Source organism: Ctenopharyngodon idella, chromosome 9 (assembly GCF_019924925.1).
Source record: "Ctenopharyngodon idella isolate HZGC_01 chromosome 9, HZGC01, whole genome shotgun sequence".
NCBI classification, from domain to species: domain Eukaryota; kingdom Metazoa; phylum Chordata; class Actinopteri; order Cypriniformes; family Xenocyprididae; genus Ctenopharyngodon; species Ctenopharyngodon idella.
In genome coordinates this window covers 475620-697573 of record NC_067228.1, presented here as the reverse complement: position 1 = coordinate 697573, position 221954 = coordinate 475620, and the positions used below count along the sequence as shown (strand labels likewise).

Genomic DNA, 221954 nt, shown 5'->3' with positions numbered 1-221954 from the left:
TTTTCCCACCCCCTAATATGGTGAAAGGCAGTGAGATAGTTATGTGCTTACATCATCTTCAGGGCTCTGGAGTGCAGTGAGGAATTCTGGGGAAAATGTGTGACGTTTTCCTGAAAACAAACCCATTCCGTTGGACTGGAGTCTTTTACGATAGATAAATATTACAAAGGCTACTATTTACTCCCTTATAAGGGACTCATTTACACATTTGGCACTAATTTGATGGGGGGACGTTACAGATTTAAACATGGTACAACGTGTTTAATGGTGCTGAGAGAACCACGCGCTTATTGTTAGCATGATCAAATTCAGTCGCACAAGAGATAAGTGTTTGTCTCACTGCATTGTTTTATTGCATTTAAAAAGTGCTTCATGAATGCATTCATAATAAGTCATGAAGTAATGATTTTTGTTGTACATCAGGGTTATTATACACTGCAAAAAAAAAAAAAGATGTTCTATTTCCAGTTCAAATATCTAAACATTCCTAAATTAAGATTACTGGAGAAGCAAAATAACTAAAGATATTAAGACGTGTTTACTGAAAAATGGTTCAAGTTTGTGCTTGAAATAAGAACAAATATGCCAATGGAGTCAGAAAAATAAACTTAAAACAATAATATTATTTTTATTTTTATGACTCCATTGTTTTTGTTTTAAGTATAAATTTTTCAGCATGTAAGACGTAATATCTTCAGTCATTTTGCTTCTCTGCTTCTCACATCTCTATATTTCGATGATGAGTTTCCTATGAAAAAGTGAAGTACTCTGTGTTTCATGTAACACATTTTGCATCGTTAAAATGCCCCAAATTAGTGCATCAAATGTGATAAAAGTCTGCCGGTTCTGCTTAGCACTCGACTTGTGAAAGAGGAGAATGTAATGATCTGTTATTGAACACCTTCATATCGCTCTGATAAACGTTTTGTTCTTATAAAGCCGTCATACGTGCTTCATCTGCATGATCTGAATCCTTTCCCTTCCTATTTTATGTCATGAATGGGTAAATCCAGGCGTAGTTTGACTTTGCCTCTTCAGTCGACAGCACTGTAAAAAAGAATTGTTGGTTTAACTTAAAAAAGTAAGTTATCTGTTTGCCTTAAAATTTTGAGTTCATTGAAATTAAAAATATGAGTTAACACAATGAAGGCTACTGGTTTAATCAACAGAAACTCTAAATATTATGTTATCTGAACCACATTAATTATCTAAGTTGATTGACAAAAGAAAAAATGTTGTGATAAATCATGAAAATAATTTAGCTTAATATCTGTCTGGTATTGTTTTTAAAGAAAGTGCCATTTCAAGTTGATTTGCAGATATTACCTTGTGAAAAAGAAGTATTAAATGTGCATGTAGTGTATTTCTAATCTTAAAAGTATATATTTAAAAAAAAAAAAAAAAAAAAAAAACTGTAATTGCACACTGTAAAAAATTATATGATCAGTAAGTCATGGCAACTTTTGTTTTTACATTACTGTAACTTATCAAAATCATTTAAGCAATTTCAACTTGTTTAAAGAGTAGGTAACACACACATTTTCTGCCAATCTCATGTTAATCTTGAGTACCTATAGAGTAGTATTGCATACTTCATATCTCCGAAAAGTCTTTAGTTTTATCATATTTATAAAAGATACATACACTGTACCGAGTCTTTCCGAAAAAAGCCGAGCTCCTGGAGGCGTGCCGTGAGCGGAGCTAAAGAGTGACGAGCGCGCGCAGCTTCTGCGTAGAGATCATTAATAAATAAAAAGGGAACAAAAGCGTTTGTGTTGTTTACATTTTATGCACTTGCGCGCCGATTGCCAACAAAACACAGACATCTGATGCAGTTTTACTCTCCGCCCGCGATCTGCAAATCCAGCGCCGAACTGGGACTTGTTTACAAAGCATTCATCACCGAAATCCCGGGAACAAACAAACATACGTGCGCAACTCCTTTGCTGCCCCGGAAAAACAAACTTCATCCACTGTTCCCTTAACGCTGGGATCTTTGGGAAGCTGAAAAAGATAATCTTTCCCTCACAACCAAAAACACACTCCTTCGGTGACAGGAGCTGCGTCTCATTTCGGAGGCTGCGTCCTTCGGAGATCGCATTTGAAGGCTGAATACTTCATCAAGGATGTCATATTTAAGAAAAGTAACCGTAATAAAATTGACTGACATTCATTGTGAGGTGTAAAATACTGTCATTTCTTTCTTACTTTGCAATCTAACAGTTATTTTTCTTAAATGAGACTGCCTCGATGATGTGTGCAGCCTTTAATGTTTTACGAGATTCAACTCGTTTTTTTAAGTCAGCAACTGAACTTAAGTTTTTAAGTTGAAATAAGTGACATTTTTTTTAAAACTCAGATAAAATATGAATGAAATAAAGGGCCACTTAAGTGTACTTAAATAGAGCACACTTTCAGGACTATGTTTCTTAACACACTTAAGTACAATTTTAACAAGTGCACTTCATAAAACTGACAAATGACAAGTTTTACCTTAAAATCTTTGTCGTGCTTTAAAGAAGTACACTCATTTTGATATGTTGACTAACATAAAGCACATGTACTTGATTATAATTTGAACTGTAATGCGTTATTTTATATTACATTTAACGTTAATATTTTTAAATGTACTAAATTACGACTTCATCATATCAAATGTGTAATTTCAAATCTATTTAAATATAAGTTTCAATAGAAATGACATTACAATATATTTTAGTTTGCCATAAATGCTTTTCAGTGCAGTTTAACCACATTTTAAAGACAATAGAAGTAATTAGGAAATTACATTACAAGTCCTTCTTAAGTGGGTCAAAAAAGCACTTAAAATAGTCTAACTAATTGCATTCAATATAATTATAAATTAATTAATTAATATTTCAATTATAATGCATTTTCATTTAACTGTAAATAACATGAAATTATTCTGCTTTTCTCCATGTTCATCTTTCTTTAGTGTGTAATGTTGCTGTTTGAGCATGAAAAAGTTCGTCTCTATATCAGTGTCAGTGTGTCTGAAACGCCTCCATCTTGAGTTTTCTTCACAATATTCCTCATTTAAATAATTCATACGCAGAATAAAGGGGCGGGGCCTGGTTGAGTTAGTTAGTAGTGTGTTGAAACTGGCGGTTATAGTAAGGGGCGGGACATTTCCCAAACACCAATCACAACACACTGCTCCAGCCGACCAATCAGAGCACATTGTGCTTTTCAGAAGGAGGGGCTTCATAGAGACAGGAAGTGAACAGAGCGTTACTGACAGACTGGGAAGAGAGGAGCTGAACAATGGAGAATATGAGGAAAATAATCAACATTCAAGCAGGAAAACCTGCTCTAGTAGAGCACAAAAACAACATCAAGACTATATAAAAGAGCATAATGTGGCAAACTGCTCAGGAATGCCATCGCTGTGCAATGATGTATTGTAATCTGGAGAATATGGGACTGTTTAGCTGCAAAGATTAAAAAAAAAGGCCTGTTGCATAACCAACATCTTGACTGGCTGCTGTTGTGAAATGCTCGAAGATTTAGGTCAGTACCTCAGAACAAGGTACTTTTGTGCATTGAGCGGTGAAAAAATGAAACAATACATATTTCTCAGGATAGTTTGACCTTTGACCTTTCTGATGCTAAGAGATCTTAAAGGAATATTCTGGATTTAATACAAATTGTGCTCTATAATGTCAGTTTCAACTCGTTCCTCAGTTAGAGCAAAAATTGTGATTACAGTATCACACTGTAAGTCATGTGACGTAATGTGATTTCTCACTGCTGTAATGTTTGATCTGTGTTTTTCGCATGCGTTGCTTACAGTTGCTGCAATATTGGACCAAATGAAATCAATCAATCAATCAATAGTTCAGATATATTCTGAACCTTCGCTGGCATGATAAATGACAATGTTGTCGCGGCCAAATCATCACACACAAAGACACACAAATGTTTGACAAAAAGCATCAAGACACTTCATAAACATAATCCATACTACATTCAATGGAGATTTTCAAACTTCCGCTGATAGAATGTTCAGCAGTCACAATGTAACCAGTGGTGATTACATCATCATTGATTTTGCATAGTGACTTGGCAGTGATTGGCCTTTTTCCTTGCATATATTACTGTCTTTATGTTCTTCAGTATTTTTGTCCTGATATTAAGTAGATATTAAGATATTAGAAAATAAGATATTATTTTTCAACCTACAAGACTTAATATCTAAGTCTTGTATGCTGAAAGATTGATCATGAGTTTAAGCTTAAAACAAGAAAAAAAAAAAGGTCATGAAAGGGCTGTGTAAGCAAACTGACTATTTATTACTGATATTTCCAGATGTTTTAGGTTATTTTTGGTGCTTGTGAGACACAAAGACGTTTCACATGATGCATTAAATGCTATCAGTTCTTTTGGTCTTGTTTATTATCAGTTTTCCCATGAATATGGTCTGGATAAAGGAGCACACCATCAGAATCGTAAACAAATCTTCCCCCGGAACCCCTGGAGCATTTACGACCAGATGTCAATGTGTGCTTGTGGGTAGATATGCTTTTAATTTAGCGATGCAGGGAGTTTCCTTTAATCAGAAACAGATATACAGCTACCTACGAGCCATGAAAAAAATAACACATATTTAAAAATGCCTCATTTGTGAAACGACACATTTAGAGCAACAGTGTAGCAGAACAGCATCACTTTATTTCGATAGTCCACTTTAGACATTCTACTGACTACAAGTAACTACATGTCAACTAGTAGTCACTGGAGTATAGATTATCTGTTTAATATCTGAAAAACACTTTATTTTAATGCTCCCAACAGATATTCTATTAACTACAAGTAACTACATGTCAACTAGCAGTCATTATAGTATTAGTGCTTAATATCTGCAAACACTTTATTTTGATGCTCCTCAACAGACATTCTACTGACTACAAGTAACTACATGTCAACTTATTCTATTAACTCGAACCTAACAGTCTACTAATACTCTAATGAGAGTTAGTTAACATGTAGTTGCAAAGTTACTTATAGTTAGTAGAATGTCTAATGTTTACTATAACGAAATAAAGTGTGACCCACTGATTTTCTGGATTTGAAGAGGCTGTGATTATTTTATAATGGCATTTAAAAATCCAATTTGTTTGGCCCAGTCTCCTTTGGGACTCTGGAATATTCATTATTGATTTTTATGTATTAATATTTAATCAGTTTCTCTGAGCAAGTCATTTTAAGTAGAAGGAAAATGAATGAAAATCCTTTTGATTTGGATGTTTGTCTGTGTTTAAGTGACAGACTCTAACGCTGTTCCCAGCGTCTCTTTCCAGTACAGTCTTACTGTAAGATAAACGATTAACTAAAAAACACCACCACCGCTTAATGTTATCTGAAAAATGCAAAACTGTCAATGTAAAACCAAATTTGGCTGTTGCTCTATCCAACCAGATGGAAACCAGCTACACAGGGATGAGAATAGCAGACATTTGTAATGACATCAAAAAGGGAACTTGCATTTTAGCATTTAACTTTAACATTTCCTCAGAGAGATTTCAAAAAATTCTTCAGTAAAGAGCTCTGATCCACGAACCAAAGCGGCAGATAAATCACAACATTACAAATATTGATTTTAAACAGCCTATAAGACAATCGGGAAAAAAGATAAACAACTTTTTTAATGAAAAAAATTAAATGAACTATAAAACAATCTAAAAGTACAAAAAATATACATACTGGTTTGGTGTGAGCACATGGCTTGTCATGTTTGTTTCTATGTGCCATGTGCTCTTGGTTCATATAACCCAATAATCAGATAACAAGATTACAATATTACATGTTTCAAATAAAAGCCCATTTTCTCTGCGTCCTCGCCTCATCCCTTCACCCAAACCTAACATACGCCTGCAGTTTACTGAAATAAGAGGGACACAAGCTGCATTTCTTCATCAGTCAGCTGAGATATTTGTTTCAAAATAAAGAGCAAGAATTTCTGATCTGGGATCTGTTCACTTCATTCTTGGATCCAGATGTGACATGCAGTGAGACTTCTGCATGTGAGCACACGCTGCTGACGTGAGCTGCAGATATTCTGGCCGGAGAACTTCTTTTCTTGGCCCTCATTATAGAAACCTGAGTGTTTGTATCTCTATGTATGCACACCGTTCTTCATGACTAATGACTGTGTGTGTGTATATATACTGTATATATGTATATAAATAAATGCTGTTCTTTTGAACTTTCTATTCATCAAAGAATCCTGAAAAACAAAATGTTCACCACTATAGAAGTTTACACAGCTATGACGACTTCAGCTTCTGAGAAGCTCAGAAATGTGAAAAGGGTCAATTGACAATGAAAATGTTGCTGTAATATCACTAATGTGACTGCACTTTTAGCTCAACAGATATCGGTATTAGGTTTATCTGTGAGTGTTCTTATAGCAGCAGCCGTCACAACACTGGCAGATGGCAGCTCAGCACCCGCCGGCCAAACTGCTCACAATCACTGCTCAGTGTGCCTGGCAACGGCACACACTCACACACACACACACACTGCTCAGCGTGCCTGGCATTAGCTTTCCTCCACTCACACATGCTCAAAATGACATACACTGACAGTGAGTGAGCTGCCTTGCTGACTACTGCCTATATAGGAAGCTGTCTTCAAAGGGAGCATCTTAACCGACATAGAAAGTGACTAGTGACCTTAAATCCCAGCTAACAGGGAACGTTCTGGCAAGGTTCTCTCAAAGTTATGAACAAACGTTCTTCCGGTAACGTTAATAGAATGTCCGTTCCAGTGTTATTTTAGTATCATTCAGATACAAACTCCAAAACGCATTTCTTTACTGACAAATAAATGCATAAAAAATATCTATGCATCTAGCACTCAGATTTAAATAATTAATTACAATAAATGCAAGCTTAATTCAATTGTGGAAACACATTATGAGAAGAGCAGTGGACTACAGGAAGTCTGAGACTATCTTTAACTTGTTTCCTCTCAGGTGCAGCTATTGTTACCAGAGAACACAGCAATATTTAATCAAGAAATATAGCTATAGCAATGCCTAAAAAAGCCCTGGTATCCACTTATTGTAGAATATCCCCAGCAACACCTACAAATGCCATAGGAACCACTTAGAACACCCCATCAACTACATAGCAACACCCTAACAACCACTCCGAAAACACTCAACACCTACAAATGCCCTAGAAACAACTTATAATACCCCACTGACCACATAGCAACACCCTAACAACCATTTAGAAAACCCTCAACACCTACAAATGCCCTAGAAACCACTTATAATACCCCTGGACTACATAGCAACACCCTAACAACCACTTAGAAAACCTTCAACACCTACAAATGCCCTAGGAACCACTTAGAACACCCCATTGACCACATAGCAACACCCTAACAACCATTCCGAAAACACTCAACACCTACAAATGCCCTAGAAACCACTTATAATACCCCTGGACTACATAGCAACACCCTAACAACCACTTAGAAAACCTTCAACACCTACAAATGCCCTAGGAACCACTTAGAACACCCCATTGACCACATAGCAACACCCTAACAACCACTCCGAAAACACTCAACACCTACAAATGCCCTAGAAACCATTTATAATACCCCATCAACCACATAGCAACACCCTAACAACCACTTAGAAAACCTTCAACACCTACAAATGCCCTAGGAACCATTTAGAACACCCCATTGACCACATAGCAACACCCTAACAACCACTCAGAAAACACTCAACACCTACAAATGCCCTAGAAACCACTTATAATACCCCTGGACTACATAGCAACACCCTAACAACCACTTAGAAAACCCTCAACGCCTACAAATGCCCTAGGAACCACTGAGAACACCCCATCGACCACATAGCAACACCCTAACAACCACTCCGAAAACACTCAACACCTACAAATGTCCTAGAAACCACTTATAATACCCCATCGACTACATAGCAACACCCTAACAACCACTTAGAAAACCTTCAACACCTACAAATGCCCTAGGAACCACTTAGAACACCCCATTGACCACATAGCAACACCCTAACAACCACTCCGAAAACACTCAACACCTACAAATGCCCTAGAAACCATTTATAATACCCCATCAACCACATAGCAACACCCTAACAACCACTCCGAAAACACTCAACACCTACAAATGTCCTAGAAACCACTTATAATACCCCATCGACTACATAGCAACACCCTAACAACCACTCCGAAAACACTCAACACCTACAAATGCCCTAGAAACCATTTATAATACCCCATCAACCACATAGCAACACCCTAACAACCACTTAGAAAACCTTCAACACCTACAAATGCCCTAGGAACCATTTAGAACACCCCATTGACCACATAGCAACACCCTAACAACCACTCAGAAAACACTCAACACCTACAAATGCCCTAGAAACCACTTATAATACCCCTGGACTACATAGCAACACCCTAACAACCACTTAGAAAACCCTCAACGCCTACAAATGCCCTAGGAACCACTGAGAACACCCCATCGACCACATAGCAACACCCTAACAACCACTCCGAAAACACTCAACACCTACAAATGTCCTAGAAACCACTTATAATACCCCATCGACTACATAGCAACACCCTAACAACTACTCAGAAAACACTCAACACCAACAAAATCCCCTAGAAACCATTAATACCCCATCAACCACATAGCAACACCCTAGCAACCACTCAGAAAACCCTCAACACCTACAAATGCCCTAGGAACCACTCAGAACACCCCATCAACCTGCTCTCATTATGAGCCGCACGACACCCTCACTGTCCTGCATCATCAGATCAGAGCTAGAGTTCACATTCATTTCTCCATTTATTTTTTCACTGCGATTGGCTAATGTCATGCCAGAGTGAAAGCGGCCTAATGTGCATGCAAGCACTGTTTCACAAAGCCTCAGTAAACAGGCGTCAGTGATAGTTGAGGCAGAGCAAGTCTGAAGAGTTCCTTATTAGTCTGAGTGTGTCACTTATTGACTGTTTCCTCTATACTGTCTAAAAATAGCTTCAGTGCTCTCAAAAAGCTGATAGTTAACCGTGTATACCAGAAACACGACCTTTCACACTTTAGTTATTACCTAGATATGGCTTAAGACTAGAAACACACCTGCAGAAGTCTGGCAGCCTCATCACTAAAGAAAAAAGTCTTCAGTCTAAAACATTGTACATGCCGTAGCATGAGCATAATTTTTATTGCTTCAGATGCATATTAGAATGATTTCTGAAGGATCATGTGACACTGAAGACTGGAGTAATGATGCTGAAAATTCAGCTTTGATCACAGGAATAAATTACACTTTAGTATATATTCACATAGAAAACAGCTGATTTACATTGGAATAATATTTCACTGTTTTCACTGTATTTTTGATCAAATAATTGGTGAGCAGAAGAGACTTCTTTTAAAAACATTAACAAATCTTACCGACCCCAAGCCTTCCAAAGGCAGTGTACATGAAACTGACATATGATAAAATTAATTTGAAATAAAAAGTTTAAAAGATAAAGGGAGATAAGGAAAAAGAAAAGGAGAGCAATAAAAGACGAGAAATGTTTTTCTGTATTATGAAGTCCTCTTTGTTGATATAAGCGCTTGGTCTCTTCAGCACGTACAAGAGTTACTATCAGTGTCTGTTATCGTAAACACGCGCTGAAAATAAAGCTAAACATTTATACTAGAACTATGTGAAAAGTCTCCTGAGAAACATTTAGATGTCGAGCCCAAGATATTTATGTATTTATATCATATGATCACTTTTTCACACCGTACTGATGAGGAAACAAACTCAATAGGCCTTAGCTATAGTAGTTAAGATATATTTCAAACGTGTCAAAAGACAAACAGAAGGAACAATGTAAATCTGGCAGATTAAAACACCATTAACAGCAGCAGATTAGTGTTTATCCACTTTAAACGAGGGCTTAATGAACATCACACACTTAATACTGCTGAAGTTCAGCCACAAGATTAATGAGACAGTGGAACATGTTAAAATGGTTAAATCTGCATATTACTAAAAGGCTGAATTTATAGTTTTGTGAAATTCAGCCAAACAGTCGCTCAGATATAAATAAGGATTAATTAAACCTTAATAATATTATCTCTTGAATCTAATGATTAAATTTCAGTAGGCAGGTAACAAGTAAAAGCTACTGAAATTAGAAGAGAAGATTAGAATGTTGGTTTAACTTAAAAAAAGTACGTTAGTTGCCTTAAAAATTTAAGTTCATTGAAATTAAAATTTGAGTCAATACAATGAAGGCGATTGGTTTAATCAACAGAAACACAAAATATTATGTTATCTGAACCACATTAATTATCTAAGTTGAAAAAATGTTATTACATTATTTTTTACAGTGTATAGTACATATTATACAATGGCTAATATGTTTTTGCACTGGGTAATTTATACAAAAATTAACCATGGTTTTATTATAGTAAAAATGTAGTAACCACGGATTTTTGTCACATTACAATTTGTATAGCCACAGTTTTTCTACAAATACGGTTAAACTATGGTTAAAGTAGCAAAACTATGGTTAATTTGTGGTTACCATGGTTTAACTACAGTACAATAACCATGCATGGTAAATTTTCGTAAGGGATGTGCAAATGAAGAAAATCTCTCCAAACCTAATTAAAGGAACCGTACTAATCCGGCCGTTATCAGCAAAGATCCAGAGTTCAACAGTTATTGCTTTTGTCCTTGAGTGACTCGTGTCTGTGCCGAAACTCTTTTGTGTGTCAGATGAACATGCCAATGTGGGTCAATACTGGACAACATTCACTTAACAGACAAGCGGTCGTACTTAAATTCAACACTCGGCACGCACTAAATGCGAGTGAAAATCAGTGTTGGCGAGTGTATGAAACAGTGTCAATCTGCAGTTGGCCGGTAACATTTTTATGAATTATAACAATGCAATGTTGTAAGAACATGAATGTGAACAACACTCGGGACAGCTGACAGGCCAGTGTTGAACCTTCACAAACATTTAAGTCTTACCATTTGAAATATTCAAGTGCAAGAAGACGTGAAAGGGAACTTGTTACTCGTCTCAGACAGCGTGCGAATACTGAATTAAGTTCTCTTTCATGTCTTCATGCTTGAACAGACATATTCAAACAAAATGGCCATCTTGGCAAGTATCCTCGTAAACAAAACGTGCTTTCGGCAGTGTTGCCAGCTGCTCTCAATTGAAAGTAGTAGCTAAAACTGGTAGCTAAATGTCACTCATAATGGCAAATTCATTGATCTATATAAATATGAATAGAGATCAGTGGGCAAAATAAGAATCTAGATAAGGTTTGTCCACGAAGCTGCTAGATTTGTCCCTAAACTTTTGAAAAAAGTCACAAAAGGGGCAGGGAAGTCACTAAATCTAGTGACAAAATCCCTAAATTGGCAACACTGGCTTTCGGTCTTAAAGTGACAGCAGCCTGAAATCACTCACTGCTCTAGACCTGAACAACTTTTGTAACTTTAATAAGGATTAATGTGTTTCATGGCTGGTAAAAAAATACTTATGGCCAGTAAATTAAACTAAAAGTTAGTTTTAGGCCCTGCAGACAAGGATTTGATTAGAACAATAAGATTGATCTGCAAGTTTTGGGATTGTTTGTGTTAAATATTTGGGCGACTGAAATTAATTTTACATGTAGGTCTGTATAATTCAGTTCGTTTTCGTTCTCAAGTTATAAATGATTACCTACAGTAATGGAAAACCTGAAAATTAGTGTCCCAAAAGTAGGAAAAATGACATCTTCACCCTTTATTCAAATATTATTAAAGATTTTGTAGTCATATTTCGTAGTTGTGCTTGGAGTCGATTGTTTTCTTTTATAATTGTGTGAAATAATTTTTGTTTAGACTGTCATACAAAGAAATTATGAACAAAAACACGAGAACCAACTAAATATTAATAACTGTTTATGTTGTAGTCAACCTTTGCTTTTTCCTTCTTTTTTTTTGCATTGTAAAACCTGTAGCTGTAGTTTTTGCCAAATAACTTTGTCAGATAAATACATTTGCCAAGTTTAGGGTTTTGTTCTTCCCTCATATTTAGGTTTAATCGAACTTGTAGGGTCATTAAAAACCTGGATGGATGTTACTTTTTGCATTTTCCAGGTCTGGAAAACACACAAAATACAGAAATTTTTGAACTCAGCTCTAAAAATGATACTTAGCTAGATTTTTTTTTTTTTTTTTAACATGTATATATATTTTTATCCAGTAAAATAAACTTTAAAAAGACAAAATAGTTAAATGCATGAAAAAGCGTCTTCGCATTGGCATCACGACAAGCACAGAAAAAAACACTGAAAGAGATGTCCATCTGAACATTACAGACTTTTATTTGCATTACAAAACAAAAATTGTGCATTCCAAGACGTCAACATACAAAAAAAAACACTGCATGACTTTAAAGCATTTGAGCAAGTCAACCAAGAGATGTTACAAGAGCGAGTCTCTGTTACGTGTCACTCAAATTCTTCGCCCCGCCCCGAAGCCCCGGCGCCTCCTCGTCATCCTCGTCCGTATCAACAAACTTCATCAGAATATCAGTGGTGCGGTTTACAAAAAGAGGAGTACGTGGGCACAGAAAACAAAGGGCTGTACGGTCGTCTGCATTTTTTTGGTTGTCCAATCACAATGCGACTTAGGTCATATTAAACAGCGAAAAGACGTGAAAAAGAAGGCAATGTGGAATGTACAGTGCATAGAAGTGTGGCGAGCGACTTTCATGACGAGCCCGCCTGTTTCTCCTGTTCGATGGCTGGAAAACAAGAGGAAAAAAAGTGTTATTGGGTGTTCATTTTGGGGTTCGTTCCTCAAATGAAAGTGTGCGGAATCTTACTTTCTTTTGACGGCAACGGATTTTTCTCCTGAGTTTCTGTTTTCTTCAGCTTGGTTTTGTCAAAGCTGGTCACCTCCTCGAGATTTGGCTTGTCAGACATGTTTGCAGTAGGTCTGAAATTAAATGGCTTGAGGTTAATGATAAGAAAGAGACACATGATATCCATTAATATTCATATCAGCGACTCATATCAATATGGGCTTTTCCAAATGATTAAAGAACCTAAATGTGCTTTAAAAATGCAATAAAGAACAAAAGCTAAAGGCTTTATGCTGTAATGCAGTAACTGTGGCAAAAGGAAACGCTGCTGTTGCATCACAGTCTTGAGTGTGTGGTACGAAACCACCGCCCTTTCCTGCTCATTCTCTCTCTTATTTCACTTCATATCAACAATTTTATCAGTAAACACATTCTTTCAGCTTTATGCAATGATCTGAGCATATTTGCAGTAACATTTATGCAAAATTTTGAGGGGTAGAATGTAAAAACTGATCGAGCTTGTTCATTCCTGAACAAAGAAACTGCATGCATCTATTGTCTCTGGCACATATATATCGCAACAATCACATTTTTAGTTATACAACCTACAATATAGCGACGAACCGTCACATTTCCTGTAAAATGGATGCATTTATACATTTCGACAATTATGCATGATAAAGCAGCTTCTGAAAACGCAAACCTAAACTATAATTAAAAGATTATAAACAATAACAGGCATGTTGTTAAGCTATATTAATGCATTTAAAATGCAAAAAAGAGAGATTCTTGTGCTTACCAGAGTGTGTTGTAGTTGAAGTGGTTTATTCTCCAGCAGATGCAGCAGTGTGAGGAAAAGCGCAGAATCTCAGCATTTATAAGCAGGGATATGCAAATCACGTGACTGACGTCACCGGACCGTTAGCTGAATCGCTACTTCGTGGAGTCTGCATGGACATATATAAACCAACTGACCAACTAGATAAGAAAATTAAACATTTTATCCGAGAAACCATGTAAACATGAAGGTATTTGAGTATTTAGGAGTGATAAAACGCACAAGGAAGTCGCGTCAGGGCCGTATGCCGAAGTGAACGCGCTCTGCTGTGCGACAGCGACATCGTGTGGACACACACAAAAAATGAAACTATAAATAAATATAGATATTACTACATGGGAAAAACTTTTTTATTGTGTCTTATATTTTGAAACGTTTTCAAAATATCACAAATTAATAAACTGAAACGGTGATGCGGATATACACTCGGTTAAACAACATCAGAAACTGTGACGATCAAGCTGCACTAAAAAACAACAACACGATGTTTGTACTGGAAAACAAGAAAACGATACTGGAGGAAGAACAACGTTTTATTTTTTTGCAGTGTTTACATTGATTCTTTTGTTTAAATAAACGCAAACCTCCTGCCCTTTGTCAGGATATGCTAATAATAAACGCTAATAATGCTAAATAATGCTAAACGCTAATAATGCTCAAAACAAACACACAAACAAACAAACATAGGCCCTATAAATAAATATTATTTTGCGCTAAGTAGGCCACACCAAACGTATAACAGAAAACTTATTGTAGTTGGCTAAACTGGTCTTGACTAACAGGAAATGAATGAGATCAGTTCCTGTTAGCTGCTAGCACACGATTTAGAGACATCTGAGCAGTTCCTTGCAAAATTTGCTGACCTTTCCCCATCATTTTGTGATAAAAGATAGTAAAACAGATGCTCCTTGTGAAATGTTCCTTTGCATCTCTCTCACATGATAAAATACTATAGTATTTGCTATAGTAAAATATAGTAAATTGCTATTATTTACATCACTTTGTTAATGAATGCTACAGCATACTCTAGTATTAACTATAGTGAACTGATCAATAAATACTGTAGTATACTTTAGTTTTTACTACAGTAAACTGTAGTGAATTCATTGTAGTATAATATACCCTATAGTTGTAGAAAACTTAGTACAGTATTGGGTAAAGTAATTTGTTTAAAGTACTTTACTATAGTATGGTTCAAAATCACTATAGCGTTTAATATAAATTAGGCTACTATAGTATTTTTTCATGTGTGTGCAAAGAGAAAAGATTTTATAAGTGATTTTCTGTCTTAGATTATAAAAATAATAAACAAGTAAAAAATACAACATTAGTGACCATGTGAAGAATTAATCTTGTAGTCATGCTAGCATGTGAAATTTCAAATACATATCAGTTTTGCATTAAAAAAAGGACTAACGTGAAAACTTGCTGCATCATTTTGTGAGGAAAAATAGGAAAAATATGCTCCGTGTGAAATAGTATGTGTGCACAGAGAAACGATTAAGTTTGGACCGGTGTTGTAAATAATTTTAATAGTTTGAATTTACATTTTACAAGATTTTGCAAGTGCCTTGGATAAAAAAAACAAACAAACAGCAAACTAATTAAAACATTAGTGACCAAGTTAAGGATTGATTTTGTCGTACTGCTTTTCACTTGAAATTTCACTAACATTTACAATAAAGTCCTATTAGTTAATGTTAGTTAATGCATTAACTGTCAATGCATTTGTTACAGTATTTAATCTTTGTTAACATTAGTTAATAAAAAAAATACAGTTTTTTTATTTGAATAATATTAGTAAATGTTGAAATTAACATTAACTGAGATTAATAAATGCTTTAGGAATATTTCACTGTTAGTTTCACTGTTAACTGATGTTAACAACTGGAACCTTATTGTAAATGTATGTATATCATTTTATCACACAAACTTTATCATTTTGTTATGAAAAACAGAAAAAACAGATGCTCCTTGTGAAATGTTCCTGCAAAGAGAAACAATGAAGTTTGGACTGAATATTTTTGTTTTAATAGTTTGAATTTACATTTTACACTGTAAAAAATGTCCGCCTTTTTCACTTAAAAACCTTACATTGAGTTGAATCATCTTGTTTGTACAATTTCAACTTTATTATATTAAACCGACTTAAAAAAATCGAGTTTATAACTTATAAAGTTGAAACTGCGTAAATTATTTTGATGAGTTAAAGTTATGTGATAACATTGCCATGACTTACAGATCATATCACTTTTTTACAGTGTGCAAGTGAGTTTCGGCCTTCAATAAAAAAAATAAAAAAAATACAAAATTCAATATTTAATACATTAGTGACCAAGCAAAGAATTAATCTTGCTCAGCTTGAAATTTCATGTACAGTATAAAAGTGACGTCCAGCCTAGTAAAACTGACATCTTCACCCTTCATTCAAATATTATTGAAGATTTTGTAGTCATATTGTGTAGTTGTTCTTGGAGTCGATTGTTTTATTTGTGATAACAGAATATGACAGGCTGTCATACAAAGAAATTATGAACACATGCAAAAACAAGAGCGAACCAACCAAATATTAATAACTGATTATAGTCAATGTTTGTTTTTTCCTGTCAGCTTTTTGTTTTTCTATGCATTTTTTGTATACCTGTTGTTTTTGCCAAATAATTTTGCCAGATAAGTACCTTAAACAAGTTTAGTGTTTTGTTCTTCCCTCATATTTCCTCATATTTTGATGGTTTAATCAAACTTGTAGGGTCATTAAGGGGTCATCAACAATTTTACATGGTATTCATGTAAAAATATTATTGGTATTCATGGTATTCAAATCAGGTTTCTGCATCTACTTGGTGGTGAAGTATCGGCTATAGAGGTCGCTGTACATGGCCTGGTTGTCCACCCGTATGGTGTTCCGCAGGGATTGCCAGAACCAGGCTTCGGCGGACGAGGAGCGCGGCCACTCGAGGATGCTGCGAGCGCACAGACGCCTGCGCAGCCGCAGGAAATGCGAGTACTGCAGCACGGGCTCCAGGAGCAGCAGCACGATCACGTCCTCGTTGTCCTCCACCAGCCTCTGGTGAGCCAGGAAGACGGCCAGCTTGAAGGAGCCGCTGTTCACGTAAGCCTCGGTCAGCACGAAGACGGTTTTGCGGCTGTGCTGGATGCTCTGGGTCAGACTGTCCAAGACGGGAGAGCCGGGGATCCAGTCCCGCTCCTCCAGGCAGATGGGTAGGAAGCGCTCGCCTCGTTCCTCCAGCTGCACCCGCAGGTGGTTGAGCACCCAGTCGGACACCTGCAACATCGACACCGTCACTGAATAACGACACTATTGTCTTCTATAGAGCTGCTTATTCTTAGTTTTCACATGACGTCACACCCTTATAAAAACGCCCATCTAGAGGGCAAAACAAGACTTTCCTCCACTGACCGCCAGTGCAGTTTCTCCTTAAAACCATTATAAAGAAAATGCATTGCATTCATATTCTCATCTCGACTGTTTATAATATGCATCATCAATAAGCTGTATACTGAATTTGGTCTTTCAATAACAGTGTTTTAGTGCACTTTAAAGGGTTAGTTCACCCAAAAATGAAAATAATGTCATTTATTACTCACCCTCATGTCGTTTTACACCCGTAAGACCTTCGTTGATCTTCGGAACACAAATTAAGATATTTTTGTTGAAATCCGATGGCTCAGTGAGACCTCCATAGCCAGCAATGACATTTCCTCTCTCAAGATCCATTAATGTACTAAAAACATATTTAAATCAGTTCATGTGAGTACAGTGGTTCAATATTAATATTATAAAGCGACGAGAATATTTTTGGTGTGCCAAAAAAACAAAATAACGACTTATATAATGATGGCCGATTTCAAAACACTGCTTCATGAAGCTTCGGAGCGTTATGAATCAGCTTGTTGAATCATGATTCGGATCACGTGTCAAACCACTGAAATCACGTGACTTTGGCGCTCCGAACCGCTGATTCGACACGCTGATTCATAACGCTCCGAAGCTTCATGAAGCAGTGTTTTGAAATCGGCCATCATTATTTGAGTCGTTATTTTGTTTTTTTGGCGCACCAAAAATATTCTTGTTGCTTTATAATATTAATATTGAACCACTGTACTCACATGAACTGATTTAAATATGTTTTTAGTACATTAATGGATCTTGAGAGAGGAAATGTCATTGCTGGCTATGCAGGCCTCACTGAGCCATCGGATTTCAACAAAAATATCTTAATTTGCGTTCTGAAGATTAACGAAGATCTTACAGGTGTAAAACGGCACGAGGGTGAGTAATTAATGACAGGATTTTCATTTTTGGGTGAACTAACTCTTTAAGGGTTTGTCACATTGAGTGTTTTGTTTTTAGTGATTGAAATACTGCAGCAGGTGCTGTATATGGATCACAAGAGACCAAAACATTCATTTTGTTCAGATATTTTTGTTTTTGACAAAAATTGACAGGCCTGTGCTGCAGCTCTATGGATGTTTTGCCCTCCGGGTCTCTGTGACTGAAAACTATGAAGAGTTGAAATTAACTTGTTTTGAACACTGTTTTTTAACTGGATCAACAATTGAGCTGAATAATGACACCATCCTAGCTAACAAAAATATGCTCTGGGAACGTTTTGATAATGATTATGGAAACACTATTTCTGAATATTTAAATGGCTTTGTGTTGAAAACATCAAGGGATCATTCCATTTTATAATTTTACAAACATTATTGGGACGTACTTTATTTTGAATATTGAACGTTTTGAAACAAGTAGTAGTAGCTTTTAAAAAGCATTAGACGAATATCCAACTAGAATTATTCAGAAATAAAACATTCCATGAACGATACTAACGTTTTGAGAATGTTATTAACTCTTTCCCTGCCAGCGTTTTTGATATTTTTTATTAAAATTAAAAATTAATGGACCCCAGAATATTGTGCTGTATGAATATCTGAACATGCAATAAATCAAAGGAAGGAACAAAAAAAACTGAATGCTTCATGCATTCTTTTTTATCAACACGTGAGTAAGTTTAATAAAAAAAATAGACATTTTGAACAAAAAGCTGAGAAAATCATGTTCCAGTATAACAGTGAAAACTCGGTCAATGACAGGGAAAGAGTTAAAGGGTTTGTTCACTTCAGATTTAAAATTTCCTGATAATTTACTCATCCCAAGATGTCCAAGATGTTTATGTCTTTCTTTCTTCAGTGGAAAAGAAATGAAGGTTTTTGAGGAAAACATTCCAGGATTTTTCTCCATATAGTGGACTTCACTGGGGTTCAACGGGTTGAAGGTCCAAATGTCGGTTTCAGTGCAGCTTCAAAGAGCTCTACATGATCCCAGACGAGGAATAAGAGTCTTATCTAGAGAAAACATCGGCCATTTTCTGAAAAAAAAATAAAAAAATTATACACTTTTTAACCACAAATGCTCGTCTTGCACTGCTCTGTGATGCGCCAGGCATGACGAAAAACTCTCATTTTCTCCTCCAACTTCAAAATCGTCTGACATCGTTGTTTTACCTTTTTTTGTAAAGGCCGTTTGACTTAGTCTTTGAACGTTCACTTTGTAAACACTGGATCGGTACTTCCGCCTACATCACGCGTGACCTTTCCAACATGATTACGTAATGCGTGGAGCATCGCAGAGCAGTGCAAGACGAGCATTTGTGGTTAAAAAGTATATAATGTTTTTTTTTTTTTTTAGAAAATGTCCGATGGTTTCTCTAGATAAGACTCTTATTCCTCGTCTGGGATCATGTAGAGCTCTTTGAAGCTGCACTGAAACTGACATTTGGACCTTCAACCCGTTGAACCCCAGTGAAGTCCACTATATGGAGAAAAATCCTGGAATGTTTTCCTCAAAAACCTTCATGTCTTTTCCACTGAAGAAAGAAAGACATGAACATCTTGGATGACATGGAGGTGAGTAAATTATCAGGACATTTTCATTCAGAAGTGAACAAATGCTTTAAAGACCAAATAACTCTGAACAAATGTTCTATTAATGTTACTGGAAAAATGTTTGTTTATAACTTCGAGAGAAACTTGAGAATGTTTCCTGTTAGCTTCACTGCAAAAAATATAGTTATTACTCAGTATTTCTGTCTTGTTTTCCAGCACAAATATCTAAACATTCTTAAATCAAGATAGATTTACTGGAGAAGCAAATTGACTGAAAATATTAAGTCTTGTATGCTAAAAAATTGTGCTTAAAACAAGAAAAAATATCTGCCATTGAGGTCAGAAAAATAATCTTGTTTACCCTTTCAATTAAGTTTCTTTTTCTGACCCCACTGGCAGATATTTTTTGGGAAGCTGCTTTGAAACAACATGTATTGTTTAAAGCACTTTAGAAATAAAGCTGACTTGACCTGCGCGTCCTTGGTGTCGTAGGTGATGAAGGCGTCGTAGATGCAGCTGTCGGAGCTCAGGTGCTGATACCCAGTGAATTTGGCTTTCAAATAGTAGAATAAGTAGGAGGCATCCCAGTAGAAAAGGTGCATTGCGACGGCCACGAAAGTGGTGCATATAATGCACACAAGTGAGAGGAAGTACGCCAGAAAGGCCAATTGGTCATCGATGCATTCTTTAATGTCAAAGCGTATTACAGGCAGACCTTTCCTCTCTTCCGGCATAGCGCACACCACCGAGGTCACCAATTTAGGGACTATCACATTGGTTTTAGAAATCCACAGAACAAATTCAAGTAGGTCGCACGTGCAGTGGAACGGGTTGCCGTTGAGCCACAGCTTCTTCAGGTAACTCTCGGTTTCAAGTGGAAACGTGGACTGGTTGATGGTTATGAGGTAGTTGTGACTGAGATCAAGTGCCTCAAGATTTACCGCTCCCTGTAGAAATCCACTGGAGAGCTTGGATATTCGGTTGTACTGGAGATCGAGGAACTGTAAAGAGGGAGCATCACCTGACAAATTACTTGATATCTGAAAGATCTTGTTGTTACTTAAAATGAGCTCTCGGAGATGTGGGAAATTTCTTAACATTGTCCAGTTAAAAATCACCAGACTGTTGTGGCTTAATCGCAACTTCTGAATGCTTCTGGGAAGAAGCGTATAAACTCTAAGAGGGATTTTCCCGATATCGTTGCAGGATATGTCAAGATAAGTCAGATTGGTCAAGTTTGCGAAAAGCCTATCGTAGGTTTTGTCTCTATCCCTCCACATCCTGCCGAGACTATTGTGATGGAATTGCAGCTCTTGAAGAGATGCGCTTGAGATGGTTTTGGTGGTCAACGTGAAGATGTAATTGTAGCTCATGTTCAACACCTTCAAAGAGGGCAAATATTGGAGGAAGTTCAAATTGTGCGTCACACCTTGCACGGTGAAATAATGGGGGTTGTAACTCAGGTCCAGCACCTCAAGACTCTGTAACTCTTGGAAGGCATGATCGTATGCCAGATCGATTTTGTTGTAGGACAAATCTAGGTATTTGAGACCTGGAAGCGATGTGAATTCGGATCCATTCGGAGCCGTGGCAAAGCCATTCATGGAGAGATTGAGGCAAGATATGTTCCCGTATGACTCAAACTGTGCAGGAGAAATTAGGAACAGGTTATTTCGACTGAGATCCAACACTCGACCGGTGGCGTAGCACTCTGGCTTCACGAGATTTTTTGGAACATCATAGGAATGATCTTTCGGGTGAGGTTCTGACACTGATGGCATCGTGAATGAGGATTTTAAACCAACACCTGTGTCTTTTCTCAAGTTCCTACTGATCACTGGGTAAAATCTGTTTTCTGAAAGATAGAGAAGTTTCACGTGTTGGAATTGTTCAAATATGTTTAAATTTGCACGCACAATGAAGTTTATTCCTACATCCAACACAGAGAGATTTCGTAAGCCGTACAGAGAGTGGAAGGTTTCATCATGGATTTCTTGAAACACCAATCCTCGAAGGTGCAGCGTCCTCAGCGAGGTCAAATTCGCGAAGCTGGGCGATAGCTTAACAGTGGACGGGTAACTCTTAAGGGCATAGTTAAACGAAAGATCAAGTTTGGTTAGCAGTGGCAGATTACTCAAGAAAACATTGTCTTGGACGGCTTTGAACAAGAAATTAAACGAAAGGTAGAGCTCCTTAAGTTCTGAAATATTGGCGAGCCAACTGGGATCTACGGACCTGATTGAATTCCCTGCGAGGTGCAGAATCTGCAGCTTTTTAAGGCCGGAAAAAGCTCGCGGATGGATTTCAATGGAAACATTTTTACAAGGAATGCATGGATATGGAGCATTATTACACCTTGGGCAGTTTCCTTGGATCTTTAGACTTGTCAGATTTTCGAGTCCTTGGAAATCATGCTCTCCGACGTACGCGATTCTGTTTGAAGCGAGCTCGAGAGTACTTAAAGACGCCGGTAATCCTCTGGGCACTCGAGTTATGTTGTTGTACGACAAAGTAAGATGTTTCAATCTCGTTAGGACTGAGAAACTCCCATCTTCTATGTGATAATCTCTTGAGCAAGGATTCCAGTAGAAGCAGTTTCTCGAAAGAAAAAGAAGTGACAGATTTGGCACATGCGCAAAGGACGTCGCGTTTAACCAGGTGATTTTGTTCACTACAAGCATTAGTTTCTGCAGGTTTCTTGGAAGTTTTTTTGGTACGTACGTTAGTCCGAGCCCGTCGAGCTCCAGCGTACGCAACTTGGTCAAATTCGAAAACTCCTCGTCACCAACAACAACCTTCTGATTCTTATTCAGCCAGTTCAGATTTAAAACAGTCAGATTCTCTAGGTATCGGAAAACTCCTGATGTTAAGTTCTTGATCCTGTTCTCAGAAAGGTCAAGGGAGGTGGTGTTTCTCTCGAGCGGCGGCACATCTTTGAGTCCACGTCCACCGCAGTTGACCACAATCGTCATCTCAGTTTTGTTCTCATGTATATCGCAGGGTTGAGTCTTCATGGTCCTAGCGTCCATTTGGCACAGCGTTAGAGTGATCTTCAATGTCATAATAAGACATACTTCCAATTTCATCACCTGTGGGAATATGAAACAAAGAGCTGTTAAATGACATTGTGCAAGGACAAAAATATTTACAATAAGATTCCAACTATATTATTATACTTGTTTTCCAGTAAAAGTATCTAACATTTATAAATCAAGATACATTTACTGGAGAAGCAAAATGACTGAAGATATTAAGTCTTGTTTTCTGAAAAACTGAGTTTAAAACAAGACTAAATATCTGCCAATGTAGTCAGAAAAATAAACTTAAAGAGAAAACAAGATTATTTTCTGACCCCATTGGCAGATATTTTGTCTAATTTTAAGCACATTGTGTTACATTTTTCAGTAAACAAGACTTAATATCGTCAGTCATTTCTCTTCTCCAGTAAATGTATCTTGATTTAAGAATGTTTAGATATTTGCACTAAAAAACAAGACAAAAATACTGAGGAAGAACATCATTTTTTGCAGTTTAACAATGAAAAATATGTCTAAAGCATTTATTAATCATACTGTTAATTTCAACATTTATATATTATTTAAACATTTATCCAAAGTTCTGTTAATATTACATAATAAACCTGAGCTGACTAAGAAACAATGAACGGTTGTATTTTTTTTATATAACATGTCTTGCTCTTTGTTAGTTAATGCATCAATTGACATTAATAGGACCTTATTATAAAGTGTTACCAAAACATACCTTATTAAAGCAATAAATTTTATATGTGCATGAAATGCATTTGTCTTTGTAACCATAAACAACAGCATATGCAATAGACTAAAAACCAAAAATCACCCTAACATCATACATACAATGAACACTACTACTAATAATATTTATTAATTGTATAAATAGACTTTCTTACCATTGTAGCAATGTCTTTGTAATGTCTCTGTGCAAGCAATGCAATGCTTTGACCCAAAATAAGCGGAGTCTAGCGATGTGCACAGTTGCATTTAGGAAACAGGAAGTTTGGTTTAACTGTTAAAGACTATTTTAACACTAATATATCTCTAAACGTGGCCTGTCATCGCCACCTGCCAGTCCACCGACTAATATAAACCGTCCTGTTTCTGTTTAATGACCACAATCAGAATTGTTTGATGAAAGTCATTTGTTTCTTACTGGTGGATCAGTACAGCCACAAAGACGAAAGTGGTTTTGCAAGTTGCAATTATAGGAGAGGAAGTTCTGCCTACATTGTTCCTTCTTCTCAAGGACATCATGGCACAAATCACATGCACATTTACATACGTTTGAGGCTCTACCTCAGAAATTGAAACTGGAACAGGCCTTCCATGTATCATATTTAAATTTAAAATGCATTTCTATGGTTTTCAACATCATGTTTATGCTCAGCATGGTCAGTTATATATCTATATTTCAATATATATATGGTAACAATGTGGTATTTTAAAGGTGAAGTGAGCTTTTCAGTGGTACGAATAGTTTCCCGTATCTAGAGTCACTGTAAATATGCAGAATCACTGCATATTTACAGTGTTTATCTTCAGGTTTATTTCCTTATAAAAGTGAAACACTGATTCTGTCGTGTCAGAGCAACAACATGTCATTGTGTTATTTTTAGCAATTCCATTTGGTGACACTACTGCCACAGAAATCACAGTTCACCTTTTTTTTTTTTTTATAATAGTGATTTTAATAAATATTATATTTATTCTAATGTTTTCCTCTATCATATAAAAGGCACCAGTAGAACGGGGATTTCCACTATGATTATGATGAAAAATCTAAAAATATATTCTATAAATGAATTAGGGGACTTCTCATGTTCTCATTAACACATGTATCAGACACATAAATGCAAAAAAAAATTCCCTCTGTATGTTTTGGGACGTGATGATGTTCTTCCTCAGTATTTCTGTCTTGTTTTCCAGCACAAATATCTAAACATTCTTAAATCAAGATTCATTTACTGGAGAAGAGAAATGACTGAAGATGTTTTGACTTGTTTTCTGAAAAATGTTTATGCTTTAAAAATGTGGGGTCAGAAAAATAAGCTTGTTTTTCCTTTAAATTAAGTATTTTTTCTGACACCACTGGCATCTTATCTAATTTTAATTCAATTTTGAAGACTTAATATCTTCAGTCATTTCTCTTCTCCAGTAAATGTATCTTGATTTAAGAATGTTTAGATATTTGCGCTGGAGTTTTTGCAGTGTTATTTTAACTATGGATCAGAAATCTCCAAACTTATTGTGAGTGAGAGCTTCCTGAAGGGTTAAAATAGAAGGCTACTTATACAATAAATAATCTAAATTAAATATATCTAAGAATATGCATTTTTGGTTTTGTTACCTCATATTTCATGCACTGACACGCTGCTGCGGTTTTCACTTTTAATCACTTTCATTCAGGACCCTCGGGGCCCCAGTTTAACACGTCTCTGGAGACCCGGGGAAACACAGATAATTCAGTTTTTCTAGACTGAAATATACTGAAGAGTGTACATTGATCTGTTAGCATGACATTTGAAAATCCATTCCTCTTAGAAAAACAGAAAGATTCCAAAATATGGTACTGGAATTTTAGTTTGAAGAGCAAAAAAACGGTCATTTCACACTACAATGATTTTTTTTTTTTTTAATAACAACAACAAATAAACTTGATTAGCATCCTGCTTGGTGATAACATTAAACATGTGAGCATAAAATTACTTAGATTAGCATAAAAATACTAAAAACTAAGAATATATTATTATTATTATTATTACTACTACATTTTTGCTTGGCCAAGGAGAATATAAAAATAATAATAATAATAACCTATTATTATTGTTATTAATCAAACTGCAGGCTGTATCCCTTGAGTTTGACCAAAGAGAATAATAATAAGTTGTTGTTGTTATTATTATCATTAATAGTAATAGTAATAAAAACAACATAAAAATAACTATTATTATTTAAATATTAATTATTCTTATGTGGTCATGAAATCTACACACAGAGAATTAACTAAATGTGTTTAAATAATAATAATAATAATATTATTATTATTATTAGGTAACACTTTAGTATAGGGAACACATATAAACTATTAACTATGACTTTTCCCTCAATAAACTCCTAATTTACTGCTTATTAATAGTTAGTAAGGGAGTTGTTAAGTTTAGGTATTAGGTAGGATTAAGAATGTAGAATAAGGTCATGCAGAATAAGGCATTAATATGTGCTTAATAAGTACTAATGAATAGCCAATATTCTAGTAATATGCATGATAATAAGCAACTAGTTAAAAGAGCCTAAAATAAAGTGTTACCAATAATGATTATTATTATTATTATTATTAATAATTACTTGGCCAAACTCAATAGATACTGCTGGCTGTATCCCTCGAGTTTGACCAAATAATAATAATAATAATAATAATAATAATAATAATAATAATTATTATTATTATTATTGTGTGGCCATGAAATCTACACATAAAAATGAGCAAAATGCTGTTTTAATAATAATAATAATAATAATAATAATAATAATAATAATAATAACAACAACAATAACACCAATAATAATTATTATTATTTAAATACTGTATTTAATATTATTATGTGGTCATGAAATCTGCACATAAAAGAATTAGAAAAATGATGTTTTAAAAATAATAATGAGTAGAAGAAGAATTATTATTTTGATGTGGTCATGAAATCTGTACACATAATAAATAATAGAATTAGCAAAATGCTGTTTTAGTCTGAGGACAAGCCAACTTTCCAAAAGTATGCCAAATACCCAGGAAAGAAAGTGTATTTGTCAATGAACTTCAACAAAAAAGTGGTTGTGTTTATTTACAGTTATATGGACATGAAAACGGAATCAAATCAACATTATATTAAAGGTTATATATTTCACTGTGGTCTTGAGACGGAAGCTTTGGAGTGTGTCCCAATCAATCACAGCGTTTCCTGGAAGAGTTTGTTGTACTGCCGACTGTCTGTGGACATGAGGCCTCTGAGACTGAACCAGAAGTACCTCTGTGCTTGAGGGTTCCTCGGCCACTCCAGGATTGATTTTTTATACAACCTCTTCCTCAGCTTGAGGTACTTGGAGTGACAAGGCATTTTCTCCAAGAATATCAGGACGATAACATCATTCCTCTCGTCCATGAGTCGCTGGTGGGCCAAATAAAACGCTGTCCTGAAGCTGCCGCTCCTGATGTACTGCCCCGTCAGGATGAAAACGGTGCGTTTACTCAACTGTATGCTCTGGGAAAGGTTTTCAATGAGGGGACAGCCAGGCACCCAATCCCGCTCCTCCAGACAGAGTTGCATCCGTGGATCGCCCCTGTCCTCCAGGTGAACGCGGAGCTCCTGCATGACCCACTCGTGAACGGCTGGATCCGTCGTGTCGTAGACCACGAAGGCGTCGTAGACGGTGCTGTTGGAGGACAGCCGGCGGTATCCCTTGAGTTTGGCCAAGCAGAAGTGGTAGATGTACCACACATCCCAGAGGAAGAGATGGCTGGAGATGGTGAGCGTGAGGATGCTAAGAATCACAGAGGTCAGGAAAATACACAGGATGATGGACAGGGAGTTGTGTTGGCAGGCCTGGACGTTTAGGAAAATGACGCTTTGACCTTTTTGGGCACTCGGCGAAGAGCAGGTGACGTCCGTCGCGAGGCGCGGGATATTCACGGAGGTGCGGTTGATCCATCGGACGAACCACGTGGCGTTGCAAGAGCACACAAACCTGTTGTTGTTCAAGTACAAGGTCTCCAGGCGGTCAACAACATTTTCCGGGAAGCTCGATTCGTCGATGAACTGGATGCGGTTGTAACTGAGATCCAAGACCTTGAGGCTGAATGCATCCTTCAGGAAATTCGGAGTCAGTTTTGCAATGTTGTTCTTGTGTAGGACAAGAGTTTGGATTGATTTCGTGTAGTTAGTCAAGCACGCAGGAACCTCCGTCAGGTAATTCTCACTGAGGTCCAACAGCTGTAGGTTTTTAAGGTTCACAAGGCCTTCCCATTTAAATGACTTCAGCCTGTTGTTAGTGATGTAGAGTTCTGTGAGGGTGTCTGGAAGACCTTCGAAAACACCTTGTGGGATGAAGTTCAGGTTGTTTTGAGAAATGTCAAGAGTCTTCAAGGCCACAAGTTTCTTAAAGTAGCTGACGTACCTCGTGTCTCCATCCCTCCACAACATATCAAGACGGTTGCCTCTAAACTCCAAATGTTCCAGAGTAAAACTCTCCATTTCGGTGTTCGTGGATGTGGATATCTGGTTGTCGTTCATGATTAACTTTCGCAGCTTAATCAGGCTTTTTGTAAAGTTCAACATGTGAGTTAAACCCTCAGCCACGAAGAAATGGCTGTTACGGCTGATATCCAGAATGATCAAGCTGCTCAGTTCCTGGAACGCTGAAGAGAACATCAAATCCAGACGATTGTCGGAAAAGTCTAGGTATTGTAAATTCTTCAACTGGACAAACTCAGAACCGTTCAAACTCTGGCTCATGGCGTTCCCGGAGAGATTTAAACACCTCAGCTCACCAAGATCCAGAAATCTGGAATGAAGGAAAAAGATGTTATTCCTGCTAATATCCAACGTTTTTCCAAAGGAACTACATTCGTTGTTGAAAGGACTTGTAATCCAGAGTTCCTTGTCTTTGTATTTGCAGCTGCGTGCAAATTCGTCATAGAGGAAATAGTGGATATCCTTCACTTCTCCATTGTGGTACTGGGCACCTTGCGACATTGGGGAACCATAATGTTTTTCTCTGTGGTTAGAATGCCAAGTCGTGTATCCTCCTTCAGAGGGCATTGAGATTTTGTTGTCGGACAAGTTGATGATTCTGAAGCTTTTCAGTTTCTTCAGGAGACTGAGGTTTGCTATTTTTATGAAGTTTGTGCCAAGGTCAATGAATTCCAGGTTGCTCAAATTAATCAATGGGTTGAGGTCTCGCTCGGTGAGTTCTTGAAACACGTACCCTCTGATTCTCAGGACCCTCAGAGATTTAAGGCGGCTGAATGATCTCGAAAGGTTGAGAGATGTGGGATACACCTGGAGCTCGAAGTTGAAAGACAGATCCAACTCTTCCAGATTGGGCAACAAAAAAGGAAAAGAGGTGCATGTTATCTCCTTAGCCAAAAAATTGCTTGAGAGGTCTAGAAGACTAAGGCCCGTCAGGTTTTGAAACCATTCTGAAGGTATATTCGTTAAAGAGTTGCTATGAAGTCGAAGAGTCTTGAGGTTCTTCAGGGTCTTGAAGGAGTTGGCGTGTATCTGAAGGGGAGCATTATTTGGGCATGGATTGCATGGGAACGGTGCATTATAACAGCGTGGACAATTCCCACTCAAGTCCAGTATTTCCAACTCTGTCAGGTTGTGAAAGTCCTCCTCCGTTATTGTGTGAATATTGTTGTTGTACAGATACAGCTCTTTGAGGCTAGATGGTAGTTGGCGTGGGACATAGGACAAGTTGTTAGACTTCAGAGAAAGCAAAGTCATCTTGTCGAGCTGCACAAACGCATCCTTTTCAATGTAGTATGACTTGTTGCACGGGTTCCGGAAGTAGCAGTTCTGGCCGAGATACAGCCTCTGGATATTAGTCAGCTCTGTCAGATTCTCCTTGAGAATTGAATAAATACTGTTGACCTCGAGACTCAGAAGCACTATATTTGGAGGAAGGCCTTTGGGTATGCTGGAGAGCTGGTTACCATCCAGGTAAAGCGACTTGAGGTTCTTTAGCTTCCAGAAGGTTCCGTTGTCAATCGTGACGCTCTGGGTGCAGACGCGGTCTTTGGGACCGACCTTGATCGGCACACAGTTGCAGCGGAGGTCGATCTCAGTGATGTTGTGCAGTTCGTGGAATGAATCGTTCATGATGTGGGGTATGTGGTTGATGGTTAGTGTCAGGTTGGTGGTGTTCATTGGGATTCCCAGAGGAACTTCGGTTAGGTCTCGTTCGGTGCAGTTGACGCTGACCTCGGTCCCGTTACTAGCCAGAGAAACGTCACACTTCAGACTTTTGGGGTACCATTCTGCCGCATCCCGCAAAGAGACGAGACCGGCAAAGATGATTAATATCTTCTCGGTCACCTGAAAGAGGAACATAGCATGCTGTAAAAATGATTTTTTTAAAAGTTGTAATTAAAGCAAAGATTCTACTTCAAAATTGTATGTTTAGTTCAATGTGTTACTTGGTGTTCCTTTGTAATTAATTCTAAGTGAAATTTGTTTCTTTTCAGGGTATATTGCATAATAAAGAAAAACTAGAACAACTTACACTGGCATTAAAAATTTTGGGGTCGGTAAGATTTTTTATGTTTCTGAAAGTGTCTCTTCTGCTCACCAAGGCTGCGTTTATGTGATCAAAAATACAATAAAAATTGTGAAATATTATTCCAATGTAAAACACACATTTTCTATGTGAATATATAGTAAAGTGTAATTTATTCCTGTGATCAAAGCTGAATTTTCAGCATCATTACTCCAGTCTTCAGTGTCACATGATCCTTCAGAAATCATTCTAATATGCGACTTGCAGTAAACATTTCTGATTATTATCAATGATATTATCAGATTTTTGTGGAATATTTACAATAACTCAATTACAAATATTTCCCCTCCAAATCACAAAAAAATAATAAAAATAAATAAATAAAATCTTGGTGATACATTTTATGTACATTTCTATACATATGAATATAACAAAATATATAACATTATTTAATAGAATTAAAAGCAAATGCACTTACAAATTGCACAATAACACAAAGATTACACTTGCAAAATATGTAAGCCTGTATTAGACCAGTTTTTACTGGTTTTATGGACCGCATTTTTAAAAAAAAAATATATATATTTTTAATTTAGTTTATGTATTGTTATTTTGTTTTCATGTATATTTCAATGTACCATATTGTTATTTCCCCTCTTGGACCTCAAGTTAATAGTTAATTTTAAAAATGCACTTGCAGCATCTTTGTTTTGACACATAATCATTATATGAGAGAACTGATAAATATTTAATTACTCACCATTTTCATCAGACCTGGAATTCTTTTTGACCTTCGAAGCTCGTTGTGCTGTACTTTGTCTGTCTTGTCAAGTTGTACAGCCTGTATTTCTAGCAGAACAGGTGTTACTGACCAATGTTAAACCACAAAAAAAGTACAAACAAAAGTGAGAGTGAATATATTTAAACATAACTTCCCCTTTATCTTACAAACAAGATTCTTCTGAATCTTTTTTTGTTGTGATAATGCAAGTGATTATATTACTCTAACTCTCAACGCTGTTATTCTGAATTGTTATGATATATAATGTATGAATTATATTTCATTACAACAATACTGTCACTGAAATACCACCATAAAGAGGAACAACATTACTTTCATCCTTTTTCTCAAGGGACGAGTTTCTGTACTAGAGATTAAACAAAACAATGTCGGGGGTTTGCACAAGTTCTTCTCTTATTTCTTCATAAATGAAAGCAAAACCACAAAAAGTGAAGCACTCCAATTATGAAATAATTTAAAAAAAATTGTCTGTCTAAATAGTTGCTTATTCTGCACACAAGGAGAGGAAGAAAAATAGGAGAAGGAAGAATATTTCAAACTATGCAATTCATACACTATTTATAAATTAATTACTGGCATATTTCAGGAAATACAATGACACGTTAGGAAAATAAAGACAGCACGAAATCAGTGTCCAAGCTGAAATATTTAATGAAGATGAATCAAATAAAATACATTACATTTATCATTTAAAGTCAACATGAAATCAAAACGGACCTTTCCTGGTCATATAGTGAATGATTCATCCATGCACGTTATTCTGAATAAATAACAACAAAAATAATCCTTCATCAAAATGTACCAACTTCAGAAATGATTTATCAACCACTTTCACCATCCAACCAATTCCTGATGGATAAAATCCAGTTTTTTTGTTGCACTGGAAACGATGCTTCATGTTGACTTTAAATTATTTCAGTAAATGTTTGCATTAGCCAAACAGCAAATGAAACGGTGCAATTCGCGAACATAATACAGTTTACAGATCGTATAGTGGCTAAAATGTCTTTGAAAGTGAAGCTCTTCTGTTATGGCGACTGAAATAAACACATGGAACAAAAAGGATGCATCTATAAGGTGATGTGGTTTATATTATATATATATTGTCTTTTAAAAATTCTATGTATTGTAGAATACTTCCCTTTCATTTTACATATTACACAAAATATACACAAGCACTGTTATCACAGTGGATCGCAATGGCCAGATTATCTTGATGACAAAGGTATGTGTGATATCGTATGGCTTTACTATGGCTAAATAAATAAAAGCAGTGATTTTTGACACATGGCCATTGCTACAACAGCAAATGTAGTTTTGCTTTGGTCATCAAAATAACTTTCCAAAGCCTCCACGCAAAAAAAATAAATAAAGTGACTTCCTGAATCGCTTTAAGTCCAACTAGCACTTTGAAAATGTCCTTTTGCTGCATAAAAAACAAAATCATCAGAGCAGAAAAGCTCCACACATGCAGTCTTGAGGATTTGCACACAAATGTGGCTAAAACAGACGTATTAAGTGACCAGTGCAAGAACCTCTCAGAGCAATGCACAGTTCTTATGTCATCTGAAAGAATAAGGAGATGGACTTGCCTTGTTCCAGTGCTCGACATAAATAGAAAGCCTGTTGTCTTGTGCTGACTTCGGTAACGTCCAACGGCCTGTCATTCACTTACACTTCAGAAGATTAAAGTCAACAAGAAATCAAAATTCACCCAATTTACTTTCTTAGTGCACATTTGTCTTAATGCTGCAGGGATGGAATATTTTTGTAGGCCAAAACCCAGAAACAAGTTGCATTTTAGCACTTCTGACACATGCAAAGTTTAATGTCAATATGCCAAAGCATTGCAGAAATACAGCCTCAGGAGTCGTTTTGGCATCAAGCCTCAAATTCATTGCTGAAATCCATGAAATCCATAATTTCATAAACATAACCATTCAGTTATAATCAAAAATATCCATTTTTATATCTCCTGACCACTAGGTGGCACTGCTCTGAAACTGTGCAGGTAGTCTCGTATCATGGTTGTCATTACACACACCAAGTTTGGTTAGAATACACTTAAGCTTTGCGGGGATATAGCCTCATCTTCATTTTGGCGGGCACTTCATCAAATTCGATTGCGCTTTATTCGAGAACAGTTTGACGAATCGACTTGAAATTCATAACTTTTTGTCGGCATGGTCTGAAGATGATGCGATTCGTCTTTTGTGAAAATCAGACCAATGGTCTAGGAGGAGCTGACTGTGGCAGAATTGGTATCCATGTTCTCTGAATGGCTTTAGGAATCTATTGAGACCAGTTTCATTACAATAGGTTCATTTAGTCAAAAGCATTTTTTATGAATTTCATTATAACTTCTGACCACTAGGTGGCGCTGACCCCAAAACTTTTTGAGTACTGTCAGGGCATGGTGCTGAAGACCCATACCAAGATTTGTAACAATACGTTAATGCATTCTAAAATATAGCATTTTATGACAAAATTCAAAATGGCCAACGGCCAAAATGGCCGATACAGGAAAATTGAGCACCGTCCGACTTGGTATGCTGCACTGAATCTTTGTGATTTTTGGCCAAACCATTCGGAAGTTAAGCAAAAAAAAGTTAAGCCATTTTTCATTAATCCTGACCACTAGGTGGCACTGCGCCGAAACTGTGCAGGTAGCCTCGTGTCATGGTTGTCATAACACACACCAAGTTTGGTCAGAATACGCTAAAGCGTTGCGGAGATATAGCCTCATCTTCATTTTGGAGGACACTTCATCAAATTTGTTTGCACTTTATTCGAGAGTGGTTTAACAAATAGACTTGAAAGCCATAACTTTTTGTCAGCATGATCCGAAGATGATCTGGTTCAATTTTCGTGAAAATAGAAGCTATGGCCTAGGAGTAGTTTAAAAAAGTAGATTTTTTTTAAAGAAAATCAAAATGGCGGACAGGAAGTTTGGCTGACTGTGGCAGAATTGGTATCCATGTTCTCTGAATGGCTCTAGGAATCTATTGAGACCAGTTTCATTACAACAGGTTCATTTAGTCAAAAGCATTTTTTATAAATTTCATTATAACTTTTGACCACTAGGTCAAAACTTTTTGAGTACTGTCAGGGCATGGTGCCGAAGACCCATACCGAGTTTTGTAACGATATGTTAATGTGTTTGTAAAATATAGCATTTATGCAAAATTCAAAATGAACGACGCCCAAAATGTCCGAAAAGGGAAAATTGGGTATTGTTCAACTTGGCATGCTGCACTGAATCTTTGTGATTTTTGGCCAAACCATTCAGAATATATAAGCAAAAATAGCCATCTCCTGACCACTAGGTGGCACTGCGCCGAAACTGTGCAGATAGCCTCATGTCATGGTCATCATTACACACACCAAGTTTGGTCAGAATACGCTAAAGCGTTGCGGAAACATAGCCTCATGTTCATTTTGGCGGGCACTTCATCAAATTCGTTTGCGCTTTATTCGAGAACAGTTTGACGAATCGACTTGAAATTCATAACTTTTTGTCGGCATGGTGTGAAGATGATGAGATTCGTTTTTTGTGAAAATTGGAGCTACGGCCTAGGAGGAGTTTGAAAAGGTAGATTTTTCGGAAAATTCAAAATGGCGGAAACATTTTCAGGACAGAAAATGACATCATAGGGTGCAATCGAATGTTCTTGAGCCAAGGAATCAGAGGAAAAATAACCATAACATCATATAGACGATGTAGAACAGTATAAACATACAAACACAATCATGAAGCAAATACAATATGACTGATAATATGGGGTTATGTCATTGGGTTTTTATGTCGAGGGATGAGACTGGTTTGCCTACAAAAATACGGCATCACTGCAGCGCTCTACTCCAAACACTAACAATAAATCCCTTTTATTTTTCAGCTCATTCCCTCCAACCACCAGACTTCATCCTGGTATGGAATGCCCAGTCTTCACAATCCAATAAATAACACCAGTGGATACAACAAAATGTCACGTTACAGAAGTAAAATGAGTTTCATGTTGACTTTAAGAACGACAGGGTTGTAATCAGCTCCGTCCAGGGTTGACTGTGTGATTTTGACCATCTACATACTTGTTGCAGTTTCCATAAAAACTGTCAATGCTCCCTGAGCCAATAGTTGTCTTATTAAGATTCCCTTTCTGCCTCGCTGAGGCAACCAGAGCGGGGGTCGTTTGAGGCCAAGTGCAAGAATAAACAGGGAAGCATTCAAGACCTCCGATCACCTCTGGTTTGGCACATAGGAAACTGTGCTATGGATGAATATGGACGTATTGTATAGTAGAAGACGATTCTTCAGTTTTATCTCCATCTGCAGCATGCTAGACTGGGGGAGGAAAAAGAGAGGGATAAATTAGTTGGCCAGTATTATGTCTCATAATTTCATGCTTCTGAATCTCCTGCTTATCCTGATTCAGCACGATAAGGTAATGACGTCAATGATAAGCCTGCCTGTGATACTTGAGAAATGGTCTACGCAAGGCTTAATGTTCTAAATCAGGAAGTTCTAATTACATTCTAAGACTTAAAACCTGCAAAACAGCCATTTAAAGGTGAAGCGTGTCATTTCTGCATTAGCAGTGAACTGCAATCTGACTTTATTAGCATAATTACAGCTCAACATTTGACTCCAAAGAGTGAATATTTTCACCTTTAAGTCAATATCAATTTGTCATAAGTATTCACCCCCTTTAACATGAAACTCCAGAATCATCACTGCTGCACCCTTTTGGTTGTGACATAATTGCTTTTGTGTAGTCAAGGACTTTCAATTGATTGTAGCATAAATGAGTCAGCACTGTGGAAGACCATGATGAGAAAAACCTCCAAGCAGCGTCACGAACAAGTAATTGAAAAGCACCAGGCAGGGGAGGATTTCCATGTCATTGAGCTTCTCTTGGAGTAGCAGTTAAATCAGTAATTAAGAAATGGAAAAATATGACACAGCAGTAAATGCACCAAGAGCAGGACGTCCTCAAACGGTGCGTCATCGTGTGAGGATGAGGACACCAAGAGAGTAATGACAAGTCTGAAGGAGTTACAAGCTTCAGAGAACTGATGCTGAGGAGAAGCTACTGTTGAATATTTTATGCAATATTTCCATTACAGTTTGCCAGAAGACTAAACTATCAGACTAAATACATGTTTAGCATAAGCCAAATACTGCACATCATCAGGAATACACCAGCTCTACTGTGAATCATGCTGTGAGGATCTTCTCTGGAAGGCTTATGAGAGAAGGGGATCAAATGAATGCAGCAAAATAACAGGGAAATCATGAAGCAATACCCGATGGAGTCAGCAAGACACCTGGAACCTAGAGAAAATTTGTTTTTGAGCAAGACAATGACCCCAAGCATAAAGACAAAAGGTACACAGGAGTGACTTTTAAAACTACAGCTTTGGATGTTCAAGAATCCAGACCTCATTTCAATAGAAAATTGCATGGTCTTAATGCATCCTGACTGAACTACAGCATCACAGATCTACTAAATACTCACATAACTGGGGGGGTGAATACTTATGCAAATGAATGTTTAATAACTATAAACCTCATTCATGAAACTTTCATAAACATACAAGTAAATTCGAAGTAATTTGCGCGTAAAATGGACCTCCCCGAAAACTCTTCTCCGGATTCACAAATGCTTCGTAAACATCAGATCTGATAGTTAAATGTATGACAATGAATTCCAATCATTCGTAAATAGGGTGCGTGAACACTCATTCACATTTAGCACAATCCACAGCCTATGTATTACAACTTGTGTGTCCAGGAACGCTGTGGAATCTTCCGGACTCCCTTCTCAGGATTGGATCCAGTATACTGCATAAATGCAAAAGAGGCTAATAGGTCATATGCCTAACAATAAATATTAAATTAACGTGTCCACCAAAGCTTTTTTAGCCAGCTGAAAAAAAGATGCTAGGCGCTCTTCTGAAAATGGCCAGCTGGTGGCGCTTGAGAGCGCTTTGGAGGCACAGCGTATTTCCAGCTGAATGCTATGATTTGGAATATCCACATCAGTAACGTGTTACTAGTATCTCATTTGGAAGAATATTACTGAATACAAAAAAGCAGTAACCAGCAATATTAACATCTCCATTGCTGTTCAGTCATTGTACAAGTAGGATGATTGGCCAGTGTAGTATTTGTCCCGCCCCTCCTCCATTGTGATTGGACGGCTGGGTAAAATGTGAGTGACAAGTGCTGCATTTTACCCAAAGTTTCTTTCGTACCAACTAACATTTTGAAAATACTAACTTTTCCACAAATCCAAAAATTTACGTCAGAACGACTTTACGAACCATTTACACAAACAATTCGTTCTGCTCGTTTTTCATGAATGAGGCCCACTATGTGGGACAGTTAGTCTAATCAGGTTAGCTTCAGTTTAAATCAAAAGGAGGGCTATAAAAACCCTTAACCTCTACTCACCAGCTCCAGAAAACGGCCATGGGGGTGAATACTTTTTTACAGGCACTGTATGAGTAGCTTACAGCTTGAGAAGCTACAGTTTTAAGGACGTTTCCCCAACACTACGTGTGACAATGTCAAGGTCATGGGTTCGATTCCCAGGCATAAAATGTGTACCTTGAATGCAATGCAAGTCGCTTCTGCCAACTGCATAAATGTAACTGTAAACGTAAATGCAAGCCTGCAGTACCTGTAGTTTCTCTGATCTTGGGCAACCTTTGGCATCCCTCTCGGCCTGACTCCGTGCCGGCTTGTCCGTGGTGTTTCCGCAAAAACGTTCCATCTACGTTCTGATTTGGATAGCCAAGACCTTTCAGAGAGGACTCCGCGTGCAGGTGGACGCTATCGACTGTGCACAGAGGCGAGTCCATTGGCGTCACGCAGCTGCTGCTTCCCGTACTGCAGCCGGCATCGATGGAGGAACACTGGGAACTCTGCAGGGAATGAACACCCTCGCTCTGTAAAGACGACATCCTTTTGGACAAGTGGTACTCATACAACCGCGTCACCTCTTGTTCGGATGAAGCCGCCTTGCTCTGTTGATGCTCATTCCGGGCTCGCTCGATCAGATATTGTTCTTTGGCGGGGGAACTTGCGTTCAAGTCCGTGGAGTCCTCCAAAGTGACTTTTTGCGTAACCCCGTCGGCATGCAACGGGCCGCTATCGCCAGCCACCTCGGAGTAAATGTGCTCTTCGGATTTATTATTCAGAATCATATGCAATCTTTGATTGCTTTCGTGAAATGCATAAGACATCCTCTCCATGTCAAAAGGACCTGAACGCTGAGAATCTCGTCCGTTGAAGTTGTTGTAAATCCCGACAAGATCCTCCACGCGCGATTCTGCATCAGCGCTCGATTTCACCCCACCATCGTGCTCCTCGATCTTCGGCATTCCCATCATCACATCCCTGTGCATTTTGTTGAAGTAGTCCGTCAACGACTTGGTTTCCATTGTTTCCGGTTCCATCTCGAAGTGGTCCGAGCAAAGAGTGGCGACTGCGGAGGACTGGGGATCATCTCGGATGTTACACGCCGCCAATCGAAACTCGGTCTCCTCTTCGGCTAGAGTTTGGTACCCTTCTGCAGTGGCTACTAACATTTTCAGAGAGTTTTCAGAGAGTTTCTGAGCTGCAGCCAGCTCTGAGCTCTCCGTCATTTCGGAGGAATTTGTCTCATTCCCAGAATCAGAGGAGGACTCAGGGCTAAAGGACCGAGATATTTCTACACCTGTGTGTCACAAAGAGACAAACATTTTAGCCATCACACCATACGCATCACCACACGTACTGTATACTTTAAAATAGTTTATTTGTACAAAACGTTGAAGGCTATGAAATGCAACAAATACATGAACAAAAATGAACCACAAATTATAATGAGATCACATTTACATCGCTAACAAAACAAATGCACACACAATACATGGGGCTTGCATTGAACACAATGGAGTACGGATAAACAAAACCAAAATAAAAGAATGGCTGGAAGGTCCTACAACGTCAATGAATAAACGTTACTATAGTGTAAGAACCTGAACTATTGTCCGATTGTGGGTGAGACTGTTCCTCAGAGGCCGCCAAGGCCTCCAGAGCTTGTAGTGTGGAGACAACGGCGTCATTGAACACTTCCTCGCTCCCACCGGCCACCTGTGTCGGCACCGAATCGATCAGTGACACAGGGATGTCATTTTTAAGCAAAGTTATGCTTTTACGGTCTTGGTGATCGTCTTCATCCGAGCTATCCCTGAACCCGGGCGGCGGAGCGGCTATTGCCAAGTTCAGCGACTGCAACAGGTCATCGTTGTCCTCCTCATCGCCGCCTTCTGGAGGCGGCGGAAGTGAGGTGAGGTCAATGATGTCGTCGCTCGATTCCGAGAGCGACAGGAGAGAGTGTGCTTTGTCCTTCATCTCCCCCATCATCATCATCATCATGTCCTCCTCGCAACTAATGTCGTCGTCATCTTCGGCATCGTCCGTAGTCTCAGCATAGCAGATATCATGCAGCAAAGGCTCCTCGATGCCTTCCGTTGTACCGAAGATCTTGGCGTCGCCATAGACCATGTGGGAACCGTACTGGAAGCCGTCGACCTCCATCGATGCTTCCAGAGGCTTGTAGTCTTTCTGCTGTGCGTACATGTACCGGTGTTCCTCCAGCACCTCTGGGATGTCCTCCATCAGTCTTTGGTATCCCAAGTTCTGAGGGTTCACAGATTCCAGCGGAGGATCGCCAAATATGAAGGACACCTTGGCGCTTCTGGGCGACTCTTGAGGTTTGCCTTTCGGGACACTGAAGTAGGGCTGTGGATGAATGTGGCTTCCTCTGCTCGCCCTCTCTGCCTTCTCGTCCATGTGCATACGATGCGACTGGTGGATTTCAGAGACGTTGGGGGTAATATCACACTCTCTTCGCCCACAGATGGCGTATTCAGGGTGGGACTCGTCGTAACTGCCGCAGGAAGCGTAATTCCAGTCGATTGCCTGGTAGTTGTGCTTGACCCTTGAGTCATGTCCTTAGACAAACCAAAATAAAGAAGATGCCAGTGTCAATGTTTTATTATTTAAGCACCTTAAATCAGTGGTTCTCAACCTTTTTGACTTAAAAAGGACACCCATTGTCCAATATAGTATGCCAAAGCCCCCATTATCACTGCAAAAAATGTTCTTTCTCAGTATTTTTGTCTTGTTTTCCAGTACAAATATCTAAACATTCCGTAACAATTACAATTTTGATGGTCCATTCAACTAACTATATGTTACTGTGCAACTACATGTGAGCTAGCAGTCATTTGAGTATTAGTGCTTAATATCCTACTAACACTTTATTTCAAAACTCCTACTAACTACAAGTAAGTTTGCAACTACATGTCAACTAGCAGTCATTCGATTATTAGTGCTTAATACTTACTAACACTTTTATTTCAGTGGCCACTTTAAAAATCCTTCTAACTACAAGTAAGTTTGCAACTACATGTCAACTAGCAGTCATTCGATTATTAGTGCTTAATATCTAAACACTTTATTTCAATGGTCCACTTTAAAAATCAAACTAACTACAAGTATGTTTGCAACGACGTGTCAGCTAGCAGTCATTCTATTATTAGTGCTTAATACTTACTAACACTTTTATTTCAATGGTCCACTTTAAAAATCCTTCTAACTACAAGTAAGTTTGCAACTACATGTCAACTAGCAGTCATTCGAGTATTAGTGCTTAATATCTACTAACACTTTATTTCAAAAATCCTACTAACTACAAGTAAGTTTGCAACTACATGTCAACTAGCAGTCATTCAAGTATTAGTGCTTAATTTCTACTAACACTTTATTTCAATGGTCCACTTTAAAATCCTACTAACTACAAGTATGTTTGCAACGACGTGTCAGCTAGCAGTCATTCTATTATTAGTGCTTAATACTTACTAACACTTTTATTTCAATGGTCCACTTTAAAAATCCTTCTAACTACAAGTAAGTTTGCAACTACATGTCAACTAGCAGTCATTCGAGTGTTAGTGCTTAATATCTACTAACGCTATTTCAATGGTCCACTTTAAAAATCCTACTAACTACAAGTAAGTTTGCAACTACATGTCAACTAGCAGTCATTCGAGTATTAGTGCTTAATATCTAACACTTTATTTCAATGGTCCACTTTAAAATCCTACTAACTACAAGTAAATTTGCAACTACATGTCAACTAGCAGTCATTATTTTTAGATAGATATTTGTGCTGAAACAAGGACAAAAATACTGAGGAATAACAATTTTTTTGCAGTGCTGTCGGATATTTAGTCAAGTATTTTTGCTGTAATTATGACAAAACTGCTTGTTTTGAAAGTATTAAAAAACTGGAAGTTCTGATAAAGTATATAAAATTAATTAACCATGATTGATTTTGTAAATCCCAATTTTCAAATGTTCTTTAAAAAACATCAGTTATGTGGATTTTAATGTGTTTTTAGCATTTTAAGTTAGATTTCCTTATATAAAATTAAATAATTTATGTATATACTATTTTTTCACAAACATTTTGCTCTATTCTTATATTCTACATACACTATTTTTTCCTATTGTATTCACACATTTCTTAGTATAGTTTATTATAATCTATTTTTCTTTATGTATGTGTATGTCCATAATTCTTTGCTGGTTCTGTTTGTTTGAACTAAGAAAAAACATTTCACTACATTATTACATCACATATGTGTAATATTTATGACACAAATAAATAAATAACCTTGAACCTTTCAGTCATACTTGGACGTTTGCTGCTGAAGTTGAGAACCACTGCCTTAAATCATCTATTTCAAACTGACAAATGAATTGTTCATATTATGTGGTGCGTGTAGATTTTGTGCTCTCACCTGCAGTGTTGCTGTTGTTGGCCATGTTGAAAATGGACCTCCGTGAATCGACCAGCAGTCTGTAGTATCCGGCCGTCAAACACGCCAGGTTCATAGCATCACTGGACTCCATTATAAGTGTGATGGGCTGCAGAAACAAATTAAATTTTGCATAAACAATCAGTAAATAAAGCAGTAACTGGATAAAAGAGATGCTGAAAAAAGCAAAAAAAAATATTTTTAACTAAAAATTATTTGGTTATACTTAAATATATCTGAATGTCACTGTATTATATGGCCAAATATTAAATAAAGTGTTTTCTGCAAATAAACGATGCTCTTCTTCCTTTCATCCGACACACCTTAACATCCAAGACGTGGAGCTCCACTCGTACGTTCCTCTCGTCCTCCGTGTACATTTCGATCCGGTTGACGTGGCTGAAATCGGCCAGCAGGGCCACCAAGTTGGTCTTGGTGTTGATCACATGACTGATGCCGTACCGCGGCCCCACGAGCAGCGTCACCTCCGTGTGTTTCTCTCCTTGCTGTCGGATCACAAACCAGAAACAAGAACAGCTGCTTAAACAGCATCAGATCGCAGTACCTGATATAATGTTATAATTAATAACTATAATAATGTTAGAATTATTGACCTGATGCCAAAACATTTCTGAAATTTCTACAATCTCAGTGAATGAATGCGTGTGTTTGCACTTACGACCAGCGTTGATTTGAACACTCGTCCTCCGTACAGCCTGAGATCGCTCAGATATTTCAGGTAGTGGACCTTCGCCTGTAACGCCGTCAGCTTCAACACAGAGAACACATCTCATCAGAATTAGAGAACTGAAAGTGTAACTGGTGTGTGTATATATATATATATATATGGTAACACTTCAGTATAAGGAACACATTCACTATTAACTACGACTTTTCCCTCAATAAACTCCTAATTTATAGCTTATTAATAATTAGTAAGCTAGTTGTTAAGTTTATGTATTGGGTAGGATTAAGAATGTAGAATAAGGTCATGCAGAATAAGGCATTAATATGTGCTTAATAAGTACTAATAAACAGCCAATATTCTAGAAATATGCATGATAATAAGCAACTAGTTAAAAGACCCTAAAATAAAGTGTTACTATATATATATATATATATATATATATATATATATATATATATATATATATATATATATATACACACACACACACATATACACACACACGGCAGATTATTGTACAAGTGAAAAATTATGAAAGTGAAAAAAAGAGTTATAGACGTTTAAGTTTATGAAAATGTAAAAATATAATTGTTTATATTTTATAATATGTTACAAAACATGTTTTACTTAAACTGCAAGAAAACCAAAGCCAAAAATATCAACATTCCAAATTTGAGGTTGATATCTCAAAAAATGAGCTTTCAGTAAGATTTTGATTGCAGTACCAAACTTTTTCACTAGATGACACCCAAGCTCCATTACTGACCATTTAAGGGCACCTCCATTTATGGTTTGAGTGAGCTGAACCATATATTTCCATATTTTCATACATTTTATGAAGAAGACATCCTATTCAGAAGTATTATGGGCAGTTTGACAGTATTTGATTTGAATTCAACCTCTCATAAACACATAATTAGAACATGTGTGTGTGCATTATAGCTCGCCGCCGCATCACAAATGGCCAATCTATCATTTTTTCTTTATATTTAAAACATTTTCAGACAAAAAAAAAAAAAAAAAAAATGTATTTGGATATTATATTTTGAACTCTTGGCATGAAAACAAATTGGTTTTCAAATCTGGTGACTGATTTTCAAAATAAAGTACAGAGGAGCAGTAATTTATTAATTTGTAACAAAAATATTTTCAATGCAAAAAAATGTTTTTCTTACTTAGTATTTTTTTGTCTTATTTCCAGTCCAAATATCTAAAAATTCTTAAATCAAGAAGCATTTACTAGATAAGTAAAATGACATTAGATATTATATCTTGTTTTCTGAAAGAAAAAAAACAAAATCAATTGAGTTAACTTTGCTATGTATTGTTATCATGACAATATTAATCCATGTTATATTATGCATCGAGGAATCTGAATTCTCAAAGACAGATCGATTTCAATTCCACTTTTCTCATGCACATCAAGCTGTGAAAGTTTCTTCACCTTTTTCCCAGGAGGCACCAGGTTCTGGTTGGTTTTCAGAATGTGCGTGAGAGCTTTCTTGATGTTCTTCTCTTTCATGCTGGACAGCACCGCTGGAGGCAGAAACTGCGCCAGACCCCACTCCTTTCTTTAGAGACACGGCGAGAAGGAAGAGCTTTCACGCTCAATTTCAACAGTCTTCGCAACACTCAAACACCTTTCATCTTTTCTTCTCATTATTTAAAGCAACGGTCACCAAAAAATGAAAATTCTGTCATCATTTACTCGCCCTCATACTGATCCAAACCATTCTCTTCCCTCAGTGAAACACAAAAGGAAGAACATTTGAGCTTCTGCTGCTCATGCAGTGATTTATACGGCCGAGCTCCAACAAAAAACACCATCAAATACTGTAGAAGTCGTCCACATGACAAAAGTAGGGATTTTTGTTTTAAATGACCCTACAAGTTCAATTAAACCATCAAAATCTAAGAAAATCCGAAATCCAAAATTCTTTTTTATTTTGTGTTCCACAGATCAAATTAACATTATTCCAAGAAGGCGAGTAAAACATATTTTGGAAACACTTTACAATAAAGTCTCATTAGTTAATCTGTTAGTTAACGCACTGTGATTAAATGATTTAGTTCACGTTAACTAATGTTGGAACATTATTGTAAAGTGTTACGAACATTTTTCCTTTAATAACCGTTCTCAGACATGACTGTTGAACTCACTCGATGTATTTCAGAGAGACTTTCTGCGTCTGTTTGGTGCTGAGCGTCAGGATGTACATCTGAAGAGCGGCCAGACGAAGCGCCGTGTCGTATTTGAGCTCCGAGCCGAAGCGCTCCTGCACCACGTCCTTACAGCTCTGAGACACACACAAACCTTCCTCAGAGATTCTGATTATCATAATCCCAAACAGGGTTATGGTATAAACCATATTCACCAAACGATAGAGACGTTGCTTAACACATTCATACTCTGCATTAAATCCTGTTCTTCCTCAGTGTTTCTGTCTTGTTTTCCAGCACAAATATCTAAACATTCTTAAATCAAGATACATTTACTGGAGAAGAAATGAGAAGCATGCATACAAAAGTTCTCTTTATCATATTAAAACGTCTGAATGAACGAACCGAGCCGAGCGTCACAGACGAGTTACCTGAACGTAGAGGTAATCGAAGGCAACAGCGTCTCTCCTGAGAAGATCCACTGGATCTTTTGGAAGGAAACTGATGCGGAAAAAGCATTTCATCTTGTGTGAGCCGGGCCTCTGAGTCACCTGAACACAAGAACCACTCAGATCTCTCTGTATTTACACGTTTATGAAACACTTGTTCCCATCCATCCATCCAGCCGCCTATTCAATCCATCCATTAATCCATCCATCCGTCCGTCTGCCATTCCAATCCATCCATCCATCCATTAATCCATCTGCCACTGAACTGTCCATCCATCCATCCATCCATCTATCCATCCGCCATTCCAACCATCCATCCAGCCATCCATCTGTCCAGCCGTCTATCCATCCATCCACCTTTCCAATCCGTCCGTCTGCCATTCCAACCATCCATCCATCTGTCCATCCATCCATCCATCCGCCATTCCAATCCATCCATCCGTCCAGCCATCTATCCATCATCCATCCATCCATCATCTGCCATTCCAATCCATCCATCCATCCATCCGCCATTTCAATCCATCCGTCCATCCATCCATCTGTCTGTCCAGCCGTCTATCGATCATCCATTAATCCATCCGTCCATCTGCCATTCCAACCATCCATCCAACCATCCATCCATCCGCCATTCCAATCCATCCATCCGCCATTCCAACCATCCATCAGCCATTCCAATCCATCCGCCATTCCAATCCATCCATCCATCCATCCATCCATCCATCATTCCAATCCATCCATCCATCCATTCCAAACCATCCATCCATCCATCCATCCGCCATTCCAAACCATCCATCCATCCATCCATCCATCCATCCATCCATCCATCATTCCAATCCATCCATCCATCCATCCATCCATCATTCCAATCCATCCATCCATCCATCATTCCAATCCATCCATCCATCCATCCGCCATTCCAAACCATCCATCCATCCATCCATCCGCCATTCCAATCCATCCATCCATCCATCCATCCATCCACCATTCCAACCATCCATCCATCCGCCATTCCAACCATCCATCCATCTGCCATTCCAATCCATCCATCCATCCATCCGCCATTCCAATCCATCCATCCATCCATCCATCCATCCGCCATTCCAATCCATCCATCCATCCGCCATTCCAATCCATCCATCCATCCATCCATCCGCCATTCCAATCCATCCATCCATCCGCCATTCCAATCCATCCATCCATCCATCCATCCGCCATTCCATCCATCCATCCGCCATTCCAACCATCCATCCATCTGCCATTCCATCCATCCACCATTCCAACCATCCATCCGCCATTCCAATCCATCCATCCATCCGCCATTCCAATCCATCCATCCATCCATCTGCCATTCCATCCATCCATCCATCCATCCGCCATTCCATCCATCCATCCATCCATCCATCCGCCATTCCATCCATCCATCCATCCATCCATCCATCCGCCATTCCATCCATCCATCCATCCATCCGCCATTCCAATCCATCCATCCATCCATCCATCCATCCGCCATTCCAATCCATCCATCCATCCGCCATTCCAATCCATCCATCCACCATTCCAATCCATCCATCCATCCATCCATCCGCCATTCCATCCATCCATCCATCTGCCATTCCATCCATCCATCCATCATCCGCCATTCCAATCCATCCATCCATCCATCCATCCGCCATTCCAACCATCCATCCATCCGCCATTCCATCCATCCATCCATCCATCCATCCGCCATTCCAATCCATCCATCCATCCATCTGCCATTCCATCCATCCATCCATCCATCTGCCATTCCAATCCATCCATCCATCCGCCATTCCAATCCATCCATCCATCCGCCATTCCAACCATCCATCCATCCATCCATCCGCCATTCCAATCCATCCATCCATCCATCCATCCGCCATTCCAATCCATCCATCCATCCATCCGCCATTCCAATCCATCCATCCATCCATCCGCCATTCCAATCCATCCATCCATCAAATACAAAACTTCAAAATCAATATTGTTTTGTGTGTGTAGGGTCAGGGTTTTGTGTCTTTCACTCTCTTCCAGCATCATTCACCAGCACACCTGTGTTAACATCTCCTGCTCGTGCAGAAGCATCAGCTTGGTCGCAGATCCTTCCATCTTGTGTTCCAGCATCAGAGAGAAGTGCTCGATGCTTTTAATAGACAGCTTCTCTTGCAGGGTCAGAATAACATCCTTTCAAACAGAAGAACATCTCTGTCATTCATGTTCAGCGGTCAGTGAGATCCCTGATCGGATCCACATTCACTTACACTACCGGTCAAAAATACAGTAAAAACAGTGAAATATTATTCCAATGTAAATCAGTTGTTTTCTATGTGAATATATAGTAAAGTGTAATTTATTCCTGTGATCAAAGCTGAATGTTCAGCATCATTACTCCAGTCTTCAGCTTGTGGCAGCAGTGATTTGTAGATATGCTGAAATACCTTAATGGAGGTGTTGGAGTCAAACTTGAAGGATTTTGTTTGTCCGTTTTCCAGATACACCTTCAACACGTTTGGCATGAAGAGCAGAGAATTATCCTTCACCGACTCCTGCAGATGAAAACAGTCTGTTAGGGGAATCCGTCATGTTTGTAATAAAGATCTGGCTTTTATCTGTGTCACATCGCTGTGATGATAGCAGTACAAAAACACGCGTCTGCATCATTTTAATAACTAACCTCTTGTTGTTGCCACCAATTAAGATATATGAATGAACGAACACACTGATTTATGTAACGTGTGTCGTCTTAATCTTTCGTCACAGTAAATAATTTGTGCTGAAATCACTTTCACCAATCCTCTTACTTTAAATCACCTGACTCGCAATCCAATCAATCTCAGATGAATATAATCAAAACCCAACATTTTTTTTCCTCACTGAATATCAGAAATGTCACATTATGGAAGTAAAACTCAAAATAAAAAACAGAATAACATATGACATGCTTTCCAAGCCAAACGTGTCATTTTTCCCTTACCGGTACTTGTCCGTTAATAATGACTTCTTCAGCAAAACGCACTTTGACCGGATTGGATTTCAGCTTGGCCTTTTTAGCCGCACTGATGAAGGCAGATTTGGGCGACTGAAGGGAATAACAGGAACAAAAGCAGAAAAATGACTGAAATATTAATGTAAATCAAGTCATTATCATTTGAGACAGAAACTAATAAGCCGGTCTAGACGGACTCTGCAGCACGGTCATTATCCTTAACTAAAATTAAAGCTAAAGAACATTTTTTTTTCTTTTGTTGCTTAAAATAAACATTAACTGGGGAAAAAAAAAAAAAAAATTATATATATATATATATATATATATATATATATATATATATATATATATATATATATATATATATATATATATATATATATATATATATATACACACACACACACAAAAAACAATTTTGTTACTTGAAATAAAATTAACTGACATAAAAACATTAACTGAAATAAAACATTAAAAAAATATATATATTTTTTATTTTTATTTTTTTAAGTTTTTGAAAGAAATAAGCAGGTCTAGATGGAATATACAGCATTTTATTGTTAACTAAAATGTAAACCATAAAAATCCATTTTCGTTACTTGAAATAAACTGAGGCAAAATAAGATAAAAAAAATATGCAGCAGGATTATTATTGTTAACTAAAATTAAAGCTAAAAACATTATTTGTTACTTGAAATAAAATGAACATGAACTGAAATAAAATAAAATATAAAAAATTGCAGCAGGATTATCATCACTAACTAAAATTAAAGATAAAACAAAAATAGATTCCGTTACTCGAAATAAAATAAAATTTTTAAAAAAAATAAATAAGCAGGTCTAGATGGAATATGCAGCATTTTATTTATTTTTTATTAATTTTATTAAAATTACAACCATAAAAATCCATTTTCGTTACTTGAAATAAAATATTGAAACAATGTAAGATAAATCAAATTGCAGCAGGATTATTACCGTTAACTAAAATTAAAGCTAAAAACATAAAAAATATATTTTTATTACTCAAAACAAAAATAAACATTAAATGAAATAACTAAATATTAAAAAATATATATTTATTTTTTTAAAGAAATGTGTAAAAATAGACTAAATCTGCAGATTATTATTGTTAACAAATTAAAACTAAAAAACAAATTTTCATTTCTTTAAATAAAATAAACATTAACTGAAACAAAATAAGATTTTTAAAAATCTGCAGCAGGATTATTATTTTTTGAACTAAAATTAAAGTTAAAAATATAAATAATTTTTGTTACTTTTTTTTTTTATTTCAGCTAGTTGCCAAGGTAACATTTCTATTTTCCATTTAGTTTAAAGTCAAGTAGTAAAATAACTAACAAACTAAATAAATTAAAACTAATAGATAAAAACTACAGACATTTAAAAAAAAAAAAAAAAAAAAAAAGGCAAATACACAAAACTAAATTACTAAAACTAACTAAAATTAAAGTGAAAAACAGAAATCGGGCTATAAAAATAAAATCTAATTCAAAATATTAACAAAAACTATAACATTAAATCAATGACAGTGAAATAACACTGATTGGAGTTTGTGAACTTCTGCAAAATAGATTTAAAATGGATGGGTGCTAAAATCAGCCAAAATACTGACAAACTAACAAGCAAACAGAGGTTAATGTGTAGAGCATAGTGGATGTCGGGCGTCATACAGCTGATTCTTCACGATAATGATTCATCAATGATTCAGAGGAGGACTTACAGGGTACGGCTGCACCACCGTCAGGATGATGGACTCCTTACAACTTCTGCAAAAAACAAGAGAAGAGTGAAGATTCTCCAGGTGAAAACATGAAGACGATGTGCTTGAAAACACATCCAGATCTGACGCTTCAGCCTTGAAAACTTTTGTGCACTTCATCACATTCTCTATAGACGCCTCACAATCACAGTCAGACAATACTCTTAGCAGAAACTCCGTTCTGAAGACCTTGATCATGGCAGTATGTACTGAGAAAAGAAAACTCTTTCTGTACTGTCAACATATGATGACTTAAACTGAACGCCACAGTAACTGGATGAAGAACGACACCAGCAGGTTGATGGAGTTCAGTACCTGACCAGGTCGATGACTCGTTCCCGCGGAGCCGAGCTGACGGCTTCATCGTTTATCATCACGATCTCGTCTCCTGGGATCAGCTTCCCCTCCGAAGGACCTCCTGCACATCACACACACGTACGTGTCGGGTCAATAAATCAGTTTCTGATTTAGATACTTTAATTTCTAAGACAGAGTCACACTCAAGTTGCATGAAATGACTCAATTATATGAGTAAGTGCAGAAGAACTGGGATACCTGGAGTAACTGAGCGAACCACCACAGGTTTCTCGCTCCCCGCCACGAAGCCGAAGCCGAGCACCGGATCCCGCCTCATTTCCACCTTTCGCGGTGCAGGAGGGACAAACTTATCCACATCAAAACGCACTTCCTCCAAAGAGCTTGACTGTGAGAGGTGACTGAGAGAATGAGAGGAAGAGAGATGTTAATCGATTGTAAAGCCTGAAATATGAAATAATAGTTTTGATCATTTAGAGGCCTTAGACATTCATGAATCAAACATGATACAGTAGGATTTATAAGGTTAATGCATGTTCATGGCCTTATTTCTGATGAATTCATTCAGAAGACGTTATTATAAAAAGGTTTTGATGTCATGATGGTGTTATTCAAACAAGTTTCAATCATTTTTAGGCTCTACTAGAACAGGTTTTCCTGCTTGAATGTTGATTATTTTCCTCATATTCTCCATTGTTCAGCTCCTCTCTTCCCAGTCTGTCAGTAACGCTCTGTTTACTTCCTGTCTCTATGAAGCCCCTCCTTCTGAAAAGCACAATGTGCTCTGATTGGTCGGCTGGAGCAGTGTGTTGTGATTGGTGTTTGGGAAATGTCCCGCCCCTTACCATAACCTGCCAGTTTCAACACACTACTAACTAACTCAACCAGGCCCCGCCCCTTTATTCTGCGTATGAATTATTTAAATAAGGAATATTGTGAAGAAAACTCAAGATGGAGGCGTTTCAGAAACACTGACACTGATATAGAGAAGAACTGGAACTTTGAAGAGTTTTTCATGATCAAACAGCAACATTAAAGAAAGATGAACATGTGAAAAAGCAGAATAGGTCTTCTTTAGAGAAGTAGGAATATAGGAAAGCTCGCAGATGCAGTTTTTCCCTCAGGTGTCCGGATTACACAACTCTGATTGACCTCTTTCATAACAGCAACATCTGAGACAGGAGGTTTGATTGATTCAACCACAACATAGTAAAAACCCAGTGGAAATGATGATTGGCCTCGGCGGGAACATCAATGCTGCGGCTGTCACGGCTTTCAAGGTTCCCGGGAACCGTAATTTAGGGGGAGGTGAACAATGACTTTGTAGTACAAAAGGTTCATGAGAAGAAGTGCTACAAGTGAAAGAAATTGCTGCAAATGTTGATGACCCGGTTACACACTGTAATCATTCAAAGCCATCGTCTGGTAGAGTTGAGTCACCGCACAGGAACACGCTACACTTCAACATGACATCTAGAGAATAACTGGATGAAAAGGAACAGATTTTATTTTTTAAAAAATGAGGAGACCTCTCTGTCTGAACCTTCACGAGTATGGCTGCATCATATATTGATATAAAATTGATTTCATAATATGGCTTTATGCAACAGTCATAACATGTGATTTCATTAATATCTAGTTCAGTCATGAAACTCTAGAGGGCACAGGCTGATCGTTACCAATCACATCATTACCGCATAGCTAGGGATGCAAAGGGGCGGAACATTTCCGGAAACTTTCGGGAAATCTTGGAAAGTTTCTGGAAATTTACCGGAAATCCCGTTATCCCTACGCATGGCACAAGCTGACTGGCCTCTGAGATTGCTTGCTCAACATTTAAATAGCCCTGTTCATTGTGTGCTGTAAGCTGGTCCTGCAGCAGTTCCTCTGAACCCCTCCACCTCCCCAGCTCCACCTGCCTAGATCTGCTACACGATTTACGTCTATTTATGCAGCAGCAGCATATCTTACATGCTCACAGCGTTTCTGCTAGCAGTAGAAAGTCCATACTTGCTTTGCAGCAGATCTAGTCCACCAAGACCAAATACATTAACATTTAAACGCAGACATATAAACGCTGCACCGTATAATGAGCTGCACGCGTGTAAATGAACACTGTGAAACACAAAGCACACATTTATTTGCCCGCAAACCACCAAAGTAAAAGCTTGACAGTTTAACATTTGCAAATTAAGAAATTAAGACGTGTTATTAGTATTGTAATTTTACAGTTGTACTATTTATGTTTATACTATGTTTATTTAGGATTATTGCAATATATTTATCACTTCGTCTATATATTGTTTAATGATGAGCACTACAAACATCACATTTTATAGTCGTATTGAATGGGTCAAAAATAGTGGGAATGTGGTGGGAATTTGCTTCACAAATCCAAAAAGGTAATTTTTCAGTTTTTTAGAATTATTTTTATTTTCTACACAGATGCACTCCCCCACAAAATCACCTGAAAGGGGACATATCATGAAAATCCGACTTTTTCCATGTTTAAGTGCAATTAAGTGCGTGTCCTCTGTGCATCTACCAACCCAGAAAATGTGAAAAAGGACAACCCAGTAACTTTGTTTTGGCAAGCCTTTCTCTGCTAGCATGTGAAAAAACGAGCCACTCAGATTTCGCTCCCCTTGTGACGTAGGAAGGGGATCTTGTTCTAATATTACTGCCCCTTAATCTGCACGTTTCCATCCACAGCGCCGCCATTTTGGTGTACCAGTTCTAACACCATGACAAAAGTTTGAGCAAAGCATGCTAACTGTTCTGTCATTGGCTGCGCAGACGAGCACTGAACACTATTTAGAGTCTCGTTAGCTTGAATAGCCTGAAGTTGACCCTGACAAGTGTTTCTGTCTGAGTGATATTTTGTAAAAATATTAGACCATTCACAGCATTTGATAGCAATCATAAACATTAGCCTGGTGTGTATGACTCTGTTTGGCAAACAGGTACGCTATGTATATACGGGTTTTGCACAAAAGATTAACATGACGGCACATGCTAGTCGATGAGCTGAGTCAACTCCACAGCAACTACATAAATTTATCCACTAACCATTCAGAAACGTCTAAAAGTTGTAACTTCTTCCTGAGTCTCTCCATCAGTGTCGACTCCGGTTTGAACAATGTAAGGCTGAACACCGTTACTGACAATCCTCATTTTGGCTGCGTGAGATTCTCCAGCTTTGTTGTTGTTGAGCGACCGAAGCGTGACTGTTAAAGCTCCGCCCTCTTCTGGAAAGGGGGCGGGAGCAGCAGCTCATTTGCATTTAAAGGGACACACACAAAAACGGCGTGTTTTTGCTCACACCCAAATAGGGGCAAATTTGACAAGCTATAATAAATGATCTGTGGGGTATTTTGAGCTGAAACTTCACAGACACATTCTGGAGACACCAGAGACTTATATTACATCTTGTGAAATGGGGCATTATAGGTCCCCTTTAAATCATTCTAGAATTAATAATTCTTTCTAAATGTAGCTATTCAAGTCAGTATCTCAATGCATTTCACAGAAAAACTAAATATTGCATTATCAGTTTTTTCCAATATATCATTACTGCTCTATTGATGAGGAGGAAACATGAAACTAGGACAAACAAACTTAATGGACAAAAAAAAAACACATTAAAATCACCACAAAACTGCCCACAAAATCATAGAAAATATAGTGAATATTCAACATATTGCCAGTCCTGTTATTAAATAGTCCCCATATTGTACTTCAGTTGTTAATGTTGCCTTCAATTAAAGTTGGAATGATTTAATTTACGAGATGAGTGCATGTAAACACCACGACAATATCATTCTGAGTGAGTGTGAATGGAAGAATTACAGCAGAAACAATCACAGTTAATTGATCATTTATGAAGAATAGCAATAAAGCTTTGTTTTTGAGACGCAGACTTGTGCAAAACTACATTCCCGAACATCTTCTGTAGGTGTATGTGAAGAAAAAAACAAAGCATCATTTACACATCTAATGTACATCGTTTGCTCTTCTTAAATTAGTGCTGAAAAAAGCTTCCCGTCATGGTCTGCCTCTGAATAAAGCACAGCCTTTGGTCTCCATGTGCAGCCATTATCAGTATTTCATCACTCAACGTAAGATTTTATTGAGAATTTAACAGCATTATGTTTCTGCTTTACGCTCAGGTAACCAGCAAATGGCCTTTACATCACGTCTTCTCGCGTTTCACTAATGTAATCTGCACTAGTTGCTCAGCGATTGCTCACTCTTTATATCATCTTGCATTTGTTCGTCTCTGAAGCGTGAGTTCTGTGCACGTTGTTAGCTAATTAAAGCCGTGGGCTGAAGGAGGCGGCGAGGAAGCGCCATCATTCTCGACACATGTTCCAGTGCACCGCGAAGGGCTACAATTAATCTTTCAAGCCACGGCGAGAGCGCGAGAGGTCGTGCATGAGACGCTGCGAAACGCAGTTACATGCAGGTTAAGCAACGGATCTGTAAAGCGCCATTAGTTCATCAACAGGTGTTTGTTTCATACGTTTGGGATGCTGCGACACGAGGTTGTGGGTTCAAGGCGGTTTGGGCAAAATCTCATGTTTTTACTCAAAAAAGTTATTGTAAAATAGCCAATATACACACCTATGATGCTCATAGTAGCAACGTTGCTTCGCTACATCAAGGCAAGACGATACAGGTGAAATAGAGTAAAAAAAAAAAAAAAGATAACTAATACAGATGCAAATAGATAAAGTGCAATAAATGAAACACTTAAAAGTGCATTTTGCTTGTTTAGTATGGAACCAAAATCTCAAAATTGAGCCGTGCATGAAAAAAAACAACAGCTTTTCCCCGTAGAGACTTGCCTTAAAGCACATCGTGACTCGTTTGACGCTCATTATTCACGTTACTCCATGTTCATTCATCTGGCTCACATGCAAATTAATTGACACACTTTTACCATTGCAAAGTAAATACTGTCACACCATCCAGTCCTAATAAAATGCACACCTTGAACGCAAATCTCTCTAGATAAATGCATTTGTCAAATGCATGAATATTAAGTGCATTCATGCAGTGACGACCAAATGATCCAGGTTAATGCTGGATGATCGCAGCGAGGCGAGCGCTGGAGATAAAAATATGAATAGGATTTGTGCCATCACTCTAACACCACAAGCCCTGCAAAAAACATATGGGATGCAGGAAATGCGTCGCCTCATCTTCAACCATGACCACCTGCTATAGATGGACGGCTTCCCAAAGTCTTGAGAGCCATGGACACTGATGACCAGCGTAATGTCTTCATACTGTTATACTCATCAACAGGTGACTGAATAGATGGGTTATTATTTTAAACTCAAACTATGATGGAAACTATTGACTTAAAACTGTAAAAAAATAATGCACAGTTGATGGAAAAACTAGAAGCAAGTTAAAATAGAGCTGCAAGCAGCTATTAAGGGGCCAAGCACAAAGAAAGTAAAATCATCAGTAAAATATAGCATTTTATTTCATATACTTTTTTATTTGTTCTCAGAGTGAGCCCATAAATAAGTGTACCAAATTTGGTGAAAATATCTCATTTTGTTTAGGAGTTATAGACATGTATGAGTACATAGAAAATGACCCATGCACAACTTTGATTGCATTTACTATCAAAATTTTGGCGTTTGGGCTTGAACGTATAGCCAACGACCTGTTTCCAACTTTCCTACAGTGGTTTTCGTCTCAATCAGACTAATGGTTTCGAAGATATTCTTGAACGTTGTTTTATAACAACATCACAACGTTGCAAAAACCATAAGGCGAAACCTAGCATGTTTGGTATTGTTGGATTCGGCAAGGATTCAGGAATCTAAGGAGATGAAATATTTCCTATGAAAATAAGTCAACCACATCAAAAGTTATGAGAAATATCTGATTTCACCACTAGGTGGCGCTGTCTCGAAAATTCTCAGGCTACTTCAGGGTGCTGATGACCCATACCAAGTTTCGTAATGATACGCTAATGCGTTTAAAAAATACAGCATTTTGCTACAAAATGCAAAATGGCCGAGGCCCAAAATGGCCGATATGGTAAAATTGGATATCACTCAACTCGGCATGCTGCCCTGAATCTAACAAGATCATTTTTTTTATAATTTTTGGCCAAACCATTTGGAATTTATAAGCAAAAATAGCCATTTGCCAGCATAGTCTGATTCGATGATCCCTTATGGGTTATTAGCGTAAACAAGAGTGAAAATTTGGACAAGTGGTGGCGCTACAGAGTTTGATCTTGAGACACCAAATTTGCTGTAGTTAATGTTGGGACTGTCCTCTATCAGTGTGCCAAATTTCATAACTTTCCCGCAAGTGGTTCTATGGACTGCCATAGACTCCCTGGACAGAAGAAGAATAAGAAGAATGCCAACGGATACAATAGGTGCCATCACACCTTCGCTGCTTGACCCCTAATTAAATTAATCAATGTGGGATAAGACATCTCGCACAGCAAACTCTAAATCAACATTGTATGAATAATAAATAATGCTTATTTTTATATCATCTCAAACATCATGGAACATAAATTCCAAAGCAACAATACGTCAAGCACGCAAAACATGTTCACACATGCTGGTAGTTTCAGTTTCACTTGAAATAAATGCGTTTAGTCTTGCTGTTTGTAATAAATGTCATTTATTATGAATGCCACTTTAATTTGTTTGTTTTCTACTTATATTTCTCATTTCTGTTCTGAATACTGATAAATTTAAAGGTTCGACTTATACTCAGGTGCAACTTATTTTCGGGAAAATATGAAATACGCAAAAGACGGTGAATATTTTGAGGCCTGAAAATGTAAGTAGTGTCATGCACAATTCATTTTAGATATTCATCCTTGTAATGCATTAAAAACTGTATTCACCTTTTACATGGAACGTAACATTATAATAACAATCATAACTTAATATTTTTCAACTAAAACCATATTGTATCTGATCAGTAACTTCTCATTAATGAGTGAATGCACTTGTTTTTTTAGTTTTGAATGTCAATGTTTTTTTTTTTTTTTTTTTTTTTTTTTACAATGTTATTACGTCATTTACCCCCTTTTTATTAATTATAAATTTTTTTATAAATTCCTTGAAATTTAAAATATGATAAGAACATATATTTAAAAACATATTTTTATCAATATTTATGAGAAATTTTATTTGAATATATTATTATATGTAATTTATAAGAACATATAGTATGAGAATTATCAGTATGAACTCCATTGGTTGACCCGGTTCGACTTATAATAAGGTGCAACTTATTTTAATAAATATAAAATACACAAAAACCCTATCATTATATTAAATTTATTAGAACATATAATATGAGAATTACCAGTATTGAACTCCTTTGAACTTACAACTCATGACTGCACAAAACAGTCTAAATGTATGAAAACTACACATTCTTTTTCAAACAAAACAACATGTTTTCTAAAAGAAAAATTCATAAACTTTTACTTTCAGATGAAACAAAGATGATAAACAGCCTGATTCTCCTGCAGTAGAGGGCAGCAGAGTGAACTTCATTTTCAAACCCTCTTTCCTTTATTTAAATTTATACTATTTAGTCTATGAAATTAAATAGAAAATGTATATGTATATTGCTGAAATTAAAAGTACTAAAATGAACAATTATGATCATCAAAACTATAATGAACTTGTTGAACTGGAGGATGATAAGCTCAAATCACCTGTTTGACGGACGTGTGAATAAAAGCACAAATGACCTGTGATGATGATTATTCATGATTTCACTGGCTGTCGTCTGATTTGATGTGGCGATGAGTCACGGCGGGACTCATCTGAAACATTCACATCACAAGACAAAAGACACACAAATCACAAATGCCCTCGCAGGAAGTGAACGACAACCGGACAAAAGAGCACATCGGCGTTGCGACTAAATGCCAAACCAAAAACACGCAAAAAACTCACTGCAACTTCCTCCTCAAAACAAGCTGCTGCTGAGAAACTATTTTATCAACCGGCATTTTTCCAGATAACCAGCAGGGAGCAAATCTGATCCAGCGTGAGAGGTTGATAATTGTGCTTTTATTTGGTTACGGGAATTATTCCGGTCAAAAGCTAAATGCTTCTGGTTAATGGACTCTCATCTGAGCCATTACAGCCTCTCATCTTACCTGACCAATCAAATTAACCAGGTGAGGCGACTGGGAGAAGCTCTCATCGCTCTTTGAGAGGTCTATCACCTACATAACCAGCACCTTAACTCAAATAAAACCTCATTTAAAGCGCTCTGCACAGACAGCAGCCCTGTGCATTACACCGACAGACACGGGAAACTTGATGCATAATTGATTTCAATGCAGTTAGTGTTAGTTAGAGCCAAGATAACAACACAAAACTCTAAAATAAAATGACTAAATGCATCTATTCATGCCATTTAATTTTCCAGAAAATATGATATATGCAATCGACATTGATGATTGTGCAGCAGAAAGTAAACAGTGTCATGCAAAAACTATTTTAGACATTAATAATTCTCAACTGATTGATTAACTATAATTACAAACTAAAGCCTAAGCAGAACATGTAAAAAGTACATAGAAATGCATCTATGAAATAAAAATCCGTTGTGTAGTTTGTGTAGTGAGCGTGAGCATGCGTAGGCCGTCTAGTAGGTTTTGGAACGCAGCCCGTGTGTCTCTTATGTAAACTGTGGTCTGTTTATTTGATTGGAAGTGTGTGAAATGATAGCAGAAACCCAATGTGCAGACATTTCATTTTCATTTTCAAGACTCGAACAGGGTTTGAAAAATGTCCTACTTAAAGACTATGCAAGCGCTCTAATTTCTCTCTATACTCTAATTATAAATGCTCCGCTGCACTAATAGAGAAGGATTGCAGGATTTAAAGGAGGCGCTGATCCAGCTGGCCAAGATCAGATCTCTCTTTAGCTACAAAACACTCGAAACAAGGTCCAGGATCAGCAACTAGATTTTGATGAGCAGAACGGCGTATTTGGCATATCTGTGAATTAAGCAGGGCTTATTCTGTGCAATTAACAATTTCACAAAACCACAAACCTACACAGCAGGCAAAAACTGTGGCCGGTCGGCTTATACACTGAGGGGAAAAAATAACGGTGTAGGATTTAGTTGGAAACATTTTCACTAATAAATTGCTAGTAAATTTCACAAATAATTACAAAGAAATGGCAAGTAAAACATTGAAGTATAAAGACTGAAACAGTATTTTCTTGTAAAACATAGTTTGCTTTTCCACTTTGAAAAATAATTGTAACCAAGTCAGACAGTCTCTTCTGATTTTTAACGATAATAACCTTTAAAGTCAGCCCTACTGTGAGCTATGAGGTTGTTAATCGATGGTATTTGCTTCTGTTGAAGCTGTCAGCTCGCATTATTTCAGCTTATTTTTAAAATAATTGTGTTTAACAGCAGAATTTGTGGTGAAAAACTACATTACCCATGATGCTTTACAGAAAATTCCACCAATCAGAGAGTCGAAACAAGCAAAACGCATTAAAAGATCTCATTAGCTTCGCCCACTCCCATGAAGCACCACAAATGACGTAATCGAGTCGATCTCCCTATGTTCTCAAAATACTGAAATGTTTGTGTGTGTATATAAATATATATGTATATTTTGCAATAAACTTTTTTTAAAAATTTAATTATGCTGCTCGCAATGCTTCATGGGATTGTAGTTCTTTCCCCTCACTGAAACCGCTTCAAATCAAAGTTTGTACACTCTAAAAAAAATATATGCTGGGTTAAAAACAACCCAAGTTAAATGTTGGGTTAAATGTTTGCCCAATGTGCTGGGTAGTTTCATTTAACTCAACTATTGTTTAAAAATGACTGTATGTCTGTCTTAAAATGAACCTAAAATATGTTGGAAATTAAAAATCAGACACATAATTACTAGAGGCAACAATAATAATCAAAAGGTGAACATTTATTAATAAGCAATTTAATAAATGTTTATTATTTATTAAATATATTAATAAATGTTAATTTCCAACATATTTTGGGTTCATTTTAAGCAAGAAATACAGTAATTTTATTTTAAACAAATAGTTGAGTTAAATGAAACTACCCAGCAGGTTGGGCAAACATTTAACCCAATGGCTGGGCTAAAACAACCCAATCGCTGGGTTAAAACAACCCAATCTCTGGGCTAAAACAACCCAATCTTTGTGTTAAAACAACCCAATCGCTGGGCTAAAACAACCCAATCTCTGGGCTAAAACAACCCAATCGCTGGGCTAAAACAACCCAATCGCTGGGCTAAAACAACCCAATCGCTGTGTTAAAACAACCCAATCTCTGGGCTAAAACAACCCAATCTCTGGGCTAAAACAACCCAATCGCTGTGTTAAAACAACCCAATCTCTGGGCTAAAACAACCCAATCGCTGTGTTAAAACAACCCAATCGCTGGGCTAAAACAACCCAATCGCTGTGTTAAAACAACCCAATCGCTGGGCTAAAACAACCCAATCGCTGTGTTAAAACAACCCAATGTCTGTGTTAAAACAACCCAGCTGCTGGGTTTATCCATGTTCAACCCAACACTTGTGTTGTTGTTAACCCAGCATTTTTAGAGTGTAGTGTTGTGATTCTCCTCATAGCTGGCTGCTTTGGTTCACGGCTTAAAACGCTTTAACCAAGACCTTTTTTAAATCCCTATGAGAGAAATGAATGGAAAAAAATACTCTCGGAACCAGCGCTGCTGAAAAAGTGGGCGGCACTAATGCACTCAATGAGGTCCAGATTTAATGCCAAATATCCAGCTATAAGGAGACTAATAAATCACACGCTTAACACTCAATCGCATGTTTCAAAAACCCTGCATGTTGCGGCTGCTGTGATCTGAAGCCACGTGACACAAAAGCCGGTCATACGAATCCTCAGCTCACCCACACGCTGTCTGTCAGGACAGACTCGCACCGACTGACTGCAGATTATTCACCGCTCAGTGTCGCATGCTGGATTCACGGCTCAGACCAACATACACAGAGTTCAGCTTCATCTTCTCTTCATAATTCACTCGTGTTGCACAACGAAGCCTTCCGGCGTCACGTCCACTGCGACTCGGCTACAGAGCGAGAGATTCAGATATCACATCCCTAAAAGCCCCGAGCGGTTAACAGTTGTGCTGAGCAGCGGAGTTCTTTCATTTTCTTTATTTTGAAGATGTTGCTTCTATTTTAAGACTAGGAGACAGCATCCAATCACAGCACGAGTGTGAGAAAGGAAAGCAAAACATACTTAACAGTGGAAAACTGGGTTACTTAAAACCTTTATTAATAATGCATTATGAAGTATTTTGAATTATGCACCTTATAATGCATTATAACCCAGTTACAATACTCATCTATTCATTGAACACCTTTAGAAAGTATAATGCTTTAAAACACACGACAAACAACCAATTTCAGATGTAACAAGGAATCTGAAAATATTATGTTCTTTAACTTTATTTAAGAAGACGCAATGATTGACTGACATTAATAGACCTCAGAAATGAATCTCAACCAGAGTATACCATCAGATTCAGCCCTGCTAGTGCCCTTTACAGTGTGCCACCCTAAGATCCTCACCGCACCCGTCCGGCAGCCCCTGAATCTCCTGGAAGCATCACATGCTGCAGCAAACAAACACAGATCTGGCATATCCGAGGAGAATATTTCATAAACTGTGATGGTCTGACTGAAGAAAACACTTTCATAACGACGCGAAAGCACAAATTATTACACACCCGAGGATGAAGCTGCATCTCGGCCAAGGAAGAAGACAGACCCAACGGGAAGCTTCCTGCTCGCGGTGTCCTGCATCTGATGTGCAGAAGGTTGTGTTTCATTCTTACATAAGTGGCCCTGGACGAAACCCCGCAACCCAAGTGTGACAAACCCCTCCCTCTGCTGGATAATTAGAAATAAACAACAACAAGACGCTTTCACAGTCACCATGAACAGCAACGCGAGGAGCCGAGAAGCGAGGGAGGAGACCAGAACACAAAGATAATGTTCTAAAATGATTATATGGATCAGGATCACACTAACCTGTCAGACCTTAACAGCAAAGACGTCCACACAGAGCAGCAATTTACAAAAACAAATGCGACCCTTAATATAGTACACTGTGAAAAATTATTTTTCGAAGATTTACTAGAAAATATTTCAGCCTTTCTACTATTTCATTGCATTACTTGCTGTTTTTCTTAATTGTCTGTGAAATTTACGTGAAAATTCTACGCTATTTTCAAAGAAACTGTTTCCATCAATTAGGCATGTGACGGTATCAAATTTTCATATCGCAATAATTGCTGAAACTTTAATTACGGTTAGGAATTAAGACAAAACTTAAAGGATTAGTTCAGTTCAGAATTAAAATGTCCTGATAATTTACTCACCCCCATGTCATCCAAGATGTTCATGTCTTTCTTTCTTCAGTCAACAAGAAATGAAGGTTTTTGAGGAAAACATTCCAGGATTTTTCTCCATATAGTGGACTTCACTGGGGTTCAACGGGTTGAAGGTCCAAATGTCAGTTTCAGTGCAGCTTCAAAGAGCTCTACATGATCCCAGACGAGGAATAAGAGTCTTATCTAGAGAAACCATCGGACATTTTCTAAAAAAAATAAAAAAATTATACACTTTTTAACCACAAATGCTCGTCTTGCACTGCTCTGTGATGCTCCACGCATTACGTAATCATGTCGGAAAGGTCACGCGTGACGTAGGTGGAAGTACCGCGGTAGGGTGAAAAACAACTTCAACTTCAAAACTGTCCGACATCGTTGTATTACCTTTTTAGTAAAGGCCATTTGACTTTGCATGTTCACTTTGTAAACACTGGAGCCTACGTCACGCGTGATCTTTCCAACGTGATTACGTAATGCGTGGCGCATCACAGAGCAGTGCAAGACGAGCATTTGTGGTTAAAAAGTATATAATGTTTATTTTTTTAGAAAATGTCCGATGGTTTCTCTAGATAAGACTCTTATTCCTCGTCTGGGATCATGTAGAGCTCTTTGAAGCTGCACTGAAACTGACATTTGGACCTTCAACCCGTTGAACCCCAGTGAAGTCCACTATATGGAGAAAAATCCTGGAATGTTTTCCTCAAAAACCTTCATTTCTTTTACGACTGAAGAAAGACAAACATCTTGGATGACATGGGAATGAGTAAATTATCAGGAAATTTGAATTCTGAAGTGAACTAATCCTTTAAGTCTTTGAGTATTTGGTGCTGTGATGAACAACTAGCGAATACAAAATCTGAATGTCTGTTTGAAACACTTAAATACCGTTGAGGCACAGCCGGCTTTGTTTATGGCAGCATTTCTGCTGTTCTGTAAGTGCAATCTTTGACACCACATCATGCAATAAAAATGTATTCTAAAAATCGAAATAATGTATAAATAAAGAATTATTTACAATATTTCGAATGTTCAGTATCGCGATATATCGTATCAGCGAACAGAAACAGAAAAAAGCCAAAGCGTGTGGCCTCGCATGTTGCTCTGAAGTTCTTCTTCATCCTCAGATCTGATTCCTCTCACACCAGTAGTGTAAAGGAAAAGCAGTATTAGTGTCTGTTTGTCACTTCAGAAGGCTGACGCACGTTTCGGCATGCAAATGTGCTGCGTTCACCCTGTCAGCGGCGAGAGAAGCTTCGCTCCAGCTTTAAGCAGACGAAAGCCGCTGTCGCTCTCACACTCACATGTGTTCAGTCTTAGGCTGCTCTGAGTGCAGTGCGGCGAGGACAGAATCAGTATTCGGGAGGGAACGTCCCGGGTTCAGTCAAACTGAAGCTTTGTGAACATCTGCAATGAGAGGAACGCTGAATGCACAACACACTTACTTGGCGTAGCAGTCGCGGGCCTCTCTAGAGGACGCCATCTCCCAGCCATTGGGGGGCCCCTGTGTGGGAGCCCAACTCCCGGGGGCCGACGGCGGACAGCTGGAGGGTTTGGTCCTGTGGCTACAAGGAAAACACAAGAGAAACATTTAGAGATGGTGTCATGGTCAAGATTCAATCCAGCGACACTTTACATCAGGTCACTTCAGATTGTTTCAAAGCAGCTTCACAGAAATAAACGTGTAAATAACTGTTAAACGTTGCAAAGTTCAATTATGAAACTACTGTAGAGCTGCTTTACAACTGAAATTGAACTTGTTTCATAATTGAACACTGACAGTTATTGAACTGAACTGAATCAACATTGAACTGAATTGAGCTGATTGTCTTCTATAGAGCTGCTTTACAGAAGAAATTGTCATTCAGCTAAATTCAGTTCAATGTTGATTCAGTTCAGTTCAATAACTATCAATGTTGCTAAGTACATCAATTATGAAAAATTCAATTCAGCTCAATTCAGTTGTTCAGCTATCATTATACAGCTTAATTCAGTTCAATGTTGATTCAGTTCAATAACCATGTCAATGTTGCAAAGTTAAATTATGAAACTACTGTAGAGCTGCTTTACATCTGAAATTGAACTTGTTTCATAATTGAACATCAACAGTTATTGAACTGAATCAACATTGAACTGAATTGAGCTGAATAATGACACTATTGTCTTCTGTAGAGCTGCTTTACAGAAGAAATTTAAGATAATGTCATTATTCAGCTCAATTCAGTTCAGTTTTGATTCAGTTTAGTTCAATAATATCAATGTTGCAAAGTTCATCAATTATGAAAAATTCAATTCAGCTCAATTCAGTTGTTCAGCTATCATTATACAGCTTAATTCAGTTTAATTATGATTCAGTTCAGTTCAATAACCATGTCAATGTTGCAAAGTTCAATTATGAAACTACTGTACAGCTGTGTTAGATCTGAAATTGAAGCCGTTTCATAATTGAATATCGACATTTATTGAACTGAATCAACATTGAACTGAATTGAGCTAAATAATGACATCATTGTCTTTTAAGAGCTGATTTACAGCTGAAATTGAAAACCGTGTCATTATTCAGCTAAATTCAGTTCAATGTTGATTCAGTAACAGTGTCAATGTTGCAAAGTTCATCAATTATGAAAGTACTGCAGAGCTGCTTTACATCTGAAATTGAGGCTGTTTCATAATTGAACATCAACACTGATATTGAACTGAATCAACATTGAACTGAACTGAGCTGAATAATGACATTGTCATTTAAGAGCTGCTTTACAGATGAAATTTAAGATAATATCATTATTCAGGTCAATTCCATTCAATGTTGATTCAATTTAGCTCAATAACAATATCAATGTTGCAAAGTTCATCAATTATGAAAAATTCAATTCAGCTCAATTCAGTAGTTCAGCTATCATTATACAGCTTAATTCAGTTTAATGTTGATTCAGTTCAGTTCAATAATGTCAATGTTGCAAAGTTCAATTATGAAATTACTGCAGAGCTGTGTTAGATCTAAAATTGAAGTTGTTTCATAATTGAACATCGACAGTTATTGAACTGAATCAACACTGAACAGAATTGAGCTGAATAATGACCATTTTGTTTTGTAGAGCTGCTTTACAGATGAAATTTAAGATAATGTCATTATTCAGGTCAATTCAGTTCAGCGTTGATTCAATTTAGTTCAATAACAATATCAATGTTGCAGTTCAATTATGAAAAATTTAATTCTGCACAATTCAGTTATTCAACTGTCATTATACAACTCAATTCCATTATTATGAAAAGAGAAATTATGATACCCCAAAGTGATTTATCATTTCACGTTACAGGGACTCACTTCCTACAGAAATACTCGATTTTGCAAATCTGGAGCTTTGCATTTTAAATTGTAAAATTGTAAAAAAATTAAATAAATAAATAAATAAAGGGGAAAAAAACAAATTGATTTAAATTAGCCCTACTTCTTATATTGCTTTTTACTTTTTTATTCTGAGTTTGAAATTGTGAACATATAACAGCACATATATGGGGTTATTAGCCGTAGAGTGTTACAGTAGGAGGTCTTTCTCCTCCTCACTAAATCTGCAGAATATCAACCGATAACAGCCTGGACTTCATTTGTGCCAGTGATTTAATTACATTTATTATGTAATGCAATCATGCAAGCCTCAAGATTGTCATGCTTCAGTCTTGTACACTAAGTGCCGTGAAATCTCTCTTATGCTGAACTGCCGGCAGATTCCTTAGAAAGCCTGATATCCAGTGGGCCGTTTGATCAAAGCCGTGTTCGTGCACCAACATCATACACCAGATTACTGAAAGTCCGTGACTCACGAGCTCAAGGCCTACATTTACAATAAAGTGCAGCACAAATAGTTACAGAAACCAAACACCCACTTGAAAAGACTACTGGAAATATAGATGATGATCCATTGAAGCAAAACTACTTCTTAGAATAAAAGCATTGGCCTCGTATTTTAAGCTGTTTTTAAAAATGGATAAGTTCAGAACAGGGCTGGGCAGTATATTAAATATTCACATAGGCCTAGTTTTGAAAAAGAAAAAAAGCTGAAAGTAATTTTTTAAAATCGATTTTATATAATGATATCAGACAAAAACAGCAGGATGCAGACAGGAATATGATCTTAAATGAGCTTCAGTCTGTCAGAGATGAAACCAAGTAACTGAATTACAATAATAAAATTCCCAGGCTTGAAATGCCATAAAGAAGTCTTCATAAACTGACGCAAACGTTGAAGGGGAAAAACTTTTGGTAGACCGAATCTCCTCTCTGGATGAATGACAAAATGCACTTTTAGAAGGTTTTCTGACATAAAACAAGGTTCTTTGCATTCATTATTTAAACGCACCTCCTGTAAGCAGGAACTGTACTGTGTTTGTGTTTGTTACGTATGCAAGAAAGCTCTGAAATCTCCCAAACTGATCCATAATAAATGAACATTCACCTTCCTGTTTTCTCAGTCTAGTCCTATGCAGTCATATTTCTCAGTCTAGTTAGAAGTCTCTTCTGCTCACCAAGGCTGCATTTATTTGATCAAACATACAGTAAAACAGTGAAATATTATTCCAATGTAAATCAGCTGTTTTCTATGTGAATATATAGTAAAGTGTAATTTATTCCTGAATTTTCAGCATCATTACTCCAGTCTTCAGTGTCACATGATCCTTCAGAAAACATTCTAATATGATGATTTGATGCTCAAGAAACATTTATGATTATTATCAGCGTTGAAAACAGTCATATTTTTGCGGAAACCGTCATACATTTTATTTTTCAGGATTCTTTGATGAATAGAAAGTTCAACATTTATTTGAAATAGAATCTTTTGTAACATTATAAATGTCTTTACTGTCACTTTTGATCAATTTAATGCATCTTTGATGAATAAAGGTATTCATTTCTTTAAAAATTAACCTACTGACCCCAGACTTTTGTCTATACAGCATATAAGCTGTACAGACATCTCTTGTCTTAACAAGTCATGTTATTCTGTATCTGCAGAAATCTTTATGTTAAAACATCGTGGCAACATCTTGCTTTTATAAAGCATTACTCTGAACGTAAAGTCATTTTGCAGCAAAAAAAGCAGAGACAGCAAATTCTGGAATGGATTTAAACACAGTAAAACGTTTTAGAGCTGAGAACACGACAGACTTACTGGAGCTGAAAGCATCATCAATTCAGCCAAAAACAATATACAACTATAATGAGATAAAACTAACTAAATGAGTGTGCAGGTGTTGGGTTTGTGTAGAATATTGTAGATGTTTCAGTGTAAGTTCTACAGGTGCAGAAATCACACAGGCCGACTAAAGAACACCGGCAGTCCCTGTGAAGCCTATTTTTAGGACCATTAAAATCTTTCCACTGTGACTTTATTCTCATGACAATTAAGCACATTTTCCCTCCAAATTCTCATTTAAAAAACCTGGTGTGTGACCTTTTTTTTTTTATAAAGGGCCTGCTTCTCCTACAAAGCTATTGTACAACTTCAGAAGACTTGGAACATCATGCACAGGTCGTATGAACTACCGTTATAATAATTACAATTATTATTACTTTGCAAAGAAAAGACATTATGCTTTATATTTCTGTGGTCCACAAAAATCAGAGTTTGAACAACATGAGGTTTTCTAAATGATTATAGAATCAAAATTGAGAGATGTAAACTTAGAATTCCGAACAAAAAAAAAGTCAAAATTGAGAGATTTAAACTTAGAATTCCGAACAAAAAAAAAGAAGCTAAAAACGATGATGTAAACTTAGAATTCCGAACAAAAAACGTCAAAATTAAAAAACGATGATAAACTTAGAATTCCGAACAAAAAACGTCAAAATTATGAGATGTAAACTTAGAATTACGAACAAAAAAAAAGTCAAAATTGAGAGATTTAAACTTAGAATTCCGAACAAAAAAAAAAAGCTAAAAACGATGAGATGTAAACTTAGAATTCCGAACAAAAAAAAAGTCAAAATTGAGAGATTTAAACTTAGAATTCCGAACAAAAAAAAAGTCAAAATTGAGAGATTTAAACTTAGAATTCCGAACAAAAAAAAAGTCAAAATTGAGAGATTTAAACTTAGAATTCCGAACAAAAAAAAAAAAAAAAAAGGCTAAAAACGGTGAGATGTAAACTTAGAATTCCGAACAAAAAACGTCAAAATTTTGAGATGTAAACTTAGAATTCCGAACAAAAAAAGTAAAAATTTTGAGATGTAAACTTAGAATTCTGAACAAAAAAATGTCAGAATTGCAAGATGTAAACTTTTTTTTTGTCTTTTTTTGTTTGGAAATCTAAGTTTACATCACGCAATTTTGTATTTTTTTTTTTTTTTTGTTCGGAATTCCAAGAAAAAAAGTCAGAATTGCGAGATATAAACTTAGAATTCCAAGTTCAAGCATTCTATCATTCTATAATCATTTACACAATCTCATGTTGTTTAAACCCTGATTTTTGTGGACCAATTACAATTTTTATTTTTTTATTCTGTGGCGGAAACAATCTTCCAAACGTGTCACATATTTAGAAAACACTTTTAAACATATTACTGGACTCACAGACGAGGTTTTCAATACTGTGCTTCCCTGCAAATACTCTGTTTAAGCAGAAGGAAGTATGTGCTGCTTACAGCACAAATATTAAAACACGTACAAACAGTCCTGATGAAGCCCTATGGTTGAGACCAAACACAAGAGATACGCAGGTAAAGTAATCAGTTTCCTCCTTAGAGACGTAAACAGAACAATTCACTCACAATGTCAAACGCCGGGTCTTCAGAGCAGTAAGACGGACTAACAAAACACTCTTCCATTTTCCCCGACAGCACCTTCATTAACTTGGTTCTCTCATTGATGTTCCTTCTTTAACTCGGCTCCTTTGGAGCACGATGGGGATTTTTAGGGAGTAACCGTACCGGACAGAGAAACACAAGCCACTCAAAGAGCCATCAATAAATGATGGCCGTGCCGCCGCGCAGCCAACACTAGTGAGGGAGCGCAGGCTGCAGAATTCATGAAGTGCACTAAGCAGAGCAAGTGTTCAAATACCGTGGATTATTCATGCTTTAAAGTTGGAGTCAACATACTGTATATACTGCTCAAAAGACTGGGGTCAATAAGACTTATATTTTGGAAAGAAATTAATGCTTTTATTTTTTTTTAAATTGATCAAAAGTGACAGTAAAGACATTTATAATGTTACAAAAGATTCTATTTCAAAAATGCTGAACTTTTGAACTTTATATTCATAAAAGAATCCTGAAAAATAAAATGTATGACGGTTTCCACAAAAATATGAACTGTTTTCAACACTGATAATAATCATAAATGTTTCTTGAGCATCAAATCATCATATCAGAATGATTTCTGAAGGATCATGTGACACTGAAGACTGGCTAGGCTATCTGAATGATTTTTGAGTTTTTATCCAGATGCATTCATATGTTATCAGTAATCTGATGTTTTGGTTTTGTGTCCATCATGTGGCAAATAAAAAGAGGAAATAATTAAATAATTTAATTCAATCCAAAACATAGTTCATAGGTTATTCAATATATGAAAGTGTTGTTATTGTTATCTAAAACTATGAAAAATTTATTTTTGGTAATGGAATTAAAGCTGAAATAAAATAATTATAAATATTAGATGAAATTGTTTTTTTTAACTTAAACGAATGTTTGTGAAATTGCTGTAGATTTGTTGTCTTGGCAATTTTATTGTATTATTTTATTTATAAGTTTAAGTTTAAAATGACTAAAAAATAACATTAAAATAAAATTAAAACAAAAATATTAAAAAGCACCTGACGAAGTTACTAAAATGTATTAATAAATAATACAATAAACTTGAATATATTTGTAACAATGCTGTAGAAATATTGTCTTGGCAATTTAATTTTATTATTTTATTTATAAATTTAAGTACTAAAATTACTAAAAATAAAATAAAACTAAAATAAAAATGAAAGCTAAAATATTAAAAAGCACCTAACAAAACGACTAAAATGTATTAATAAATATTAATAAATTTTATATATATATATATATATATATATATGTGAATATGAATAAATACTATAATAAACTTAAATGAATATGTTTGTGACGATGCTGTAGAAATATTTTTATTTTATTATTTTATTTATAAATTTAAGTGGTAAAATGACTAAAAATAAAACTGAAAAAGGTCAAATTGAAGCTAAAATATTAAAAAGCACCTAACAAAATTACTAAAATGTACAAGTAAATATTATTGAATGTAAAATCTATTAATAAATACTATAATAGTAAATACTAAAATAACGCTGAAATATATACAGTGATCTTAACAGTCACTGATATTTAATTTCTGTCCAGCCTTATTTCCAAGCTGAAGAGCCTATTTCAGATCACTTTCACAATCCTACGTCTTGTTCAAGCTTAATGATAATGACAGAGGAAAGTTATTAATTTGCCGATTTATCAGTAGAATTGAACGGACTGAAATGACGTGCCGCGCCGTAACATGCAAATGAAGCTGTTAAACTGGGATCTGTTGCCATGGCAGCTGTGTGGAGACGGTGAGAGGGCGAATGACAATCAAACTAATATCTTCAACTAATTAGTAGCCTGACATCTATACTGGAATGTCAGTTAGTGCGACTCCCACAGGGAAACTGTCCAGAGAGAAACACGGATCCGCTCCTGCAGTGCTGGGAAACAAACTAAAGCTTAACAAGCTGCTCAGCAGTAAAACTACTGACAAAATACTAATATCTTCATAAACATATCATTATAAGGGTAACACTTACAGCAGGTCTGGTAAAAGAGGTCCCTCACTGTGACAAATCTCCCCCTTTACACTGAAGCCATTATTACATACAACCAATACTGCCAGAGTACAAACAATAAATGTTTAACATCTCTGACTGCGTCTCGCTGTAATTACTCAATCTTTTTTGTCTGGCCAGTGAAGGACACACAGCAGCAACATTCCAGCACATGAACCCGATCGCTCATGTGTGCGCCGCATCAATAATTCAGTCTGGAGAGCAGAGCTCATCATGTTCCCTCGCAGCGTTTCCATTCCAAACGTCCCGCCCTTCTTCATCTGGACGGACACTATTTAACTGTAAATGTGAGGAAAAAAACTTTATCGCATCAATTTCCTTGTGACACAGAAAGTTAGAAATAACTAACACATATCGGTTGTGTTCTAAAACCTAGTGGGCAACCTACATAGGCAGCAACCTTCTAAGGGAGCATCTTACTTGAAATAAGGCATATGGATACGTGAAGGTTTGGAGGCAGAAATTCTCAATTTCCCAAACTCACCGCAACCCGCCAAAATAAGAGTTCAGAAAACTATCTGCAGATACACACACAAACTCACGGCTCTTCACCGCAACCCGCCAAAATAAAAGTTCAGAAAACGGTTGGCAGATACACACAAACTCACGGCTCTTCACTGCAACCCGCCAAAATAAAAGTTCAGAAAACTATCTGCAGATACACACACAAACTCACGGCTCTTCACCGCAACCCGCCAAAATAAAAGTTAAGAAAACAGTTGGCAGATACACACAAACTCACGGCTCTTCACCGCAACCCGCCAAAATAAAAGTTAAGAAAACGGTTGGCAGATACACACAAACTCACGGCTCTTCACCGCAACCCGCCAAAATAAAAGTTAAGAAAACTAGTCTGCAGATACACACACAAACTCACGGCTCTTCACCGCAACCCGCCAAAATAAAAGTTCAGAAAACTATCTGCAGATACACACACAAACTCGGCTCTTCACCGCAACCCGCCAAAATAAAAGTTCAGAAAACTATCTGCAGATACACACAAACTCACGGCTCTTCACCGCAACCCGCCAAAATAAAAGTTCAGAAAACTATCTGCAGATACACACAAACTCACGGCTCTTCACCGCAACCCGCCAAAATAAAAGTTCAGAAAACGGTTGGCAGATACACACATAAACTCACGGCTCTTCACCGCAACCCGCCAAAATAAAAGTTCAGAAAACTATCTGCAGATACACACAAACTCACGGCTCTTCACCGCAACCCGCCAAAATAAAAGTTCAGAAAACTATCTGCAGATACACACACAAACTCGGCTCTTCACCGCAACCCGCCAAAATAAAAGTTCAGAAAACTATCTGCAGATACACACACAAACTCGGCTCTTCACCGCAACCCGCCAAAATAAAAGTTCAGAAAACTATCTGCAGATACACACAAACTCACGGCTCTTCACCGCAACCCGCCAAAATAAAAGTTCAGAAAACGGTTGGCAGATACGCACATAAACTCACGGCTCTTCACCGCAACCCGCCAAAATAAAAGTTCAGAAAACTATCTGCAGATACACACACACACACTCATGGCTCTTCACCGCAACCCGCCAAAATAAAAGTTCAGAAAACTATCTGCAGATACACACACAAACTCGGCTCTTCACTGCAACCCGCCAAAATAAAAGTTCAGAAAACTATCTGCAGATACACACACAAACTCGGCTCTTCACCGCAACCCGCCAAAATAAAAGTTCAGAAAACTATCTGCAGATACACACACAAACTCGGCTCTTCACCGCAACCCACCAAAATAAAAGTTCAGAAAACTATCTGCAGATACACACAAACTCACGGCTCTTCACCGCAACCCGCCAAAATAAAAGTTCAGAAAACTATCTGCAGATACACACACAAACTCGGCTCTTCACCGCAACCCGCCAAAATAAAAGTTCAGAAAACTATCTGCAGATACACACAAACTCACGGCTCTTCACCGCAACCCGCCAAAATAAAAGTTCAGAAAACTATCTGCAGATACACACAAACTCACGGCTCTTCACCGCAACCCGCCAAAATAAAAGTTCAGAAAACGGTTGGCAGATACACACACAAACTCACGGCTCTTCACCGCAACCCGCCAAAATAAAAGTTCAGAAAACTATCTGCAGATACACACACAAACTCGGCTCTTCACTGCAACCCGCCAAAATAAAAGTTCAGAAAACTATCTGCAGATACACACACAAACTCGGCTCTTCACCGCAACCCACCAAAATAAAAGTTCAGAAAATGGTTGGCAGATACACACACAAACTCACGGCTCTTCACCGCAACCCACCAAAATAAAAGTTCAGAAAACTATCTGCAGATACACACAAACTCACGGCTCTTCACCGCAACCCGCCAAAATAAAAGTTCAGAAAACGGTTGGCAGATACGCACATAAACTCACGGCTCTTCACCGCAACCCGCCAAAATAAAAGTTCAGAAAACTATCTGCAGATACACACACAAACTCACAGCTCTTCACCACAACCCGGCAAAATAAAAGTTCAGTTTCACCTGAAGAAACTGGGACAGAAATATTTTACTATTGTACAGTAGAATTATAATAATAATAATAATAATTAAAACATTAAGGAATATTTCACATTTATTTTACAAATTTAATTGAAATAAACAGTAAACCACTATTGTGCAGCACTTCATTTGCCAAAAAATAAAAAGAATTGTTACATTTTCATTTGATTACATTTTAATTGCATTCATTCGATTATTTGTATTCAGTCATAAAACACAAAATAATATAAAACAGAATAAAAAAAAATAATAAAAAAAAATAAAAAAAGATATTAAAGTTTTAGATGGTATTTTTATGAATTCAACAGACATGGTTTTTGATTATTTTTATTTAATTAAACCATTAAAACAGAATCCAGAAAAATTGACAGTGCTGACAGTACATTAGTGCAATGGTAGAAATCGCTGTCAGCCAGTAGATAATATTTATACTGCATTTTTAAAATGCGACAAGAAAACTAGAGTCTATTTAAAACGGTCTCTCAAACAGGCACTTACAGTACAGACAGCTTTGTTTTATATAATGACAGCAATTTAGTTGTCGAATCTTGTGACCCAATAATAGAAAAATCCTGCACTTTCATTCCTTCTAAATTGAAGATGATGGCTTATAGTAACTCTTTCAGCAAACCAATGCAAAGCAGTGACAGATTACAACAAAGCCCTCGAACATGCCAGCATGCAGGCGAGATGATGTAACCGGTGGACAGATGGAAAAAAAAAATCTCAGCTCCATCTCGGAGGAAGACAGAGACGCAGGAGAGACATGCTGAAGAGTCCAGGTCAGAATGTATGCGAATGGATGATTGGCTGGGGAAATAATTTTGTCTTGCTACTGCAAATGGGCTGTTGTCAGGTAATATGCAGCTCTGCTTCAAGAGCTCTCAGACGCTTCACAGTCGTGTCTGGAGACTCGTGTGCTTTACTGTAGTGCTAATGATACTGAACCGTCAGGGACGACGTCGCTGGAACGTGAACTTTGCTTTAACTGCGAGCAAACAGCGTCTCTTTGCCCCGCCCTCAATCACTGTAGTTGTATCTGAGACTGGAAGAGTTTGGTTCGTGTTGTTCATGTTGAGAAGACACTGTTTTCTGCTGCCAAAGCAAATCCACTTTGATGAGATTGATACGGTAAAACATTGTTACTGTTCGTATCACTGTGAATCAAGAGCTGAGATTCAGATATGATAATGAGCGTTTGGCTTCTGACCAATCAGAGCAGAGCAGCTCTCAGAGAGGCGGGGTTTAGAGAGACCGAATCCTTGATTGAAGCATTTCAGACACTGAGAGAAAAGAGCTGATGCTGCAGTGGATATTATGAGAAAATTAAAGTGTTTGACTTTGGATGAATGTGAACCTGTTTTAAAAGACTCTAAAGCAAAATTAACAACCTTTAAAATAGCATAATAGGCGCACTTTAAATAAACACTGCAATCCTGCACTGTTGAACAGTAAATGAATCTTGATTTAAGAACGTTTAGATATTTGTGCTGGAAAACTAGACATAAGTATTAAGTAAGTGTGGCACTTCCTTTAGATACATGTGTAATCGACGCAGCGGAAGCGATGCTTTTCACACTGATATTGACAGTGATGTGATGCAGGCTGTCATTAGAGCGCTACAGAAACACACTGCTGTAAGACGCTCAGCTGCGAGCCGCGAGTGATCCCGCCCTGTTATTTGAGAGCTTCATCAGACCCAGATCGTCCAGCTGGGGAAACACCACCGCTCCGGTGCTTCCAGCTAATGACAGGCCACTGTAATAACACACAGCAGCTCATCAACGCCGCTAATGAGCATTTCACACGCAAATATTCCAGCAGAACTGATGCCCTGCGGCACATTGTGTCAGGAGCTGTTCGCAACAATGCAAACAGGAAATACAAATGCCTTCCCATTATGTCTGAATTGCCATAATTACAATTTTCTGCCATTTACTCATCCTCATGTCATTTAAAACCTGTATGATTTTTGTTCTGCGGAAGACGCGCGCACACGCACACACACACAAGATATTTTGAAAAATGCCCACTTTGTTTTTTCCATAAAACGATTGTTTGGACCCCTAATTCTTTTTAGAATTTAGAATTTAGAAATTTATATCTCGCAATTCTGACTTTATATCTCGCAATTCTGACTTTATATCTCGCAATTCTGACTTTATAACTCGCAATTCTGACTTTATATCTCGCAATTCTGGCTTTATAACTCGCAATTCTGACTTTATATCTCGCAATTCTGGCTTTATATCTCGCAATTCTGGCTTTATAACTCGCAATTCTGGCTTTATAACTCGCAATTCTGGCTTTATATCTCGCAATTCTGGCTTTATAACTCGCAATTCTGGCTTTATAACTCGCAATTCTGACTTTATATCTTGCAATTCTGGCTTTATATCTCGCAATTCTGACTTTATATCACGCAATTCTGACTTTATATCTCGCAATTCTGACTTTATATCTCGCAATTCTGACTTTATATCTCGCAATTCTGCTTTATATCTCGCAATTCTGACTTATATCACGCAATTCTGGCTTTATATCACGCAATTCTGGCTTTATATCTCGCAATTCTGACTTTATCACGCATATCTCGCAATCTGGCTTATATCTCGCAATTCTGGCTTTATAACTCGCAATTCTGGCTTTATAACTCGCAATTCTGGCTTTATATCTCGCAATTCTGGCTTTATAACTCGCAATTCTGGCTTTATAACTCGCAATTCTGACTTTATATCTTGCAATTCTGGCTTTATATCTCGCAATTCTGACTTTATATCACGCAATTCTGACTTTATATCTCGCAATTCTGACTTTATATCTCGCAATTCTGACTTTATATCTCGCAATTCTGGCTTTATATCTCGCAATTCTGACTTTATATCACGCAATTCTGGCTTTATATCACGCAATTCTGGCTTTATATCTCGCAATTCTGACTTTATATCACGCAATTCTGGCTTTATATCTCGCAATTCTGACTTTATATCTCGCAATTCTGGCTTTATATCTCGCAATTCTGACTTTATATCACGCAATTCTGACTTTATATCTCGCAATTCTGACTTTATATCTCGCAATTCTGACTTTATATCTCGCAATTCTGACTTTATATAGAAAGAGCCTCAGAAAAGCTGCATTTATTTGATCAAAATACAGCTTTTCTGAGGCTCTTTCTTTCTTACTGACTCCAAACATTTGAACATTTGTAGTGTATGTCAAAGATTCATAATGCAACACAACATGCAATGCTTTGGCCAAGAATTTGCATCTGTTTTGTGTACTTCCAATGTTTCTGGCGTTGTGTTATGGAATATTTAAAATCTGAATGCTTCTAACAAAAGTTCGTGCAGTTTGAGCTCATAAATATTCTGCACATGCATCACTCTCTGCCCGGCACATCCTGTACCTTCTGTGTGAATAATGAACGTGTATAAAGAGCAGGTCACATGGAAAAAGCAACACAGCAGCAAACCATGCATGCTATAATAACTTAAAGGCAGGAAAGAGTTGATTAAATATATGCTATATACTGACCAACAGACGCTGTTTCAAAACCTGCATGACTCGATCACACACACGTTAACTGATGTTTCCTAGATTTCAGCAGATGTTGCACAGCAAGAATCTCTTGAAACTTGTCAAGAATATGTTTAGGTCACCAAAATCAACAGAAAAAATACATAGTTATAATTTACATAAATGTATGCATTGCATAAATTATTTTCATGAAACATTTTCTCATTATTGTCATGCATATGAGCATTTTCCTATCAGTTTTGTGTAATTATCATTAATCTCTGTGTTGATTCTCTATATTGTACTCTTTGGTCCTAGAAATAGGCTTCAGTTTTGAGCAAAAATGGCAATTCTTATTTTATTTTTTATTTTAATTTCAGGGTAAAATGTGGTTCTTTGAGATTTTCATGCAGAATATTTGTACAGTGCTGTTTTGTTACAGCAGTTGATGCACAAAAGCAAACAAAAGGATGATGCAATTGCTAATTTTCATTTGCACAAATCTCATAGAGGGAGAAAAAAGCATTTGCACTGATGAAACTGATAAATGTGATTATAATTGTAGTCATGATTGTAATTGTTAGAGGGCAGAGGAAAATAAAGCCCTTCGGATGGCATCTGCTGGGCATTAATATCTGCTGACTGAGGTCATCGCTGCCCCCGTCAGCCCTTCACTGTAACTGCAGCAGCGTTTCCTACAGCTCTCTAATCATCAGTCTTTAACAAAAGATTCAACAACAAAGACATTTCAATGGGAAGCCAATAGTTCAGCCAAAAAGTAAAGTTCTGTCATTCTTCACTCATTCTCAGTTCAGTCGACATGCTGTTATTTGTGCAGAACACACAAGAAATCAGTTCACTGCAGGGACATTATAGTTAACTAACATTTTCATTATTTGAAATGATGTTAACTGAAATAAAATACTATAAAAAAAAAAAAAAAAAAATATATATATATATATATATATATATATATATATATATTATTTCAGACTAGTTGCCAAGCAAACATTTCTCATTTTCATTTTAGTTTAACTTCATGTACTAAAATAACTAAAATGTTTTCTGAAGGATCATGTGACACTGAAGACTGGAGTAATGATGCTGAAAATTCAGCTTTGATCACAGGAATAAATTACACTTTACTATATATTCACATAGAAAACAGCTGATTTACATTATAATAATATTTCACAATTTTACTGTATTTTTGTTCAAATAAATGCAGCTTTAGTGAGCAGAAGAGACTCTTTCAGAAACATTAAATATCATTTTGAGCCCGAACAAAGTTAGTGTATTAAAAAACACAAAAGAATTACTAACATTAAAATGAAAACTAAATCTAGAAATAAAAACTAATTCAAAATATTAATAAAATCTATAATAGTATCAATTATACTAACACTGGTTTATAGTGACGATCCTCTAAAAATGACAAAAATGCCATAAAAGTATCATAATTAATTGTTACCAAGTTAATACAATATATTTGGCAAGATTATCAGTGAATAATGACTAAAATATCAGTTTAGAACAACATGAGGATGACGGAGTACTCATTTCTGAATGAACTTCAAATAGTTTTTAAAAATCTTTTAGTTCTCATTAGGGATGAAAATTACATAAATTCCCATAATTGATAGTTGTTTAAATTACTGATCAATTAATCAATTAACCTCTTAAATTCAAAGTTATCACGTTACTTAACCAACATAAAACAGGTGTCATTTTAAAGCTCAGAAGCTCAGTGCATACAGGGAATATGACCAACACTTAATAAGTGCTTTTAATTTTGATAACATATTAGAAGTGCTCTATTTTCATAACTGTAAAATCTGTAAAATCATCGTACAAAACAGATAGATTTGTGTCTTACTTGTGGCATGAAAATATGAAAATTTGGGCTGAAAGCCGATAACCGATATATTGGCCGATAAATCTAAATCCAAATTTTTATATAATTTTTGAGAGCATGATTACAAAAACAAAAGTCTCACCATTAAAATCCATGTCCCAAACACACAATTATAATGTTCTCATTATAATATTATGTATCTTATATGACAGACTTGCGCTGCACATGTTGAACATAACTGTATTTTCCTTTTTGAAGTGATTTCGATCATATTTCAAACAATTCAAAACCATCATGATGAACAGTGTGCATCTGAAGTGTCTCAGCTGAAGGAAATAATCCATTATTTATCGGCTTTAATATATCAGCCAAATTTATCGGGCCGATAACGATAACATTAAAAATAAACATATCGGCCGATACCGATATGATGGCGATATATCGTGCATCCCCAGTGTCATATATCATTGAAAAGGTCTCAACTAGCAGAATACAACAAGCATATTTGTTTCAGTTAGAGACCAAAATATACCAAGCATTTGTATGAAAAATACTTTTCATACAAATGCTGGCGCACATGTAAACAGTATACATATCATGTGTTTATGCCACGTTTTGGTTTGTAACTTCACAAAACATTAGAAACATAGTAGATCACATATTTTGAGAGCCGGTGGTCTCGAACGAGCCCAAACACAACATAAGACAACGAGTAGATCACGGAGTGACATTGACATGCTGCTTCGCTAAAGCAATAAGGACTTCTGGGAACCGATCGTGTCGCGATCATGACGCAGCGTCTTCTATCATCTTCTGAAAGTGATGTGTTTCATAATTTCCATTGTCAAAATAAGAACACGCAACGCAAGATCCAGCGTCAACGCCGTTTTCAATGTGAAAGAGCATTTCTGACATCCATCTTCAGTTCTTGGTCAGGCCGTTTCTCCTCATGGAAACAGGCTTCACGTGTACTTTAATTATTTTAGGCACTATCTCAGCTCTACTTTACAGAGAGTTCTCTCCAGCAGCGAACACACAGAGAGACGCATGAATTAAAGATGATGCTTTCATAACTCTCCAAAGTGCTTCTTTTCATACACTGTCTTATAAATAAGATGGAGCGCTCTTTAACCTTCAGCCTGTCTCGCTAAAGTCCAAATATTCACAATGCACAATCTGCTGGATGAAGCTTTTACACTGCATTTTCCAATCAAGCATCTGCCCTTTAGTGATATTTGGTCAACTTAATTAATTTAATTCATTATGTTAATTTAATCCCCCTCGAGTCCAATATTTTCCTTTTGCAAGAGCCATTGTTTGCAGGAGATTAAGAATGTAGCAGATTACAGTTTATGAAGAACATGCTAGAATGGCATGATTGCTTCAGAGAGATCACATGACAACTGACATACTGTTCAAACGGAAGCTGAAAATTCTGTCATGATTCACTCTTATGTGTTCCAGACGGTCATGATTCAGATTCAGAACACATGCACTAGACAGAAAGTGTCCGTTCCTCGAAATTTCTCTTTTTATGTGCTAAGGAAAAGAATAACATCATGTGTGTTTGGAATGACGTGAGGGTGAGTAAATATTGACAGAGTTTTCATTTGTGCAGAAGATGCATTTGTTTCAGAATTTGAAGATTCTGTGAAACGTTTCAACATTAAATGTTTCTCATTCCAAACATCACAAAACACCTGCAATTCCATTCCAACCTTCAAACACAAGCTCACATTAGTCAACACGAATAACCCGTCCTCATTCAGAGCGTCTGAAGGCCTCGTTCGTCCCGCTGATTCTTTCATGCACAAAGCAAATGCAAAGCTGCTAGATGAAATAAAGAGCTCTTCTATACGTTTATAATCCCGATGATTATTTTGGAGAATAAACACTGGACGGAGGCGACGATGCCAGTGGGATCCAGGGGCCAATCCTTTAGGAGGATTAGCTGGGATAAAATCAAGAAAAATCAAACAAGCCAAATAGGTTATGGAGTTTAGACAGTCACAGGATGAAATGAGCTTAACCGCCCGGCTTATATGTTACGCCACAGTATGGATGGACACGAATTAAATCACAAGCGCCATTCTCCAGCGATCAGCCTATATGTGTTAGATAATATATACAGAATAGGGTGGATATTATGATCATATAGAGTACAACAACAGGCCAAAAGATGTAGATGCTTAATTTATACAATTACCTGCACACACACATATACAGTCAAACCGAAATGTATTCAAAAACCTTGAACATTTCATTCATTAATTCAGTTTATTCACTATAGTTTAAAAAAATGGTGATAAAATACGACAAAATCTCAGAGTTAAACTGTGTCAGAAAAAATTAATCTTAATTATGTCAGAAAACACTTTAGCAAAGCATAGTCAGGTCAAAGTGTCGGAATAATTTTTGGTCCCAAATTTTTATCAATTTTACTGGTAGTCCACTGTATGAAGAAGTTTATGTCACAGTTTACTTTATTTTGCTATCCTCACTTACAGAAATGAACTATAGTGTCCTGAACACACTAGTAAAATAGAAAAAATATCAAAAAACGTCTGAATAATTTTTGGTTTGACTGTATGTGTGTGTGTGTATATATATAATGTATGTATGTATGAAGTGATTCCATATCTTGTAGCAATACATCAATATATAAGTATCCTCTGATATAGGAGTTATTATTTTGATCACTTTATTATTGATTTAAGTGTTCTTGTGTTTCATTAATATAGTTTGCCTGCTGTTGCTACAGCAACCTCCAAAATCATGCTTAGACCATGGGTAATGCACAAATTTCTGTTTAAAATACTGATTTTATTACAAAGTACTCAAATTACTCTAAATTCAGTATTTTAAATCAACTATACATACATATATACATACGTGTGTGTGTGTGTGTGTGTGTGTCATTATCTATATATATACATACATATATATACATACACACACGTACACATGTGTGTGTGTGTATGTATGTACATATGTATGTATATAAACACACATACATTATTTATATATATATATATATATATATATATATATATATATATATATATATATATATACACACACACATTATATGTATATTATGTGTGTGTGTGTGTACATATGTATATATGTGTGTATATAATATATATATATATATATATATATATATATATATATATATATATATATATATATATATATATATATATATAAATAAAATATACACACACACATAATATACATATAATGTGTGCATATATATATATATATATATATATATATATACACACACACACACACACACACACACACACATATATATACACACATACACATATATACATACATACACACACACACACACACATATAGTTATGGACATGGGTTATTGACAAGCCCATATCGCTCGACCACTGTGAAGTGATTCACTGTTTCTGAAGCTTCCAAATTTCATGTTCTCCATCGTACTGAGATGAAGCTCCAAGTATTACAGCCAAGTATATTTTTTTTAAGGGAAAGCATGAGGGACGGATGATGCCTTTCCAGTTGCCATCAGGTCTGAATGAATGAGAAGAGATGCGACAGCTGCGTTATCAATTCCCCTGACATCACTACTGCATGTTCTCTCATACACCGCGAAACGCGCAGAGACACGCGACTGACGCTGCGATTAAAACGCATTCAAGTCAATAATATGTTCTAAACATGTGAAGAAAGTGAATTCGCGCAATGACTGCGGCTGAGACTCACCCTGCTAGTTTGGGCATCCTGACAAAGCTGAACACGTCCATGACATGGATCGCTTCCGAACTCACTTCGATTTCATCCTGCAGACGTCTCGGTGTAAATCGGTTAGAAATGAAGGCTGAGAGTCAGTGCAGCTGATAACAGGTCTCGAGGAGCTCCTGCATGGCTGCGCGTGGACGGCGGCGTCGTTTGCATGGAAACACGATCCGCTTTTCCCTCAGATTACATCCTTCACAGCCCCAGCTGCCCTCGGCCAACTTTATTTAATTTCCCATCGCGGTGGAAACAGGACGCCGGGATTGGAGAGCAACGCGAGAGCGAGAGATCGCATGGAGGGGAGGGTAAAACGGAGTAGTTCTCAACTGATGGACGCTCCATCTAATCTCAGATGTCCACATATAATGAATATTCTTGCGCGCGTGCAAAGGTCAGCGTCATCGTCAGCCACTAGCGCGAGACTGGAGGGGAATCGAGGAGCGCGTGGGTGTTCCGTGGAGGAGGAGGAGAGAGATAAACGGAGATGAAGGGAGTGGGAGGAGTGAAGCGAGGAGGAGAAAGGAGAAAGTTGTTACATGAGACGGTTTGGAGATGATAAACACACACCTGTGAGCGCGCGTTCTGTATTAACGTGTCAAGGTGCGAGCGTAAAAAGATACAGCGCGCCTTAACCAATGGCGTGGGTTCGGGGCGGGGCTATTTGTGAGTGTGTCCAATAGCAGGCGGGGAGGACTGTTCTGGGAAACCTTTTTGAAAACAATGTGCGTTCAGCTTTGTGGGAATGATTCCACGTCCTTGTAAAAGTCGTAATTGCAACTTGTAAACTCGGAATTTTCTGAGTATATGTACGTTTGTATGCAAATTGTATAATATCCAAGCTACACATTTCTAGTAATTGTGCAGTTAATTCTCATATTGTATTTTCAGAAAGTTTTGGAATATTTTTCCTCTTCCCAAATTTGTCACTACCGAAACACAATAAAAAATAATTTAATAAGAAGGGTTACATTGACCTATTATGATTTAGTTTACATCTACTTTGTAAATATAGTTTTTGCTATTTTATTAAAAAGGTTTCACAGGTAAATCAATAACAATTACAATTTTAACAATATTTCAAGTGTAATTTCTGAGATTTGTTGTATTTTGAATCCAGTCTTTCTTTGTAAAAGTCATAAAGTTTATCAAACTGATTTCAAAGTGAAGGATTTATTAGTTTGAATAAACATTGAATCAAACACTATAATAACATCTTAGTTGATCATTCAATATACTTTATTTTTGACAAAACATCCCATGTTTCGGTCGTGACTGCACATTTTCGGTAGTGACAGTAATGTGTTGGTAGTGACCACATCACATGACAGGATTTAACTCACTTACTAAAACATATTAAAATACTAATGATTTGCACTAAAATTGTGTTTATTTCCCCCAAATAAATGATTGTGTTCCTTTTGTCACTTCCAAAACAATGATGACGTGTTTCGGTCGTGACTGTTTTAGGTACTTTTGAGCCGCTCAAAGATGCTAATCAGCACATAGTTAGCTAGCACAGTTCTGAACAGTTGTACACACATAAAAACTAAATTTAATGGAATAACACCCAAAAAAGTTTGCTTAATTGCAGAAAAAGGTGTTTGTTAGTGACGTTCCTTAAAGTTCCACACAGATTTTCAGACTTTCGAACACATTTAACTCAGAATGATGGATCTATCTACTGTGAAAGAGAGGCTATGAGAGGGAGAGACACAGGAATATTTCCTGATCAGAAATGTAGAAGTGTGTTAAAATCAGTCTCAGACAATGAAAAACACACACTGTTTCGGTAGTGACATGAACACGCGGGACACATTTTTACATAAAGTTTCATGATTTAAAAATAAAATATAAAATAAATGTTCGTTTTTTTTTAACTTCACTTTAAAAAAAAAAATCAAAAATGTATTTTTAAAAACATCAATGGAAAAAAATGGATTCAATATCATTTTCACAAGTTGATATTTAGGGGTTAGGGTTCAGGACAGACACCTCCCAATTGAAAGTACCCAATAAATGATGATTTTATATTAAGCTTATTGATATTTTAAACATTATTGTTGGATTCAATCGAAGGATCTTAGTAAACATCTAAAATGTGAATACTTAAATGCTTTTTAAATGTGTTTTTGGTTGACAGCAGTTTGCACCAATTCTGTAGAATGGCCAATTTTTATTCCTTTTTTAAAAATAATAATAATGTACATTGACAACACTATACTTTGACAGTGACAGTAAATCAGTTTCTCTGTGTTTTTAATAAATGAGTCTATTTTTGGGAAAATGCTTGATTCTTTGTATTCACTAAACCCAACAGAAAGTGTTTTTTTTTTTTTTGCATTTAAAATGTGCATCTTATACTTTATTGTCAGACTAAATCTTAATTTTTTCTTGCATAATCGTATTTAACAAACCATTAAACAAATTGCAAAGAGATTGTACTGAAGACCATGAAAAAGGTCCTCTTTCTCTCGGTAGAAACGCACGTCACTATGAGTCGCCCTGTGGAATATCAAACAGCTTCGTTAATAATCTAAATGTGAATCAAAGTGTTAGATAGAATAAGAACTTGGGTCAGAAGTCACTGAGGAAACATTACATAATAACCCACTGTCACAAAGCAGCAGATGAATATTAAAATTACAATGTGGGTTTGGCAAAGTATTCAAAGTGTGTAATGAGGGAAAGCTTTGTTACAGAACTGATGAGGAAATAAGGTGTATATCTGACAAAATTATTTGGCAAAAAATGGAAACTACAGCTATGCTTGTGTTCATATTTTCTTTGTATGAAAGTCTGGACAAAAATTATGTCACACAATTTGACATGTTTCATTGCCTTATCACAAATAAAGACTCCAACCACAACTATACAATATGACTACAAAATCTATAATGCTCCTTTCACAAGATGTAATATAAGTCTCTGGTGTCTCCAGAATGTGTGTGTGAAGTTTCAGCTCAAAATACCCCACAGATCATTTATTATAGCTTGTCAAATTTGCCCCTATTTGGGTGTGAGCAAAAACACGCCGTTTTTGTGTGTGTCCCTTTAAATGCAAATGAGCTGCTGCTCCCGCCCCCTTTCCAGAAGAGGGCGGAGCTTTAACAGCTCAACAACAACAAAGCTGGAGAATCTCACGCAGCCAAAATGAGGATTGTCAGTAACGGTGTTCAGCCTTACATTGTTCAAACTGGAGTCGACACTGATGGAGAGACTCAGGAAGAAGTTACAACTTTTAGACGTTTCTGAATGGTTAGTGGATAAATTTATGTAGTTGCTGTGGAGTTGATTCAACTCATCCACTAGCATGTGTCGTCATGTTAATCTTTTGTGTTGAATTGACCCTCGTTTGTGAAGCAGTCCGGTGTAAAATGACGGCATGTCAACAACACTCTACTACAACAACTCTTCCTCTTCTCTAAAGCAGCCCAACATGGCCCCGCCCCCTTTGTTGTGTGTTCTCGGGGGCGGGGTTTATGTAAATTTTAGGGTTTGTGATGTCACCAACCTGGGAAAAAGCTTGTTGTAGTCCCTACCAGTCGTTTAAAAAGCAATTTCTGTAAAAGAAAATATCTCCCTTTGCATTGAACTTTGAGCGTCGTAACTTTGCAGATGTTGTTTATGATCAAACATCAACATTACACACTAACTAAAGTTAAGAAAGTCAAATCATAATCAACTACCTCTTTAATAATATTTGAATGAAGGGTAGAATGAATGTAGAGTATCATAATAACAACTTTCAACACACAAATGTAGCTAATATGATAAACAGCGCTGCGTTACCCCACATACGCTTGACCGGAAGAAGCGGAAGCGCTCGTCTGCGGCATAATAAAAGCTCCGCTGCTCTCGAGACGTGTGTCGCACTCGTCTCTCATTAGCAATCGCTCCAGCGGCCTCATTCTGCTCCAACACCCTGCTTCATGTTAATAAATCTTTAATACATTAGCTCATCTATTAATATGATTTCTGCCCGAGTCCCGTCGGATTCTTAGACGTGAAGACAACACCTCCCATGATTCTGCAAAATCTTGGCGTCATCAAGCTACGCCTTTGTTTTGAATAAGTGACCTCTAGTGGTGAAAAGTTACATAGTGTGCCTTTAACTAAAATATCTAACTGCATGAGTAAATACATTCAGTTATAATATTTAAATAAAATGAAGTAAATGTGGGAATAAATAAACTAACTAAATAAGTAAACAATAATAAGTCATGCGTCACTCCAGTCAGGATACTGTAAAATCCTGCAGTTTCAATTTTAGCAACATAAGATATATTCAAGCTCTACCTCAAGCTTGAATGAATCTGACAGCAATGAGAAAAACACACAAACATCTCATATTCTGACCATATGCAGTTAAAAATGTCATGCATTTATGTGTATGAAATAATGCATGAATGCATAACATTAAAAGCTGCATCTGTTCATGATGGAAATAAGAAGACTGAGTAACTCCTAAAACCTGTCAACAACATGTCTAGGTCATATTTCACTCCAAAATAAAACTTGCCTATTTTTAGGACCATTAAGCAGCAAACTGTCCCTAAATCCTCAATACCATAATGGCAAAATTGTGATGATAATGATAATTAAAAAAACTACAAGTCAATGTCAAAATGCCATATTTTTTATCCGGGCAGTCATACAAAGAATTTATGAACAAAAACAAGAGAGAACCATCCAAATATTAATAATTGATTGTTATGCTTTTCCTCTCAGCTTTTTGTTTTTCTGTGCATTTTTTAGCACAGTAAAATCAAACCTGTAGCTGTAGTTTGACTTGTTTTGGCCAAATAATTTCATCAGATAAATACCTTGACCAAGTTTAGTGTGTTGTTCTTCCCTCATGTTTAAAATCTAAAATATTTTCCTCATATTCTAACGGTTTAATCATTAAAAACACATCTATATTGTAATGCATGTGCGACACTGTACTGATTATGTCTGACGCTGAAGCTTCTCACAACACGGGATTAATAAAGCATCTGTCCGTCTGCCTTCGCTGTGAACTTCAGCACAGTCATTACATTAGCTGTGGGTCAAACGGGGCATGCTGTAGTTTAACGCTGGATCATGCCTGTTTATTTATACACAACCAAAAAACGTAGTGGAAAACTAAGAAAACGTGCCACAATATGTAGGCCACCATAAGCCACAACACACACAGTCACATAGAGCTGAAATGTGACGTCAAATGGGAACGTTTGGGAATAATAAGGTCACGCGCTCTGCTTCGCCGCTTCTGGGCTCTCCTCTAAAGCCAAAAGCTGCTGATTTCATTCATTTCCCAACTTGGAGTCCTAAATCCGTCCCAGCTTAATAAAGCAAACACTTGATGGAATTTGTTTGATGTGCTAAAGAGACTTCAGTAGAAGACGCGGATGGAGGGAAAATCTCTCCAGGGATTCAGGTTAGTGTTGAACTTGATTGACGGCTCAGTGTTTAGAGTTCAAAAGCATCAGAAACACACCTTCACTGCTGAATCGTCTGATGTTCACATTTGAGGTTATCGGGTAATTGAAGCTTGTGTTTTTATATCTTCAGTCATTTTGCTTCTCCAGTAAATGTATCTTGATTTAAGAATGTTCTCACTCTGAACATTCATCAGGTGCATTATGGGATGCTTTTAAACACCAGTAAAGGAGGAACATACATTATGAGCACTTCATTATGCTGCAGCTCATGCTCAAGTTACAGTACGCTCTTCGAAACACACATTATCAGGCAGTGAAATGATTTATGCAGAACACCTGAGGAGAGGTTCACTCAACCTGACAACTAACCGTCGATTAAATCAGTGGTTTTCCAGCTAAAGAACGTCCGGCGTTCATCTGCACCAAATATAACGACACAGATCAGTACTGAAGAGACACAAAGATATTTGTCAGTGTTTTGGGCAGTTCTGTGACTGTTTGGAATAAAAAGAGAAGTTAACTAAACACACTCTCTTTGAAGCAAAGCTTCAGTGTGGTTCTGTAGAACTCTAGGGTTCTTGACTCAATTTTAAAGAACCTTTTATGCCAAAAAGCTTCCAAATGTTTGCATAATACTGTCATGTTGAACGGATCATTTCAATCTTTTTCTAGTGATAAAGTGTGTTTACGAGCTCATAAAATGTAATGAAAAATAAATTAGAACAAAGTGAATTAAAACTAAATCCATAAAACGATCAATTATATGAAGCTCCTGACGGAACCCATTAAGCTTCTAGTTGAAGAGTGGAGGAGCAAGTACACTAAAGTTCATGCAGAACCTGTCAGGCGCTTCATGCTGTGTACAGTATACGTTTAAATGAATTTTTAATTAAATTTTATGAATTAAACGGCTCGTAAACATACTTTATCACTAGATAAATAAATGAAATAATTAAATGTTTGTGTACTACATGTACAGTGTTATGCAAACATTTAAGACAGTTCTCTCTAGAGTTCTTGACTCATTTCATAGAATTCTTTAGAATTGAGTCAAGAACCCTAGAGTTCTATACAGACCCACACTGAACCTTTTATTCTAAGAGTGAGTTTAATCTAAAACAGGAACATGTCTAAATTGAGATTTGGAAAAAAAAAAGTGAGAAATTAGAAAAAAGCACAAGATTATCTAATAACACGGCGGGTATCAACACTCTTAGGCAAAGCTTAGTTACTACGGAGCCCCTAAAGGGACATGATGAAGGGAAAAAATATGAGATGGAAAAAATATTTGTCAATGCTTTTGCATTCGCTCACAAATGTTTGCTTTCCCTCAAGAAACTTTGTGTTCACTCGCAAACAGCACAAATTCTCTCTAGGAACGCAAAAGCATTGAAATATATATTTTTTTGTCCCATCTCATATTTTTCCACCACCTTGTCCCTTTAGGGGTTCTGTAAGATACAGAGAAAATGTTTTTCAGATAAACTGAACTTATAGTTGACTCTGTATATTAAACTGTGAAAAGACGAGAAAGAATTTTAACAGACAAAATTACACATATTAGCATAAATATGAGAAAAAAACAAAACAAAGGTGTAAAATTTCAAAACACCGGCTGGACCTCAGGTCTGTTCTGAAGGGAATAAACAAATAAACAATTACACTCTAAAAAATAATTGTAAAAAAAAAAACAAATTTACACAGTGAAATACCGTTTTAATATAACATAAAAACAATGCATTCTGGGCAATATTATTTGTTGTTACTTTCTCGAAAACGACAATTACCCAGAATGCATTGTTTTTATGGTGTACTACTTCTGTATATTACAATGCGTTCTGGGTAATATTATTTGTCGTTTTTGAGAAAGTAGGCTATAGGCCTCTTTTCTTAAAACGACAAATATTACCCAGAATGCATTGTTTTTATGGTATATTACTGTTTCAGTGGAAAACTATGATCATGCAGGAAATCATGACACACTCTTAAACATAAAGGTATCAAAAGGGTTTTGTTTTTTTCTCAGTGTTTCCATAGAAGATCCATTTCAGTGGTCAGTTTTTAAAAGAGCCATTTTTTATTAGTGTGAAGAACATTTTAAAAACCTAACCTTCTGTGGTTCAATGGATGTTAAAGGTTCTTCATGGAACCATCAATGCCAATAAAGAACCTTTATTTTGGCAGCAAAACAAGTAGACTTCACAAGTCTTTTGTTGTCAGTGTCAAAAGCTGTGCATCCAATCAAACTCTACAGCATTTTGGCACAAATTCTTCAAATCTAGTCAAATCAGACAGACGTCAACAAGAGCAGGTTGTGTTACGCCCTCATTTTCAAAAAAACATCAACTCAACAAGAGAAAAGCAAATGCGACACAATGATGATCAAATATGGCTTCGATTAATGAGAATAAACATGGTTTATAGTGAACTCGATGGGTTTTGCGCTGCGAGTGTTCGTTATCGGCCAAAATCATCGAAATTTACTCAATAATTTTTGCAGGTCATGGTAATATTGGTAACACTTTACAATAAAGTCTCATTTGTTAACACTTTGTTTTACAGTGTAATTGTTACAAGTTACATGAAGTTACTGTAAATTATGCATAATTACATGCAATTAACCTAAACCAAATCATAATCTAACCCTAAAATAAGTACATGTATTAGTACTTGAATGTATAATTACACTGTAACACGGACACCTTAAAATAAAGGGTCACACCTTATTTTACAGCGTCATTGTTACACGTTACATGCAGTTACTGTAGTAATAACTATAAATGATGCATAATTACATGCAATTAACCCCAAAACAAACCCTCATCCTAACCCTACAGTAAGTAATTATTATTACTCAGTACTTAAATGTAACACTTAGTTAACTTAAATATAATAAAGGGTTATACTTTTTTTAAGGTGTCTGTGTTACAGTGTAATTATACATTTAAGTACTGAGTAATATAATTAACTAAATGTATTAGGGTTAGGGTTTGGTTTAGTTGCATGTACTGTAATTATGTATAATTTATAATTATTACTTCAGTAACTACATGTAATAAGGACACTGTAAAATAAAGCATTACCTAATCTAACAATGCGCTTTAATAACCTTTGTTAATGTTAGTTAATAAAAACATTCAAGTGCATTAACTTTTGATCTAAATAATGTATTAGTAAATGTCGAAATTAACATTAACTAAGATTAATAAATGCTGTTGAAGTATCGTTAAGTAATGTAAACAAATGAAACCTTATTGTAAAGTGTTACCATGATATTAATGTTCTTTTTTTGTTGTTTTTTATGTACGTACTTCATTGAGTCGCCACTTGATTGAATGTAAAATCTGGATTGTGAATAAAAATAATACTTATTATTGAGTTCAGAAGCCACACATAGAAAATACAAGAAATATTGTGAAGTTAACAATGCAATAAAGCAGCAGAACTTACTGAATGACTGTGAAAACATCTAGTTCTTCGCTGGGCTCTGCGTCTTCAGCAGACGGTGGCTTGTTTTGCTGTCCCTTTGGCATACTTTATGCTTTTAGGAAATCCTTCCAGTGACCAGCTCCTCGTGTCCCTGTTTCTTACGGAAAAATACAGTCAGGGTAAAATCTCAACATCTGAGCTGGCCTGGATAAACCAACCAACTAACTACTTGCACACAGTCTGCCCCGGTCTGGGCGTGTGTGGGTCGAGCCCTGAGGCGGAGAGAGAGAGAGAGAGAGAGACTCAATAATGAAACACCATCACATTATGGGCCAATGCATCAGCGAGCCACAGGGATCGATGCTCAGCTGCTGTGTCTGTGACTGGAGAGAGAGGACAGAGAGTGCATCAGAACAGCAGCGGTTCAATATCAGAGCGACACGCCGACAAAAATACTTCTGCAGACCGTTAAAGGATGAGCTGTGTTACAGCAATAAGCCACTCCAGGACACGTTACAGTGACTTTAGCTCTTGTGGACACAGTTTTGAGTGGCTTAAAGGCAACAACAGCAATATGATAAAAACAACAATGTCCAATAAAGTGATTTCACCATGGGACAGGGGTAAAATCCCTCTGATTACTGTGGTAGAACCACTTTAATGGCCTCATTGCTTCATCATGTCGTGTTTTGAGATGCTGTACACAGAGATATACAAGGGGTTGTACAGTATGTGTTGATTATGTAAGCAAAATGCGCTCATTTAAAAGTTTTAATCCACCACACCATCCATATGTATTCGGTAATGAAGCATGAAATATGCATAATGTGACCTTTCAGTCAGTTCTGCCACTGCCACGAGAGCTGAAGGGATCTTCTACAATACTACAAAATGCATACTGTAATATATGAACTGAAGGGAAAATAAATGCACATGTATTAAAGAAATAAGAAACGTGTGCTGTAGATGTGAGAAGACGCAGGCCGCTGCACTGATTTCATCCGCAGGGCTTCAGATTACGATTATGCTGTGGCTCCTCATGCGTGAAGCAAATGAAGTCTTCCATTAGTTATGAAGTTAAACGCGTGCAGTACATCGGCATTCTGGGAGTGATATTACGTAAGGCAAGAATATGAACAGCTCTCAAGCAGCTGAGCAAATACAGATCCTCATGCAACATTCATCAGTTTACATAACAAAAGACTCAACTGTTATTTTCACTCTTGATAGAAAATATTTAGATGAGTTCTGGCATATTGTTTTGTAATAAAAAGTTGAAATGATGACAAATGTAATTTATGACAGTCATAACTATGACACAAGTCGAAATTATGACATACTAAGAATTATGACAAAAATTGTGACAAAATGTTGAAATTATGACATTAAATTGTATTTTTGCAATTGTATGGCATTAAATATCATAATTATTGCATACATAAATTCAAATTATGACAAAAATTTGAAATTATGACAAGTTAAATTCATGAAATAAAAATATTATGACATGGAAAATCATAAATATGACATCAAAATTATGGCACAAAAATTATGACAAAAAGTTTATGAGAGCGTGTTACGTGTTAGCGAAGCAGTCGCAATGAGTGTGTGTTACGTGTTAGCGAGGCGGTCGCAATGAGTGTGTGTTACGTGTTAGCGAAGCGGTCGCAATGAGTGTGTGTTACGTGTTAGCGAAGCAGTCGCAATGAGTGTGTGTTACGTGTTAGCGAAGCAGTCGCAATGAGTGTGTGTTACGTGTTAGCGAAGCAGTCGCAATGAGTGTGTGTTACGTGTTAGCGAAGCGGTCGCAATGAGTGTGTGTTACGTGTTAGCGAGGCGGTCGCAATGAGTGTGAGTTACGTGTTAGAGAAGCGGTCGCAATGAGTGTGTGTTACGTGTTAGCGAAGCAGTCGCAATGAGTGTGTGTTACGTGTTAGCGAGGCGGTCGCAATGAGTGTGTGTTACGTGTTAGCGAGGCGGTTGCAATAAGTGTGTGTTACGTGTTAGCGAAGCAGTCGCAATGAGTGTGTGTTACGTGTTAGCGAAGCGGTCGCAATGAGTGTGTGTTACGTGTTAGCGAAGCGGTCGCAATGAGTGTGTGTTACGTGTTAGCGAAGCGGTCGCAATGAGTGTGTGTTACGTGTTAGCGAAGCAGTCGCAATGAGTGTGTGTTACGTGTTAGCGAAGCAGTCGCAATGAGTGTGTGTTACGTGTTAGCGAGGCGGTCGCAATGAGTGTGTGTTACGTGTTAGCGAGGCGGTTGCAATAAGTGTGTGTTACGTGTTAGCGAAGCAGTCGCAATGAGTGTGTGTTACGTGTTAGTGAAGCGGTTGCAATGAGTGTGTGTTACGTGTTAGCGAAGCAGTCGCAATGAGTGTGTGTTACGTGTTAGCGAGGCGGTCGTAATGAGTGTGTGTTACGTGTTAGCGAAGCAGTCGCAATGAGTGTGTGTTACGTGTTAGCGAGGCAGTCGTAATGTGTGTTATGTGTTAGCGAAGCAGTCGCAATGAGTGTGTGTTACGTGTTAGCGAGGCGGTCGCAATGAGTGTGTGTTACGTGTTAGCGAAGCGGTCGCAATGAGTGTGTGTTACGTGTTAGCGAAGCGGTCGCAATGAGTGTGTGTTACGTGTTAGCGAAGCAGTCGCAATGAGTGTGTGTTACGTGTTAGCGAGGCGGTCGCAATGAGTGTGTGTTACGTGTTAGCGAGGCGGTTGCAATAAGTGTGTGTTACGTGTTAGCGAAGCAGTCGCAATGAGTGTGTGTTACGTGTTAGTGAAGCGGTTGCAATGAGTGTGTGTTACGTGTTAGCGAAGCAGTCGCAATGAGTGTGTGTTACGTGTTAGCGAGGCGGTCGTAATGAGTGTGTGTTACGTGTTAGCGAAGCAGTCGCAATGAGTGTGTGTTACGTGTTAGCGAGGCGGTCGTAATGAGTGTGTGTTATGTGTTAGCGAAGCAGTCGCAATGAGTGTGTGTTACGTGTTAGCGAGGCGGTCGCAATGAGTGTGTGTTACGTGTTAGCGAGGCGGTCGCAATGAGTGTGTGTTACGTGTTAGCGAAGCGGTCGTAATGAGTGTGTGTTATGTGTTAGCGAAGCAGTCCCAATGAGTGTGTGTTACGTGTTAGCGAGGCGGTCGCAATGAGTGTGTGTTACGTGTTAGCAAAGCAGTCGCAATGAGTGTGTGTTACGTGTTAGCGAGGCGGTCGCAATGAGTGTGTTACGTGTTAGCGAGGCGGTCGCAATGAGTGTGTGTTACGTGTTAGCGAAGCGGTCGCAATGAGTGTGTGTTACGTGTTAGCGAAGCAGTCGCAATGAGTGTGTGTTACGTGTTAGCGAAGCAGTCGCAATGAGTGTGTGTTACGTGTTAGCGAGGCGGTCGCAATGAGTGTGTGTTACGTGTTAGCGAGGCGGTCGCAATGAGTGTGTGATATCCTTTGTGTGACGTCATCGCCCCCTTTCGTTACTCTCCAGAGCTCTAAGAACACCTTACACGTGGTCAAACCTCTGTAAAATGGCGTTCTGCTTCATTCATCACCCACTCATTCATCCTTACTGTGCTCATAATCTTTCCACTCACATTTTCATCTCTCCTTGACACTTTCACCTCATAAATGTGTGGAAGTAAAACCTCAAAGAGCTTTTAGAGTCTGTAAAAAATAAGCTCAGTCTGATAAAAATAACATGATTATTTCCTCCTGTGAAATGAATATTTAACATGAAGCCATCCAGTCATGTGGCATGACACAAGCCCAGGGCCATGAAGCACAGCATGACGAGCAGTGGCCTGCTTTTCCATCACACACACACACACACACACACACACACACACACACACACACACACACACAGTTTGCAATGCTTATGCATCTGCTGCAGCACAAACTGCTGCTGTATCGGCTCCTGCCAGAGTAAACGACAGGAGAATGTGTTTATCTCACTGTATGACACACGCCGATCAATACGTGGAATATTCAGTGATCCAGTGGCTTACAGATACAGCCAGAGAGCGTGACCGCAGACATACTGCATCTTCACATGGATGCTCTGACATTTACTCATCCCATCACATGATTAAAACTCAAATAATGCTATTTGAAACATGGTTCACAGATATGAAAACTTACCAGAGATTATAAATATGATCATTTATGACTGATAATATAGAACAGGGTTTCCAAACGGGTGTTTGTAAGTTAAAAAGCTAATAATTAATTAAAGTAATAATTATTTAATAAAAAGTAATTATGGCATACTAAGAATTATGACATAAAAAGTTAATATTATGGCAAATTAAGTTTATGACAAAGTGACAACATTATGACGTGAAAAATCATATATGACATAAATCGAAATTGTTACAAAAATTATAAAAAGTTGAAATTATGACATACTAAATCGAAATTTTGATTTAAAATTATGACAAAATGTTCAATTTTTGACAAAGTCAATATTATGACAAAAACTTGAAATTATGACAGTCATAGGCCTACTAAGTTGCAATTATGGCACAAAAAAGTCAACATTATGACAAAAAAAAGTTATAACTGACATTATGATATACTAAGAATTATGAAATTAAAAGTTTAAATTATGAAAAAAATTTAAATTATGACAACAAAAAGTCAATATTATGAAATGAAAAAATCATAAATATGACAATCCAAAGTTATGACAAAAAATGTGATAAAAAAGTTTAAAGTATAACAATAATTCTACATTATGACATAAAAAGTTGAAATTGTGACAAAAAGTTAAAAATGGACAAGTTAAATTTATGACATAACAAGTCAATATTATGACATGAAAAATCATAAATATGACAAATCAAAATTATGACAAAAAGTATGGTATAAAAAGTTGAAATTATGACATACTAAGTTTGAAATTATGACAAAAAGTCATAATTACGAAATAAAAAGTAATATTTTGAGATGAAATGTCAAAATTATGACAGACATTAAGAGATAAAAAGTCATAATTATGATATAAAGTTTATTACATTACATACTAAGTCATAATGACTTTAAAAAGTCGACATTATGACAAAAAGTCAAATCACAACTTTTTTATCACATATTATGAACAAATAATGATAAATGTATTGATATGTGTTGATAAATTATTATCAATAACAGTTCAAAAATGAACTGTAAACGATCTGAAATTAATTTACTATGGCTGAACGCTACAAAAGTGCATAAGATGCTTTCAAAAACAAACATGACATTTATCAATGATCATTCGTGCCTTGAGTCCAAACAGGGCTGTGTTTAGTATTTTCATAATTATAGTTGGCTTCAGATGCAATTCACTAACAAGCCCTTGAGATCCATGAGAAAATATCAAAGTCTGATGTTCAGTGATGAACAATAATGCATATTTCTCTGGCTATATGTGCATCTGAGCGATGCTTTTATATACAAACAGCTGCACAGATACTGTATGTGTAACGTTAATAATTCAGAAGAAGTGTATCCTGTACATCAGCCATTGCAGAACAAACAATAAAACGGTAATTTGCATATTGGGAGGAGACTTAGTGCATGCAAAACAGATGTGTGTGTGTGTGTGTGTGTGTGTGTGTGTGTGTTTGAGAGAGAGAAAGAGGGAATAGCATAATACTTTGCAATAATTTGCATAGTAAAATAAAACCTACAATTGCCAAATAATTTTGTAAAATAAATACCTTAACCAGGTTTAGTGTTTTGTTGTGTCCTCATATTTAACATATTTATAAATATCAAATATTTGCCTCATATTGTCATGGTTTAATTGAACTTGTAGGATCATTAAACACAAATTTCTCCACTCATACTGAGGAGAAAATGGCCAGCTTCTCACCTGCAAGTAGTGCAGAAATTGTAATAATATGACACTATATGATAAAACCACAAAAACTATGATTGGAGGTAAAACACATCATGCTTTTGAAGGCTTTGCTCCACTCCACGTCAATCACATGAAAACATTCCAATGACATCATCCGCGCTCGACACACCGAGCGATGGCGAGTGACATCATCGTGTGCTGTAGCGCTGTCATGTCACGATGTGCAGAACATCACCAATCCTTACGAAGCAAAAACAAAACACAGCTGCTCTCCTCAGCTCAGCTGTTGCCGTGGTTTCAGATCTCGTATCTGTCCACACACACGTTACTGTCTCGACCCGAAGAGACGCAGCTGCTCCATGCGAGACGTGAGCGTTTGAGCGTTACGTAAGCTCCTCTCTGCTTGTAGTGAAAAACTGGAGTATCCTATTCCTCTATCGATTGTTTCTCTTGTGTCCACACACACGTCTCTCATTGGCCAGCTGAAGCACAGGGAATATTGGGTTCACAGTATCTGGCAATTATCTGAAATGTGGGAGAAAAGAATCAATATGCTAGTAAGGTCACAAAAAGAGACGGAGACTTACTTAAAATGCAGAAACCATCTTCCACAGGGTGAGTGTGGAAAGGCAAATCTCCCAAATCCTGTCCTTCACTTGTGAAATCACAGGACAGATACTGACAGTCATACAGCTTTTGCTGGAGAATCTTTTCCAGCAAACCTTCATGGCAAATCTTAAAATGATTTATATAACGCATGACGATGAATAGAACAGCAGAGGGTGTTTCAGTGGAACGAAAGCAGGCCGTGAACGCTGAAAATAACAGGACCGCAGCACACTGGAGAAATGAAAAGGTCATGTTTAGTTTCAGATTCTCACACGTTTATGAACAGACAACTGAACAAAATAACATTTTAATTTACTATAGATTATTGCTGCAGTCTATTTTAAAAATATTTAATGAATTTTCAATAACTATTTTTTAATCAGTTTGAATGAATGATTCAATGACTCACTCATAAATACTTCACTTGTTTCATTACTGGATGAATCACTGTTTTTGAACGAATCTCTTGAGTGAATGATTCAGTGCCTCACTCATAAAGACTTCACTTGTTTCATTACTAGATGAATCATTGTTTTTGAACGAATCTCTTGAATGAATGATTCAATGACTCACTCATAAAGACTTCACTTGTTTCATTACTGGATGAATCATTGTTTTTGAACAAATCTCTTGAATTAATGATTCAATGACTCACTCATAAATACTTCACTTGTTTCATTACTGGATGAATCAGTGTTTTTGAACAAATCTCTTGAGTGAATGATTCAGTGACTCACTCATAAAGACTTCACTTGTTTCATTACTGGATGAATCATTGTTTTTGAACAAATCTCTTGAATTAATGATTCAATGACTCACTCATAAATACTTCACTTGTTTCATTACTGGATGAATCATTGTTTTTGAACAAATCTCTTGAGTGAATGATTCAGTGACTCACTCATAAAGACTTCACCTGTTTCATTACTGGATGAATCAGTGTTTTTGAACAAATCTCTTGAGTGAATGATTCAGTGACTCACTCATAAAGACTTCACTTGTTTCATTACTGGATGAATCATTGTTTTTGAACAAATCTCTTGAGTGAATGATTCAGTGACTCACTCATAAAGACTTCACTTGTTTCATTACTGGATGAATCATTGTTTTTGAACAAATCTCTTGAGTGAATGATTCAGTGACTCACTCATAAAGACTTCACTTGTTTCATTACTGGATGAATCATTGTTTTTGAACAAATCTCTTGAATTAATGATTCAATGATTCACTCATAAACACTTCACTTGTTTCATTACTGGACAAATCGCCGTTTTTGACATAAAAAGTGACAAAAAAAGGACAAAATTATGACATACTAAGTAAAAATTATGACATAATTGACAAAATTGACATACTAAGTTGAAATGATGGCATAAGCCACTCATAATACTAAAAGTTGTGAAAATTATAACATAAAAGGTCATATTTATGAGATCAAGGTATAATTATCTTAAGTCAAAATAATAACATTCTAAGTCAAAATGATGAAATAATATGAAATTATGACATACTAAATTGAAATTTTGACACTAAGTCATCAAAATTAAGAGATACTAAGTAAAAATGATGAGATAAAAGTCATTTAGCCATTCATAAGAAAAATCATGAAATTTATTAAAAAAAGAGATCAAGTCATAATTATGATGTACAATGTAAAAATAATGACATACTAAGTTAAAATGTGTCATAAAGTCATTCATAATATGAAAAGTTGTGAAAATTATGACATTATCCCCCGGTTTCACAGACAAGGCTTAAGCTAGCCCTAGACTAAAATTCATGTTTGAGCTGTTTTTACTGAAAGTAACTTGCTCTGACAGATCTTAAAATATATCAGTGTCATTGTTTTGTCTCAAGATGCACAGCAGTAATGCTTTTTCAAGTGTACGTTTATAAAATATACTTAAATATCCTAATTGAACTAAGGCCTAATCCTGGCTTAGGCTAAGCCCTGTCTGTGAAACCGGGCCAAAAGGTCATATTTATGAGATCAAGTTATAATTGATGTAAAGTCAAAATAATGACATACTAAATCAAACTTGAGATAAAAAGCCATAATTATATGACATAAGAAGTTGAAACTCTGACATAAAAAGGCTACATATAATTTTTTGTCATAATTCTGATGATTTATGTCAGGACTTCATGTCATAATTACGATTTACCAAAGCATGATTTTTTTCGTCCACAGACATGCCCAAGAGTGTAAAATGAGTCATCAATATTTCTGCTCCATTTTCCCAGAAGAGAAAGACTGTCCTTTTCTAATGAGTATATCTGCTAAGAGTACGGGTCAGTAGCTGTAGCGTGTGTGTGTGTGTGTGTGTGTGTGTGTTTTGCTGTCCATTCAGGAGGAAATGTGAACCCTTTACACTGCAGCTATTAGCGAGCGTCAGTCTCTGTCGGTGCATGTTAGTGGTTGTTTAAAACGCAGCCTTCCATTTGCACACTCACCGTTCCTGCTGCGAGGTGGGAAGGGTGCGAATCACAGCCGTCCAATCTCACACCTTCAGGACGCCGAGGAATCCAGTCTCCTGAGCCTGTCGTCAGATAAAAGACAAAATCATTACTGAAATGAATGTTCATTCTGTCATTATTCACTCACGCGGTTCATGCATGTTGTTCTTTCTGTGGTGCACAAAAGGAGAATAATCATAATGCAGCTCTTTTTCATAATCATGAATAAGTGCCAGCTGTCATGCACAGATCACAATCTCACACAGTAAACCTTGAACTAACTGCATATTGCCATGAGTAACTGCTGCTGTCTGCACTTTATAACTCATTACATTTGCTTTACTGAAGCTCTCTTTTTGTGCATAACTATATATGAACAGGCGATTTGTGAAAGAAACACATGCTCTTACCTGGTAAATTAGTTATTATAAATAATGTCAATGCAATTTAAAAAAAAAAAACTGTAAGCCATAATTATGAGAAAAAAGTCATGTCAAAATTATGACATAGTAAATTGAAATTTATGACAAAAAGTCAAAATTACGACAAGTTAAAATTGACATACTAAGTTGAAATGATGGCATAAGGTCATATTTCTTAGATCAATTCATAATTATGATGTAAAAAGTTTAAATAATGACATGCTAAGCCAATTATAACATGAAAAGTCAAAATACTATATTTAATAATTAATGACATACTAAGTTGAAATTTATGATAAAATGTCATTAAGTCATTCAAAATATTAAAAATATTATAAAATTATGACATAAAAGGCCATTTTTATGAGATCAGGTCATAATTATGACATAAAAAGTCAAAATAATGACATATTAAGTCGAAATTATGACAAAAAGTAAAAAATTATGACATATTAAGTTGAAATTTATGACAAAATGTCATTAAGTTATTCAAAATATTAAAAGTTATGAAAATTATTACATAAAAGGCCATATTTATGAGATTAAGTCATAATTATGACATAAAAAGTCAAAATAATGACATACTAAGTCAAAATAATGACAAAAAGTAAAAAATTATGACATAAAAAGTTGAAATTATGACATACTAAGTAATAATGATGACGGAATGTCGTTAGGCCATTGTGGTCATATTTATGAGATAAATTCATAATTATGATGTAAAATAATTACATACTAAGTCAATTATAATATGAAAAGGCAAAATTTTGACATAATAAGTTTAAATTTATGACAAAAAGTTTAAATTACGACAAAAAAGTCAAAATTACAAGTTAAAATTGACATACTAAGTTGAAATGACATAAAAAGTCATATTTATGAGATCAAGTCATAATTATGATGTAAAAAGTGAAAATAATGACATACTAAGTTGTAATTATGAGATAAAAAGTCGTAATTAATGACAAAAAGTCATAATTATGACATACTAAGCTGAAATTTATGACAAAAAGTTGGAATTATGACATACAAAGTCAAAACTGATATACTAAGTAATAATGAAAAGGTAAATTAGGACATTGACCAATAACTTGAAATTTATGACAAAATGTCAAATGTCAAGTTATTCAAAATATGAAATTGTGAAAATGATGACATACTAAGTAAAAATGATGATGAAATGTCATTAAGTCATTAAAAATATGAACAGTTATGAAAATTATAACATAAAAGGTCACATTTATGAAATCAATTCATAATTATGATGTAAAAAGTCAATTATAATATGAAAAGTCAAAATTATGACATACTAAGTTGAAATTTATGACAAAAAGTTAAAATTATGAAATTAAAGTCAAATTTACTATACAAGTCAAAATTACAACAAGTTAAAATTGACATACTAAGTTAAAATGACATAAAAAGTCATATTTATGAGATCAAGTCATAATTATGATGTAAAAAGTCAAAATTAATGACATTCTAAAGATGTAATTATGACTAGGTCTAAATTACAACATAAGTCAAAACTGACATAAGTAACAATGAACAGGTAAATTAGGATATTGACCAATAAAACAAATACTCCTGAGTGACACAGCAGAACAAAACACTTTCATAAGCGTGCTTGAGTCATTTCATTTCCTGAAATCATTACCAATCCTCTGGACAGAGATGATTCACAGAAGCCTTTTAACAGCGATCAGGCTCTATTCCCACAGCAGATTCCTTCTGATCGTAAGTGCATCTGAGTTCATCACTTCTGAGCTGTGATGCAATTCACAAAGAACTTAAGATCATATAAAACATCTCTGCTAGAAGTCAGAGAAAAGGTCAGCGCAGCACTACAAATGATGTTCTTCCTCAGTGTTTCTGTCTTGTTTTACAGCACAAATATCTAAACATTCTTAAATCAACATACATTTACTGGAGAAACAAAATGACTGACGATATTAAATCTAGTTTTCTGAAAAATGTATCAAAATGGCAAGGCATTGTTTAAATATTCCACTAGAGGGCGAATGAAGCATGTGCAATAAAATAAGAAGAGCACTTAAACTGGCTCAATATAACATACTTCAATTTAAAAAAGCAATAAAATGTCCAAACATATTCGTTTTAGTAAAGTATAATGTGTTGAAATATTTAAATCGAGAATTTTGAGCTGAACCGCATACGCACTGAAACTAAATGTACTTTGAAAGAATTTTCACACAGAAATTGCAAGTAAAATTTCCCAAATAATTACAAAGAAACGACCTTGAATTAAACGTAAAATTATGAATCAGAAAAACTGAAATAGTATTTTCTTGTAAAAAGTACTCCAATAATCTTCATGTTTTTAGTGTGGGATGAACATCAAATCACACTGTGATTCTGTGAAGGCATACGGCAGAAAGATTATTGATTTTTTATTAACAAGCAGAAAAAGGACTTTAATATTTTTCATATTTGCTTCTCGACAGTGAAAACATCATATATAAGATTAATAAACGCTGTAGAAGTGTTGTTCATTGTTAGTTCATGTTGTAAAGTGTTACCCTTCAACTACAGTCTAACAGCACAGACTAGTGTGTAATACTGGAACTGCACTTCATTCCCAGAATTCAACACTCATGACACATTACCGCAACGCTCCTCAGGACATTTAAGCAAAGTGACTAATGTGATGTGAACAAAGGCTGTCACTGACACACAGAAGGGCGCTAGCGGAGTTAGTCATTGGTTTCTGCGGTTCTCAGGTGTGTGTCTGTGAGAAGGAGCTGACGCTGCATTACTGCCGTCTCTGTGTGTGTGTGTCATGTCATCACACACTGCGACACACACACTGAACATCACTGCTTAAATCTGAACAACTTCCCACACTAAAGCACTAAATCTCTTTTTTAAAGAGTGAATTCAACCAAGCCTGACATGTGAAATAACAGGCCTTTTTTGAAATGCAACAGTTTATTGAAACAAAATATATTTTAAAAATCAAAAAGTGAGTATCATTTGTGATCCATCGGTCTTTTATGGCTCATATAGTGAGAATATGGAGCTCAATTTTATTCAGAGGCCCAAAGTGAGCAAAAAAAGCAATTTGTTGCAGATTCTGGTATTTATATGAAATTCTGATGCTTGTAATGTAAATCAATGATATCTTTAAAATGCATATAAATATCAATATCTGCCAATAGTATGTCTTGGTGAGATGATATTTAAATGCTTAGTTTTATGATCAAAGCTCTGTATTAAAACATATATAATGCAATACAATACAATAAATCTTTCTCAAAAGATGATCATATTTGATACTCAATTTTTTATAATAAATGATGTCTGGATAATCAACCTCAATTGAAATATTACTAATATTTATTTTTACAATTATTCTTATGTTCATGATATTTAATAAATCCTTTCCTTTAATTTCTATAATTTTTTTTTGTCTTAGGTGGGTGCAACTTATATCATTTACTTTAATAGCGTAATAAATATGTTGATGTAATTTAAATTAAGAATTATATAACTGCAATGGAATTATGACATTTTTAGTAGTTACACTAAAAAAAATAGCTGTACAAAACAAAACAAATTTACACAGTAAAATACCATTTTCTATTGAAACATTAATATACTGTAAAAACAAAGCATTCTGGGTAATATTTGATGTTAGTATTTGAGAAAGTAATGTATAGGCTACTTTCTCAAAAACGACAAATAATATTACCCAGAATGCACAGTAATATACAGAAGTAATAAAACTTAAAAACAATGCATTCTGGGTAATATTTGTCGTTTTCGAGAAAGTAACGTATAGGCTACTTTCTCAAAAACGACAAATAATATTACCCAGAATGCATTGTAATATACTGTAATAAAACTTAAAAACAATGCATTCTGGGTAATATTTGATGTTTTTGAGAAAGTAGCCTATATATTACTTTATCGAAAACAACAAATATTACCCAGAATGCATTGTTTTACTTTTTATTACTTCTGTATATTACAATGCATTCTGGACAATATTATTTGTCGTTTTTGAGAAAGTAGCCTATACATTACTTTCTCGAAAACAACAAATATTACCCAGAATGCATTGTTTTTACAGTATATTACTGTTTTAATGGAAAACTTTTACTGTGTAAATTTGTTTCACTTTTTTTTTTACAGCTATTCTGCACAATGTTTATTGTATTCATAAATTTTTTATGTCACACATGGAGTCGTTTGAAGAAATTGTGCAAGAGAACTCAAAACCGGATTTGCAAACACATTAAATTTTATTTCTAAATATGTGGTTTGTTGCATTTTTTCCTCACTGTAAAAACCTGTAGAGCGTTCTTGTCTTCTTTGCTAATTCTGAGTTGGTTTATTTCCGACACAAAGGCCAAAATGCAACACGTCAGTCCAGTTTCTGCAACAAACCTCAATATTTATGGTGTCGTTGGGATAACCTCCTGCCAACACTGTCTTTCAAACTCAAGAGCAGTTATTGTGCAACCAGTCAGTCAGTTGAGCAAGAGTCCAGAAAATGTTCAGACATGACGACAAAAAATCGAGTGAAAAATAAAATGACGAGAGGGTGTGTCTGACTCCTGCTTCTGTTTCTTCATCTCTACTTGTCATTTTAATCAGGCTGGAATGACAAAGTCAACATACTTGGGTTAGGGTTTGTTCCTCTATACCTTAATGCTGCACTATACTCAATATATTTTGTCTTTTTTGCATGGGCTTTTTTGAGGTTACTTAGCCTAAAAGTTTATATCAATTTTTAATTTTGTCAATTCAAATACATTGGACAAAACAACAGTATAAATTAAATTTAGTTTACTAAAATAAAATAATTTTTTTTAGTGTGTGCAGCTCTTAAAGTATTTTAGTTACCTTTGTACAGTTATTTTATGTGAACTTTTTTATGTTTAAGCCAACATCAAAGTTTGTCTCGACAATGTTTTCCTAATTATTATGTAAGATATTTTGAAAAACGTCTCATTGTCCAAAGCCAATGGGGTCCAATGTTGTTTTGAAGCCCAGCGTTTCTTAAAATATCTTCTTTTGTGTCTCACGGAACAAAGAAATCCGTACAGGTTTGGAACAACAAATTAAAAAGTGTTTAAAAACACATGTGCCTCAGATGTGTCTTCAATATCCCTTACAAAAAAGTTCATTTTTATTAAGTATACTTAAGTAAAGTTCAAGTATTTTTTAAAGTATAGGCTACTTTATGGAGTAAGTAAGTGTACTATCTGTAAGTGTACTATTTCAATACTACTTGGGACTAAATTGGGCGACTTTTTAGTGTATAAAAGTATTCTTTTAAGTGTACTTTAAGTGTAACAGTAGTAAACTTTGAGCACACATCTATGTGTTTTTGTTTGTACTGCAACTACACTACAAGTGAACTTATGGGTATACTGATAGTTTACTAGTTAAATATTTGTGGCATATTTTTAAGTTTATGAAAGTACACTTTGAAGTATACTCTCGGTAAACTACTAGTTTAGTAGTTTTATACTGCGCTTGTAAGTTTTCTTTAAGTGAACTTAACATCATACTTATAGTTTACTATTTATATATTATTTTTGCACTTTAAGTACACTACTATGTTCCAATTTATTAATTTGTCTGTTTTCTTTATAAATCAATATTTTTAAACAATGTATGTTTATAAGACAGTATGTAAAACTATGTAAGTACAAGTATGGGCCAAATACACTTAGACTTTTCTGTCAGTAAGTCAAGTATACTTAAGTGTAATTACTTCTGAGAAGTACATAAACAGTAGACTGAAAGTATACTTTCTTATTTTTTACTAATAGCTAATGCACACTTGAATAAACTTCTTTTCTTTGTAAGGGATTACAAAACTGTTCACAGTTCAATGCTTCTTCTAAGGTGAACAAGTAATAGTTGCAAAGTTTGATATATATCTGAAGTATTACTTCTGTATATAAAATACTAATTTCAATTATGAACAATAATTGAAATGTTTCTCATACATTCATGCATCTTTACTGTATGGAGATCTTCCGAAATGCTCTCAGTTACACCCTTATTTGTTTACGTTCACAGACCTTAAAAGAGGTCTTCGGAGATCCCTTTTCCTGTGCTAAAATGAGATAATAACCCCATGTCGGGAAGCTCTGGGGGTATCATGTAAACTCTGGAATAATACGTTGCAGATCTAACGCAAAGTCTTGTCTCTTTGAGGGGGTTTGATGGCATTTACTATGACTATGGAGTTTATTTAAACCTCTATTTTCTTCTTCCTCGTCTTCCCCAGCAGACACATCCATCCTCGTCCCCATTGTTTGTGAGGACTGATCTGAGACTTAATGTAATCATGCATGTGTCATGATATTCTAATTAAGAATGATCGTTCAATTCTGATGGGGAAATATATCATAATATCAATAACTCAATGCACAACCCTTGGGGCCAATTGCTGTCATGCTGTGAGTATAAATTAAGCCAGCGAATGGGTGTGGAAGTGAAAAACTGTGACCAAAGCTTACATTTCCTTCATAATATCTAACTGAATTCTCTGTGGAAACCATCGCACTGTTGTGGCGATCGAGCAAAACAGTCAACATCAGAAGAATTGGCTTCCTTTCAATCCACGAGTTGGAAGTTCAATCAGAATGACTGGAATAAGAATTACTTAAAGGGATAATTGACACAAAAATAAAAATTCTGCCAACATTTACTCACTCTTACTCAAGTTGTTCTAAACCTGTATGAGTTTCAAGATATTTTGAAGTTTGATTTTGGCTCTTAGTAGTAAAAAGTGTGTGCACCTCTGGCAGAAAATATAGAACATATTAGTTTTGTTCTTGTAAGCTGCTTCATGTTGTTTGGCTTTTTGAAGGCTTTTGGGTACATAAGAGCATTTTAAGAAGTGTAGTCCCATAATGTGAAGTATTTATTAAAAATGGGCCTATAAAAAATATGTGACATAGCCTATATTATTACATTTATAGAAGTCAAATTCCTTTGGAATTCAATTTTGAATCCCACTGCATTCAAAACTGAATTACAATTCAGAATCATATTTTCAATTGTCATTTACAGAGCCCTGCACATGACATGCAAGAAAAAAAAAGTAAACTGTGCGCTCAATTTACTAATTCATTCCCTCGATTTGTTAATCTTGCGCACGATTTACTATTTCGTTCCCTTCGATTTGTTAAATTGTGCACACAATTTACTATTTAGTTACCTCGATTTGCTAAATTGTGCGCACAGTTTACTATTTCGTTCCCTCGATTTGCTAAATTGTGCGCACGATTTACTTTCGTTCCCTCAATTTGCTAAATTGTGCGCACAATTTACTTTTTTGTTCCCTCAATTTGCTAAATTGTGCGCACGATTTACTTTCGTTCCCTCAGTTTGCTAAATTGTGCGCACGATTTACTTTCGTTCCCTCAGTTTGCTAAATTGTGTGCATGATTTACTATTTCGTTCCCTTCGATTTGCTAAATCGTGCACACAACTTACTATTTCATTCCCTCGATTTGCTAAATTGTGCGCACAGTTTACTATTTCGTTCCCTCGATTTGCTAAATTGTGCGCACGATTTACTTTCGTTCCCTCAATTTGCTAAATTGTGCGCAATTTACTTTTTTGTTCCCTCAATTTGCTAAATTGTGCGCACGATTTACTTTCGTTCCCTCAGTTTGCTAAATTGTGTGCATGATTTACTATTTCGTTCCCTCGATTTGCTAAATTGTGCGCACGATTTACTTTCGTTCCCTCAATTTGCTAAATTGTGCGCACGATTTACTTTCGTTCCCTCAGTTTGCTAAATTGTGCGCACGATTTACTTTCGTTCCCTCGATTTGCTAAATCATAGCAATGTCTGAAACTTGTATTGTGAGCACTTCTTGTGTCTATTGCCTCTTCACGATGATTTGCTTGTTGTATCCCTCACTTGTAAGTCGTTTTGGATAAAAGTGTCTGCAAAATGTATAAATGTAAATGTAAATCGTGTGCACGATTTACTATTTCGTTCCCTCAAAGTTTAAACAAGGTTTCAGTATTCACAAAAGCGAAGTCAAAAGTCAGTCAAACGTTGACTTCAAGTCATGTCTTAAAGATCGTATTTATGAGCACATGAAGTGAACACCACCCCAAAGTCGTAAATATGAGTGGGAAGCTCAGGATTTTCTTTAAACCAGAGTGACGAGTTGAGGCGTGGCAGTGAGAAATGTGGCAGAATACCACAATACTTGTAGGTGTTTAGCAGTGACATTGTCAGGCTTTTTATTTACAACAAAATAAGCTAACTGTCTGCACAAGCTATGATAGCGTTGTAATGTAACAATATAACACGTAACGATAAAGTTTACAGCGCCTTCATAAATTAATTAAAAAAAACAAACACCTGATGCACATTCTTTGTTCTTCATTTTCTAGAACTAGAGTTTACTTGCTGTATATTTATTAAATATTAAATTATCGTTTTCTAGTTAAAAATTGGACATGAATGCCCTCTCAAGTGGTATCTACCACTGGAAAGCTCAGGGATAATTTTGATACACAAGCAGTGTTGCCAAGTCTGTGGTTTTCCCACAGAATTGGGCTACTTTCACTGTTGCCACAGGTTGTTTTTTAAAGGCCCGGGTAAACTTCATTTCAGTTGAGTGCGCAAGCCTTTCAAAGTATAATTCTCAACAACATCCACGGACTCTCCTGATGACAATGTGATTACGTCACACGGACCGTCGTGAAACACGGACAGCCGAAGTATCCTTTGGGCTTTATGCTACCTTCACATGCTCTCGGAAAAATCATAAATACGAGTTTCCTAGGTAAAAATTGCACATGAACGCCGTCCCATTTCGAAACTTGAATGCGATGAGCTCGTAATCACGACTTCAGAAGTGGAAATTATAGCACGCTAGCACGTGAAGGCAGCATTAAAGGGTTAGTTCACCCAAAAATGAAAATAATGTCATTAATTACTCACCCTCATGTCGTTCTACACCCGTAAGGCCTTCATTCATCTTCAGAACACAAATTAAGATATTTTTGTTGAAATCCGATGGCTCAGTGAGGCCTCCATTCACACCAATGACATTTCCTCTCTCAAGATCCATTAATGTACTAAAAACATATTTAAAACAGTCATGCGCGAGTTCAGTAGTTCTACCTTAATATTATAAAGCGACGAGAATATTTTTGTGCACCAAAACAACAAAATAACGACTTTTCAACAATATAGTGATGGGCCTGATTTCAAAACGCTGCATCGGAGCTTTGCGAATCGAATCAGAATCGACTCAGAGCGCCAAAGTCACGTGATTTCAGCAGTTTAGCCGTTTGATAGGAGATCCGGGTCACTGATATGATTCGTAAAGCTCCGAAGCAGTGTTTTGAAATCGGCCCATCACTAAATTGTTTAAAAAAAAGTCGTTATTTTGTTTTTTGGAGCACAAAAAGTATTCTCGTCGCTTTATAATATTAAGGTAGAACTACTGAACTCGCATGAACTGTTTTAAATATGTTTTTAGTACCTTTATGGATCTTGATGTCATTGCTTTGAATGCAGGCCTCACTGAGCCATCGGATTTAATCAAAAATATCTTAATTTGTGTTCCGAAGATGAATGAAGATCTTACAGGTGTAGAACGACATGAGGGTGAGTAATAAATGACATTATTTTCATTTTTGGGTGAACTAACCCTTTAAATACTTTCATTATCTAATAATTCATCATTTTTTAAATATCACACACAAACATATTTGTTTCAAAAGTCTATAGAACAATTGACGTTCGTCGAACTGAGCGAAACGCGCCAAAATACAATTTGGGTTGCACGAGACGAACTTCGACAGAATTCAACACGAATATATTTTTAAATTTAAATGAAATAACTCTTTTAGACCACCCATTGAAAGTTATTATATAATCGACACGGCCAATTAACGAAACTTGTAAAAGTTTACCTCAGTTTTTCAGACACACTCTCTGAGGAGGGCAGAGCCGGAGCGCGGGTAAAAGAGGGCGGGAACGTTCAGAGAGATGTTGAGAAACTGTTTGGCGTGAACAGTGGAAACATCCTCGTTTATCTGCAGAGATGGATGAGAGGATATAATTATTTTGATCAAATATATTTTTCACATTTTCACCTGTTCTTGAGAGACAAACATCCTCAGTTGTTCAGTCAGTCAGGTTCACATGGGGTTTGTGTTTGGGGCGTCAGTCTGTGTCTCATATCGCAGGGATGTCCGCACAGGGGCTGCTAAACAGCGTCTTCTCGTGTTCCTCATCGGGCTCTAAAACCCTCGCAAAGAGAAAACTACAACAGACTCGTAGTTTGGATTCTGCGCTGATGAGAAACGGAGACGCGAATACCGTTCAGCGGTTCTCGAGCTCCACAGCTGGATTTACCAACAGCCAAACTGCTTCCGAGGACTCCAGACTGAAACAACGTCTTTCTTCGTCGAGTTTGTCGACATCTTCAGACGCTTCGTCGATCTCCAGTGTTCATTTTGACTACAGAAGTGGCAAACGCAACGCGTCCAGGGATTTATCTCTCAACCTCTCTGGTTCAAGCAACATCTTCTCACCGAGAAAGTGGCTTCAGAGAAAGTTGCCTCAGTCGGATGCTGTTTCTCACAATATCTGTAAATCTGAGGTAAGATTTTGAAAACATGCTGAAGAGTGTTGTTGACATATAGATTATCTCTCCAATGACAGATTTTGAATATGAATAAATTATGAGACTGTTTCTTTTTTTTTACCTCTTTTATTCAACTGTACACCTTTTCTAGTTCACTTTAAATGGTCATATGGTGTTAATTTTCCAGATATATAAATATTTCATATAGTCTCTTAATATGAGCTCATATAAACTGCATTCACAGTACTTGGAAATGCGTCATTACAGTGTAAACTAATAAACCATATTATATCTTTAAAGTTAACAATTAGCATTTAAAATTCATTAACTGTGAGTCTTAGCAGCAGATATATATCATGCCTGATCAGATGCGTAGTGTTTAGATGCATGAGTCCAAGTTTCAGTTTTGAGACACTTTCTGATTCTTTGTGTATCACCATGACTTTTAATTCAGATTGCAATGATATTTAGTCATTCAGCACACATTTTGTCCCAAGGAACTTCACAATCAGTTTATCTTACAGGAGCCAGCATTACTTGCAATGCCAAGTTTCAAGAGTATGCTTGAGCATAGAAACTAGAGTTGAAGTAAAACTGCACCAACAGAGAAAAGCAAGAACAAGAAGAGATTTATAGTGCCTTTAAATCAAAGGGGACCTATTTCACCCATTTTCAAAGTCTTGATGCTGTTTTTTGGGCTCTACTTTTTTGCTTGAATGTTCATTATTTTCCCCATATTCTCCACTGTTGCAGCTCCCCTCTTCCCAGTCTGTCAGTAACAGGGTTGCCAGGTTTTCACAACAAGACCCACCCAATTGCTACTCAAAACCAGCCCAAAACTAGCACAGTCGTGTTTCAGGGGGGTCCCATGGGGAGTAAAATCTGCGTTTTTGGCGGGGGTTCAAATTCCGTGGGAAAACTGCGGACTTGGCAACACTGGTCAGTAATGCTCTGTTTAGTTTCTGTCTCCATAAAGCCCCTCCTTCTGAAAAGCACAATGTGCTCTGATTGGTCGGCTGGAGCAGTGTGTTGGGATTGGTCAAGCGCTTCGAGCGTGTTTGAGAAATGTCCCATTATTTAATATTGTGATGTGTTTGTTCCCGGAAGAAAACTCAAGACTACAATGGAGGCGTTTCAGGGAGTTTTTAACAGTGACACTGATATAGAGAATAACTCCCGCTGGAGGAACTTTGGAAACCTTTTTCATGCTCAAACAGCAACATTGCACTCTAAAGAAAGATGAACATGGAGAAACCCCCTTAAAACTAGAGAAAGATGTCTTCAGCTGGTTCTTGAAGGTCGTGATGTTTGATCCACCACTGAACAACAGAGACAGTGAAGGTTCTGGAAATCGACCTTGTATCTTGTTGTAATAGAACAAGTGACACTTGTTTACTGATCATAGAGGATGGGAAGAAACGTAGACCTGTACGAGTGTGTTGAGGTTCAGTTCCAGTGACCGTTGGCTGACGTCAAAGCCTTGAATTTAACACAGACGGCTGAAGAAAGTCAGTGGAGTGAGACAAAGAGGGCTGTGACACGGACTCTGTTTGGTTGATTGAAGATCAGACATGCAGAGAGTGTGGAAAGGAGGATCTTGTGGTTCATCTTGTTGAAGGCAGCAGACAGCGCTGGTAGGATGAAGACAGATGATTTGGCGTTAGATCTTGCCAGCCTCAGGGTTTCAGCAGGGAAGTCTCCCTGGAATGTCCGCTTTTCTGCACTGCAGAATCCAATACAAATATAAAAAGAAATACTAACCCCAAAGACAGCTGAAGATATTGAACTCATACAGTGGTTTAGCTGCTGATCCTGACTTTAATAAATGCATTATCCTCAAACCATTGACGTTAATTCAATACACAACCCCTTTGAGACAGTGTGCATTTGTTGTTGCTGTTGTTGTCACTTGATTGAGAGTTAGCATGCTTCTAAGATAATGACAAAATAATGTGCAATTCCATTCTGAAGTGGAACCTGCTGTCAAGATGTGTTACATGCTCAGGATAAAATAATGTGGCATTAATCGTTTCCAGGAAATACCAAGGTGTTACGAAAGTGCTTGTTTTTTGGGGTTTTTGCTTCTTTGCAAGGATCAGGAACCAGTGAAATTGCATTATAAAGGCAAATAGGACCAGAGACTAATCAATAAACGCCTCTTCATAAATAATGCATGTATTCTTTCATCACAGTGTTACCATACTACAATATTGAGAAACCAAAATACCAAATTTGTAGATGTTTGTGTTGGCCAGCCCAAAGGGGAGCTCTCTTTGTAACAGTTACCTAACCTCTCAGGAATCTGGAGTTTATAAAGCTCCTCCTATAAAGCAGTTCAGCAGTGTCTTTTACAGCACTGCTCTTTCTATTATTTGGCCAATGAAAATGACTGGCAGCAAAAGGCATGTTTTTTTTTTTTTTTTTTTTGCCACATTGAACTCAAATGCATGCATTAAACTGCAAAAAGACACCTGAAATCCTTTTACAGTCCCAGTTAAAACATTGCAAAATGACATTAAATCTTAAAACCAAATGGCAATTGTGTGCCGTGTGGAAAAAGCCAGTAAATGCAGTAATGCTTTGATTTATCTTAAGGGTCATTTGCACACAAATGAAAAAAATTAGTGGTCTTGCCAGACACAACCGTATTACTTGTGTACCTTTGCTTCCCTTTGGCCTCATTGCAGACCATTTCAGCGAATCTGTTGCAGCTTAACAATGTTTAGATCTAGAGGCAAAGTGCTCTAGTATATCTCCGCAAGATCTCCGTTCAACTTTTATTGAGTTGCTTTGAACTGGTTTTAAATAAATTCCCATTTTTGGTCAAATTGCATTTATCTGTGCTCTTGTGCAATGCTTAACTGGTGCTCTTTCTGTGTCGGTCAAAAATGACCAAATTTTTTTAGTTTATTTTAGTTATATAATGTTTTTTATTTAATATTTTTATTTTTAGGGGATTTTATTGTACTTAATTATATATACGCTGTAGTTATAATCCCATTTCACTTTCTGAGCATAGACCTGAAAATGAAATTTCTAACTTAAACTTGAATGCTTTAGAGACTTAATTTTGGTCTCTTTTCAAAGACGACACATGGCAAATTATTGCTGAAGTGAAAAAAGTTATAAAAAGTTAACTTAAAAAAAGTTACAGAATTTTACATTTACTGTTTTGAAAAATGCACAAAAATACTATAAATTTTTATATGAAATATTTTCAAAAACATGTTTTACTCTAAAACAGCAAGAAAATCAAAGCCATAAATCTAAAAAAGTTGTGTTCCAAATTTGAGGTTGATATCTCAAAAAATGAGCTTTTAGTAAGATTTAGTTTGGCTGCAGTACCAAAAGTTTTCACTAGATGAAATTTGTCTCCCATTCATTTCCAATGCGCTCATTTTTGACCGCGAGGAGTATTTAAACTTTTCGAATCATGTCCGTGATTATTTTTTGTGTGTGTGTGTGTTCACATAGCAAGTGCAAAAACCTTTACCAAGTTACGTACCATTCTGATGAAGTAAAAGTTTCTAAAAAAAAATATATATATATTTTTTTTAATTTTTCGGTCTAAAATGACCAAACAGCACCAGAGGGTTAAGTTTGGCTTAAAATATTAGCTGTTATGTTAAATGTTTTATTGGGAAATTGCTATGAAAAAAAACATCTTTGGTATTTTGTTTTCCTGTAGAAAAAGGAAACAAAAACAAACAATGAAAACAGCATGTTTTTACTTTTGTTGCATAATGAACAGTTGCGCAGAAAACAAGTAAACTGAATGAGCTTTTTGTCAGTAGGCCCACATTGTTCTTTTCATGTTCTGTGTAGCAAAAACTTTTGATCTCCTCTGCAGTAAGTCTTTTTGCTGTGCTAGAAGAAAGCGTGTAAGAGCCGAGCGCAGTTCTTCAGTAAAGTGACATCTGGTTTACATGAAGTCTGCCTAAGCTTCTATTTCTCACAGCAGAGCAGCATGACCTGATCTTTGGCAGCGCTACCCAGGCAAATAGTTCTTCCCACTGGAGACTGTCAACTGAGTACAACAGCACTTTAGGGTCTTTTTAAGGTCTTCTTTCATGTTCAACAGTTTTGTGAATCTTCAAGCTTGCAGTGGTCTTTAAAACGTTTGAGAGTCTCATAGGAATATCTAAAATTAGGCAATATTTGAAGTCAACAAGTTCCTCACTGAATATCATGTTTCCCTTAGAAATGTATCATTTTATGGTTCATGTTGACAAGTTACCATGATTCAACACTATGGAATGCAGATAGCATGATTTTTACATTGAGAAACATTGCAGAAACATGTGGTTCGTTCACAGACCAGTGAAAGTGGGGCATGTTCATGAGGTCTGACTCACTTTAGGCTGTTTTCTGATGGAGCAGATCCAGCATAAGAGACCGTGAGTGTCTCAGTGTTTTCGGTAAGATGGTTTAGATTATTGCATCTCTTTCAGTACAGTTGCAACATGCGATAAGCATCTCCGATCCCCAAAGTTGTGTATCTGATTTTCCAGAATGATGGATGGAAAAAACTTGTCCTCTGCGGTTGGACCTTTTTGAGATTCCTTTTAAAGCAAAAATGTCAGTATCATCATAACCTTTAACCTTTTTATGTTCTTCCTGCCAGTCATCTCAGTGTTTTGCAACACATACACACATATGCAGCACATGTTTATGTTCAGTGACATACCGCAGATTTGTGGCCCTGTTTACATCTAGTATTACCATGCAAAATCACATGCAAAAAGTGAATAACACCAACGTCACGGGTTCGATTCCCAAGAAAAACAAGAACTGACCAAATGTGTACCTCAAATGCAATTTAATACATTTTTAATCGGCTTTAATATATCGGCCAAATTTTCTTATCGGGCCGATAACGATAACATTGACACTTCAGATTCACACTGTTCATCATTATGGTTTTGAATTGCTTGAAATATGATTAAAATCACTTCAAAAAGGAAAATACAGTTAAGTGCAACACAAGTCTGTCATATAGACTACAATATTATAATGAGAACATTATAATTGTGTGTTTGGGACATGGATTTTAATGGTGAGACTTTTGTTTTTGTAATCAGGCTCTCAAAAATTATATAAAAATTTTGATTTAGATTTATCAGCCAATATATCGGTTATCGGCTTTCAAATATAAAGAATTATCGGTTATCGCTATCGGCTAAAATTTTCATATCATGCATACCTAAAAGCATCTGCCAAATGCATAAATGTAAATTTGCGATCTGTTCACTGAAAACGCATTTGGATGTAGTCAGAAACACATTAGAAATATGATCCTAAAATATCATCACTAAGAAGTTAACACGTTAACCAAGGGGTCAAAGTTTAGCTGATTAATACGTCCCCTTTCTCATTTGACGGACATTCAAAAGTAGACAGGTTTTTCTCGTAAGATATCCAATACATTTTCTAATCCAAATCAAATCATGACTGTGTACTTAAATTTATTTATTTTTTATAAATAAGTAAATATGATTGCACAGTTAACTTAATCATAAAAAAAAGATGAATGCAGCATTTCATTTAGTCTGCTTCAGTTGCATCAAAGCTTTCTGTTAAGAACGTTACCACAACTTAAATAAATGCATGGTCGCAAGTTAAAAATTCTAATTAATTTTTTTAATTAAAACTTTTAAGTTGCAAAAATTAATTTGTTGAGTTCTGTTGACATATTAATATTGATCATTACATAAACTAAATATCATATGTAACAAACTCAAATTTCTGCATTAATTGGCTTTTTTTAGTAACATAATGAAGTAGTTTTGATAACTTCAGAAATTAGGCAGTTGATTTCTAGTTCCCAGCATGCTTTAAGGACTGGATAAGGAGAATAAATGTTGAAATTAAGGGTTCATTTATTTGTTTTTAGTGAAGGGAAAGACCTGGTAGTGTTTAATGCTGTTATGTGTGACATTTAAAAGATTTGTGGTTTGTGGTTACCATTGTGCTGAAGAGTAGATACATGAAGATAAACACTATTGACTTTATAAGCAATGACTGCGCTAATGCCAGTGACAAGTAATATCTTACTTGTTCATTAAATATACATGCTAAATAAGTTATGTTAGCTGTTGGTTTGAACTAAAATAGATAAGATTAATTGTTTCCAGGGCTACAACTTATTTTTTTTGAGTAATCAACTTAAAAATTTGTGTTTATGCTACAAATTATTAAGTTCCTCTAACTTGTTGGTTGAACATCAATTCACTCAAAGTTGTCATAACTCAAAAAAATTGATGCAAACTGTTGTGTTAATGTTTTTTTTTGTAGAGCCAACACATTATTGTTTAGCATGCATACTATATGTGTCTGTTTTTGCACATGATTGCAATGATAATGCATTAGAATGGCGACATCCTTCCCTAACGAGTGTGTGAGCCACAAATATAGGTTTTAAGTTTCACTTCTGTTTGTGATGGTGGCACATGATTGCGTCCTTGTGACGACTTTTGCATTACTCCCATTATTCAGTAGTTTCTTTTTGCAAAGTAGGTATTGTGTTTGTATAACATGCTATCTGGATTTACTGAGCTTTTCCAGCTTCATATATCAATTGAATTCATTGTCAACAGGTTCAACAATGCAGTACGGCCAACAAAAGAAGTTTGTTTGAATCTCGAATTTTTCCCACACCAGTTTCCTTTAGACGGCGGTTTAGAAAGAGTCGAAATAAGCAAGTGCAAGACGTGTTTCCGTTGTCGGGGAGCTACTGCATGACTTTCATGTGTTCTTCTGCGAGGGTGCGTCTGTGATTAATGTAGTGATGGTGAAACCAGCATCTTTCACTGTTGTGCTTCCTGTTTTTTTGTGCCAGTCGAGGTTTTGACACTAGGAACGAGATAAAGTGATATTTAGCGCTGTTACATCATCAAAGTTCTGAACTTGAACTCTGTACCTTTTGTTAGTATTGTTTGCTTTAAGACTGTCTGAAGACTTGGAGATTTGGCTCGCTTTCAGTTCATGAGTGTGAACTTGTAGTGAATTGAACACATCCCACAGATTTGGTTGACAGGACATTTTTCTGAATTACAGTTCAAAGAAATGAAACATTCTTTAGTCCAACACCACAATAAAATGTGCAAGAACAGAACAAGTAAATATGTAAATCATATTTTCTTACAAGAGAAATTAATACCTTTATTCAGCAAAGACATTGAGCAATCCTGAAAAACAAAAATGTGACTGTTTTCAACATTGATAATAATCATAAATGTTTCTTGAGCAGCAAATCATCATATTAGAATGATTTCTGAAGGATCATGTGACACTGAAGACTGGAGTAATGATGCTGAAAATTTAGGATATAAATTACACTTTACTATATATTCACATAAAAAACAGCTGTTTTACATTGGAATAATATTTCAGAATTTGTACTGTATTTTTACTGTAGGAAGAAACATAGGAGACATATTCTTTCCTTCATTGTCTATAATAATAGCATTTAAATTATATTTTGTGTGTTTGGAATGGAGAGCAACATATGGAGACCAAACACACAAAATATATATGTGTTGGAAGCACATTTTATGATTGAATACTTATGAATACCAATGAGATCGCATCGTTGAAATCATCATTGATAATAGACGTGCAGCGAGCAGCTGGGCCTGAAATTACCATCAGACACAAATGTGATGCTTATTTGATGGTCCTCAAGTGTCTCTTTTTAGACAGCTGTTCAGATGAAGCTGTTGCACACCTTTTATGCTAATGAGCGAGGCTTTCATTAACGGTAAGTGCGCGGTCATTGAGTGGCACTACAGCAACAGAAGATCACCATTCTGCAAGTCTTTTAAAGTAAATTAAAATCTTCATTTGTAGGACTATATAAGTGTCCTGCTCATTGTTTTTTATTTCTTTATCTGTGCCATTGTATATTGCGTTGTTCATGACTAGTATGTTTTTTTTTTTGGTTTATTTTGGTATTAATATTATGTGTGCTATTTATGAAATGCTGCAGTATAGATACACTAATGTTCAAAAGTACAGTAAAAATTGTGAAATATTTTTACAATTTAAAGTCAGCTGTTTTCTATGTGAATATATAGTAAAGTGTAATTTATTTCTGTGATCAAAGCTGAATTTTCAGCATCATTACTCCAGTCTTCAGTGTCACATGATCCTATAGAAATCATTGTCACTCAGGTAACTAATGTGAAGCTAGCCTTGTTTAATTCCGTATCTGTGCACAAGCTTTATCTTGTACGCTGATATTTCTCTGCTGTCTGGAAGAGTAGAGAGTTTCTGTCAGAAAATGAAGAAGTGCCGGTGTTAGTGGGGTGTGTAGTGTAAGTACTTAAGAAAGAATGCCATAATTTAATGTTCTGATGACATTTTTCATTCATATAACATGAGTCAGATGAGCTTCCTCTGTGCTCAAATGATAAAGATGGTGCAACACCTCTAAATATCTGTCGTGGATGGATTGTGTTCTAAACCGACATGACGTGATGCATTTCTAGCTTTAAGATATTGTCTGTAGTTTTTGAAAGCAAAGCGAGGTCCAAAGAGAAATGATTTATTGAGTCTGGAGTGTACGGACTTGCACACAGACCTGCGATCTACATACCATCCTCACCTGACGTCAATGCCTGACCTCACCGATGCTCTTGGGAGTGAATGGGAGTGAATCCCTGCATCCATGATCCAACATCTAATGGAAAGTCTTTCCAGAAGAGTAGAAGCTGCTATCGCTGCAATGCTTTTTACCATGCTTTTGAAATTAAATGTTCAACAAAAGTGCGTATTTACTATATGGGGGACATGGTGATGAAAAATTTTGTTCCAATGCTTTTGTGTTCTCTTGTAAAACTTTTGCTTTAATTTATACACATTTTTTGTTCCCCAAGAAACTTTGGCTTTCATTTGGGAAAACTTTGGTATTCTCTGAGAAACTGTGTTCGCACACAAAACTTTGGCATTGTAATATGTAAAACTTCTGCGTTTCAGAGAAACCTTGCGTTCACTTGCCAAACCTTTGCTTTCATTTGTAAATAGTCTGCATTCCCAGAGAAAATTTGTGTTCGCTCGTAAAACTTTGGCTTTCCTTTGTCAAACTTTGGCGTTTCCCGAGAAACTTTGCATTTGCTCACAAAACTTTTGCTCTCATTTATAAAACTTTTGCATTCCCAGGGAAACTTTGCATTCGTTTACAAAACTTTGGCTTTTATTTGTAAAACTTTTGCGTTCCCAGTGACACTTTGCGTTAGCTTGCATACCTTTTGCTTTTATTTTCAAATCTTTTCCGTTCATTCGTAAAACATTTGTGATGTAAATAACATGAGGTGTGGGGAAAAAAACTATATTTCAGAGCTTTTGTCCACACCCTTAAACCAACGCATTTACAACAAAAAACTTCTCTGCATTTCTCCTCTTCTCTAGTTTGTTTTCTAATCTAATAAAACTGGCATTGTACAACCCGAATTCCGGAAATGTTGGGACGTTTTTTTTTTTTTTTTTTTTTTTTGAATCAAATGAAAACTAAAAGATTTTCAAATCACATGAGCCAATATTTTATTCACAATAGAACATAGATAACATAAAATGTTTAAACTGAGAAATTTCACAATTTTATGCACAAAATGAGCTCGTTTTAAATTTGATGCCTGCTACAGGTCCCAAAAAAGTTGGCACGGGGGCAACAAATGGCTGAAAAAAGCAAGAAATTTTGAAAAGATTCAGCTGGGAGAACATCTAGCAACTAATTAAGTTAACTGATATCAGGTCTGTAACATGATTAGCTATAAAAGGGATGTCTTAGAGAGGCAGAGTCTCTCAGAAGTAAAGATGTGCAGATCTGTGAAAGAGTGCGTAAAAAGATTGTGGAAAACAATGTTCCTCAATGTCAAATTGCAAATCTCATCATCTACAGTGCATAACATCATCAAAAGATTCAGAGAAACTGGAGAAATCTCTGTGCGTAAGGGACAAGGCCGAAGACCTTTATTGGATGCCCGTGGTCTTCGGGCCCTCAGACGACACTGCATCACTCATCGGCATGATTGTGTCAATGACATTACTAAATGAGCCCAGGAATACTTCCAGAAACCACTGTCGGTAAACACAATCCGCCGTGCCATCTGCAGATGCCAACTAAACCACTGTCGGTAAACACAATCCGCCGTGCCATCTGCAGATGCCAACTAAACCACTGTTGGTAAACACAATCCGCCGTGCCATCTGCAGATGCCAACTAAAGCTCTATCATGCAAAAAGGAGGCCATATGTGAACATGGTCCAGAAGCGCCGCCGTGTCCTCTGGGCCAAGGCTAATTTAAAATAGACTGTTTCAGCGTGTTATCAGTGTTCAGTTCAAAAGCCAGCATCTCTGATGGTATGGGGGTGCATAAGTGCATACGGTATGGGCAGCTTGCATGTTTTGGAAGGCACTATGAACGCTGAAAGGTATATAAAGGTTTCCAGACGACGTCTATTTCAGGGAAGGCCTTGTGTATTTCAGCAGGACAATGCAAAACCACATACTGCAGCTATTACAACAGCATGACTTCGTCGTAGAAGAGTCCGGGTGCTGAATTGACCTGCCTGCAGTCCAGACCTTTCACCTATAGAAAAAAATACGTTTTCCATCACCATTATAGCTATGTAATTTACTAGATATAAGTAGAAACAACTGAATGATAAAAATATATGATTATATTGTTGATGTAATTTGGAGTGCATGCAGCTAATGTCTTTGCTCAATGTGTGATTTCATCTGGATTATGCAAGCAGATGAGGAGCTGCTGGTGTTTGGATTGAGTGTTGACCTTCTGCAGCTGGGAAGGAAATGCTCAGTGAATGTTTGACTTGTGCTGTTAGACATGAATGCAAGTTTGAGATTGGCTTGAGTTGAAAAGTGAAATAAAAAATGGCAGAAAAATAAAGTTGGGTTGCATCATTTCACACATGCTACACAATGACTCATAATAATAGGGAGTATTTATTTTGTGATAAAGGTTGACAGGCAGCAGTAAATAACAGCTTAACCCTATAAAGCCTGCTGTATTATATTTGATACACAATGATCTGATAAACCTGTCGCACACAATCTCCTACAGTCTTCTGTCATCTGATTGATAGTTTAGACTTTTTTAGCAAGTAAAAGTCTTTTAGTATAATTGCTCAAGTGTTTAACTGACTGTTTTATATGTCAGGCTTTGCATGGTTAAAATCCTTCTTTTTTCCCCTCACACACATAGAATCACATGACTTTAGAAAACTTGGAATATAGTGCATGAGTATTTTTTTATTATTATTAGAGCTTGATCACTCTGAACTGTTTTTAACGGAATAGATCATCCATGAATGTCATAAAGTTCACCTGTAATTGTTGGAAAGGCCCTAGAAATTGGTCAGTTGATTCCTGAAAGGAGCAGTGCGTTTCATTGTTGTTGGACTGTAAGCCTCTTTGGAGCTGGACTCATATGACAGTTTCCACTTCAACATGGATCAAAGAAAGTATAATCTGGTCAGGGCAGATTTATGGGCTGGTTAATCAGAGGTCGTGAGTATCTGCCTGCAACGTCTGTTTCCTTCCTCACCGCTCATTAGGGCTGGGTGATATAGCTAAAAAAGTTTGTGTGTGCTTTTTATGTGATTGTGTTCCAGAAGCGACACACAATTACTTACACTTATAGTAATCAGTTAATTCTATTGTATTTATGATCAATGAGGTTATTTTTTCAATTCAATTAATTTCAAATTAATGCAGTTTTTACTCATTTACTTCATTTTGTTCCGTGTGATTTCTGCTGCAGCGTTAAACAAGATTTCACAGAAAACCTTAAAATTAATAACATTTCTATAATTGCTTAAAACCATCCTGTAATATTTATTTAGTTTGCTGTGGGACTCAAAAGAATTAACATAAAATACACTAAAACGCAATTTGAAATTATCAGGAAAGCTATCCATTTTTATTTTTTATTATTATTATTATTATTATTATTATTTTTATTTTATTTATTTTTTGGTGCTCTGTAATCCAAATATTTTGTTCAACGAAATTCGGCTCCATCCTCCGTAGTGACCGTAATAATAAAATACGCACTAATTAGTGCAAAACTTGCCACCTTAAAGGGTTAGTTCACCCAAAAATGAAAATTTGCTGTTAATTTACTCACCCTCAGGCCATCAAAGATGTAGGTGACTTTTTTTTCTTCAGTACAGCAGTAAAGAAGATTTTATACTGCATTTTTGATTACACTTATCTGTCTGTTATGATTTTCTTTGCTGTATATATTTGTTATAGATGTAGGGAATATCTATTACATTTAATCTATTAATACAGTTAATCTATATAAATGTATATTAAAACATATATTTATATATTCGTTCTGGTTCTCGAATCTGATTGGCTGTTCTACTATTCTAATAACATCACACGGAAACGGTTTCACAGTTTGTATCACTCCGCTTGTTTCTGCCGGATCTACACTGGCAACATTTCTCACAGCGAGCGTCAATGGTGGAGGAGCAAACCCACTATAATTTTAGAAAAACTACTGTTATTGTGTCACGGAATGTAGTTTTAAGAGCTTTTAAGTGAGAATATAGTTGTTTAGACATCAAATATGCAATTTATATATAAACATTTGTTTAGACGTTTTTGGAGACGTGAGCTCCAAGCCGTCAGCGGTCGTTCAGCGCTCATGTACCCGCTGAGAACACCTTTCTCTCAGCCAGTCCTTGCCGCTGGCTCTTGTGGTTAAACATGAGATATAATTCGTTTGGGTATATCAAATGGGCAAGCTTTTTGTTTTTCTATGCATTTTTTTGCATGTGAAAATAAAACCTGTTGCTGTTTTTTGCCAAATAATTTCATCAGATCAATATTTTAACCAAGTCTAGTGTTTTGTTCTTCCCACATATTGAACAAATATCAAATATTTTCCTCATATTTTGATGGTTTAATCAAACCTATAGGTTCATTAAAAACAAATATCCCCTCTGGACATCTCTCATACGTTTGATGTCTGATATATTTCAATATTTATGTATTTGCTCTTTTTAACCATAATTTCAAACATAGCTAATTGATTTTTTTTTTTTTTTTTTTAAATGAGGCAATAAGTAAATATAATAAAAACTATCGTTAAAATAATGATGGCATGTAAGCAGAGGTAACAGTACCTGCCAGTACAGCTGCCAGCCGGTGTTTATTACACAGCACAGGTTGTTAATGATTTGTGAAATTCGCTAATATGTTGATGCTGTCTTTGCTTCAAAAACAAATCTAACTCAGGTTGAGACTGCTGGCTAAATTTACTTTAGTGATCATTCCCAGAAACCACTACAAGGAAAAGAGGAATAAAAAGAAAACCAACAAAACATGAGTGTCTGGTTCGATTTCACAATGATCAGCGCTGCCAGGACGTCTTTTGAGATGGCAAGAGTTCTGTAGTGCTTGTCACTGCGTGTTCACAAAAACCTGGGGTTATTCTGAGGAAATATAAAGATACGGCGTGTCTCTGACCTCCGAATATAAACCCAACAGAGCGCAAGAGTGGGATTCCGGAAGCAGAATTCCCATTCATTCTCCATAGGGAAACCTGCCGTGAGACTGTTCAGTGATGATACTTGCTGCTGTCTGTGATTTCAGTTTCATCAAGAAATTGATATTTGTACTTGCATTATCCCAAATGTTTCCAACAATCCGCAATTTTACCAGTGATGTGGCCCGTGTCATTGCATCGCCTGTCATTGGCGTCAGCTGTCGGTAGAAACCATGGAAAAACAGCCCGCTTTCTGATTAAAAAAATGCGGAAGCAGTAGTTGTAGCGTCTAGCCAGTGATCTCTGGTAGCGTCTAGCAAGCTACAGTTGTTTGTTTTGCACATTCGCGACGGACCACAGTTATTCATAATCGTTTGCTGCCGGTTCCGTCGCCAAAGAAAACCCCATAAAGCGAGGTAAACACGACAGTTCCCATGATTCCCGTCACTGTGTCAACTTTGTTATTGTTTTGAATATGCGACGTCTAGCGGTGAAAATTGCATAGATTCTGTAATTCAATTTTATAACTTTTTCCCTTCTATAATTAAGCATTTAAGATTTACAATAATTTAATTGGAAATCTTCAGGTTTGTGCTCATAAATTGGGACTTAAAGAAGCTTTATAGTTATAGAATTTCTCTCTTTCTCTTTTGCATCTTTCATAGGGAGATTTCACCTGTAAGAAAACAAGCGGTCATAACTTCCACATGCAGTCAGTTCCCATTCAGAGTCTGTCCGAGCTGGAGAGAGTCCGGCTGCAGGACGTCGCTCTGGTCAGACTGATGAAAGACTTTGATTTGGGATGCCAGATCACCATCCCTAAAGGTACACAGACTCTCACACATTGCCAAAGTAAAGAGACGTCCTGAAGTGCCACTTGTATGATTTTCTTAAAGTTACGCAGTTGTTTTCTGTTTCTTATGCTTTATGTGTTTTCCAGATGGCCAGAAGCGGAAAAAGTCACTCAGGAGGAAGCTGGATTCTTTATCGAAAGAAAAGAGAGATAAAGGTATGGATTTGGTTTGAAGACACTTGCGTATCTACTGTAAACCATCATGCATCTACAAGTAAAGGAGTTTTTCAATAGATATATATATACTGCCGTTTAAAAGTTTGGGGTTGGTAGGATTGTTTTTGAAAGAAATCTACATTTAATTGATCAAAAATACAGTAAAATTGTGAAATATTATTCAGAATGTAAATCAGCTGTTTTCTATGTGAATATATAGTAAAGTGTAATTTATTCCTGTGATCAAAGCTGAATTTTCAGCATCATTACTCCAGTCTTCAGTGTCACATGATCCTTCAGAAATCATTCTGATATGATGATTTGCTGCTCAAGAAACATTAATGATTATTATCAATGTTGAAAACAGTTCATATTTTTGTGGAAATTGTCATACATTTATTTTTCAGGATTCTTTGAATAGAAAGTTCAGCATTTATTTGAAATAGAATCTTTTGAATCATTATAAATGTCTTTACTGTCACTTTGGATCAATTTAATGCGTCCTTGATGAATAAAAGCATTAATTTCTTTAAAAAAAGCGGTAATGTAGCTGGTTTTGTCTGATGAATCAAACTCTAGAAATGATACTTTAGTCCTCAGCTGTATCTTTAAAAGGTCTTAAATTCAAATTGAAGGCCATTAAATGTTTTAAATGGTACAGCAAAGACATTTCAAAATAAGAGTCCTGGTGTATTTCAGGCCTGTTTAAAATTAAAAATCCTGCATAAACTGGATATTATTGATCTTTTGGTTACGTAATAAACTGTATGTGGCGTTTATTTCAACGTAAAACCCTTGTATTTTCTCTCTGGGCCGCCCGTCACTGGAAGGAAAGACTAAAAACATCATGTAACACATAAATTTTACTAGTATTGGCACAATAATCTGTCTATTGCCTTCTTAAACACATTATTAATATTATTATATCAGCAAAATCCAATATCAATCGACCTCTAATTCATAATACAATAATATATTAGTATATAAACCAATTTCAGATTGAATAAAGTATTTTAAACTTGCAGTTTAAGCCTTAAATTTGATTTAGACAGTGACATACAGTGTGTCCAAACGTCTGAAAGCGCTAGTAAAAGTCAACACTGATCAATAACTGTGTCCTGATCGACAATATACCATTTTTATATACCATGTTCATCATTTTTTTTTTTTTTAATTTTATTGAATGTTAAGTAAATAGATTTTCATTTTTATGCACTACTTCTGTTCTGAAGAGCATCTTGTGCTTCAGTGGAAGAAGAACATCTGACCGTCTGTATGAGTCACATGATCAATGACACGCATTTCCTCACATTTGATTAGCCACCTAGAAATCGGAGCGATTTCTGATTTTACTTCATAACTTTGATATTTTCAAATCCTAAAATGTTTTATTTCTAGGCTCAAATGGAAAGCGAGATGTGCCAGATTTGCTCTCACACTTCTGGACTCCTATAGCTCCGTTATCATGGTGATATATAGTGCTTTCACCCAGAATGCACCATTGCACCGGGTGATCTGCCTGAGCAGCTCTCACTCCTCCCTGAGCAGTAATGTGTGCTGGAATGCAGACGCTCCCGCTGTGCTCCGAGTGCCCCAAGAAATAACAAAAACAATCCGAGACGTTCCACAGTCGCTCCGTTTATTTGTGTTGCAGCTCAGAGCTCGACTCCTCAGCGATGAAGGATTCGTTTGCACATTTTTATTAAAGGAGTTTCGTGTTTGATGTTGTGAGATGCTCTTTGTGGAATGTCACAATACAAAAATGTTTTGTTATATGATATATTAAGCCATATCAAACAAGCAAGAGTGATATTGCTTAATAAATTTGGCAGGTTTGTATTTGTTTTGTTTGTTAGTTCAAAATTCAGTCAAATTACAGGCGAGAAACTGGGAACTAATGCAGGAGTTTCATGAGTTGATGAAAAGCTAATAATTAAATCATAAAAATGTCAAATTAAAATAATTTAAAAATAAAAACAAAAATAAAATGCTTCATGATTGTTTTTTTTTAACACTTTTCACATTTTATTTTGTTTTAATTTTTAATTATTTATTAATTTTAATTTTAAATTAAAATTTTACAATAATTATTAGCTTTTCATCACTCCTGAACACATTTGTCAGTGTTTTATTTTGATTGTTTTTAAATTATTTATTTTAATTTTATATTTGTATGATTAATTAATTATCATCAGTAGTAAGTTTTAGTATTTTTTTTATTTTTATTTTTACATTTTTTTTTTATTTTCATCAATCAAAATAAAACACTTACTAAAGTGATGAAATGCTAATAATTAAATTAAATCATAAAATTTTAAATTACAATAAATAATTTAAAAAGAACAATAAATATAATTGATGAAACACTAATAATAAAAGTGTAAAATTTTAATTTTTTTGTATTGTGTATTAAAAAAAATGGTTAAGGCCACTAATTAATTCAATTAATTAGCGGCTCAGAAATATCTATTAGTGAATTCTAACTAAAATGGTCATTGTACATTTTCTACTGTTACATTTTATGTATTCTTTTTATACAATATAAAAGTGGTTGTGTTTAGGTTTGAGAGTAGTGTTAAAGGGTCTAAAATATATCTATAAAATCTTAAGATGTGACCATACAGATATATTTATGATATAAAGGATTTGTAAATATTTTATGTTTTTTTGTATGGCTGTAAATATGGAATTTAAGCCATATAAAACAAGCACACTGCAAAAAATGATGTTCTTCCTCAGTGTTTCTGTCTTGTTTTCCAGCACAAATATCTAAACATTCTTAAATCAAGATACATTTACTGGAGAAGAGAAATGACTGAAGATATTGTCTTATTTCCTAAAAATTGATCAAAATCAAGTGAGTTTGTGCTTAAAACAAGAACAAATATCTGCCAGTGGAGTGAGAAAAATAGACTTAATTCAAAGTGAAAACAAAACTCCATTGGCAGATATTTGTTCTTGTTTTAAGCACAAACTCACTTCATTTTTTAGTAAACGGTCATTTTGCTTCTCCAGTAAATGTATCTTGATTTAAGAATGTTTAGATATTTGGAAAAGGGACTGTAAAAGTGGTTCGGCTAACAAAAAGTTTGGGAATCCGTGGATTGGAGGATCAGAAGTGAATCTTTGTCCCTCTGTGTTCCTCAGAGTCGGATCCTCAGGCGTTTGGCGTGCCGCTCTCGCAGGTGATCTTTAACGACCGGCGTCAGAAGCAGCTTCAGGAGGAGCGCGAGCAGGAGGAGCAGGAGGAGCAGCGCAGCCCGACGGACCGAGTGTCTTCACTCCTGCACCTGACGGGCCGCAGATCCACCAATAAGGAGCTTTCCAGCAGTAACTCCTCCCTCAGCTCCTCCTCTGAGACGCCCAATGACAGCGCGTCCCCCGGCACTCCAGAGACGGCCCTGCGCTCGCGCCGACGGGTAAATTAACATATCATTTGCCAACAGTTTAAATTGATTACACAGTTAGGACCTAGACATGGGCGTCGCTAGACCCTTTCTACCGGGGCATTGCCTGAAGGGACTTTGGTTTATCTCCTGTAGGGTGGCATGTCTGTGGACTGCATCACTGACCTGGACGACAGTCACTCTCGTCTGCTGGAGGCTCTGCAGCTGTCCATGCCCGTGGAGTCGCCCAGCGAGAAGAAGAAGGTGAGCGACGCGAAGCTCAGCCTGAACCCCATCTACAGACAGGTGCCGCGTGTGCTGGACAGCTGCTGCCAACATCTGCAGAAATATGGTCAGTGCCTCCTTCATTCAGCATGTGTTTCTGAGGGGTTTAAGGAGCCGCTCAAATCAAGATTGTGGCTTTAGTTCCTGTCTTTATGCTTCGATGTGCCCCGCCCCCAACTTCCTGTTTCTATTGTGAACACAGGAAGTAATGTTTCCGTTTCCATTTCATGGGGTCTTCAGAGTTCAAAATAACAGCCGGAGTAGTTTGAGCGCAGTCTAAACAGAGCTTCAAGACTATTTCCATATAGACGTTGACGTAACGTTTGCTTTGCTGCTGTTTAGGTCTGCAGACGGTCGGCATTTTCCGTGTCGGAAGCTCCAAGAAAAGAGTCCGACAGGTGAGAAGCACATGTTTTATGTTTCAGAGACTATGTTTTAAATTTTTATTTTTTTTATTTTTATTTTTTTATGAAATGACAGTAAAGATAAGTAAAATAAATAAAGGCAATGTATTTTGAAAGTATAATTGATTATTAGCTTTTTGTCACAAACCCCAGTTTGGGAAAAACTGCTCTAATGTGTTTTTTCTACAAATGAAAAAATACAAATTTATTAAACAATATCACACTGATGATCTTACGGAAGCTTGTTTCTGCCACTAAATAAAAAAATAAAAGTAATCACAATTTTGACTTTTTTTCTTGCAATTGAGAAGCCAGAATTGCGTGATATAAAGTCAGAATTGCGTGATATAAAGCCAGAATTGCGTGATATAAAGCCAGAATTGCGAGATATAAAGTCAGAATTGCGTGATATAAAGCCAGAATTGCGAGATATAAAGTCAGAATTGCGAGATATAAAGTCAGAATTGCGTGATATAAAGTCAGAATTGTGAGATATAAAGTCAGAATTGTGAGATATAAAGCCAGAATTGCGAGATATAAAGTCAGAATTGCGTGATATAAAGCCAGAATTGCGAGATATAAAGTCAGAATTGCGAGATATAAAGTCAGAATTGCGTGATATAAAGTCAGAATTGTGAGATATAAAGTCAGAATTGTGAGATATAAAGCCAGAATTGCGTGATATAAAGCCAGAATTGCGAGATATAAAGCCAGAATTGCGAGTTATAAAGCCAGAATTGCGAGATATAAAGTCAGAATTGCGTGATATAAAGTCAGAATTGTGAGATATAAAGTCAGAATTGCGTGATATGAAGTCAGAATTGAGTTATAAAGTCAGAATTGCGTGATATGAAGTCAGAATTGAGTTATAAAGTCAGAATTGCGTAATATAAAGTCAGAATTGCGTGATATAAAGCCAGAATTGCGTGATATAAAGCCAGAATTGCGAGATATAAAGTCAGAATTGCGAAATATTCTTTTTTTAGTTGTGTTTTACTAAGTATTTTGATTTGTTTTCATTTTAAATGTATTTATTTTAATTTTACATTTTTATGATTTAATTGATTTAGCTTTTCATTAACTCATGAAACCCTACATGAACACAAGTTTGGGAAAGTGAATCACTGAAAATCAGTGGTTCATTTTGAGTGAATTTGAATGATTTTTAAAAACCCTTACAATCACAAATAACTGTAAAGATCTTGGAGGAAGTGTGTGAATCCAGTGCCAGTATTGAGAGTTTCTGTGTGTTGTGTGACATTCAGCTGCGTCAAGCGTTCGATCAGGGCGCAGAAGTTGTTTTAGACCAGCGGCACAGTGTCCATGACGTGGCGGCGCTGCTGAAGGAGTTTCTCCGAGACATGCCTGATCCTCTGCTGACCAGAGAGCTCTACTCCGCTTTCATCAGCTGCGCATGTGAGGAACGATGCTCAACACAATAACCAGATCTTTCTTCTTCTGTGTTCCACTTCATCATGTGTCTCTGGTGTTTCTGCAGCTCTAGATAAGTCAGACCAGCACACGGCCGTACAGCTGCTCATCTGTCTGCTGCCCGCCTGCAACAGTGACACCCTTCAGTGCTTACTTCACTTCCTGTCTAACGTGGCCAATCACGCGGAGGATTCCCGGGACGCTGACGGGAAGGAGGTGAGGCTTATAACTAGATGATGTTCTTTCTCTGTATTTCTGTCTTGTTTTCCAGCACAAACATCTAAACATCCTTAAATCAAGATACATTTACTGGAGAAGAAATGACTGAAGACTTGTTTACTGAAAAAATTTGTTAAAATGAAATGAGTTTGTGCTTAAAACAAGAACAAATATCTGCCAATGGAGTCAGAAAAAGAATCTTATTTTCACTTTGAATTAAGATTATTTTTCTGACTCCATTGGAAGATATTTGTTTTAGTTTTAAGCACAAACTCACTTCATTTTGATCAGTTTAGACTTCTTATCTTCAGTCATTTTGCTGCAAAAGACGCGAGACAAAAGCGCAACAGTAAACACGTCCATCTGCCACATGTTTTTCTGTGTGAATGATCCCTTATACAATGTAAAAAAGTTGTTGAAAATATTATCTCAGTCTTTCTACTGCTGCTAAATATCACATTTCAATCAATATGTTACTTGCTGTTTCTTTGTAATTATTTATGAGTGAAAATTGTAAATCCTACACCAACTTTTATTCACATACACATGAGAGAGAGTGTGTGTGTGTGTGTGTGTGAGGATGGGTGGAATAGTGCAGTGACACACAGATGGATGGACTGTAGATAACAGCTTGTTATTGCAGCAGAAATCAGTGATGTCATACATTAGTCATGTGTGCTCAAGAATCACAGTTTCTAACGGCACAGATCAAAACACACGTTCTGTTGCCTTTGTTTGTTTGTTTGTTTGTCTCATTCAGTTTAACTCTTGGTTTTGGTCGCCCTGAAGAAAACTCGTGTTTTTCAACCTTCTATGACTTTATTTCTTCCAGGAGAATTTTTATCCAGCGTTTTTCCATAAAACTTCTGTCACGCTCGATTGACAGATGAAACTGTTGTTACTCAGAAATTACGAGTAAATTTCACAATTGCTTACAAAGAATTGGCAAGCAACATTGAATTAAACATGACATTTTTTCAGTAGAAAAACTGAAATGGTATTTTGTTGTAAAACATACTCTATCTTTATTTACAACTTCAAAACATAATTTTTCCCAGTGTGCAATGCTTGAGTGAGGATCAGAGCGATCACAAACACCGGTTAACTGAGCTCAGTGCAGTTTGTTACACGTCCAGTAAATGATGCCAGAATTTGTGGTTTTGGCTCATTGTTTCAGGTCATCGGCAACAAGATGACGTCTCTGAACCTGGCCACCATATTTGGGCCGAACCTGCTGCACAAGCAGAAGAGCTCAGAGAAGGAGTTCAGCGTCCAGAGCTCGGCCCGTATGGAGGACAGCGCCGCCATCATCGCCGTCGTCCAGCACATGATCGACACACACCAAACCCTGTTCATGGTAGGAGCGCTTATGTAACACGCTAAGAATGTGGACGGAGGCCCTGCGCTGACTTTATGATTTGAGATATGATGATGCTCAGCCTAAGAAAATACAACAGTACGAATAAATCTTGACTTTAATGTCTGTTCGCTGTGGCAGTTTTATGAAAGTGCTTGAGTTCTAGTTTATGTTGCTCGTTTGGTCCTCTGAAACACTTTGTTTTCCCACCGCGCTCCTCTGACGTGTCCAGAAACAAGATGCTGAGAAGATGTTTGAGTGAATGACGAGAGTTTTCAGCAGAATACAAACAGGCATGGTGTTTTCAGACAGATTGCATCATTTACAGGGATTATTTTTTGTTATTATTTTATTGCACATTATTTATTTATTTATTTATTTATTTATTTCTCCTTCTATGGTCCCTGTTACTAATCATAACTTTAGTTTTATAATTCTAATTATATATTTTTATCATATTTATTTAAATAATTACATATTAATTTTATTGTGATGTATTTTATTACACATTATTTATGTGTATTTGTTAATAAATATGGTGCAATATTTTAATTAAATAATTACTTATTACTTAAACATATGTGTATATGTGTGTGTGTGTGTGTGTGTGTGTGTGTATATAATATAATATATATATATATATATATATATATATATATATAATATATAATAAAATAAGTAAAAGTCAGAGGGCTGGAGGTTATCCTGGTTAGTCTGGTCTAGTTCCCCCTGCTGGTAAGATGTCGTAACTACACCGTTATGTGTGCTAAAGCATCTTTCTCCAGTAGTGAAGTGTGTTTGTATTATTACTGTTGAGGATTATTTATATACTGTAATAGTATTTATTTATATTTTGAAGTAGCTTTGGGTTTTTTATGTTAAAGTTTTAGTCATTTTGTTATGTGTTTTTGTCATTTTTAATATATATTTTTTTAAATACTTATATTTGTTTAATTTTATTTCATTTTATTTTAATGTTTTTATTTTAGTTTTAAATTTTTGTTATTTTGTTATGTGCTTTTGTAATTTGTTATTTTTTCATATTTATATTTAGCTTTAATTTATTTTAAAATATTTATATTTAATTAATTTAAATTTAATTTTAATGTTTTTATTTTAGTGTTATGTGCTTTTGTATTTTTTTATTAGTTTTTTTTAAATATTTATATTTAATTTTATTGTTTTTATTTCAGTTTAAGTTTTACTAATTTTGTCACACATAACTGTGTTATATATTTATATTTAGTTTTAATTCATTTTAATTTAATTTTTATTTTAGTTTAAGTTTTAGTTAATTTTATGTTTTTTTGTCATTTTTATTATTTTTATTTAGCTTTAATTCATTTTATTTGAATTTTTTAGTAATTTTATGTGCTTTTGAATTTTTTTTATTTTTTTTTCATAATTATATTTATCTTTATTATATTTATATATTTTAAATTTGTAGTTTTAATACTTCACCTTATTTTATCTTTGTTAGTTGCCAAGGCAACAGTTCATCTAATATTTATCTTATATTTTAATTTGCGGAAAACGTTTTATTTTTAGTTAACAATAACACTGGCCAGAACAAGATGTTTTTACAGCTTCCTTTCCTAAATGCTCTTTTTTTTTCCACTCTGGAAAAAGTTTTGAGTTGTGAGTGTTACGTTGTAGATCAAACTCTTTTATCTCAAATGGTCAGAGAAGGTTTGATTCCTGATATGAGCCCTTTAAAGTCACTTGTAAGATTACTGTGATCTTAAGCCGGCTGTGCATCACACTGTGTCTCTTAAATTCAGAAGAATGTTTAATTTAGCCCGAGTCCTTGTAAACAGTTCGATAAGCACCCACGCTAAAAGCTTCTTTTGCATAGAAGTGTTTTTGGCCCCAGTTGTGTTTGACATGATTGCAGTGGTTTGGTAATACTCCTGAGGCTCAGAAGCTTCATCACATGAGCAGCGGTCAACATGTCGTATTGATTCTCTCTAGATCTCTGCGGAGCTGCAGAACGAGGTTCTGGTCAGTTTGTTGGACACGGACAGTGATGTGGTGGATTATCTGCTGAGGAGGAAAACACCACAGTGTGAGTAAGTGAATTTGAGTCATCTAAACACCTGACGACAATCAACACATCCGTCCTCCGAGACTGTAGTTTCCATTATTGACTAATGTCTGATCATTATTCAATCTAATCACAATTATTTAAGATAACCTCAATAACTGTGCAGTTTAAATTACATTCACAATAGAGATATCATGTCTTCTGATACTGTTATAAAGTACACAATGTTAGACAAAGGTCAAAGGTTGTGCTCAAATGCTCATTCGTTCCCACTATATCCACTGAACTCCTCCAGAGACTCCAAGTGCTCGAGCGGCGAGATCTCTCCGTATGACAACAACTCTCCGGTGCTGTCCGAGTGGTTTCATCCATCGGGACAAGAGCATCATGGTCTCACAGACGTCCAGGACGCTCTCGCTGGGAACGTCACGGTGAATTTCTGCCTCTCGCCCTCACAGGCCGACTCCGGTGAGAAAAATAAGAAAAATAAACTTGATTCAAAGGGAAAACAAGATTATATTTCTGACCTCACTGGCAGATATTTGTTGTTCGACTCCATGCATGCAATGCTGCCTTATAAATTTGGTTAAATTAGGTCACATAATCATAGTCATATCCATCTAAACGTCTCACTAGTTTATTTTCATGTTTGGAAGTGTCAGTGATGAATATACTGTTTTCCTCAGGGGAAACGTTACACGATAAGGCCCGTATCTGGAGAACGAGACACACTCTTCTGTCTGGACTTCATGACAAACTCCTCACAGGTACAAGACAACACATGCGTCAATCAAACGAACATTAGCATCGAGATTCGACACATGTACAACATTCATAATAAAGCTGCACTTTTTGTGTGTGAGCTGAGCACTTCTGTCATTTTTAAAGTTGCGCTAGTCTTTTTTTTCCTATTTGTGTCATAGATTCGAGTGAAACGGCTTCGCAAACAAGAACAAATGTAGGGCGGGGCTTGATTTTGTCTGTGGGGAATTGATTGGATGGTTGTGGTTTGCTAAACTCGCAATTACAAAAAAAACGTAATTGGGAGATATAAACTCGAGTTCTGAGAAAAATGTAATTGTGAGATATAAACGTGCAATTACAAAAAAAAAAAAAACGTAATAATTGGGAGATATAAACTCACAAATTGCAAAAAAAACCTCATAATTGTGCGATATAAACACGCAATTACAACAAAAAACTTCATAATTGTGTTATAAACTCACAATTGCAAAAAAACCCTTATAATTGTGTGATATAAACTTGCAATTGCAAAAAAACTGTAATTGTGTTATAAACTCGCAATTACAAAAAACGTTATAATTGTGTTATAAACTCGCAATTACAAAAAACGTTATAATTGTGTTATAAACTCGCAATTACAAAAAACGTTATAATTGTGTTATAAACTCGCAGTTACAAAAAAGTTATAATTGTGAGATATAAACTCGCAATTACAAAAAACGTTATAATTGTTATAAATTCGTAATTACAAAAAGTTATAATTGTTATAAATTCGCAATTACAAAAAAAGTTATAATTGTGTTATAAATTCGCAATTACAAAAACGTTATAGTTGTGTTATAAACTCGCAATTACAAAAACGTTATAATTGTGTTATAAACTCGCAATTACAAAAATGTTATAATTGTGTTATAAACTCACAATTGCAAAAAGTTATAATTGTGTTATAAACTCGCAATTACAAAAACGTTATAATTGTTATAAACTCGCAATTACAAAAAAGTTATAATTGAGATATGAACTCGCAATTACAAAAAAGTTATAATTGTGTTATAAACTTGCAATTACAAAAACGTTATAATTGTGTTATAAACTCGCAATTGCAAAAAAAGTTATAATTGTTAAAAAATTCGCAATTACAAGAAAAGTTATAATTGTGTTATAAATTCGCAATTACAAAAATGTTATAATTGTGTTATAAACTCGCAATTACAAAAATGTTATAATTGTGTTATAAACTCGCAATTACAAAAACGTTATAATTGTTATAAATTCGCAATTACAAGAAGTTATAATTGTTATAAATTCGCAATTACAAAAAATTTTATAATTGTGTTATAAACTCGCAATTACAAAAAAGTTATAGTTGTGAGATATAAACGCAATTACAAAAATTCGCAATTACAAAAAAAGTTATAATTGTGTTATAATTTCGCAATTACAAAAAACATTATAATTGTGTTATAAACTTGCAATTACCATAAACATTATAATTGTTATAAACACGCAATTACAAAAAACGTTATAATTGCGTTATAAACTCGCAATTATCATTAACATTATAATTGTGTTATAAACTCGCAATTATAAAAAAAGTCATAATAGAGATAAACTTCCAATTGGCAAAAAAACCTAATAATATAAACTTGCAATTGAAAAAAATGTATAATTGTGAGATATAAACTTGCAATTGCGAGTTATAAAATTCAAATTGTGAGAAACAAACTCAGAATAGTGAAGAAAAATAGTCATAATTGTGAGATAGATCACATTAATCTATCACATAATCATGTTTACCTTTTTTATTTTTTATTCTGTGGAAAGCTTCCATAATATGTGACTAGTGTTGTAATGCTTAATTACAGCAATTAATTTGAAATGACACAATAAATATATTAAACATCTTCTCTTTGGGGATTTAAGACAAGTCGGAGCTTATCCTAACTTTTTAAAAGTTATGTACAGTGATTTTTATGATGAAGAACTATTTATGGCAATACAAAATATTTATAAAAAAACTTTTTTTCAAGCAAGAAAATAAAAGTTATAATAACACCTTCCAGGATTATAGAGTTAAATAAATGTGATTGTTTTAGCACAAACGTTCATCAAACGGAGTCCCTGTTCATTCATCTCACCAGTCCTGCTGTGTTTCTGTCCTTCAGGTTCAGATGGAAACCTGTACAAACGCGTCTCCTCTGATGTCTTCTATGATGACGACAGCGACGCAAAACCCGTGCTTGAGACGCAAGAGTCCCGTACAAACGTCCCCCGGCTTCAAACACCACATGCTCCAATCACATCGGGCCGCCGGACCGCATCCCACCAATCACAGGAGGCGACATCACCTGTTCAGCCCTCGCCGTCTGCCAAACAAGAGGACAGACTGCAGCCGCGTGTCACTTCCTGTCATGCTGGTCAGGGGGCGGGGTCACACATCGCTGTGCCATCAAAGACCTTCAGTGCGGAGCAACATCCCGACTGGCCGACAGAGAAGTGGCAGATATGGCAGCTCTTGTCATCAGACAGTATAGACACACTTCCAGAGACGATGGTGTGAAAACACTGTTTAAAGGGACGGTTCAGACAAACATGACAATCCAGCAGCATTGGACCTTTCATGAAATGGACTTTAATAAACACTGAGACATTCGTTTCACTGAGAAGACAGGTTTTGGAACGAGTAAATGATGACAGATTGATCATTTTTGGGTGAACTGTCCCTTTAAGAACCTTCTAATTTAAATGTTTGAATTTGAATTTAAATCGGCCACAACACAGACAATTAGAATTTGAATTGGAATGACAGGAAGCATCACAGAATGTTTTCAGATAACTTTATAAAAATAATTATTGATATTAAAATTTGGGATTAATATTTAAATGTTTTAACTCTAACAAAATGCACTACTGTTCAAAAGTTGTTGTTTTTTTTAATTAAATTAATACTTTTATTCATCAAGGACTCATTAAATTGATCAAAAGTGACAGTAAAGACATTTATAATGTTACAAAAGATTCTATTTCAAACTTTCTATTCATCAAAGAATCCTGAAAAATAAAATATATCACAGTTTCCACAAAAATCTGAACTGTTTTCAACATTGATAATAATCATAAATGTTTCTTGAGCATCAGATCATCATATCAGAATGATTTCTGAAGGATCATGTGACACTGAAGACTGGAGTAATGATGCTGAAAATTCAGCTTTGATCACAGGAATAAATTACACTTTACTATATATTCACATAGAAAACAGCTGATTTACATTGGAATAATATTTCACTGTTTTACTGTATTTTTGATCAAATAAATGCAGGCTTGATGAGCAGAAGAGACTCTTTCATTAAAAATCATTAAGAAATCCCAAGCTTTTGAACACTAGTGCATATTTATGTGTTAAATTCATTTAGGTGTAAGTTTAAACATTGATTATTAATGTGTTTCTGAAAATATGAACATGTTTATTGGTAATTTGTACTGAAAATTAAAATCTACTCTTACAGTAGGTATAGATTTGAATTTCCATTTTATTTCATTAAATTTTAAAGTTCAGCCTCAGTTGAAGCTCGATTTAAATTCAGGAACTAAACTGGAATATAAACATTCCCAGTTCAGTTCTTCATGAAGCTCAACCTGAATCCATTCAGCAGTTTCATGTGACGCTCTAGACTCTCAATAATGCCTTATATTTTCAGCATTTTCATGCATCATCATCATCATCAGCAGCAGCAACAAAGAAATCTGATGATATTTGAGTCCATTTCAGTGTAAATGTGTGACATCATCACTTCATAAGATGACGAGAATGTGTGACTGCAAACATATAAAGTGTCATATTTCTCATATCCTTGCAGAGAAACGAGTTACAATATCAAATGTATTTATTTATTAATGTTATTTATTAAATTAGCCACTAGTATGTAACCACTGTATATATAATAGTCACCGCAGAATGAGTTCTCAGTTGTTGCTTCTGTAATTTTGCATAAAAAGAGTTATTTAGTGATTTTTTTTTTTTTTTTTATCTTCACCGTATCCAGATATCCTTACAGTCAAATGGTGAATGTCGGTGCACGTTATTCTGAAGAAACATTTATGTATGTCTTTTTTTAAATGCAATAACTTGCACAACAATTTTTGTCTGACATCAAGTTTCACCCTTTTGATCAGCTGAAGCACAAATAATGCCTTAAACCAATCACGTCCTTCATACAGCAACACAGTTTATGCATTATAATGAAGAGTGACTTATTTCTGTGTAATATTTTGTATTCGTGTATTTGTACAGCCAAGATGAGCGATATAATGTTGATCATGTTGCTTTTTATAAAACAAATATATATATTTTGCTGCTCAATTATTTTTATCCAAATAACAGGAGAAAGAACTGTTGTTTCTGGTTTCAGCGATGGTCTTTGTGAGGATGAGCTCGCGGGAATCATATCAGCCTGTGCCTTTATGTTTTTTGGCTGTAGTCATAAGTGTTCTAAAACACAATAAAATGAATGTCTGTCAAAGTCATTTTTTATATGGATTTATTATCAAATGTCCACATTAATTTCCAGAATTCAGAATCAGGTTATTGTACTTTAAATGCACCACAAATGCTTTCATGTTGACTAAATATTTTGCTTATTTATCCTCGTCGTTTTTTTATGTAGTCGGTTGTTTTGGTTTCCCACGAGCAGCTTGATCATGAGATAGTACTCGACCGACTTCAGACCTGGGTCGGTCTATCAGGCCGTGTCTTAGACTGCTTCAGATCCTACTTAAGCAGCAGGGAATACTGTGTTACTCTGGGTATCTACAGCTCCAGGCGTTAGGTCGTTTCTTCTGGTGTTCCTCAAGGCTCCGTTTTGGGTCCTCTCTTATTTAGCCTATACATGCTTCCTTTAGCTGGTGTATTTAATCAGTACAATATTTCACTTCACCAGTACACAGATGACATCTTTCACTTGCACCAGATGTCCACAATTCAATTTCCACTCTACTGGACTGCATAGAGAGTGTAAAATTGTGGATGTCGAAAGATTGAGTTGCTTGTTATTGGTCATGCTGAAATGCTGAAAACTAACATCTTTTTTTAAGTTTTTGCTTAAAACAAGAAAAAAATATCTGTCAGTGGGGTCAGAAAAATCATCTTTGCCCTTTGAATTAAGTTTATTTTTCTCATTTTTTTTCTTTCTTTTTTTCTGTGCGCACAAATTCACTTCATTTTGATGATTTTGTCAGTGAAGACTTCATATCTTCAGTCATTTCTCTTCTCCGTTAAATGTATCTTGATTTAAGAATGTTTAGATATTTGTGCTGGAAAACAAGACAGAAATACTGAGGAAGAACATCATTTTTTAGTGGATGGTGATTTCTAGGAAGAACACATGGTGAGAGATGATTATACAGTAGTTTTGGTTTATTAATTCACATATTTCATGTTGTGCATCATGGATGACCTTGATTCACACATGATTTGCACTGTTACTTTTATTTTACAGATATTTATGAAGTCTGGCCACACATGTTTGATCACTGACATTCATTATATTCCATCAGGTAGGCTTATGTTCAGTTTTGTTTACTTAACTACTGCTATTTTACAGGGTTTTTTCATGTATACTGAAAAAAAAATGGTGTAGAAACAATTTTCACTCATAAATTGCTAGTAAATTTCCCAATTAATTTCAAAGAACATGACATTTTGAAGCAGAAAAACTGAAACATGCTTCAATAATCATAGTTTTATTTTGCTGTTCAGTGTTTGAACTGGTTGATGAGTTGATCCAGAGTCACTTCATGAGATGAACCACTAGAGGGAGACACAGGATTTCCAGATCATCAACAAACAGATTTAACATTTATTTCAGGGTTAAAACATTACATTATAGCAAGAGAAAATGAGCGTTTAGATGTGCTGAGTAATTTATAACGTGCAAATGAAATATAATTTAAATGTACTTAAAACTTAAAATAAGGCAAACCATGTTGTGGTCCGAGAAATAATGTAGGGTTTCCACAGTCACGGAAAACCTGGAAGTCACAGGGAATTTTAAAACTGTGGTTTCCACCAGGCCTAGAAAAGTCAAGGAAAGGTCTTTGAAATTCAGTGGTGAAAATGTGGGAACCGGGATTCTGGTGTTCTCGGGTCTGTTATAGTGATTCAAAGGAAAAGTGATTTGTTCCAAACCACTGAATGTCTTTCATTCCTGTGAACTTCTGTTCAGTTACAAACTCTAATTTCTATTTGAATTTATTTAAACATGTAATTGATCCTTGAAAAATGTCACATGATCCTTCAGAAATCATTCTAATATGCTGATTTGATAGTTAGTATCAACAGTTGTGCTGCTTAAAATTTTTTTTTGGTAAACCTGTGATCATTTTTCAGGATCATGTGACACTGAAGACTGGAGTAATGATGCTGAAAATTCAGATAAATAAATTAGAATTTAAAGTATATTAAAATAGAAAGCATTATTTTAAATTGTAAAACTATTTCACAATATTATTGTATTTTCTGTATTTTTGATCAAATAAATGCAGCCTTAAGAGCAAAATGTATCCAAAATTTTGATGCAGCTCAAACATTGTCCATTCTTCCAAACATCCCTAGACAGACACGGGAAAAAACACGATTGTGAGTAAATGATGACTGAATTTTCACTTTTGGATGAAAACGTTTCCCTCCTGTGGAGAATAAGACTGACGTCTGGTCGTTCTATATGCTGCTCTCTTGTCGTAACATGTGGTTGAAGTTTACGAGGCGAATCTGCAGCACAGCTGTGAATGTTATTTGACTGACGGTGAAGCAGTGATATACAGCTGAACTGACACACGCAGACGACAGAGGATCCACTGTGATTTTATGACTGATTCTGTGTCTGAACACGCTGAGCGTTCATTATCTGCCCTGTAATTACAAGCATTTCAGAGTGAAAAAAAGGAAATTCAGTGAGATGAAAAGTGTTGGGGCGGGACTCGATTTTATCCACCAGGAACTGATTGGATGACTACAAGTGGGCGTTACCAGAAGTTTTAAGCAGCAAATCAGCATATCAGAATGATTTCTGAAGGATCATGTGACACTGAAGACTGGAGTAATGATGCTGAAAATTCAGCTTTGATCACTGGAATAAATTACACTTTACTATATATTCACATAGAAAACAGCTGATTTATACTGGAATAATATTTCACTGTTTTACTGTATTTTTGATCAAATAAATGCAGCTTTGGTGAGCAGAAGAGACTCTTTTAAGGGCAGTGTGTGTATGTACAGGTATGCTTTCATAGAATAACTAGATAAAAAAAAAAAAATTGTCAGGACAAACTTTGAAGTTGGCTTGAGAAAGCCTGACCAGAAAGTTTGAAGAAGTTTTAAAATTTTAAAGTTTGAATGTTTTTAATTCAATACAGTCTATCAAAAAATAGATGATAGATAGATTAGAATGATTTAACATGTTGCTAGCATAATTTAACACATTGTTAGCTTGATTAGCACATTGCTAGCATGTTTTAACACATTGCTAGCATGTTGCTAACATGATTTAACATTTTGCTAGCATGATTTAGCATTTTGCTAACATGATTTAGCATGTTGCTAGCATGATTTAGCATGTTGCTAGTGTGATTTAGCACATTGTTAACATGATTTAACATGTTAGCATATTGATAGCATGATTTAGCACATTGCTAGCATGATTTAGCACATTGCTAACATATTTTAACACATTTCTAGCATGTTGCTAACATTATTTAGCACATTGTTTCCATTGAATTACCATGTTGTTAGCATGATTTAGCACATTGCTGGCATTATTTAGCACATTGCTAGCATGATTTAGAATGTTGCTAACATGATTTACCACATTGCTAGCATGATTTAACATGTTGTTAGTATGTTGCTAGCTTGATTTAGCATTTTGTTAACATGTTTTTGCATGTTACTAGCATGATTTAACACGTTGCTAACATGATTTAGAATTTTGCTAACATGATTTAACATGTTGCTAGCATTTTCCTAGCATGATTTAGCACATTGCTAGCATATTTTAACACATTGCTAGCATGTTGCTAACATTTAGCACATTGTTAGCATGAATTAGCATGTTGTTAGCACGATTTAGCACATTGCTGGCATTATTTAGCATGTTGTTAACATGATTTGACATGTTAGCATGTTGCTAGCCTGATTTAGCATTTTGCTAACATGATTTAGCACATTGCTATCATCATTTAGCACATTGCTAGCATGTTTTAACATGTTGCTAGTATGTTGCTAGCATTATTTAGTGCATTGCTATCATCATTTAGCGCATTTGTTAACATGATTTAACATGTTGTTAGCATGATTTAGCATGTTGTTAACATGATTTAACACGTTGCTAGCATGATTTAATGTTATTAGCATGATTGATAGATAGTTTGTAAAGTTGTACATTTAGAGTCAGAAGAAAAATAATAATAACTAGAATGTACATTTGAAAATGTGAATGGTGCTTGCAGTGGCAAAATCGGCACTCGGTTGCTAAGGTGTTTGTAGGGAGTCACTAAGGTTTTCTGGGTGGTTGCTAGGTGGTTGCTAGGGTGTTCTGAGCGGTTGCTAGGGTGTTGCTAAGGTACTTGAGGTGGTTGCTAAGGTGTTGCTAGGCGGTTGCTAGGGTGTTCTGGGTGGTTGCTATGGTAACCTGGGGGTTGCTAGGGTGTTGCTAGGCAGTTGCTAAGGTACTTGTGGTGGTTGCTAGGGTGTTCTGGGCGGTCGCTAGGGTAATCTGGATGGTTGCTAGGCAGTTGCTAAGGTACTTGTGGTGGTTTCTAGGTTGTTGCTAGGCGGATCTGTCGGGCAGGAGTATCACTAAGCCTCTTTCAGCAGTGTGATGTTCAGCAGTGCTCAGAGATCAGAGGAGAGCAGCAGATCTGAGGCCTGTGAAGTGTTCAGTTCAGCCGCTGATCGAACACTCGTTCCACAGGAGAATCTGAACACGATCTGCTCTTCAACACGACCTCGAAAACACGCCGTCTTCCCTCGAGCGCATCCAAAACACATCTCCAGATGTTCCTCTGGAACAACAATCGATTGTTTAAAATCTGCAAACTATTCTTACTTCCATATGTCCGACTTTCATTCGGCTCTTGTGTTCCTCAGTTTATTGTGCATATATATATGTATAATGTATATATTATTATTATTATATTGTTAGTTGCAGATGTGAGATCCGTCAGTTTGGAGTTGCTGATCTGAAGCACTCTGGCGTTAAAACACTCTGTAAACTCGTGGTCAAGTTTATGCACGTCTGTTTTGCAACTATTAAAAACACATCTATATGTATCATTCAAGCTCTGCTGCGACGGGAGAATCATGGCAACCCAGCGGAGTGTAAACACAACACGGCCCTTCCCTGACGACGGCAGGAATGGAAATAATTACAGCATTTCAGCCCAAACTCAAACTCTTCTGCTCGTTTCAGGAATGATCAAATGATTCCTTCATGCTTTTGGGATATTGTAAATTACACCTTAAACTAGTGTTATTTTAGTGTAACTGAGACACTATTTTAGTTTTTTTATTAATATTTAGATTTTTTTTTAAATGTCTAAATAACATGTTTTTTTTTTAACTATTATAATCCCTTAAAAATATGTTTTTGTGCTCGTATGGAGCGTCTGCAGGATGTCTGGGAATGACATGGATGATAATTAAGCGGAGCAGCAGAAGGTGCTGTGATAAAAGAGTACATGTCTTTATAGAGTTGGAGAAGCCGGGGAATTCCTCTGACTGTTTACAGATCAGTTTCCACTCGCATTCAACACAAAACACTCAGTGTTCTACTGAGAGACTTTATAGAGCATCTTTTCAACATTCAACTCGTTTCTGATCACCAGTGCTGCATTTATCTGATCAAAAATACAGTAAAAACAGTGAAATATTATTCCAATGTAAATCAGCTGTTTTCTATGTGAATATATAGTAAAGTGTAATTTATTCCTGTGATCAAAACTGAATTTTCAGCATCATTACTCCAGTCTTCAGTGTCACATGATGCTTCAGAAATCATTCTAATATGATGATTTGATGCTCAAGAAATATTTATGATTATTATCCTGTGTCCTTGATGAATAAAAGGATATATATATATATAACAGCATGTGTTGAAGTGTGTGTAGTTGTGTATGTACTGTTGTGTGTAGTTGTGTGTGTAGTTGTGTGTTGTTGTGTGTGTGTAGTTGTGTGTGTAGTTGTGTGTGTAGTTGTGTGTAGTTGTGTGTGTAGTTGTGTGTGTATTTGTGTGTAGTTGTGTGTGTATTTGTGTGTAATTGTGTGTGTAGTTGTGTGTGCAGTTGTGTGTAGTTGTGTGTAGTTGTGTGTGTAGTTGTGTGTAGTTGTGTGTGTGTAGTTGTGTGTGTAGTTGTGTGTTGTTGTGTGTCGTTGTGTGTGTGTAGTTGTGTGTGTAGTTGTGTGTTGTTGTGTGTGTGTAGTTGTGTGTGTAGTTGTGTGTGTATTTGTGTGTAGTTGTGTGTGTATTTGTGTGTAATTGTGTGTGTAGTTGTGTGTAGTTGTGTGTGTAGTTGTGTGTGTATTTGTGTGTAGTTGTGTGTGTATTTGTGTGTAATTGTGTGTGTAGTTGTGTGTAGTTGTGTGTAGTTGTGTGTGTATTTGTGTGTAGTTGTGTGTGTATTTGTGTGTAATTGTGTGTGTAGTGTTGTGTGTAGTCGTGTGTAGTCGTGTGTGTAGTTGTGTGTAGTTGTGTGTAGTGTTGTGTGTAGTTGTGTGTAGTTGTGTGTAGTGTTGTGTGTAGTTGTGTGTAGTTGTGTGTGTAGTTGTGTGTATTTGTGTGTAGTTGTGTGTAGTTGTGTGTGTGTAGTGTGCAGTTGTGTGTGTAGTTGTGTGTATTTGTGTGTAGTTGTGTGTAGTTGTGTGTGTGTAGTGTGCAGTTGTGTGTGTAGTTGTGTGCAGTTGTGTGTAGTGTTGTGTGTAGTTGTGTGTGTAGTTGTGTGTGTTGTGTGCAGTTGTGTGTGCAGTTGTGTGTAGTTGTGTGTAGTTGTGTGTAGTTGTGTGTGTAGTTGTGTGTTGACTCCTGACGGCTCCTGTGTGAACCTGTCTGCAGATCAGTCCGGAGCGAGGCGTGTTTCATGAACACACCCTGATAGAGACGGAGGATTTTCACCGCTGCATGAACACTATCATCAAACGCCTCATTTCCTGCTTCAGAGACACTGGATCTGACCACCACCACCATCATCATCATCATCATCTTCATCTTCATCATCATCATGGGGAAGCAGGTAAGACTCGTATTAATACAGGCTGAGATTATTTCCCATTTTATTCCATTAGTCATTCACACAGAGTGTCTGAAAGTGCTTCAGCTTCAGTGTGGACAGAGAACTTCATCTTCAGTACGAGAGTTACTCTATTTCCTGGAGTCAACACACAATCAAACACAAACATGAACATGTTTTTCTGATCATCGTTGTGCTGTGGAGGTCTGTGGTGTTGTTCAGAAACTATTGTGCTCTTAAACGTCTCTGTGACTCTGTGGTCAAACACTGATGATGTTCAGAATGAAGGTCTGAAATCTGGATCAGATCAGCTTCAGAAACGCTAAAGACGTCAAAGACATGCAGATGAAATACTTTAGAGCGGATAAACTAGAAACTAGAAACTCAGCGTGGGACGAATAATGAAAAGCCTTGATATATATTATATAAATATATTATAAATATTTTAAAGTTACATTATTTAAAGTTGCATGTAGTTATCTAAGTTATTTAAATATAAATAATTTATTTATATATATATATATATATATATATATATATATATGTGTATGTATAAATGTAACTTCAAAATATTTATATTCCCATTTTGTATTTATTTGAACAATATAGCAAATATTACAAAATATTTTATTTATATTTATTTATGATTATATATGTATATGTAAATAATTAATGAGTAATTTTTATTAAATAATAAAATTATATTTATATAATATTTTAATATATATGCATACTGTTACAATAAATAATAGTCAATATAAAAATATTATTTTCTAATTATTTATTATTAATACAAATTAATCATAATTTTTTATTAATAATAACTTTTACTGTAACTATATATATATATATATAAATAAAGTAAAATAAAAAATAATATATATATGCAAAAACATATTTCTATATATTAATTATAAATATTTTAAAGCTGCATTTACATATATTTAAGTTTTGTATCTATTTAAACGATATAATAAGTATAAAATAATGTAACTATTTAAATAGATGATTAAAAATAATATATTATTGATTTTCATTTCATCAGAGGTAGTTTTTGAAGGATCTGCAGAGGACATCAGCTGCTTTAGTTCTAGTTATATTTCTTAATATGACTCAGTTTTATGAGGTCAGACAGAGGTCACTCGTATTTAGCCCTTCATGTTCATTTAGTGTGATGGCCGTCGCTCGTGTCCCGTCTGTCACGGATGATTCCGAAGGGTTCTTGTGAGATCGATACGCACGTCTGATCCCACGCGGATTCAGACAGCTACAGCAGCCAATCACAGCTCACTCTGCTGTCACATGTCATCTGAAATAGTTGATCACACAATAACAGACAGAGGAGTGGTGGCGGGAATGAGTTTTCCGGTCAGCTGAGCGTGTGCTAATCACACAAGAGGCCACGAGCGAATCAGTGTGAAGAACTCGCCCTCTTTTATTCTTTCAGACGTGCTCAGAAAGCATTGCACTTAATTACAAAACAATGTGACGTCTTTGAAGTTCAAATGTGATGCAGAAGGTGCTGAAAAGTGCTATTAAACACTTCTCTGTGTGCATGTTTTTATGCTTCATTAGAGGACAGTGAGAAGATCTTGATTTCAGAATGTTTGGATGCTTGTACTGGACAACAGTTAGTTCTGGCTGCTCTGTCAGTTGTCTGTCGTGAACCGCTCCGGCCCGATCACAGCGTCAGTCGTCTGCTGTGAGGGCTGATGGAGGCGATTCCCCCGCTGCGCTTCATGCTCGCGTGAACACGGCCTACAGGAGGGGCGGCGCGGGCACATGATTGTTCTGTTGTCCTTCATGTGCTTCTGTCTGAACATCATCTCTGTTTGCTCCTGTAGATGTTCACTGGTGGACGCTTGGCTGAGATTCGGTGTAAGTCGCTCTAAATGTCTTAACGAGTCTGTTGCTTTGGCCTTTTAATTGATGACCTACTTGTTTTATTTGTTGGTTGAGCAGCAGATGACAGTGTTGGACACCAGCGCACTGCAAACAAATCATGATCTTCCTTGGAGTTTCTGTCTCTAAACATTCTTCAATCAAGATTCATTTACTGGAGAAACAAAATGACTGAAGATATTAAGACTTGTTTATTGAAAAATTGATCAAATTGAAGTGAGTTTGTGTTTAAAAACAAGAACAAATATCTGCCAATGAATGGAGTCAGAAAAATAATCTTGTTTTCACTTTGATTTTTCTGACTTCATTGCTATTAGGATAGATATTTGTTCTTGTTTTAAGCACAAACTCACTTCATTTTGATCAATTTTTCATTAATCAAGTCTTAATATCTTCAGTCATTTCTCTTTTCCAGTAAATGTATCTTGATTTAAGAATGTTTAGATGTTTGTGCTGGAAAACAAGACAAAAATACTGAGGAAGAACATTGTTTTTTGCAGTGAATATTCATGAGATTCTTTCAGTTCTGAATAGGGATTTTTTTATCTGTAAATGTGATCGTTTTAGTTAATTTTAGTTTGTTTAATTGCATTTAAAAGAAGAAGTGATGATTTATTAACAGGATTCCCACACTCTTGGAAAACAATTGTGATTTCCAGGGCCTGGAATAGTTATGAAAATTAATATATAAAAAACAATATATATATTGTTACGATAAGCTTTAAGAAAAGTTTTTTTGTTTTTGTTTGCAGTGTAAAATCACTATTAGGAAACACTAAGTTTTGAGTTGTTATCGACACAAATGTGCGCATGCTTTAATTCTGCCGCTGTGATGTCACATGACTGATGATGCAAACATTGTCAAATACTGTATATAATTGTTTAAATTGCTTTTTAACACACATTTAGCATGCGGTTATATGCAGTAAGCTCACTGGACACATTGAGTTCATTTGAGATAGGATAATTCAGCCGTGGTAAATGAATATATGCTCAGCATTTGCTATTGTAGCTTCTGAAGAATGGAGACGACTTGAGCTGCTGTGGTTCACTCTCGAACACTGAGGCTGTACTGTACGGTCCTCTCTCAGGGACAGGGTTGCCAGGTTTGTGTAACAAAACCAACCCAATTTTCATTCAAAACCCTCCCAATCACGTTAAATCTAGCCCAGTCGCGTTCTGCGGGTACAAATCGCTTCAACCTGCAGACTAAAAAATAATAAAAAACAACCCGCGGCAACAGTGTAAAAGTAGCCCAGTTCCGCGGGAAAACTTTGGACTTGGCAACACTTCACTGTGAGCACAGAAACGTTCCTTCTCCAGCGTTGGTGGATTTTGCATGAACTCTTGACACGAGCTGAAAGGAAGGACACATATTGATCTGAAATTTCGCTCTCAGATTGAGTGTGTGTTTTATGTGTCGCGTAGGAGGAAAAGAGAGACAAAGGCTTGCTTAAGAAGTTTACAGCAGTTTGGAAGGAAACTTCTAAAATGTTTTTCTATCTAGGTAGTTGCTAAAGTGTTTGGGGTGGTTGCTAGGGTGCTGCTGAACAGTTACTAATGTGTGCTACATGGTTGCTAGGCAGTTGCTAAGGTGTTGCTAAGCAGATGCAAATGTGTTCTAAATGGTTGCTACCAAGCTACTGTTAAGGTATTCTGAGTGGTTGCTAAGGTGTTGCTAAGCAGTTACAAATGTGTTCTAAGTGTTTTCTAGGCTATCGGTTAAGGTTTTCTGGGTGGTTGCTAAGGTGTTGCTAAGTAGTTGCAAATGTGTTCTGAATGGTTGCTACTACTAGGTTACCGTTTAAGGTATTCTGAGTGGTTGCTAAGGTGTTGCTAAGGAGTTGTTAAGGTATTCTGAATGGTCGCTGCTAGGCTACTGTTAAGGTATTACAAGTGGTTGCTAAGGTGTTGCTAAGGAGTTGCAAATGTGTTCTGAATGGTCGCTGCTAGGCTAGGGTTAAGGAATTCTGAATGGTTGCTAAGGTGTTGCTAAGGAGTTGCGAATGTGTTCTGATTGGTCGCTGCTAGGCTACTGTTAAGGTATTCTGAGTGGTTGCTAAGGTGTTACTAAGGAGTTGCAAATGTGTTCTGAATGGTCGCTGCTAGGCTACTGTTAAGGTATTCTGAGTGGTTGCTAAGGGGTTGTTAAGGTATTCTGAATGGTCGCTGCTAGGCTACTGTTAAGGTATTACAAGTGGTTGCTAAGGTGTTACTAAGGAGTTACAAATGTGTTCTGGATGGTCGCTGCTAGGCTACTGTTAAGGTATTCAGAGTTTTTAAATTTATTTTAAATTTAGTTTTTAAAGTTTTGCTTTATTTTATTTAAAGTAACGAAAATGTTTATTTTTCTGGTTTTAGTTTCATATTTTAGTATTTCTGATGATTTCACAGACATAACTCGAAGCAGAATATTCAGAATAATGCCTGAAAACAACCGTTTGATGGCACTAACCTGAGGATCTCTGTCAGATCAGCGCTGGTTACCCCGTGTGTGAGCGTAACATCTGCAGCGGAGACTAGTTTACAGTCCAGCTCCTTCATCTGAGGGCTTGTGTGTCATTAGCACAATTTAAAACCAATTGCTTTGCCCCAAACTCCTCAGTGTTTCCAGGAGTGCAGGAGTCTGGGGTTTTATAGCAGTGCCAAGATGTGTGGCAGATACCCGCAGAACACCATGGCAACAGCTGGCATGACAAGCATGCGTTGGTCTTAAAGGAACAGTTCACAAAACAACTCTCACTCTACAGCGTCTTATACAATAATACAGATAGTTTCAAAGCAGCTTTGCAGGGATAAACAGAGAAATAATGTTGCAAAATTCATCAACTAAATCAGTTTAATTTGGAAAGCAGCTCTAAAAATCCAGATCAGTTCAATAACTGTCAAAGTTGCAAAATTCATCAATCATGAAAGGAGTCATTATTTCCTCACTGTTATTTTCCTCTGTGGGATATTTTATGATGATTAATCGCATCTAACATTAAAGTTTGTAAATAAATAAAAAATTTAAAAAAGTATATATATATATATATATATATATATATATATAAATTATATTTACAAACTTTAATGTTAGATGTGACAGCACTAGTTGTAATCCAAATGCATGGAAACTTTATGTGCAATTCACAAACAGAAGTCTTAAATTTAGGCTCTGTTTGATAAAGAGATGTTGTCGCTGAGCATTCTGGGTACAAATTGGTTAAACTTCAGTCTTGAAGTCGACTACTCACCACGACATCCTTTGAGTTCCCTTTTCACGGCCTGTTTTAATCTGGGATGAAGTGAATGCAGCCTGGCATGATTTCAATGCAAATGAGCGCTGGGAACGAGAGGCCGTTGTTTAGACGCAGCCCTCACGCTGTCAGGTCCTTCTAACCTTGTTTTAATGCTTTTGTCCTAATTAGCAAGTGTCTGTGAGCGCAAACGCCTCCCTCCGCATGTCTCTCACTGTGAGTGGCAGCTTCACCGGACGACAGGAGTGAGCGAACAGACAAAAACATAACATTAATAAAAAGACGAAAGCTCAGAGCTTGAAACTGCTGGAAGCGTTTGGATTGGGATTGCCAGTATAACGCTGGGAGAAAAACATCACATTTAGTATCTGTTTCTTAGTGGAAGGTGCTGAAGGAACAGACAGGGTTTTCATACAGAAATGCTGGATATAAGTAGGGTAAGACACGGATCGTTTGTTTCTTTCATAGAGTGACTGTTGATATTCATCAGACATTCATTGAAAAGCATGAAACTCTTTTCTTTCTATGGTATTCACCTCAATCTTTCTGCTCAGGGTTTGTTCTAAGTTTCTAAATCTAAAGTATATTAAACCTGAAGTACTTCAACAATTAATTAAGCCTGAAGTGGTTACCACGCAGTCTTCATTCAAAACTTTGTTTGGCAGATCATTTTACTCTTATGGATGCAACTACTTATTTATTTTTTTATTTTTTATATGCATTAACCCAGCGATTGGGTTGTTTTAACCCAGCGATTGGGGTGTTTTAACCCCATGATTGGGTCGTTTCAACCCCGCGATTGGGTTGTTTTAATATTTCCAACCTATTTTGGGTTTATTTTAATGCAGTCATATAGTCATTTTTAAACAATAGTTGGGTTAAATAAAACTGCCCAGCATGTTGGGCAAACATTTAACCCAACCGCTGGGTTAAAACAACACAAGTTAGCATTTTCAGAGTCTAATAAGCATGAAATGACACTGTGCACAAAAAATAGATAGGGTTTTTTGTACTTTTTAAGAATTTTAAGATTAAAGTTAAAAAATTCCCCATTGATTTGCATTATTTAAATGTTCACCATTCAAAAATATTTGCATACTGAATTCTGATTGGCTTTCTTTCCTGCATCTGTTTAACTGTTTACTGCACTGCAAAAACTGTGTTAGATTATGTTTTGGATCTTTTTTACACAGAATCAAAGGCTAAAAATACAAACTGAATTTACCTAAAACTTGATTGCATTTTGCACAAACACTGATATTTCCTTCAGGAAATAAACATTTAGTAATGCAACTCTTGCATCTGCAGGAAAAAATGTCAAATGTGGCTTGAGATAAACAACAAGAGTAATTCACTTCCATCTGAACTCTCCCTTGAATTCACAAAAGCCAGATTTTCATGATCTCATCCTGGAATCGATGTCGACTCAGTCCTCGTTCTGCAGCTGCATTGGGCCTTTAACACCCATTTTAATACCTATTTTAGTTAGTTAGTTATAGTTGTGTTCACTGTTCCATCGCCCACACTCACTGAGACTGTGGTTTGTGTTGCTCTGGTTTGGCTGAAGGTCTTCGGACAGAATTAGAGCTGCAGAATAATGCCAGAGTGAGGCTTGGAAAAAACGCATGATCCGGGCACAGATCCACAGATCATACGTGGAACAATCATTATCACAATCCATATCAGATGGCTGGAGGTATCAATGACATTCATGCTGCAAGAGCTGGTGAACGTTATCTAAGTTGAAAAGAGTGAGGATGAAGGGCAGTTTCTGTTGAACTCGTCTGACTGCAGGCAGCAGAAATTCCAGCATTCTTCAGTTTTACCGCAGACTTGGGAAAGAGCAGCAGTGATATTATAGCAGTCAACCAAAGTATTTCCACACATGCACACAACGCCACTGACTGGAAACGCCGACGCTTTTATACAGAGCAGAATAAACGTTTGTTTAGTGAAAGCGGTTGAGTTCCCAAGAGCAGGCTATCAGATTGCATGTCCAATCGTAAAAAGCAGCGTGTTAAATCTATAGAAGCGAGTGTTTCTTCAACACTGGAAACTTCTTGTCTTGTGAACTTTTAATTTGACAACTAACAACGTTCAAGACACATCATTACAGGTTCTGTCGTTCAGTCAAACAAACAAACAATAACTATCGTCACTTCCTGCGAAAAAGGTGCAAAATTGGTTCCCAAACTGTGTCTCTTTTTCCTCCATCATAAATGAGTTGGTCTCAGAGCGTCAGACGAAACACAATAAACTCTGTCATATTCTCTTGCGTTCGGATGCTGGTGTTTGAGAACACAATCGTGTGAGACGCTTCTGGAAGGAATTGTGATTGGTCCGCTGGTTAGTCCAGTTATCCAATCACAGCCTCTGTTGAGGCAAAGTCACATGAGTTTATTGTTGCACATCGGTTTTAGTAGGGCCCAAGCCCTCAAAAAGGGCGAAGGCCCTATTGTTTTCCTTAGGTAACATTTTTTTTCTAACATTTGGGCACTTTTGAGTTCCATAACATGCTCAAAAACTCTTGAAACTTTGCACACATGTAGAAATCGTCGTCATCAAAGTCATAGCACCACCAACTGGCACCAGGAAGTGTCACTTTCAAAATGCATTGAAATCGGCCTCTTATTTTTACCCGATTTGCTTCAGTCTTCGTCAGAATAATGTCAAGACAGATGCACACCTGTGAAAGGATTCTTGATATCTTGAATACTGTTGTCATGGCAACGCATTAAACTTTAAAATATGTTATGGGGGTTTCTAAGGCACTTAGCATGCTTCAAATTGCATGAAACTCGACACACATCAGAGTTTGCCAGCCAGAAGACATGGGCAAAGCTTTAGAAATGGGCGTGGAAGAATAGCGCCACCTTTTGTTGGGGGTTAGTTTTACCTACAGTCACCAAACTTGGTACTTATATTGTTCTCATCGAGCCGGACAATTTTCTAATTTACAGTCATTAGCTCCGACCAACAGGAAGTCGGATATTTTGGTTTGAATGTGGATTTTTTGAATAATCAGGCTCTGAGTTTGTAAGTACTCCTTGTAGGAGATTCATGCAATCGCCACTAAACTCGTTCAACATGAAAAAAAGACACTGAAGATGCTAAATTGCGAACGATTATAGGATATCTCAAACAGTGTTGCCATGGTGAGGGATTAAAGTAATGACAAAAAAGAGAAACAGGAAGTGTCTCATATCGTGTAAAATCATTGTTTGATTTAAAGTAAATTAAGATTGTATGTTGACCGCCATGCACAGGTGTCCTTAAGCCACCGGGGTGAGGCTTGGACCCGTCATCGCTGCTTGCAGCTATATTTCAGTTTTGGTGTTTCCATTGTAGTTTATGCACACGTCTTCTTATTGGATAAAACAATTATCCGCCTCAATTGAGCGCATGCAAATTTGTTTGCATCTTTAGAATTTATGCACATCTTGTCATTTCCATCCAGTGTTTTTTACGCAATATCCTAAAATGTGCATAAAAATAGGTGGATGGAAACATACAGTAGCTAATGATCATTTCCATCACATCTCATATTTGTCTGGACTATTTTATTTAAATTCATAGCTTTAGTGCATGTATATTTAATCATATTTTGCATCATTTGACATATTGATTGGAAATAATGCAGAATAAAAGTGATGTTTTTCTTAATTCGTCTTTGTTTTTACATCATGCATCTCATATTTCATCTCAAGATCTTCACTGTTACTGCTGTTTCTTTGTAAACAAGTACACTAAATGTTTTGAACAACTTTATGAGAGGTATATATCTAGACCTTCATATAACAAAAAATTGAAATCTGTTATTAGTCTGAATGAAAATCAAGCTGTAAAAGTGGCTGAAATTAAAGAAACACCCTGAATGTGTCACACATGATGTAATGCAGGAATTTGGCAGAACCTTTGATGTTGGACCAAAAGCAAAGACAAACATCACAGATGATCTTTTAATCTTAGCATTTTAAACCATTGAATGTTGTTGTAATTGTGTCAGGTGCTGCTTCCAGAGACCTTCTCAACTCTAATGTTTGTGTCGTCACTTATTGTCTCTCCGTAAGATGATTGACTCTCACTAACTGGCAGCCGTGAGATCAAATTAAACTAGATTTCTCAGTCTGGCTTTTACTGTCATCATGTGTTGTGCAGTAAAGTGAAAGCATGAGCTACGAGTCTGCGCTTGCACAAATGTTGCCTATTTTAATCTTTAGTGTTAAAGGCCTTGATGTGGTTTCAAACCTGTATGCTGTTATCTTTTTTAATATTTAATCTTTTGGTAACAATTTTCCATTTGTTAACATTAGTTAACTACATTAGTTAACATGAGCTAGCAATAAAAAAAAAATATTCTAAAGCATTAATTAGTCGTTCATTTAACATTTAGCAATACTTTATTGCGTTCAAAAGTTATACTATTTAAAGTTACACTAGGTAAATTGTTAAGTGGTTAAAAAGTAAAACTGCACGAATCTTGCCGCGGAAGAACATTGATTTGCTTGTACTTGTGCTTCGGCTCTGCTTCGCTGCTTTCCCGCGAAATCCGTCCCGACCGCTTTTCAGCGGTTTGGAACATGAATTCGCACGTTTTCATTCATAACATTTAATTATTGTTTATACATAAAGTAAATACATAGTTTTAATATTCCCGAGCTAACCTCAACCAACAATGAAAAGTTGTTAACTCAACTGTTCAACAAAGATTAATACATACTGAACTTTCCCACCATGTTAAAAACAGCTTGTGAAGATTCTCCTTTAGTTTTCCAGTATGTTTTGGTGAAATAAGTCGATCGATCATCGTCGTTCGAGGGACTCCCATCCTTAAACTATTTTCGTGTAAAGACCCAATTTATAATGTAATATAAAAGTTTAAAATATTATTTGGAAAATAATAAAATGTATTTATTTTTAATCAAATGTTTTATTTATTTTATTACATTTTTTTTAAATTTAGTTTAATCTTATTATTTCTTTATTTTTATATTTATTTCGGACTCCAGTTTGAAAAGCCTAACGTCACTTAGCCCCGCCCACACTGGTAGACGCCCGATCCCTGCGCTCTGATTGGCTGGTTCGGTGGTCCGTCATCGGCGTCTCGTAGGCTGATATTAGAGATGGAAAGAGGGGCAGAAACTGAAGCGAAAGACAGTGAAACACAGCAGCTCTTTGACAGTCTGAAACTGGACACAGTCTCTACTCATTCAGCCCGAAACTGTCACCGTTCGCTCACTTTTATCAGACAGTGAGACTTTCATCATGTTGCAGGTAAGAAGAAACATTCTGCATTCCTTCGGCCGAATGAATGTGCTTTTCAAAGAAGTGATTTGTACTTTTCCAGTACTTTATATTGAGTAGCTTTTGAGGAGCTTTCGTTGCAGTTTCGGACGTCTGTGAAAGTCATTATTAAGTCAGACTGAATCATGAGCCAGTCTCTTACTTCCATCAGTGGCTGGAAAGAAAACTTTATATGAACGCAGCGCCTGGGATGTCTTGAAGTAATTGGTAAAGTTTATCTCGGGACATTTCTGTTTTTCTAATATCTACCAATAGATGTCACTGTTGAGATGTCATTCCTACACTCTAAAAAAATGCTGGGTTAAAAACAACCCAAGTTGGGTTGAAAATGGACAAACCCAGCGTTTGAGTTAAAAATTTGGGGGTAGTTTTATTTAACTCAACTATTGTTTAAAAATGACTATATGTCTGGCTTAAAATGAACCTAAAATATGTTGGAAATTAAAAATCAGACACATAATCACTAGAGGCAACAATAATAATCAAAAGGTGAACATTTATTAATAAGCAATTTAATAAATGTTTATTGTTTAATTATTATTCATTAAACTTATTAATAAATGTTAATTTCCAATATACTTTGGGTTCATTTTAAGCAAGAAATACAGTAATTTTTAAACAATAGTTGAGTTAAATCCAAAATCCAATCGCTGGGTTAAAACAACCCAATCGCTGGGTTAAAACTACCCTAGGTTAAACCCGCTAGGTTTGTCCCATTTTTAACCCAACTTGGTTGTTTTTAGCCCAGCATTGTTTCGAGTGTGTAAACTGATGCAGATACAGTCACTTATTTTCAGTGTCCAAATGCATAAAGAGACCAACAGCTTTCATGCATGTGAGTGAAGTATTGAAATATCTTACTGGTGAGATCAAGATCTGAAGTGCAGAAGTGCTCTGTTATCGTTTATCATCTCGTCCAGCAGCCGGTAATCACACCGGATGTGTTCAAACATCAGTTCCAGGTTAATCCTGAAATCACTTCATTCAGCAGCTCTGGATCGCTCAGTATGGAGCTGGTAAAACAAGGACGGGTCTTTCACAGCTTTGATTTGTGCAGCAGTGTGTGTCATTGACTGCAGTGTCAGTTTTGGTTGACGCTAATGCAGTATAAGGGGCTTTTAAGTACTTGTACGGATTGATCAGTGAGATCAGGACACGTGTAGGTCAGTCACAACATGAGAGAGCGATGAAAAGTGTTCAGATGAATAATTACTTGATAAAAATGTCAATATGCGCTGCAAAGTGTCTAAACATACTAAAACATTACATGGATTTACCCGAGAAGCAAAACTGTGGAAAATAACAATAATAGTTTTCAAAGAATATATTTTGAATTCAGTTTATTTTTATTTTATTTTATTATTTACCCAGACTTTATATTATTGTATTTTTACAGTGAAAGAAAAAAAAAAAAACTAATGAAAGGTTATGGATTGTGTCAAGACCACACATGCAAATAAAGATGAGATAAAAGCAGATTTTTACTCCTATATTTTATATATTTTTAATTCAGTTTATTTTTCTTTTAGCATTTTAAGCATATTTTTTATGGCAGCGGCTATTTACACTAGGTGAAAATAGCGATAGATACTATTTAGTGATGCACAATATATCGGCCACCATATCGGTATCAGCCGATATGTTTATTTTTAATGTTATCGTTATCGGGCCGATAAGAAAATTTGACCGATATATTAAAGCTGATAAATAATGGATTATTTCCTTCAGCTGAGACACTTCAGATGCGCACTGTTCATCATGATGGTTATGAATTGTTTGAAATATGATTGAAATCACTTCAGAAAGGAAAATACAGTGAAGTACAACACAAGTTTGTCATATAGACTATATAATATAATGAGAACATTGTGTTTGGGACATGACTTTTAATGGTGAAACTTTTGTTTTTGTAATCAGGCTCTCAAAAATTATATAAAAATTTAGATTTATCGGCCAATATATCAGTTATCGGCTTTCAAATAAAAAGAATTATCGGTTATCAGACAAAATTTTCATATCGGTGCATCTCTAATTCTATTTACACCATTTAAAAGCATCAGTTCTTTGCAATAAGAGTAAATAGTAATTAGATGCTATCTATACTTTATATTGGCAGATACTATTTGCACCTCAGTATTTTTGTACATTAAGGTTGCAGTAATATCATAAAGTGTAAATGATTATATTTATTAAATGGATGGGAGAATAAAAACCCTCCCTACACCTTCCCCTAACCCTACCCAATAAACACATTTAGTATTATTAAACACTCATTCGCAGTTTATTTCCAGTTTTAGAACATTATTTTCATTTTTATTAAAAATAAATGCAAGTTCGGCAAAAGGCGGATTCGAACCCACGTCAAAAGTTAGGTGTGCGAGCCTTACTCTCTACTGCTGCGCCACTGGAGACGTTGAGTTTTGTGTCTTTTTTTAAACTTTTAGACATTAGTGGGCGGAGCTAGTGTAAATAGCATTTACCAACAAGGGACGCTATTTGCACTTAGTGTAAATACACTCTGTTTATGTATACCCACACTTTATATTATTGTATTTTAACAGTGAAAGAAAAAAAACGAATCAAAGGTTTTTATTGGCCCAAGGCCACACATGCAAATAAAGACGAGATAGAAGCAACAGTGACTAGATTCTCGCTCGTCTGTCTGATTGTAACGCGCTGTTTTAACTCTGAGTGCATGAACAGTGTGTGTGTGTGTGTGTGTGTGTGTGTGTTGAACTGGATCTCAGTGTGATGATGGCAGTCAGTGCTGGTCCTCAGGCCACTTTTGACACGAGTGACTCTGAATCCTCCGACAGCTGCTGGGAAAAACACACTCGCTTGGTCACAATTCATTTTCCATGAGAGAGATGTGAGTGATACTGCAGATGAGCAGAATCACATTCTATTGATCGTCCATATTTAATAACTGACACCGATGGGAGTTTGATGAATCTGTCAAGAACGTGTAAATCACATTTCATAATAATAAACATGTAAATATATAAAATAAACATTCTGCATAAAGAAAATATTTTATTTTGCACTGCAGTGTTTCTATATATCAATATATTGTAATATATTTTATATATTTATATATATAAACCCTTTGTCTGAATCATAACAGTCACAGACAGGTCATCAAAGGCCATGTGTCCAAACAAACTCTGTGGTATTTTGGTATAAATCCATCTGTCACTTGGTATTATGGCTAATATAAAACAATATTTGTCCCAGATTTTGTTCTGTGTATCTGACGTAAATCTGCTGCTTTCGCATTTCTCTGTTCAGCCTGTCAGAGTCATGATTTTGCATGTTGTTTGGCTTTAATTAATTTAAAAGATTAATTAATTTGAAGAACTTTTTATACGCGTGTAACATCTGGGCCTGAAGCAAAACCAATCGACTGGACAGCAGAGGAGGAGGTCAATCCATCAGGATGAGAAGATAAACCGTATAATTACAGTTAACCGGCTGAATCTGGATCAGTCTCTGCAATTCACTAAATCAACACATTTATTCCCAGTCAGATGGGTCGCTGTGTTTTACTCCCCAGTGAGGCTCTCTGTCACTCAGAAGTGAGTCGGACAGACAGTGACTCTCGAATCTCTTTCCACGGCACTTCTCTAGGCGGAGTCGCTTTTCCTGGAATTATCGGGCAGCTTTTCCTGTTGTGCTGACTTCACTTACCAGCGTCTCTCTCTCTCTCTGAGTCTGTGTGTGTTTATTAGTGATGTTCAGTTCGTCAAAGAATCGTTCTTTTGAGTCGAATCCGCTTGTGAACCAGTTCACAATACTGCACTCTAAAGGATTCGTTCATGAATCGTTTTGAATCATTAGGAGCGGCTCATGTGTGATTCATAATGCCATTTTTATTTATTTATTTATTTTTGTTAAACATTACGGTAAACAGTGTGGTCATAACATATGTAAATTTTAGTGGTTCTCATAGTTCTGAGAATTTATTAATTTTAATAATATTTTACTAGGCTATCTATCCTGCCTATATATTTAAAATCATATATATGCCTGTAGGTAGGCCAATTATAGGCAAATATTAAGATCATTAGTACTTGCATGTAGCCTCATTATTTCACATAAAATGCATTTTCTTTTCAAATATAATTTTTTACTATATTTGGTGATGTAAGTTACAATTAACCAGTTTTTGATCATTGATATTTTGATAATCATGCAAGGATTTGATTGATTATTTGCTGTGTAATTGTCAGAAATATTAGGAAATAAAATGTGCAAAAAAAAAAACATGCAAAATCTGAAAGATGCAAATTAATTTTGTGAGATGGTTTATAAAAAGTTCTAGTATTTTTCTGTTCTGATTTCACATTTTTTTTAAAAATTGTTTAAAAAAAAAAAAAAATGTTTTCTATTAATGCAAAATCATCACAAAATGATATCGACCAAAACTTTTCCTTTCCATTTCAAACCTGAACCTGAACTGGCATCCATGAAATTATACAACAAAATATATAATTTTCAGGGTTATAAGCTAAAAACATCTTAAAAAATCATTACTTGAAATAAATTTAACATCAACTAAAATAAAGTAATAGTTAAAGTACTATAATAACTAAAGCTACATAAACTAAAACTAAGATATTTAACAAGAGATTTTTCATGAGGTAATCAATAAGATATTTTATTAAAATTAAAACAAAATCTAATTCAAAATATTAACAAAAAAACAATAATATTATATCCATGAGACTGAAATAACACTGATATGCTTACGTGTTTATTAGAATTATTACGCTGTGATGTCAAGAGTTACGTGATGACGTGATGAAAGAATCACCGAATCACTTGTTCACAGAAGCGAACTGTTCGAAAGAACCGATTCGCGGAAATGGGTCGGACTTCCCTCTGTAGCGTGTATGTGCGTGTATGTGTGTGTGTGAGAGAGTGTGTGAGTTCACCGTTGCGCACTGGCAGTGACTTTGGATTAAGCGTGAACCATCTGGAATTCCTGCTCTGGCACAAGAGCTTTTTTCCGCGTAAAACACGCTTTCTGAAATCTGTACAGAAGTTCTGGAAATGGCTGTGAAGCGTGAAGCGACGCGAAATCCATCGGTGGGTGAAACAGAACTGCGTACTGTAGTGTGTGTGTGTGTGTGTGTGAGAGTGTGTGAGAGACAGCAGACTGTATGATACTCTTTCAATGGCTGCATCAATCTCTCTCCCGCATGTTTAGTTTTAAATCAAACCCGTTGCGCTCAGAGGGGTTGTGAAACTGCGACCTTACAGAGTTTAAAGTTAATTTCTGTGGAAATGGACCACATTTTGTTCTGTTAAACTGCGATTATCAAGTCAGTGAATGTTTAGAGTTATAGAAGATGGTTTTTGGTCTGTTGCTCTGAAGGGATTTGAACAGTTAAACATTAATTCGCCCTGATGCTTCGATTTTAACCCGTTCAGATTCAGTGATCATCACATCTTTCTAATGATAAACTCAACTTTTTCTTGATGATCTATTATGGCTTCGTTTAGAGTAGAAATGAGGCACAAATCTATTCAGATCTGCTGTCTGGTCTTTACATAATTCTCATACATCTGTATTATTTATTCTATTGTATTATTGAGGTTACTTGGCTTTACTGCACTCTAAAAATGCTGGGTTAAAAATAACCCAAGTTGGGTTGAAAATGGACAACCCCAGCGATTGGGTTGTTTTAACCCAGAGATTGGGTTGTTTTAACCCGCGTATCTGTTTTTTTAACCGAGCGATTGGGTTTTTTTTAACACAGAGATTGGGTTGTTTTAACACAGCCGATTGGGTTGTTTTAACACAGCGATTGGGTTGTTTTAACACAGCCGATTGGGTTGGGTTAACACAGGCGATTGGGTTGGGTTAACACAGGCGATTGGGTTGTTTTAACCCAGCGATTGGGTTGTTTTAACACAGAGATTGGGTTGTTTTAACCCGCGATTCTGTTTTTTTAACCGAGCGATTGGGTTTTTTTTTAACACAGAGATTGGGTTGTTTTAACACAGCGATTGGGTTGTTTTAACACAGCCGATTGGGTTGTTTTAACACAGCCGATTGGGTTGTTTTAACACAGCCGATTGGGTTGTTTTAACACAGCGATTGGGTTGTTTTAACACAGCGATTGGGTTGTTTTAACCCGCGATTCTGTTGTTTTAACACAGAGATTGGGTTGTTTTAACACAGCCGATTGGGTTGTTTTAACACAGCCGATTGGGTTGTTTTAACACAGCCGATTGGGTTGTTTTAACACAGCCGATTGGGTTGTTTTAACACAGCGATTGGGTTGTTTTAACCCGCGATTCTGTTGTTTTAACACAGAGATTGGGTTGTTTTAACACAGCCGATTCTGTTGTTTTAACACAGAGATTGGGTTGTTTTAACACAGCCGATTGGGTTGTTTTAACACAGCGATTGGGTTGGGTTAACACAGCGATTGGGTTGTTTTAACACAGGCGATTGGGTTGGGTTAACACAGCGATTGGGTTGTTTTAACACAGGCGATTGGGTTGGGTTAACACAGCCGATTGGGTTGTTTTAACACAGCGATTGGGTTGTTTTAACACAGCGATTGGGTTGTTTTAACCCGCGATTCTGTTGTTTTAACACAGAGATTGGGTTGTTTTAACACAGCCGATTGGGTTGTTTTAACACAGCGATTGGGTTGTTTTAACCCGCGATTCTGTTGTTTTAACACAGAGATTGGGTTGTTTTAACCCGCGATTCTGTTGTTTTAACACAGAGATTGGGTTGTTTTAACACAGCCGATTGGGTTGTTTTAACACAGCGATTGGGTTGGGTTAACACAGCGATTGGGTTGTTTTAACACAGGCGATTGGGTTGGGTTAACACAGCGATTGGGTTGTTTTAACACAGGCGATTGGGTTGGGTTAACACAGCCGATTGGGTTGTTTTAACACAGCGATTGGGTTGTTTTAACACAGCGATTGGGTTGTTTTAACCCGCGATTCTGTTGTTTTAACACAGAGATTGGGTTGTTTTAACACAGCCGATTGGGTTGTTTTAACACAGCGATTGGGTTGTTTTAACCCGCGATTCTGTTGTTTTAACACAGAGATTGGGTTGTTTTAACACAGCCGATTCTGTTGTTTTAACACAGAGATTGGGTTGTTTTAACACAGCCGATTGGGTTGTTTTAACACAGCGATTGGGTTGTTTTAACACAGCCGATTGGGTTGTTTTAACACAGCCGATTGGGTTGTTTTAACACAGAGATTGGGTTGTTTTAACACAGCCGATTGGGTTGTTTTAACACAGAGATTGGGTTGTTTTAACACAGCCGATTCTGTTGTTTTAACACAGAGATTGGGTTGTTTTAACACAGAGATTGGGTTGTTTTAACACAGCCGATTGGGTTGTTTTAACACAGCCGATTGGGTTGTTTTAACACAGCCGATTGGGTTGTTTTAACACAGCGATTGGGTTGTTTTAACCCGCGATTCTGTTGTTTTAACACAGAGATTGGGTTGTTTTAACACAGCCGATTGGGTTGTTTTAACACAGCCGATTGGGTTGTTTTAACAGAGATTGGGTTGTTTTAACACAGCCGATTCTGTTGTTTTAACACAGAGATTGGGTTGTTTTAACACAGAGATTGGGTTGTTTTAACACAGCCGATTGGGTTGTTTTAACACAGCCGATTGGGTTGTTTTAACACAGCGATTGGGTTGTTTTAACCCGCGATTCTGTTGTTTTAACACAGAGATTGGGTTGTTTTAACACAGCCGATTGGGTTGTTTTAACACAGAGATTGGGTTGTTTTAACACAGCCGATTCTGTTGTTTTAACACAGAGATTGGGTTGTTTTAACACAGCCGATTGGGTTGGGTTAACACAGCGATTGGGTTGTTTTAACACAGGCGATTGGGTTGGGTTAACACAGCCGATTGGGTTGTTTTAACACAGCCGATTGGGTTGTTTTAACACAGCCGATTGGGTTGTTTTAACACAGCCGATTGGGTTGTTTTAACACAGCCGATTGGGTTGGGTTAACACAGCCGATTGGGTTGTTTTAACACTGCGATTGGGTTGTTTTAACACAGAGATTGGGTTGTTTTAACACAGCGATTGGGTTGTTTTAACACAGCGATTGGGTTGTTTTAACACAGAGATTGGGTTGTTTTAACACAGCGATTGGGTTGTTTTAACCCAGAGATTGGGTTGTTTTAACACAGCCGATTGGGTTGTTTTAACACAGCCGATTGGGTTGTTTTAATACTGCGATTGGGTTGTTTTAACCCAGAGATTGGGTTGTTTTAACCCAGAGATTGGGTTGTTTTAACACAGAGATTGGGTTGTTTTAACACAGACGATTGGGTTGTTTTAATACTGCGATTGGGTTGTTTTAACCCAGAGATTGGGTTGTTTTAACACAGAGATTGGGTTGTTTTAACCCAGAGATTGGGTTGTTTTAACACAGCCGATTGGGTTGTTTTAACCCAGAGATTGGGTTGTTTTAACACAGCCGATTGGATTAAATGTTTGACCCAACCTGCTGGGTATTTTTATTTAACTCAACTATTGTTTAAAAATTACTGTATTTCTTGCTTAAAATGAACCCAAATTATGTTGAAAATTAACATACAATTAATATGTTTAATAAATGAACAATTATTAATAAGTTTAATGAATTATAATTAAACAATAAACATTTATTAAATTGCTCATTAATAAATGTTCACCTTTTGATTATTATTGTTGCCTCTAGTGATTATGTGTCTGATTTTTAATTTTCAGCATATTTTGGGTTCATGTTAAGCCAGACATATAGTCATTTTAATCAATAGTTGAGTTAAAACTGACCCAAACATTTAACCTAATTGCTGGATTTGTCCAGCTTGGGTTGTTTTTAAACTATCAGTTTTTAGAGTGTATTTTAAAATGTGAAATATGTGTGGCCATATTTGTGTGCAATGGGAGCATTATTTGGGTTAATGATAATACAGTATGTGTATTCCATAAACTAAAATTAATATAATGCATACTTTATTTCAACTTCCTCACTGTGGTTCAGATTCAGAGATTCATCACATAAAAAACGAAGGTCATTATTTACATCAGCCGACTGTTTCTGTGAAAATTTTTACAGATATTGTATTAACTTCAAACAATCAGTCTTTTGTTTCCTGATGGCTTTGAGGAACAGTTGCTCCGACAGTAATTACTGCATCTTCACAGGCTTCAGAGGTCATTGTGGAGTAACGAGCTTGAGCTTCTGTTCACACATAATGAGCGGATGATGAGAATTCGGCCGGTTTGGCGTGATGGACCCGTCAGGAACAAAGCCTCAGTGTACGAGCGGCGATTCTGCTCGACTGAGCCGTCAAGCCACTCTCTGAAGAGATCATAGTTTAATATTAAACAATCAGAAACACAGTGAAAACAGGCCTGATGCAGAATCACGGTGGTGCTTTAATGACATATGCAAATATTCACTGTGTTTTCATTTGTTGCTGTTCAATAGTTCAGGAAGTATCAACTTATTTCAGACCCATTTCTCCCAAAATTCCCTGTGGGAAACAAAACTACATCAAATGAGCCAATAGTTGTCACTGGGTCTGGTCCAAAAATTATAAAGTTGGTTGCTTTGAAGTTGGATTTTGGTTGGTTGTAAAATCTCAAACATTTTTACGCTAGAATGCAACCAGAGGGCTTATATTTGAACATTTATCAACTCAAACATTAGGGTAATTTTTAAAAGTGCGCCTATTATGCTATTTTAAAGGTTGTTAATTTTGCTTTAGAGTCTTTTAAAACAGGTTCACATTCATCCAAAGTCAAAAACAGTTTAATTGTCTCATAATATCCACTGCAGCATCAGCTCTTTTCTCTCAGTGTCTGAAACGCTTCGATCAAGGATTCGGTCTCTCTAAACCCCGCCTTTCTGAGAGCTGCTCTGCTCTGATTGGTCAGATGGCCCAGTCAGAAACTAAACGCTAATTATCATTATCATCTAGTGTTCTATGTGTAAGGAACAAGTATGTTCCTATGTGTACATGTACCTTGAAAAGTGCTCTAAAGATGACTTTTTGTTTCAAGGAACTCCAATGCCGAGATATTGAGGTTTCTGGAAAAGTCTGTATAACTAAAATTTGTCTGGTGGTTTTGCAATAACAAAACATATAGTTAAAGCGGACCTATAATGCCCCTTTCATAAGATGTAATATAAGTCTCTGGTGTCCCCAGAATGTGTCTGTGAAGTTTCAGCTCAAAATACCCCACAGATCATTTATTATAGCTTGTCAAATTTGCCCCTATTTGGGTGTGAGCAAAAACACGCCGTTTTTTTGTGTGTCCCTTTAAATGCAAATGAGCTGCTGCTCCAGAAGAGGGCGGAGCTTTAACAGCTCAACAACAACAAAGCTGGAGAATCTCAAGCAGACAAAATGAGGATTGTCAGTAACGGTGTTCAGCCTTACATTGTTCAAACCGGAGTCGACACTGATGGAGAGACTCAGGAAGAAGTTACAACTTTTAGACGTTTCTGAATGGTTAGAGGATAAATTTATGTAGTTGCTGTGGAGTTGATTCAACTCATCCACTAGCATGTGCCGTCATGTTAATCTTTTGTGTTGAATTGACCCTCGTTTGTGAAGCAGTCCGGTGTAAAATGACGGCATGTCAACAACACTCTACTACAACAACTCTTCCTCTTCTCTAAAGCAGCCCAACATGGCCCCGCCCCCTTTGTTGCGTGTTCTCGGGGGCGGGGTTTATGTAAATTTTAGGGTTTGTGATGTCACTAACCCGGAAAGAAGCTCGTTGTAGTTCCTACCAGCCGTTTAAAAAGCGATTTCTGTAAAAGAAAATATTTCCTTTGCATTGAACTTTGAGTGTCGTAACTTTACAGATGTTGTTTATGTTCAAACAGCAACATTACACACTAACTAAAGTTAAAAAAGTCAAATCATAATCAACCACCCCTTTAAGCACTCAAAAAATTAAAATGATTTAAGCAATCTTTATTGGACTACATGAGATGGATTGAACCCATTGAATGTGGAGCAGCTCATTTAATGAGAAATGAATGAGTTCATATTGAGATCTCTGACTTTTGATTACAGACAAATCTGAGCACAGTTTGAGACATTGTTGAGATCTCCTGAAACACTGAAGGATTTTACTATTAATGGGGTCTGGAGGAACATTGGAGTAGCAGGAGAAAACTTCAGGATAAAGAGCTCTCACTTTTGCTTTTTCTTTCCTACAGCTTATGATTATCAAATATAAATGAGTCATGAAAGCTTTGAGTGGGATGTGAGGCGAAACACACTACCAAAAATAAATAAATAAAATACACTACTGCGCAAAGATTTGATCAAAAATACAGTAAAAATTGTGAAATATTATTCCAGTGTAAATCAGCTGTTTTCTATGTGAATATATAGTAAAGTGTAATTTATTCCTGTGATCAAAGCTGAATTTTCAGAGTGACGCTCTCTGACTCTCATTCCTTCACAGACGGCTAAACGGCTTCCCTGGGTTTCGCTGACGTCACCATCGCTTCACTGAAGATGGACACACTGGAGTCGGAGTTGACTTGCCCAATCTGTCTGGAGCTTTTCGAGGATCCTCTGCTGCTGCCCTGCGCCCACAGCCTGTGCTTCAACTGCGCCCACCGCATCCTGGTGTCCCACTGCAGCTCATTCGACGAGTCCACCAAACCGTACTCCGCCTTCCAGTGTCCCACCTGTCGCTATGTCATCACCCTTGACCAGCAGGGTCTAGACGGCCTCAAGCGCAACGTCACTCTGCAGAACATCATCGACCGCTTCCAGAAGGCCTCTCTGAGCGGGCCCAACTCGCCGACCGAGACCCGGCGCTGCCCCCGCGAGCAGTTCCCTCCAGCCGTGGATGACGGCAGGGCCATGAGTTCACCGTGCGAGGCGGTGCAGTGCCAGTTCTGCGAGCAGGACCCGCCGCAGGAGGCGGTGAAGACCTGCGTCACCTGCGAGGTTTCCTACTGCCAGGAATGCCTGCGTGCGACTCACCCCAATAAGAAGCCCTTCACCGGACACCGGCTGACGGAGCCCGTGCCGGACGCGCGTCTCCGAGGACTGGCCTGTCCCGAGCACGGAGAGGAGAAGGTCAACATGTACTGTGTGACGGACGAGCAGCTGATCTGCTCTCTGTGTAAGCTGGTGGGGCATCACCGCGAACACCAGGTGGCGGCGCTGGGGGAGCGATTCGACAAGCTGAAGGTGAGAGACGCTGGACCAAACCCACCGACACCAGCTGGGAGGGGTGGGGAACAATGAACAAAAATCTAATAAAAATTTAGATTGTGATTAAAAAAAGAAAGAAATCCTGGTTTGCGGGCCAAAATCTTGTGATTATATATCATAATTAGTAATAATAATAACAACAATAATAATAACATTATTATTATTACTATTTATTATAGATCAATATGGCTATAAAATAATAAAGATAATAACAATAACTGTTATTATTATTAGTATTTTATAGCCGTATTGACATAATAAAAAGAAGATAATAATAATAATAATAATAATTATTATTATTATTATTATTATTATTATTACTACTTTATTAATATGGTTATATAATAATAATAATAAAAAATAACAACTATTATTATTATTATTAGTAGTATTTATTTTTATAGCCATATTGACATAATAATAATAACAATAATAATTATTATTTTTACCTTTATTACATATCAACACAGCTATAAAATAATAATGATAACTGTTATTATTATTACTATACCAAAATGGGTGTATACTAATAAAAATAACTTATCATTCTTCTTCTTATTCTTCTTCCTCTTCTTCTTCTTATTATTATATCAATATGGCTATATAATAATTATGATAATAATAATTATTATTTTTATTAGTAGTAATAGTAGTATTTTTATAGCCATATTGACATATTACTATTATTAATAATAATAATAATAATAATAATAATAATAATAATAATTATTATTATTATTATATCAATATGGATATAAATTAATAATAATAATAGTAGTAATAATAATAACTGTTGTTGTTTTTATTATTATTATTATTATTATTATTATTATTATTAAATCCATATGTAAGTTTTATGCATTCATTTCATTATCACCATTTTTGACAAATATAAATTTTTATTAAATCCTAAAACACAGAATCCATAAAAATTAAAACAGAAAACACAGAATTTTTGATAAGATAAAATGCTTTTCCTATTATTGTTAAAATGTCAATACATTATTAAATCATTAAAGTGTTATGATTTCCAATTATTATTATTATTATTATTACAAAATAAAAATGACTAAATAAGCAAACAAAATAAGAAATATTGCTATTGTGATATTTCACTGTAAAAATAATGTAATAATAATTTTATTTTACATTACAGCTGAAGAAATGCGTACAGTAGAATGCCCTTTCCTACAGTAATAATAATAATGCAGTTTATTAAAATGTGTTTTTTAAGGAATATCACAATTTTCTTTTTATCGTTTTATTTTGAACAGGAATCTGTTGCTCTGCACTTTGTGCCAAAAATAAAAGGAATTGTTACATTTACATTTTATTACATTTTTAAGAGATTAATTAAACTGTTTCATTGATTACCACCATTTTTGACAAATACAATGTTGTATTAAATCATAAAACACAGAATTTGACAGATTTTGACTGAGATTGTCGATCTCTTAATATAAAATGGATTATTAGAACTCTAAATTCTGATTGGACGAGCTGCTGTTGTAAAATCTTTCTTCTATATTTATTCCACACAGATCTTCACAGACAGTCGAGGATATTCACCATGAGGTTTTTATAATACCATATTGTCTATTTATGAGTAAAGTAAGGTCTGTGGTTACTAGAAGAGACTTTCATGTTTCATTCTCCAGCATAAATTACAGTCAGACCTCAAAAGTGAATTCTGAAGTCGTGTTTTATAAGAACTCTGATTCGTCAAGCTCATAAACTCACATCTTTACGATTCAAAACTATTATTCTAAAACCATTTTTGACGTATTGGCTCAAAAAATGCTAATTCTTTTCCAGGTTTTATGACTACAATCTCTACAGCTCTATTAATCTGCCAAGTTTCTGTTTTGCTCGCCAACTTCTAGGATAACAAACTATATTTCTTGGCAGAACAGTTTTTAAATATTTATCATTTATCATATATTGTATGCCCACGTTTTATAAAAATAATAATCCCCTCCAGGCTGATATAATCACTTTAACATAAATCATAAAATGTTTCTGAAATGCATAAGTGCATTAGATGGTCGTGACGATGTATATGTTTACATTTGTTATGATTCTCTATATATGTGACCTTTGGCCTGACCTCTATCCCTTCATATCAACACTACACTATTACACAGTGAAGACAATAACCGAATGCAGCAGATCATCTGCCGACCGCGGCGTCCTCTGCCCTTCTGCTGTCTGTCGCTGCTGCGGGCCGTGAATGATTCATGCTGAGGGTCACTGGAGCTGCAGCGTCATGTGACCTATTTTACATGATTTCTGTGCCTGATCATGCTTGTGTTGTGAGGAGAGAAGCGCATGTCCTGTGTTGCATGTGACCGCTTAGATTAGCATGGCTGGATGCACACACACACACACGCGCGCACACACACACACACACACACACACACACACACACACGAAATGCTACATTTAATACTGGAGCATATAGTATTATGTTTTAAATAAATTTTTTTTTTGATGTTTCTGAAAGAGTCTCTTCTGCTCTCAGCGGCTGCATTTATTTGATTAAAAATACAGTAAAAATTGTAATATTGTGAAATATTATTCACATATTTCCACAAAATCCTTGATTCTAGGAAAATACAGAAAAATTTTAATGTTGTGAAATATTTTTACAATATATTTCAACAGAAAGCTGAAGCAGCATAACTGTTTTCAACACTGATAATAATCATAAATGTTTCTTGAGCAGCAAATCAGCATATCAGAATGATTTCTGAAGGATCATGTGACACTGAAGACTGGAGTAATGATGCTGAAAATTCAGCTTTAATCACAGGAATAAATTACACTTTACTATATATTCACATAGAAAACAGCTGATTTACATTGGAATAATATTTCACAATCTTTACTGTATTTTTGATCAGATAAACACAGCTTTGGAGAGCAGAAGAGACTCTTTCAGAAACATTAAGAAATCTCAGTGACCCTTTTGACCAGTAGTGTGTCTCTTAGTAAGCTGTATTTGTGCTCTGAATGGACCCAACTATACACTGAACCCCTTATAAGTGTTGTGTATTCTAATAAATAATAGACAGAGGTTATATTTACTGCTAGAACATTTTAGAAAGCCTAAAGTGGTGTTATAAATCATTCAGACCCTTTACTGAAGACACGCAAACACGTCTGACTCCAGAAAAATACACCATAAATGCTGTTTTCTCTTCTTTGAATGTGTTGCTGAATATAGTTTATATCAAATGCTGCTTTAACATGTGAATTTCCCTCTTGGTGGATAAATAAAGTTTATCGAATCTAATCTAACAATAATATAGATGTTAATTTTATTGAATGGAGCAGCAACACAAACCAAACACATTGTGCAAACGTTCTGTGACCTTCTCACCGGTGGACAATAAGTGGAAAGTAATTGGAAACGGATGAATAAGGGAAGTCAGGCGGTTTCCTCTTGTTGGAAAGTGTGTTTGTTTCTACACCTTTGTCTCGAAGCGCCCCATTCCTTCCTGAGAAAAATCCGATCGTTGGGAATGATTCTGAAGCTCAGACTTTCTGGATCACAGACACTACAGTAATAATTTCCAGCTATCATATTTCACTGGGCTTTGTCAGATGCATATGTCCTTTGAAACCACAGAAAGTTTCTTTTGAAACTGCAGAAAAATCAGCCGAGACTTGATGTTGTTTTTGTGCTCTACTAGAACAGGTTTTCCTGCTTGAATGTTGATTATTTTCCTCATATCCTCCATTGTTCAGCTCCTCTCTTCCCAGTCTGTCAGTAACGCTCTGTTTAGTTCCTGTCTCTATGAAGCCCCTCCTTCTGAAAAGCACAATGTGCTCTGATTGGTCGGCTGGAGCAGTGTGTTGTGATTGGTGTTTGGGCGATTGGGTTGTTTTAACAGCGACTGGGTTGTTTTAACCCAGCGGTTGGGTTTTAACAGCGACTGGGTTGTTTTAACACAGCGGTTGGGTTGTTTTAACAGCGACTGGGTTGTTTTAACAGCGACTGGGTTGTTTTAACCCAGCGGTTGGGTTGTTTTAACAGCGGTTGGGTTGTTTTAACAGCGACTGGGTTGTTTTAACCCAGCGGTTGGGTTGTTTTAACCCAGCGGTTGGGTTGTTTTAACCCAGCGGTTGGGTTGTTTTAAAAGCGACTGGGTTGTTTTAACCCAGCGGTTGGGTTGTTTTAACCCAGCGGTTGGGTTGTTTTAACAGCGACTGGGTTGTTTTAACCCAGCGGTTGGGTTGTTTTAACAGCGGTTGGGTTGTTTTAACCCAGCGGTTGGGTTGTTTTAACAGCGGTTGGGTTGTTTTAAAAGCGACTGGGTTGTTTTAACCCAGCGGTTGGGTTGTTTTAACACAGCGGTTGGGTTGTTTTAACACAGCGGTTGGGTTGTTTTAACCCAGCGGTTGGGTTGTTTTAACAGCGGTTGGGTTGTTTTAAAAGCGACTGGGTTGTTTTAACCCAGCGGTTGGGTTGTTTTAACACAGCGGTTGGGTTGTTTTAACACAGCGGTTGGGTTGTTTTAACACAGCGGTTGGGTTGTTTTAACCCAGCGGTTGGGTTGTTTTAAAAGCGACTGGGTTGTTTTAACCCAGCGGTTGGGTTGTTTTAACACAGCGGTTGGGTTGTTTTAACACAGCGGTTGGGTTGTTTTAACCCAGCGGTTGGGTTGTTTTAACAGCGACTGGGTTGTTTTAACCCAGCGGTTGGGTTGTTTTAACCCAGCGGTTGGGTTGTTTTAACAGCGACTGGGTTGTTTTAACCCAGCGGTTGGGTTGTTTTAACCCAGCGGTTGGGTTGTTTTAAAAGCGACTGGGTTGTTTTAACCGCGACTGGGTTGTTTTAACCCAGCGGTTGGGTTGTTTTAACCCAGCGGTTGGGTTGTTTTAAAAGCGACTGGGTTGTTTTAACCCAGCGGTTGGGTTGTTTTAACCCAGCGGTTGGGTTTTAACAGCGGTTGGGTTGTTTTAACAGCAGTTGGGTTGTTTTAACACAGTGGTTTGGTTAAATGTTTGCCCAACCTGCTGGGTAGTTTTATTTAACTCAACTATTGTTTAAAAATTACTGTATTTCTTGCTTAAAATGAACCCAAAATATGTTGGAAATTAACATTTATTAATAAGTTTAATGAATAATAATTAAACAATAAACATTTACTAAATAGCTTATTAATAAATGTTCATCTTTTGATTATTATTGTTGATTCTAGTAATTATGTGTCTGATTTTTAATTTCCAACCTATTTTAAGCCAGACATACAGTAATTTTTAAAAATAGTTGAGTTCATTAAAACTACCCAGCAGGTTGATCAAACATTTAACCCAACTGCTGGGTTGTTTTTGTGTACTAACTCAACCAGGCCCCGCCCCTTTATTCTGCACGTAAATTATTTAAATGAGGAATATTGTGACAGTGTTTGTTCCCGGAAGAAAACTCAAGACTACAGTGGAGGCGTTTCAGGGAGTTTGCAGAGCGTTTTCATGCTCAGACAGCAACATTACACACTAAAGAAAGATGAAGATGTAATAAAAGCAGAATAGGACCTCTTTAAGATCTCAGAGATTTCTCATCATATAACTAAGCAGCTTTCGTTTTGCTCCGAAATGTCAGTGTTACACATGCTTAATGGATCCCATCTCTCTAATGCCTGCTAACAATAGGAAAGGTTTCTCCACCTTTCTCTGGCTCTTCACACCTCAACATGTATTGCATAAATGATTCAGTTGTTCAGATAAAAGCCTCTATTTTCGTGCAGGCAGAGGCACTTTGAAAATTCTGTGGCCTAAAAAACTTGCTGTAAGTGACGTGAGCCGCTCCATTCAAAGTCATGTGGGATTTTCCTACTTGTTCCTCCATCTTCCCATTATAACGGCGTTTTATTGTTCACTGCTCTGAAGATGAGACGTTGTGTACAGGAGAAATGGCAATGCTACCGTCTCCTGAGGGTAAATCATGCTACACAATGCCATCATGTCTTCTACAAGTATATTATTATCATCAGTGAGGATCATTTACAGTGTTTTGCACATCTACAAATGCTGCTGAACAGGTTTAATCATGTAGAAATTGATGCAGAGGTGACAGAATCAGGGTTGAGGATGCAATTATTTAGAGATTATTTTGATAAAGTTGCAATAAAAGTATTGTAGCCAACATAATAATGCAGAATTTATTGCTTCTGTATTAGAATCAACTTGTCATTTTGTAAAGTGCAAAATCTTGCATTGCATGATTAATTCTGCATGCATATTTCCAAGCGTGCAGGACATGATTATGTCAAATCTATAATTGAATACTTGGTTTCATTTTTGCATTATTGCTCCACTTTACTAGTTGAAGAAGTGCTTCCTCGCTGCAATATTCATGATTGTTCATCATAATCTTTTCACTTTACCAAAATGAAGTGGGTTTGTTTTTCACATTTGGGTTAAAATCCCAAAGATAAACAGAATTAAATGTCATACAGTAAATCAGATCTCCAGCAGAGAATGTGGTTTCCATCTATTTTTAGCGTTGTGCACATTACACATGCTCTCTTTGGTCTCTTGTCATCGTTTGAACTCACCGACCTCGTTTCCTATCTTTACAAATGAACATCTCAAATCTCATATTTTACATGCTTCTGCTGTTTTATTTACTGTTCAGACCTATGAATCAGATGATATTCATATTAAATGCTTCTTCAAAATTAAGATATTTGTAATATTCTGCACTGTTTCTAGGTCGCTAAACAATTAAGCAAATTAGTGACATGCTTCAGATTTACTTCAAATCATGCTGGAGAAAATGATCATCAGATTTACAAAAGTGACACTTTAACAAAGTGATAAAGTATCTTTACTTTGTTTAAATGTTACGTTTATAATGTTACAAAAGATTCTATTTCAAATAAATCAGAATGATTTCTGAAGGATCATGTGACACTGAAGACTGGAGTAATGATGCTGAAAATTCACTTTACTATATATTCACATAGAAAACAGCTGATTTACACTGTAATAATATTTCACTATTTTTACTGTATTTTTGATCAATTAAATGGAGCGTTAGTGAGGTTTAATATGGTTAAAATCTGCCACTGAATGTACTGACAAGCATTTATAGTAAACTAAAATATATGTTAATGTCATTTCTGTTGATGGCGTGTTTAAATATTCACACATTTGCAATACATTCTAAAAAAATAACTGTAAAAAACTAAACAAATTTACACCGTCAAATACCGTTTTCCATTGAAAGAGTAATATACCATAAAAACAGTGCATTCTGGGTAATATTTGTCATTTTAAGTAAAGAGGCCTATAGGCTACTTTCTCGAAAACGAAATATTACCCAGAATGCATTGTAATATACCAAAGTAATATACTGTAAAAAAAAAAAAATGCATTCTGGTAATATTTGTCATTTTCGAGAAAGTAGGCTATTTTCTTGAAAATGACAAATAATATTACCCAGAATGCATTGTTTTTCAGTTTTTTTTTTTTTTACAGTTATTTTTTTTAGAGTGTAATGAAGTTGCAATTTAGTACATTCCAATTATAAATAGGTTAAAATCTAATAACAGCTTTGGCTTACATTTTAAAATCAGATTCTCTGGTTTATTTCAAGTTTATTTGTCAGTCAAATTATGCTGTTTATATCAAATTATAGAAGAATGCACAATAAAAGCGTTTGCATTAGTGGTCTCGGACGTTAAGGCGAAACACAAGCTGCTTCGGGGTTATAGCTCATCAAAATGGACTCGATCTACTTTTTTTTTTTTTTTTTTTAATTCCAAATCCGTGACAGACGCTCTGTTCCCTCCCCCATGAAGAGTCTGAGCGCTGGGGCCCGCGGGCTTCAGCCAGACGCCGTTTGACGTGCTGAGCGACAGATTGGTGCATCGGTGCGCGAGACCCTGCTTCAAACGAAGGAGCAGAAACCGCCACACTGAATTATGGATGTAGGATGTTTGGTAGATGATCACTTTTTCCCTCAATGAGTTAAATTGTGCTGCACTGATGTGAAAGGGCGTTTAAAGCACCTCTTATCTGATGTTGCTGCTTTGCTGTTGTTTTTTTCCTCAGCAAATGTTGGATTCCAACCTCAGCAATTTGATCAAGAGGAACAGCGAGCTGGAAAACCTCATGGGGAAGTTGATCCAGACGTGCCAACATGTGGAGGTAAAGCCGGACAGCTGGATTCATACTTGTGTGCATGACTGTTTAAGCTTCTTATATATTGACTTGATTTTAGTGATTTACTTTAAAAATATGAGAAAGTAAAACAGATAATAAGAGGAAGTCAGGCACTTTCCCCATGTTGTTTTACTTATTTACCAAAGTTTTTATTGTTATTTATCACTTGTAAGCTTGAAAACATGTTTTTATGACAGTAATTCAGAGTTCTGACTCTGATTCTCTGATTGGATGAGCTGTTTATGAAACGTTGATGTCACTGTTATTGTCGTCTTGTGCACGTAACATTAATATTTTTGACATTTCTGCTGATTTGCTTGTTTTGATTTCAGCACAACGCGGCTCATCAGGAGAGCAAACTGACAGAAGAGTGTGACACGCTGATCAACATCGTACAGCAGAGGAGACAAATCATCGGGACCAAAATAAAAGAGGGAAAAGTACGATCATCGACATAATCATCTCATTTGTAAAGAAATTAATGCAAGGACGCATGATCACAAGACATTTATAATGTTACAAAAGATTCTATTTTCAACACTGATAATTATCATAAATGTTTCAAATCATCATATCAGAATGATTTCTGAAGGATCATGTGACACTGAAGACTGGAGTAATGATGCTGAAAATTCAGCTTTGATCACAGGAATAAATTACACTTTAGTATATATTCACATAAAAAACAGCTGATTTACATTGGAATAATATTTCACTGTTTTACTGTATTTTTGATCACATAAATGCAGCTTTGGAGAGCAGAAGAGACTCTTTCATTAAAAAATCTTACCGACCCCAAACTTTTCAACTATGATCGCACCTTTTATTTGCATTAAAATGTTATAGTTACTCATAACTTCACTAATATTCTTTAAGGAATAGTTCAGTGATCACTGTTAAAATCAACATGAAATTCAAAATATTTTTTTTTTTGAAAAATATTTACTTCAATTCAAAATATTTACTTTCTTAATGTATGTTCCTGGTCTGTTTGCCTTCATAATATTTTAGTAAAACTTGCTCTGCCTCTGAAACAGATTATTGTAATTACTTTAAATGATTGTATTATATGTACATTAATATTGCATATATTTTATAGTGTACCTCTTTCTGTATACTTGTAATTCTTAATTATTTACTTTTTATATAAGTTTACACTACTGTTCAAAAGTTTGGGTTTGTCAGTGTTTCTGAAAGAGTCTCTTCTGCTCATCAAGGCTGCATTTATTTGATCAAAAATACAGTAAAATAGTGAAATATTATTCCAATGTAAATCAGCTGTTTTCTATGTGAATATATAGTAAAGTGTAATTTATTCCTGTGATCAAAGCTGAATTTTCAGCATCATTACTCCAGTCTTCAGTGTCACATGATCCTTCAGAAATCATTCTAATATGATGATTTGCTGCTCAAGAAACATTTATGATTATTATCAATGTTGAAAACAGTTCAGATTTTTGTTGAAACTGTCATACATTTTATTTTTCAGGATTCTTTGATGAATAGAAACTTCAAAAGAAACTTTATGTGAAATAGAATCTTTTGTAACATTAAAAATGTCTTTTCTGTAAAGTGTTCTTGCAGAATGAAAGTAAAAATCTTACTGACCCTGAACTTTCAAAGGTTGTGTGGTGTCTCTTGCTCTTTAAGAGCTGCCACTCTAAATTTCGTTGTTCTGTAAATGGGAAGGAACAAAAGGCTTTTAGATTTTCTCTCAGAGGAAACTCTGTTTCCTTCCTTACTGCGTGTCGGTGTCAAAGGCCACTTGTTTATCGCCAAAGTGAGAGGGTTATTTATTCAGACCATGTGATGTTATGGATTTAGTTTTGACGTGTATATTTATGTTTACACATAATATTTGATGCCAAAATGGATGATCATTTGCCTTTTTCACAAGAAAATGAAAGCCATCTTTTAATGTTGGTTTAGCAACGTCTGTGTATCTGAATGCTAATGGCCTGTTTTCCGTCTCATAACATGTTTGTCTGTGTGTAGGTGGTTCGGCTGAGAAAGCTAGCTCAACAGATAGCTAACTGCAAACAGTTTGTGGAGAGATCGTCCTCCCTCATCGCTCAAGCGGATCAGGCTCTGAAAGAGACCGATCACGCTCGATTCCTACAGACTGCAAAGAGCATCTCAGAGAGGTGAGGAAACATGACATAATGCCACTCTGGCTGCAGCGAGACCGGGATAGCTGCAGGTCGGGGTAATGGGCATGTCGAAAGGTACACAGTAGGTGTTCGACTTGAAGCGGCGCTGCGCAGAACGATCTGTGTATGACATCAAAGTACTGCAAGAGCGATTAGAGAGCAGTTAGTGGCCAACGATCGTTCTGCAGCGCTGCTTCAAGATGAACACACCTACTGCTACAACAGAAACTAACCTCTAACTCTTTCCCACTCCCTAACAGCCAGCTTTCAACAACAATTGTAAAGACCTTTCAGCATACCCACTAACTTTGTGCAAGCCCCCAACCTTTCGGCACGGCCACTAACTTTCAGGACACTCTCTACCTTTCGACACGCCCCCTACCTTTCAGGCACGCCCACTACATTTGAGCGCAACCCCTACCTTTCGAAACGCCCACTATCTTTTGGTAGGCATACTACATTTGGGCACGCCCAGTACATTTGGGCACGCCCAGTACATTTGGGCACGCCCACTACTTTTGGGCACGCCCCTACCGTTTAGCATGCCCACTACCTTTCGACATGACCGAACTTTGGTCACGTTCACTACCTTTGGACACTCCCCCTACCTTTCGACTCGCCCCCTACCTTTTGACACGCCTCTCCCTTTTGATACGCCCCCTACCTTTCGGCACACCCCTTACCTTTTGACTTGCCCTCTACTTTTTCAGTTGAAAGTTAGGAGGCATATCAAAAGGTAGGGGACCTTTTGATATGCCCCCTAACTTTCGACTCGCACCCTACCTTTCGACATGCCCCCTACCTTTCAACATGCCCCCTACTTTTTCAGTCGAAAGTTAGGGGGCATATCAAAAGGTAGGGGACCTTTTGATATGCCCCCTAACTTTCGACTCGCACCCTACCTTTCGACATGCCCCCTACTATTCAGCACACCCCCTACCTTTTGATACATCCCCTACCTTTCGACTCGCCCCCTACCTTTCGACTCGCTCCCTACCTTTCGACATGCCCCCTGCCTTTCGACTCGCCCCTTACCTTTTGATATGCCCCCTACCTTTCGACTTACCCCCTAACTTTCGACATGCCCCCTACCTTTCCACTCATCCCCTACCTTTCGACTCGCCCCCTACCTTTTGATATGTCCCCTACCTTTCAACTCGCCCCCTACCTTTCAACTCGCTCCCTACATTTTGATATGCCCCCTACCTTTCCGCTCGCCCCCTACCTTTCGACATGCCCCCTACCTTTCGACTCGCTCCCTACCTTTCAACATGCCCCCTACTTTTTCAGTCGAAAGTTAGGGGGCATATCAAAAAGTAGGGGACCTTTTGATATGCCCCCTGCCTTTCAACTCGCTCCCTACATTTTGATATGCCCCCTACCTTTCCGCTCGCCCCCTACCTTTCGACATGCCCCCTACCTTTCGACTCGCTCCCTACCTTTCAACATGCCCCCTACTTTTTCAGTCGAAAGTTAGGGGGCATATCAAAAGGTAGGGGACCTTTTGATATGCCCCCTAACTTTCGACTCGCACCCTACCTTTCGACATGCCCCCTACTATTCAGCACACCCCCTACCTTTTGATACATCCCCTACCTTTCGACTCGCCCCCTACCTTTCGACTCGCTCCCTACCTTTCGACATGCCCCCTACTATTCAGCACACCCCCTACCTTTTGATACATCCCCTACCTTTCGACTCGCCCCCTACCTTTCGACTCGCTCCCTACCTTTCGACATGCCCCCTGCCTTTCGACTCGCCCCTTACCTTTTGATATGCCCCCTACCTTTCGACTTACCCCCTAACTTTCGACATGCCCCCTACCTTTCCACTCATCCCCTACCTTTCGACTCGCCCCCTACCTTTTGATATGTCCCCTACCTTTCAACTCGCTCCCTACATTTTGATATGCCCCCTACCTTTCCGCTCGCCCCCTACCTTTCGACATGCCCCCTACCTTTCGACTCGCTCCCTACCTTTCAACATGCCCCCTACTTTTTCAGTCGAAAGTTAGGGGGCATATCAAAAGGTAGGGGACCTTTTGATATGCCCCCTAACTTTCGACTCGCACCCTACCTTTCGACATGCCCCCTACTATTCAGCACACCCCCTACCTTTTGATACATCCCCTACCTTTCGACTCGCCCCCTACCTTTCGACTCGCTCCCTACCTTTCGACATGCCCCCTACTATTCAGCACACCCCCTACCTTTTGATACATCCCCTACCTTTCGACTCGCCCCCTACCTTTCGACTCGCTCCCTACCTTTCGACATGCCCCCTGCCTTTCGACTCGCCCCTTACCTTTTGATATGCCCCCTACCTTTCGACTTACCCCCTAACTTTCGACATGCCCCCTACCTTTCCACTCGTCCCCTACCTTTTGATATGCCCCCTACCTTTCGACTCGCCCCCTACCTTTTGATATGCCCCCTACCTTTCAGCATGGCCATTACTCCAACCTGCAGATATCCACACTTGGCTTCATAACTAGTGCAAAAGTTACAGCGGAAGCAAATAAATAAGATTATACATCAAACTGTGGCCTCTATTAGTTAGTCTTAACCTATTTCATGTTATATAATTACAGAGTCTCAATGGCAACAGCGTCCTCACAGGTCCTGATTCCAGAGATCAACCTGAATGACGCGTTTGACGCATTCGCACTGGACTTTTCCAGAGAGAAGAAGATGCTGGAAGGTCTGGATTATCTCACAGGTTGGTTCAATGCTTGGTTTGTAAAATCATGCAGCTAATATATAAAAGTGTAATAATATATCTATTTCTATTGTTCTATTATACATATTCAAGTTTAATGGTGTCGTGCAGAAACAGTTTGAAGATAATTTCTTGCTTATTAAGTGAAACTACTTTAGCTATCTGAGTTGTGACTCCAGCTTAATGTTTGTTTAACATTGCATGTTACTGTATGTACAGTAAATAATGTCAAGCGTATGCTTCTAGCCTTTTGCGTGCAGTGTGAATAATGCAACCTGTTAATACAGGCGGTGACATGAATACTGACACACTGCATATGTGAGATGTGTGACATAAGACACATAAAAATCTTTCTGAAATGTGTTGTTTTGTCACAGCTCCGAACGCTCCCACCATCCGCGAGGAGCTTTGCACGGCATCTCACGACACCATCACAGTCCACTGGACATCAGAGGATGAATTCAGTGTGGTTTCATATGAACTCCAGTATACCATCTCCACCGGCCAGGCTAATGTCGTCAGTAAGTAAACCGAGCGAGAAGTCAACAGAAACTCAAACTCGGCCCATATGAGCCGTCTGTAATATACAGGTCGACCGTATCCGTCTCTAATGCCATTATCTGAAAAAACAGAAATCGAATCATCTCGCGCTGTGATTTTATTATAAATCCAGCACTTCATAAAGCACTGCAGGGGATGTGATGGTATTATGACACAAAAGCAAACAGAATTCAGCCAGAAATGTGTCTTTGAGTTTTGTATCTGTGTAGATGTGTGGATTAGACAGAAAGTAGAGCAGATTATAATGTACAATATGAGTCGAGAATAGCCTGAAGAGACGAGTCCGCCGCAGACAGAAAAGCTTACTGAGTGAATAAGGTCACGGCGTACTTAAAGAGCAACCGCTGGTGTCAGGCAGATCTGAGGACGGATGTAAAACACAGAACCAAAGCACGCGAAACACGTGATGCATCTCGTAAATTTAGATGGCTGCCATTATGATCGTCAGAGCTGTCTCTCTGCTTTTATCACGCTGAGCAGCTACTCCAGACACTTCCCTCGTCTGTCTGAAATAAAGTGATTTTATTCACAAATATCATGTGTGTGAATTGATCTGAATTTTATTTGTAGTATATATAAATGTAAACGTCAGTGCCGCCCAGATTTTGTGATCTTGCAATCGATGCATGATTTGTATCAGGTTGCAATTCCAAAATGTTGCCACAAAATTTATATATATATATATATATATATATATATATATATATACATATATTAAAATAGATTAAATATAATTAATATACACAAGTATAAATGTAATGTATAAAATATTTAATCTAATTTAAAATATATTTTAATGTATAATATATATATTTTTTGTGCTATAATATATATAATATGTGTGTGCGTATGTAATATATATAATAATATAAGCCGTTAATATAAATATTTTATTATTAATATATAATATTAATATATTATTTATTACACAAAGAATATATATTAAAAAATAATATTAAATTGTATTAAATTATATATATATATATATATATATATATATATATATATATATTATAAAAACTAATATTAAATTATATTACATTATATAATTATTTAATATTATATTATATTTATATTAAATTATATATATATATATATATATATATAATATTAATTATATGATATATTAAAAAATAATATTAAAAAGTGTGTATATGTATGTGTGTATATATATATATATATATATATATATATATATATATATATTTTATTACACAAAAAAGAATATATATTTAAAAAATATTAAATTGTATTAAATTATATTACATTATATAATTATTATTTAATATATATATATATATAATTTTTTATTACACAGAATATATATTAAAAAATCATATTAAATTGTATTAAATTATATATAATAAAAACTAATATTAAATTATATTACATTATATAATTATTTAATATTATATTATATTTATATTAAATTATTTATATATATAATATTAATTATATGATATATTAAAAAATAATATTAAAAAAGTGTGTATATGTATGTGTGTAATATATATATATATATATATATATATATAATTTTATTACACAAAAAAGAATATATATTAAAAAAATATTAAATTGTATTAAATTATATTACATTATATAATTATTATTTTATATATATATATATATATATATATATATATATATATATATATTTTTTTTTTTTTTTTTTTTATTACACAAAGAATATATATTAAAAAATAATATTCAATTGTATTAAATTATATAATTATTTAATATTAAATAACATATATAAATTTTGTTTGTGGAATACAAAAATGTATATATCTGATTGGGCGAATATTTGCCTGTCATCATCATCATCAAACACAATTCTGTATTTTCATTAAAGCAGAATTATGAATATTTCTATGCTGTGGTCACTATTGACTTGAACACAATGTATTTCAGTGATTATGCACACTTACAATTAATTGTATTCTTATGGTCACTAATGCTAATTACAAAAATACATAATGATTATTGGTGTGTTTTCACTGCAAAACAACACAAGAAATGCCACAAATATCACTGCAATTTTTGAGAAAAACCACATTATATTCATTCATTTTGGGCTGCAAAAGTCTGAAAAAAGTCTTGTGAAATCCTGCTGGGACTGAGTTACTCATTAAAATTATGTTTTGTTTCTAACCATACATATATGTAGTTGCAGCAATACTAAAACGAAGTCTGAAATTATTTTAATTTTCTAAAATAGCACATGCAAAACTGATTTTAATAGCTGCATATGAACTTTTGTTTATTTCAATATATGGTCCAAATGTTTAAAGTGTCTTTGCTGTTTCAGGTCTGTGTAACTCGATGGACAGCTGGATGATCGTGCCCAACATAAAGCAGAACCACTACACCGTTCACGGCCTGCAGAGCGGAACCAGGTACATCTTCATCGTGAAGGCCATGAATCAGGCCGGGAGCCGCAGCAGTCCGCCGGGAAAACTCAAGACAAACAGTGAGTTCACACCTCTATTATGAGATCCACTGAAGTGTTTTCTTTAAGTTTAGTGTCTTTGAGCTCATAGTTAAATACTTCAGGATGTCCTGAATGTTCCAGAAGTCACTGTCACTGGCCACAGATGCAGTAACGGCATTGTTGTTGAATCGCAGGTCAGCCGTTTAAGCTTGACCCCAAGTCGGCCCACAGGAAGTTAAAGGTCTCGCATGACAATCTGACGGTGGAGCGGGACGAAGCCTCGTCCATGAAGAGCCACGCTCAGGACCGCTTCGGCGGCACGGGGAACTACGGCGTCACAGGGAATGTGTACATCGACAGCGGGCGGCACTACTGGGAGGTTCTGATCGGAGGGAGCACATGGTAAAACACACACACACACACACACCGGGCCAGCGAAGATTTACACTCTTTCATTGGCCATTTGCTGACACTTAAAGTCTATAATGTACATTATAATGCATGAAATCTCTTCATAAATAAAGCTAAAATGCATTATAATATCTGCAGATTACATCTGAAATTGGTTGTTTGTCGTGTTTTAATACATTATACTTTCTAAAGGTGTAATGATTAATAGATAAGAATCATAATGTATTATAACTGTTATTCATGAGATCAAACAATGCATTATAAGGTGCATAATTAATGCATTCATAATACTTTATAATGCATCATATATAAAGGCAAAGTGTTTGCATTGCTTCCTTGTCTAATTAAAATTCACTGATATTATGATGATGTAATGTCACATGACAATATATTGGAATAGAGCCAAAAGTGTACTAAAATTTTAGTATTATTTATGTACTTTTATAGTATTTATTACTATTTTAGATTAGCTTTTATTTGTATATTTTTCAGTTTTGGTAATTTTGTTGTGCTTTTGTCTTTTTTTTTTTTTTTCACATTTCTTTTTAGCTTAATTTTTATTTCCATTTTAGTAATTTTATGTGCTTTTGCAATTTTTTTTTCTTTTTTTCTTTTACATTTGTTTTCAGCTTAATTTTTATCACACATCTGAACTTTAATGGTTGTAGTTCACAAACACTTTAAAAATGTTAGTCTAACCCTTTAAACCTTAAAGTGTCTAACCAAGTCGTGTTACAAATTTAAAGTATATAAATTGAGCCGCTAAAATGATTTTAAGTACCATTTTCATGATAATGCAATGTCAAATTTTAAAACGTTTTTCACAGGCTGAATTTTGTGTTTAAGCTTTCCAATGAAACCTAATTTATAATGTAAATATGTGATAGGGAAAAAGGCATGATATATGGTGACACTGACAGTTAACAGGCTATATTATAATAATATTTCACTGTTTTTACTGTATTTTTGATCAGCCTTGCAGTCTTTCAGAAACATTATAAAGTCGTAATTGTTCCAAACTGTAACTGTTCTAATATAATAACCGAAGGCTGCTGTATTGATGCTCTGTAATTCCCTCCAGGTTTGCCATTGGCATCGCTTATAAATCTGCTCCCAAACACAGCTGGGTCGGTAAGGACTCGGCGTCGTGGGTCTTGAGCCGCTGCAACACCTCGTGGGCCGTGCGTCACAACAGTAAAGAGTTTCCCATCGAACCGTCCCCTCACATGCGGCGTCTGGGCGTCCTGCTGGACTACGACTCCGGCTCTCTGGCGTTCTACGACGGCGCGGGAACACAACACCTCTACACCTTCGACATCGCCTTCTCACAGCCCATCTGCCCCGTCTTCAGCGTGTGGAACAAGTGCTTGACCGTCCTGACGGGGCTGCCTATTCCTGACCACTTAGAGATCAGTGACCCGCACGACTGAAGCCATTACACCTGCTGTTAACATGCATCTCAGATGAAGGGTTGTGTACCAGAACCAACTCAACATATGCCGCTGTCATACCGAAAATACATACTTTACAGTTCTGCTTTATACACAATTTCACATCTTCAGTACACACATTTCAGTCAATTTATGCAATGTGTCAAACCTTTAAACCACCGGAGAATAATCAGTCCGCGGAAAGAGTTTACAAGTAGCCCAATTCTGCTGGAAAACCATGAACTTGGCAGATTTAAAGGGATATTTCACATCAAAATGAAGATTCTGTCATCATTTCCTCACCCTCATGTCGTTCCAAACCGTAAGACTTTCCTTCATTTTTGAAACACAAATGAAGATATTTTAATGAAGTCTGAGAAATCTCTGATGTTTCAGATGGTAAAATAAATCCATATGAATGGATATGGATTTCAGAGACTTGGATTAAACCGCTCTAAACATATGGATTTATTTTACCGTCTCTTTATGAATGTTTGGAAGCGAGTTTTGTGTGAACAGACTTTCAGTGGAGGGACAGAAATCTGTCAGATTTCATTAAAATATCTTCATTTGTGTTTTGAAGATGAAGGAAAGTCTTACAGGTTTGGAACGACATGAGGGCGAATAAACGATGGCAGAATTATCATTTTTGGGTGAACTTACACTTCAAGGCAGGACACTACAGGCAAATATATTGTTTTTTATTTTCATGCACTGCTCAATTTCAAGATTTTGGGCTATTTTGGCTTTTTATAATGTTTTTTTTTTTTCAGACTAGTGTAAAAACTTCCAAAATGCACTTTTAAGTGTTTATTTTATTGCACTTTATCTGTTTGCGTCTGTAAGTTTCATTTTCAACACATATTTGCGTCAGAAATCTCCACTTCAGCAGCTTTACATTCACCAAACTTTACAGTTTTATTCATATATATATTCTAAAGGTTTGTTCATATATCATTTACTTAGAACGTTTCATTCCTGAAAACATGATGAAAATACTTTTTTTTTTTTTCTGTCTGTTGACTGTATTTTCTGGTTTATGGAGTGATGAAGAGAATCCTCTCTGTAAAAACCTGCAATATGTCAGCAAAATCAAACAGGAATGACGAATCTTGCTTTATCCAGTGTTCAGATTTCTGCTCTGGAAATGTATGCAAATGAGTGCATATTTGATTAGATAATGCCTCATTTGCATATTGCATAACATTTCAGAAAATATTTGCAGTTCTTAATATAATCAATCAAGTGAGCGAGTACGATGATATATTTTACTAACGTGATCATTTGAGATGGATGTTAATACAGGGTAAACCAGGCTCCTGCAGAACTGGACTAGAATCTCTGTTTGCCTGTAAGAAAAGTCCACAACACTATTCCTGTTTCACCTAATAATAATCGCTTGACCTACATTCCATAATTAAGCACCTTGAATCGTAATAGTTGTCGTCCGAGCAGAATTATTTATGACTCTTCTGTCTCCTGCACCTTGAGTCACTTTATTTACTCATTCTTTAGGGTTTTAGTGTCTGTGTAAGATTGTGTGCGAACACCAAATTCATGAGATGGAATCAGCGCTGACACATGATTTACTGTTGTGATCCTGCTCCTGTGTGACTGACTGGTGCTCTTCTCGGCTGTGTTCGGAATGGAATACTAGCTTACTGCGTTCTGAATACTGTAAGGTATACTCTGTTAGCTGGGAAATAAAGTTATTTTACATTTTATTTCTTAATCTATATGTAGAATTCAGAAAGCTTTGTTATTAGCGACACTGGTGGCCGTTAAGTGAACTGCAGCAGCAACTTACTGCTCGTGCGCACATGACGTACAAGAGACTGAACGTGATTCAAGGCCCGATATACTCAGTCTTTATGGAAGCTTGTTTTCGCCACTGAATAAAAAATGATATAAACTCGCAATTTTGACTTTTTTCTCTGAATTGCATGATAAACTCGCAATTTTGACTTTATGTCTGAATTGCGCGATATAAACTCACAATTTTGACTTTTTTCTCTGAATTGTGTGAAACTCACAATTTTGACTTTTTGTCTGAATTGCGCAATATAAACTCACAATTTTGACTTTTTTCTCTGAATTGCACAATATAAACTTGCAATTTTGACTTTTCTCTGAATTGCGCGATATAAACTCACAATTTTGACTTTTCTCTGAATTGCGCAATATAAACTCGCAATTTTGACTTTTTGTCTGAATTGCGCGATATAAACTCACAATTTTGACTTTTTGTCTGAATTGCGCAATATAAACTCACAATTTTGACTTTTCTCTGAATTGCGCGATATAAACTCGCAATTTTGACTCTTTTCTCTGAATTGCACGATATAAACTCACAATTTTTACTTTTCTCTGAATTGCGTGTTTAAATCAGGCAATTCTGACTTCGTAACTTACAATTCTGACTTTATATCATGCAATTGCGAGAAAAGAAGTCAGAATTGTGAGAAAAAAGTCAGAATTGTGAGATATAAATTCTCGCAATTTTGATTTTATTTCTTGCAATTGTTAGTTTATAACTCGCAATTCTGACTTTATTTCGCAATTGTGAGAAAGAAAAAGTAATTATCTTTTTTATTTTTTATTCGGTGGTGGAAACAAGCTTCCATACCTTTTCATTCTTCACTTAGAAGTAACAAGTTGTAAATACCTTTACTGTTGACGAACATCCCGACGCCGTCACGCTGCTGAGAGCGACGGTTAGATGAATATGTAAATCTGTGCTGCGCGCTTTCCTCTCAATAACAAAATAAACACAACAAAACTTACAGAAAGCAGCAGTTAAGAAGCATCTGGATATGTTTGCACCAGCTCTGCGATTCACCGACTTAATGTCGATAGATGAGGTAATTAAAATTACACTGTTATAATTATAAAGTATATAGGCTATTTGAGACAGATCTGGCTATGTAACCGTTTGATTTTCCCGGCAGAAACGACCCGAGTCCTTCACATACAAATCAGTCTACAGGCTTTCATAGACAACCTAGAAACAAGGTTTTTAGGTTTCCTACAAGCTGTTCACACATTGGCAATAAAGTGATTAATATGTGAACAGTTCTGACATATAACTTTTGCCAGTCTTATTAAACACTGCAGAAGTAGTACAGTAGTACAGTAGTATGCTATTCCGAACAGAGCCATATTGTACGTGCACTTTTTCTATGTATCTGACCTTTACCCTGTAACTCTGCAAGAAAACTGTGACGTTTCATTTGATTAATTTAATTTTCAGGATTGTTTTGGTCCCGCTTCGTTGGCATATTTCTCATATGAAAGAAGTATGGATATATCCTGAAATGAGTTTATAGTCAAGTAATTATTTAACTTTGATGTTTTCATCGTCACACAGAGGTTTGTGTTGGATAGTCCGACCGGAAGCACAAAGGGATGCTAGTTAAATGTTTTCAGTCACGATCAGTTTATGACTTCTGTTAGAAATGTCTTATTGCAGATTGATTAGCACCTACTGCACTTCGCATGATTTGATTTGATTCACTTTTCTTTTCTTTTTTTGCCCTTTTCTGGAAATGCTTCTAAAATCTGGTTCAATGTACAGTGTTACAGTTATATTTTGTATTTCAGATCATTTTTTTCTGAATTAAAAAAAATTGTGAAAAATGTTTTGCCCTGGAATAATAAAATAGTTTGTCCCATTATCAGTGTGAATGCCTCTAAATATTAAATATGACTCTCCAAAATATTCAGATATTTGTGTTTACAATGGAAGATTAAAATGAAACGTATTATTAAAATATATATATATATATATATATATATATATATATATATCTTAGATCTGTATGTGAATATTAGTCAGGATATCTTTTTGTAGAATATAGCCTATTTTCTACAATAATGCGTGTGAGTTTATTTACACAACTATAGTTTAGTTTTACTTTCAATAAATCAATGAAATTTAATGAAGTCTGGTAGAGTTGTTAAAATGAATTCATTTTCTGATGGTGTCGAGGTAGTGAAAGCCATTCACTGATTGGTTGCTGGCACATTGACTCCGCCCAACACGGAAGCAGCCTCCGTTTAGGTGACGTCGAATGTTGTTGGCCATGATGGCGTCGTCCACAGAGCAGTGTCTCCTGGAGCTTACTGATAAGGAAACTCGGGAGAAACTGTCACATTGGGATCGTCGCGCTGATCCAATGGCGCCGTTAACGGACAAACAGACGGACTCGGTTCTTGAGATCCGCGCAGCCGCAGAAGTGACGCTTCTTCCAGCTGAGGTGAGTGACGGGCGGCGGTAGCCCGTCAGCTAACAGCACAAAAACAATCTTCTCTTTCATACACACTTACTAGACAGTGACACTTCTGCTCTCTAGTACACTAGGATGTACACTCAGTCAGCTCAAACCCTCATCTGGCTGGTTAGGTGAGGTTAGTGGGTTATAATGTGGAAGTATGCCACGTATAATATCCATTCTCTATGCAAATGAGTCCGTTTAGCTAAACAAGACTTGCGTTTAACTTTTATAACTATTAAAATTGCTTAAGTTTAGTTTAAGAAAGGGTTCAGAAACCAGCAGAATCCATATAACTTTTTTCAAACTGGGGGGAAAGTTTAGAGAAAAACGGGCAAAGTGTAAAAAATAATTAAATAATACAAAATAAGATTAAACTAAATAAATAAATTCAATTCAAATAATATATGAATAATTTAAAAGTACTTCATCTAACCATACAGTTCTATTTTGTGTAGAAAAAAAATGTAATAGAAACTAAATGTTTTCCACATGTTTATAATATTAATTTTCCACATTATGGCTCTTTATCCATGAAAATATATACTATTCCTTTTTCATTTTAGGGTTGTACAAGCATGATTATATTTGGGGATCTGTCACATATGAAAGAATGAAAACATTCCTAAATGAGATATTTAATAATGTTAACCTTTAGAAATTTAATGAATTTGACAAAATCGTTGCAAAATATACTGTTTTTCTTATTGCATTTTAATGGGACTTCTTTTTGTCAATTTTTTTTTTTTTGTTTTTTTTTGTCTTGTGCATCTTTCTTTAAAAATAAATCAATTGCAACAGACATTCCTTCATATTAATAAATGGTTACACTTTTTCCGTTAGTCCACATTAGACATTCTACTAACTATAAGTAACTTGTCAACTACATGTTAACTAACTCTCATTAGAGTATTAGTAGACTGTTAGGTTCGAGTTAATAGAATAAGTTGACATGTAGTTACTTGTAGTCAGTAGAATGTCTGTTGAGGAGCATCAAAATAAAGTGTTTGCAGATATTAAGCACTGATACTCTAATGACTGCTAGTTGACATGTAGTTCTGAAATTACTTGTAGTTGGTCTAAAGTGAACTATAAAAATAAAGTGTTTGCAGATATTAAGCACTAAAACTCTAATGACTGCTAGTTGACATGTAGTTACTTGTAGTTAATAGAATATCTGTTTCTGAATGTTTCCTCAGCTGCCCATCGAGGACATCTGCGGTCTGACGTCTCGCTCCCTGCGCTCGTCGTTCACAGCCGCTCTGCCCGAGTCCACTGAAGAAGTTCTTCTGCAAGGCTTTCAGATGCTGGACTTGGAGAATGACCGGATAGAGACGGCTCAACAGGTGCGGCACTGACACCATTGCCTGCTCGAGTTATGAATGAAAAATAACGTCCAGTTCCAATTAAATTAACTCAACCAGACATTCTGGCTGAGGAAGACTAACCCTCATTCAAATATTATTAAATATTTTGTAGTCATATTGTGTAGTTGTGCTTCGAGACGATTGTTTTATTTGTGATAATGCAATGAAATATGAGAAATTGTGCAAAATAATTTTTGTCCAGGCTGTCATACAAAGAAATTATGAACAAAAACAAGAGAGAACCAACCAAATATTAATAACTTATTATGTTTTTCCTGTCAGCTTTTTGTTTTTTTTGCATAGTAAAATAAAACCTGTAGTACAGTTCACCTAATAATTTTGTCAGATAAATACCTTAACCAAGTTTAGTGTTTGTTCTTCCCTCATATTTAACATATTTAAAAAAAAAAAAATCAAACATTTTCCTTGTATTTTGATGGTTAATTGAACTTGTAGTGTCATTAAAAACAAATATCCACTCCAGACATCACTTTTGAACACTACTGTACATAAAATTCACATAATGTGTACAATATACATATTATATACCGCAGAAATTGTAAGAGGAGTATGTTGTTTATCTATTAGTATATTATACAGTAAGTGAATAAAATTGAAGTTTACTTAATAAATATAATTAAAATAAATATAATTAAAATTTATTAAGTTAAATAATTTAAGTTAATTAGGTTAATAAATAATACTAAAATAATAAATAAATAAAATTAAAGTAAAAATAAATGATTAAAAAAAGTAAATAAATATAATTAAAAATACATAAATTTAAATATATATATATATATATATATATATATATATATATAAAAATAAATAAATAAAAATTATTGCGTTATTATCACAAATAAAACAACTGACTCCAAGCACAATACTACACAATATGACTACAAAATCTATAATAATATTTGAATAAAGGGTGAAGATGTCAGTTTTACTAGGCTGGATGACACTTTTGGACGTTACTGTATTTTTATGACTCGTCACTTGATTGAACTGTCAAAAGTTCAGACACTGTACTAAAAATAGAAAAAATGTCTTGTATTATAACTAGATTTATATCTAGTTATAAATGAAGAGATCATCTAACATCAGTGTAGCACATTAGTGTTGATCATGGAATAATGGCAACTTAGTATTTAAAAAACATAGTACTAGGGAAATAAACCTTTTGAACAAGTTGAACTGCCTGTTAACCTGCTGGGATACAAGAAAGTATTTCTTTTAACATCACAAATATTAAACACTCCGCTTTCAACAAATGAAAACGTTCACAGACTCTCTTGTTTTCGTGTCTGTAGTTTCATTATACATATGATGAATGACATCGTCATTGTCACATGACTAATGACGTAATCTGTCTGTCAGTTTTTTTCCTGGTTCTCAAAGCTGCAGGTTCAGATGGATCAAGATGAAGCCACTAAATACAGGTGTGTGTTCGTGAACGGTTTCATTGAGAGCCACCATGACAATATAATATGAGAGGTTCTCGTTGTTCACATGTCATAGTTACATTATTAGCAATTAAAGATGGAAGGAAAATTGTTACAGTTCACTGTCAAGCTCTAACTGTTCCTTTAAATGATTGTGAGCATTGCAGTTACACTAAAAGCTGATGTTGGATCAATAGAGTTGTGCTTCACTCCGCAGGAAGACCCGGGATGTTTTGAACGGCTATGAGGAGCAGTGCGATGCCATTTTAAACGACGTGAACGCTGCTCTGGAGCACCTGGACTCTCTGCAGAAGCAGTATCTGTTTGTGTCCACCAAAACAGGGACGCTTCATGAGGCCTGTGAACAACTGCTGAAGGAGCAGGTCTGATGATATGACCTCGATCACATGCTCAAATCAGTGTCTGAACCACAGAGATGACCAGTACACACACTACCGCTTATTAAATGTTTCTGAAAAAAGTCTCTTGTGCTCACAACGGCTGCATTTATTTGATCTAAAATGATCTGAAATATTATTACAGCATATTAGAATGATTTCTGAAGGATCATGTGACACTGAAGACTGGAGTAATGATGCTGAGAATTCAGCTTTGATCACAGGAATAAATTACATTTTACTATATATTCACATAGAAAACTGCTGATTTACATTGGAATAATATTTCACAATTTTACTGTATTTTTAATTAAATAAATTCAGTCTTGGTGAGCAGAAGAGACTCTTTTTAACAAATCGTAATGATTCCAAACGTTTGAGCGGTAGTGTGTGTAATTTCAGATGTGTTCACACACATACATTGATTTGATAAACGTGGTTTATTTCATTTCTCTCTCTGCCGTTAACAGTCGGAGCTGGTGGATCTTGCCGAGAGCATCCAGGAGAAACTGTCATATTTTAATGAACTGGAAAACATAAACACGGTAATGCCGTTTCCAAAACGTGTTCGTCACGTGTGTCATCTGCTTATTAATAAGATCTCCTCCTTTAGAAACTCAACTCGACGACGTTATCGGTGAACAGCGAGGGATTCATTCCGATGCTTTCCAAATTAGATGAATGCATAGAATACGTTTCATCACATGTAAGTAAAACATTGTGTACGATGTTGGAGTATTAGAATCTTCTGTGTATAATCTATTCCTCATGTTTTCTTCCAGCCCAATTTCAAAGACTATCCAGTCTATCTCTCCAAGTTCAAGCAGTGCCTGTCCAAAGCCATGCAGCTCATCAAGAGCCACACTGTCAACACCTTGCAGAACCTCACGAGTCAGCTGACCAAAAGGGTACGTTTAGTGTAAAGTAAAGCCTTGCTGGTTATTAGTTCACAGCTGACTGTATCATTTCATTTGTTCGTTGATTGACAGGACCCGCTGGGCGCTCCAAACGCAGACAACGCCTTCACACTCTACTACGTGAAGTTCAGAGCAGCGGCGCCTAAAGTTCGAGTAAGTCTTGTGTGTCTTCTGTGTCTCGACACCAGATCTCTTCACCTGTTTAATTAGTCTCGTTTAACCCTGTAAAGCCTGACATAGTCCAATAAGTCCACATAGTGCAATAATAGTCCAGAACATTTTTTTTTTTTTTTTTTTGGAAATGGAACAGTTTATTGAACCTTTTTAATCCAAAAAAATAAATAAATAAATTTGCATGTTTTTTGTTGAGTATCATATTTGATCCATCAGGCTTTTATGGCTCATATAGTCTGATATAGTGAGAATATGGAGGAAAAACAGCTCAATTTTATTCAAAAATATGTTAATTTGGTGCAGATTCTGATATTTATATGAAATTCTGAAGCTTGTAATGAGATCTTTATAACAGTATAGAGCAGATACTTACATAAAATGCATATCAATATCTGGCAATAATATGTCTTAGTAAGATGATATTTAAATGTTTAGTTTTATGATCAAATCTCTGTAGTTTTAAAACATAATATTGCAGTACAATGATGAACAAATAAACTTTCCTCAGAAGATGATGATCATATTTGATACTCGTGATTTTTATAATAAATGATGTCTGGATAATCAAGTAAACCTGCTTCAGTCCAGATGAAATATTACTAACAATATCAAAGTTATTCTCATGTTTACTTGATAAAAATCAAGATTTCACAGCAGAAAGACACGAGCTGAAGGAGGACGATTGTACAATTATACTAAAAGACTTTTACTTAAACTATGCAAGCTTCAAATATGATCCAGCAGGATTTATAGGGGTTAAAATCTAATTTCACATTCATGTTGTTCCAAAACCTAAATAATTTAGTTCACGTATATATATTTTTTGTTTGTTTCAGAGGCTCATTGAGCAAGTTGAACAGCGGTCTGAAATAATCCCAGAGTGAGTGATGGAGACAACCTTCTTTCATTTAAATCTGAAGAAATGAGTAATGTACAACAGTGGAAAGTTTGGATCGTCTTTCTCCCACAAATGCCATGTGATGATTAGAAATAACTCTGACTGCATCTCTTCCAGGTATCAGCAGCTCTTGGATGAGATTCACCAGTGTTATTTGGACCAGAGAGAAGTTCTGCTCAGTCCCAGTATAAACTCCACCATCACGGACCTCACCAGCCAGAACAGCAAGGATCACTGCGCTCTGGTGAGGGAATCAACTTCTGTTTCTCTTTAGAGAAATCATACTGAAATCACTAATTATTTGGGGCAGAGCACTGAAGGTGTGTAGGCGACTGTTGTATCTGATAGTGTTCTTATTATTATTCTTCCTCCTTCTTCCGCTCTTGAGTCTACGGCTGCCCACTTGAGGGAAAATGGTGAAATTTGGCACACAGATAGAGGACAGTCGGAACATTAACCACAGTGAATTTGGAGTCTCTAACTCATTCCGTCTAGCGCCACCAACTGTCCGAATTGACACTTATGTTTATGCTAGTAATCAGAACAATTCGATTGCACCCTATGGCGTTATTTTCTGCCATGCTGAATTTTCAGAATAACCTACTTTTTCAAACTCGTCCTGGATGGTTCATCCGATTTTCACCAAAATTGGCACAGATCATCTTCAGATCGTGTTTGCAAAAATCTATTAAAAGCCTTTTGATAGACGCAACCGTTTTTGAATAATGCACGAGTTTATTCGACGAAGAGCACTTCGAAATGGATGCGAGGCCAGATCTCCACAACACTTTAGCGTATTGAGACGAATATTGGTACGTGTCATCACAAGCATGACCTGAGGCTACATGCAGAGTTTCAGCACAGCGCCACCTACTGGTCAGGATATAATAACAAAAGTTATTTTTGCTTAACTTCTGAAGGATTTGTCCAAATATCATAAAACTGGTGTATTTTGATTCAGTGCGGTGTACTTGTTTTCCAGCACAAATATCTAAACGTCCTTAAATCAAGATACATTTACTAGAGAAGCAAAATGACTGAAGATATTAAGACTTGTTTACTGAAAAATGAAGTGAGTTTTTGCTTAAAACAAGAAGAAATATCTTCAGAAAGTTGTGGAAGATCAGAATGACCATTTTTGCAGTTTTGTTTGTGCTTTTCTGATTGCTCTTGACTGAAAGTTAAAGTATGTTTTATGGGCCGTTTAACTGAACTATCTTAAAATATCAAAGGCAATGTAATTCGTAATGATATCATCACTACTGATGCGCTCTGCTATCAGATCCATGTGTCGTAGATGTTGTTTGTTCATAATGTTCAGCTAGTGATTGGAGATGTTGTTTCAGGTGCGCAGTGGCTGTGCGTTCATGGTCCACGTTTGTCAAGATGAACACCAGCTTTACAATGAGTTCTTCTCCAAACCCACGTCCAAACTGGAGTAAGTACCAGAATCATCCAAACATGAAAACTCTCATCATTGTTCTGACCTGGAATTATCGTCTTTACTGCATGAAACACAGCGTGATATGTTAGACACTATATACAATGACTTGACAAAATCAAGCTGAATCTCTTCGCTTTTAACTATATTTATATTATTATAATAGTACTTGAGAATATTGTCATGTCGTGTAATTTGATGTATTTGTGACAGTGAGCTTCTGGAGAAACTCTGCCTGTCCCTGTATGACTTCTTGAGGCCTCTGATCATCCATGTGGTCCATCTGGAGACGCTGTCTGAGCTCTGTGGCATCCTGAAGAACGAGATGCTGGAGGATCATGTCCTAAACAACGGTAAACGAAGCTTTTCCTACCACCATTTCTATCCTCTAAAGTGTTTTTTGAACTTGGATGCATGTAAACATGTTGTAGGAGACTCCAAAACAAAAGGGACCCCTTAAAAAAGCCTAATGGGGACACATTAATTGTTACAGAGATTTTACAAAACACAAACAGGATGGAAAGTGATATTGAGAACACATGGGAAAAAAGTCAATAGAGCAGTAAAATGTGGAAAAGCTATAATATTTTGTGTTGGTTTGTCACAGTGGTCCAGCTGGCAGCGTTTGATGCATTAGTGAAGCAGATGCTGGAAGACGTGCAGGAGCGTTTGGTCTACAGGACACACATCTACATCCAGACCGACATCATTGGGTACAATCCTGCACCAGGAGACCTGGCCTACCCCGACAAACTAGAGATGATGGAGGTGAGAGCCCCTATGAGTGGGTTGAGTTAGTTAGTAGTGTGCTGAAACTGGCGGTTGTCGTAAGGGGCGGGACATTTCCCAAACACCAATCACAACACACTGCTCCAGCCGACCAATCAGAGCACACTGTGCTTTTCAGAAGGAGGGGCTTCATAGAGACAGGAACTAAAGAGAGCGTTACTGACAGACTGGGAAGAGAGGAGCTGAACAATGGAGAATATGAGGGAAAACTCTAAACCATGGAGATTATAAGACTAGTTTATTACAACTTAATAATTTTTTTGAACTAGTTCATTGAAACGAACTGTCCAAAAGAACCTGTTTGCAGAAATGAATTGGACTTCCAATTATTATTAGCAAACGAGAGGCGAATTATTGAGTAGCGTTGTTGAACTGAAGTCGATTCCCCTGGATGGAATCGATTACAACTTTTGCAATCGACTCTTGATTCCCAACGTCTCGGAATCGAGGAAATCAATTCATTTTGGAATCGGCTCTTGATTCCCAACGTCTCTGAATCAATTCATTTTGGAATCGACTCTTGATTCCCAACGCCTCGTAATCGAGGAATTGATTCTTTTTGGAATCAACTCTTGATTCCCAACACCTCGGAATCGAGGAATCGGTTCATTTTGGAATCGACTCTTGATTCTCAACGTCTCTGAATCAATTCATTTTGGAATCAACTCTTGATTCCCAATGCCTTGGAATCGAGGAATTGATTCTTTTTGGAATCAATTCTTAATTACCAATGCCTCAAAAATTGAGGAATCGATTCGTTTTTTTAAAAAATCTCGGAATCGAGGAAATCAGTTCATTTTGGAATTGACTCTTGATTCCCAATGCCTCGGAATCAGTTCTTTTTGGAATTGTCTCTTGACTCCCAACTCCTTGGAATTGAGGATTCCCATCACCTAGGAATCGAGGAATCAGTTCTTTTTGGAATTGTCTCTTGATTCCCAACACCTTGGAATGGAGGAATCGATTATTTTTGCAATCGACTTTTGATTCGCATCGCCTCAGAATCGAGGAATCAATTCTTTTTGAATTGACTCTTGATTCCCATACCACGGAATCGATTCTTTTGGAATCGTCTCTTGATTTCCAATGCCTGGAAATGGAGGAATCTATTCTTTTTGGAATCGTCTGAACAACATAAAGCTGCTTGGTTTGAGAGTGACTTCTATGTGATCTGTGTTTTATATATCACTACACTATTGAGAACAGATGATGGACTTATTTGCATGCAAAATTATGCAGACATTTCACTAATGTGACTCACCTTTAGACCAAAGATGCTGGCAAATCTCTTTTACGACAGAACTAGTATAACTAAGAATGTATTGATATTCATGCCCTACTCAGCAGTGGTGTTGACTGATGAATTTACATTTACATTTACATTTACTCATTTGGCAGACGCTCTTATCCAAAGCGACTTACAAGTGAGGAATACAACAAGCGAGTCGTCATGACGAGGCAAATAGACACAAAAAGTGCTCACAATACAAGTCTTAGGTAATGCTCAGAGTATCATAAGCTACAATAGAGAGGGGTTAGAGGAAGTGAAAGGATAGGTATATTTTTTTTTTTTTTTTTTTTAAATTAAGATGAGGTTAAGTGCTCACGAAAGAGATGAGTTTTCAGCTGTCTTTTGAATATTGCCAGGGATTCTGCATTCCGGATAAAGGCAGGAAGATCATTCCACCAGCAAGGAACAGTGAACGAGAATGTCCTGGAGAGTGATTTCGTGCCTCTCTGTGATGGTACCACAAGCCTTCGCTCCTTTAATGAGCGTAGGCGTCTGGTAGGAGTGTAGACTCGTAAGAGTGAGTGGAAGTAGGAGGGTGCAGAGCCTGTGGCAGATCTGTAAGCAAGCGTCAACGCCTTGAATTTGATGCGAGCAGCAATTGGTAGCCAGTGAAGAGAGATGAAGAGAGGCGTGACATGGGCTCTTTTGGGCTCGTTGAAGACGAGACGTGCTGCAGGGTTCTGAATCATTTGTAGAGGCCTGATTGTGCATGATGGCAGTCCAGCCAGAAGAGCATTGCAGTAGTCAAGCCTAGAAATGACCAGGGCCTGGACCAGAAGTTGTGTTGCATGTTCTGTTAGAAAGGGCCTGATTTTCCTGATGTTGTATAGTGCAAATCTGCATGACCGAGTGGTCTTTGCAATGTGGTCTTTGAAGGTCAGTTGGTGATCAAGGATTACTCCAAGATTTCTGGCCGAATTTGATGGGGTAATAGAAGATGTGCCTAGCTGGATGCTGAAATCATGATTTAGAGTCGGATTGGCAGGGAAGACGAGAAGCTCAGTCTTTGCCAGGTTGAGCTGTAGATGATGTTCCTTCATCCATGCCGAGATGTCCGCCAGACAGCTTGAGATTCGTGCAGCTACTGTGGGATCATCTGGTTGGAATGAAAGGAAGAGTTGTGTGTCATCAGCATAGCAATGGTAGGAGAAACCGTGTGCCTGAATGATGGGACCAAGTGATGTAGTGTAAATGGAGAAGAGGAGAGGTCCAAGCACTGAACCCTGAGGAACCCCTGTGATCAGTTGATGTGCTTTGGATACCTCCCCTCTCCAGGCAACCCTGAAAGACCTTCCTGTGAGATAGGATTCAAACCAGAGAAGTGGAGTACCTGTGATGCCAAGTGATGAGAGGGTGGACAGAAGGATCTGATGATTCACCGTGTCAAAGGCAGCAGATAGATCAAGCAGAATGAGAACTGATGATTTGGAACTAGCCTTTGCAATTCGCAAGGATTCAGTAACCGACAGTAGTGCAGTCTCAGTCGAGTGGCCACTCTTGAAACCAGATTGATTGACGTCAGATTGGTTGCTCTGTGAGAGGAAAGATGACAGCTGGTTGAAAACAACTCGTTCAATTGTTTTTGCTATGAATGGTAGGAGAGAAACAGGTCTGTAGCTGTCTACAAGAGACGTGCTTAATGTGGGTTTTTTAAGCAGTGGGGTTACCCGAGCCTGCTTGAATGTGTTAGGGAAAGTGCCAGTGTGGAGAGATGTGTTGATAATGTGTGTAAGTGCTGGTAAAAGTGTAGGAGCAATGGCTTGTAGAAGGTGTGAGGGGATGGGATCTAGAGGGCAGGTGGTGGGATGGCTGGAGAGGAGAAGATGGATACTTCTGTCTCAGTGAGGGGAGAGAATGAAGAAAGGAGGTGTGCGGCTGTGTGTGTGATTTGCAGATGGTTTGTCTTAAAGCATATTAAAAACACCACACAGACACATAAACAACTTTAAAACAACGTTTTCACCTTTAACTAATATTAACACATGAGACCTTACTGAAAAGTGTTACCATAAAAACTATAATAGTATCTCAGTTATACTAAAATAACACTGCCTGGAAAGCGCTGCCATTTCCTTTCATGTAAATGCATCAGTGTTGTTATCATTCACAATGTGTTGAACAGTGAATTCTCATCTGACTGCTTTCTCTGTTGTAGAAAATCGCTCAGAGTCTGAAAGAGGAGCAGATGAAGCAGACCTCGAGCTCTTTCTCCGACGTTCAGCTGGAGGAGTCTGATAACAGGAAGCTCATCAGCTCTGGTGTGTGTCGTGTGTTTGTAGTTTCTGGAATCGTCAGATTATAATCTAATCAATAAAATGCTTTGTGTTTCCTGCAGATCCTCGAGTGCAGAATGCAGTTTCTCCTGCAGATCTTCATGGCATGTGGTATCCGACTGTCAGGCGCACGCTAGTCTGCCTGTCCAAACTCTACCGCTGCATAGACGTGAGTATGCTATCTTTCTATCTATCTGTCCATCTGTCATAATAATAATAATATGGGGTCAGTTAATAATGACAGCGTTTTTCTTGTTCTTTTCCATTTATCCTTTGTTTTGTCCCATTTGTCCTGTAGAGGGCAGTGTTTCAGGGTCTGTCACAGGAAGCACTGTCCGCCTGCATCCAGTCTCTCCTCAAAGCCTCTGATGTCATTCAGAAGAACAAGGTGATTCTTGCATTCTACAAGACATTTGTGCAGCAAATCCTCCGCCGTGGTCTCGTCAGTCATCTCATCACGTGATCAGTGAACTCTGATTCCTGCTGCACTACATGCGACAGCTCGTGTTAGATGAGCTGGATGGAATTGAAGCGACCTTATCAAACTGAATTAAATGTTTTTTATTTCTATAAAAAGTCTTAATCTTAATTTCACCCTCACACTCCGTCATGGCAGTATCGTGAGACAGCTTTTCACATCGACGAGAAATCTGGCACGAGATCTCGTCACACCCCTACAATTATATTGTATTACATTATATAAAAACACAGGATTCCTATAGACTTACACAAGAAGTGTGTCTGATAATCTGTCATATGGCTACGGTAGGATTGCTCAGTAACGTTTCTGATGGCGGCGTTTCAGTTCCAGAGAGTAAACGCTGTGCTGGATCTCAGACGTGTAACATGAACCCTTGTACTTTCTTCACAGACTCAAATAGACGGGCAGCTCTTCCTTATCAAACATCTCCTTATCATGCGTGAACAGATCGCCCCGTTCCACACTGACTTCGCCATTAAAGAGATTTCTCTGGATCTGAAGAAGACCAGAGGTATGTTTCTGTGGGCTTTTGGGTAAATTTGAATGGTTATTTGACCACTGCTGAACAAACAACGAAAATCAGATTCGTTTTAATGTTTTTAATGTCATAAATGTTGCAGTTTTTATATAAAAACTGTGAACTGATGATATGTGTGTAATATCAGTGAAGCAGCAGCAGATGGCAGAACAACATTAGTTTCTCTTCTTCCTCAGACGCTGCTTTCAAAATCTTCAATCCCAAGGCTGTGCACCATTTCTTCCGGCTGAACAGCCATAATGCCATCCTTGAGTTTCTGCTGGAGGTAACGTCTTTTAGTTATTTATTCATTTGTCTTGTCTGCTCTTCAAAGTCTCCAGGCCCTCACACCTGACTCGTGATCCATAATGAATGATTTATGTCTCGCATTTTGAATGATTCATCATAAGCTAATGCTTTCACACCAGGGTTCGCCGGAGATAAAAGAGCACTACCTCGACTCAAAGAAGGACGTGGATAGACACCTGAAGTCCAGCTGTGAGCAGTTCATACAGCAGCAGACGCACATGTTTGTGGGAAACCTGGAGGAGTTCCTCAGCAAGGTCAAGTTTCACTCATGAATTCAGAGAGCATTATGGGTCGGCAAACACATTTATGTCGATTGCAAACATGAATGGTGCAAAGTGAAAGCGTATTTCCAGTTTAGTTATTAAAGAGGACCTATTCTCTATATCAGTGTCAGTGTTTCTGAACTCCCTGAAACGCCTCCATTGTATGAGTTTTCTTCCAGGAACGAACACGTCACAATATTCCTCATTTCTCCATCACAATCACAGGTTGCAGCTTTAAAAACGATGGCGGTTCAAGGAGGACCGAAGTACAACCTCTCGCAGCAGCCCTGGGCTCAGCCTGGTGAGTCGACAACTTCTAATTATCTAATAATTAGCCCTAATTAGCTGTTTGATGACATTGAACGATCCGCTGCACAGCTAGAAACACTTCTATATCACTGAAGTGTGAATTTGACTGATTGACATGTAAAAGGCTAATTGCCTGTTTATTCACATATTACTTGATATTAAAGGATTAGTTTAGTTCACTGTTAAAATTTCCTGATAATTTACTCACCCTCATGTCATCCAAGATGTTCATGTCTTTCTTTCTTCAGTGGAAAAGAAATGAAGGTTTTTGAGGAAAACATTCCAGGATTTTTCTCCATATAGTGGACTTCACTGGGGTTCAATGGGTTGAAGGTCCAAATGTCGGTTTCAGTGCAGCTTCAAAGAGCTCTACATGATCCCAGACGAGGAATAAGAGTCTTATCTAGAGAAACCATCGGCCATTTTCTAAAAAAAATAAACATTATATACTTTTTAACCACAAATGCTCGTCTTGCACTGCTCTGTGATGCTCCACGCATTACGTAATCATGTTGGAAAGGTCACGCGTGACGTAGGCGGAAGTAACGATCCAGTGTTTACAAAGCGAACGTGCAAAGACTAAGCGAAAACGCCCTTTACAAAAAAAGGTAAAACAACGATGTCAGACAATTTTGAAGTTGGAGGAGAAAATGAGATGGAGTTTTTCACCCTACCACGGTACTTCTGCCTACGTCACACGTGACCTTTCCAACATGATTACGTAATGCGTGGAGCATCACAGAGCAGTGCAAGACGAGCATTTGTGGTTAAAAAGTATATAATGTTTATTTATTTTATAAAATGGCCGATGGTTTCTCTAGATAAGACTCTTATTCCTCGTCTGGGATCATGTAGAGCTCTTTGAAGCTGCACTGAAACTGACATTTGGACCTTCAACCCGTTGAACCCCAGTGAAGTCCACTATATGGAGAAAAATCCTGGAATGTTTTCCTCAAAAACCTTCATTTCTTTTCCACTGAAGAAAAAAAGACATAAACATCTTGGATAACATGAGGGTGAGCAAATTATCAAAAAATTTTAATTCTGAACTGAACTAATCCTTTAATGAGGATGTGTTTTCTGTATTTTCAGCCAAAATTAATGACCTTGTGATGACCACCTATCGGATCCTGAAGAACAAGCTGCCCATCACCTTACAAAGCCTGTCGTTGTATCTGGCCAATAAGGACACAGAGTTCATTCTGTTCAAGCCGGTCAGGGTGAGTATCCTGCCTAATCGTAAAATACTAATTATGTAATCAATCAATTTTAATTGACCCTTCCTTTGGTCACTGTCATTCAGTTCTAGTGTCATTACTATACTAAGCCAAGATTGGTCAATAAGATTTGAAGGCGGGGCCAAGCACAGGGTCAGCTGCATGTGATGATAAAGATCTGATGAGTTCCATCTGGTTTCAGAACAACGTTCAGCAGGTGTTCCAGAGACTGCATGCGTTCCTGCAGGAGGAGTACAGCGGAGAGGACCTGCAGATCATCGCCTGTCCCTCCATGGAGCAGGTGCTGTACTCAAGCTTTACACAATTCACTGTAATAAATGGAAATAACTGCTGCAAAAGTCATCTATTATGAAATGACTTCAGCTCTACAGAAGACAGTTCAGTTCAGTAGCCTAGTTATAACTGGATAACAGTTCTGCCTAGTTATCAGGACCTTAAACATCCATTGAAACAAGTTCATTTGAGTCGAGGCTGAACATTGATTCTCTGCCATCAGATCAATCTGCTGCTGTCTATGAAGTAGATCTTCCGTCTTCGGACCACGACGGCGCTGGGAAGAGACAGAAAACCTTCCTGAGAGGGCTTCATCCTGAACCTTCCAGAAGATTCTGGAGACAAACGAGTCTTTATGACCAAAGACAGTGTGACCCGTCCCGAGCCCTTAAAGACGCTCGCCGCAGGTGCTGGGTGTCATTGATACTGAATCAGTTTGTACAGATTTAAATTATGCGGAAGCGGGAATGATGCGTCTGTGCTGATGGTGTGAGTCGATTGACCGGCACAGACCTGCGTTATCCGCCAGGGGGCGCTGTGTGTTCGGGGCAAACAGGAGGTTTAAGGATGAATCTAGGCTGAGAAGAGAGCAAATGCATGTAAAGGTGATGATAAGCATAAAATATATTTATTATTTCACTCAGAAGTGTACATTCTCGCGTCATTTCAAACCTGTATGGTGTTATTTTGTCCCGACGAGCACATTTTTGAATGATCGTTCGTCAAGCTCTGAAAACTGTTTAAAGCCATCATAAAAAGTCTGACGTTTTATGAAAGATTGATCCATACAGGTTTGGAATGACGTGAGGGTGAGTAAATAACTTCATTTTCACCTCGAGTTTAGGAGAAAGTTTGTGAAGAATCCTCTCTCTCTTTGGGCTTTTTATACATGCTATAAGTTTCATATAATATTTGATACGAATGACCCTTAATTTCTGTTTGTGATGATGATTTCATGTCGGTCCTGAACTAAAGCTGAAGTTTTCCCTGACATGTTGTGATTTATTCTTATAGTCCTTCTGAATTAATGCTCTCAAACTTCTCAAGACCTGACAGAGCATTAAAATGGTGTTTTCTCTTGCATTATGGGAAATTTCCTTTAGCTTCAGCTCTCTGCGCTTCAACCCTGCAGATGAAGATCTTAAAACACTTTCCCAGTGCCTTTACTTCTGCCGTTTAATAAAGCTGATGCTGATTTATGGAAGTAATCACTCTTTAAAGCAGAAAACATCAAATGTGCTTCATGCTGAAGTGAATCCATCACATAATATATTTACAGTGGAAGCAGCACTATTTAGATGTTTCTTTGACATATTTTATTATTATTAGTGTTTACTCAGACTAGTATTGCTCATATTAATATTAGAGATGTGATCCAAAGTTCATTCGTCCTGCAGATTCCTCAAATCACACACTCTGAAGAAGAGTTTGTTTAATGAGCTTCGGTCTGTTAAGGAAAACTTTTCCATGCAATTACAAGACTAATACCAATTAATTATTTCAATTAATGTTTTGCTGAATAGATTTAAATTCATGTGTTCAATCATTGCATGTTAAAAACGATTGTTTATTATGAACGTAGTTCCAACAGAATAAGTTAACTTAAATTCAAATTAAATTCAAGTGGATTGAACATGAGAAATTAAGTTGAGACAGAATTCTGTTGTTTCAGTTCATTTGAACAAATAGCAAAAGAAAAACATTACTGTCACTGTTTTATTCATATTTTGAGTTGTATTTTTTTTAGTTTTCATTTTAATATTAGTTAATTTTAGTCTTTTTTTTATTGCAATCAGTGAACGTATAATTAAAGGCAATAATAACTAATCAGTTACATCAAATCAACAACTAAGACAAATAAATACATTCATAATAGAAAAAGAAAAAAGGTCAAATAATAAAAATTTTTGTGCGTTGTAAATTATTCAAAGGATAAATTTAACTCTTTTCAATATTTTTTTTTAAACTTTTTTCTATTAATAAAACACAATAGTGAGATCTATTTATATTATAAAATTAGTAAAATTAGTTGTTGTTTTATTCAGTGCCAATTTACATTCATAGATCAAGAATTTTCAATATACAATGAGTAAATTCATAATACACCATATTTTAAAATCAGCATTTTTATCAAAAGAACATAAAATCTTTTTTTTTTGTTTCAACAACTGTAATAATTTTTCTGATTTTTATATATATATATATTTGTTTATGACATAAGTTGAAATTCTGACTTGAAATGTAATAATCATGACAAAGTCGGAAATAAAATTACATAAAAATACATAATTTTGCTTAATTTCACTTTTTAAGCTCATAATTATTAGTCCTAATTAAATGCATATATGACTTATTTCATAATTAAGATTTACCAAAGCATGACTTGTTTTTTTTTGTACCTTCCCTAGGCAAACATGATGTATTTAATGCTACAATGAACTATTTCCATCTTAAAAATAAATGTATGTATTGACTGTACCGTTAATGTCATTTTCCTTCGAGCCGCGACGGAAACATCAGTATGCTGTAACTCCATGAACGGATATTTTGGAAAGATTCGACTGATAACATTGACCACACTCTTTACTCGTGTTTAGAAAAAGTTATATTTGGTTTTACTAATATCCCCTCAAATAAATGGAAGAATACTATATTATAAATTTAACTTTTGTTAAATTTCGTACATGAATGTAAGTACAGTAATACTCAACCTTTGTTTTTGGTTCCTGGAAAAAGTAATCCAAATATATATCAAGGCACATGATTAGAAGACAATAAGTTAATAAGAAGTATGAGTTTTTATATTTAGACTCAGGTAAAGTACTTAAATAGTGTGAATTGATTAGATTTATTGAATGGGAACTTCATGATGTTTAAAGCAGCAGGTAGTTCGCTCTGTTTGTTTGGGTGTGTTCACACTTGGCTGGTTTGGTTCGATTACTCTGCTTCCAAACGAACACTTATGAAGGCAAGCTTTTGCTGTCTGAAGGGTTATTGCTCGTGTAAACTCATAGTGAAAGTACAAGCTCATCTGTTGACATTAGACAGTGTTGTAAAAATGGAAATCTCCGCTGACTCTCTTTGAATGTTATTTCCAATGTAAAATAATCCTCAACAAACGTGTCACGTAACAAACTTAAATGGAGCCGCACAGGCTTTACGAGGTGGACAGAGTCCACAAACTTTTCCTTGTCTCTGAAAAGAGCGGTTTGAGTCATCGTGCTTCTCTTCGATCATTTGTTGGCTTGTCGTCATGAGGATTGATTTGATCTTTATGCTGTTTTCAGGTGAGTTTTATTGATTTTGGAAATGATTTTGAAACTGTATCTTACATGAGTATCATATGATTTTCAATAAATTAATTAGTGGGTAGAAACTTTTTTGTCAGCAAAACCCCTTAATATTTACCCCTTGACATTTTAAGTTAATATTTCAATATTTTAACAACAAAATTTGCAAAAAAAAATCTTTGATGTTGGGTTAATGGTCACATGACATGCAGGTAAAAAATAAAATATGAAATCTTTTTTAGTAAATGTTTTATTTTGATGTTTTTAAGTTGTTTTTTTTTTGTTGTTTTTTTAATCAACTCTCAGCCCCCATTTTTGACCAGACTGTTTTTTTTTTTTTTTTTTTAGCTCTAATTCACTCATTTTCACTGTCAGCCATCAGACACTTTAAAAACATCCGATTATTTCCTGTCAATCAAAAGTGGGCAGGAAAATATGTTCGACTGCAACTCATACTGTGTGTGAAGAACATGTTTCTTGTGTTGAATTCAGGGCTGTCAGAGTTAACGTGACAATAACACATTAAAGGCACAGTATGTAAGTTTGGCCTCTAGAGCAGTGTTTCCCCAAAATGGGTGCCATGTAAAAACTCCTTCAAACGTTTTTAAATTGCTAAAATGTGTTATTTTTTATTTTATTTTATTTTTTAATGTACCAGCAATCTCTGCTGTCCCCAATAACAACAAAAAACAAACAAATTTATAATAAAAATGCGAATCGCAAGAAAGGTTGGTCTGAATTTCGGCGGGGCTTGATTTCATTCCCAGTGCGTACACATAAAGCCGCCTCTTTTTCATGGCTTGTTGTGCTTACAGTCAAATACACACAGAAATATTGTCACAATGACCGTCTTCCTTGTATTCACATAAACACATCGGTTATATCCCATAAGTAGTGCTGTCAACGTTAACACATGCGATTGATTTTATCTGTTTAACGCATTAAAATATTTCATGCAGCATCCGTTTTTTTCTGTCATGCTTTGGCTAGAGTTTCATAATGTGATCACACTCTTCTTCATGCAAATGCTTTTAATCCATTCAAGCACGACAAGACAAACAAGAACAAGTTCACTTTCGCGCTTGAACGAATAATAACATGCAAAATTATGCCAAAATGCCCGTTTTGTCTAGAATCCTCATGAGAGCAGTTAAATAAGTATTAAACAAACGTAAAAAGTTGTGAGAAAATGGGACGCGTGCCAAATACACGTCATGTGCAGCAGCGGCAGATCTTAAAAACACATTAATGTTAATCAAAGAACAAAAGTAACAGAAAATTTCTCACTGCTATTGACTAAAGAACTTTTGTAGCTTTAATAAGGATTAATATATATTTTAATTTATAATTTATCTAGTGAAGACTGTTTGATAACTTTATTCAATTTCTGTATATAGGCTATTTCTGCCACAGGTAGGCCTAAATATATGGAAGCCAGTTTCAGCCACTAAATAAAAAAATAAAAACAGTAATTGCGACTATTTATCTCTGAATTCTGACTTTATAACTTGCAATTGTGAGGAAAAAAAAGTCACAATTCTGACATATAAACTCGCATATAAACTCGCAAACTTTTTTTCTCACAATTGTGTGAAACTTTATATCTCGCAATTGCGAGTTTATATCCACAATTCTGACTTTATATCGCAATTGCGAGTTTATATCCCACAATTCTGACTTTATATCGCAATTGCGAGTTTATATCCCACAATTCTGACTTTATATCATGCAATTGCGAGTTTATATCTCAGAATTGTGACTTTATATCGCAATTATGAGTTTATATCCTACAATTCTGACTTTATATCGCAATTATGAGTTTATATCCTACAATTCTGACTTTATATCGCAATTGCGAGTTTATATCCCACAATTCTGACTTTATATCGCAATTGCGAGTTTATATCTCAGAATTCTGACTTTATATCGCAATTCCGAGTTCATATCTCACAATTCTGACTTTATATCATGCAATTGTTAGAAAAAAGTCAGAATTGTGAGATATATATTCTCAATTGCGTGATATAAAGTCACAATTCTGAGATAAAAAGTCGCAATTACTGTTTTTATTTTTTTATTTAGTGGTGGAAACAGGCTTCCATATAAATATGACATTTATTATGGGTTTATGTAGTTTTAAGTTCATTTAAATTAAAAGTTTTATTTTTTGGAGCCTAATAAATGTTAAAATATATAGCTTTCAGTTTCACTGTAATGTTGAATGGCAATAATTGTTTAAAATAAAAAAAATAAAAAATTTCATAGAGACATCAGTAGCAGTATTAGTATCAGTGATACTGGCATTCATTCATAAAAAGATGCCATTAAACAAGTATTTAAAATATACTGTCTTTAAGTTCCTAGACTTTGAATTGATGGACAAAAAATTAGATAATATTAAAAGTATCTATATGACAGTAGGTCTATATACGGCGATTCTTCCCTGTGGTATTGAAAATAGATAATTTTCAAGGCATCGTATCAAAGTAGTATCGTGACAACACTAGTGTGGGGTGCCACGAATTTTGGAAAAAAGTTTGGGAAACACTGCTCTAGAGGTCGCTTATTCAAAACAAAGGCGCAGCTTGATGGTGCCGTGAATCATGGGAATTGTCGTCTTCACTCCACAGCCAATGGAATCTGACGGGACTCATGTTCATGGATGAGCGTATTAAGGTTTTATTATTGTTACTGTGGTATGAAGCAGTAAGTGCCGTGGGAGCGGAACGAGAGACGGATACCTGCGCGACACACCGGTCTCGATCGCTCCGGAGCTTTTATTATGCTTATATTCCACATTTGGCAGCTTTCGCTCCTTTCATTCATGCGTATGTGGGGTAAAACAGTGCTGTTGAAACTTGTTTTATAATTACTTTATGTGTCGTGACAGATCGCTGTAGCATCTCAGTTCAAGTGGCAAAAGTTGTTGCACAAAATAAACATGCATGAACATCAGAAGGAATGTTGAAAGATACGGTGCAGCTTACTGAAATGAATCATGTCTCATGCAATTGATCAGTCAGGGTTAATGTGTCTCTCCTCAGCTCTGAGCTCCAGTGTGAACTCCCATCTGTTTTACTTTATTTCTGAGAAAATGAGCTGGTCCGATGCGCAGACGTACTGCAGACAGAATCACATTGATCTCGCCACCATGGATGACCAGGAGGACCTGATTTTGCTGGCAGAAACCGTACCCAAGGGTTTTAATGAATACATGTGGATTGGACTCTATCGGATTACAGGGACTTCTCCCTGGATTTGGTCTGATCAGAGCAATTCCATGTTCAGATTGTGGGTTAGAGGACAGCCGAACAATTCTGGTGGCAACCAGATGTGTGTTCAAACAACCTCTGCTGGAGAGTGGAACGACTGGTATTGTGAGGACAAATTAGCATTTATCTGCTACGCTGGTGAGTCATTTGCAATTTAACTTAACTGCAGAAATATTGAGTCTTTGTATGTGGATTAATGAATTGGCGAGATTTAGTTGCATGATTGTTGTTTTTTCTTCAGCTCTTTGAAGCTCATCTCAGTGTTGCTGCAAGCCAGTGTGAAGAATTGACCACTAAATGAAATAGTTGAACTCATCCATTATTATCCTGCTTCATGTGTGTTTCTCTCACAGAAAAGAAGAGGCAGATAGTGAGATTGGAGGTGAAATCAAGTAGAAATGTGAATGATCTGGCAGTGAGGAACCAGATTTTACAGAAGGTTAGTTCAATATACTGCACATTGAATAAATATCGATGACTTACCAAGAGCATTGAGTAATAAAAGTGTGCTTGTGTTCTTCAGATATTGCAGATACTGACGGAGAAGGGACTGACAGAAGATGCGAAACTGTCGTGGAAAATGATTTCTGGGGAAAATGTCTTTCAGAGAATGTGGTATCAGAAGAATGATGTTTCTCAGACACCCTGCGGCCGAAACAAGGACTGAATGTCTCGTAGTTTCTTGTGTAATTTTAGTTCCCAGCTAACAGGGAACGTTCTCAGAACGTTGTGGCAAGGTTCTTTCAAAGTTATGAAAAGCATTCTTCCAGTAGTGTTGATAAAACTTTTGTTCAAAATTATCTTTATTAATGTTAGCACAAACTCGCTATTTGTATACATCATTCATGGAATGTTTTTTTCTTGAAATGTTTAGTTGGATGTTAATCTAATGTTTCTTGAATATTACTATGTGTTTCAGAACATCCAGAACTTTCAAAATTAACATTCCAATAATGTTTGCAAAATGGTCAAATGAAATGTGAATGCAAATGTGAAAGAAAAAAATGTGAACGCAAAATGTTCTTAGGACATATTTTTGTTATAAGGTCATTGAGGTGTCGGTAAATAAAATATGCACTTCTGCATTATTAAGCTGTTTTTGTATTTAATGCAAAATAATAATAAGATGAACTTAATTATCCTCACATCTTACACTGATTGTTTTTGTCCTTTTGCGTTGTTAGTTGATTCTAGTTTTAAGCTAAAAAAAAAAGTAGAAAATAAATGTTAACTGGAAAGTAAGATGACACCTGTCAGTCAACAAAACTCCTGTTGCCCTGTAGAGAAAGCTCACGTGTGTTTATTATTATTTGGCTCAGTGGCAGCATATATAGGTTGAACAGGAGGGGTGCAAGTACTGAACCTTGAGGGACTCCACATGTCATGGATGTCCACTTAGACTTATGGTCACCGATACTCACATAATGACCTCTCCCTTCTAAGACCTGAACCATTTAAGGACCATCCCAGAAAGCCCAACCCAGTTTTCCAGCCTGTCAAGAAGTATGTTGTGATCGACAGTGTCAAACGCAGCACTGAGGTCGAGTAGTACCAGCACTGATAATTTACCTATATCGGTGTTTAGGCGAATATCATTTATTATTTTTATGAGTGCTGTCTCTGTGCTGTGATGCGGTCGGAAACCAGATTGAAAGTTGTCTAAGTGTCCATTCAAGCTTAAGAATTTGTTCAGCTGATTGAAAACAACTTTTTCAATGATCTTGCCTATGAAAGGGAGATTTGAGATTGGTCTGTAGTTGCTCAATATGGTGTTATCCAGACTGCTCTTTTTCAGGAGGGGCTTAACCACTGCAGTTTTCAGGGATTTTGGAAAAGTCCCAGAAAGAAGTGAGGCGTTTACCACTTCTAGGAGATCTGCTTCTAAACAGTTAAACACACTTTTGAAAAAAGATGTGGGAAGTGTGTCAAGGGCGCAGGTTGATGTTTTAAGGTGCTGTACTGTTTCTTCCTAAATTTTACCATCAATTGCTTCGAAATCAGACATAATAGGTACTTTCTGAGGTTGTGATCTGATCTGTTTTACCCCAGTGCAGCTCAAGGATGTGCTGATCGCCTTTCTGATATTACTGATTTTCTCAGAGAAGAAGGAAGCAAACTCACAGCTTTTGCTGTCTGAGAGCATTTCACTGGGAATCTGACTTGGGGGGTTTGTTAGTCTCTCCACAGTAGCAAAAAGAGTGTGTGTGTTGTTTAAGTTTCTGTTTATAATATTTGAGATGAAGGTCTGTCTAGCTTTGCCTAGTTCCACATTGAAAGCATGAAGGATATCTTTATAGATGTTATAGTGGATTTCAAGTTTTGTCTTTCGCCACATGCGCTCAGCTGTTCTGCACTGTCTTTTCATATTTTGCACTGCTGTTGAGTTTCTCCACGGTGCTTTTTGTCTGCCACTCTTCTTCCTGACTTTCACAGGAGCAATGTTATCAATAACACTCTTGACTTTTGAGTTAAAAGAATCAAGGAGAAAATCAACAGAGTCTGCAGATATGCTCGGTGTTAAAGATATAGCCTTCATAAACAGTACACTAGTGTTCTCATTTAAGCATCGTTTTTTGACAGATAGATCTAGCTTTAACAGTAGGAGAGATCAATATATAAAAGAAAATACAGAAATGATCAGATAGCGCTACATCCTTAATGACAATGGATGAAACATGGATGTACATGCTGAGTCAGATCAAGAGTATTCAAAACAGTTATGATTTCTTTTGCCATATTGAATTCTGCATTATCTATGTGGATGTTAAAGTCCCCAGTAATAGCAAAACAGTCAAACTCTGAGGAAACTGCTGATAACAGTTCTGTAAAGTCCTCAACAAAGGCTGGAGAGTATTTTGGAGGCCTGTAAATAACTATAAGTAGAATGCGAGGAGCACCTTTTAACACAATACCCAAATATTCGAAAGACAAGTAATCACCAAATGACATTGCTTGCATTGATAGACATCTTTAAATAGAGCAGCTACACTTCCACCTCTCCTAACAGCTCTGCAGACACTCATAAAAATAAAGTTAGGAGGGGCTGTTTCATTGAGGATTGTTGCACTGCAGCTGTCTTCTAGCCATGTTTCATTTAGAAGCATAAAATCCAGGTTGTTTGTGATTAAGTCGTTGACTAGAAGTGATTTATTTTTAAGTGAGCAGATATTTAAAAGTGCTAACTTAACAGTTTTACTTTCTGTCTCTACAGTAATCTTAGTTTGACGTGTAATAGGCAGCAGATTAGATGGGTTTGCCACACGGTTTGAGAAGGCCTTAGGCTTTCTATCATGTAATAAAACAGAAATAGAGAAAGCAACAGGCACACTGGGTTTCCGCTTGTTCTGTAAATATTTGACAAAGTCATTGTTATCATAGCGGGGACCTGACACACATCACTGAGAGCTGTTATCGGTTGTTTTTGGTTCACCTAGAACAGATGGAGGAGGATGTGGGCCAGGGCCAATTATGCAAAACTATATTTGACAATAAAAACATGAACTTCATGAAATGAATGTAATGAAAAATACTGCTTTCCTCTTCCACGATCATTAGCACTTCCTCATTTCCTTATGTGGAAACTTACATACTCTAGAATTCATTTTGATGACTGACATGATTCTTTGGATCTTCATCAGGCGTTTCATATGCGTTTTTTGGCATTGAAGCCTAATGCAAACATGTCTTGACGCATTATCTTATTATCAAATCTTATACAGTGGGTACGGAAAGTATTCAGACCCCCTTAAATTTTTCACTCTTTGTTATATTGTAGCCATTTGCTAAAATCATTTAAGTTCATTTTTTTTCCTCATTAATGTACACACAGCACCCCATATTGACAGAAAAACACAGAATTGTTGACATTTTTGCAGATTTATTAAAAAAGAAAAACTGAAGTATCACATGGTCCTAAGTATTCAGACCCTTTGCTGTGACTCTCATATATTTAACTCAGGTGCTGTCCATTTCTTCTGATCATCCTTGAGATGGTTCTACACCTTCATTTGAGTCCAGCTGTGTTTGATTATACTGATTGGACTTGATTAGGAAAGCCACACACCTGTCTATATAAGACCTTACAGCTCACAGTGCATGTCAGAGCAAATGAGAATCATGAGGTCAAAGGAACTGCCTGAAGAGCTCAGAGACAGAATTGTGGCAAGGCACAGATCTGGCCAAGGTTACAAAAAAATTTCTGCTGTACTTAAGGTTCCTAAGAGCACAGTGGCCTCCATAATCCTTAAATGGAAGACGTTTGGGACGACCAGAACCCTTCCTAGAGCTGGCCGTCTGGCCAAACTGAGCTATCGGGGGAGAAGAGCCTTGGTGAAAGAGGTAAAGAAGAACCCAAAGATCACTGTGGCTGAGCTCCAGAGATGCAGTCGGGAGATGGGAGAAAGTTGTAGAAAGTCAACCATCACTGCAGCCCTCCACCAGTCGGGGCTTTATGGCAGAGTGGCCCGACGGAAGCCTCTCCTCAGTGCAAGACACATGAAAGCCCGCATGGAGGACTCCAAGATGGTGAGAAATAAGATTCTCTGGTCTGATGAGACCAAGATAGAACTTGTTGGCCTTAATTCTAAGCGGTATGTGTGGAGAAAACCAGGCACTGCTCATCACCTGTCCAATACAGTCCCAACAGTGAAGCATGGTGGTGGCAGCATCATGCTGTGGGGGTGTTTTTCAGCTGCAGGGACAGGACGACTGGTTGCAATCGAGGGAAAGATGAATGCGGCCAAGTACAGAGATATCCTGGACGAAAACCTTCTCCAGAGTGCTCAGGACCTCAGACTGGGCCGAAGGTTTACCTTCCAACAAGACAATGACCCTAAGCACACAGCTAAAATAACGAAGGAATGGCTTCACAACAACTCCGTGACTGTTCTTGAATGGCCCAGCCAGAGCCCTGACTTAAACCCAATTGAGCATCTCTGAAGAGACCTAAAAATGGCTGTCCACCAACGTTTACCATCCAACCTGACAGAACTGGAGAGGATCTGCAAGGAGGAATGGCAGAGGATCCCCAAATCCAGGTGTGAAAAACTTGTTGCATCTTTCCCAAAAAGACTCATGGCTGTATTAGATCAAAAGGGTGCTTCTACTAAATACTGAGCAAAGGGTCTGAATACTTAGGACCATGTGATATTTCAGTTTTTCTTTTTTAATAAATCTGCAAAAATGTCAACAATTCTGTGTTTTTCTGTCAATATGGGGTGCTGTGTGTACATTAATGAAGAAAAAAATGAACTTAAATGATTTTAGCAAATGGCTGCAATATAACAAAGAGTGAAAAATTTAAGGGGGTCTGAATACTTTCCGTACCCACTCTATGAAGCATACAAAATAAGTCAAGTCAAGTCACCTTTATTTATATAGTGCTTTTTACAATGCAGATTGTGTCAAAGCAGCTTTACAGTGATAACTGGTATATAATTTTATCTGCACAGCAGCTCTTAAAGAAAATGGTGTCATTATCCATCTTAAGCAAATTCAGTATTGATTCATTCCGATGTAAGAATCAATAGTTATTAATTTAGTTAATTTATCTATATCAGCACTGGAGTAAACAGTGATATCATCATCCAGCTCAGTTCAGTTCGCATACAATGGTGTCAATGCAGGCAGATCAAAACACTGTTGAATATCAAATGTCAAGTACATTCATTGCCTTTGTACATTTGGAAGAGGATCACTTCTGGAACGTTGAGTGGTCAGAATGATTTTGCATATGCTCTTTTGAGTTGAAGCTGTTGCCTGCCTAAAGATGATTATAATGTTCATAAAGACAGAAATAAAAAGCCGCCATTTACAACAAAGATGCTTTATTCCAGTGTTAGGTAAGACTGTCTGTAATGCATCTTTAAAATAGTAGTTTTTCTCTTTATACTGTTCTTCTTGCATCTCTCCTGTAGGTGGCTTTCCAATTCTGGATTCTTGAAACAAAAGGATCGAAATGATGGATTGAGATTTAAGAGTCTCAATAACTGTCTTATTTACTTAAACCAATTTAAATTTGTCCACTATATACACTATATTGCCAAAAGTATTGGGACACCCCTCCAAATCATTGAATTCAGGTGTTCCAATCACTTCCATGGACACAGGTGTATAAAATCAAGCACCTAGGCATGCAGACTGCTTCTACAAACATTTGTGAAAGAATGGGTCGCTCTCAGGAGCTCAGTGAATTCAAGCGTGGTAGCGTGGTCAATAGCTACAGACCTCCATGCTTTGTGTGGCCTTCAGATTAGCTCAAGAACAGTGCGTAGAGAGCTTCATGGAATAGGTTTCCATGTCCGAGCAGCTGCATCCAAGCCTTACATCACCAAGTGCAATGCAAAGCGTCGGATGCAGTGGTGTAAAGCACGCCGCCACTGGACTCTAGAGCAGTGGAGACGTGTTCTCTGGAGTGACCAATCACGCTTCTCTGGCAATCCGATGGACGAGTCTGGGTTTGGCGGTTTTCAGGAGAACGGTACTTGCCTGACTGCATTGTGCCAAGTGTAAAGTTTGGTGGAGGGGAGATTATGGTGTGGGGTTGTTTTTCAGGGGTTGGGCTTGACCCCTTAGTTCCAGTGAAAGGAACTCTTAATGCTTCAGCATACCAAGACATTTTGGACAATTTCATGCTCCCAACTTTGTGGGAACAGTTTGGGGATGGCCCCTTCCTGTTCCAACATGACTGCGCACCAGTGCACAAAGCAGGGTCCATAAAGACATGGATGAGCGAGTTTGGTGTGGAGGAACTTGACTGGCCTGCACAGAGTCCTGACCTCAACCCGATAGAACACCTTTGGGATGAATTAGAGCGGAGACTGCGAGCCAGGCCTTCTCACCAACATCACTGCCTGACCTCACAAATGCGCTTCTAGAAGAATGGTCAAAAAGTCCCATAAACACACTCTTAAACCTTGTGGAAAGCCTTCCCAGAAGAGTTGAAGCTGTAATAGCTGCAAAGGGTGGGCCAACTCCATATTAAACCCTCAAGTCATTAAAGTTCATGTGCATGTAAAGGCAGGCATCCCAAAACTTTTGGCAATATAGTGTATGCGTCACGGAGTCGCAACCATCTCAGACACCCATCAGCCTATCGTCACCAGGTCGGCGCGCTCCGCACACTCGTTCACTCTCCTCGGAATTCTATTTCATCACACCTGCACCTCCTCATCAACTCACCCTTTATCAGCCCCCTCAACCTGCACCCCATTGTCTGGTCTCGTCATTCCACGTACAGACTCCTTACCTGCTACCAAAGAATATACACTAACAAGAAGCGACACTTAATAGAACATTCCATTGCAACACCAGCGCCCAGCAGCAGCCCTGCGCTTCCGCCATTTTGGGGTGAAAGCGAGTCGGCAGCCCACTAGTTTCTAGGGCAATATCAGCTGCTTTGATAAAAAAAACGGTAACACTTTATTTTAGGGTCTTTTAACTAGTTGCTTATTAGCATGCATATTACTAGAATATTGGCTGTTTATTAGTAATTATTAAGCACATATTAATGCCTTATTCTGCATGACCTTATTCTACATTCTAAATCCTACCCAATACCTAAACTTAACAACTACCTTACTAACTATTAATAAGCAGTAAATTAGGAGTTTATTGAGTGAAAAGTCGTAGTTAATAGTGAATACATGTTCCCTATTCTAAAGTGTTACCATCAAATCTTTTTAACAGTTTATTTGAGTTTAAGTCTTCCACTTTTTTCACAAAACCTTTTTGCTCTCTAGAAACCCAGTCAGTTTGGGTTCAAATTCTTTGAAGTTCAAATATTAGCATTATAAACACTGAATTAATACCAACATATGAAATTAAATTAAGGACATGCATCAAAAAAATTGGGAATGTTGGACAATAAATACATGAATAACAGCTTGATTTTGCAGTGTTGTCTAATGTCCGTTAAAGCAAAAGTGTCCAAAAGTGGGAATTATGGGATAACGGACACAGCAATGCATCATGTATTATAAGATCGTTATGTTTGTAGCGTGAAAACGTACATTAAAACGTACAATTTATATATTTAAATTCAGACCTAGTGATATATTATTACTCCACTAGGTCTGAAATATATTGTTCGCTGCAAACATGAAGATCTTAAATTTATAGATTATTAATTTACTATTAATAAATGTGTAAAGTTGCATAAAATGGAAATAATAAAGTAGGCTAACTACGTTACCTCAGATGGATGAATGGTTGGATTCCACAACTGGTAAAATAAAACATATATAAGACAATACAACATTTACTGTAGGAGCCATACAATTTACTGGTGACTTAATTTAAAAAAACTGTTCTATTGCGCTTCTGATTTGACAGTGAAATTCGCCGATTTTGGAAGCGTAAGATGTGAAGGATTCTATGGTCCAGTTAGTATTTTCACCCCATAATGGTGGCCGCGCTACTGGAGCGCCATCTAGTGGCTGTTGCCCAAAAAGTATTGTAGCAAGTCTAAAGAGTGTTTTATGTTCTGTTCGGATAAATCTAAGTGCATGTGTTCTTTCCTGTGTTATGGTTCAGCTTGGGGCTTTAAGGGGTGGGACGTTCTCCTGAAAGAATAGCCTGCGTGGTGTTGTGTGGGCGGGATTCTGGGGAAAAGGTTCCAGAAGTTTGTTCGCTGTCTGTGTGGCAGGAGCATCGGCCAAACAGGTGCTCATCTTAATAAAAGAAGACTAAGCTGTTAAGTGAGTCTCATCATTTCC

The 221954-nt window shown here is 36.6% G+C and overlaps 8 protein-coding genes and 1 long non-coding RNA gene across 14 annotated transcripts; 4 read left to right on the top strand and 5 right to left on the bottom strand.

The window, feature by feature from the left end:
* Positions 1–12399: 12399 nt before the first annotated feature.
* tmsb4x (thymosin beta 4 X-linked) lies at positions 12400–13959 on the bottom strand. Its single transcript, XM_051904963.1, has 3 exons — positions 13705–13959; positions 12927–13039; positions 12400–12845 (listed from the first exon to the last, which is right to left on the bottom strand). Exons 2-3 carry the CDS (start codon positions 13024–13026, stop codon positions 12811–12813), a joined length of 135 nt encoding a protein of 44 aa, XP_051760923.1. The 5' UTR covers positions 13027–13039; positions 13705–13959; the 3' UTR covers positions 12400–12810.
* A 1284-nt stretch (positions 13960–15243) lies between these two features.
* On the bottom strand, positions 15244–23907 carry LOC127518376 (toll-like receptor 8). Its single transcript, XM_051904962.1, has 3 exons — positions 23582–23907; positions 20124–22742; positions 15244–17029 (listed from the first exon to the last, which is right to left on the bottom strand). Exons 1-3 carry the CDS (start codon positions 23582–23584, stop codon positions 16580–16582), a joined length of 3072 nt encoding a protein of 1023 aa, XP_051760922.1. The 5' UTR covers positions 23585–23907; the 3' UTR covers positions 15244–16579.
* A 2594-nt stretch (positions 23908–26501) lies between these two features.
* On the bottom strand, positions 26502–31109 carry tlr7 (toll-like receptor 7). Its single transcript, XM_051904961.1, has 2 exons — positions 30721–31109; positions 26502–29779 (listed from the first exon to the last, which is right to left on the bottom strand). The coding sequence occupies exons 1-2, from the start codon at positions 30727–30729 to the stop codon at positions 26633–26635; spliced, it is 3156 nt and encodes a 1051-aa protein (XP_051760921.1). The 5' UTR covers positions 30730–31109; the 3' UTR covers positions 26502–26632.
* A 286-nt stretch (positions 31110–31395) lies between these two features.
* frmpd4 (FERM and PDZ domain containing 4) lies at positions 31396–92168 on the bottom strand. 3 transcript variants are annotated; one of them, XM_051904957.1, is made up of 17 exons: positions 91869–92168; positions 63912–64031; positions 50274–50434; positions 50034–50136; positions 49680–49725; positions 47927–48031; positions 47391–47498; positions 47005–47136; positions 44917–45036; positions 44486–44622; positions 43770–43896; positions 42317–42406; positions 41961–42143; positions 41620–41746; positions 38788–39765; positions 37446–38483; positions 31396–35104 (listed from the first exon to the last, which is right to left on the bottom strand). In XM_051904957.1, exons 1-17 carry the CDS (start codon positions 91949–91951, stop codon positions 35100–35102), a joined length of 3663 nt encoding a protein of 1220 aa, XP_051760917.1. In that variant the 5' UTR covers positions 91952–92168; the 3' UTR covers positions 31396–35099. The 3 variants fall into 3 exon arrangements, with proteins under 3 accessions (XP_051760917.1, XP_051760918.1, XP_051760919.1); XM_051904958.1 differs by lacking the exon at positions 91869–92168 and adding an exon at positions 82963–83547; XM_051904959.1 differs by lacking the exons at positions 63912–64031; positions 91869–92168 and adding an exon at positions 61804–61925.
* Positions 92169–96730: 4562 nt separating this feature from the next.
* LOC127519041 (uncharacterized) lies at positions 96731–111308 on the bottom strand. The gene is made up of 3 exons (XR_007931713.1): positions 111096–111308; positions 100738–100823; positions 96731–98199 (listed from the first exon to the last, which is right to left on the bottom strand). It is a non-coding gene; the product is annotated as an uncharacterized LOC127519041 (long non-coding RNA).
* On the top strand, positions 111178–140698 carry LOC127519040 (rho GTPase-activating protein 6). Its single transcript, XM_051906436.1, has 13 exons — positions 111178–111787; positions 125958–126117; positions 126233–126301; positions 129449–129720; positions 129844–130039; positions 130315–130370; positions 131642–131792; positions 131875–132023; positions 133204–133383; positions 135355–135452; positions 135723–135895; positions 136114–136194; positions 138337–140698. Exons 1-13 carry the CDS (start codon positions 111374–111376, stop codon positions 138729–138731), a joined length of 2394 nt encoding a protein of 797 aa, XP_051762396.1. The 5' UTR covers positions 111178–111373; the 3' UTR covers positions 138732–140698.
* A 12172-nt stretch (positions 140699–152870) lies between these two features.
* mid1 (midline 1) lies at positions 152871–191695 on the top strand. Of its 4 annotated transcripts, none has more exons than XM_051906334.1 (10): positions 152871–153029; positions 169379–170118; positions 178207–178302; positions 178650–178757; positions 180313–180461; positions 183058–183185; positions 183563–183706; positions 186058–186219; positions 186375–186582; positions 187673–191695. In XM_051906334.1, exons 2-10 carry the CDS (start codon positions 169432–169434, stop codon positions 188019–188021), a joined length of 2031 nt encoding a protein of 676 aa, XP_051762294.1. In that variant the 5' UTR covers positions 152871–153029; positions 169379–169431; the 3' UTR covers positions 188022–191695. The 4 variants fall into 4 exon arrangements, with proteins under 4 accessions (XP_051762294.1, XP_051762293.1, XP_051762295.1 ...); XM_051906333.1 differs by lacking the exon at positions 152871–153029 and adding an exon at positions 157699–157866; XM_051906332.1 differs by lacking the exon at positions 152871–153029 and adding an exon at positions 162765–162984.
* A 353-nt stretch (positions 191696–192048) lies between these two features.
* On the top strand, positions 192049–207669 carry cog3 (component of oligomeric golgi complex 3). Its single transcript, XM_051906212.1, has 23 exons — positions 192049–192277; positions 193492–193638; positions 195043–195104; positions 195325–195490; positions 195976–196050; positions 196119–196211; positions 196288–196413; positions 196495–196575; positions 197433–197476; positions 197612–197738; positions 198841–198932; positions 199149–199288; positions 199543–199703; positions 203171–203273; positions 203351–203457; positions 203587–203676; positions 204160–204280; positions 204484–204572; positions 204715–204849; positions 205084–205159; positions 206260–206387; positions 206587–206685; positions 206902–207669. The coding sequence occupies exons 1-23, from the start codon at positions 192092–192094 to the stop codon at positions 206926–206928; spliced, it is 2475 nt and encodes an 824-aa protein (XP_051762172.1). The 5' UTR covers positions 192049–192091; the 3' UTR covers positions 206929–207669.
* Positions 207670–207897: 228 nt separating this feature from the next.
* On the top strand, positions 207898–214296 carry LOC127518942 (lactose-binding lectin l-2). The gene is made up of 4 exons (XM_051906213.1): positions 207898–209965; positions 213013–213378; positions 213594–213679; positions 213764–214296. The coding sequence occupies exons 1-4, from the start codon at positions 209932–209934 to the stop codon at positions 213905–213907; spliced, it is 630 nt and encodes a 209-aa protein (XP_051762173.1). The 5' UTR covers positions 207898–209931; the 3' UTR covers positions 213908–214296.
* Positions 214297–221954: the final 7658 nt, after the last annotated feature.

Bases quoted from the DNA above. Each gene is read 5' to 3' on its own strand.
- LOC127518942 (XM_051906213.1), top strand. From the start codon at position 209,932: ATGAGGATTGATTTGATCTTTATGCTGTTTTCAG. The intron at 209,966-213,012 runs GTGAGTTTTATT...GTCTCTCCTCAG, and splicing joins GATCTTTATGCTGTTTTCAG to CTCTGAGCTCCAGTGTGAAC. The intron at 213,379-213,593 runs GTGAGTCATTTG...TTTCTCTCACAG, and splicing joins AGCATTTATCTGCTACGCTG to AAAAGAAGAGGCAGATAGTG.
- tmsb4x (XM_051904963.1), bottom strand. From the start codon at position 13,026: ATGTCTGACAAGCCAAATCTCGAGGAGGTGACCAGCTTTGACAAAACC. The intron at 12,846-12,926 runs GTAAGATTCCGC...CTTGTTTTCCAG, and splicing joins TCCGTTGCCGTCAAAAGAAA to CCATCGAACAGGAGAAACAG.
- cog3 (XM_051906212.1), top strand. From the start codon at position 192,092: ATGTTGTTGGCCATGATGGCGTCGTCCACAGAGCAGTGTCTCCTGGAG. The intron at 195,491-195,975 runs GTCTGATGATAT...TGCCGTTAACAG, and splicing joins AACAACTGCTGAAGGAGCAG to TCGGAGCTGGTGGATCTTGC. The intron at 203,274-203,350 runs GTGTGTGTCGTG...TGTTTCCTGCAG, and splicing joins CAGGAAGCTCATCAGCTCTG to ATCCTCGAGTGCAGAATGCA.
- frmpd4 (XM_051904957.1), bottom strand. From the start codon at position 91,951: ATGCCAAAGGGACAGCAAAACAAGCCACCGTCTGCTGAAGACGCAGAG. The intron at 49,726-50,033 runs GTACTGAACTCC...TGTTTTTTGCAG, and splicing joins CGAGTCATCGACCTGGTCAG to AAGTTGTAAGGAGTCCATCA. The intron at 44,623-44,916 runs GTAACTCGTCTG...TGTGTGTCTCAG, and splicing joins TCGATTACCTCTACGTTCAG to AGCTGTAAGGACGTGGTGCA.
- mid1 (XM_051906334.1), top strand. From the start codon at position 169,432: ATGGACACACTGGAGTCGGAGTTGACTTGCCCAATCTGTCTGGAGCTT. The intron at 183,186-183,562 runs GTTGGTTCAATG...GTTTTGTCACAG, and splicing joins AGGTCTGGATTATCTCACAG to CTCCGAACGCTCCCACCATC. The intron at 183,707-186,057 runs GTAAGTAAACCG...TTGCTGTTTCAG, and splicing joins CGGCCAGGCTAATGTCGTCA to GTCTGTGTAACTCGATGGAC.
- LOC127519040 (XM_051906436.1), top strand. From the start codon at position 111,374: ATGTCCGCACAGGGGCTGCTAAACAGCGTCTTCTCGTGTTCCTCATCG. The intron at 126,118-126,232 runs GTACACAGACTC...TGTGTTTTCCAG, and splicing joins CCAGATCACCATCCCTAAAG to ATGGCCAGAAGCGGAAAAAG. The intron at 132,024-133,203 runs GTGAGGCTTATA...TCATTGTTTCAG, and splicing joins GGGACGCTGACGGGAAGGAG to GTCATCGGCAACAAGATGAC.
- LOC127518376 (XM_051904962.1), bottom strand. The intron at 17,030-20,123 runs GTCAAGTCAGCT...TCGATGTTGCAG, and splicing joins ACGACACCAAGGACGCGCAG to GTGTCCGACTGGGTGCTCAA.